The sequence below is a fragment of the Saccopteryx leptura genome, chromosome 8 (assembly GCF_036850995.1).
Source record: "Saccopteryx leptura isolate mSacLep1 chromosome 8, mSacLep1_pri_phased_curated, whole genome shotgun sequence".
NCBI lineage: Eukaryota > Metazoa > Chordata > Mammalia > Chiroptera > Emballonuridae > Saccopteryx > Saccopteryx leptura.
In genome coordinates this window covers 66,155,328-66,443,685 of record NC_089510.1, presented here as the reverse complement: position 1 = coordinate 66,443,685, position 288,358 = coordinate 66,155,328, and the positions used below count along the sequence as shown (strand labels likewise).

General features: G+C 43.8%; 1 protein-coding gene and 2 pseudogenes across 2 annotated transcripts; 1 reads left to right on the top strand and 2 right to left on the bottom strand.

Moving 5' to 3' along the window:
• The first annotated feature begins 57,433 nt into the window (after nt 1-57,433).
• Nucleotides 57,434-238,366, top strand: ST6GAL1 (ST6 beta-galactoside alpha-2,6-sialyltransferase 1). 2 transcript variants are annotated; one of them, XM_066347666.1, is made up of 9 exons: nt 57,434-57,734; nt 92,714-92,844; nt 159,660-159,795; nt 174,082-174,217; nt 179,553-180,179; nt 209,442-209,539; nt 230,844-230,942; nt 232,116-232,290; nt 235,458-238,366. In XM_066347666.1, exons 5-9 carry the CDS (start codon nt 179,603-179,605, stop codon nt 235,697-235,699), a joined length of 1,191 nt encoding a protein of 396 aa, XP_066203763.1. In that variant the 5' UTR covers nt 57,434-57,734; nt 92,714-92,844; nt 159,660-159,795; nt 174,082-174,217; nt 179,553-179,602; the 3' UTR covers nt 235,700-238,366. The 2 variants fall into 2 exon arrangements, with proteins under 2 accessions (XP_066203763.1, XP_066203764.1); XM_066347667.1 differs by lacking the exon at nt 159,660-159,795.
• Nucleotides 104,764-106,912, bottom strand: LOC136379534 (large ribosomal subunit protein uL15-like; annotated as a pseudogene).
• On the bottom strand, nt 165,539-165,989 carry LOC136379851 (large ribosomal subunit protein eL32-like; annotated as a pseudogene).
• Nucleotides 238,367-288,358: the final 49,992 nt, after the last annotated feature.

Below are 288,358 nucleotides of genomic sequence, written 5' to 3'. Positions count from 1 at the left end.
CTAGCCTTATTCACCTCTGTCCCCCATCTCCTTCTCTCTGCACAATTGGCTTCTCCTTTAGCATTTGCCATCTTGGCTGCTTCTCCTCTCCTCCATGTGGCCTTTCTCTGTTCTCCTTTCTCTGCTCTTCTCTCTAATGCTAATCTCAGGAACCGAGTGAGAGCAAGCTCCTGGTCTACCCCACTTTATAGTGTAGGAATCAAAACCTTTAATCCAATATACAAACAAGAAAATCTCTGATACAAAGTCACTTATCTGTGGCATAATGAGATTCCTCATGAGGGTGCACCACCCCACATCATGCAATCAATCAAGGGTGTGGGGAAAAGCTTAGTCTTAAAACTAAGCCTTAGGCTATAACTACCCTGCCTGCTTACAGCCTGTCCCCCACACCCAATGTAAACTATAAGCGAGCAAACATATAAATCAATTTACAAACTTATTTGACCAACATTAGGTCAGATCATTCCTCTGTTCAAAACCCTGAAAACGCTCCTCTTTCAGTCAGAGCAAAGCAAAATTTGGCTACACAGCCACAAAGCCAGTGTGATCTGCCCCTCCTTTAATGTAATGCCTCTGTGCTCCTTGGCGCATATTCACTGGCCCAGACCTGCTGGCTCCACACCCTGGCTCCTGCTGTTTCTGGGGAGGCTGCTCCAAGGTGCTCCTGCCCGAGGGCTTTGCTGTAGCTGTGGGACTGCTGGCCCTCCTATGCCTAGTAGTCTTCACCTGAAAGATTTTACTCCAAGTCATTTCTTCAAGGACAGTGGTCCCCAACCCCCGGGCCACGGACCGGTATCGGTCCATGGGCCATTTGGTACCGGTCCGCAGAGAAAGAATAAATAACTTACATTATTTCAGTTTTATTTATATTTAAGTCTGAATGATGTTTTATTTTTTAAAAATGACCAGATTCCCTCTGTTACATCCGTTTAACACTCACTCTTGATGCTTGTCTCGTAAGTTCAACAATTATATTTTAAAATACCAGTTTTTATGCCGGTCACATAATTTTATTTTGTGCATTTATCCGTCTCACCCTAAAGGCTGGTCTATGAAAATATTTTCTGACATTAAACCGGTCCATGACCCAAAAAAGGTTGGGGACCACTGCTCAAGGACACCCACTCATCTTTGCCATTGTAATTACATTTTAACCTGTCACCTTTCCTCCACCCTACTCATTTCCTCAGCTTTGAGCCCTCTTATGTTCACCTTTTATTTTTCTGCAGTATTCATCATCTCCTAATATATTATATATTTTTATTGTTTTCTCCACTAGAATGTAAGCTCCATGAAGACAAGAATCTTTGTTTGTCTTGTTCACACCATTTCTGGCACAAAGTAGGTGTTCAATAAATGTCTTAAATAATTGAACAAATAAATAATAGGTAACAGTGTAGCTTTCTTTGTGCCTGAAAAAAAGACCTGTGTCCCAGTCTTTATTGCCCCTTCTCTCCCCCTCTACAGTAAAACACAAGCCTTTTTTAATTTTTTTTTTTTTTTTTGTATTTTTCTGAAGTGAGAAGCGGGGAAGAAGACAGACAGACTCCTGCATGCGCCTGACTGGGACCCACCGGCATGCCCACTAGGGGGCGATGCTCTGCCTATCTGGGGCATTGCTGCATTGCAACTGGAGCCATTCTAGTGCCTGAGGCAGAGTTCATGGAGCCATCCTCAGCGCCCAGGTCAACTTTGCTCCAATGGGGCCTTGGCTACGGGAGGGGAAGAGATAGATAGAGAGGAAGGAGAGGGGGAAGGGTGAAGAAACAGATGGGCACTTCTCTTGTGTGCCCTGGCTGGGAATCAAACTTGGGACTTCCACAACTCAGCCAACATTTTCTACCACTGAGCCAACCGGCCAGGGCCCACACGCCTTTATTTATTATGATGAACAACTATTAGAGTAAGTTCACTTCAAGTGTCAGACCTCCTACTAGGCAATTGACCTGTTGTAGTTTCATTAATCCTTATAAACACCTCATGATGTACGTGTTAATAATTTTACCAATAAGGCTTATAAATGATAAGTAGCTAGCACAGGGTTACCAATTAAACAACAGTCCCAGGACTTTACACAGACTTTCTGTCATAAATTGAGACTTTTATGGAAGTGCCTCTGTCCTTTCCTCACCTTCTGTCCCAGTCACTATCTGCCCATCACCTTCCTAAAAATAAAATCTGTGTTACCCTTTAACAGGAATTCAATGAGTGAGGGTGGGGTGGTTAACTGAGAGCTGTGCTCATCTCAGGTAAATTTTATGATAAAAATCAGATTCTCGCAGAAGTTTCATTCAACAAATGTCTATGGAACTCCTGCTGGGCCCCTAGCAACATGCTGGTCTCTGGATTCTTAAGATGACCTTCAAGGAGATTTATAGACAAGCATAAAATTTACTCTTCATGCCCCCTTTCTAGTTAATTAAAGTTCTCCTGGACAAGGGCAAACCTGGTCAGTGTTAGCCCCAAATCTGGGTGAGAAAGGGTATGTCCAAAACTCAAGAAAGCCTCATCTTCTTAATGGTCAGTGCTCTTAGTTCTAGGTCATTTCAGATGGTGTGAAGGTCAGATCCAGATAACAGACACAGATACAAACACAGCAGGAAATCCCCAAAACGTCTCCTACCGGGAATGGTATTGTGCAATTTCTTTAGAGGTAAATTCACCTTTCTACTTATGAATGCCTGTGGCCACAATTACTGATAAAGTGCATTTCAAAAGAATAAAGTTCTTCCTGCTTACTGGGCTGTCAAATTCCACAGAAGTGGTGAATCAGGCTGGACCCAGCAGCCCTGAAGCTGGAGGGGAGTGCAGGATGGCAGCCACTAGTGCATTGAGGTTTGCTGCCTGGCTATGGGACTGGTCAGCAGACAGGCTTGAGTGGTCAGCTTTGGTGGTCAGCCAGGAGCCAGGGCCACCATCACAGCCACCTGGCCCATGCAGGTTCGCATTAGATTCGGACAGTCGGTAAAGAAACAATGGAGCCGCCTGACCAGGCGGTGGCGCAGTGGATAGAACGTCAGACTGGGATGTGGAAGGACCCAGGTTCAAGACTCCGAGGTCGCCAGCTTGAGTGCAGGCTCATCTGGTGTGAGCAAAAAGCTCATCAGCTTGGACCCAAGGTCGCTGACTCGAGCAAGGGGTTACTCGGTCTGCTGAAGGCCCCCGGTCAAGGCACATATGAGAAAGCAATCAATGAACAACTAAGGTGTTGCAACGAAAAACTGATGATTGATGCTTCTCATCTCTTTCCGTTCCTGTCTGTCCGTCCCTATCTATCCCTCTCTCTGACTCTCGCTCTGTCTCTGAAATAAATAAATAAATAAATAAATAAATAACTAAATAAATAAATAAAATAAAAAGAAACAATGGAGCCAAAAACTGATGGGCCATTATCGTTAATCCTAGCTTGCCCCCGGCGGGCAAGTAAAAACACACACTGGGCTCCAAAACCCACTCATATTCAGTGCTCACAAAGCTATTGACTTATCCAAGTTTCCTAGAATCAAAGGTTTCTAGCTCACCAGACTTATCCACCTGTTTCCCATCTCCTTCCTTCTCCCTGCACAAACTCTGCACAACCTGGCTTCTCACTTAACACTCCGCCATCTTGGCTGCTTCTCCTGGCCTCCTCCACGTGGCCTTTCTCTGCTCTCTGCTCTCATCTCTAATGCTAATCTCAGGAACTAAGAGCGCAAGCTCCTGTTCTGCCCTCATTTTATAGTGTAGAAATCAAAACCTTTAATCCAATATACAAAATAGGGAAGTCTCTAATACAAACTCACTTATCAGAAACATGATGGGATTACACCACCCCACATCAAAAAGGATGAGAAAGGCTTAGTCCTAAAACCAAGCCCCAGACTACAAGGATTCTGCCTGCCCACAGCCTGCCCCCAACACACATTAATATCACCTGGGCAACGGCCTCCACGTGGGCAGCGCCATCTTTAACAAAGTGAGCATGTTGGGCAGATAAAATATATTATGCTTACTTTGTTAAAGATGGCGCTGCCCACGAGGAGGCCGTCGCCCAGGTGATATTAATGTGTGTTGAGAATCCTTGTAGCCTGGGGCTTGGTTTTGGGATTAAGCCTTTCCTACCCTTTTTGATGTGGGGTGGGACAATCCAATCATGCCTCAGAGAAGTGACTTTGTATTAGAGACTTCCCTATTTTGTATATTGGATTAGAGGTTGTGAAGCTCCAATATAAAATGGGGGCAGAACGGGAGTTTGCTCTCTTGGTTTCTGGGATGATTAGCATGAGGGAGCAGAGTGGAGAGCAGAAAGAGGCCATGTGGCCAGGAGAAGCAGCCAAGATGGCGGAGTGTTGAGTGAGAAGCCAGTTTGTGCTGAGTTTGTATCTGGGATAAGGAAGGAGATGGGGAACTGGGGAGAATAAGGCTGGTGAGCTAGAAACCTTTGATTCTAGGAAACTCGGATAAGTCAGTGGCTTTGTGAGCACTGAATGTGAGTGGGTTTTGGAGCCCAGTGTGTGTTTTTACTTGCCCGCCGGGTGCAAGCTAGGATTAAAGAAAATAGCCTATCGGTTTTTGGCTCTATTGTTTCTTTACCTACTGTCCGAATCCAATGCGAACCTGCATGGGCCGGGCTGCTTTGATAGTGGTGGCCCTGGCCCCGGCTCCTGGCTTTACAGAGCATAATACATTTTATCTGCCCAACACTGCCTCAGCTGCAAAGTGGCCTCACAGCTTGCCACATCCTTTCTGGGGCAGCCTGTATACTGGCACTGTGTGAAGTAGTGGTGAAACCAGAAAATATATCAGAGTTCATGCTGCCTGTCATAAGGCGACCAATTGTCCTCCTTTAAGAAGGATAGTCCTTCTTTTGTAAGTTCCATCCTCCCTCGAAAAGTGTTGTGAAGCCAGTAGCCAGGGCCACCATCACAGCTGCCTGGCCTGTGCAGGTTCACATTGGATTCTGACAGATGGTAATGAAACAACGGAGCCAAAAACTGGTGGGCCATCATCTTTAATCCTAGCTTGCACCCGGCGGGCAAGTAAAAACACACACTAGGGCCTGACCAGGCGGTTGCGCAGTGGATAGAGCATCGGACTGGGATGCAGAGGACCCGGGTTTGAGACCCCAAGGGTGCCAGCTTGAGTTCGGGCTCATCTGGTTTGAGGAAAAGCCCACCAGCTTGAACCCAAGGTCGCTGGCTCCAGCAAGGGGTTACTCAGTCTGCTGAAGGCCCCCGGTCAAGGCACATATGAGAAAGCAATCAATGAATAACTAAGGTGTCGCAATGAAAAACTGATGATTGATGCTTCTCATCTCTCTCCATTCCTGTCTGTCTGTCCCTTGTCTATCCCTCTCTCTGACTCACTCTCTGTCTCTGTAAAAAAAATAAAAAATATAAAAGTAAATAAATAAACATACACTAGGCTTCAAAACCCACTCATTCAGTGCTCACAAAGCTACTGACTTATCCGAGTTTCCTAGAATCAAAGGTTTCTAGCTCACCAGACTTATTCACCTCTGTTCCCTATCTCCTTCTCTCTGCACAAACTGGCTTCTCACTCAGCACTCCACCATCTTGGCTGCTTCTCCTGGTCTCCTCCACGTGGCCTTTCTCTGCTCTCCTCCTCTAATGTTAATCTCAGAAACCGAGAGAGAACAAGCTCCAGGTCTGCCCCACTTTATAGTGTAGAATATAATATATATATATATATATATATATATATATATATATATATATATATATCATACTTTAATCCAATATACAAACAAGGAAGTCTCTGATACAAACTCACTTATCTGAGACATAATTGGATTCCTCATGAGAGTGCATCACTCACATCATGCAATCAGTCAAGGGTGTGTGTGGGGAATAGCTTAGTTTTAAAACTAAGCCTTAGGCTATAAGGACCCTGCCTGCTTACAGCCTGTCCCCCACACCCAATGCAAACTATAAGTGAGCAAACATATATATCATATGTACAAACTTATTTGACCAACAAGTGTCCTTCTACATGTCTTCCTTTTTGATATTAGAAGTGTGATAAGGTACCAAAGAACTGTAAAACTTAGTATTGGCAATGGCATTTTAAAGAGGAAAAGTCAGGCTTCTTGCCCCCTCCTTTCTTTAGAGAACGGAGAGAGAAGGCTGTGGGAGCTTCCTGACTTACAAGGACGACTGGATCATTTAGTTTAACTATAGTTCTCTGAAAGAAAAAAGGTTATTTGAAGAACTTCCTTTCCCTTTCAATAAGAGACAATGTTTGCATATCCTACACTGATTTTAACTCTTCCTCCCTTCCTGGAATCCTGAGAGTAACATATACCTCTAGACAAAGGAATGGGAGGTAGAAACTAAAAGATTTGTGAATGTCTTTGATATTAAAAGGACATCACCATTGTGTTACCTTGTAAGTTTTAATATGTAGGAATGTTTTTATGGATCCTATAGACCAGTGGTCCCCAACCCCCGGGCCATGGACCGGTACCAGTCCATAGGCCATTTGGTACTGGTCCACAGAGAAAGAATAAATAACTTACATTATTTCTGTTTTATTTATATTTAAGTCTGAACAATGTTTTATTTTTTAAAAATGACCAGATTCCCTCTGTTACATCCGTATAAGACTCACTCTTGATGCTTGTCTCAGTCACATGATACATTTATCCATCCCACCCTAAAGGCCAGTCCGTGAAAATATTTTCTGACATTAAACCGGTCCGTGGTCCAAAAAAGGTTGCAGACCACTGCTATAGATGAATGTTGTAAGCTTATTGTGTCATGCTCCCCCCTCCTTTTCCCCAACCTATATGTGATCAAGTCTATATAACTAGCTTCAGGGCTATTTTGCACACACACAATTTGGGTTAGCTATACCCCATGGAAGTCATATGCAGCCGGCTTATTAATAAATTTCCTCTGAAAAATTCTTCTGTATCCTGCCTTGGTGTCTCTACGTAAACCCATTGAATTAAGGTACACTACTTTATAACAGAAGATGTTGGGCAAATGAGTTGTAAAATCTGTATTTTCTGGTTTTTATCACTCTTATTGTTAAAGATGGCTGCTCATGTGATAATGCTCTCACGTGATACAACTAAATACCTCCTTGCTTGAGAAGGGGCTTTGTTATGCTAATGTGTGCTGGAGAAGGGGGTTGTCCCACCAAAAAGTTTTAAAAGGAGGATCTAGGAGGCCATTTTGAGGAGAGATCACGTTCTTGCAGAGAGGGGAGGAGACCATGTTGTAGCTGGGCAGAGAAGCGATGTGGAAGAGCCAGCCAAGGTGGAGACACGCAGAGGGGACTGAGTGCGGCCTTTGATTCTAGCAAAAACTGGAGAAAGACAGTGGCTTTGAGAGCCCTGAATGGAAAGGGAAGTGTATTCCCGCTGTGTGTATTTTCTTGCCGGCTGGTTGCGGACAGGAATAAATGAAAATGGCCTACCAGTTCTTGGCTCAGTTGTTTCTTTACAATAGATCTGAATTAAATACGAACCTGCACGGGCCAGTGTAAAGCCAGTAGCCGCCATCATGGCCATTCGCATGCAGGTTCCCATTAGATTTGAACAGTCGGTAAAGAAACAATGGAGCCAAGAACTGGTGGGCCATTAGTTTTAATCCTAGCTTGCACCTGGAGGGCAAGTGTAAAGCCAGAAGCCACGGCTGCCACTATCACAGCAGCCTGGCCCATGCAGGTTCGCATTAGATTCGGACAGTCGGTAAAGAAACAACGGAGCCAGAAACTGCTGAGCCGTCATCTTTAATCCTAGCTTGCACCCGGCAGGCAAGTAAAAACACACACTGGGCTCCAAATCCCACTCACATTCAGTGCTCACAAAGCTACTGACTTATCCGAGTTTCCTAGAATCAAAAGGTTCCTAGCTCACCAGACTTATTCATCTCTGTTCCCCATCTCCTTCCTTCTCCCAGTACAAACTCTGCACAAACTGGCTTCTCACTCAACACTCCGCCATCTTGGCTGCTTCTCCTGGCCTCCTCCACATGGCCTTTTTCTGCTCTCTGCTCTGCTCTCTCCTCTAATCTCAGGAACCAAGAGCAAGTCCCGCTCTGCCCCTATTTTATAATGTAGAAATCCAAACATTTAATCCAATATACAAAATAGGAAAGTCTCTAATACAAAGTCACTTCTCTGAGGCATGATTGGATTGTACCACCCCACATCAAAAAGGGTGGGAAAGCCTTAGTCCTAAAACCAAGCCCCAGGCTACAATGATCCTGCCTGCCCACAGAGACACACATTAATATCACCTGGGCAATGGCCTCCATGTGGGCAGTGTCATCTTTAACAAAGTGAGCATAATACTGATAGATACGTGAATTCCAAACTGCCCTCTTGATGTTCTGCTTATCTGTCAGACCTCACCTTTACTGGACTATCGCCCCTGAGACAAAGGAATTCCAAAAAGCTGAGAACCCGCCCCAAGGAGGGGCTCCGGACACACCAGGACTTTTGATTCAACACCCACATGCTCGAAGCCCCCCAAGGAGGAGCATTCCGGACATACCAGGACTTTTGCCTCAGTATCCCCTCAGGCTCTCCCAAACACTATATAACTCACCCCTAGTCTTTAACCGGTGCTCTTCTCCCCCAGGAGAAGTGCCCGGCAGGGTTCCTTTCTTCCTTTCAATAAAGCCTGTGACTCTGGTCTTTCGGACTCCCATGGATTCCAACATTTGGTGCCGAAACCCGGTACAGGGTACTAACTGCCTGGACGATCCCTCTTTGCCATCCAAACTTACAACCAGGGAAGCAATGGGCAGCGGCAGCTCGTCCCAGGCTTACTCCCTGATTCTGTTTGGACGTGTAATTGTAGGTCGATTGGCTGGCAGTCTAACCCTGTCCTGAACTCCTGCTGGACCAGAAGGTAAGGAGTTTCTCCCTTCCCCTTCCCCAGTTGGCCTCTAAATTTCTCTCTAAAAATACCCCTTCCTGGTCGGATGGTTTTCTCTGACACGCCTCACGTTTTGAGGGGTTTGACTTTCAGTCTCAGTGGACTGCATGGAAGACTAGGCGCCTAGCCAAACCTCTCCACTCTCTCGGACTTCTCGTCCTCGGAGCTCCCTGACAGGTGGTGACGACCTCTATCAGGGACGACTCCCCCACACGGAGATTCTCTCCTCTTGGGACAGTGACAAAAGGCGAGGACGCCCCCTCTTGCTCACCTGTCTCCACTATGGGCTCTTCAGAGTCTAAGCCTTCCGACCAGACCCCTCTAGGATATCTCATAAAAATCCTCGCCAAATTCGGTCTCTCAGACCTCAAACCAAAGAAATTAATCTTCTTCTCTAACACGGCATGGCCTCAGTACAGACTAGACAATGACTCCCATTGGCCTGAAAACAGGACATTCGATTATAATATCCTAAGACATCTTGACAATTTCTGCCACCGGACGGGGAGGGCATCAGAAGTTCCTTACGTGCAGGCTTTCTTCTCTCTTCTCTCCTGTCCTTAATTTCTGTACTTTCTGTTCTACATGCAGGCTGGTTTTGGCCAAAGAAACCTCACCTAAAACCTCTGCTCCTAATCTTTCCTTCTCCACGGACTCCCAAACTCTCTCCTTCTCCTGCCTGACCCCCGGGGCACCGCTCTCTTGGGACCCCTCTCTAGTCTATCAGCAAATCCTTTTGCTGGAGTCTCTTCCCTCCAGAAAGCCCTTCCCTTCACTAAATCCTGTTTTCTCATTCACCAGTCTCTCTTTCTCCTCCCCTGCTGGCCGGGGGCCTCTCCCTTCTCCACTGTGTTCTTCGTCCCCTCCCCCCTCCTTAGAAGCTGTGGCTCTGGCTGCGGTGCCTGTCTCATCTCTGACCTCTCTTCCCTCCTTACAAACTGCAGTTCTGTCTCCTCTCCGACCCCTCCTCCTTCCTTACAAACTGTGACTGTTCCTCTTTCCTCCTCACCCTCTCCCCTCTCCTCAGAGCTCTAAATCCTTTTAACTCCTCTGACCATGTGGCGCCACACCAATACTTTAACCTCCTTCTCTCCTCCTGCAGATTCTGACCCTCCTTCTTTCCATCCAGCTGCTCACACTGTCCATCCACCTGCTTTCTCTCTTCCTCCTCTATGCTGGCAACTCCCTGCCATCTCGAAAAACTTAAAAAACAGAATTGTATATTAAGCTATGTGAGTAAGTAATCTGTCTTGTCTCATTGTTTGTCAGAAAATATTTCTAGTGAATTGAAACAACTAAAGCGCTCTCATTTAAATTTCTTAATTCATAATATGTGAAGTCTTTGTTTAATGTGTAACTGTGTCTGTTTCTAAGGCCTTAAACCAGTAATTACCCACCTCATAAACCAGGTTTACTCATCCCCATGGAATCTCCCTGCAATACCCCCATCTTTCCTGTTCGAAAACCTTCAGGAGCTTATCACCTCGTACAAGCCTTATACCTAATCAATGAGGCAGTAATTCCCCTCCATCCAGTAGTCCCTAATCTCTGTAAATTACTGTCACACATTTTCTCAAACACCACTCATTCACAATCCTAGCCCTCAAGAATGCCTTCTTTACCATTCCTCTACCAGGGGTCTCAAACTCGTGGCCTGCGGGCCGCATGCGGCCCGCCCACCAATTTTGTGCGGCCCGCAGACTGGCCCGCAGACTAATCCAAGAAGTTTGATTAGTCTGCGGGCCGCACAAAATTGGTGGGTGGGCCACGAGTTTGAGACCCCTGCTACACCCTGACTCTTACTTTCTGTTTGCCTTTACCCAGACACTAATGCAGCCCAGCAGTTTACCTGGATTGTCTTACCCCAGGGGATCAGAAACAGCCCACACCTGTTTCGGCAGGCACTAGTTTAGGATTTAGCAGCATACAATCTCAAAACTAGTACTCTTACAATATGTAGATAATTTACTCCTCTGCAGCCCCTCCCTGCCTGCCTCAAGGAGACTCACCACCACCCTTCTTAACTTCCTCACTATGAAGTGTTATCCTGTCTTCTCTGCTAAGGCTCAACTTTATTCTTAGTCCCTAGTCTATCTAGGCATTACTTTAACCCCCACCACCTGAAGTCTCACCTTAGATCAAACTCAGACCCTCCACTGTCTCCAACCACCTACCACAACAGATCAAATCTTTTCTTTCCTCAGTCTAATTAGGCTTCTTTAAACATTGAATTCCCAATTTTGCTCTTTTAGTCAAGCCCCTCAGTGAGATCTTCTGAGCATGGCTTTTAAGGTCTATAATGACCAAAGAAGTAACAGAAAAGGCAAATAAGGCCCAAAAGAAGTCAGGAAATACCAACTTTTGGCTCCAGCGCCCTAAGGGGTTTCATAGCATGTCATCAAGGCCCTGCTCCAGAGTGGAAAGAAAGGTCATTGAACTGAAGCTTGCCAGGCTTCCCGGCCCCACCGGTGACACACCTGTGCTGTGGAAAGAGGGACATGAGAAGGTAAGCTGCCCCCTTGCTCCATGGAGGGAGGGTTCAGTCTCTTCTAGCCCTGCTCCAGCTACCTGTGACCTGACCTTGCCCAGCGTGCTGGGAATTGCCACTGAAGGCCCAAGGACATCGTTCATGAGCCTATGGTATTTCTTCCAAGTAGCAGATAAACTGATCTCATTTCTTGTAAACACAAGGGCCATCTACTATGCCTTGCTTGAATATTTAAGTTTTATTTATCCCTCAAAGATCTCTACTGTGGGTATTAGTCTGATTTTATTGCTTTATTTAATGTCTAGTATCTCCTTTGTTCCTCTTATCTCAATGCTCCATGCCTATTATAGGCTGGGACCTGCTGGTAATTCCAGCTAGAAGCAGTAGTCACTAGGACTTAAACTCTAACTGCGAAGTGTAGAAATGTAACACACTTTCCCTAAGTACTTGCAGGTTTTATAGGTCACTCAGCAAACTGTTCAAACACTGTCCAAGAGGCACTTCCAGCATTACATCACCCAAGGACTGACTTTCACATGGACAGGTCCACACACCTTGATCCTGACAACTCCCACTGCTGCCAAAATAGAAAAATGGAATGCCTTACTCCAATCACAAACCTGAAGCTGGTTGGTCTATGTAAGGCAAATATATGAAAAAACTAAGGACTCTTTTAGTCAGGCTTTGGGAAAAGGGAAACTAGGATAAAAAGAAAGTCAACTTGATTGTCACTAGAGGTTAAAATTTTTTAAATCAAGAGTTCTGACAAGAAAGGAATTGTATGGTTTTGATAATAGAAGGTATAAGGTATGAAAATACTTTTGAAAGAAAAAGGAAAAGCAAGTTGTTATGAAGGCCAGTTATTTCTGGATAAGAAAGTGCATGAAAGTTGAAGGTTTATGTAAGTTGTAGAAGGTTTGTGCAGGTTGTAGGAGATTTGTACCGAGAAAAAAGAATTTGTACAGTCAGAAAACTGGTTTTCAAAGAATGTTTAATCAGTCACCCTAGCTAACAATCCTCTACCCTCCCTACTTATTAGGACGACTCTCCTCCACCCTGACCGTCTGGAGCTCAGAAACAGAAACAAAACCGACCCCTTGTCCTTCTATTCTCTGTTCACCTCTCAGCCTGCCTCACCAAATCAGGAACTTTCTACTCTTGTGGGACCAACACCTATCTGCATCTCCATACTAATTAGACAAAAACCTGTACCCTAATCTATCTCACCCTAAATAGCAACCTAATCCCACCCCATGAGCCTCTTCCAGTTCCTAATACACTATCCATCAATGTAAGGACCAAACGAGCTATACAGGTAATCTCTCCTCTTATTGCTTTAGAAATCTCTACAAAAGTAGATCTAGGGACAGGGGACTAGCCACACTACCCTGTCTTATTCCTATTCTCTCTCTCTCTCTCTCTCTCTCTCTCTCTCTCTGAAGCCCAGTGAAGTCGTAAACATGGAATCAGTGGTTTCACACAAACTGGGTGTCTTGACTATTACCTTTCATTGCTCCACTCACTCTCCTATTTATTTTTCTAACTTTTAGACCCTGCCTCTTATGTTTGTTCACTAGTTTCTTACAGAACCGCATGCAGACCTTTGCCAATCAGAAAACTGGAAAAATCTATATAACCCTACACATCAACCCTCCTTATCTCTGCATTGCTAATCTCCAAATACTTGCCTCTTTCTTTATTAAGTTCCTACAGGCCGGGATGAGAGAAATCTCTAGGATTACCTACAATCAAATGCTCCTACACTCCTATTCCCCAGTACCCCAAGGAGAACTTCACGAGGGAAATATCAAATAGGTAGGGATGGCAGCAGGAAGAAGCTGCCCCTCAGCCCGAGAAGTTCCCTCCTGAATGTTCTCCAAACCCTCTTCCTCTTTACCACACATATTCAATCCTTCTAAAAATCTTACATCAACAGGTTTCCTGTATTTTAAAATCTCCACATGTCCTCCCACTTGAAGGGAACCAGTCCAGCACGTCTCATGAGGCTCATACAGGAGACCATGTATCACCATGTCACTCTGTTCACTTGGCACTAGCAGCAAGCAACTAACAATTATTACCTCGCAAAAATTTTTTTTTACTTCCTCACTCAGGTTTTCGGAGACATTCCTGGTTCAGACCTCACAGCATGGAAATTGATGACCTCCTTAACTGGATGAGGGACTTGGCTTTGCAAGATTCCCTTCTTGAGTTCTCTCCAGAAGAAATAATTTTTCAACTTTTTCTCCTCTTTCTCCTCATCAACCTTCACCATATATTATAAAATTAATAACTGCCTTTCTTTTATATGTAACCACAGAGTCGAGAAATGATAGATACGTGAATTCCAAACTGCCCTCTTGATGTTCCACTTATCTGTCAGACCTCACCCTTACTGGACTATTGCCCCTGAGACAAAGGAATTCCAAAAAGCTGAGAACCCACCCCAAGGAGGGGCTCCGGACACACCAGGACTTTTGATTCAACACCCACATGCTCGAAGCCCCCCAAGGAGGAGCATTCCGGACATACCAGGACTTTTGCCTCAGTATCCCCTCAGGCTCTCCCAAACACTATATAACTCACCCCTAGTCTGTAACCGGTGCTCTTCTCCCCCAGAAGGAGTGCCCGGCAGGGTTCCTTTCTTCCTTTCAATAAAGCCTGTGACTCTGGTCTTTCGGACTCCCATGGATTCCAACAAATACATTTTATCTGCCCAACAGCAAGTAAAAACACACACTGTGCTCCAAAACCCACTCATTCAGTGCTCACAAAGCTACTGACTTATCCAAATTTCCTAGAATCAAAGTTTCTAGTTTACCAGCCTTATTCACCTCTGTTCCCCATCTCCCTCTCTCTGCACAAACTCTGCACTAACTGCTTCTCCTTTAGCACTTGGCCAACTTGGCTGCTTCTCCTGGCCTCCTCCACGTGGCCTTTCTCTGTTCTCCTTTCTCTGCTCTCTCCTCTAATGCTAATCTCAGGAACCTAGAGAGCACAAGCTCCCAGTCTGCCCCACTTTGTAGTATAGAAATCAAAACCTTTAATCCAATATACAAACAAGGAAGTCTCTGATACAAAGTCACTTATCTGAGGCATAATGGGATTCCTCATAAGAGAGCACCACTCTACATCAAAAAGGGTGAAAAAGGCTTAGTCCTAAAACCAAGCCCCAGGCTACAAGGATCCTGCCTGCCCACAGCCCGCCCCAACACACATTAATATAATCATGCCCATCCCAAGCAAGAAGGGCAACTAATATAAACACCTGGGAAATGGGCCTCCACATGGGCAGTGCCATCTTTAACAAAGTGAGCATAATATATTTTATCTTCCCAACAGCCAGGCAGCTTTGATGGTGGCCATGGCTACTGGCTTTACAGAAAACTAATCTGTAAATGTCTGTATTCAATCAATGCAGAGTTGATCCGTTGCGTGTGATGTAATGTATCTGTATCTAAATGAGTACTTTTTTTCTTATAATTATTATTAAAAATTAATGGGCATGTAAGCAGAATTACAATATAAAATATTACAAATGTTTTTATTATGCATTTATCATTATAGTGTATTATTGTTGCAATGAATAAAATGTTTCTTTTATTTATGATATTGTTTTCTTCAATTTATTTTTGTCCTCCTTTTCATTGTAAAAAAGTTGGTCACCTTAATATTTAATTAAGGGACTGAAAATGTTCTCTTTAAACTTGTTCAGGCTCCATATGAAATTAATCTTATAGAAATGTGATAATTTAAAACTAACAATGAAGAATGATAGGGTGTTGGGCAAATAAGTTTGTAAAATGTGTTTATGTTTGCACGCTTGTATTTTGCATTGGCATGGGGGGTGCCGTGTGTGTAGTCTATGGATTCCAAATTACAGATTGCCAGTTTGCTTGGGGAGGGGCGATTGTTTGCTATTGTTTGCAGGAGAAGGTTTTGTTTTTTTCCCCAGCTCGTTTTGTTGGAGAATCCAGAGAGAGGGAAAATGCTGAGGGGGGGTGCTGAGGCTGGTGGGGGCCTGTGAGAAGAAAGGGAAGCAGTCTTCCCTGCCTGTTTGCTTGTCTGCCATTAGGAGACTTTCTTTAATAGATGGAATGGCCCAACCGTTTTTCTGGCTCCACAGTTCCCTTACTGTCTGCCCGAGTCCAGTGGGAACCTGCATCTGCATGGCCATGGCCATGGCCACTGGCCTTTCATAGGGGGAACTCAAGAGTTAAAATTTTAGTTTAAGTAGTAATGGTGGCTTTAGTTATGGTCAGTGAGAATGATTATTAAATGCAAGTAAAACTTTTTTTTCAACAGATAGACAAGAAGGGAGAGAGATGAGAGGCATCAACTTGTAGTTGTACTTTAGTTGTTCGTTGGTTGCCTCTCATATGTGACTTGACCAGGGGACTCCAGAAGAGTCAGTGACCCCTTGCTCAAGCTAGTGACCTTGGGCTTCAAGGCAGCGACCTTTGGGCTCAAGCCAGTCACCCCAGGATCATGTTGATGATCCTATGCTTAAGCCAGTGACCCTGCTCAAGCCAGATGAGCCTGCGCTCAAGCTGGCAACCTCAGGGTTTTGAACCTGGGGCAATCGATGGTACCACCACTGATCAGGCACAAGTAGAAGCTTTGTTCCAGAAACTTGGATACCGGAACAGGTCTACATGATTTAACAGGATCTTCCTTTGTGCCCCAGGGGACTGCAAGCAAAGCCTTTATACTCTAAGGATAGAACACTGGCTGACTATATTCAATTAACTTTGATTATGATCTGATTAACCCTTCCTTGAAATTTCAAAACCCTTATTTACTCTTTTCTTCCCTTCATAAAGAGGTTGGGTGGGGGTAGGGGGTTGTGCTGATTTGGGAATATAATCCCCATCTCCCCAGATTGCTAGCCTTCTGAATCTTAAAGTGCCCATAGAGATTCAGTCCCTGTCTCTACTTACTTGACTGAATTAGTAACAGGCAGCATGAACTCTGATATTGCTGGTTTCATTTTGTCTCTAGCATTTTAACTTCCTTTTTTAAAAATTACATGCTGTTAGGCCCTGGCTGGTTGGCTCAGTGGTAGAGTGTCTGGCCTGGCATGTGGAAGTCCCGGGTTCGATTCCCGGCCAGGGCACACAGGAGAGGCGCCCATCTGCTTCTCCACCCCTCCCCCTCTCCTTCCTCTCTGTCTCTCTCTTCCCCTCCCGCAGCCGAGGCTCCATTGGAGCAAAAGATGGCCTGGGCACTGGGGATGGCTCCTTGGCCTCTGCCCCAGGTGCTAGAGTGGCTCTGGTTGCGACAGAGCGATGCCATAGATGGGCAGAGCATCGCCCCCTGGTGGGCGTGCCAGGTGGATCCCGGTCGGGCACATGCGGGAGTCTGTCTGACTGCTTCCCCGTTTCCAGCTTCAGAAAAATACAAAAAAAAAAAAAAAAAAATTACATGCTGTTATTTTAGCCTTTTTATTAAAGCCATATCCTTTTATAAAAATATGTATGCAAAAACAAATTGGAGAATATGTATGCCTGCACAGTGATGAATTCATCATGAGTGTTCTTCTGTTCCTTGATTTGGGCTGTCTTCTTCCAGACTAGATTAATTTTTTTTTTCTCTATAGAGTGCTTTCATAGCTTCTGCCCTGGTTTGATTTTGTTTTGTTTTGTTTTTTGTTTATTTGTTTGTTTATTTTGCAGGAGAGAGATAGAGAGACAAGAAGAGAGATGAGAAGCATCAACTCACAGTTGCATCACTGTAAGGCCAGGAGCCTCCATCATGGCCATTCACATGCAGGTTCCCATTGGATTCGGGCAGACGATAAAGAAATGGCGGAGTCAGAGGACGGGGGGCCATCCTATTTATTGGTGTCTCACCAAGACAGGCAAACCACAAAAGAAGACAAGGGAAAAGCAGAAAACCAGCTCTTCCCATGAAGGGCAAGGGATCAGGGAAGCCCCTGCAATTGTGATAGCAGGAACTGTGTGTCCAAGCTCCTGGTCTGTCCCACTTTATAGTGTAGAAAACCAAAATCCCTTAATCCAATATACAAACAAGGAAGTCTCCGATACAAAGTCACCCATCCAAGGCATAATTGGATTCCTCATGAGAGTGCACCACCCAGATAATACAATCATTCAAGGGTGTGGGGAAAAGCTTAGTCCCAAAACCAAACCCCAGGCTACAACGACCCGGCCTGCCTATAGCCTGTCCCCCACACCCAATATAAGTCACAAGCGAGCAAACATATATATCACATTTACAAACTTATTTGACCAACAATCACTTTCAGTCAAATAAGTTTGTAAATATGATATATATGTTTGCTCACTTATAGTTTGCATTGAGTGTGGGAGACAGGCTATAAGCTGGCAAAGTCATTTTAGCCTAAGGCTTAGTTTTAAGACTAAGCCTTTCCTGCCCTTTTAATACTAAGATCTTCTCAACACTAAGCTTTTCCCCACACCCTTGACTGTTGCATGATGTAGGATGGTGCACTCTTTTTTTTTTTTTTTTTTTTTTTAATTTTTTTTTTTTTTATTATTCATTTTAGAGAGGAGAGGGGGAGAGAGAGAGAGAGAGAGAGAGAGAGAGAGAGAGAGAGAGAGAGGAGAGACAGAGGGAGGAGCTGGAAGCATCAACTCCCATATGTGCCTTGACCAGGCAAGCCCAGAGTTTCGAAACGGCGACCTCAGCATTTCCAGGTCAACGCTTTATCCACTGCGCCACCACAGGTCAGGCCGGATGGTGCACTCTTATGAGGAATCCTATTTATGCCTCAGATAAGTGGCTTTGTATCAGAGACTTCCTTATTTGTATATTGGCTTAAAGGTTTTGATTTCTACACTATAAAATGGGGCAGACGGGGGGGGGGGGGGGGGGAGGGCATGCAGCCCTTGCCGGTAGATAGGGAACCTGCTTTTCTCAGATCCCATTTAAATGTCCAGTTCCAGCGCCCAGCCATTGAGCTGGGTGTGTAGACAACTCCTGTGGGCTTGCCCCAGCCTAGGACAGTGTGCCGGAAACTGTCCACCATGGTCCTGTGGTTGAGTGTAGCTGCTTTTGCTCCCAAGTGTTTGCTCTTGACTTTTTTTCAAGCTCCCTTTTTACCCTCTGAGTCATATTCTTTCCAAATTGGAACAGGGTGTGGGACAAGTCCTGAAAAATATCAGGATTTTTTTTTTAATCTATTTTCCTCCATACTGCTTCTAAGAAAAATGTTTTGAGATTATGATGGGTGTGACACCACATCAGAACTCTTATCTCTTTTCTTGGACAACTTTCAACATTCATGGCATAAGGTTGCACTTCTTTCCTTGTTACTATGACAGCAGATTTCTAAAAATGCCTTTACCTTACCTTTATATTGAAGGATATTTTCAACTAATACACTTTGTTGCCAGCTGTTACCTGTTCCCTCCCGCCATCACTTTAAAGATGTTTCACTATCTTCTGGTCTCCATAGTTTCTAATCAGAATTTAGCAGTGATTTTTCTTTTTTTTTTCTTTTTCTTTTTTTAAATTTTTTTTTAATTTATTCATTTTAGAGAAGAGAGGGAGAGACAGAGGGAGAGAGAGAGAGGAGAGACAGAGAGAGAGAGAAGGGGGGAGGAGCTGGAAGCATCAACTCCCATATGTGCCTTGACCAGGCAAGCCCAGGGTTTCGAACCGGCGACCTCAGCATTTCCAGGTCGACGCTTTATCCACTGTGCCACCACAGGTCAGGCTAGCAGTGATTTGAATGGCTCTTTCACTATATGATGTACCATATCTTCCCTCTGGCTGCTTTCAAAAACTTGTTTCAGTTTCCAACAGTTTGACTATGATATGTCCATGTGTGTTTTTATTTACACTTATGCTGCTTGGGGTTCACTGAACTTCTCAATATCATTTTGTCTTTTAACAAATTGAGAAAATTTAAGAAATTATTTTTCAAACATTTTTATGGCCTTATTCTCTCTTTTTTCCACTTTTAGAATTCAAATTATATGTTTGTGGACATTTTTATATTGTTCTGCAAATCCCTGAGGCTCTGTTTAATTTTTCATGTTCTTCAGATTAGAAAATTTCTATTGCTCTATTTCAAGTTCTTTTTTTGTCAAGTCCTTCTTAAGTATTTTTAATTCCAAATATGGTGTTTTTCAGTCTAGAATTTTTATTCATTCTTTAGAAATATAACTTCTATTTCTAATTTAAAATTTCCTACATTTTATTCATTGAAAGTATATTTCCCTTGACTTTATTGAGCATAATTGTGATAATTGCTTAACAATCTGTTGGGCAGATAAAATGTATTATGCTCACTTTGTTAAAGATAACACGAGGATGCCATTGCCCAGGTGATATTAATGTGTGTTGGGGTGGGCTAAAGGCAGGCAGAATCCTTGTAGCCTGGGGCTTGGTTTTGAGATTAAGCCTTTCCTACCCTTTTTGATGTGGGGTGGTACAATCCAATCATGCCTCAGAGAAGTGACTTTGTATTAGAGACTTCCCTGTTTTGTATATTGGATTAAAGGTTTAGATTGCTACACTATAAAACAGGGGCAGGGCCCTGGCCAGTTGGCTCAGCGGTAGAGCGTTGACCTGGCGTGCGGGGGACCCGGGTTCGATTCCCGGCCAGGGCACATAGGAGAAGCGCCCATTTGCTTCTCCACCCCCCTCCCCTCCTTCCTCTCTGTCTGTCTCTTACCCTCCTGCAGCCAAGGCTCCATTGGAGCAAAGATGGCCCGGGCGCTGGGGATGGCTCCTTGGCCTCTTCCCCAGGCGCTAGAGTGGCTCTGGTTGTGGCAGCATCACCCCCTAATGGGCAGAGCGTCGCCCCTGGTGGGCGTGCCGGGTGGATCCCGGTCGGGCGCATGCGGGAGTCTGTCTGACTGTCTCTCCCTGTTTCCAGCTTCAGAAAAATACACACACAAAAATAATAATAATAAAATAAAATAAAATAGGGGCAGAATAGGAGCTTGCTTCTTGGTTCCTGGGATGATTAGCATGAGAGAGCAGAGGGAGCAGAGGCAGAGAGCAGAAAGAGGCCATGTGGCCAGGAGAAGCAGCCAAGATGGCAGAGTGCTGAGTGAGACACCAGTTTGTGTAGAGTTTGTATCTGGGATAAGGAAGGAGATGGGGAACTGAGGAGAATAAGGCTGGTGAACTAGAAACCTTTGATTCTAGGAAACTTGGATAAGTCAGTAGCTTTGTGAGCACTGAATGTGAGTGGGTTTTGGAGCCCAGTGTGTGTTTTTACTTGCCGCCGGGTGCAAGCTAGAATTAAAGACAATGGCCCATCAGCTTTTGGCTCCGTTGTTTCTTTACCGACTGTCCGAATCCAATGGAACCTGCATGAGCTGGGCTGCTCTGATGGTAGCCTTGGCTCCTGGCTTTACACAATCTTTACCTGCTAATTTCAATATCTGTATCATGCTGGGGTTGGTCTCAGCTGGTTGTCTTTTCTCTTAAGCCTGGATCATATTCTCTGGTTCTTTGAATGTTGTATAATTTTGCATTGCAGCTTAGACATTGTGAATTGGTTGTTATGATTATTGTTCTCTAAGTATGTTGCTGTTTTTGTAAGCAAATGAACTTAGGTTGGACCAAACCACAAAACTTTGCTCTTTGGGGACCAGATCAACGCAGCTCAGTTCCCCTTTCTTTAGCGCAGCTTCTTTGAGTCTGCCTTATGCTTGTGTGGTTTAGGATCTGATAGAAGCTTGGTCACAGTTTATACCTAGAATTTGGGCCTCTCTCTCTCCTTGGGTCATTCATTTCTAATATTTCTCTTCTCCCACCTTACTTTCCAGAATACTCTGTCCTCTTGTTCTTTAGGCCAGAGGACTATGAGTTTTCTATTAGTTTTAGCCTCCTCACATGGTGCTGATCTCAGCCTGTCCCCAGGCTAAAAACTAGTAAATAGGTAACTCACCCCTGGTCATTGCATTCTTTCAAGATTTGACTCCCTCCAACAACTGTCTGCTTCTATTTATTCTCTGTGCCTTCAGGGGTTGTTGTACTTTGTCCAGCGTTAGTAGCTGTTATCTGTGGGACAGCAGAGGGCTGTAGGTGCTTATCTATCCAGACCCAAAGTGGAAATTGCTAGTTGTTTTTTTTTTTTTTTTTTTTTTTTTTCACTTTTCTGAAGCTGGAAACAGGGAGAAACAGTCAGACAGACTCCCGCATGCGCCCGACCAGGATCCACCCGGCACGCCCACCATGGGGCGACGCTCTGCCCACCAGGGGGCGATGCTCTGCCCATCCTGGGCGTCGCCATGTTGCGACCAGAGCCACTCTAGCGCCTGAGGCAGAGGCCAAGGAGCCATCCCCAGCGCCCGGGCCATCTTTGCTCCAACGGAGCCTCGGCTGCGGGAGGGGAAGAGAGAGACAGAGAGGAAAGCGCGGCGGAGGGGTGGAGAAGCAAATGGGCGCTTCTCCTGTGTGCCCTGGCCGGAAATCGAACCCCGGTCCTCCACACGCTAGGCCGACGCTCTACTGCTGAGCCAACAGGCCAGGGCTGTTTTTTTTAATTTTTAAAAATGATTTTGGTTTTACTTCTTTGCTTTGCTGTTCATTGTGTAAAATGTTAGGGGAGAGATCCTCTAATCTAGTGTCATTTTGTCACCTTTACCCAGAAGTTCTCTTGTGCAAATGTCTTATCATTCCTCAGCCTCATATATAATCTGTAAAATGGAGAAATTATTCCCTTTTTTGTATAGTTATCGTAAAGGATAGTGAAAATAAGGCTTTTCAGCACAGTGCTAAATAGAGGTCAACAATGGCTGTGGAATAAATGAAGAGCTACATGAGAGCAGGGAAGGATGAGAATGGCCGTCAGAAATGCTGAAAGTGTAGGAAAACAGCGGAGCTTCACCAAGGTTGCCGTTTCTCTTTGGACCTGGACTCTGGCAAAAATGCAGGCCTCTGGCAGCTCTTCCTTCTAACCAGGCTCCTTATGACACAAGGCATTCTCTCACTGGTGTGGTGATTCACTCTGCAAGCCGCAGCATGAGGCCAAGCCTTCAGAACTGGGGGAAGAGTCCCCATATCCTGCTTCTTACACTTTTCAGGAGGCATAAGGGAATTGTCTTGGCATTCTGAGGCCTGGAGGCAAGGTCCCTGAATCAAGAGCATTGGAGGAAGAGCCAGAAAACTACATTTGTTTGGAGCAGTATCAGACAAAATGCAGAGGCTTGGAGACGGGGGAGGCCCCTTGTTGTCTGGGCATGACAAGCACGTTAATGCCCTGACTTTAGGGAGGAATTATTTCTTACATTGGAAGGCTGAAGTGCCAACCCTCAACAGGCACTTACAAGCTCCAATATCATAACGGTGTTTCCCAGAGCAGAGGGGTCCGGGGCGCAGGCCCCAGCAGTAGCCATGCTTCCAATCAAAGGGTCTGTCAGCCACTCCGACAGGACGGCAGTGTGGGTAAGGTCCTACCTAGGCCTGGGGATCTTCTGCACTTGAGAAAAATACAAGACTTTAAAAATATTATTCGGTAGAGCGTCGGCCTGGCGTGCGGGGGACCCGGGTTCGATTCCCGGCCAGGGCACATAGGAGAAGCGCCCATTTGCTTCTCCACCCCCGCTCCCCCCTCCTTCCTCTCTGTCTCTCTCTTCCCCTCCCGCAGCCAAGGCTCCATTGGAGCAAAGATGGCCCCGGCGCTGGGGATGGCTCCTTGGCCTCTGCCCCAGGCGCTAGAGTGGCTCTGGTTGCGGCAGAGCGACGCCCGGGAGGGGCAGAGCATCGCCCCCTGGTGGGCAGAGCGTCGCCCCCTGGTGGGCGTGCCGGGTGGATCCTGGTCGGGCACATGCGGGAGTCTGTCTGACTGTCTCTCCCCGTTTCCAGCTTCAGAAAAATACAAAATAAATAAATAAATAAATAAATAAATAAATAAATAAATAAAATAAAAGTAGTAAAGTAATACATGTCCATTGTAGATAATTTGGAAAATTAAGAAAGTTTGAAAAACAAAATAATTTATATTCCTTTATTCTAACATTTTTGGAATTTCTTTTCTTTCTTTTTGTTTGTACACAAAAGGATTTTTTTTTTACTTAGTTGAGATTATACTGTCTATAATGTGTGTGTGGGGTTTTAAATTTATGATCATCTGAGTATACTTGTCTTTTTTTTTTTAAGTTTTATTTATTTATTTTTTTAGAGAGGAGAGGGAGAGACAGAGAGAGAGAGAGAGAGAGAGAAGAGACAGAGAGAGAGAAGGGGGGGGAGGAGCTGGAAGCATCAACTCCCATATGTGTCTTGACCAGGCAAGCCCAGGGTTTTGAACCGGTGACCTCAGCATTTCCAGGTCAATGCTTTATCCACTGCACCACCACATGAGTATACTTGTCTTTAATTATTGTTTGAAAATATTTTAATGGATTCAAAGTAATTCATTTTGTGGATTCATCAAATTGTATTTCTTTGTCTCAGCGGCTATTTAGACTGTTTCCAATATTTTGCAGAAAGAAGTAACACTTCAACATACATCTTTAAATTATAAGTCTTGGCCCTGGCTGGTTGGCTCAGTGGTAGAGCGTCGGCCTGGCGTGCGGAAGTCCCAGGTTCGATTCCCGGCCAGGGCACACGGGAGAGGTGCCCATCTGCTTCTTCACCTCTCCCCCTCTCCTTTCTCTGTCTCTCTCTCTTCCCCTCCCGCAGCTGAGGCTCCGTTTGAGCAAAGGACGGCCCAGGCACTGGGGATGGCTCCTTGGCCTCTGCCCCTGGCGCTAGAGTGGCTCTGGTCAAGGCAGAGCTACGCCCCGGATGGGCAGAGCATCGCCCCCTGGTGGGCGTGCCGGGTGGATCCTGGTCGGGTGCATGTGGGAGTCTGACTGCCTCCCCGTTTCCAGCTTCAGAAAAATACACACAAAAAATTATGTCTTTATCTGAAAGTGTAAACATTCTTCATCTCTTCCTGTTCTACTCAAATCTTATACCTCCTCAGATGCTTGGCTCAGGTCAGGCCCCTGCTCAAAACATTCCCTGAGCACGCCAGCCTGCAAAATTCTCCTTCTTCACTGCCTCCACTTACAGTAATTTGTTCATTCATTCACTTATCTAGTATCATTTGATGGCATTTCAAGTATGTACGTGTGCTAGCTCATCAAATGTTAATTTCTTCTCTAATAATGTGATTGCTTATATAATAATTATGGCTAATGTTCACTGAGTACTTACCTTGTGCTGGAACTTTTTCAAGTACTTTACATAGATTATCTCATTTTATCTTTTACGATGTTACTCATGCTTCACCTATGGGAAGGATGAGGCACAGAGAGAGTAAGTAACTTGCGCACGGTTGCTTAGCTATTCCCTGGGTGATCTGGAATTCAATCCTAGTCCCTGTGGCTCCAGAGTCCATTAATTGCATAAACAATTATACGTGTTGCCTCAGCTAAACTGTTCTCAGAACTGGAGATGGATCATTGAACAAAGAAAGTATAACTCCTGGACTATAGAGCTTACTTAGAGCCTGGGTGCCCCACTGAGCTCTGGATCAAACCGATCTTGAGCTGTTCTCTGTGTGGGTCACTCTTGCTTCTTCATCCTGTGAATTCCTGCAGGACTATAGCCCTATCTCCTTCTGGCTTGCACCTCCAAGAAGCACATAGCTAGTGCACAGGGTTACTCAGTAATGCCTTTCAACTGATGGGTGGGAGGTAGCAAAAAGAGATCTGAGCACCTGGACACCAGGTTTTGCTTTGGGCTCTATCACTGTGCAACACAGGGGAGGTTTCTCTATCAGTCTGGTGTTTGTTTCCTCATAAGGGGAATGAGATACTCTTAGACATTCTATGAGTGTAGTAGGACCTCCCAGTAATACTTTAGGTTTTTATCACATGGTAATCAGTAGCCACTAGTATTGTACAATGCTGTCTTGTGGCCTCCAACTCTCTGATTGAGCCCAAGGCCTTTAATTTCAGGGTTAAACATGAGAAAGTTGTCTCCATATTGCTTCTTTTTTAATATGCTCATATGTAGGCAGGAATCTTTTGGAAGTTAAAAACAGTACTAATGTTCTCATGGACACGTGTCTATTACATAAATTAGGTGTCTTAGTTCTGGCTGCTATAACAAAATACCATACACTGGATGGCTTATGAAGAACAGAAGTTATAACAGTCTGGAGGCTGAGAAGTCCACAATAAAAGCACCAGCCAATTCAGTGTCTGAGGGCCTGCTTCCTGGGTCATAGGTGGTCATCTTTTTGCTGTGTCCTCATGCGGTACTTGAAGGAGCAAGGGAGTTTTCTCAGGCAGCTTTTATAAGGGCACTAATACTATTCATGAGGGATCTATCCTCATGACCTAATCATTTCCCAAACACTCCACCTCCTAATACCATCACCTTGTGCATTAGGTTAGCAACATATAAATATTGGGAGGGCATAAATATTTAATCTATAATAGTGGGTAATCACAGTTACAATGTTTATCTTTTTTAATGGGATTAAAAGAAGAAAGGGAGAAAGAGAAGGAAGAGGAGAAGATTTCCTATGCAATGCCATAAACATTTGTGTTTTTTTCTTTTTCTTTTTTTGTTTATGCAGTGAGAGGAGGGGAGGTAGAGACAGGCTCTCAAAGTGCCCCAACTGGGATTCACTTGGAAAGCCCATTAGGGGGCGATGTTCTGCCCATCTGGGGTGTTCCCTGTTGCTCAGCAACTGAGTTCTTCTCAGCATCTGAGGCAGAGGCCATGGAGCCATCCTCAGTGCCTGGGGCCAACTCGCTTCAATAGAGCCATGTCTACAGGAGGGGAAGAGAGAGAGAGAGAAGAGCAAGAGGGAGAGCAGTGGAGAAGTAGATGGGAGCTTCTCCTGCGTGTCCTGACCAGCAATCGAACCTAGGACATCCACATGCTAGGCTGATGCTTTCACACTGAGCCAATTAGCCAGGACCTGTGTTTTCTTCTAAAATGGATCTAGGGTTAGAAATGTCACCAGTCCACAGATGATCTATTATAAAACTGTACAACTGAAAGCTATATAATTAATCAATGTCACCCCAATAAATTCAATAAAAATTTTCTTTCTTTTTTTTTTTAAAGTGAGAGGAGGGGAGACAGACTCCCACATGTGCTCTGACTTGGGTCCACCTGACAATCCATGTTTGGGGCTAATGCTCAAATCAATCAAGCTATTTTTTTTAGCACCTGAGGCTGATACCCTCAGACCAACTGAACTATCCTCAGCACTGGGGGCCAATGCTGGAACCAATTGAGCCACTGGCTGCAGGAGGGGAAGAGGGAGAGAATGGTGAGAGAGGGAGGGAGGAAAGAAGATAGTTGCTTTTCTTATATGTCCTGACCAGGAATCAAACCTGGGACATCCATATGCCATTGAGCCAACTGGCCAGGGCCATAAGAAAGTTCAAACAAAATAGAAAAAGAAAAAAAAAGAATGTTGTCTACCAACTTTTGATTAGGTTCACATCTGATAGTTATAACAGCTACCATTATTTTAAGGCAGGTTAGGAAGAGGCTAGGAAAATTCCCTGAGAAGTGGAATAAAGAAAATGAGACAAATAGTTGTACATATTACCGAGCTATTAGTAGCCAGCTAATTTCTATCTTCCTAACCAAATACACCTAGAAGAAGATGGTTTAAATCCATCTTCCCCAACCAAACATGTCCCTTAGTCAGGGGACTAGATAACAGAGACCCAGTTAGAGCCAGACTAATCCAAAAATGGATGAAGTCAGGAAAAAGGTAACAAAAAAAAAAAAAAAAACAACTTACTAAAGCCAAATAATCCAAGATAGAGGTAAAACTGACCAGACAGTGATCCCTGACACCACTATATGCTCATTTTGATGCATCATTATATTAAAAGACATCTGGAAAGCTGATATTCTGTTGAGACCTCCCCTAAAATTCCTACTTATAGAGAACAGATTTTTTTTTCAAAGATATAAGGAGTTTTCAAAAAATAAAGACAGATAAAAACTCTTAAGACAAAAGATGCCAGTGCTCTCTGCCTTGAGCACATTTATGGCCTCCCTTTCCTTAGGTGTGTACTTTCACATTCTTTCTTCTAAACCTGTGATGGCGAACCTATGACACACGTGTCAACACTGACTCGCATAGCCATTTTCGATGACACGTGGCTGCATGCCACCACATACCAGAGAAGTATGGGGCCACATGCCAAGAAGGATGTTTCATTCTCGTCTCCTGCACAGTCAGGTGCAAGAGCCGAGGATAAAACATTTGCTGTAGTGTAGACACTCTGTGCCGGAGGTCTGTAGGCCAAAACAACAGAACTCCGGCACAGAGCGTCTAGTTAGGCCTAACTTCCGGTTAGGCCGTTAGGGGATTTTGACCTCACCTTCGGCCGGCGGAGCAGAGAGCAGCGGAATGCCCTGAGGGATGCATCTCTGGGGCCCTGTGATCACCATTACCAGCAACCACATAACCACAGCAACCGTCATCCAATCTACTGTTCTGGGGTGTTCCGGATTTCTAATTGACCATCATTACTGAGATAAGTGAGGGGGAGGCTGGGAGAGGCGAGGGCCTGTGCTATTTTCCGCCATTAGAAATAGCGGCAGCCATCTTAATTTACATAAGATGCAACTTGTAGAATTTCAAGACAGCTTCTGGGCTCAGGTGTTTGTCAACTTGAGGTCAAAGCTTGAGACTCTGGAAAGGTGCTGCTTGGAGAATCAAGAGGAGTACCACTACGAACAGGAAATTTGAGTGCCTGGAACCGATTACCAGACACTTTTAGCACCCTGAAAAATATAGCAATGGCTTTACTCGCAATTTTTCCCTCTACATACTTTTGTGAGACCTATTCTCAGCGTTAAATAATATCAAAACCAACAAAAGAAACAGATTGACAGGTGAAGCTAGTAGCACTTGCTGGGCTTGAAGTGTACAAAATACCAACCTTCAATTGAAGATTTAGCCAATGAAATTCAGCAACAAAAAAGTCACTAATAGGCAGGTTAAAGAATTCCCCCTCTCCCTCACTTATCTTAGTTCACGGCACCCCACACAAGTTAAATAATATCAAGACCAACAAAAAAAACTGACTGACAGATGAACAAAGAAGTCACTAAGCACGTAAGTTAAATAATTATTAGGTTTTGGCCTGACCTGTGGTGGCGCAGTGGATAAAGTATCGACCTGGAAATGCTGAGGTTGCCAGTTCGAAACCCTGGGCTTGCCTGGTCAAGGCACATATGGGAGTTGATGCTTCCTGCTCCTCCCCCCTTCTCTCTCTCTCTATCTCTCTCTCCCTCTCTCTCTCCTTTCTAAAATGAATAAAAAAATAATAATTATTAGGTTTTGGTTTATTAAATATAATTATATATTACATTTATACATTTTTGTTATTAAACTATAAATATCGCAAAATTATGGGTCTTTTTCTCGAAGTGACACACCACCTGAGTTAGGCTCGGTTTTTTGGCGAATTTTTACACACCAAGCTCAAAAGATTGTCCATCACTGTCCTAAACCCTACAGATTGCTACAGGACTTGCAACCAGGGGAGCAGTGGGCAGTGGCAGCTTGTCCCAGGCTAATCCCGGGAGTTGTCTCCACGGGCCCTATTTTGCCTCACTTTTCTCAGAGCCAGAGAAGCCCTTCCTTGGCTTAATCCTGTTCCTGTGATTTAGCTCCCCTATCTTAAGCCCTTCCTTCGCCTCAATGTCCCACCCATTAATAAATTTACTCTCACTTTCACCTGGACTAGTATCTTGAAATCTTTCCTGCACAGGGCAAGAACTTGCACCTTCCGAACCATGATGGGGCAGACCAGCCTTGGCTTGGTCCCTTTCTGGTGACAATTTCAGTACCTATCTGATTCTGGGCACTGCACAAAATATCACTATAGCTGATCTATACTGTGATTCTTCAAGCGCTATAATAACCTTACTTCATAGGTTCAAAGGAGTTAAGACTTTGCTCAAAGCCACCTGGCTAGTAAAAAGCAAGGCAGTGATCAAACTCTATTTTAATTTGCTCCAAAGCCTGCTGAACACAGAGTCAGGTACTGTTTCATTAGTTATTTAGGGAATGGAGAGGCACATCATGGAAGCCTGGCCTTTTGCAGTTGTTTTAAAGACCTTGGAGAGGATATGAGGGAAAATTGTCAACTAATAAGAGTAAGTCTATTTCTAGGCCATGAATGAGCCAGGAGGGACCCGCTTTCCTACCCCTGTGATCCTGGGTCTAAATTTGGGAAATGGCTATGTGAGGAAAAAAGATTCTGAACTGATTCAATTCACATCTCTGTATCTGTTAAAGGAAATTTTGTCCTCATTTATATAAAACAAAGGGTGTTTCTGTGACATACCTACTATATTTATTTTAAACAGTATAAAAACCAAAATTCATTTAGTTATACATTTAATGAATGAAAAAAAAAAAAAGTTAAGATCCCAGGAAATTCTGCAAGTATCTTTAAGGCTTTAGAGAAGAAATAGGTCATTTTAGACTCCTAGCTTCCTGGGGAAGCTTAGAGTTGAACTAGACCTTAGAGAAGGAGTATGTTTATATAGGCACAGTGAGAGGAAAGGGGCATTTCAGAAGAATAAAAAGTATAAGCAGGTCCTAGTGGCAGAAATAATGGGGAAATGAATCAGATAATCCTCACTTTACTTTGCCTCCAAGGAAAACCTGATGTTCATAGTGGTTAAAGAGTGGCTTTGAAATCATCCTACACATGTTAATTCAGTCCCCAGCTCTGCCAATTACAAGACACCTGGCTTTTGTCCAGTTATTTAAACTGCTTAAGCCTCAATTATCTTGTTTCCAAATGTGGCTAACAATATACACTGCACAGCGTCTTTGTGAGGATTAACTATCACATAGTTCAGTTCCTGGTTCAGTAGTTCAGTTCCGAGGAAGTCATTATTATCTCTTACATCAGAATACCCAGATCATAATCTTAACACACTCTATTTCACCCCGGTAATCAATAACTGAGAAAAGCGATTTTTCCTAGCTTATGAAATCTAAGAAGCAGTAAGGCTGTACACCTCACCCTCTGTGCCAAAAACGCGGGGGTGAAGGAAATGCATTATCAGAGGTCCCGCCAGCTTCACACAAAGCTCTCTCAGATGAGCGAATTCCTTCTTCACAGCAACAATAGCATTCCACCAGGCTTCTGGTCGTTCTCTACAATCTCCATCTACTGCTTTATATATTTTTCTTAGTCCTTTGAGGAGAAAAGCTGAAAACCCAGCCTAGTAATCCTTGACCATTACGAAGTTAGAAAGTAAGAAGTGAGTCCCGATTCCTCTCAGGGGCCTCATTATGCGAGGCTGACCCAGAGCAGTTTGTTTTTTCTTAAGTCTTCCATTCTCTCTGTATTTTCTGACTGCCTGTGGCCCCTTTATGAACATTTACAACTGAGTCAGAGGATGTGGGCCCTAGTCTGAACTCAGCCATTTGTTACTTAGCAAGATGATTTTTGGCAAGTTATTTGAGTCTGAAGGTCTCAGTTGATTTATCTGTAAAACAAAGATCATTGAAAAATGTTAGAAAAGTACCTTGGAAGTCCTTTAAATGAGTAACATATTAAAGTGGATAGAATAAAATCAAGCAGGTACACTGTACCCTTTTCTTCTTAACCCATTGATCAGGTGAGGCCCAGCTTCTGCAAATACAAATCCTTTCTGATTACCTTGCATCTATTTTGGACAAGGAAATGAGTTTCCTAGTATCCACCTTCCTGTAAATTTGAGAAAGCATCCAGAGGAACCGGCCAAAGAGATGATAGATGGTATCCCTTGGCTCCCTGGAAGTACAGCCCGTTTGATGGGACCCTGAGCTGATTTGATGCCACCCTTTTAACTGAATACAATGGTATATATTTCATATAAGCACCTGTACTCCCCATCCCCAAACTCTCATGAACACAAATCCATCTTCTGCTTCAGTGGGCCGGCCTTGGTGTTACTACATTTTGGATGGGGTCATTCTGAGGCCTTCAGGTCACAGCCTTGTAGTGTTCTAAGCCATTTAGGTTAGAGAGGTGCAGGCCATTATTATAAACCACCTGTTTGCTAATTGAAATGGACAGTTTAGTGCTTTGTGATATCACCAAGAAACTCTATAACAGACAATGCTGCATCATTCAGGGCCTACTCCATGCACTGAACCTTGTCAGTGCTCCCCAAATGCCTGATTGCCCACATACTTGGACCTTAGCAGTGCTGGTCACTGGTTAATTCAAATCACCAATCTCCTTACTAGCTCCTGGTAGGGAAATACTGTGGTTATATACTCGGGTTTCTCATGGGAAGCTACCAAGGTTTTGTATTGTACTTTATAGAAAGTGGGGTTGGAAAACTGAAGTATTATAGCTTCCCAGGAAACATCTGAACTTCAGAAACTATGTTCAGAAAGAGGGCCTTTTCCAAATATTATTGCCCAGCTGTTTGTGGTCAATCTTTCATTTTATTTATTTATTTATTTGTGACAGAGGCAGAGAGAGACAGATAGGGACAGACAGAAAGGGAGAGAGATGAGAAGCATCAATTCTTTGTTGCGGCACCTTAGTTGTTCATTGATTGCTTTCTCATATGTGCCTTGACCAGGGGGCTACAGCAGACCGAGTGACCCCTTGCTCAAGCCAGCAACTTTGGGCTCAAGCTGGTGAGCCTTGCTCAAATCAGATGAAGCCGCGCTCAAGCCAGCGACCTCCGGGTTTCGAACCTGGATCCTCCGCATCCCAGTCCAACATTTTACCCACTGTGCTACTACCTGGTCAGGCTGTGGTCAGTCTTTTATTGGTAATGATAGACAATGAGAAAGAGGTTGAGGCTGCAGCCATGTCTCAGCTGTCTATAATTCATAATTCTTTGGCAAAGGGCTCCTTACAGAGAGCAGTTCCAGGAGAGAAGGCTCCCCTGGTCTTGGAGTACCATATACTCAGGCATGGTTGGTGCCTTTTTACCTTGTGGAGGAACTTCTCTGGGTCAACCTAGAAATAGCCTAGAAGTAACCTAGTGATTTGCCTACAAATCCTGCTGATCATCAACATTGCCTGGTGAGTGTGTTAACAATTACAGACAGATAATCAAGGTCCGACCCTGGAACCACAAGGGGTGGGGATGGGGGAATAGAATTAATACTTTAAATAATTTCTGCAGGTGATTCCAAAGGTCAGCCAGATTTGGTATCAAATTATTTAGTCCAACTGACCTCATTTCATGAAGGAGTAAAGGCACTAAATGAGTGGGTTTTGGAGCCCAGTGTGTGTTTTACTTGCCTGCTAGGTGCAAGCTAGCATTAAAGCTAATGGTCCACCAGTTCTTGTCTCCATTGTTGCCTTACTGTCTGTCTGAATCAAATGCAAACCTGCATGGGCCAGGCAGCTGTGATGGTGGCTGTGGTTACTGGCCTTACAACATGAATATAAATCTTTTTTTTTTTTTTTCTTTTCAGTGACAGAGAGTCAGAGAGAGGGATAGATAGGGACAGGCAGACAGGAACGAAGAGAGATGAGAAGCATCAATCATTAGTTTTTCGTTGTGACACCTTAGTTGTTCATTGATTGCTTTCTCATATATGCCCTGACCGTGGGGCTGCAGCAGATCGAGTAACCCCTTGCTCGAGCCAGAGACCTTGGGTCCAAGCTGGTGAGCTTTGCTCAAACCAGATGAACACGTGCTCAAGCTGGCAACCTCCGGGTCTCGAACCTGGGTTTTCCGCATCCCAGTCCGACACTCTATCCACTGCTCTACCGCCTGGTCAGGCTGAATATAAATCTTTACATTTACAAATGGCTTTCATGTATATTATTTCACTTGCATTGTTTTCAGACTTGAAATAACTTGAGAGGAAGTTTAGGTTCTTCATCATCCCAATTTAGAGATGAGAAACCTCAGGGGTGAAGTATGTGTTGGACTGTGTGTTGAAACTAGGCTTCTTTCCTTTATACCACATCTGGCCCCAGGGCTGCAAAAGGTTAGACAAGCCCATCAAACTATCAGTGACACTTCATGGTCTGCAGCTGCCAAAACTGCTGCCCTGGCCTGGGGGCAGGACTCATAAGCTAAACCCAGGAGACCAGATGCACCAGGAATGGCAGGAAATATAGGGGCAAAGGAACTCTGAGGAATCAAAGATGCAGATTTAACGACGGGTGCCCCAGGAGTGTGCCCTGGGCCCCACAACACCCCAACTTTACACTTTTTTTTCTAATGACACCAAGTTTGGTTTCATATGTGCAATTTTTTTTTTTTTTTTTTTTTTTTTTTTTACAGGGACAGAGAGTCAGAGAGAGGGATAGACAGGGACAGACAGACAGGAACAGAGAGAGATGAGAAGCATCAATCATCAGTTTTTCGTTGCGAGACCTTAGTTGTTCATTGATTGCTTTCTTGTATGTGCCTTGACCGTGGGCTACAGCAGACCAAGTAACCCCTTGCTTGAGCCAGCGACTTTGAGTTCAAGCTGATGAGCTTTTGCTCAAACCAGATGAGCCCGTACTCAAGCTGGTGACCTCAAGGTCTCGAACCTGGGTCCTATGCATCCCAGTCTGACGCTCTATCCACTGCGCCACCGCCTGGTCAGGCTCATATGTGCAATTTTAACATGAATAGTACATAATATTTTTTATTTATTTAAAAATATGGTTAACATATATTTTTATTTTCCCTGTCTCTTTTTTTTTTAAGGGGCCCAATATTTTCTTCTGCGCCCAGGGCCTCAACCAACATTAATCTGCCTCTAAAAGTAATAAATGTTTTTGGAGAAAAAATAGTATTTGATACCAGTTAGTAATTTTTCCTTAAACTAACTTCTATATAATCTCATGTTTCTAAAAATCTACTTTTAATACAGGAGGTCCTTGGGTTACAACAGTCTCAATATACAACATTTTGAGTTTTTAACACTCACTCCCACAAAAACTTTAAAAAATTGAGATGTGAGTTTTTTGGCTTATGCCATTAGTGCTGTACTTATGGACTACATGGGCGAACTAGTTGGGTTGCGCACAGCAGAAAAATACACAGTAACGTGGCATGTGAATAAGGGAGTTGGCCCCTTCAAGTGTGCAAGCCAACCACAGGAATAAAGGTAAGAAATTATTTTTACACTCATTTTTTCTGTCATTTTTTCTGTTACTACAGTACAGTGGGACAGTACAATATATTTATGTTCTTTTTTTTTCCTGTGGCTTGTTGTGTTTTTATGTTCTAGATTATGATTTTATAACTGTGTCAGGATAGGTAAGTAACTTAGGCTAGGGTGTGTTTCAATTTACACCTAAGATCAGTTACATCACTATCTTAGAAACGAAACTGTTTCATAACCCGAGGTCCCCTTGTAATTTCTTCCTTGATTTTATGCATAATGTTTTCTTTAGGAAATTTTTAAAAGTCAGACATGTATAAAGAAGCAAGGTGGAAAAACTGACCACAAGCAGAATTTACCTTTTGGCCTATTTTCTTTGTCATTTTCTATATATTTTTCTAAGATCTTCCATAGTTGAGATCATAATGTATACACGTGATATACTACTTTTCTCCCCAATTTAGAGTATTATTATAAGTATTTTCTATATATATTTATCCATTCACTTCAGCCCTTATTAGATACAAGGGAAATATTCTTAGGCAAGTTACTAGTGATTTATTGCATTGGTTAACCGTTGGTTTATTGCACCATTTGTTTGCTCTCTGGGAAACAGTTTAATTTAGCAGCTGAAAGAACAGACCCTGGAGTCAAGCTGCTGAGTTTGAATCCTGATTCTTCTACCTCCTAGCTGTGTGACCTTCGACAAATTAATTAACCTCCCTGGTCTTTTTTCTTACGTGTAAAATGAGGATAGTAGTATCTACCTCACAAAATGGTTTTAAAGTTTAAACAAGTTAATTACATCAAGGCTGCTTAGAACAATACCATGGCATGGTGTAAATGATAGCTATTAGCAATATATGAATGCATCATAAATTGTTCAACCATTCTCCTATAGCTGGACATTAAGGTTGTTTTCAATTTTGCCATTACTGTAAATAGTCCTTGAATAAACCAGTCACTGCACATATGAGTGGAGGAAAGGTGGATTGAAAATCCATTGTGGGCCCTGGCAGGTTGGCTCAGTGGTAGAGCATCGGCCTGGCGTGTGGAGGTCCCAGGTTCGATTCCCGGCCAGGACACACAGGAGAAGCGCCCATCTGCTTCCCCCTCTCCTTCCTCTCTGTCTCTCTCTTCCCCTCCCGCAGCCGAGGCTCCATTGGAGCAAAGATGGCCCGGGCACTGGGGATGGCTCCTTAGCCTCTGCCCCAGGCGCTAGAGTGGCTCTGGTCGTGACAGAGCGACGCCCCGGATGGGCAGAGCATTGCCCCCTGGTGGGCATGCCGGGTGGATCCCGGTCTGGCGCATGCGGGAGTCTGTCTGACTGCCTCCCCGTTTCCAGCTTCAGGATAAAAAAAAAAAAAAAAAAAATCCCCCCCCCCCCAAAAAAAAAAAAGAAAATCCATTGTGAAAAAATCTAAGTGCTAAGAATTAAGAAATTCAGGATGAGGCCCTGGCCGGTTGGGTCAGCAGTAGAGCATCGGCCTGACATGTAGAAGTCCTGGGTTCACTTGCCAGTCAGGGCACACAGGAGAAGCACCCATCTGCTTCTCCACCCCTCCCCCTCTCCTTCCTCTCTGTCTTTCTCTTCTCCTCCTGCAGCCAAGGCTCCATTGGAGAAAAGTTGGCCCGGGTGCTGAGGATGGCTCCATGGCCTCCACCTCAAATTGCAGCAGGGCAACACCTCAGAGGGCTGAGCATCATGAGGGAGTCTGTCTGACTGCCTCCCTGCTTCTAACTTTGGAAAAATACAAAAAAAAAAAAAAAAAAAGGCTTGACCTGTGGTGATGCAGTGGTTGAAGCATCGACCTGGAATGCTGAGGTGGCTGATTTGAAGCCCTGGGGTTGCCGGGTCAAGGCACATAGAGAAGCAAGTACTACAAGCTGATGCTTTCTGCTATTCCTCACCTTCTCTCCCTCTAATCCTCTCTCTAAAATCAATAAATAAAATATTTAAGAAAGAAAGAAAGAAAAAGAAGGAGGGAAGGAAGGAGAGGAAAGAGAGAGAGAGAGAGAGAGAGAAAGAAAGAAAGAAAGAAAGAAAGAAAGAAAGAAAGAAAGAAGAAAGAAAGAAGAAAGAAAGAAAGAAAGAAAGAAAGAAAGAAAGAAAGAAGAAGAAAGAAAGAAAGAAAGAAAGAAAGAAAGAAAGAAGAAAGAAAGAAAGAAAGAAAGAAAGAAAGAAAGAAAGAAAGAAAGAAAGAAAGAAAGAAAGAAAGAAAGAAAGAAAGAAAGAAAGAAAGAAAGAAAGAAAGAAAGAAAGAAAGAAAGAAAGAAAGAAAGAAAAGAAAGAAAGAAAGAAAGAAAGAAAGAAAGAAAGAAAGAAAGAAAGAAAGAAAGAAAGAAAGAAAGAAAGAAAGACCTGGGCAGAAACTGTTCCTTGGAAGGAGGCATCTGATCAACTTGAAGAGATGATCTTTAATTCTATTTGACAAACATTAACTGAACATTAGAGGGTCAAGAAAGGGTCTCAGCCTGACCTGTGGTGGCGCAGTGGATAAAGCGTCGACCTAGAAATGCTGAGGTTGCCGGTTCAAAACCCTGGGTTTGCCTGGTCAAGGCACATATGGGAGTTGATGCTTCCAGCTCCTCCCCCCTTCTCTCTCTCTGTCTCTCCTCTCTCTCTCTCTCTGTCTCTCCTCTCTAAAATGAATAAAAATAAAAATAATAAAAAAAACACCTCTTACTTAAGAGTGTGCCTTATAAAAAAAAAGAAAGGGTCTCAGCTATGTCAGGGAACACCAAGATGAATAGAAGACACCAAGATGCACAAGAGACAGGCTTCACTCTCAAGGAGCTTTTAGTAAGATTTCCCCCAACTTCACAGATGTTACCTCCAGGAGAATATTTCACCATGACATATTTCTATATATCTCCTATGTGGACAGAGGTTACAAAATGCTTATTTTCAAATGCCAATACATGCTCAGCCTGTCCTCCCTTCTCTCCTCATCAAGAAGGCCTGATCAAAAATGCCTGCTTCACAGAAGTGTTGTGAACATTAGGGAAGTCATCTATTAAGCTGTTCGTATAGTGTCTGGCATATAGTAAATGCTCAACAACTAATAGCTAACAGTTACTGAACACTTGCCCCATGACAGGCCCTACCTACATCAAGGACTTTTCAAATATTCTGTCATTGATCTCTTGCAATGACCCTACTATGTAGATACTCTTAATTTTGTTATTCATATTTTATAGATGAGAAAACTAAAAGCTAAATGACTTAACCAGGGTCACACAAGTCACAAGTAGTAGATGATGGATTCTTAACCAAGGCATTTGTTAGTTACAGTAAATTAATGGCCAGTGTTAGATTCTGATGACTTACACATTTAAGAGATCATGCCACTGTTTCTTGTGCTTCATCCACATGTATTTTACACATTTCTCCCCAAAAAGAGCTGATGTTTTATGAAAGAAACCACACAACACACAGTGCACTAATTTAGGAATCAACAGGCTTGAATTCTACTTCCAACTCTCACAATCCAGCTTGCCGACTTATCCGAGTTTCCTAGTGTTGGGCGGATAAAATGTATTATGCTCACTTTGTTAAAGATAACCACGAGGAGGCAGTCGCCCAGGTGATATTAATGTGTGTTGGAGATCGTTGTAACCTGGGGCTTGGTTTTGGGATTAAGCCTTTCCTACCCTTTTTGATGTAGGGTGGTACAATCCTATCATGCCTCAGAGGGTGACTTTGTATTAGAGACTTCCCTGTTTTGTATATTGGATTAAGGGTTTGGATTTCTACACTATAAAATGGGGACGGAATGAGAGTTTGGTCTCTTGGTTCCTGAGGTTAGCATGAGAGAGCAGAGAGAATAGAGCCAGCAGCGGGAGGAGGCCACGTGGAGAAGGCCAGGAGAAGCAGCCAAGATGGCGGAGTGCTGAGTGAGATGCCAGTTTGTATAGAGTTTGTATCTGGGATAAGGAAGGAGATGGGGAACTGAGGAGAATAGGGCTGGTGAGCTAGAAACCTTTGATTCTAGGAAACTCGGATAAGTCAGTAGCTTTGTGAGCACTGAATGTGACTGGGTTTTGGAGCCCAGTGTGTATTTTTACTTGCCCGCCGGGTGCAAGCTAGATTAAAGACTATGGCCCACCAGTTTTTGGCTCCATGGTTTCTTTACCGACTGTCCGAATCCAATGCGAACCTGCATGGGCTGGGCTGCTCTGATAGTGGCCCTGGCTGTGACTCTTGGCTTTACATTTGGCGTAGTCTGTGGCAGGATTCGATACAGATCGGCAAGGAGCCTTTGAGTGGTGGAGTAGAGGACTGGCTAGTGTTAGGGTTCCCCATGGCTGTCCTTTTGGGGATTGTAGGCTGGCTGACTTTTACAGCCATGTGTGAGGAAACTGAGAGCTCTGTGGAAGAGGCTGCCCGGGACCTGCAAACTGAGCAGCAGAAGGAGATGGAGCAAATGCAGGAGAAACCGATGCTGACCCTGGAGCTGGAGGAAATGCTGGAGGAGGAGGCCAACCAGGTGTTCGAGATTCGCCTGGAAATGGAGCAAACACTGGAGGAGGATTCAGAGGTTCGTGAGTTGCCGATTGCCCTGGAGATTGTGGAGAGCCAGCAGCGGCGGGAGGCCAGGGCTGAGGCTGAGGCTGAGGCTGAGGCTAAGGCTGAAGCTGAGGCCAGGTCCGGAGTTGCAAGGTCTGCGGAGCAGAAGGCGGCAGTGGCCCGGGGTTCGAGCCCGGCAGTGGGAGCTGGTGTTTTCAGTTCCTCTTTGGAGGATGAGGAGAACCGGGCTGGAGTTGCAATCTGCAGTCTCCATAAGATGAGAGCCCAGCTGGAAGGAGCACCTACTGCGGCCCTGGTAGGTCTGCGATTTTGGGACACAGGGCTGGACATGCTATCCGGAGCAGAGATGGAAATGCTGACTGCCATTGCCACATGCCCCTCTTTGGGACAGTGTAAGACCTGCCAGGATGGCAGGAATGAGGGGGGTGGCTGATGACCCACGTGCGTGGACTGATTTCCTGGACTACGACTGGAGTGGGCATTGGCTCCTTTGTTGGATGGACTTACGGATCACGGATTTTGGACAATGTAAAATACCCTGATGGGGGTGGGGGGTGGCTTTGCTGGAAGCACTCCCCTGCCCCGGGAAGCTTTTCCCATGGCTAGAAAGAAGGCCGAGGACATTTTGCGCTTTGGGCAAAGTGCTCAAGAGACTGGTGAAGTGTACCTTTGTAATTGTTGAAACTGTATGATTTTTGCTATTGTAATCTGTGTAATGCTCTAATTTCCTTGCACAGGAATGCTGGTGATGTAAATTGTGGGTAGTAAAGTGAGCATAGGGGTGGATTGTTGGGCGGATAAAATGTATTATGCTCACTTTGTTAAAGATAACACGAGGAGGCAGTCGCCCAGGTGATATTAATGTGTGTTGGAGATCGTTGTAACCTGGGGCTTGGTTTTGGGATTAAGCCTTTCCTACCCTTTTTGATGTAGGGTGGTACAATCCAATCATGCCTCAGAGGGTGACTTTGTATTAGAGACTTCCCTGTTTTGTATATTGGATTAAGGGTTTGGATTTCTACACTATAAAATGGGGACGGAATGAGAGTTTGGTCTCTTGGTTCCTGAGGTTAGCATGAGAGAGCAGAGAGAATAGAGCCAGCAGCGGGAGGAGGCCACGTGGAGAAGGCCAGGAGAAGCAGCCAAGATGGCGGAGTGCTGAGTGAGATGCCAGTTTGTATAGAGTTTGTATCTGGGATAAGGAAGGAGATGGGGAACTGAGGAGAATAGGGCTGGTGAGCTAGAAACCTTTGATTCTAGGAAACTCGGATAAGTCAGTAGCTTTGTGAGCACTGAATGTGACTGGGTTTTGGAGCCCAGTGTGTATTTTTACTTGCCCGCCGGGTGCAAGCTAGATTAAAGACTATGGCCCACCAGTTTTTGGCTCCATGGTTTCTTTACCGACTGTCCGAATCCAATGCGAACCTGCATAGGCCAGAAGGCTGCTTTGATAGTGGCCGTGGCTTCTGGCTTTACACCTAGAATCAAAGTTTCTACCTCACCAGCCTTCTTCACCTCTGTTCGCCATCTCCTTCTCTCTCTGCACAAACTGCACAAACTGGCTTCTCCTTCAGCACTCTGCCATCTTGGCTGCCTCTCCTCTCCTCTCCTCCCTGTGGCCTTTCTCTGCTCTCCTCTCTGCTCTCTCCTCTAATGTTAATCTCAGGGACTGAGTGAGAGCAAGCTCCTGGTCTGCCCCATTTTATAGTGTAGAAATCAAAAACTTTAATCCAGTATACAAATAAGGAAGTCTCTGATACAAAGTCACTTAGGGTGGGAAAGGCTTAGTCTTAAAACTAAGCCTTAGGGTATAACAACCCTGCCTGCTTACAGCCTGTCCTCACACCCAATGCAAACTATAAGCGAGCAACCTATATATTGTAAGGACCAAGAGAAGATCAGAAAATAAGGCCTGACCTGTGGTGGCGCGGTGGATGGGGCATCGACCTGGAAATGCTGAGGTCACCGGTTTGAAGCCCGGGGCTTGCCTGGTCAAGGCACATGTGGGAGTTGATGCTTCCAGCTCCTCCCCCTTCTCTCTCTGTCTCTCTCTCTCCTCTCTAAAATAAATAAATTAATAAAAAAAAAAAAAAGAAAATAAGCAGGGCACTAATGGAACAGGGAACTTAAGGGTTACAGGCAGGTCCTGCTCCTGTTCTGTTAGGAATAACATGCCCAAGGTCGTTCAAGAAGCAGAGACAGACAGGGACCCTGTGAGGCTGAGAAAAAAAAAAAAAAGAAAAGACAAACGTTTGCATTCTATTGGTTAAAAGACCCTTATCAGAAGTTTATGTTTGGAATTCGCCAATGAGCTAGACCCCAGCCCCTGTTGCTATGCTATGTGCAGCCCCCTTAGCAAATAGGTTACCGCCACATCTGCTTCTATATTATGCTTGCTTGCTTAGCTTATAAAAAGATTTAGCTGTGAGCGCTAGGTGTGATTCCCATCTGCAGCTCCTTGTGAGCACAGTGTCTCCGGACACCTCGGGAATTTGCCCCTGCGCAGGTAAAACTGGCCAGTAAAGTTACATCTATACTCCTGAAAGTCTCCGATGTTTGTTCTTGTACCCGGTGAATGTTACATATATCATATTTACAAACTTATTTGACCAACACATATGAATTGTCTTTATTTAATTGTAGCTTCCCACTTTCTTTCTTTTTTTTTTTTTTTTTTTTTTTTGTATTTTTCTGAAGTTGGAAACGGGGAGGCAGTCAGACAGACTCCCGCATGTGCCCGACCAGGATCCACCCGGCATGCCCACCACGGGGCGATGCTCTGCCCCTCTGGGGCATCGCTCTGTTGCAACCAGAGCCAGTCTAGCGCCTGAGGCAGAGGCCACAGAGCCATCCTCAGTGCCTGGGCCAACTTTGCTCCAATGAAGCCTTGGCTGTGGGAGGGGAAGAGAGAGACAGAGAGGAAGGAGAGGGGGAGGGGTGGAGAAGCAGATGGGCGCTTCTCCTGTTTGCCTTGGCTGGGAATCGAACCTGGGACTTCTGCACGCCAGGCTGACGCTCTACCACTGAGACAACCAGCCAGGGCCTGCTTCCCACTTTCTTTATCACACTCTTCGGAGTCACTGAGAAAGGCTAATTAAAATTAAATTAATTAACATTAAAATTAAGGAGCTTGTCTAGAGGAAAGATCCTTAATGGGGAGGGAGCTGAAGGAATACTGTGGGAGACTGAGGAATGGCGAGAAGGGAGGTGTAGGAATGTGAGAGGGTGATTGTCCCATGTAGAAATTTGCAGAAATATACTGTGAGTGGATGCTGCAAGTTTTGCTCCTGATGTTTGGTGTACTGTGGTAAGGTGCCAGAGAACTGTAAAACTTAGTACTGGCAACGCCATATTACTGAGGAAAAGTCAGGCTTTCTGTCCCATCCTTTCTTTGGAAAGTGGAGGGAGAAGGATATGGAAGTCTCCTGACTTGCAAGGACGACTGGGTCACTTAGTTTTAGCTCTCTGAAAGGATTAAGGTCATCTAAAGAACTTCCTTTCCCTTTCAATAAGGGAACAAAATTTACATACCATCCTACACTAATGTTAACTCTCCCTCCCTTCCTGAAATCCTGAGATTAAGCCTTTCCCACCCTTTTTGATGTGGGGTGGTACAATCCCATCATGCCCCAGATAAGTGACTTTGTATTAGAGATTTCCCTATTTTGTATATTGGATTAAGGTTTGGATTTCTACACTATAAAATAGGGGCAGAGCGGGAGCTTGCTCTCTTGGTTCCTGAGATTATCATTAGAGGAGAGAGGAGAGGGGAGAAAGGCCACGTGGAGGAGGCCAGGAAAAGCAGCCAAGATGGCAGAGTGTTGAGTGAGAAGCCAGTTTGTGCAGAGTTTGTTCAGGGAGAAGGAAGGAGATGGGGAACAGAGGTGAATAAGTCTGGTGAGCTAGAAACCTTTGATTCTAGGAAACTCGGATAAGTCAGTAGCTTTGTGAGCACTGAATGTGAGTGGGTTTTGGAGCCCAGTGTGTATTTTTTACTTGCCCACTGGGTGCAAGCTAGAATTAAAGATGGTGGCCCACCAGTTTCTGTCTCCGTTGTTTCTTTACCGACTGTCCAAATCCAATGTGAACCTGCATAGGCCAGGCTGCTGTGATAGTGGCCCTGGCTTCTGGCTTTACAATGTCATATGCAGCTGGCTTAATAAATCTCCTCCTAAACATTCATTTGGACTTGGTGTCTCTATATAATCCCGCGAAAGTAAGGTACTGTACTTTACAACATATGGGGCTTGTCTGCGATCCAGTGTTCTGCGTCACCGGGTAGAGACACCCGAATTGGCTGGTCTCTCTGGAGAATTGCCTGACCCCGCTGAGATCTTGAGGAGCCCCTGAAACTTCCAGGGCTCCCCATTTTTTGTAGTGTTTGGACAACTCTTCGGCAGATGCCCCCGATTTCCAAATTCGACAATTTGGCAGAGAAATTAAGGCAGTAGGTAAAGCAACTCTTTTGCTTTACTAAATTGTAGATTTTTGTCTGCTCTGAATTCTTGCTTTTGTGTTTGAGACTAGTCAATTTGGACTATTGCATATAGGACCGGATGTGGTCTTACTCTCACAATAGGCTCTTTAAGATGGAGACATCAGTGGAAAGGTTTGGGTCCTGCCTCAGGCTTTTCTGAGACACATCTAGTTGTGCTCTAGGAAGACAATGAGTGGGGACTTTGTCTTGCCTCGAACTTCCAGGTATGTCTGTTTGTGCTCTAGGAAGACAATGAGTGGGGACTTTGTCTTGCCTCAAACTTCCAGGTACGTCTGTTTGTGCTCTAGGAAGACAATTAGTGGGCATTGAGTCCTGTTTCAAACTTCTAGGGACATCTAGTTGTGCTTTCATAAAAAGACATTAGTGGGGACATTTGGTGGTGCTCTCAGGAAGAGACTCGAGTAGGAGCTGAGTTAATCAGTCCTGTCCCCGACTTCTGGGGATACCTTTGTGCTTGTTGAAATCTCATTCTTTGTTTTTAATGTTTCTGTCTAAAACCTCTGAGTGATTGGTGTGTGAGTGGGGATCTCTGGTGCCTGAGCCTAAGTTCCAGGAACATGGCATGTGAGCACCTGAGAGGCCCCTGATGGGGGAACTCCTTCCTTTGTCTGTTGAGCTGTGTGCCTAAAAGTCAAGTGTAAGTGTGAATAGTAAATGATCTGTTTTGTAAGGTCTCTTTGTTTGTCAGGATAATCTCTTTTGTAATTTTAATTGGAATAGGTAAAGCATGCTCATTTAAATTTCTTGATTTGTGTGACTGTATGTGAAGTCTTTGTTTAATGTCTAACTATGTCTGTTTTTAAGGCCTGAATTAAGTTCTTCCATAAAAAATTGAAAATTTCTGGCTTAAAACCAGAGGGCAAAAGTGAAAGGAAATTCATAAACCTCATGTGAGTAAGCGGCTGTCTGCCAGAGCCCACAAATTATAAACTAGCAAAATTCATAGAAGTATTAAAAATTCTTAAGTGGTGAATTGTCTGTACTATAGATTTTCTTCATCCGAGAAATCTCTCATGACATTTTGTGGTATGGGCCTTTCCCCCCAGACCCACTAAATCTCTTTTCTTGGATCCAAGACCTCTGGCTTCAGGGTACTCTGTCTGACTTCTCCCCTGAAGAAATTGTTCTCTTCTGTTGGCTCCTGCCTCTTGTCTTGTGTGATGATTGACACCTCTATAGTCAAACATCCTTTATTCTGAGTGCTAGTTAATTATCTGTCTTATCTTTTTGTTTTTGCCTTCTTATTGGTGTACTGATTCCCGCATTCTCCTGGGCAGTTTCAATTTTGTAGATCAGTGCCCCAGACATTAAATATGGGAGGAGAGGCATGAGGAATGCACTCCAGGAAGTGTTTCTCCAGCCTCTGGGGTGAAGGACTGGCAAGTAAGCTGTTTGGGTGAGAGAAGAGTGGAAGGCAGGTCCGGGATGTGCTGTGTGCAAAGCGGTGGGGGAAGGGCACTGGAGTAAGGTGGCAAGGACAACTAAGGGTGGGGTGACTGGAGGAAGTATAGAATAGAAACTAGTTTCAGATATTCAGATATCTACCTACTGACCAAAAGAAGTTTTACCCATTTGGAAGATACAGGGTAGGAATAGTATTAAAAATTAGAACTTTACTTTAGAAAAATCTTAGAAAAAGAACAGGAGACAGGGCCGGATAGAAAGGTTTAGAAATTAACCAACCACGGGTGTGGACCTTGTTAATTATCAGTTTCTTGAAATGAATTGCAGCTCTGGGAAGGAAAATGAGTAATGAGATCATGAGTGAGAGGATTATGGGGATGGGATTGTCAGGGACAGGCCCTCGGCTGCCTCTCCCTTCCCCTCCCTAGGACATGGGGGTCGCGTGGACCCTCCATGGGATGGGATGGTGGCTTGTTGCCCTCCACTGGTGTGTAGGAAGTTGTGAAAGGGAGAATGAGTGCAGAGTGAGTGGGGCTGGCAGTAGGAGAAGGGCTCTGACTCTCCCACGGGGCCGAGGCGGATGTTGGGTCCCCTCCAAATTTCCCCTATCATTCCCCAATTCCTTCATGTGGCATAATTGGGATGCATGAGGTTCACAGGCAAAACCCACTGCTTTAGCCACTATGGTCAAAAATCATAAGAAAGGATTCTCGGGATTATGGGGTTACTATGTCCCCAGAGAAATTGAGGACCTCGTGTCAACTAGAATAGCCCACTATTGAGAAAATGAGTTAGTAAAATTTGTATTTTTTAATTTGCTGCTTTTTAAAAATTTTTATTTTATTTATTCATTTTAGAGAGGAGAGAAAGAGGGAGAGAGAGAGAAAGAGAGGAGAGAGAGAGAGAGACAGGGGGGAGGAGCTGGAAGCATCAACTCCCATATGTGCCTGGACCAGGCAAGCCCAGGGTTTCAAACCAGCGACTTCAGCATTTCCAGGTCGATGTTTTATCCACTGCACCACCACAGGTCAGGCTAATTTGCTGTTTTTCTTGTTAGAAATAACGCTGAGCAGCTACTCAGAGCAAGGCAGTTAATTGCAAACTGCGGATTGGATTACATTCCTGTTTAGGAGGGGCCATTGTTTTGCTAATGTCTCCTAGAGAAGAGTCCCGAGAAAAAGGCCATGTTTGCAAAAAGGAAAAAAGTGGCAACAGGGATAGTGCTGCCTCCATAAATGTTCAGGGCCCCTGCTGTGCTCACTTATGCTCCAAGGAGTGGTGCCACATGGCAACTCCTTACGCAGCTCCCAGCACCTGCTCCCCCTTGGGCACCAGGAATCCCAGGCACCCTGACCCTTACTTTGACTTAATGGTGTTGTAAAGCCAGAAGCCATGGCCACTATCACAGCAGCCTGGCCCGTGCAGGTTCGCATTGGAGTCGGACAGTCGGCAAAGAAACAACGGAGCCAAGAACTGATGGGCCATAATCTTTAATCCTAGCTTGCACCCGGTGGGCAAGTAAAAACACACACTGGGCTCCAAAACCCACTCACATTCAGTGCTCACAAAGCTACTGACTTATCCGAGTTTCCTAGAATCAAAGGTTTCTAGCTCACCAGACTTATTCACCACTGTTCCCCATCACCTTCCTTCTCCAGCGTCAAACTGCACAAACTGGCCTCTCATTCAATACTCCGCCATCTTGGCTGCTTCTCCTGGCCACATGGCCTCTTTCTGCTCTCCTCTCTGCTCTCTCCTCTAGTGATAATCTCAGGAACCAAGAGCGTAAGCTCTCGTTCTGCCCCCATTTTATAGTGTAGCTTCACAACCGTTAATGCAATATACAAAATAGGGAAGTCTCTAATACAAAGTCACTTCTCTGAGGCATGATTGGATTGTACCACCCCACATCAAAACGGGTGGGAAAGGATTAATCCCAAAACCAAGCCCCAGGCTACAAGGATTCTGCCTGCCTTTAGCCCACCCCCAACACACATTAATATCACCTGGGCAACGGCCTCCTCGTGGGCAGCACCATCTTTAACAAAGTGAGCATAATATATTTTATCTGCCCAACAGGTGTAAAGCACTGTAAGTCAAAAAGAGGGTTAGTATCTCTTTGCCAGCTGGGTAGTTACGAAATAGTGAGTACATTTCTACCATTCCTTATTTTTCTCAGTAAATCAATAGTTTATTGGGATATGTAAAGCCAGAAGCCATGGCCAGGGCCACCACAGCTGCCACTATCAAAGCAGCTTCCTGGCCCATGCAGGTTCACATTGGATTCGGACAGTCGGTAAAGAAACAATGGAGCCAAAAACTGGTGGGCCATAGTCTTTAATTCTAGCTTGCACTCGGCGGGCATGTAAAAACCACACACTGGGCTCCAAAACCCACTCACATTCAGTGCTCACAAAGCTACTGACTTATTCGAGTTTCCTAGAATCAAAGGTTTCTAGCTCACCAGACTTATTCACCTCTGTTCCCCATCTCCTTCCTTCTCCCTGCATAAACTGCACAAACTGGCCTCTCACTCAATACTCCGCCATCTTGGCTGCTTCTCCTGGCCTACTACACGTGGCCTCCTTCTGCTCTCTGCTCTGCTCTCTCTTCTAATGATAATCTCAGGAACAAAGAGAGTAAGCTCCTGTTCTGTCCCCATTTTATAGTGTAGATCCATAACCTTTAATCCAATATACAAAATAGGGAAGTCTCTACTATAAAGTCACTTCTCTGAGGCATGATTGGATTGTACCGCCCCACATCAAAAAGGGTGGGAAAGGCTTAATCCCAAAACCAAGCCCCAGGCTACAACAATCCTGCCTGCCCCCAACACACATTAATATCACCTGGGCAATGGCCTCCACGTGGGCAGCGTTAACTTTAACAAAGTGAGCATAATATATTTTATCTGCCCAACAGGATAGTAGTTTACAATCCTCTTATTGTAAACTGTACTAAAATTGTACTAATAATAAGGCATACAGAATTATATAGCCTGCCAAATCCAAAGACTTCTTTTTTGTAGCAAGGATTCCTTGTTGTATATAAAAAATATTCTCTATGTTAGAAATGTATTTGTTATTTCAAAAGCCTTTGTTAATTCTCCTTTTTATTTGCTATTTCATAGCCCTATAATGTTGAAATCTTGGTTTAAAAATTAGGGAACATGTAGTGATTATTAATGATATCTTTTTATGTGGTGTATAAATGTTTAGTTTATTATCATTTTTGAAGCAGTATTGTTCAATTTTAGATCACCAAACCCAGAGTGACAAATATTACTATTGATTGGCTTAACAGTAAAATTCTCAACATAATAAGTAGAAAAAATAGAAAATAGATAACTAATTGTGGTATTAGGAAACATTTAAGTTTTGAGCCCAGATTAAAAGGGCTAAAGAATGTAAACAGAAATCTGTTTATCTTGAGCTTTTTAGACATTATTTGTTAGGATGCATAAAATTACAGCATAATTAAGGTGTGTTTTCTTAGCATGTAAAAGGAATTTGTGATTAAGTAGAATATAAAATTTATTGGTCATTCTGGTTGGTGCTTAGAACTAAATCCTTAAAATTTGAGACATAAATGTAATAAGAAATAGTTTAAATCCTTTTTCCCAAGAGATGTATAGAATTAGAAAGCTCAAAATTCCCTTTATCAGGGAAGCCTCAAGCCCTAGCAGGACTGTTAGAATCTGTAAGACAATTAAGACCACCTCAAGAAAATGTTTCTAGTTGCCTAGCTTAAGTGGGATTCTAAGAACCAAGCAAGTGAAAGTTTAGACACTTTCCACCAGTTTCTGTTAGCCAGGATCAGAAAAGATACTGAGGCAGTCAACTTAGCCTTTACATAGCAATCAGCTCTAGAAATTAAAAAAAGAGAATATATTGTAAGTTTTTTTTAAAGGATAGCATCATCAGCTGCTAAAATTTAAATGAATAAAACTAAACATTTCAGAAGGGACACTGCTCCCCCCTCAATCACATAACTCTGTTTGGCCCCTAAGATGGCTGGTTAGTCAGAGATGGGTAATATTCCTGAAGGCAGGAACAAGCTAAGATAAGCATAGTTGAAGTGGGGCCATCAGGAGAAGGCTTAAGAACTAACAAATGTGAGGCTGAACCTTCACCCCACCAATGCAGAAACCTGCTCCCCTGAAATAGTGGCTTCCATCCACTGTCCAGGGCACCAAAAAGAGGGGGACTCCCTAGAAACTCAAGAAAAACGAAGCAGCTGATGATACTACCAATAAGGTAGCCCTAAAATCAGTGGGGTTTTAGGAAATTTTAGTGACTTGACTAGAACCCTTGTTGCCAAAAGTTTATTCGTTACTGATTAGAAATAGATTTGCCAGCAGGAAAGGGATAATTAGAAAAGCCAGACTTAGAATCTATTACAGAAGGCATAATGTCTGAGTGTTTAGTTTGTGCCCAAGTGAATACTAAGCAAAGAAAGAAAATTGTGAATAGAAACAGGGAGAGAGGAACTTTCCAAGGTAAATATTTAGAAATAGATTTTACTAAAGTAATTAACAATTAGGTAGAAGCTTTTCCTACTAAAAATGAGACCACAATAACAGTTATTAAGAAATTGCTATATGAAATTCTTTCCAAATTTAGCTTTACCATTCTAATGATGGACCTACATTTGTATCCAAGATATCACAGCTAGTGGGAAAAAGGCACTCAATGTTAATTGGAAATTAATTGGAAATTACATTGTGCCTACAGGACTGAAAAGTTCAGGGCAGGTGGAGCGTATGAATCAGACCTTAAAAGAAACTCTAAATTTGTTTTTAAAACCGGTGAAAACTGGCCAACCTTACTCTCATTGGCCCTCCTTAGGGCAAGGTATACCCCTTATAGAGAAGGATTTATGCCTTTTGAAATAATGTTTGGAAGACTGTAAAGCCAGAAGCCAGGGCCAGGGCTACCAACACAACAGCCGCCCGGCCCATGCAGGTTCGCATTGGATTCGGACAGTCGGTAAAGAAACAACGAACGGAGCCAAAAACTGGTGGGCCATAGTCTTTAATCCTAGCTTGCACCCGGCGGGCAAGTAAAAATACACACTGGGCTCCAAAACCCACTCACATTCAGTGCTCACAAAGCCACTGACTTATCCGAGTTTCCTAGAATCAAAGGTTTCTAGCTCACCAGCCTTACTCTCCTCAGTTCCCCATCTCCTTCCTTATCTCAGATACAAACTCTGCACAAACTGGCATCTCACTCAGCACTCCGCCATCTTGGCTGCTTCTCCTGGCCACATGGCCTCTTTCTGCTCTCTGCTCTGCTCCCTCTGCTCTCTCATGCTAATCATCCCAGGAACCAAGAGCACAAACTCTGTTCTGCCCCCATTTTATATTGTAGCTTCACAACCTCTAATCCAATATACAAAATAGGGAAGTCTCCAACACAAAGTCACTTCTCTGAGGCATGATTGGATTGTACCACCCCACATCAAAAAAGGGTAGGAAAGGCTTAATCCCAAAACCAAGCCCCAGGCCACAAGGATTCTGCCTGCCTTTAGAGACAAACATTAATATCACCTGGGCAACGGCCTCCACGTGGGCAGCACCACTCTAACAAAGTGAGCATAATACATTTTATCTGCCCAACAAAGACCCCCTCCCTTATTACCAAAACTCAGAGAAGAGATAAAAGCTGAGTTAAGTAACTACTTCCTTAAGTACTTACAGGGTCTGCAGATTACTCAGCAAGCTGTTCAAAAGACTGTCTGAGAGGCACTTCCAGCACTGTCAGGAGATCCTAGAATGGTAAAGCTAAATTTGGAAAAATTAGCTTTAAAAACTCCCACGTGGATGGGCCCACACACTGTGATCTTGACCACTCCCACTGCTGCTAAGGTAAAAGGCATGCCTGCCTGGGTCCACCATAGGCAGTTGAGACCTGCAGTCCCAGCAGAGACACCCTCGTGAACAGCGGAAGCTGACCCCACCAATCCTTGTAAGTTAACCCTGAGAAGGACGGCATGCCCTGCTCCAACCACAAACCGGAAGCTGGTTGGTCTAAGCATGGCTAATGCATGAAGAAACTCGCTGAGGACCTTCTTTTAATTAGACTTTGAGGAAGAAGGGAAACTGGGTTAAAAGGAAAGCCAGCTTGGTTGTCACTAAAGGTTAAGATTTTTAAAATTAAGAGTTCTGACTAAAAAGGAATTGTATAGTTTTAGTAATAAAAAGGTACAAGGTATGAAAACACTTTTGAAACAGAAAGTAAGAAAATTGATAAAAATTAAGAATTTATATAAATTACAGAAGGTTTGTGCAGGTTGTAAGAGATAAATCAGTAGCCTTTGTTTCTTCAGTAGACTGTATTACTATCAATAAAAACATCAAGTCTATCTGTTAACTATCTGTTGCATGCTATAGGCTGATATTCCTACTCAACAGCCTCATGCATCTTGTTAAAATGAGTCAAGGATTTGATTCAGGATATGAAACCAGTGGGGAATGTGGTAAGGTACCAAAGAATTGCAAAAATTAATATTTTAGGAGAGAATTAGTATTTTAGGAGAGAAAATCAGGTTTCTTGCTCTGTCCTTTCTCTTAGAGAATGGAGGGAAAAGGATCTGGGAGTTTTCCTGACTTACAAGGATGACTGGGTCATTTAGTTTAACTATAATTCTCTGAAAGGATTAGGGTTATCTGAAGAACTTTCTTTCCCTTTCAATAAGGGACAAAATTTACATACTACCTTACACTGATTTTAACTCTCTCCCTTCCTGGAATCCTGAGAGTAACCTATACCTCTAGGCCCGTGATGGCAAACCTTTTTATAAAAACCGCCCACTTTTGCAGTGCTGGTCAACCTGGTCCCTCCAAAAGTGGGCGGTTTTTATAAAAAGGTTCCCCATCCCAGCTCTAGGCAAAAGAGGGAAGATAGACACTAAAAGATTTATGAATGTCTTTGATATGTAAAACGGCATCACTATTGTATTACTTGAAAGTTTTAACGTTTTTTATAGATCCTCTAAACAAATCTTATAAGCTTGTTAATTATTGTGTCATGCTGTCATCCCCCCCCCCCCCAATTTGTATGTTGTTGGGCAGATAAAATATATTATGCTCACTTTGTTAAAGATGGTGCTGCCCATGAGGAGGCCGTTACCCAGGTGATATTAATGTGTGTTGGGGGCTGGCTATGGGCAGGCCAAATTCCTATAGCCTGGGGCTTGGTTTTGGGATTAAGCCTTTCCCACCCTTTTTGATGTGGGGCGGTACAATCCAATCATGGCTCAGAGAAGTGACTTTGTATTAGAGACTTCCCTGTTTTGTATATTGGATTAAAGGTTTGGATTTCTACACTATAAAATGGGGGCAGAACGAGAGCTTGCCCTCTTGGTTCCTGAGATTATCATTAGAGGAGAGAGCAGAGCAGAGAGCAGAGAAAGGCCACGTGGAGGAGGCCAGGAGAAGCAGCCAAGATGGCGGAGTGCTGAGTGAGATGCCAGTTTGTGTAGAGTTTGTATCTGGGATAAGGAAGGAGATGGGGAACTGAGGAGAATAAGGCTGGTGAGCTAGAAACCTTTAATTCTAGGAAACTCGGATAGGTCAGTAGCTTTGTGAGCACTGAATGTGAGTGGGTTTTGGAGCCCAGTGTGTATTTTTACTTGCCCGCCGGGTGCAAGCTAGAATTAAAGACTATGGCCCACCAGTTTGTGGCTCCATTGTTTCTTTACCGACTGTCCGACTCCAATGCGAACCTGCATGAGCTGGGCTGCTCTGATGGTGGCCCTGGCCGTGGCCACTGGCTTTACATATGTAGTCAAGGGTATATAACCAGCCTCAGAGTTATATTTGAGACTGCATGATTTGGGTCAGCTATACCCCATGTTAGTCATTTGCAACTGGCTTAATCAATAAAACTCCTCAAAAATTCATTTGGACTTGGTGTCTCTACGTAAACCCGCGGAAAGAAGTTACGGTACTTTACAATAATACAGGGGTCCTCAAACTACGGCCCGTGGGCCGCATGCGGCCCCCTGAGGCCATTTATCCGGCCCCCACCACACTTCTGGAAGAAGCACCTCTTTCACTGGTGGTCATTGAGAGGAGCACATTGACAATCTCATTAGCCAAAAGCAAACCCATAGTTCCCATTGAAATACTGGTCAGTTTGTTGATTTAAATTTACTTGTTCTTTATTTTAAATATTGTATTTGTTCCCGTTTTGTTTTTTTACTTTAAAATAAGATATGTGCAGTGTGCATAGGGATTTGTTCATAGTTTTTTTTATAGTCCGGCCCTCCAACGGTCTGAGGGACAGTGAACTGCCCCCCTGTGTAAAAAGTTTGGGGACCCCTGCAATAATACAATAGGTCCATTTCTTTGCCTTATCCTGAACACGCCATGCTCATACCTTACTCTGTCTTGGAGCCACCAAGGCACTGCTTGCTATACTAGGGGCTATGTGGTTGCCATTTCTCTTGTCTGTGGCTGTGGTCCACCCATGAGGCCTATATCTAATGTTAAGCCTCTGCCTTCTAGTATCTTGTCCTGTCCTTGCTTACATGCTCCACTGGCCCATCAGGGACAGCAGGAACAGTCCTTGGGCGTTTAAATTAGAGATTCTGCCCTGGTCAGATAGCTCAGTGGTTGGAGCATCATCCCAAAGTGCAGAGGCTGCCGGTTCAATCGCTAGTCAAGGCACATTCAGGAACGTCCTTTCTTCTCTCTAAAATCAATAAAATAAAAATTAAAAAGAATTAGATATGATTGTTGGGCAAATAAGTTTGTATAATAAAATGTGATTTTTAAGTTTGCTCACTTTTATTGTTAAAAATGGCTGCCCAGGTATGTGATCTGTAATTACCTTTCTGCTTGGGAAGGGCCGTTGTTATGCTAATTTGTTCTGGAAGAGGGGTTTTTATGCCAAAAAGTTTTAAGAAGAAGGAAGAGGAGGAAGAAAGAAGCAGCCATTTTTGAAGAGGAGGAGAAGCCAGTTTGTGCAGTGAGGAGTAAGAAGCCATGTTGGCAGATGAGAACCAGAGGGGCGAGGGGCTTTGTAAGCCCCACTGAGACTTGTGGGGGCCTTTGACTGTGGAAAAAATTTGAAAAGATTCTCCTGGTTGTGGAACTGGAGAATGTGTGAGTGGGTTTTGATGCCCTGTGTGTTTTTACTTGCTGGCCAGTTGCGAGGCTAGAATAAAAGAATGGCTCATCAGTTTTTGGCTCTGTTGTTTCTTTACCATCTGTCCGAATCCCATGAGAACCTGCATGTGCATAGCTACAATGGCGGTGACTACTGGCCTTACAATGTTACTCTATTTCTGTTTCTGATTTAGGTCCTAGAGACGTAACTGTCTCTATATATCTTTATGCTTGGAGCTGGCAGCACTGAGGCCCAAAGAAGGGGGCAAATGCAGACCACAGAGCAGTTCCTTTAATCCAGCACATACCCTCCTGTTGAATAGTAACTGCTGAAAGTGTGCAAAGGAGGACTGTCTAACGGGGAGCTATCCAAGGGTCTTGATGAGCATCTATAATGGAGTGAGAAAGAAGGATTTAAGAGGACACTTTCAATGGCCTGCACCTCCTTTTCCTCCACAGATTTTAATAACACCTCCAATTCAAGAGTGCTGAGAAAATACTATTTTTGAGTAGGTTAAATTTACCTTTCTTTACATTTACATTATAAAGTAGAGTGTTATTTATATTAGCCAGTAAAGTGTTTAAAATGATGATGAAGAAACACATTACTTAAAATATTATTCATGGGAAAAGACCGAGGTCATGAGGTGCTGGGGGCTAAGACAGTGTTCAGAGGGAAAGTAGGTATCTGTACTTCATAAGGAAGAAACCCTGTCAAGGCAGGGACCCCAGAAACAATAGGTGTGGAAGCCTCATAAATTGGCTTGGGAGACAGGACTTCCCCCAGCTAATAATTCAGCCTCCTGCCTCTCACTTACAGGTCAAACAGCCCTCCCCCTCAAGAATCCAGAGTGAGACTTTTCCCTTGTTTTCCCAATAATTTGGTTAGAATTCTGGTTAAGACAATGGTAGGGTGGGGACTCAACAACATTCTAAAAAAATGCCTCTCTCCTGTTTCTTTTCTTTTCTCTTTAGTAAGAGAGAGAGACTGAGACAAAGACTGAGAGATGAGAAGCATCAACTCATAGTTGCATCACTTTAGTTGTTCATTGATTGCTTCTCATACTTGCCTTTACCAGGGGGCTCTAGCTGAGTCAGTGACCTTGTGCTCAAGCCAGTGACCTTGTGCTCAAGCCAGCAACCTTGGTTTTCAAGCCAGTGACCATGGGATCATGTTGATGTTTCCACACTCAAGTTGGGGACCCTGCGCTCAAGCCAGCAATCTGAGGTTTTGAACCCAAGACCTCAGTGTCCCAGTTCAATGCTCTATCCACTGTGCCACCACTGGTCAGGCTCTCCTTTGTTTCTTTCTCTTGGTTCCTAAGTAGTGTTGATACAAAAGTGATACTCAAGAAGGAAATGATTAGGGCTCTCAATATATATGGAAGAGGGTTCAAATTCTAGCTCTTCCTTTTCTGAGGTGACTTCAGTTTCCTCAACTATATAATGAGGCTAAGACCACCATTTATCTCATGATAATGAGAATCAATATAATAAACAGAGTACTTTTGCTCCCCAAATGGTAGGTATTATTTGGATGTCACTTTTTTATTCCCTTGTCATTGCTATAAGTTCCTATTATATCTCCACCAATGGTTGCTTTCAAGTTGATCTCTGCACTCCATGCTTGCAGTATACACTCCTACCATTCATTTTCAGTATGCTGCCAGAGAAATTATTGTAAAATATGAAGATGTGTGGCATGCCCCTGCACAAAATCTTTTAATAGGCACTGGCTGGTTGGCTCAGTGGTAGAGCGTCGGCCTGGTGTGCAGGAGTCCGGGGTTCGATTCCCGGCCAGGGCACACAGGAGAAGCGCCCATCTGCTTCTCCATCCCTCCCCCTCTCCTTCCTCTCTGTCTCTCTCTTCCCCTCCCGCAGCCAAGGCTCCATTGGAGCAGAGTTGGCCCGGGCACTGAGGATGGCTCTGTGGCCTCTGCCTCAGGCGCTAGAGTGGTTCTGGTTGCAGTAGAGCGACGCCCCAGATGGGCAGAGCATCGCCCCTTGGTGGGCATGCCGGGTGGATCCCGGTCAGGCGCATGCAGGAGTCTGTCTGACTGCCTCCCCATTTCCAACTTCAGAAAAATACAAAAAAAAAAAAAAAAAATCTTTTAATAGCTTCCAATTTTCCCAGAAGAAAGTCTAAAATCTCCCAGAATAGTTTTATGAGTTTGTCTGCTTCCACTCAATCACACATATATTTTACTGTTATGAGCACCTTCTGTTCACCAGATACTAAGCTAAGTGCATCATAAAGATGATTTCACATAATCCTGGAAATAGCACTGTCATTAATATCTCCGTGTTACAGAAAAGGGAAGGGAGGCTCAGAGAGGCTGAAGAACTCACACCAGCACACAGCCAGTTGGTCACAGAGGTTTGAATTCACTCTGTTTGGAGCCCTCGCCAATTGGAACTTTTTGCAGAGAGTAGTAATGCTTCCCCAGCAGCTGGAATGGGCCTACAGAAACAACTGTAGAAGTCCAGGATCTGGGGAGGGAGGCAGCAGTGTTTGGAAGAAGCGTATTGGGAATGAAATGAGAATGCTACTTCTTCTTTCCCAGATTGGTAGTGGGGAGTGGCCACTTCGATTTGAAGAGAGTTTTGAGTCTGAAGTGTGTACCCCACCTTGTGTGCGGAGAGGGCCTAGACAACTTTCCACTTTCCTGTCCCTCCTCCCCTGCCACACCCACTTCCCTCCAAGCTCAGAGCCAAGGGCCAAGGAATCTGGGAGGTGATTTTTGCCTCAGGTAGTCACATCCTTTCTGCCCAAGTGGAGGCTTAAGACCGCTTTCGGCCCTCCTGTAGGGCAGTTTTCTGTTTTAGGGAGGCGGTCCAGGCCCACCAGGGATGGCCATTATGTGGCCGGTGGCGCTTGCTCAACACGCGGTTTCCTCTCGCTTTCCTAGCAGCTCCATTGAAGAGAAGTAATCTACTCCCTTCCTTCGGGACCACCCTACCTACCTGAGGCTGCTGGCCCACCAGCCTGCAGACGCCCTGGGGATTCTACCACACCCCTTCCTTTCGGTATCTGCTTTGTTTGAGAGCACCTAGTACGTGCGACACCCGATGTTGGGCGATTCTTGCCTAACTCTGTGAAATATTTTGTTGCTTCATACTCTACATAAGAAGACTTGAAGGCGCAGAGAGTTTAAATGACTCAAGCTTGCGCAGTCGGTAGCCCAGCCAGGATTATAGTTCCCGTTTATCAGGACAAAAAAGCGGGAGAGGCTGGATTCAACCTTCAGGACCTGGGGGCAGGGCCAGCATTTCGGGATCCTTGCCCCGCCGCGTTCCCCTCCCCCTTGTTCAGGTCTGCCCTCCTCTCTCGAGGCAGTGTCCCAACATCACGCGGTACCCTAACCAGGCACCCCTAATCCCCAAGCCTGCTTGCTAGCGACCTCCAGGGGGCCAGACAGTTTGGGCTCCCTGTGGCAGGGGACAAACGAAGTCTTCCTGACTATTTGCATAACGGAGACAGCTTGCTTCCCCGCCCCTCCACCACGCTCCTCTTCCCTCCTTCCCCAGTCCCCTCCGCTCCTCATCCCCTCTCCCGCTCCTCCCCAGCAGACCTTCCTTCCTCCGAGGACTCCGACGGGGGGGCTCCCAGCCCTGGGGCTCTCCAGCCCTGGCCTTGGACCGAGTCCTGCGGCACCTGGGGGCGGGGAGTGCAGGGCTGCGCGGGCCGGGGAAGACGCCTGGGGCACTGCCCAGCGCTAACAAAGGGAGCCAGCTGTCGGCCCGCTGGGGTGCTGAGCGGGCGGAGCAGCCGCAGCCTCCGCGCGGCCGGCGCGCAGCCAGTGAGTAGGGGTGCGCTGGGCCGCAGCGCAGCCTGGGGGGTCGCTACTCCTCCCCGGGAGGAGGGATGTGGGACGAGTGATGCGTTGGGGCGCAGGAGGGGACGACGGGAGCGACGGAGCCCAGGCGTGCTTAGGGGCAGGGGATGGGTGCCAGCGCCACCTCAGTCACCTCCTCTGCTGGCCACCTTTTGTCTGGGGGTGTCTTTGTTCCTGGCCTGGTCGAGGGGCCGCCCCGGTTTCTCCCCCAGCTCCGCAGTCCTGCGTACCCACAACAAACCCACGTGCGCTCTGCCACCAGGCACCCTGCTTTTCCGTAGCATCAGCGGTAAGAAGGGTAGGACGCCTTGCAGCTTCCGGGTTCCTTCGGATCCTGCCTGCTGGGTTCACAGACCTGGAAACTGAGCCTCCCCTACCTCACCCGCGGGGTGGGGACACAGGCACCATAACAAATGCACGTGGCCCAGCTCTGGGATCCCCGAGCACGCCAAACCCTTAGGAGCCGCCCTGCGAAACCCGGCCATTGTCTCAGCTCGGGGGTAGGGAGCCGCGCTGGGGGCGCCACTTGCTGGAGGAGGTCAGCAGATACATTTACAAGGTACCACCTGGGCATCGGACCAAAACGAAAGGAGAAATCAGCTACGAAAAGATTATTGCAGGCCGAATTTGTCCCCGGAGGTAGTATATTACTTGAAGAAATGAGGACAACCCCTTACTTCCACCTCATGGAGGTGTCTTAGGGATGGGGGTTGAATTAAGGGTCTATGGGTCCCTCATACACACACAAAAAGACTATGCCTGGTACCCCCATTGTCTCTGGTGGGAAGTCTCAGCGCCTCTGACGCCTGCGGGAAGAACGGTTCAATTTAAACAGCGCCCAGCTCAGTTCTGCATTTTGCTTGCGCTTTTCTTTGTGTACGTCTAGCCTCATTGGCCCTTTTTGTCTTGTTATGCATTTTTACCAGAAAGGCCAGCCGAGTCTTCCTGTTCTAAGTGGGGACAATATTATTCTCAGTTCTATTAGAGTTTGAGAGGAACTCAGATTGGAAAGAGAGGCCTCATGCTGGTTGCCTTGCTTTTTTGTTGCTGTTGCTTACATGTGCTCAGCTCAGCTTTGCAGCTTTTGGTTAATTAGACCTGTTCAGGCAGCAGCAAGATGTTTGGGAGGATGAATTGGCCTTTTAGGTGATGGTGTTGGTGCAGGAGTAAACTGCAAAGATTGTGGGAGTAGGAATGTAGGCACCACTACTTTAGCGTGCTTGCTGAGCAATTGAGTTGTGGCTTCAGCTTGGCTAAGACCGCAGGAGATTAACCTGTCTCTGGGGAGAAGTGGGAGCCTCCAGCCTCACACCTCTGTTACTGAGAGTCTAGGGAGCATCCACTGAACTTCTTATTGTACAGGTGGGAAATGGAAACCTGTTGAGTTCAGCCACATGTCCAAGTTTAAACTGAAACCTGGGACAGAGACAGGACTTGCGACTGAGTCTCCCAACTCCCACACTGCATACTGCCAGGCCGACAGCTGAAGGCAGATTCAGAGTTTGTGCTTGGCTTAGAAGGCAGTGGCTTCAGGCAGAAGAGTTAAACAAAGAAGTATTTCAGATTGAGAGCTGCACCCCTCCATTATCCCTTTCAAGAGTTCTTTATTCATTTGAGAAAAAGATAGATTTAGTCATTCCTTACTCTTCTTCTAGGCTTTCATAAGATTAGTTATTTTTCTCTCCTGGCTGCGCCCTCCCCTCAAAGTGGAATAGGGCCAACTGTGGAGACTTAGATGTTTTGCCTCTCATCCCTGTGCCAGAAGGTCTTTGTTTGGGCATAAGCACGGGCTGTTGACATCAGCCCCACTGGGAAGAAAGTGTCTCTTAGCTGGCTACTCCTAAGTCATTTGCAGGAGAACAAAGCATCGTTTCCATTGATTTTATTTAATTAAACTTTTTTATTTTTAATGAGAGTTCCAATGTCAGTAGCCGCTTATTTTTGTATTTGGCAGAAGAAAAGTTGGAAAACCAAAAAAACATTAAGAGTCTGGGTTTCCCCAACACTAACAGGCTGTTCTGCCCTGTCCCTGTTGTCTCCTGGCTACAGTTTGTTTCTTTTCTTAGGGTTTCCAGGGTGTTTCATTTTATTTTATTTATTTATTTTTTACTTTCTTATTAAGTTTTAGAGAGGAGAGAGAATGAGAGGGGGGGGGGAAGGGGGAGGGAGGAGCAGGAAGCATCAACTCCCATATGTGCCTTGACCAGGCAAGCCCAGGGTTTTGAACCGGCGACCTCAGCATTTCCAGGTCAACGCTTTATCCACTGCGCCACCACAGGTCAGGCCTCAGGGTGTTTCATTTTAGGTAATTCCACTGGGCCTAGGGAACTTCAGGAATCATCTGGTCACACCCTGTTATTTCCCAAAGGGGAAAACTGAAGCCCACAGAGGAGAAATTACTTGCCTAAGGACACTCAGCAACAGTGTCTTCTTTAATGCCTCTTTTTACAGAGAAGGGAAACAGTTGCATCAAAAGAGTTGTTGTAGGTATGCCACAGGAAAGTAAAAGTTATGATGGTTGTTATAACAACATTCTTTTTTTAAAAAAAATTTTATTGATTTTTAGAGAGGGGGGAGAGAGAGAGAGAGAGAAGGGGGAGGAGCAGGAAGCATCAACTCCCATATGTGCCTTGACCAGGCAAGCCCAAGGTTTCGAACCGGCAACCTCAGTGTTCCAGGTTGACGCTTTATCCCACTGCGCCACCACAGGTCAGGCAACAACATTCTTTAAGTCAGAAAATCAATTCCTTAAGGATTCAAATAGGTTTTGGTTATTAAACAAAGCCATAGATCCCAATGGGAAATTTGGTGAGGTTATCATTGGGGATCAGTTTTCTTTACTGTTTACTAAGTGGTTGGCTTTACTGTTGCCCTGGGCTCCCACATACACCTTTTTACTCAGTAGGGAGCTGCTTTGAGTCTTATCATAAAATAAAGGCAGCAAAAAGTCAGAAGAGAGAGACCCTGCTTAGCTTTTTGTGTTACTGAACTTCTTGGACTCCAGTTTCCTTCTTTGTACAGTGGGAGCCCCTTCCGTTCAGTGTCTGCACCGTTCCAGTGGGGTGAAGACGCTCGAGCCTTAGAGTCAGAGGAGCAGGTTTGGGTCACCCCTGCTGTCCCTTGGACTCCTTGAGAACCAGCAGGCTGCATCTGCATTGTATAATGTGAGGGGAAGTACATGCATGCATCTATCTCCTGGGGAGGTGGTGAGTCCATGCTTAGAATTGTTCAGACCTTGTGGCAGGCTTGGGTATTCCTCAGGCTTTTTTTTTTTTTTTTTTGTATTTTTCTGAAGCTGGAAACCGGGACAGACAGTCAGACAGACTCCCGCATGCGCCCGACCGGGATCCACCCGGCACGCCCACCAGGGGCGACGCTCTGCCCACCAGGGGGCGATGCTTTGCCCCTCCAGGGCGTTGCTCTGTTGCGACCAGAGCCACTCTAGCGCCTGGGGCAGAGGCCAAGGAGCCATCCCCAGCGCCCGGGCCATCTTTGCTCCAATGGAGCCGTGGCTGCGGGAGGGGAAGAGAGAGACAGAGAGGAAGAAGAGGGGGAGGGGTGGAGAAGCAAATGGGTGCTTCTCCTGTGTGCCCTGGCCGGGAATCAAACCCGGGTCCCCTGCACGCCAGGCCGACGCTCTACCGCTGAGCCAACCAGCCAGGGCCTATTCCTCAGGCTTTTTAAGTGGTAGGGAATGTTTCAGGGAAAGCAACCCCAGAGAGTAAGTAAGCCCTATGCTCTGGAAGACCCTACCTACTCACAAAAAGATGTGAATGTTTGCCAAACTGTGAAGGAGGCCTTTGGATAGTTGTGAAGTGTGCATGACTCGAAGGTAAATAAACTTGGTAATAAAAATAATAAAACCGCCCTCAGAACTTTCAGGCCCATTGAGTGGACCCAAAGTCATTTCTTTCATTCATTCATTCATTCATTCATTCATTCATTCATTTTGTATTTATTGACAAGCAAGTGGGTTGGGTGAGAGTGTCCTGTTCTCAGCCTGGAGTTGTAAAGAACACGACCCATTTTCTGCATCTCCATCCTTGTTCAGAACACATTTGGATCCTCCCTTAGCAATTGCCCTCAGAAAATAGATCTAATTTATCTCAATATTGACCTGAAGGAGCAATAGCAGATGGTAAAATGAGAGTGTGTAAGAGAGAAGGCTTCAACAAAAATGTGGCTCTCTATAAATGTGAGGATATGGTAGGATTAAAAAATTAAGTGACAGGAAAAATTCATTAATGAAATTTATAGTAATCTTCTGGAACATTAGAGTCCTGAGAATTAGCTCAGACCTGCTGTCAGTGATTTGTTCAATAAGAACTGAATTGGGAAGAAAACATTTTTCATGCTGTCTGTGTGTATGCTACATGTATTCTGACTCCAATAAATGTACTTTTCATGGGCTTATATGTAACAGTAACATAGTTTCACATTGAATACTGGGGTGATTTTCTAAGTCATTACTAGAAGGGTCAGGTTAGCATTCAGAATTAATTTGGTGATTTAGACTTTGTTTATCTATCTGATTATGAGAATAAAACATGTCCATTGAGGACAATATGGGAGAGTAGAGAAAAGTACAGAGAAACAGAAAAAATAATTCCATTATTCAAAGGCAATGACTGTTAACATTTGGCAATTTTTCTTCTTTTTCTTTATTTTAAAAATTTATTAGTTTTTTTCTAAATGGTTGAGAACAAACACACTGAGCAGTTTTCTCTTATCTCTTGCTTTTCTTGCTTAACCTTCTCATACATACATTCAGAGTTTGCATCTGCATTAAAGCTGTGCCTTTTCATTCATCACCCACGTCAGCTGCTCAGCTGCTCAGCAGCTCCAAGCTCAGGTAGTCCCATGGGATCTTTCACTTTTATGAGGGTTTGTAGAGGAAGGAGCCTCTAGCTTCCTCCCCATTTCTCATCCCTGCCTTAAGCATTCAAACACCAGCCCTTTTTAAAAAATTAAATTTATTGGGTGACATTGGTTAATAAAATTATATAGGTTGCAAGTATACATTTCTATGGTACATGCTCTGTATATTGCATTGTGTGCCCACCACCCAAAGTCAAGTCATCTTTTGTTACCATATATATGACCGCTTTACCCTTTACTTCCCCCACTACCTCCTTCCCTCTGGTAACCACCATACTGTTTTCTGTGGCTATGCGGGTTTTTTTTCTTGTTTATTCATTTGTTGCTTTTAGTTTTGTATTCCAAATATGAGTGAAATCGTACAGTTCCTAACATTTTCTGTCTGACTTACTACACTTAGCATGATGTTCTCAAGGTTCATCCATGTTGTCACAAATGGCAGTAGTTCGTCTTTCTTGTGGCTGAGTAATATTCCACTGTGTGTCATTACCATGACTTCTTTATCCTATTGAAGGATGTTTCAGTTGTTTCCATGTCTTGGCCACTGTGAATAATGCTGCAGTGAATATAGGGATGCATATATCTTTGGGAATAGATTCAAAATTTTCAGGTAGATAACCCAGAAGAGGGATTGTTGGATTATTTGGTTAACTCTATTCTTAATTTTTTGAGAAACCTCCATACTGTTTTTCATAGTGAGTGTACCATTTTATATTCTTACCAGCAGTGAATGAGGATTCCTTTTTCTCCACTGCCTCTCCAACACTAGTTATTGTCTTGTTTTTTAATTTTTTAAAATTTTTATTACTTTTTCTATTTAAAAAAAATTTTTTTTTCTTTTTGTATTTTTCTGAAGCTGGAAACGGGGAGGCAGTCAGACAGACTCCCACATGCGCCCGACCGGGATCCACCCGGCTCACTCACCAGGGGGCGATGCTCTGCCCATCCGGGGCATTGCTCTGTCGTGACCAGAGCCAGTCTAGCGCCTGAGGCAGAGGCCAAGGAGCCATCCCCAGCGCCCGGGCCATCTTTGCTCCAATGGAGCCTTGGCTGCGGGAGGGGAAGAGAGAGACAGAGAGGAAGGAGAGGGGGAGGGGTGGAGAAGCAGATGGGCGCTTCTCCTGTGTGCCCTGGCCAGGAATCGAACCCGGGACTCCTGCACGCCAGGCCGACACTCTACCACTGAGGGCTTTTCTATTTTTTTTAAGTGAGAATAGGGGAGATAGTGAGACAGACTCCTGCTTGTGTCCAACCAGGATCCACCCAGCCACCCCTGTCTGGGGCTAATGCTTGAATCAACTGAGCTATCCTTAGTGCCTGAGGCTGATGCACTCAAACCAACTGAGCTATCCTCAGCATACAGAGCCAATGATCAAACCAATCGAGCCACTGGCTGTGGGAGGGGAAGAGGGAGAGAAGAGAGAGGAGGGGGAGAGAAGCAGACCGTCGCTTCTCTTGTGTGCTCTGACTGGGAATTGAAGCTGGGATGTCCATATGTTGGGCCTACACTTTATCCACTGACCCAACCAGCCAGGGCCTTGCCTTGTTGATAATAGCCATTGTAATAGGTATGAGGTTGTAGCTCATTGTATTTTTTTTTTCTGAAGTGAGAAGCAGGGAAGCAGAGTGACAGACTCCCGCATGCACCCTGACTGGGTCCACTGGCAAACCCTGTTTGGGACCAATGCTCTGCCCATATGGGGTGGTGCTCCATTGCTTGCCAACTGAGCTATTTTGGCACCTGAGGTGATGCCATGGAGTCATCTTCAGTGCCAGAGGCCAACTCCCTTGAGCCATTTCTGCAGGAGGGGAAGAGAGTGAGAGAGAGAGAATTGAGAGCCAGGAGAGGTAGAGAAGCAGATGGGTGCTTCTCCTGTGTGCCCTGACCGGGAATTGAACATGGGACATGCACATACCAGGCCAATGTCTACCACTGAGCCAACCAGCTAGGGCTAGCTCATTGTAGTTTTGATTTGATTTCCCTAATAGCTAATGAAGTTGAGCATCTTTTCATATATCTGTTGGCCATTTATATGTCTTCCTGGGAGAAGTATTTGTTCAGGTATTCTTTTTTTTTTCTTATTAGATTGTTTGTTTGGCAAACATCCACCAATTTTATTATAAAAGAAGTCTTTAGTTTAAGGTGGAGGGGGAAGGGTCCTCCTGCACATGACCTTGGGTTCTAGTCCTGCTCTTGTGACCACCAACACCGTATTTAACATCCCAGTGTTCAGTTTCTGTGTGTTAAATAAGGAACTCTAGGGTCACTTATTAATTAATTCTCACACATTCAAATGCCCAGTCTAAACCAAAGGTGTATAAGAAGAGCTCAGCTTTCAAGAAGCTCACAGTAGGATGGGAGAGTCAGGGTAACAGAGATTAGTGTAGGATGCTGTGGACCAAGAGGAAAGTCAGCTCCCCAAGACTGGAGCCGTGGGGAAGGAAGACTTCCTGGAGAAAGGCCACCACTGTATAGTCAAACTACTTATTTCTTCCCTATTGTAATAAACTCTGAGATAAACATGTTTGTGAATAAGATCGTAAAGTAGAATTACTGAGACTCACTTTAAAAGGGTATTTCATTTTTAAAGACTTCATGGGTTTAATCTCTATTACAAATAAAGTTTTTTGTGTTTTTTATTTTATAAGTGGAGAGGAGGCAGAGAAACAGACTCCTACATGCACCCAACCGGGATCCACCTGGCATGCCCACTAGGGGGCGATGCTCCACCCATCTGGAGCATTGCTCCATTGCTTAGCAATCAAGCTCTTTTTAGTGCCTGAGGTGGAGGCCATGAACCCATCCTCAGTGCCCTGGGCCAACTTGCTCCAATGGAGCAATAGCTGCAGGAGGGGAAGAGACAGAGAGAGAGAAAGAGAGAGAGAGAAGAGGGGTGGAGGGGTGGAGGGGTGGAGAAGTAGATGGGTGCTTCTCCTGTGTGTCTTGACCAAGAATCGAACCTGGGACATTGACACGCCAGGCTGATGCTTTACCACTAAGCCAACTGGCCAGGACTTACATATAAAGTCTTAAAGTACTGAAGTATATATCTTGTGGGAACAGTAGAAATTAAGAGCACAAGTAATTTAGGATTTAATAAATTACCACTAGTATAGACTTGGACAAGGTACTTCAGCTCTCTTACCTCACTGGGCAATTGCAAGGATTAAATAAAATCATAGCTAAAGAGTCCAGTATAGTGCCAGATATACAGGAAGCACTCAGTAAGTGACAGCTGTTATTGTTACAATTGGGATTTTCACAAGCTGCAGAAAATTTTGGTCCTGATATTTTTCTTATCATGATAGCAGGCAGAAAGTTAATTAAAATGGAACCTCCTACCAGGTGACAAATTGAGAGAGAAATGAACACTTACATGCATTATTTAAAAAGCCTTATTATGGAAAATTTCAAACCCACAAAATGGTGTAATGAACTCCCATATACAATCATTTATCCTGAACAATGATTAAAACCATGACTGATCTATAACTTTATATTCCACCCAGAATACTTTTATTTATTTATTTATTTATTTTTAGAGAGAGAGAGAGAGGAATATTGAGCTGTTCCTGTATGTGCTCTGATTGGGGATCGAACCGGCAACCTCTGTGCTTCAGGACGATGCTCCAACCAACCAAACTATCTGTCCAGGGCTTAATTTTTTCTATTTTTTATTTGTTGATTGTTTTTTCAAGAGACAGAAAGAAGAAGGGAAAGAGGGGAGGGGAAAGGGAAGTGTTCATTTGTTGCTTCACTTAGTTGTGCATTCATTGGTTGCTTCCAGTGTGTGCCCTGACCAGGGATCCAACCCACAACCTTACTGTTTCAGTATAATTCTCTAACCGACTGAGCTAACTGGCCGAGGACTCCACCCAGAATACTTTTAAAGCATATTTGTGACATCAGCTCAGCAAGATGTGTGTGTGTGTGTGTGTGTGTGTGTGAGAGAGAGAGAGAGAGAGAGAGAGAGAGAGAGAGAGGGGAACAGAGAGTGCTAACCTGAGAGCTTCTGGTTTTACTGCTCAGGTGAGTTTTCTTGCTAGGTCCTGTGTCTCAAAGAGACAGGGTAGAGGGAGCACTGAATTTAGGGTCAGGAGACCTGATTTTGCATAAAGGTTTCACTCTTATCCAGTAGTAAGCTTTTTGTAGGTGACTTCTGAACTTCTTTGAGAACATTTGCTGAGTATCAAATGAAGCAATCCACACGACAGCCCAGCAACCCCATATTAGTTGGTTAGTTGGGCAAGAGTCAGACCTGAACCCAGCCTTCTCTTGAGAAGCAGAGTGTTCACATGGAACTGAGGTCAGAGACTGATGGCCCCTCTGTAGCAGAATGCATTCGGGTAGTGTTGCTACCAGCCTCATTCTGAAATGTGGTCAGGGCTCAGAGGAGCACTTAGAATGCAGAGCACCACACGCTGGCAAATCCCTCTCACCCCCTCCCACTCTGTCCCTTACCTCTGATTTATGGCTGAGGGGAAGAAAGCCCAGAGAAGGTAGTGCCCTGTTACCTGTGCCTGTGCTTTTCATCTCCCACCCTGATTTTGATGAGTCTTGGTCTTTTCTAACTCACCGTTGCACCCAAGTATGTATGTGTGTGTGTGTGTGTGTGTGTGTGTGTGTGTGTGTGTGTGTGTGTGTTTTATTTTTATTTTTTTTTGTGATAGAGATGGTCAGGAAGGGAGAGAGATGAGAAGCATCAACTCATAGTTGTGGCACCTTAGTTGTTTATTGATTGCTTTCTCATATGTGCTTGAACAAGGAGGCTCCAGCCGAGCCAGTGTTGGGCTCTAGCAAGTGACCATGGGGTCATGTCTATGATCATGCTGAAGCCCGCAACCCCGCGCTCTAGCTGGATGAGCCCACGCTCAAGCCTGCAGCCTCAGGGTTTGAACATGGGTTTTCCAACATCGCAGGCCAATGCACTATCTACTGCGGAACTGTGTGGTCAGGCCCAAGTAGAAATTTTTTATTCAGCTAACAGAAATATTGGTTTGATTTAGTAATTAAATTAAAGTCCTCTCTTTAATCCATTGGGACTCTCATTATGTAAGGGCCTGCACTGTGACTTGGCATTCTCCTGCTGTCACTTGTGTGGCCTTGGGCAAGAAGTGTGCCACCCCGGGCATGCTGCATCAGGGACTCAATGCTCAGTTCTCTAGGTCCTTCCAGTTCTCAGATCATCAAATGCACAGGGTGAAAGATAGAGGTCAGGGAGCTTCTTCGCACAAATAATAAATGAAATCTGTTTGCTTTTAGAAACTTCAGAAAAGGTAAAGTTTCACCCCCTCTCTTTTGCCTTCATTTTCCCAACCCTACTTCACTCTGAAGTGACTACTGTTTATAGTTTGTTGGGGGTCCTTTAGCACCTGTTGTATACATTTATGTTGTATTCATGGTTATGTGAAGATACATTTTAGAAATTCAGTAAGTGGATTACATTATGACTGCCATGTTACAAGCCTGCCTCTTTCACTTCACTGTGTGTGTACTAGAGGTATTTCCATATCAGTGTGTACACATTCTTTTTTCACAGCCACAGCACCTTCTATATTATCCATGTGTTTACTTCACCAGGCTCCTGTTGACAAACATTAATCTGTTTACATAAACATATATTTCTAACCTGACCAGTGGTGGCGCAGTGGATAGAGTGTTGACCTGGAATGCTGAGGTCGCTGGTTCAAAACCCTGGGCTTGCCTGGTCAGGGCCCATAAGAGAAGCAACTATGAGTTGATGCTCCCTGCTTTTTCTCCCTGCCCCCATGCCCCGTCTTTCTCTTTCTCTCTCTCCTCTCAAAAATCAATAAAATCTTAAAAATATATATATTTCTAAGTGTATTTAGACCTTGGATGTATAGAACAATGATTGTAAATGTCCGTGGCAAAAGAAAGCCAGTCCATCAAACTCCGGGCAGTGTGGTAAGAGAGTGGGTGCATGCATGCCAAGGCCCACACCCTGGCGAGCTGGAATGAAGGGTCCCCAGGAAGTTACTAAGAGTCTGACTATTTGGATGGAAACCTATTTTTGGAGGCAGCCTGCCTGTTTGGGTGCCCTTGGCTGTCAGGGCAAGAAATCTAGCTGCGTCATCACCTCCTCCTTTTTCCACTGTCTCTGGCACTTCAAGTTTGTTTCTATTCCCAGTGTCACTGGGGACCTAATGGGAGGACTGGAACTGGAATGTGGGAGGAGAGAGAAGCCAAGAAGAGGAGTATTTAATGGCAGGCTCTAGAGGAGGGACTGTGCCAGTTCTGCTCTGCTGTCAGGTGGTTCAGACCCACCTGGAACATTATGTTTCCCTGGGTCCAATACAGACACGATAAGATGAAGCCTTCCAAAATGGGCTATTTTAGAAGCTGAGGTTTCAGATACCATAGAGGAGGTGGAATCAGTGTGGAAACTGGGGCTTTCTAGCCTGCAGGAGATAAAACAAGAGGCACCTTCTTCATGTAGAGGAAGGATTAGAGTCACACTGAGTGGCTACTGTAGAGAGGAGAACCAGCCCAGCGGAGGGGAGGAGACGCAGGATGACAGAGAAGGAAGAACTTACTCAGCCAAACTGCCCAGCCACTGCCCAGCCATTGCTCATAGAACGAGCTATCTCACAAGAGAGTGGACTTCCTGTCATGGGAATAATCAAGTAAAAGTTGCAAGTGAAGGTGTTTGCCATCAGAGGATTCTTGCTTTGTGTAGTGGTTGACCTAAAATGCCCCTTCCAACTTCGAGAACCTATGACTCTAGGGCTATAAGGCAAGAAGCAGAAAGATACAGTCAGACTGACTGAGTGGGACAAGTTAGGCATGATGTAACTGAAGCAGTTTTCACCTGCTCGGTTAAGGTGAAATAAAACGGAAACCTTCAAAGGAGACTTAGACATTGAGTCCCCTGGGTCTTGGCAACACTCCTCTTGTCTGTCCTTGGCTTCAGCTCTGCTTGACTCTATATTCATAAATTATTTCCACAGGAATAAATATATCACATACACTTTAGATGACCAGGAAATCTGGCAACCAGAAAAGACCTACACATCCCAGGAGGATGATTGTAATGTTTTTTCATTACAGTCTTTCTAAATTTGTTTTCCTAGCACAGGGCTGAGCCGTCACTCAGCTTTAATTTTAAGAACACTCTACGCTTTGCCACCTCTAGAAGGGTCTCTGAGCTGGAGTTGACAGCACCCACCGTGTTGAGTGTTTGTCCCTTTCTTTCCTGCGGATGAGGAAGAGCCTCTTGGACTTGAATCTTAGCCAGGTCTTGGTGAGAGAAACATGGCAAGTTGACCATCTTCTGGCTTTTGCTCGTTGTCTTGGGTCTGGGGAGGCATTGTGTGTGTTCACTCATCCTGTTCCCATAGCAACATTTGGTGTCCTGGTATCATTAGCTCCATTTTTCTGAGAGAACTAAGTTCCAGAGAGGGGAAGAGACTCACCTGAAGACTCACTGTTGCTAAGTAGTGAAGCAGGTATTAGGTATAGCTCTTTCCTACATCATGCTAAGGTTTTCTCCCTGTGAAGAGCGCCCAGTCCTTTGGTACTCTTTGTCCTTCACTAGGGGCTTGGCTGAATTTCTTCTTAAAGGGGCTGTGGAAAGTTTCTATCATTCCCCTACAAAAATATGAATGGGAAGAACTCAGTGGACAGTCACATAAATAGCATGACATTTGGATCCAGCACACGTTTGCTCATTTCCCTTTTTTGGTCAGAGTTGTTGTGTCAAGTCTCATTTGCCTTTTTTTTTTTCTTTTTCCCTTTAAACTCTGATATCCACTTGTACTCATTATTTGGTTATGACTGGGAATAAACACTGGTAGTGAGCATGGCCCCCGATTGGTGGGTACCACTGCTCAGCTACCTTAATGCCTTTAGCTTGTGAATGGAACTTAGTATTGACATTGTTAAGGGCTTATCTTGCAGCTGTGTTTCTAAAGGCTCTTAAATAATTTCTTTTTTTGTAAAGGTTATTTGATAGTACTTCGTTCATCAAAATTTATGGAGTGCCTATTATGTGCTAGGTACTGGGAATAGCTACATAAAAGCACACATTGTAGATATGCAAACACATATAAAGTGTGTTTAGCAGGGCCTTGGAAGTTAGTGGCAGACTTCCTTTATTATCTTCTTCCTCTCAGAGTCCTTGCTTTGTTTACTTTGTCAACAGCCATTCAGTGCTTGCTATAGCTCATGCACAATGCTCATTTTTAGAATACAGAATCAAATATTCCCACAGTTCTGTTTCTCCAAAAGCTTAGTTGAAGGTGGACATGCAAGTATTAATTATAATATAGTGGGATAAATATTATGATTTGGGTGTACACAAAGGCTGGAAACAAGGTACAGCAAGTTTAGGAAAGCTTCCTGGATGGAGCTGGGCCTTAGATGGCAGTTGCTGTTAGCCTCTGGGAAAAGGGCATTTGAAGGTGAAGGTGCTGCAGGAGCAGAGATGTGCTGTGAAGAATGGCTTGTTGTATGTGTGGGGGAAATCACTAACAGGTGGATGTTCCTGGAGAGAAATACACAAGGCCAGAGGTGGTGAGGGATGAGGCTGGAACCATTACGTGCATTATTTAATATAATTTCCATAACCTCCCTCTGTGGCATACACTGTTATCATCTCCAGTTAATAAGTGAGGACACAAAGGCTGAGAGAGGTTCAGTGATTTGTTCCAAGTCAGACAGCAAGTGAGTTGCTTGGATGTGAGTGTAGGCGTGCTCAGCCCCCCACAGCACCCTCAGGAGCAGGTTGGGAAGGTCTGGATTGCTGGTTTAGGTAATTGTTTCCTCGCTATTAATCTGTCAAGGGTAATATTTTTGCTGAATCCTCTTTCTTCCACCTGCCTCATAGTGTTTTCCAACTTATGGATAAATTGGAAAAAATGGGTCTGGTGTTGAAGCCTCTTCCTAGCTCCTACACTCTTTTTCATTCAGAAAATCAGTAGTCCAGAAATCGTAAAAGAAAAAAAACCCAATCTTTATGTGCCCAACCTTGTGTAATAAGAAAGTTTCAGCCCCTTTCTCAAAAGTTTCAGGTTCATTTAGCCCAGGCATTACCTGTCAATCTTTAGTTCAAAGAAGCCCTTTAGGGACTGGAGAGGGAGGAATCAGTGTGAATTGGAAGAATCTAAAGCAGGTGGGCCTTGGCCTGACCTGTGGAGGTGCAGTGGATAAAGCGTCGACCTGGAATGCTGAGGTCGCCGGTTCAAAACCCTGGGCTTGCCTGGTCAAGGCACATATGGGAGTTGATGCTTCCTGCTCCTCCCCCTGTTCTCTTGTTATCTATCCCTCTCACTCTCTCTCTAATAAAAATGAATAAATAAAATATAAAAAAGTAAATAAATAAAGCAGGTGGGCCTTAAGCTGTCCCTTTAACAATAAGAGAATAAGGAAGGTGGAAGGCCTGACAAATGAGTAAAATTATTTTGTCTCATGCAATGATAAATCGGTTACCTGTGGCTCATTCTCCCTATCACCCAGGATAAGTTCTGCATTGGAGTTGGCTCTTGTGAAGGAGAAGCAGTAGGGGTATTCATTCATTCATTCATTCATTCAAAATAAGGTTTATTGAAAGCTAATCAACTTGAGAGCACAAGGCAAGATGATAAAAATACAAAATGAGATAAAAAGGGCAATTACTAAGCTAAGTAAAAAAATTGAGAGCCCTGGCTGGTTGGATCAGTGGTAGAGCATCAGCCTGGTGTGTGAATTCCTGGGTTTGATTCCTGGCCAGGGCACACAGGAGAAATGCCCATCTGCTTCTCCACCCTTTCTCTTCTCTCTTCTCTCTCTCTCTCTCTTTTCCCTTCCTGCAACCAAGGCTCCATTGGAACAAAGTTTGCCTGGGCGCTGAGGATGGCTCTGTGGCCTCTGCCTCAGGTGCTAGAATGGCTCTGGTTGCAACAGAGCAACACCCCAGATGGGCAAAGCATCGCCCCCTAGTGGTCATGCCAGTGGATCCCGGTCAGGTGCGTGCATGAGTCTGTCTCTCTGCCTCCCCACTTCTCACTTCAGGGGAAAAAAAATTTGAGGATCCAAACAACCTCATTAGAGAAAAAGTTAAAGAAACAAATAGAATCCACTGAAAACTAAATTACTAACAGAGAGGGAAGGCTTGAAGAAAATGACAGTATATGCTGAGAAAAAAAATTTCATCAGAGAAAATCAGAGATTTAAAAGACAGGAACCAGGGCGTCTGTGGAAACACTTGCCACTTCTGTCTGTGTTCCATTGACCAAAACAGTCACATGGACCTACTTGGCCACAAAGGAGCCTGGGAAATGTCTCTAGCTGGGTGGCCAGGTGCCCTCTTAAAATTCAGGGTTTTTCCATTACCAAAAGGGAAATGAGGAAATGGATATTGGGAGTAATTCATCTCTGCCACAAGGAAAAAGTCATGTTGGCCTCAGATACGATCTACAGCAGAAGAAAAGCTTGAGAACATGGAGAAGAAATATTTAGAGTTCTGAGGGAAAGGCAGCATGGCTGAAGACTTTTACACACCATTAGATCACTGTCCAAGGGTAAGCCAGGTAGCCATTCTCATACATGCAAGAACTCAGGGAATATAGCACATATGAACCCTTCTTAGGAAAACCTGCTTGATAATGAAAAAGACTAAGCAAAAGCAAACTGAGACCTGGCCAGTGGTGGTGCAGAGGATAAAGTGTTGACCTAGAATGTTGAGATCGCTGGTTCAAGACCCTGGGCTTGTCCTGTCAAGGCACAGACAACAAGCAACCAGTGAAACAACTAAAGCGAAACAACTATGAGTTGATACTTCTTGCTCCTCCCCTCCCCCTATCAAATCAATAAATAAATTCTTTAAAAAATAATAATAACAAAAGCAAACTTAGGAAAGCTCTGTTTAAGATAATTTGGTGAATATCTGTTCAAATAGAGCAAAACTAAGCAAGGTGGGTAGTAAGCTTAAAAAATAAGGTGACAAAGTAAAAAGAATGTAACAGAAGTGGGGCTCTTGGGGAGGAAGTGGTAGAAATAGGGTGTTAAAGTCATGACTCCAATCTTTCAATTATTACTATTATTACTATTATTATTATTATTATTATTTTTAACTTGGAAGGATCTATAAGGAAGTAATATCTTTTGGTGGAGAATGTGGTAAAAGTTCAGCTTTTTCTTTTCTGTAGAATTAAAATAAAATAAAGCTTAAAAATAAAAAATAGCTATTTTACAAAGCAATTCTATCCATTCTTCTTTAATGCATTCTCCTGTCCTCTACACTTATATCCTTGTGAAACATGTGAAAAATGGTATTAATCTGCATTTTGTGGATGGAGGGATGTTAGGTGACATTTAGCTCTGTATAATTTTGTGTATTGACTGATTTTTTTTTTTTTTAAGAATAAGCTGGTCTTATTTGAATGAAATCACTAAGGCTGTTCTAAAAGGCATTGTTAAATTCTAATACCAGGGTGTGGGAAGCAGCATGGAACAAGACAGTGCCTTTTCATGGGGAAGTTGGCAGTCAATTACGGTATGTGAACACCAAACTGTAGGCAGAACAAATCACTTTATAATAATTGAATAATTGGGTGTTGGGGCCCAGAGGACAATGGGGAAGGTTTCACAAAGGAGAGAGAGTTGACCTGGATGTTGGAGGATGGATGAGAAGGGTTCTGACAGGTTGAGAATGAAGTTAGTCAACACACAAAGCCTGGAGTAGTGAAAGTATGCAGTATGTCTGGGTGGTGGGGTGTAATTTGTTATGGCTGGAGAACAAAAGAAGTATAAAAGAATAGCTACTGTTCATTAAATGTCCACAGGTACCAGGTATGACACATATACCTCTAGGCTGCCCAGTAGCTTACAGAATGGGTGTCATTAACCCTGTGATCCCTATGGGAAACTGACATTAAGAGAGAGAAATTTAGCCTGACTTGTGCTGGTGCAGGGGATAAAGTGTCGACCTGGCATGCCAAGGTCGCTGGTTGGAAACCCCCGGCTTGCCTGGTCAAGGCAGATATTGAGTTGATGCTTCCTGCTCTTCCCCCTTCTTTCCTCTCTCTCTCTTTCTCTCTGAAAATGAATAAATAATGGCCCTGGCCAGTTGGCTCAGTGGTGGAGCATCGGCCTGGCGTGCAGGAGTCCTGGGTTCGATTCCTGGCCGGGGCACACAGGAGAAGCGCCCATCTGCTTCTCCACTACTCCCCCTCTCCTTCCTCTCTGTCTCTCTCTTCCCCTCCCGCAGCTGAGGCTCCATTGCAGCAAAGATGGCCCGGGCGCTGAGGATGGCTCTGTGGCCTCTGCCTCAGGCATTAGAATGGCTCTGGATGCAACAGAGCAACGCCCCAGAGGGGCAGAGCATCGCCCCCTGGTGGGCAGAGCATCGCCCCCTGGTGGGCGTGCCGGGTGGATCCCAGTCGGGCGCATGCGGGAGTCTGTCTGACTGCCTCCCCGTTTCCAGCTTCAAAAAAAAGAAAGAAAGAAAAAAAAAAGAAAATGAATAAATAAAATCTAAAATAAAAAAGACAGATTTATCTGCGCAGAGTTGCACAATAGTGAGACTAATTGGACCCTAAGCTGCCTGGCCTCCCAGGCCCATGGTTCTTCTGTACTATGACTTGCTGAGCCAACCTTGTGAACATAAAGTACAAGACCCAAATGTAAAAAGATATTTTTTTAGGTTAATACTTTATAGATAAGTATATTTTATGCATGTATTTACATACACATAGATCTATGAACTATAAAATATATTTGACATGTAAATTTTATAGATAAATCTTGGGTAAATATGAAAGTTGACATTGTGGTTCAGCCTCTGCTATTCAGCAGCTGTGTGTCTCCCAGCTCCTTAATTTCCTTATCCATAAACGGGGACAAAAATGGTGGGGCTGTCTACCTACAGATTTGTCTTTATGTTCAAATTCGATCATAGATGCGAAAAGATGAGAAAGTTCAAACAGCAGCACAGCCTGCCTGACCTGTGGTGGCGCAGGGGATAAAGCGTCGACCTGGAGTGCTGAGGTTGCTGGTCAGAAACCCCCGGGCTTGGCTGGTGAAGGCACATATGAGAAGCAACTACTAGGAGCTGATACTTGCCACTCCTCCCTCCATCTTTCTATCTTCTAAGATCAATAAATAAAAACTTAAAAAAAGAAAGAATGACACAGAAGGGTTTGTTATTACTGACCCATCCTTGCTCTTCTGTGAACTTACAGACATCTGTGAAAGTACCCACAGGTGTCTATAAAAACTCCCACAGTCTGGATGCTGTCCCTGCAGGCTTACAGCAAACAACTTGGTCAACAGGTGAGAATCTGTGCTCTTTTGACTGAGATAATCCCCGGAGACTACAGTAAAAGGTAGAATGGAGGAAGGGAGGGCAGCCATCGGCCTGCCTTCCAGTGTCTGGGAAAGTCTGGGCCCGAGAGTTGAGTTGGGGTGGCCATCCACAGCTTGGTGAGTTACACAGAGCAGAGAGGGTGTTCCAGACATGCCAAGCTACAAGAGAGAATGTCAGAGCTGCCAGGCAAGCAGGCCCCTGCGGTGTCTCTCTGGTAGAGGCTCCTGGTCTAGAAAAGGGATAAGAGGGATGAAATTGTCCCATGACTCTGGAGCAGTGTTTCATCTCCAAGAGTACTTACTGATGAGGATATGGTAGGTGCTGGCCTCAAGGAAACTGGGCTCTGACAACATAGCAGGATGGGCCTGCAGCCAGACCTCAGCACTGACCTAGTGTGGCCTGAGGCAACTTACATTTACTCCAGGAAAATCAGGATTGTTCTAGGCCCTAGATAATCTAGGGTGTGAGATAGGCCTGGGGTGCTTCTGGGGGTCCAGAGGCCCTGTTGTGTGTCTTGCCTGTTGGGGTGGTGGTAGGGTGGTTTTTGAGAGAGCCAGCTTCTCATTGCCACAGTGATTAGTTCCTTTTTCATCTCATTGGTCTCTCTACTATGCCCAGACTGGCCTTTTAGCTCATTCTCAGCTCAGGATAAGCCACCCTTCAACTCCATGACATCCAAAGGAAAGAGAAGACCTTTATTTCTTATACTATACTCACGATGTGACATGAAGGTAGCTGTGTTAGACAATGGCCTCCTGAATTGCAGGATGCTGACTGGGCTCAGTGCACAGCCCTTAGGAGGCCTTGGGGGGCGAGCTCAGCTCTCCTGATGCATGCTGTCTACCCACCGAGACCTGGACGCACTCAGCCACCACTGGATATGAGCTGGTGCTCTCTAGGTAAGATGAGGCTGCAGGGGCCCATGGTGAGGAAAACCTGGGACTCTAGTGGATCCTCCTGGCCCACCAGACCAGCCGTTTTTCTACCTGTCACCCCTGGCCTTGAGTGAGAGACAAGCAGCAAGATGAAATAGGCAATGTTCTCTGAGCTGATCCATGAAGCTGAGCCTTGGTGGGGAGTCAGGTTTGGGACCTTGCTCTTGTTTTTTTTATCCTATTGGGAGCCAGGGTCATGGGAGTGTGTCTCAAGTGAGAGGGAGGAAGGTAGTGAGGAGCTCTGACAAAGGCTGTTAGGCTGAACCATCATATAGCTGAGTAGGCTGTGGGGATTGCCTTTTGTCAACTGTACAGTGTTGGGAGGATGCTGGCCCATGGCCTGGACTGGGGGTGGTTCATGACAGCATTAGTATAAAAGCCACAGGAGATGCTTCCTGCTAGAGAACTTGTGCTGGTTCCTTTATTATATTCTACACAATAAACATCTTATTCTGGCCGATAAATTTGGAGAAAAGGGAATAAGGGGTAGGGAACAGATGGAAGAAAGGCATCCCCTGGCCCAGGGCAATGCTTCTGCACTTGGGGAGGTCAACCCTTGTCTTCCAGACAGTTTAGGTGACTCCCAGTGGGAGGGCTGAAGGCAAATCACTGCCTTCTCCATCACCATCTGCTGGGTCACCTTTCTGAGAAAGCCCTTACAATATTGGGGGAAAAAACCACATGCTTTGCAGCCAATAGACTTGGGTTTAATTCTAGATGTGGCCTTATTAGCTATGTGTACATGAGAACTTCTCTGACTCTCAGTTTCTCATCTGTAACCTGTATGGATTATTCCTACCTCATAGCATTGTGTGAGTGCTCTCTAGTGCTTAACCTAATGCCTGCATGTGGTTAGTGATCAATAAATGGTAGCAATTTTTAGTATCATGGCACTTATCAATAATTCTCAGTTAATGGTCACCTAATGGACCAGATGCTCTGCTATACACGATGGATATGAAGATACCTATGTCCAGCCTCTCTCGGGGAGCCTCCACCATAGGAGGAGAGATGGGTATGTGTGATCAGGGCACAGGTGCACGGGAGCTGAACACATTGCTGTAGGAGCAAGAGGCAGAGGCAGGATGGAGTCGGAGAAGAAGTGAGTCCAGCACAGGAGGGGTTTGCAAGCAGTTAGTGATCCACACACTGTGAGGGGGCAGGAGCTGACAGTGTGTGCTCCCCCAGCAGGTGAGCCTACGGGTTTATCCTCTCTGTTGGCTTTGGAGCCCACACAACCTGGCTCAGGATAGAGTCTGCAGTCTTTCTCCAGCAGTTGGGTGGACATGGATAGGGACCCAGCCAAGCTTGACTTGGAGAGAAGGTGTTGAGGCGGCACTTATCACAGAGCTCTCTCTAGGCTCAGGGTCTAGGGTCAAGGGTGGACCTTCCACAGATGATCAGACAGGAACTGCAAACACTGAACCTCTAAACTCAGGCTCAACTGGTATGGACTGGAGGGGGCCTCACAAGATTTTGACGTAAACCTTATCAAATTGGGACACAGGGAGGGGTAGGTAGGAGAGGTGACGTGTGAATTTCAGCAACCGCATCACCCCGACTAGTCCCACTCTAATTCATGACCAGAGCTCTGGCGTGGACTTTGGTATCGTCAGGTCGTCTTGCTTTATGTCCTTGGTCCAGTGGGTCTCAGCTCTGGCTTCTATTAGCATTACCTGGAGGAGATTATAAAAAGTAATGCTGCCTGAATTCCACCCAAAATTAATAAAATTGAGGTTTCTGTTGGGAGGACTTGAGCATCAGTATTTTTTTTAAAGCTCTGCACACATTCCAGTGGGATGTCTTGGTTGAGAACCACTGCCATGCTTCCTAATCTACATGACTGTCTGTTCCTTAAGACCAACCCTCCCCCTGTACTGCATCCTGTTTCCTTATAAGAAGATAACTCCAGTAGTTCTCCCTTCTCTTTCCAACGTTTCCCAGCTGGACTGTTGCTCTTTCTCCCCACTCCCTCCGTTCGTGGCTGTTGTTTCTCCCACCCACACACGTTTGCACCGGCCCATCTTTCCTGACCTTGCCTACCTCTCCAGCTACTGCCTCACTTCTCTGCTCCTTGAGTCATCTGTGCTTGCTCCCTGCATGTCCTCTGCTCTCATCATTTAAACCCAGTCTCGTTACTGTTTTACCTCCACCACCGCCTAAAAACTGCATCTGTCAGATTCACCACTGACCTCCATATTGTCAGACCCGGTGGTCAAGTCTCAGTCCCAATCTTGGCTTATCAGCAGCATTTTATATAGTTGATTGTTTTATCCCCCTTGAAAAAATGTCCTCTCCTGGCTTCTGGAACATCACTCTCTCTGGTTCTTTTCTTCTCACCCTGACTTTTTCTTCTCAGTTTCTTTTGTTGGTTCATCTTCACTTGTTTGCTTAGGAGCCCCTCAGGGAGCAGCCCTTGGACTTGTCCTCTCTGTCTCCTCACTCCCTGGTGATCTCCTGCTGCCATCCGCAAGCTGTGAGCCTTCAGTGCATACAAAGTTCCATCTAGAGGTGGATTGAAGGTCGGTTGAGGCCCAGGGCATAGCACGCAGGGCCTATGCAGCGTAGTATGTGTATACTATGGTTGGGGTTTTGCGGGGCCCTTCACAAGTCAGGGCCCCGGGTGCACACCTGGTGTGCTTGCCCTTAAATCCACCTCTGGTTCCATCCCAAACCTCTCCTCTGAACACCACACTTCCGTACTCTACAAATTTTCTTTTTCTTTTTTTTTTTTTTTTCTTTCAGAGACAGAGAGAGAGTCAGAGAGAGGGACAGACAGACAGGAACAGAGAGAGATGAGAAGCATCAATCATCAGTTTTTCGTTGTGACACTTTAGTTGTTCATTGATTGCTTTCTCATATGTGCCTTGACCGTGGGGCTACAGCAGACCAAGTAACCCCTTGCTGGAGTCAGCGACCTTGGGTCCAAGCTGGTGAGCTTTTGCTCAAACCAGTTGAGCCCGCGCTCAAGCTGGCGACCTCGGGGTCTCGAACCTGGGTCCTTCCGCATCCCAGTCCGACGCTCTATCCACTGCGCCACTGCCTGGTCAGGCTACAAATTTTCTTAGTTGTCTAATAGTGTGATAGACATGTCCGTGATGGTAAGTCTAGGATTGAATTGCAGCTTTTTTCTCAAGCAGCCCCACAGAGTGACACAATCCCTGTGGAAATGCTGCCAGTATGACGGGGAATACAGGGAGCACACAGGAAATGCATACACAGTCCCTTATCTGCAATTTCCAAATGTAAAACTCTGTGAAAACCCAAGTTTTATTTTTAATCCACTTGGTGGCAAAACCTGGCTTGGGTGAATGTGAGCCTATTTATAAATCTTTCTTTAAGCTACTTAGTTTAAATATTTCTTTGTTTTGTGGCAGACATATTAATCCATATAATTATGGAGAGCTGCCTGGCCCTGCTGCCGTGTGATGTAATATATAGTTTAGTCAACATACTACTTCTCTGTAGTATGAAGAATTCTGAATTGCAATACTTATCAGTTTCCAAAGATTCCTGATAAGTGATTGTGAACCTGTGTTAATACAAATGTCTGGTATTTGAAACTATGCCTGTAGAAAAAATTGCTTGCCTGACCTGTGGTGGCGCAGTGGATAAAGTGTCGACCTGGAAATGCTGAGGTCATCGGTTCGAAACCCTGGGCTTGCCTGGTCAAGGCACATATGGGAGTTGATGCTTCCAGCTCCTCCCCCCTTCTCTCTCTGTCTCCCCCCCCTCTCTGTCTCTCCCTCTCCTCTCTAAAATGAATAAATAAAAAAAAATGCTTATTTTCCTGGTAACTGAAATTTCTTTTAAGGATCTTTCTAGAAACAAATTCAATTTTTCAGGTCTAATTAAAACCAGGGACAGTTGGTCAAGCTGAGGCAGGCATGTGTGGGATACCATTCTGAAACAGGGAGAGAATAAAAGTATAGGATCTGAACAGTGACATTACCCTCTTTAACCTTATCTTTTTGTGGGTTCCCATGGTCCTGGCAAGCCAGGATTATATTCTCTTTGCCTTCATTATGAGATGAGAGGAGTCTTTGTGCACAAACTGAATGGCCCAAAAGGAAAGGTCTGTAGATATTGCTATGTAGGTTTCTTTAAATAAAATGGACAGATTACTCCCAATCCTTTTCTTGTAAAATCTACCAGTCCATCAGCAGTCCTGCCCATGTACATGGAGCTTCTGGTGAGGTTTTTTCTTTGTTTTGTTTTTTTTTAATCATTCTATTTAGCTTTGGAGGTAGAAACTTCAGCAGATCTGTCGTTTACTTTTAATTGTAGGTTTTAGAATGAAAGAAGTTTTTTGCTTTTTTAAAAAGATTTTATTTATTGATTTCACAGAGGGGACTGGGAATGAGGAGAAATCATTGCTAGAAGCTTTTCATTGGTTGCTTATTGAATGTGTCTTGACCAAGCAAGCCCAGGGTTTCGAACCAGGGACCTCAGTGTTCCAGGTTGATTCTCTATTCACTGTGCCACCACAGGTCAGGCTGGTGAGCTTTTTAGTGTCTAACTTTTAACTTAAAGAAGACCACTAAAGACCATTAGACCATTAAATATTTGAGAAAGTTTGAAACATGGAAGACAGAAACCAAAAGAGACAAATAACAAAAAAACAACATAAGCAAACAAGCACGCAACGAAAAACTAATGATGGATGCTTCTCATCTCTCTCCGTTCTCATCTGTCTGTCCCTGTCTATCCCTTTCTGACTCTCTGTCACTGTAAAAAAAAAAAAAATCTCACAAGAAATAGAGACAGTGAAGGGAGCAGAAGAAAATTTCACAAAAACTAGAATGAATATTATCATAGAGACAAGAGAAGATATCACATTAATAAAATAAAGACTGAAGAGAAAATGCCTACCTCTGTTTTAGAAGGTCATCTCATGCATGCCTGCCTCAGCTTAGCTGGTTGTACCTGATCTTAATCAGGTCTGAAAGTAGAGTTTGTTCCTGGAAAGAACCTTAAAAGAAATTTTCGTTACCAGGAAAAAAAAAAATTAAAAAAAAATTTTTTTACAAGCTAGAATTAATTTCAAATGCTAGACATTTAGAAAAGTATTAACACAGGTTCACAATCACTTATCAGGAATCTTTGGGACCTAATAAGCATTGTAATTCAGAATTCTTCATGTATTAAGAGGATGCAGAGAATAAGAAAGAACTCTTGGAAATTAAAAGCATAATAGCAGAAAAATCAGAGGATTTGGAATCTAAAGTTTAAAAAATCTTGCAGAAAGTCAAATAAAGGCAATGAAAAGAAAAATAAGAAAGGATCATTCTAAGAGGTTGAACATCTGAGTAGCAGGACTTACTGAAAAATGAATGGGGACAACAGAGGGCAAGAATTATAAGAAACCATTCAAGAAAAATTCTGAGAACTGAACTACATGGGCTTCTCGATTGAAAAACTCACTTGAATGCCCAGGGCTATGAATGAAAAAAGACACACACCAAAACATATCATTGTGAAAAAAGAGAGGAATATTTTGTAGACAGGGAGGGGGTGGAAACCCAAACTATTACATATAAGAATATAAATCTGACTCTATACTATTGTTAGAAGCTAAAAGACAATGGAGCCATATCTTTTAAAATTCTGAGAGAAAATTATTTTCAACTGAAAATTTCTATCCAAATTATTAACCAAATGTGAGGCATTTTTAGATATGAGGAGTCTCAACTATTTTATTTCCCATACATCCTTTCTGAGGAAACTACTATAGATATGTTCCTCCAATGTTGTTTTGTTTTTTGTCATGCGCCGAGAGAGAGAGAGAGAGAGAGAGAGAGAGAGAGGGGAAGGGAGAGAGAAGAGAAGAGAAGCATCAGCTCACATTTTCATCACTAATTGTTCACCGATTGCTTCACATATGTGTCTTGATGGGGTTGGAGGGGGAGTGGCGTGCGCTAGCAGAGCCAGTGACCCCTTGCTCAAGCCAGTGACCTTGGACTTCAAGCCAGCGACCTTTGGGTTCAAGCCAGCAACCGTGGAATCATGTTGATGATCCAGTGCTCAAGCCAGCGACTCCAAGCCTACACTCAGGCTGAATGGGCCCGTGCTCAAGCTAGCAACCTCGGGGTTTTGAACCTGGGATCTCAGCATCCTAGGTCAATGCTTTATCCATCATCAGTCAGGCAATATTCCTCCAAATGTTAGGGAGTAAACTAAGACAGAAGAAATAGGCCTGACTTGTGGTGGCACAGTGGATAAAGTGTCAACTGAGGTCACTGGTTTAAAACCCTGGGCTTGCCTGCTCAAGGCACATATGGGAGTTGATGCTTCCTGTTCCTCCCCTTCCCTCATCTCTTTCTTATCTGTCTCTTTTTCTCTTCCCTCTCTAAAATGAATTAAAAAAATAATTTCAAAAAAAAAAAAAAAAAAGAAGAAGAAATGGATGCTCCCTTTAACAGAGAGCCACTAACTAACTTAGGTTGGAGAAGGACATAAGGTTCCAGAATGAAGAGTTTTATGAAATTAAAAAAAAAAAAACTATTGGAAAGTTGAGGGCTGAATTAGTGATAGGTACTGACAACTAAAGCATGTACAAGAGAGGAATTAATCATAACATACCACATAGCTGAGCTGTGAACAATAATTTACCTGGTCATAATAATGTAACTTCCAGTATTCACTTAATAAAAAAATGGTATAACTATATTAAGAGAATGTGGGAAGTAGAAGAGGTATGTGGAATGGTGGTAAAAGATCTAAATCCTCATTTTCTGGTGTAGGAAGTTAATATATTTAAATTGAAAAAAAAAGAGCTTTATAAGCATGCTGTTTAGATACATGGAGGCGACTCTGGAACTAGATGAGTCGACAGTTGTTGCATTTGGGCAACAGAAACTATGGACTTGAGTGGGTGGGGCAGGCAGGGCCTGAAAACATGTATGTGTATATGCTTTGACTAAAACAGGGGCTTTGTGTCCTTGTATTCAGGCTGGCCCCTCTAGTAGGCACAATGAGAGCAGGTTGATTGCTTGCTGTAGAAAACATAGTTACAATACAAAGGAAGGAGCAGGAATATTTTTGCATAAGGCAGTGGCAGAAGCACTTCCCTTTTCTGGCTCCTTGAAAATAAATTTTTACATCATTTCTGTTTTTGTCAGAATCTGTATTCAGTGGTCAACTCATCTTCATTTCAGTTCCTTTATTAAATGAGTTTGGCCCGGCTCTATCCGAATGCTAGTGGGAAGAAAGGTCTTGGCGGGGAAAGCCTAGTGTGTGGGATTCTGGCTTAGTCACCTACCCGTTGTGTGCCTGGGCACCTTCCTTAAGCCTTCTTCCCTCACTTAAAAATATAGGAAACTCTTCTTGCCTCATAGAATTGTCTGAGGAATAAGTGATTAATTTAGTACACCAAGTACCTGGCACACAGTCATTGCCCAAAAGAAATTAAATTAAAAAATATAAAGGAACACTGTGGTTATCCCTTGGTCTAGACCGGAGCCCCATAATGTTGGATCTGGGCCCCATGAACACAGGTGGGGCAAAAGCTCTGAGAGAATAGACGAGAGGAGGACAGAAATAATCCACAAAGTTTTCTGATTTTAACAGAAGTCCTTACTGTATTTTGGGTGCAGTATCTTCTGATCTGACTACAGAGCTCAGCAGATTTTTAGAGACCCAGGTACTGGAAGGTTTTACGCACAAGAATTGATAACACCTGTTAGTCAATTTAGCTTCCATATCTAAATACAATCAGAACAATTGCTCACCACCCAGATAATGCGGATCCAGGGTTAACATATTTTACTCCAAGGCTCCTGTGTGCTTTGTGGTTGGGTGATCGCTCATTTAAACCAGAGACCTGCCCCTGTGACAGACTAACCCATTCTCTGAATCAAAACAGCCATTTAGTCTGGCCTACTTGTAGGATTCTTACATCCAGGGATGCTGGGTGTATGTTCTTGGCTCATTTTATGAATTTCGTTGGTTCTTGCAAGTCTCTATAAATTCTAGTTCTGGTCAGTGGTCAGTGCCTCACACATTGTACACCTGAAGGAAACAACTGCTGGAGGCTCAAGGGAGTTACATGAAGCCAAGGCAGCCTCTCACTTATCAGCTCTCTCCTCCTTAGTATTATCTTCTGATGCTTCTGGGTCTGACCGAGGCTGTAAGATGCAGGGATAGTGAGTCAGGAGTGAGGGCAGCAGAGGTAAAGCTGAGGACAGGCCCTGAGCATAAGAGAGAGGTACGTAAAACTTGGCTGCTTAGGCCTTGGGAAAATAGGAGTGAAACCAAATCTCAATGTCAAGCCAGCAACCCTGTGGGCCAAGAGGGAGGTCAGGGATCAGAAGACAAACAGGTCAATTTGGGGTTTTGCCTTAAATAGATGTTGTATTAAAACTGCAACAAAGCCCATGAGCCTATAGGTGGCTCAGGGACAAGTGGGATGCACGGGGACCCTGTGATCAGCTGAAAGTATAGTGCTGATACAATGATAGGGGGAATTAGTATCTGCCACTCAATAGAAAAATTTTATGGTAGAAGAATCTACAGTCTCTATAGCTCTGTTATTTTTATTTCTCATGTTTCTGCAATAACACTTACAATCCAGGACTATCTCTTCCAGTTGTCTCATCTATCAAAAGCCCCGGCACAACCTTTGAAAGGTTAAAAGAAAGAAAAAAACGGCTTTGAGCATCCACAATGGACGGGCAAAGCCATACCACAAAGCCCTGCACTGGCTCATGGGCGAGTCCCCCGCTCTCACGCACAGCCTGGTTAGACTTCAGTGAGCTGGAGCCAGCTGGGACCCCAATGCTGGTCCACACCAAGCTCTTCAGAGATTTACTGAACAGATTCAGGGAATGCTGACAACAATAAAAAGTAGGAAGTACAGATGAGCCCATCAGCCACTAGAAAGTCACCGAACATCTGATTTCTCTGGGTCTGCTCGGTTTCCTGTCTGCCTCGCCCCAGAATTTTGTCCTGTTATCTTTGGAAGCCAACTTCCTCCCCTTGTGCAGGTCCCCACAGCCCACCACCTTATCTTGTGCATGGTAATCTCGTAGAGCCCCACTTCCCTCCTTTAAGCTCTAGTGTTCTACCACCAGCTCACGTAGTCTTTTTTCATAGCTGCAATTTTGAAAGTGTCTGTTTGGTCCAGCATTCTTATTTATGGGTGAGTTGCTTTTATTTACTTATTTACTTATTTAGTGACAGAGAGAGAGACAGAGAGGGACAGATAGGGACAGACAGGCAGGAAGGGAGAGAGATGAGAAGCATCAATTCTTCCTTGTGGCTCTTTAGTCTCCTTAGTTGTTCATTGATTGCTGCTCATATGCCTTGACCAGGGGACTACAGCATAGTGAGTGACCCCTTGCTCAAGCCAGCCACCTTGGGCTTAAGGCAGCGAACTTGGACTCAGGCCAGTGAACATGGGGTCATGTCTATTATCTCATACTGAAGGCAGCGACTCTGCGGTCAAGCTGGTGAGCCCATACTCAAGCCAGGGACCTCAGGGTTTCAAACCTGTGTGTTTCACGTCCCAGACCGACATTCTATCCACTGTGCCACCACCTGGTCAGGCTGAGTGAGTTGCTTTTATTTTTTCTTTTTGTATTTTTCTGAAGCTGGAAACGGGGAGAGACAGTCAGACAGACTCCCGCATGCACCCGACCGGGATCCACCCGGCACGCCCACCAGGGGCGATGCTCTGCCCACCAGGGGGCGATGCTCTGCCCCTCCGGGGCGTCGCTCTGCCGTGGCCAGAGCCACCCTAGTGCCTGGGGCAGAGGCCAAGGAGCCATCCCCAGCGCCCGGGCCATCTTTGCTCCAATGGAGCCTTGGCTGCGGGAGGGGAAGAGAGAGACAGAGAGGAAGGAGGGGGAGGGGGTGGAGAAGCAAATGGGCGCCTCTCTCATGTGCCCTGGCCGGGAATCGAACCCGGGTCCCCCGCACGCCAGGCCGATGCTCTACCGCTGAGCCAACCGGCCAGGGCGTGAGTTGCTTTTAAATAAAAATTCCACCCTTTGACCATAGTTGGAGGCCAAAAGTACGAGTGGTTGAGGTAACAGCAGGTTGCGCAGGTAAAAATGATTTGCCTGTTTGAACAACATTGGAAGTGTGCAAGCCATCTTTTAAGGATTGAAAAACCATTAATGGAGCCCCGTGTGCCCTCATTAGTCTGTAAGCTGCTGTGGCTGAAGTGCAGGCTACATGTGATGGAGCGGTAAGGGGCCTGGTCCCCTAGGGAGTGGCATGAAACATGGGTCCCCAGGCTCTGTGCCTGGGTCCCAGGGCCACAGAAAGCCATTACATCTGTTTAGACAGATTACTTGGTGAATTATTCATATCTCACTGAAGGTTTGGCCTGGACTGAAAGGAGGGGAAGTAAGAGGCTGGCTAGAGAGGGCTGGAGAGGAGGAGCTTTCTTCCTGTTACGGAGGCAAGTGGACCAGCAAACTAGTCCTCATGTCCTGAGAGCACCTTGCTACTGTTTTCTGGGGAAGGCTCCTGACTGGCAGGCTCCCAGGTGGCCACCAGCTCAGCTGTGTTTGCAGGTAGAGATCTTTTCATGACCTGACTCACTCTCCCATAGCGACTCTTGGTGTTTTGTTGACATTAATTATAGACAACAGCAAAATGCGCACATGCAGCAAGCAACCTTTTATTTTTCCATCGCACCTGATGCCTTTGTTGTTTGATCTACCCTGAATCTTTGTAAGACCTTGACATTTTCATCCCCTCAAATGACTCACTTCAATTTCTGTTTTTTCTGACGTCACTCAGTTCCTACCAGCACCTGGAGGATGCTTTTTTTTATCTTTGCGTCTCAGGGTCTCTCTCTGGGACACCACCCTATGTATTACCACTGCTTCTCTGTTCCTCAGCAGGTTTCAGACTTCTTTCCTCCTTACTGATTCTTACTCATGCACTGCCCCCCCCCCCACAACTTGATTAGGGGAGCTCATTTTATCATCATGGATTTTATCTTAGACTTTGGCTGATCTGAGTGTGAGCATGAAATAGGAAAACCCAGACTCCTTGAAGGCCACACTCATTTTCACTGAAAATGTTACATATGAGAAATTTAGAAACTCTTTAATCCAGCAATTCGACTTCTAAGACAGTGTCTTAAGGAAAAAACCATGGAATTCCCCTAGAGACTAAGTTTTACAAAGCACTATTCATAATTAGAAAAAAAAATGTTGGGAGATGACTTAAATGTTCAAACTTTAAGGGTGGGGTAAATTTATATACAACTATAAATTGTCTGGCTTTGATATGTCCTTGTAAAAAGTCTGGATAATAAAACCAGGGAGGGTGTGTTATCTGTTTGTTTTGTTTGTTTTTTTGAGTAGGTAGAGAAAGAATGGGTAATTTTTCTCCTTCTTTTGACTTACCATATTTCCCCATGTATAAGATGCACCTTAGTTTTGGGGCCCAAAATTTGAAAAAAAAGTATTACATAAAGTTATTGAACTCAAGTTTTTTTCATCATACAATTTATACAACTTCTTATCACTGTCAAAACTCATTCAATAGCTTGTCCTCACCTGTGTCTGATGACGAATCACTGTCTTCATATATTGCCTCGTCCTCAGTTCCATCTATGGCATTTGAAATGCCACAACCACTGTATAAGATGTACCCAGTTTTTAGACCTCAAGTTCTTTGAAAAAGGGTACATCTTATACATGGGGAAATATGGTAATTATATTTCCTAAAATTTCTATAAAAGTATAAATTTCTTTGGCACTGTTGGGCAAACAAGTGTTTTACAAGTGTGTTAGGATTGCTTGCCTTCTACTTTGCCTGATTGGTGTATGAGCACAGGGCAGTGCCATGTGTGTACAGTCTATGTAAGGCTGCGGTGCTCGCCCTCAGGGTGACAGAATGTAGATTGCAGATCACCTGCCACCATTGGGAGGGGCCATTTGTTGCTACTGTTTGCTAGAGAAGCCCCCCCCCCCTCTCCAGCCTGTTTGCTTGGTAACCCTGAGAGAGGGCGAGAGAGAAACAATTTTCCCTGCCTGCTTTCTCGTCCGCAGTTGCAAGACTCTAATAAACACAATCAACCACCATTTTCGGGCTCCACAGTTTCTTTACTGTCTGCCCAAATCCAGTGTGAACCTGCATGGCCATGGCCACCAGCTTTATATCTGGCATAGTCAACAGGATTTGGATCAGATTGGTATGGAGCCACCAACACCCTTGAAGGGTGGGGTAGAGGAGTGGTTGTTGCTCTCCAGTGTATGATTCCCTATGGCTCTCCTTTTGGGGACCATGGGCCGAGTGTTTTGTACAGCTCTGTGAGAGGCTGCCCAAGGTCAAGAGCTCCAGGATGAGCTGGAGACCAAGTGGAAGCAATAGCATGAGCTGGAATAGTCACTGGAGAAAGAGCTGCAGTTTGTCAGGGTATAGGCTGAAAACCAGCAATAGCTTGAACTGGAGCAAGTGCTGGAGAAGGAGGCCAACTGCTCTTGAAAGCTGCAGTGTGAGATGCAGGCTGAGCACCAATGTCGCCTGGAACTGGAGCAATCTGTGGAGAACGAGTTATAGGTTCATGAGCTCCAGTTTCCCCTGGAAGTGGAATGCTGGCACCAACAGTTAGTGGAGATACAACTACGGGTGCAAGAGTTTGAGTCTCAGCTGCAGGTCAAGAGCCAGCAGCCACTGGAGCCAAAATGGTCACCAAAGGACCAACATCCATGCCGGTGTAGTGGGTCTGAGCCAGTGGGAGCAGGCATTTCCAACTCCTCCTCTTGTGAGGAGGAAGTTCAGGCTGAAGCTGCTGTCTGCAAACTCAGAGCCTGGCCAGTGGTTTCCCAGAAGGTAAAAGCCCAGCAGCAAAGAGTCCCTGAAGGACAGGCACATCCCCCTTCGCAGACAGTGGAGTACTCTGTGGTCTGGTCCTACCACCCAGGCAGAGTTGATGGGGTTGGGGAGACAATTCAGGCAGAAACGCACCGAGCCCCTGGTAGTCTGGCTGCTGCGGTTGTGGGACATATGGGGTAGGTGGCATCATGTTCTCTGGAACAGAGATGAAGAAACTGGCTTTACCACACATTCCTCCTTGAGGCAGTGTCTTCAGAACTTCTGTGACAACCCAGGAAACTATTCCCTATTAGAATGGGGGATGGCTGCCATTCGTATAGTCTGGCAGAATGCTGGTAGCCATAACATAGTGAGCTAGTAAAGGTCCTTTGAGAACTAGGTATGAAGAATGCTGCTTTCAACCTGAGGTCACATGGGCCAGATGAGGAAGTGTTTTTGGCAGAGATGAGAGATGAGAGATCTCATTCTCTGCAATGCCCCATCAGCCCTTTTGGGTCACTAGTGGCTATCTTGGGCCCCCATGTGGGGCAGCCCATCAACACGGTTACACAGATGGTAGAAGATTTGGGGGAGCTGGAGGCAACTTGGGATCATAAAGCAGTGAGGGCTGCTGCCTGTGATGCCCCCCCTTACTAACAAGAGAAATGGCCCTGGAAAGGTGACCTAAACACAGATTTGCATAGATTTGATTGCAGCCATGGCAGATAGAGAGAAATTAGATGGCAGGGCTTTTAGCATCCTGTTAGAGCTTTGGCGGCAGCTTGAGCCAGAGCAGAGGTTCCAACTGCTGAAAAAGAGGGGGACGCAGGCAGGCAGCCCAGCAACTGCCAAAACAACGGCGGATGTTTGGGTTGCATGGTTGCAAGATTACTTGTTGGAGACAGCTATGGGAGAGGAGGGTCCTCCCCAAGGCCCATTCTCCAGTTTGAATAGGGGGAAGGCCAAGAGACCCACCTAACAGGGATATGTGGGGAGACCTGAGGCCCCATGTGAAGTTGACAATCCATTGATCACCTTCTAATATTGGCATTAGAAGATAATAGGTCCTTTTTTTTTTTTTCCAGCAGCAGCAGCAGCAGCAACAGATAAGAGAACAATCAAGGCGGCACAGGCCTTGAATGTGTTTGACCCCACCAGGCCCTGTAAGCTTGCTGAGGGGTTTGAATGGGGCTTGTGGCAATGGACAGAGCCTTTATGGAAAGGCACTGAGGTCTGTTAATAAAGAGCTGAATGGCGTGTTGCCTGTAACGGACCTTTACCTTGGTGATGTGCACAGACATCTGGGCTGTCTATCATGGACTGATCACTGAGTGGTGTAATGGACTCTGGGACTGCAACCAGAGGGGGCATCGTCTCCCTTGTTGAATAGACATGCTGCTTTTGGACAGTATGGGAGACCCTGATGGGGGTGGGTGCAGCTGTGTTGGAGGCTCTCCTGCTCTGGGAAGCTGCTTTCATCCAGTTGCAGAGATGCACCAAGGACACTTTATGATTTCCATGGACACAGCTCTGGACTATACAGACCCTCCCACCTACCGTGGGGTAAAGGGCTAGAGACGGGCCTCCAGTTAGTGCCTTGGGCAGAATGCTTAGGGAGACGTTGTTAAGGGCACCTTTGTAATTATTGTAATTGTGTAACTTGTGCTGTTGCTGTAGTCTGTTTATGTAATGTACCTCACTCCTTGCATAGGGACCGTTGTGGAATATACCTGACATGTAGATTGTGAAGCAAGCAACCCTAAAGGGATGGAAACATGTGTGTTACAAGTGTGTTAGGCTTGCTGGCTTGTACTTTGCCTGATTGGTGCATGGGCACAGGGCAGCACTGTATGTCTAGTCTGTGTAAGGCTGCAGGTGCTTTCTCTAAGAGGGGCAGGATGTAGATTGCAAATGCCTGCTGCTATTGGGAGGTACCACTTTTTGCTATTGTTTACTGGAGAAGGGCTTTTTCCCTTGGCCTGCTTGTTCATCAGCCCTGAGAGAGAGAAGAGCAGTTTTCCCTGCCTGCTTGCTCATCCACCATTACGAGATTCTAATAAATGGAATGGCCCACCATTTTCCGGTTCCACAGTTCCTTTGCTGTCTGTGCAAATGCAGTGTGAACCTGTATGGCCATGGTCACCGGCCTTACAGGCACTAAGAGCAACTACTTTAAAAACAAAAGATATCCACCTGGCCAGGCAGTGGTGTAGTGGATAGAGCGTTGGAATGGGACACAGAGTATTCAGGTTTGAAACCCTGAGGTCGCCGACTTGAGTGTGGGTTCACCAGGCTCACCAACTTAAATGTGGGATCATAGACATGAGCAAAGAGTCACTTGCTCTGCTGTAGCCCCCAGTCAAGGCACATATGAAAAAGCAATGATAAGGTGCGGCAATGAAGAATTGATGCTTCTCATCTTTCTCTCTTCCTGTCTGTCCACAACTGTTCCTCTCTCTGACTGTCTCTCTCTCTTTGTCACAGAAAACAAAACAAAACAAAAAACTCAAAAGAAACAAATACTATCCACCCAGACAGCTATAAAAACATATGGGTTGAAAATTTAGACTCAGTTAAAAATGCTCCCAAAGTAAATTAGAAATTGAATTCACATTTGTAACACCATAAACAGAACACTATAAGTAAAAGGGAGACAAGCAAGTTTGGTGTATTTGTTGATTGAAATCAGTTGTCCACAAGCCTTATCTAAACACAGGACTTAGGGTTTACTCTTATTTTCTTACCAATGATAGCACGTAAGTAGCACCAGGATTTAGTGACTGTAGTAGTTCATTCACTTCGCTTAATTTACAGTTTTCTGTGGACTTGCTCAGCTCCAGGAGGGGTAAGTCTGGGTGAGTAGACGGCCAGTTGGAACCCTGAGAAGGAGGTTGGCTCCTTCAGGTGAGGCTGTCCTGGAAGGGTTTCTGATGTGATAGGAGTGACCGGGGGAGTGGGAGGGGCAAGGGCGCTCACCCTTCTTTGTGGATTAATTTACTGCCTCTGCTGTTCCGTGGGCAACTTTGCTTTGTGGTTTCCTTCTCTGCAGCAAGGTAGAGTTAACCGGCAGAGCTCTGCAGCCAGCAGCCCGGAGAGAAGCAGTGATGGTGCCTGGCTGAAGTGAACCGGCTTCCTTGAACCTGCCCAGCCCTGGTGCCAGTTCTGTGTCCAAGCGCGGAGGTAAGACCCTTTGAGTCCCAGCCTGAGGACAGAGAGGACTGAAGCCTCCTGCTGGGTGGGCTGGGGGTGGGGAACGTGTGAACACCTCCTCCTCTAAGGCTCCAGAGAGAAGGAGTTGTTCCCGGTTCAATCAACCTCGGCTTCCACCTCAGCTCCCACCTCAGCTCCTTGGGAGGCAAGGTCATCTGGCAGCCAAAGAAGCTTTGATTTTTCAGAGCGGGTCTTCTGGAATCTTATCAGGGAGTTGTATTTTCCCCATTGCTGGTGAAATTTGAACTCTAAAGGCAGCGAATTTATTCTCTAGGTAAGACTCCACCTGATTCAAGTGAATGCTTAACTTAGTTGCACCTGTTCTGTTCTGTAAGGGAAGCAGAGCTCACAGGAAACTGTTTTGCTGTCTCTCTCTCTCTCTCTCTCTCTCTCTCTCTCTCTATCTCTATCCCTATCTCTATCTCTACCTCTATCATCTCTATTTCTCCAACCCAAGGGATACTGAGTAACAGAAATTGGGTGGGGAGATTATTGCAAAACATTTCAGTAAGCTCACTAAAAAATGACTTTAATTACCTAGATATGTTCTGATTGTGAAGGTAACATGCTTATAGGACATTTGAAAAATTTCTAATGTGGAAGAAAATAAAGCATGTCTAAAATCCTACTATCGTGAACAATCCTCCAGGACAGGTAGTTTTTGTTAAGCTTACTCTCTAAGCCTCCACAGCATAACTCTTGCATGGAGGTAGAGAGGTGAGACTGAAGGAACACTCAGGAACCAGGAGAACTTGTTTCTAGTCTGGAGGCCCTTGAGAGCAGATTTTTAAATATTCAGGAATTTTGCAAACTAGTTGTTAAGATTGTTGGCTGCTTGAACTTGGCCATGGTAGGAAAATTTATATGGCAGACATCAGCCAGTGCTACAAACCAGGGCTGTTTTGTTGTGGAGATTCAGGTGACTGGCACGTCCCTGTTCCAGTGCTCGCTCTGCCACCAACAGGCTGGGTGACACGGGCCAGTCACAGCACCGGTGCATCTCTCTGCTTTCTCTCCTGTGAACAGTATGTACCTAATAAGCATTCATTAAATGAATGCGAGTTAGAGTTCTGTTCTTAGTATATCTTAAGAGGGTTGTGATCGTCCGGTAAGACAGTGAAAAGGAAACATTTTGCATGCTGTAAGGCCCCCTGCCCATGGAGGGAGGAGGTTTTATTGATTGGTAAATGTTTGGTTTATTGATGGAGAGAAGTCCCTGGCATTTCCGTCTTTGGCTCTCGATACTTGGGGGAATCTGTGAATTACTGACACCCTTTCATAAGGGCAGATGAAAACTCTCCATTTACTGACCAACATCTGGGGCAAATTTCCGTGCTGGAAAAATCAAGAAGTCGGTCAGAGAAGTGTGAACAGGAAGCCCCAGCGCTCCCAGTTGTGAGAGCCAGGACTGAAATCAGCTTTTGACTCATAAGCTCTAATAGAGGTGGGGGGTGGCTCGCGGAGGGAGAAGGAGAAGGGGCACTTCCTGCCAAATGTGAAATTTCAACAAAGCCTCTTTCTTCAAGGCCCTGCTGTCAGCAGATTAGAGCTAATTAAATTAACATAATGTAGCCCCGGCTTCTGCCCTCTCCCTCTACTTTCTGAACCCCTTGGTTCCTTCTCCTCACCTCTCTCTCTCCCAGATCCTGATGGAGGGGCTGAGAGACGGTGAGGCATCAGTTAAGCACCAGTGGACTCTAGAATTGTAGTTCAGAAAATTACAAAGGTGGAAAAGACTGTAGAGGCCATTTGGTCACACACCCTCCTTTTTAGAAGCCAGGGCATACAGCTGGTGACTTTTGGGTCTGAGGTGAAGGTATGCGCTCCTGGGGAGGCAGGAACCTGGCTGGAGGGACAGGACACTGCTCCAGAGGCCACCTGCTCGCCAGCCCTTGTGGACAGCTGCAAGGGGCATCGTGGACGGTCTCTGGGTGCCAGCCCTGCTTCCACCCTTCTCAGCCCCTCTTCTGCATCTGATTCTGCAGCCCCAGTGCACGTCATTCTGAGGTGCCCCTCCGGAGTGCTAGAAGTTAAGCCCCTTCCGTATTAGGAGCCTGGTTTTCAGTGAAATCAGCTGTGAGATCTTATTCTGAGGACCTTTAGGTATATGTTGGGGAAGAGAAGGGAAGGACCTTTGAGCTCATGATGGCTCCAGGCACTGTGCTTTGTGCTTTGCTTGCATGATCTCATTTAATTCTGCAGTGACCTAACAAGGTAGGTATTTCTATCATCATGCGCCGAAGTTTACAGTAGAGGTAAAGAGACTTGCCCAAGATTTCACAGCTCATAAGCAACAGAGGTGTAGACTAAACCTGTCTGTGACCTCTGCAGCTTCTCAAAGTTAGTGCTGTTTACAGCAAGTACTTGCCCAACATGGGTGGGAGTTCCCAAATCAAGTTTCCTCCAGCAACATTCTATCCCTGAGGCTACCTGAACAGCTGCAGCTTGAAGTGCTTGGGGCTTTGCAAAGGGCCACACCATTCCTTTCTATCCCAATGACTTCCCTGTACAGTAAGATAGCATCAGAGCTGGGAGCTCCCAGAGCCCTTCAGTGTCGTTTGCTTATTTGGGAGTTGTCCCAGCAGTGAGATGGCATGCTGGGTCCCTTGGCCAGTTAGGAGCTGGCTCCTTCTCAGCCTCTGGGCTCTCAGTGTGCTCTCCCGGGGACATAATGAGGTGGGTCTGCTTGGTTTTCCTCTGTGTTTGGGTAAGAGATTATTCCTTTATTTTATTTATTTATTTATTTATTTATTTTTTTTATAAATTTTTATTAATGTTAATGGGATGACATTAATAATTCAGGGTACATATATTCAAAGAAAAACATGTCTAGGTTATCTTGTCATTAAATTATGTTGCATACCCCTCGCCCAGAGTCAAATTGTCCTCCGTCACCCTCTATCTAGTTTTCTCTGTGCCCCTCCCCCTCCCCCTAAATCTCTCCCTCCCTCCCTCCTGCGTCCTCCCTCCCCCCACCCCTGGTAACCACCACACTCTTGTCCATGTCTCTTAGTCTCGTTTTTATGTTCCACCAATGTATGGAATCATGTAGTTCTTGTTTTTTTCTGATTTACTTATTTCACTCCGTATAATGTTATCAAGATCCCACCATTTTGCTATAAATGATCTAATGTCATCATTTCTTATGGCTGAGTAGTATTCCATAGTGTATATGTGCCACATCTTCTTTATCCAATCCTCTATTGAAGGGCTTTTTGGTTGTTTTCATGTCTTGACCACTGTGAACAATGCTGCTATGAACATGGGGCTACATGTGTCTTTACGTATCAATGATTCTGAGGTTTTGGGGTATATACCCAGTAGAGGGATTGCTGGGTCATAAGGTAGTTCTATTTGCAGTTTTTTGAGGAACCACCATACTTTCCTCCATAGTGGTTGTACTACTTTACATTCCCACCAACAGTGTATGAGAGTTCCTTTTTCTCCACAGCCTCTCCAACATTTGTTATTACCCGTCTTGTTGATAATAGCTAATTTAACAGGAGTGAGGTGGTATCTCATTGTAGTTTTGATTTGCATTTCTCTAATAACTAATGAAGCTGAGCATCTTTTCATATATCTGTTGGCCATTTGTATCTCTTCCTGGGAGAAGTGTCTGTTCATGTCCTCTTCCCATTTTTTTATTGGATTGTTTGTTTGTTTGTTGTTGAGTTTTATGAGTTCTTTGTAAATTTTGGATATTAGGCCCTTATCTGAGCTGTCGTTTGAAAATATCAGTTCCCATTTAGTTGGCTGTCTGTTTATTTTTATATCAGTTTCTCTTGCTGAGCAAAAACTTTTAATTCTGATGTAGTCCCATTCATTTATCTTTGCCTTCACTTCTCTTGCCATTGGAGTCAAGTTCATAAAATGTTCTTTAAAACTCAGATCCATGAGTTTAGTACCTATGTCTTCTTCTATGTACTTTATTGTTTCAGATCTTATATTTAGGTCTTTGATCCATTTTGAATTAATTTTAGTACACGGGGACAGGCTGTAGTCGAGTTTCATTCTTTTGCATGTGGCTTTCCAGTTTTCCCAACACCATTTGTTGAAGAGGCTTTCTTTTCTCCATTTTGTGTTGTTGGCCCCTTTATCAAAGATTATTTGACCATATATATGTGGTTTTATTTCTGGGCTTTCTATTCTGTTCCATTGGTCTGAGTGTCTATTTTTCTGCCAATACCATGCAGTTTTGATTATTATGGCCCTATAATATAGTTTAAAGTCAGGTATTGTAATGCCCCCAGCTTCATTCTTTTTCCTTAGGATTGCTTTGGCTATTCGGGGTTTTTTATAGTTCCATATAAATCTGATGATTTTTTGTTCCATTTCTTTAAAAAATGTCATAGGAATTTTGATGGGAATTGCATTAAATTTATATATTACTTTGGGTAATATGGCCATTTTAATTATATTTATTCTTCCTATCCAAGAACAAGGAATATTTTTCCATCTCATTGTGTCTTTTTCTATTTCTCTTAGCAATGCCTTGTAGTTTTCTTTATATAGGTCCTTTACATTCTTTGTTATGTTTATTCCTAGGTATTTTATTTTTTTTGTTGCAAACGTGAAGGGGATTATTTTTTTGAGTTCGTTTTCTAATATTTCATTGTTGGCATATAGAAATGCTATGGACTTCTGTATGTTAATTTCGTATCCTGCGACCTTACTGTATTGGTTTATTGTTTCTAGTAATCTTTTTGTGTAGTCCTTTGGGTTTTCGATGTATAGGATCATATCATCAGCAAAAAGTGATACCTTTACTTCTTCTTTTCCGATATGGATGCCTTTTATTTCTTTGTCTTGTCTGATTGCTCTGGCCAGAACTTCTAGCACCATGTTAAATAAGAGTGGAGAGAGTGGACACCCCTGTTGTGTTCCTGATTTAAGGTGGAAAGTCCTCAGTTTTATGCCATTTAATATGATGTTGGCTGATGGTTTATCATATATGGCCTTTATTATGTTGAGATATTTTCCTTCTATACCCATTTTGTTGAGAGTCTTAAACATAAAATTGTGTTGTATTTTATCGAAAGCCTTTTCTGCATCTATTGATAAGATCATGTGGTTTTTGTTCTTTGTTTTGTTGATATGATGTATTACGTTAACTGTTTTACGTATGTTGAACCATCCTTGAGATTCTGGGATGAATCCCACTTGATCATGATGTATTATTTTTTTAATATGTTGTTGTATTCGATTTGCCAGTATTTTGTTTAGTATTTTAGCATCTGTATTCATTAGAGATATTGGTCTGTAGTTTTCTTTTTTTGTGCCATCCTTGCCAGGTTTTGGTATGAGGGTTATGTTGGCCTCATAAAATGTGTTTGGAAGTATTGCTTCTTCTTCAATTTTTTGGAAGACTTTGAGTAGAATAGGAACCAAGTCTTCTTTGAATGTTTGATAGAATTCACTAGTATAACCATCTGGACCTGGACTTTTATTTTTGGGGAGGTTTTTAATAGTTTTTTCTATTTCCTCCCTGCTGATTGGTCTGTTTAGGCTTTCTGCTTCTTCATGACTCAGTTTAGGAAGGTTGTATTGTTCTAGGAATTTATCCATTTCTTCTAGATTGTTGTATTTGGAGGCATATAGTTTTTCATAGTATTCTACAATAATTCTTTGTATATCTATGATGTCTGTGGTGATCTCTCCTCTTTCATTTTGGATTTTATTTATTTGAGTCCTGTGTCTTTTTTCCTTGGTGAGTCTTGCCAAGGGTTTGTCGGTTTTGTTGATCTTTTCAAAGAACCAGCTCCTTGTTTTATTGATTTTTTCTATAGTTTTTCTGTTCTCTATTTCGTTTATTTCTGCTCTGATTTTTATTATCTCCTTTCTTCGGCTGGTTTTGGGTTGTCTTTGTTCTTCTTTTTCTAGTTCCTTAAGGTGTGAAGTTAAGTGGTTTACTTCGGCTCTCTCTTGTTTGTTCATATAGGCCTGAAGTGATATGAACTTTCCTCTTATTACTGCTTTTGCTGCATCCCAGAGATTCTGATATGTCGTATTTTCATTTTCATTTGTTTGTATATATCTTTTGATCTCTGCGCTTATTTCTTCTTTGACCCATTCATTTTTTAAAAGTATGTTGTTTAATTTCCACAATTTTGTGGGTTTTTTCCCCCTCTTTTTTACAGTTGAATTCTAGTTTCAAGGCTTTATGATCAGAGAATATGCTTGGCACAATTTCAATTTTTTTAAATTTGCTGATATTGTCTTTGTGGCCCAACATATGGTCAATTCTTGAGAATGTTCCATGTACACTAGAGAAAAATGTATACTCTGTCGCTTTGGGATGAAGTGTCCTGTAGATGTCTATCATATCCAGTTGTTCTAGTATTTCATTTAAGGCCACTATATCTTTATTGATTCTCTGTTTGGATGACCGATCTAGAGCTGTCAGCGGTGTATTGAGGTCTCCAAGTATGATTGTATTTTTGTCAGTTTTTGTTTTAAGGTCAATAAGTAGCTGTCTTATATATTTTGGTGCTCCTTGGTTTGGTGCATATATATTAAGGATTGTTATGTCTTCTTGATTCAGTGTCCCCTTAATCATTATGAAATGACCGTTTTTGTCTCTGAGTACTTTTTCTGTCTTGTAGTCAGCATTATTAGATATGAGTATTGCTACACCTGCTTTATTTTGGGTGTTGTTTGCTTGGAGTATTGTTTTCCAGCCTTTCACTTTGAATTTGTTTTTATCCTTGTTGCTTAGATGAGTTTCTTGTAGGCAGCATATAGTTGGATTTTCTTTTTTAATCCATTCTGCTACTCTGTGTCTTTTTATTGGTAAGTTTAATCCATTTACATTTAGTGTAATTATTGACACTTGTGGGTTCCCTATTGCCATTTTATAAATTGCTTTCTGTTAGTTTTGTATCTTGTTTGATTCTTCTCTTTTGTTTTTCTATCATTTGTTTTTGTTTGTTTGTATTCCATACTTCTTTCCTCTGTTGCTACCTTTTTTAAGTCAAGTGTTTTTGTGGTGGTTTTTTCAAGGGTGGTTACCATTAAGTAATGAAAAGGGTACCTACCATATTCATTGTAGTACCCTTTCTTATGAGTATTTCTGCGCTTCATCGTCCTTTGCTGCTGTTAATCTTCATCCTTTCTCCCCCTTTTTTTTTTCTTTTGTTGTCACAGTTTAAGTTTGGTTTTATTGTGTTCTTGGTGGAGCTGTTACTTGTGGTGTTGTTTTCTTTTGTTCTTTGAATCTGGTTGGAAAACCCCCTTTAGTATTTCCTGGAGTGGGGGCTTTCTCATGATAAATTCTCTCATCTTTTCTGTATTTGTGAATATTTTTATATCTCCTTCGTACTTGAAGGATAGCTTTGATGGGTATAGTATTCTTGGCTGAAAGTTCCTCTCTTTCAGGGCTTTAAATATTGGGGTCCACTCTCTTCTAGCTTGTAGAGTTTCTGCTGAGAAATCTGATGATAATCTAATAGGCCTTCCTTTATATGTTGTATTCTTCTTTTCCCTGGCTGCCTTGAGAATTTTTTCTTTGTCATTGGTTTGTGTCATCTTCATTGTGATGTGCCTTGGAGTGGGTTTTTTGTGGTTAAGAAAACTCGGTGTTCTGTTTGCTTCTTGAATTTGAGGCTTTAATTCTTTCCACAGGCTTGGGAAGTTCTCATCTATTATTTGTTTGAGTATATTCTCCATTCCATTTTCTTTCTCTTCTCCCTCTGATATACCTATTATTCTTATGTTATTCTTTCTGATGGAGTCAGACAATTCCTGTAGGGCTTTCTCGTTTTTTATTATTTTTGAGTCTCTTTCTTCTTCTCTCTGTTGTGCCTCAAGTTGCTTGTCTTCTATTTCACTGATCCTGTCTTCTATCTGGGCTGTTCTATTAGCTAAGCTTGCTACCTCGTTTTTCATCTCTTGAATTGAGTTTTTCATTTCTGTTTGATTTGTTTTTATAGTTTCAATTTCCTTGGTAATATATTCTTTGTGATCGTTGAGTTGTTTTCTGATTTCCCTAAATTGCCTTTCTGTGTTTTCTTGTATATCTCTGAGTATTTTTAAGATTTCTATTTTAAATTCTCTGTCATTTGGCTCCAAGGCTTCCAATATGTTAAATCTTTTCTCCATAGATTTTTCCACATCAATTTGCATTACCTCTCTGTCTTTTGTATCCATAATGTTCGATTTCCTTTTTCTTATTGGCATCTGAAGGTGGTCTTGATGATAGTGTTAATTAGAATTAATAAAAAATAAAAAGGAAAAAAAAAAAAAAAAAAAAAAAAAAGGAAAACACTCCACAAAAAAAAAGTAATAATTTATTATTTCCCCCTTTTTTCTTTCTTCTCTTCCCCTCCTCTCACCTCCTTAGGGAAATATCGTGATGACCTGTGAATTATATTATGCTAAATGGAACAAAAACTGCCTATAATGGAGAGCCTGATTTGGGGTGAAGAGTTCAAGGGGCAAAAAAGGGATTAGGGACCTACTAAATACAAAAAAAAAAAAAAAAGGGAGAAAATCTTAGACAAGCATAAAATGATTTGCTTGTAAGTGATTGTCGACTAAGAGATATAATGAGAGGGATGAGAGGGAAACAGAAAAAAGGAGAGAAAAACTATAATTAAAGAAGAAAAAAATAAAAATAAAAATAATAAGAAAAAATCTGTTGTATTAAGTGGAGCGAAGACTAAATACAATGGAGACTTTGGGTTGGGAGGAATGCTAGTGAGTTAAAAAGCAATGTAAAAAGTGCCCAAAATGCCACAAAAACAAACAAATAAAGAAAAACCAAGAACAAAAGCAGAAGAAGAAAAAAAAAGAACAACAACAACAAAAAAAACCCCACAAAAACTTGAGTCCCAAATTAAATAATTTGTTCGTGATTGAAGCTTAAATGGGAGGAAAAGTAAAAGGAGAAAAGAAGAAATGAATAGAAAGGAAAAAATAAGAGTAAGAGAGAAACGAAGGAAGAAAAAAAGGAAAGGAAAAAAAACAAAAGGGGAGAGAGTGAGAGTTAAGGGTTTTGGAGTGTAACCCTAAAGGAGAGTTAGGATGAAGAAAAGAAATAAAATGTAACACTCATGGGTAGTGTAGTTCAAGAAAAGGGTAGCATAAGATGGGCAGAGAGTAAAAGGACTGAGGTGGAAGAAATAGAAATAATAATAAAGGCAATAAAATAGAAGAAAGAAACAACAACAACAAAGAATTAGTGGAACAAGTTATAAAGTCTGTGGATTTTTCTTGATTTTGAGAGGTTAACTTCTTCCTTTTTTCTTTTCTCTCCCTCTTTCTGGTCGGTGACTCTATACCCCAGGTTCTGCCCCTATGTCACTCTTAGGTAGGAATTTGCAGTTGATGGGATTCTATGGCAATGTCATATAATTGGCTTTAGTCTCGCTGGTAGTCAAGGCTTGTTGGCGTTTGCAGAGTCCAACAATGAGAGAGTTTGCTTTCCTGGAGTCTCTTTCCTAGTCTCCCCTTCCTGAATTAGCAGCCTGATGATCCAGCTATGAGGCTGCCACTGCTTCTGTCTGGGGAGTAAGAGGCTCAAAGAGCTGGGAAATCCCCACTCTATCCTCACTCAGCGCAAGGCTCTGGGTAAGGCTTTGGCAGTCAGAGCCTCCAGCGTAATCAGGTGGGGCTGGGAGTCAATTGTTGTCAAGGTGACTGTTCAGTGCCTATCATTCAGTTGGACCGCTCAACCCAGGCTTTCCACACTTGGTAGCCTGTTTTGGCTGGGAAGAAGAAGCACTAGTCGCTGTTTGCTTTATGGATCTTAATATCTGCCAAGTCCCTCTTGTTAGGAATATCCCTGAATATGGAGGCTCTGTCAATCAGAAGTTGCCCCCGCCCCTTTAGCGAAAGGCACCAAAAAATATCACGCCTCTTGTCTTGGATCGCTGAACTGGGAGAGATCTTATCAATTAGAGCCCTGTGGGTGCGTAGATTTCGTGGGTTAAGCTAATTTCAGTGATTGGATCCGCAGCTGTGCTCCAGAGAGTATTTCAGGCTGCCTGCGCACCCCTCCCCCAACGCTTGATTGTTAGCTTGAATGGCTGGGTGAGGTGCCCCGCCCCCGGAGAGAATCTCCTGACTAGGAAGGACAGCCTTGGCACCCGCGCGTTACGGGGCGTGCGCGCAGTTTCTCAGCACGCCAGTGGACAGGGACCGCGGCACGGGGCGCGCGCGGTTTCTCAGCACGCCAGTGGACGGGGACCGGGCGCGCGCGCGGTTTCTCAGCACGCCAGTGGACGGGGACCGCGGCACGGGGCGCGCGCGCGGTTTCTCAGCACGCCAGTGGACGGGGACCGGGCGCGTGCGTGGTTTCTCTGCACGCCAGTGGCCGGGGACCGCGGCACGGGGGTGCGCGCGGTTTCTCAGCACGCCAGTGGACGGGGCCTCTCTGGATCACGGCACCGGGCGTGCGGTTTCTCGTCACGCCAGTGGTCGGACCGCGGCACGGGGGACCGCGTGCGCGGCTTCTCAGGGTATGCTGGGATGGCCACCAGTGCCCAGGCTGCCGTCCCCGAGTGTGGGCGGGCAGCTGCACGTGTGGGTTGACTCACCACAGGTGTACTCCCTCCTGGGCAACAGTCCCTCTGCTTTCAGTGTGTGTGTGGAAGTCCGGAATGCTCCGAGGATAAATTTTTCTGTTTCTAGTTGATAAATTTGTTGAGATTTTGGGGAGATCTGTCGGACGCGCTGCTCACGGCGCCATTTCCGTGACGTCACTCTCTATTTATTTATTTATTTTGGCCTTTCAACTATTTTATATTTCTCTACACAAACGTCACCAATAGGTATTGTTGGGCAGATAGAATATATTATGCTCACTTTGTTAAAGATGACGCTGCCCTCATGGAAGCCTGTCACCCAGGTGATAATATGTGTTGGGGGCGGGCTGTGGGCAGGCAGGATCCTTGTAGCCTGGGGCATGGTTTTAGGACTAAGCCTTTCCCACCCTTTTTGATGTGGGGTAGTACAATCCCATCATGCCTCAGATAAGTGACTTTGTATCAGAGACTTCCTTATTTTGTATATTGGATTAAAGGTTTTGATTTCTACACTATAAAATGAGGGCAGAACAGGAGCTTGCTCTCTCAGTTCCTGAGATTAATATTAGAGGAGAGAGCAGAGGAGAGCAGAGAAAGGCCACGTGGAGGAGGCCAGGAAAAGCAGCCAAGATGGCGGAGTGTTGAGTGAGAGGCCAGTTTGTGCAGAGTTTGTATCTGGGAGAAGGAAGGAGATGGGGAACAGAGGTGAATAAGTCTGGTGGGCTAGAAACCTTTGATTCTAGGAAACTCGGATAAGTCAGTGGCTTTGTGAGCACTGAATGTGAGTGGGTTTTGGAGCCCAGTGTGTGTTTTTACTTGCCCGCCGAGTGTAAGCTAGGATTAAAGATGATGGCCCATCAGTTTTTGGCTCCGTTGTTTCTTTACCGACTGTTCGAATCCAATGTGAACCTGCATGGGCCAGGCTGCTGTGATAGTGGCCGTGGATACTGGCTTTACAGGTATCACTCTCATTTTATAAATGAAAAGGCCCATAAGGGTTGGTGCTATCTCTTGCACACTTTCTTTCTTAGGGAAGTTGGCAGAGGAGCTCAGGCATTCATATCCGTAACTCCTCGAACATGTTAGGCAGGTTTTTGACACACAGATAGGGAGGTAGAGGTGCCAAAGAACCTCCCCTTGGCCCTACCCCACTGCAAGGCTCTTCCAAAGACTCGGACCCCTCGTTTGTTGCTTTGTTCCCTAGTGAGCAGTTCAGCACATAAAACTATGTTCAGAAGTCTGGAAATCCTGGGACACACGGAGCAACTGGAGACATCAGATAGGGAGGTAGAGGTGCCAAAGAACCTACACTCAGACCAGAAGAGAAAAATCATTTAGCAGTTAATGGGCTTCCCTCGGTGTGGCTTCAAGCTACTAGGACACAGGTCCCACCAACACCCTTAATCGCCTCAGCTCTTCTGCTGAAGAATTTGGTCTTCACAGTGACGGGCTGCTTTGGGAGCTTTGCCTTCCCGAGGACTTTGTAGTGGCCCTACCGCACCACACCAATGATAGGAGCAGCTCCAGTCTTGTTTTTGGCGGCATTTACCCATGTCTGTTAACTGACCAGGGTTCACGGTTTATCAAGGTTGACAGATGGGCAGAAGCTCTGGTTCCTCTTTAAGTGGTAATGCCTCATGCCAACCTTCCCAAAGTAACCTGGGTGAATATTTGTCAAAATTGATTCTGTGATGATGCAAGCCACCAGCTGTACCTTGGCTTCCCGGGTGCTTCCTGTGTTTGCTGATGCAGCCGTGGCTATGGCTCACGTGGCCCCAAAGTTTCTGGGTCTTCCTCAGTTTGGATGGTGTGTCGGCAGCTGAAATGCAAGAGCAAGAGATTATTTCTTTAGCAAGATGTTGGGCAGATAAAATATATTATGCTCACTTTGTTAAAGACGGCGCTGCCCACGAGCCGTCGCCCAGGTGATATTAATGTGTGTCTCTGTGGGCAGGTAGAATCCTTGTAGCCTGGTGCTTGGTTTTGGGATTAAGCCTTTCCCACCCGTTTTGATGTGGGGTGGCACAATCCCATCATGACTCAGAGAAGTGACTTTGTATTAGAGACTTCCCTATTTTGTATATTGGATTAAAGGTTGTGAAGCTATACTATAAAATAGGGGCAGAATAGGAGCTTGCTCTTGGTTCCTGGGATGATTAGCATGAGAGAACAGAGGGAGCAGAGCAGAGCAGAGAGGCCACGTGGAGTAGGCCAGGAGAAGCAGCCAAGAAGGCAGAATATTGAGTGAGAGGCCAGTTTGTGCAGTTTGGAGCTGGAGAAGGAAGGAGATGGGGAACAGAGGTGAATAAGTCTGGTGGGCTAGAAACCTTTGATTCTAGGAAACTCGGATAAGTCAGTAGCTTTGTGAGCACTGAATGTGAGTGGGTTTTGGAGCCCAGTGTGTGTTTTTACTTGCCCGCCGGGTGCAAGCTAGAATTAAAGATGACGGCCCATCAGTTCTTGGCTCCGTTGTTTCTTTACCGACTGTCCAAATCCAATGCGAACCTGCATAGGCCAGAAGGCTGCTGTGATGGTGGCCCTGGCCGAGGCTCCTGGCTTTACACAAGAGGAATTGAATTCAATTCCATAGGTATTTATTAAAAGCCTACTGTGTGACCACTCAAATGTCCTGTCCTGTTTGTGCAAGAGATTTTGGCTGAGCCTTGGTGTAACAAGAGGTGTAACAAGAGGAGGAGCCCCCTACATCAAGACTGCATATGACACATATTACTCTGTAACTACTCAGTTCCAGTCTTTCCTGCAAGAGTTCTGAAGGGGGAAATGATGTCTCCAGTTGCTCTGTGTGTCCCAGGATTCCCAGAATTCTGAACATAGTTTTATGTGCTGAACTGCTCACTAAGGAACAAAGCAACAAAGCTCTTCCGAGTCTTTGGAAGAGCCTTGCAGTGGGGTAGGGCCAAGGGGTGGAGACAGCGTGGTCGAGAGAGTGACTTGGGTAGGCACTGAGAAGTCAGGTAGCGATCTTTTCCTGTGGAACTGGGGTTGATGGGGAGCTGAGCGTTCTGTTTTGTACAGAATCAAGAATCTGGTTCCCGGTCAACTTCAGGAGGAAGAAAATCTCCATTCAGCAAGGCACTCAGAAAGTGAATCAGGATTGAAAGGTTCTTCTTTTGAAACTTGTGGTTGGCCTCTACATCTTATGTCTGAGGAAATGGAGGCCCAGAAAGGGCCTATGACACAAATGGAACTGGAGTCTGCTCTTCTGCATGTCTGGTCACCAAATCCCCTGGTTGCATAGGGAAGAATGTTTTAGGGAGCTGATACAACCTACTTCCTCTTGAGCTTGTCTGGCCCAGTGGCTGTGATGGGCTGGGTTTGGTTGCTATAGGAATTTGTGGCAAACCAGAAGGGAGAGGGTATCCTCTCAATGGTGCCGGAGATCCTTGGTTTCTCAGTGATGCTGTCCCTTCACCCTCCTTCTTTCAGGTCCTTACTAGAGAACTTGCTTATGCAAGGGGGCTATCACCTATTGCTTCATACTGGGAATTTACCATTGTGGCAAGACAGCTGTATGGTCAGGGGCCACCGCCATGGCCATGCAGATGCAGGTTCCCATTGGATTCTGGCAGATGGTAAGAGAACTGTAGAGCCAGGAAATGGTGGGCCATTCCATTTATTAAAGTCTCGTAATGGCAGATGAGCAAACAGGTAGGGAAGACTGCTTCCCTTATTCTTAGGGCTCCCGAGCCCCTCAGCACTTTGGGCTCACCAGATTCATTCTCCAGACTTCCCCAGACTCACAGGCCCCTACCAGCTTCAGCACCCTCGGCCAAACCAGGCTGGGTGAAACCTCAGGGCTCCCAAGTCCCTCAGCTCTCTTTTTTCCTCTCTCTCTCTCTCTCTCTTTCTCTCAACTCTCCAGCAAAACAGGCTGGGGGGAAATACCCCTTTTCCAGCTAACAGTAGCAAACAGCAGCCCCTCCCAAGCAGGAAGGCAATCTACAACCTGCCACCCTGAGGGCAAGCACCAGCAACCTTCCATAGACTATACACACTTGACGCTGCCCTATGCCAATGCAAAATACAAGCGAGCAAATCTAAACACACTTGTTTACCCAATAAAAGTACAATACAGAGAAGAGTGCCCCAGCCTTGGAAACATTTGACCTGGGTTTGAGCCTGGCTTGACCATAGCTAGCTGCATGATTACTTGGCCTTTCTGACTTAGTTACCTGATTTGTACAATGGGCTAAATAACTACTACCTAGAACAAAGATTAATAATATATAATGTTTTTCCTACAAAAATGATAACTATTAAATAGTACACATTATTTTATTTTCATGTATCTCTACTGAAGTATAATTGACAGACAGAAACCTGTACGTGTGTAAATCGCACAACTTGAAGAGTTTTGACATTTTTATATACTCATGAAACTCTCCCCCAGTCAAACGAATGAACATAACCATTACCCTCCCCCCCCCAAAGTTTTCTCCATCACCTTATTCTTCCCCTCTGCCCCTTTCCAGGTCCTGTCTATCACCAGTCTGCTTTCTATCACTATCAGGTACTTTGCATTTTCTAGAACTCTCTGTAAATAGTATAATACAGCATGTGCTCTTCTTACACTCAGTATAATAAATTTTTTTGTGTGCATGAGAGAGACAGACAGACAGACAGGAAGGGAGAGATATGAGAAGTTACATCACTTTACTTGTTCATTGATTGCTTCTCATATGTGCCTTGATGGGGGAATAGGGAGGGGGATGTAAGCCTAGCCAGTGACCCCTTGCTGAAGCTGTCTGTGACCTCATGATCAAGCTGGTGAGCCTGTGCTCAAGCTGGTCATGTTGGGGTTTGGAACCTGGGTCCTCAGCATCCCAGGTCAATGCTCTATCCATTGCATCACCACCAGTCAGGCTACACTCAATATAATTCTATTGATATTTGTCTATGTTGTGGTATCAATGGTTCATTCTTTTATTGCTGAATAGTATCCCATTCTATGGAAATATTACATTTGTTTATCCATTTACCTGCTGATGGACATTTGGGTTGTTCCCAGTTTTCTGGCTATTAAAATAAAGCCACACTGTAAGTACTTGTGAAAAATTTTTGTGGGGACATATGTGTCCTTTGTTACTGGGTAAATAACAGGAGTAGAATGGCTGGGCCATATGGCAGGGTATGTTGGAATTTTAAGAAGCTGCCAAACGGTTTTCTATTTTATACTCCCGCCAACAGTGCATGGGTGTTCTAGGTGCTCTGCTTCCTTGCAACACTTAGTAGGGTTGCTCTCTTTAATTTTAGCTATTGTAATAGGTGTGTGGTGCTATCGTGTGGTTTTATTTGCATTCCCCTACAGACTAAGATGTTCCTCATCTTTTCATGTGCATATTTTCCATCTGCCAGTTTCCCTTGGTGAAATATCTGTTCAGATATTTTGCCTATTAAAAAACAATTGGGTTATTTGTTTTCTTATGATTGAGTTATGAATTATTTATATATTCTACAAGCTAGTGATTTATGTGGCTTGCATGTGGTAGATTAGGGTTAGAGTTACAGTACAGTTGAGTATGTGCTATGTACAGGAAGTACAAAGGAAGGTCTGTAATCCTAATTGAAGTCAGGGAAGCTGCTTGGAGGAGAGGGTATGGAATTGCGTCTTAGCTAGGTGGGGGAAGGGCAATCTAGGTAGAAGTTTGCATGTGCAAAGGCATAGAGATATAGAATATCAGGTGCATGCAAAATCAGACATAATTTGATTGGAACACTGGGATTTTTGGAATAGAAGAACATGGACTAGAATTCTAGCTACCCCATTTACTGGCTGTGCACATCCTTTAAAAAACTTTTTATTTTGAAACACGTGAATTCCTTTTAGATTCACAGAAAGTTGCAGAGATAGTACCGAGGTATCTAGTGCATCCTTTATTTAGTTTCATCTTCCTTAATTATACTACAGTGTCAAAACCAGGAATTTGCAAATGGTACAACGGGTGTATACAGTGTGTCCGTAAAGTCATGGTGCACTTTTGACCAGTCACAGGAAAGCAACAAAAGACGATAGAAATGTGAAATCTGCACCAAATAAAAGGAAAACTCTCCCAGTTTCATACCTATTCAGTGCAGTTCAGTGTGGGCTCATGCACAGATTTTTTAGGGCTCCTTAGGTAGCTATCCCATATAGCCTCTACAGACTCGTCACAGACTGATGGCCTACCAGAACGGGGTTTCTCCACCAAACTGCTGGTTTTCTTCAACTGCTTATCCCACCAAGTAATGTTATTCCTATGTGGTGACACTTCGTTATAAACGCGCCGATATCCATGTTGCACTTTGGTCACGGATTCAAATTTAGTGAGCCACAGAACACACTGAACTTTCCTCTGTACTGTCCACATCTCGACTGGCATGGCCGTGGGCTGCTCCGCTGTATACACATCATCTCCGGTGTTACATCATCATCTGTGCATGTACACATGCTGCCACATCATCCTACAGAAACTGAGAGGGTTTTCCTTTTATTTGGTGTAGATTTCACATTTCTATCATCTTTTGTTGTTTTCCTGTGACCGGTCAAAAGTGCTCCATGACTTTACGGACACACTGTAGTTCTGTCATTTTCTCGAATGTATAGGTGAGTAGAGCTACCTACAGTTCTGCAGTCAATATACAGAACTGTTCCATCTCCACAAAAAATCTCCCTCAGGTCGCCCCTTCATTGTCATACTGGCCTGGCCCCTTTCCCTATTTCTCATCTGTATAATTTTGTCATTTTGAAAATGTTCTGGGCCTGGTCGGTTGGCTCAGTGGTAAAGCATCAGTCCACCATGTAGAAGTCCCAGATTCCATTCCTGGTCAGGGAACATAAGAGAAGCACCCATTTGCTTCCCCCCCCCCTTGCTTCTCTCTCTCTTCTCTCTTTCTCTCTCTCTCTCCTCCTAAAGCCATGGCTGGGTTGGAGCAAGTTGGCCCTGGGCACTGAGGATGGCTCCATGGCCTCTGCCTTAGCTGCTAAGAAGAGCTCGGTTGCTGAGCAACAGAGTAATACCCTAGATGGGCAGAGCATTGTCCTGTAGGAGCTTGCCAGGTAGATCCCAGTCCAGTGCGCATGCTGGAGTCTGTCTCTCCCTCGTCTTCTGTCACTTAATTTAAAAAAAAAAAAAAAAGAGCCTGACCAGGTGTTGGTGCAGTGGATAGAGCATTGGACTGGTATGCAGAGTACCTAGGTTTGAAATCTCAAGGTAACCAGCTTGAGCGTGGGCTCATCTGGCTTGAGTAGGGGCTCACCAGCTTTAGAGTGAGGTTGCTGACTTGAGCGGGGGATCATAGACATGACCCCATGGTCACTGGCTTGAGCCCAAGGTCTCTGGCTTGAAGCCCAAGGTTGTTGGCTTGAGCAAAGGGTCACTGGCTCTGCTGTAGCCCCCCCGGTCAAAGCACATATGAGAAAACAGTCAATGGACAAGTAAAAAGACTAAAGAACCACAACAACGAATTGATACTTCTCATCTCTTTCCCTTCCTACGTATCTGTCCCTATCTGTCCCTTTCTCTGTCTCTCTCTCTGTCTCTGTTACAAAAAAGAAAGAAAGAAAGAAAGAAAAGAGAATGTTCTATAAATAGAATCATACAGTATGCAACCTTCTGAGTCTAGTTTGTTTTCACTGATTGTAATGCACTTCAAGTCCAGCCAAGTAGTTGGGAATATCAGTAGTTTGCTCTTTTTATTGCTGAGTGGCATTTCATGGTATGGCTGGGCCACTGTTTCATTACTGACCCACAGAAGGACATTTTTGTTGTTTTCAGCTTTACCAATAAAGCTGCTATGAACAATTGTATACCAGTCTTTGTATACAAGTCTCTAAAAAACTTTTTTAAGACTTTACTTATTCATTTTAGAGAGGAGTGGGAGAGAGAGAGAGAGAGAGGAGAGACAGAGAGAGAGAAGGGGGAGGAGCTGGAAGCATCAACTCCCATATGTGCCTTGACCAGGCAAGCCCAGGGTTTCGAACCAGTGACCTCAGCATTTCCAGGTCGACGCTTTATCCACTGTGCCACCACAGGTCAGTTTTCCTTTGATTTTTTATCTTCAATTGTTTACCTTCTCTTTTTGCCTCCCTCCCTTGCCATCATCCCCCCACCACTGTAAGAATTGGAAACAGAGTTGCTACTTAAAGTCTGAGCTGTTTCTGAAGACCAAGGTCTGCTTTTGAGAAGTTCATTTTGTTAATTCTACCTATCAAGCATTATTTTAGTGTCTTTTACATAGATTATTTTAATTACAATATTTCTTATAAGAACCTTTCAAAGTATATGTCATTTCCCATTTTCCTGATGAGGAGGCTGAGGCTCAGAGATAACAAATGGCTTAAGTTTGCACAGTTACTGACCGGTGCTGCTGGACCTGAAGCCTGAATTCTTCTTCCAGACCCCATGATTCTTCAGTCTCTCATATTGACCAAGTGCACTGATGCCACGTACTGTCTTTTTATTTTTGTTTTTTTTTTTTAATTAAGTGAGAAGACTGGAGGCAGAGAGATAGACTCCTGCATACTCCCAGACCAGGATCCATTTGGCAAATCCCATAGGGGTGTTGCTGTGCACATCTGAGGCCACTGCTCCATTGCTGGGCAACCGAGCTATTTTTAACTTCTGAGGTGAGGCCATGGATCCATCCTCAGCACCTGGGGCCAACTTGCTCAAACCATTGGAGCCATGAGAGCCGAGAGAGAGAGAGAGAGAGAGAGAAAGAGAGAGAGAGAGAGAGAGAGAGAGAGAGGGAGAAAGGGAGGGGGGAGGAGAAGTAGATGGCTGCTTCTCTTGTGTGTTCTGATGGGGAATCAAACGGGACTTCCACACACTGGCCAGATGTTCTACCACTGAGCCAGCCGGCCAGGCTACCAGGCACTGTTTTTTTGTGTTGATGTAGTATAAACAAAGAAGACAAAAATCCTGACTTGTCCCCCTTTTTGTGAGGGGAGATGGGCTTGCTCTTCACAAAGTCTCCTGTTGCAGGTGTCTCTGGGCTGCTTATGGTGGCTGCTGTGTTTTTTTGGTAATCGTTGAAGTGAATGCATGGCCCAGTTCACTCCTCAGCTACCAAGTCACCTGGACTCTTTTCTCTCTTCCCTGGCTCTGAACCATTTCACTGAAATCACCCATAGGCAATATAGAAGTACAGTGTGTCATGGTGCACTTTTGACCGGTTCACAGGAAAGCAACAAAAGATGATAGAAATGTGAAATCTACACCAAATAAAAGGAAAACCCTCTCAGTTTCTGTAGGATGATATGGCAGCATGTGCGCATGCGCAGATGATGACGTAACACCGTGTATACAGCAGAGCAGCCCACGGCCATGCCAGTCGAGATGTGGACGGTACAGAAGAAAGTTCAGTGTGTTCTGTGGCTTGCTAAATTCGAATCTGTGACCAAAGTGCAACATGGATATCGGCGCGTTTATAACGAAGTGCCACCACATAGGAATAACATTACTCGGTGGGATAAGCAGTTGAAGGAAACCTGCAGTTTGGTGGAGAAACCCCGTTCTGGTAGGTCATCAGTCAGTGACGAGTCTGTAGAGGCTATATGGGATAGCTACCTAAGGAGCCCTAAAAATCTGTGCGTGAGCCCACATCGAACTGCACTGAATAGGTATGAAATTGGGAGAGTTTTCCTTTTATTTAGTGCAGATTTCACATTTCTATCGTCTTTTGTTGCTTTCCTGTGACTGGTCAAAAGTGCACCATGACTTTACGGACACACTGTATATGATCCAAGGACCGTGGCCCTCCCCCTTGCCCCCAAGCAGGTCTGATTCAGTTTCATGATTTAGCCCTGATAAATTCAAGTTATGTTGGCCTCCTCTGCTGTTTGCCCCAGTGAGAATTTGGACCCAATGTTTTCACTTGTCACTTTAGATTGTTTGCCAGAGTTTGCGGAAAAAGACCTGGATTATTAATGCCCTTGCCAGGAACAGCTGCGCCCTGCCAGGTTGTCATGTGAGCCCTCTGAAAAGCCCCGAGCTGCAAGGCCACACTCTCCCAGGGCCCACTGGCTCAGGTGGGAAATGTGATCCTATCCTGCAGAAACTGCAAGCAGCCCAGGACGGAAGAAGGCAACTTGGAAGGGACTGATCAGGGTCTGAGCTAGGAATTCACAATGGCACAGTGAGCGTCCGGAGGGCCTGAGTCCGGGGGGTGCTGCAATTGTCGAAGGTCTTTTTAGTCTGACAGCCCCCTCCCTCATAAGATGAAAATGAAGATATTAATAATCAGTTTAGTAATATTTAGAGATGTATTACTCCTTATAGTGCTGGCCACTTGAAATAAATTATAGGCATACCTTAGAGATATTGGGGGTTTGATGCCAGATCTCTGTAACAAAGTGAGTATCCCAATAAAACAAAGTGCAATAAAATGAGATATGTCTATAGTTTAATCCTCAGAACAAGTCTTTGATTTGGGGCTTGTTACCTCGACTTACTGTATGAGAAGCCTCTGAGACATCCAGTGAATTACTACTCAAGGTCATGCAGTTAGAAAAGAATGGAGGCAGGTTTGGACTCAGATCTGTCCCATGCTTCTCTCAGGACATGGTAAGCCACCAGGCACAGAATACGATTTTCCTGGCTCATCTCAGGTTATCCCTGAAGCTGTCCCAGCTCCTCTGGCTCTCATCTTTGTCTTTCCCCATCACTCTGTAAACCTGTTCTGGAGGCTGGTATTCCAGTGAGAATGTGGTTAGAGTTCCAAGTCAGCCAGAGGTGGTGAGGAGGATGACTGTGCTCAGGACAGACCAAGGACGAGGAAAGATAGTCCCTGGCACCCTCTCCTCTATCAGTTTAAGTGGCTCTGCTTTAGCTCTCATACCCCATCAAAGGTTCTCTTTAGTGCGTGGAGCTGAACACTGAGTTTAGAGAAAATCATCTAATAATGTCACTGGTTTGCTGGAAAAACCAGTTTCTAGCAGGATAAACCTGGACCAGAAACACTTATGTCGGGAGCAGGTAATTCCGCTGAGACCCGTTTCCCATCACTGCGCTCTCAGGCCCCCACCCTGCACAGCTGCCCACCATTCCCTGAAGAGCGTGAGCCCACCTTCATGACTAAGCCTTTGAACTACTTTTTCTGCCTGGCAAACTCCTGTTCATTCTTTAAAACCCAGGATGAACATTACTTTTTCTGACTTCCTCTAGCGGAATTGGTGCCACCCAGCCCTTAGTTCTTAACGCCTTACATGGTTCCCCACCCAACAATTTGTGGGTCTTTCTCATCTTCTAAGGCTTCAGGAGCAAGGACTGGACACTTTATTTCTACATCACCTGTACTTGGGGCATATTTCTATGAACAAATGATTGGGGACTCATGAATAAAACAATCTACCAAAGTATGGATCATGGGTGGTCCCACTTTAACTGAAATGCAATTGCGAGGGACTTCAGAGGAGGAGAGGTGATAGGCTAGGGCTCTAGTGCTATTGCTTGTTTGACAGGTGAGCCAGGCACTGTACTGAGAGCATTATTGCAAATGAGCCGAGAGAGGGAGGGAGGGAGAGAGATAGAGAGAGAGAGAGAGAGTGAGACTGAGACCCAGAGGAATAAAGTAATAATGCAATGCCTTGAAATTAGGGAAGGAAGCATGTTCTCCAAACCAGCCTCTCAAACTATGTCACTGCCCTGCCTTCCAGGAGGGAAGCTCTTTGGGGCAGAGCTGGGTGCAGACCTTCAGAAAGAGTGGGAATTGTGGATGTTCCCAAAAGGAAGGGGAGAGCAGCAGCATGCAGGGAGGAGTAGAAGCAGAAGCAGGAGGAAGTCCAAGGCAAACTCTTTTTTTGTTGTTGTATTTTTCTGAAGTTGGAAACGGGGAGGCAGTCAGACAGACTCTCGCATGCGCCTGACCGGGATCCACCTGGCATGCCCACCAGGGGGCGATGCTCTGCCCATCTGGGGCGTCGCTCTGCCGCAATCAGAGCCATTCTAGCACCTGAGGCAGAGGCCATAGAGCCATCCTCAGTGCCTGGGCCAACTTGGCTCCAATGGAGCCTTGGCTGCGGGAGGGGAAGAGAGAGACAGAGAGAAAGGAGAGGGGGAGGGGTGGAGAAGCAGATGGGCGCTTTTCCTGTGTGCCCTGGCTGGGAGTCGAACCCGGACTCCTGCACACCAGGCCAACACTCTACCACTGAGCCAACCGGCCAGGGCCCCAAGGCAAACTCTATACTGTGGTGCTGTGAGCATCTTGCTGGCCAGAGCTGCTGCCTGATGGCTGCAATATGAGCTGGGTTCAAGCAAGAATTGGGAGCCAGGAGCTGGATATGTAGGTCATTCTGCCCTACTAGGCCTCCTGCCCACTTAATTCCTTCTTCCCCTGATGCTCGGTTCAGCACTCAGGCTTTGGAGATGGTCAGATCTGAGTTTAAAAACTGGTCTCAGGGTTTAATTGCTAATTGTGTAGCACTGAGCAATAATAATAGGGATGCTATTTTTTTAGGGTCATTAGGATCAATGATGATGACAGTATTGAAGCTATGTGGTTTATGGAATCTTATTTATTCCTTGGAATGCACTCTAGGTAGATATTGTTATGAACTCATGGATCTGTAACTAAGGTTCAGATAAGATAAAGAGTTGCCCCGGTCACACTGTAAATGCCCAACCCAAGGATGCCACAACTGATCCACTATGTCACCAGTCTCCAGTTTGCCTGATCCTAAGAATCGCCTGAAGTGCTTGTTAAAAGGGAAATCTCAAGCTCTGTCTAGATCAGGCGTCCCCAAACTATGGCCCACGGGCCGCATGCGGCCCCCTGAGGCCATTTATCCCACCCCTGCTGCACTTCTGGAAGGGGTACCTCTTTCATTGGTGGTGAGAAGAGCACAGGATGCGATGCATCCACATCCTGTGCTCCTGGAGTACTGTATGTGGTGGCGCCACATAGCGCAGCGTCACTCACGTACAGTACTACTTCCGGTGACGCAGGACACATGCGTCATGGTTCCAGAAGCGGGTCATATTACGCACATCTGGTCTGTGGCTGCGGTGCCCCACATCACTGGAAGCAGTTTGAAATAACAGCAGAAGTAGAAGAAAGGCAGAGCACTATAACCATTATTACTACACAGTACAGCAACCCCATACTCCCCCAAATGTACAACAAAATAATGGCCCCTATAACCTCCCTTTGCCCCAAAGTCTCCCCCCCATTACTACACACCATGTTTCCCCTATTATAAGACCCTGTCTTATATTAATTTTACCCCCAAAAGACAGAGGCTGTCTTATTTTTACTTCCCACTGAAATGCTGGTCAGTTTGTTGATTTAAATTTACTTGTTCTTGATTTTAAATATTGTATTTGTTCCCATTTTGTTTTTTTACTTTAAAATAAAAGATATGTGCAGTGTGCATAGGGATTTGTTCATAGTTTTTTTTATAGTCTGGCCCTCCAACGGTCTGAGGGACAGTGAGCTGGCCCCCTGTGTAAAAAGTTTGGGGACCCCTGGTCTAGATTCTGATTCAGCCTGGTTGGGGTGGGGCCTGGGGAGCAGGGGGTGTAACAGGTGCAGAGAATTGTACTAGAAGCTGGCAAGTTCAGGAACCACTTCAGTGGTTTTTCAGCCGCTGATCTAGGGACTACTGCCTGTCTGCTCTTTAATGAACTGCAGACCGGCAGGAAATTTCTGGGGGACAGGCTGGTGGAAACCACTGCGTGCTTTCCTGCCTGTATGGTGGTTTTATGGTTGGCTCTCAGGAATATTACCTGTGAGCATGATGATAAAATTTGATTGTAATGATATCTTATCATGCAAGATTCTCATCTTTTAAAAGTATGTTAGTTTTAAAACTAGATCTTAAAGGCAGAAGTCAAGGGAAGTAGTTTCTGGATTAGTTAATCTATATTCTACAACTCTGAAGTCAGGACAATCTGCAAATGGAATGAGCTACCTTTAAAGACCCTGTTGCTTATGGTCAAGCAATTAGTGACACTGTGCATTGGGCATGGTGGTCAAGAGGTCAGTTCCTCAAGGACTCGGCGCCCAGTTAGTGTCTGTCCTGTGCATACGTGAATTGAGGGGGATTCGGCGTGTCAAGGTTCCAGCGGAAGTGGAGTTGAGCCACTGGGTAAGGTCAGGAAGGGACTGAGGGTGGGCAGATGTCTTTCTATCTTTTGTTTGTATTTCTAGGTCTTCTTGCCTTTGTTTCTACATTCTCAAGGCCCATCCTATGAGCATATAAATTACAGAGTTAATTAGGAAATGTTGTCCCATCAAAGCTAAGAGAAAGGCTAGACCCCTACTTGCTCTATTGACCTTCTGTTTCCAACCTCAGCCTTGATGACAAAACTCAGCACAAGTTTTCTTACAGACTAACAGAAATCTATAAGACCCTGCTAAAAGCTGAAGGAGGCCTACCGAGTGATTGCTTTGGATTCTTCTCTTCTAAGATCCATGATAATAGTTGCCACTTTGAACACTGATTGTGTGCTGGATGCTTTACATATCTTTTCTCATTTAATTCTCCCAATAACTCTGTGATACAGGTAACACTACCCCTCTTTTACAGATGAATAAACTGAGGCCTAGAGAATTCAATTAAGTTGCCCTGTGTGACAGAGCTAGTAAACAGATTTGGATTTCAAACCAAGGTTGATGTGACTCACAAATTAGAGGTAATTATGCCTGTATCATTTTGCTTCGCTTGATGAGAACAAAACTTAGGGATTGGTTACCCTGACTCCTGATAGAAAGCTTTGTACAGAGTATATCAAAAGGATGCCAGATCCTTCCATTCACATTTGAAGTTATCTTTAACCTTTATAATATGGATAACCATGACCTTCCTCAAGTCATCTCTTCATGATTGCAACAGAGAAAGATTTCTGGTTACTAACGACGCTCTGTAAGGCTTCATTAACACACGCTGGGGAACATGTGTCCACAAATTGCCGGGGTTCTGCAACAAGGGTGTTGAGGGCCAGGGATTTGCCTGCTCTTGAGAAGTGATGACAGCTGGGAAGATGAAGGGAGAAGAAGGAAGTGTGAGCCGTGCATCATTTAATCAACCTTGAGATGGAGACCAATTGGTACCTGTGTATATTAACTTGGATAAGGAGACCATCTGTCTGCAGACAATGGAGATTGCATCTTCTAGTATATAGATCTGATGTGTTAAACTAGCAATTTTTAACCTTTTTCACCTCATGGCACACATAAACTAATTACCACAATTCTGAGTCACACCAGAAACAATTTTTTTTGCTGCTCTGGCAAAAGAAAAAAAAGATATAATTTTGATTCATTCACACAAGATGGTTATTGTCGTGTTGACTATTGTCATTTTTTGTTTGACAATCTAAGGGAAAAGAGGTCAGTGCCCCTGACTAAATACAGGGGATCCTCAGGTTACGACACAGTTCCGTTCCTATCACACTTGATATAACCCAAATTTTGGTGTAAGTTGAAACACCCCCTAGCCTAAGTCACTTACCTATCCTAACACAGTTGTAAAATCATAATCTAGAACATAAAAACACAACTAAGCCACAGAAAAAGGAAAAGAACATAATAAATATACTGCATAGTGTAAAATGACAAAAAATGAGTGTAAAATTTTTTTTTTACCTTTATTCCTGTGGTTGGCGTGTACACTGGAAGGGGCATTGCAAGGTGGGAGAAAGTGACCTATTGGGCGGAGGAAGCTGGAGAGGCAGGAGAACCCGCAGAAGGTGCTGGAGACACTGGGGTCAGGTGAGTCAGGATTTCAGGAACATGCAGGAGATTTTCTTTCTTTTCCTTTTCCTTTTCCTTTTCCTTTTCCTTTTCCCTTTCCCTTTTTCCTTTCCTTTCCTTTCCTTTCTCCTTTCTTTCATTTTTTTTCTTTCTTTCTTTCTTTCTTTCTTTCTTTCTTTCTTTCTTTCTGAATTCTCTCTCTCTCTCTTTCTTTCTTTCTTTCTTTCTCTTTCCCTCCCTCCTTCCCTCCCTCCCTCCCTCCCTTCCTTCCCTTTACAGTTCAATTTACTATATAAAAATCATTTCAGTTTTTTATTTTCAGTTAAATTCTGAACTGAGATTACAGTATTGTCAAAAAAAGATTTTAATTCAGTACTTTTTTAGCATACTAAACTGAAATATATAAGTTTAAACTTCAGATTCATGCAGTCTTCAAATACAATATTAAAATTCCCATATCAGCCCTGGCCGGTTGGCTCAGCGGTAGAGCGTCGGCCTAGCGTGCGGAGGACCCGGGTTCGATTCCCGGCCAGGGCACACAGGAGAAGCGCCCATTTGCTTCTCCACCCCTCCGCCGCGCTTTCCTCTCTGTCTCTCTCTTCCCCTCCCGCAGCCAAGGCTCCATTGGAGCAAAGATGGCCCGGGCGCTGGGGATGGCTCTGTGGCCTCTGCCTCAGGCGCTAGAGTGGCTCTGGTCGCAACATGGCGACGCCCAGGATGGGCAGAGCATCGCCCCCTGGTGGGCAGAGCGTCGCCCCTGGTGGGCGTGCCGGGTGGATCCCGGTCGGGCGCATGCGGGAGTCTGTCTGACTGTCTCTCCCTGTTTCCAGCTTCAGAAAAATGAAAGAAAGAAAAAAAAAAATTCCCATATCATTCACATGTGATTTTGCAGCTCTGAGCTGATTTACATAGAACAACTCTCCTAAATATGGCAAAATTGGCATGCCATGAAACTCAAAAGTTGTATAGTTCAGCCAAGGACTTAACTTCATATCATCCTTTCAAAAGATTCAGCATTTCTGGACCACAAAGCACAACATGTAAATAAGGCTGGAAACACTTCTTACTCCTCCTTATTATAGTTAAAAAAAAGTTGAATGGTAGCTTGGAATTTGGCATAAAACCCTATATAATGCCTTGGGAAAGTCCAAGCTGTGAGGTGATCCCTACCTTTCTCTCTTTTTTTTTTTTTTTTTTTTTTTTTTGAGAGAAGGAGAGGGATAGACAGGAAGGAAGGGAGAGAAATGAGAAACATCAACTCAATTGTGGCACCTTAGTTGTTCATTGATTGCTTCTCATATGTGCCTTGACTGGGGGGGGGGGTGTAAAGCAAAGTGAGTGACTGCTTCCTCAAGCCAGCAACCTTGAGCTCAAACCAGTGAACATTGGGGGGTCATATCTATGATCCCATGCTCAAGCCGGCAACCCTATGCTGAAGCTGATGAGCCTGTGCTCAAGTCAGTGACCTTGGGGTTTTGAACCTGGGTTCTCAGCATACCAGGCCGATGCTCTATCCACTGTGCCACTGCCTGGTCAGGCAAGTTGAGTAGCCCTTTTTAAGATCACACAGCTAAGAAGTAGTACAGTCAGGTTTAAACCCAAGAATTATTGCTCCAGAGTAACTATCTGTGCAGCCAGTGGAGAACAACTGAACCAGCTATTCAAAAACCTCCAAAGGGCTTCAGTGCTGATAATGCTACATTTATGCTAGCAGCCTAGACTTTTCTCCTGACAGCTGTAATTTCCTATCAGGTTGCCTCTTTAATACTCCATGTGACAGTCCTATCTCAAATTCAGGATCCCCCAAACTGAACTCAACTCCTGGTCTGCTATTCCTCTCCAGATCTGCTCTTCCCTCACCCTCCCCTTTTTTTGTTGAAAATGACACCATCCTTCTAGTTGCTTCTACTTCAAACCTTGGAATTATCTTTGATTCTCTCTCTCTTATTTATATCTAATTCACTGAGCTTGATTTTTTTATTTTCAATTAAGTGAGAGTAGCAGATGTAGAAAGACAGACTCCCTCATGTGCCTGACCTAGATCCACCCAGCAAGCCCCCTATGGGGTGATGCTCTGCCCATCTGGGGTGTTGCTATGTTGAACTGAAAACAAGCTATTTTTGGTGCCTGAGGCCACAGACCCATCCTTAGCGCTCGGGGCCAACTCACTCAAATCAGTGGAGCCATGGCTATGTGTGTGTGTGTAGGGGGGGTGGTGGCGGTAGGCAGGGAGAAACAGATGGGTGCTCCTCCTGTGTGGTCTGACTGGGAATCCATACCCCAGGCCAACACTCTACCACTGAGCCAACCAGCCAGGGCCTGGGCTTGATTTTTGAAGTACAACTAAAACATATTCATTTCTCACCACTTCCGCTGCCACTACCTGGTCCAAGCCACCATCATCTCTCATGGAGATCACTCAAGTGATCTCGGGATGGTTGGCCTACTTCTACCCCTGTCTCCTGTTCCTGTCCCCACAGGGTAGCCTGAATAATCCTGGTGACATTGAATCAGATCAGGTTGCCCCTCTGCTGAAACCCTAGCAGTGGATCTCAGTTTTACTTGGTGTAAAAGCCACAGTCTTTATCATGACTTTGGCTTTTACTCTGAGTTGGCACTTCTCGATCTCCAACGCTGTCCCCCACAGTCTCTGTTCCTCTCAGATGGACCCCCTTTTTTTGCACCCTCTTGCCTGATCCTTTTAGCCAGGCCACCCCAGTGCATTCCTGCCTCAGGGCTTTGCATAGACCCTTCCGTCTGCCACAAATGCTCTTACCAATATACTGTAGCCCTCACTCCTTCACCACTTTTCATTCTTTGCTTAAGTGCCAGCTTCTCAAAGCCTATTAAAAAATGGCCATCTGCCTCAAGCCAGTCCTTCTGATCCTCCCCTTCCCATACTCTGCTGCTCTGCTTTGTGTCCCACACCACTTAGGATCTTCTAAGACACTAAATCATCTACCAGTCGCATGTGTGTTTTTGGTGTCTTCCTCTGCTAGAATGTAAAGCTCTAAAGGCAGTGATCTTGGTCTGGTTTATTCACTGTTGTGTCCTAAGCACTAAGATTTATGCTAGTGGTTAATGATTTTTAATGAAAGGAGTATATGTAGAGTGTAAAATTTCTGTACAGGTGGCCAGTTTAACATTTTTTAAAAAAAAGATGTGGTCTGGAGTCTGGGGGAGGGGGGAGATGGCAGAGGGGCTGGCCACATGCTGTGGGTAATGGCCAACAGTGAGTGGAACCCCTGCTGAGGCCGAAGCCCCCTTGGTGTGGGCATTTCAGGGCTGGCAGGAAGCTGGTCACCAGAGGAGGCTGATGGGGGGCAGGGGAGGGGATCTGGGAGGATGCTTGTCACACTTCAGAGGGAGGGAGTTTGAAGAGAACTGAGAGCCGCCATTGAGGTAGGTACTGGAGATTTTTCAGTTAGAAATGTAATTTCAGTGAAATGACGTGGGCTGACTTTAGTTGTTTGAGGAGCAAACGAAAAATGGAGAATTCAAGAGACCCTGTCACGAGGAAGGAGACATTCAGCTGTTGTTTGAGGAAGTAATTAGCTTGAGGTTTTTTTTTTTCTTTTTTTGCTGTTAAAAGAAACGGTATTTTAGATGTGGGTGGGTGAGTGGGAGTGGGGAAGAAGTGACGTGTAAGCTGGTAACATCCACACTGGTAAGTGAAACATTTGTTTTCCTCTAGAGAGTAGGTTTAGAACCAGGTGGTGGAAGCTGAGGGGTACAAGGAGGACTTCAGTCTGATGTAAGTACAAAGTTTTCCATAATAAATATTGGTCTGCCTGGGAATAAGGAAGAATCATTATTGTGGGTGTGAAAGGAGATGCTGGCTGGCCATTTTTTTGTTGTTATTGAGTGGGGAGTTCATTCAATTGGTGGCAGGTTGACCACCTGACTGTTCACTAGGTCTTTTTTTTTTTTTTTTTTTTACAAAGGTCTTTTCTAAGTGACAGTGTTCTAGTAGGCGTCAGAAAATTGTTAGACCTGACACATTGTGTACAAGGGAACCCAGATAACAATGCTGGTCATCTGATGGGACGGGGTAGTTGTTGGTCAAATAAGTTTGTAAAATATGATTTTTATGTTTGCTTGCTTATAGTTTGCGTTGGGGGCTGGGCAGTGCCAGGTATATGTGGTCTGTGAAATTGCAAATTACCCTCCTGCTTGGGAAGGGCCATTGTTTTGCTAATGTTTGCTGGAGGAGAGGTTTTTGTGCCAGAAAGTTTTGAAAAAAGGAGAGAAGAAAGAGAAGAGGCAGAGGGAAAGAAGCCATGTTTGCGGAGAGGAGCAAAAGGAGGGGAGAGAATGCAGAGTGCTGAAGGAGGAGCCGTGTTGGCAGAGAAGGGAGAAGGGGTGCAGATGGGGAACCAGAGGGGAGGGGAGCTCTACTGAGACTGGTGGGGCCTTGGATTCTAGGAGAAACTGGAGAAGATTCTCCTGGTTGTGGAACCAGAGAATGTGTCAGTGGCTTTGGGAGCCCTGAGTGAAAGGGAAGTGTTGTCCCTGTGTGTTGCTCATCGGCCCACGTGAGACTGGAATAAAGAAATGGCCCACCATTCCTTGGCTCCACTGTTTCTTTACTGTCTGCCTGAATCCAATGGTAACCTGCATATGAATGGCCATGACCACCGCGACTACTGGCCCGACAGGAGTGTAGAATGTTTGGGCTTTGAATGCAGGGCTAATGATTGATATCCTCCTGTCCTTACTCAGTGTCCATTGACAGGTTCTGCGACATGAAACGCAATGATGTATAGCAAACCAATGCTTACCGTTGGCTAATTGATATAAACAAGAGTTAAGTTCCTGTGGCATCTCATCAATGTTATAATGAAAAGATGTTGTTTGAGGACCTGCTCTATTTTACTTTTTCTGCAATCAATAAAAAGTTAGAAACTCAAAGTGCTCATAAGGTAGCATTTGCTAAAATAGCATAGTTACAGGGCACTTGAATTTGAGTATTTTCTCCCACACAATCTAAGTCAGGACCTCCAGATGTCTTTTCAGCTCTGTTTCAGCCATCCAAATTCTACATATCAATCCAGGTCCAACTCTATTTCTTCACAGGAAGCCTTCGCCAACCTACTCTTAATTTGTGGGAGTGGTCTTGCCTGTGTGTGTGGTAGGCACTGGCTCTGGAGTTAGAGAAGCTGAATTTCAATCCTAGCTCTGTAATAGCTCTATGACCTTGGGCAAAGGGCTTAACTCTTCCTGTAAAGATACTCATCTTTACCTACAAAATGCAGGTGACTTTCATCTACCTTGCAGTGTTATGATAATTGGATAGACAAACTGCCTAGCGCAGTACCTAACACATAGTTCATGTTCAGACAGTGGTGTTGATATATGATGATTATTGATAAGCGTCTGACTTGACAGCTGTATTCAACCAGACAGAAGGACGGTTACCTGGTATGAAGAAGTCCCTGGCTAGGAACCTCTGCAAATGGAGTGACGTTCACCAGCATCACCTTCTCCAGTCCTTCTCTCTTAACCCCTGTAGTCCTTTCCTGAAGTTTGGTCTTTTCTGATTTCCCCTAAACATTTTAGTAAACAATATACACCAGATCCTAGCTTTACCCAGATCTAGCCGACTCAGATATTAGTTCCACTGAGTCCCCATTGCTGCCTATTGTTTCTGTGTGCTTCCCTCCTCCTCCACTTCTGCTGCCAGATCACCTGCAAGTAGCTGGTGGGTTTCCCAGTATGGACATGAATCACCCTGCCAGGCTCCTGCCCTGTGTGCCTGATGTTAGCTAACTGGTCCTATTTAGTTATTATGCAATCAAAATCTTTCCATTGAAGATTTTAGTTTATAATATGGGAGAGTCAGGTAGGACCTAGCCAGTTGCCCTCTCCTAGACTCGTTACTGTTTGGCTTTCAGTCAGGCCAGGCATTTGTTTTCTCTTGGGTGGAGTATGAGTCTCCTATAGGGACTTCATGCAGGATTCATTCATTCAGGGCGTGCCAAAGTCATTGCTTCGTGCCTAGCAGTGTGATTCATTCTGGAGAGGACCAGAATGGGTCCTGTGCTCTTGAAGGTAATACCTCATAGAGGAGAGAGACACAAAGACTGTGAGAGGTATGCTAGGATGGGTCTGCACAGGTTTCTGGGGGAGCACAGAGGACTACTGCCCTTCAGACTGGGGGTCAGGGAGACTGGCTCCTATGCTCACATTACCTCATATTCCACACATCCTTCCTGTCAGGCCCGCTGCTCTTCCCACACATTCAGTGAAAGGACGGCTGCAGCTCCTGCCTGGGTGGCCTGATACAGACCTTCCACAGTTTCCCTACTTGACGATTGTCTCGTCCAGCTTCCCCAGTGCTCGCTGGTGAAGTGTATACTCTTGAGACCCGGGTTTCTTAAAGCATGGATTAGTTACCTGATGGCCTCATGCCCTCCTGGGCAGAGATATGAGCTGTCCTGGTGCTTTCTGTGATGATCTGTACTTATTTTGCTTCCTTTGCTCCTGTAACTCTACTGCTGGGGCAGGGAGTAGGGGGCACATTGAACTTGTGGGAAGAAGATAGTTCTGCTGAGTCACAGAGGTTGGCCTTCCCACAATAGACCAGAGTGGGTTTCCATTCTTCAGCCACCACCCCTCCCTCTGATGACATGGGTGACCTGCTAGTAATCTTTTGAAATATCAGTAAGTTCCATCCTTTATGAGGCCTTTTGGGTACTACTCTCCCATGTCCTTCATCTCCAGCTGACCTCTCATTAGGTCAAATAGCTTGAAAGGACAGGAACACAGTTCCTCATACAGCTCTTTCAGTTCTGCTGTGGCCCCTGAGAATAGTTTCAGTGTTGAATAATATTTTTCAAAATTGTAAACATAGTACATAACTGTGATCAAAAGCATTCACAATGGCCCTGGCTGGTTGGCTCAGTGGTAGAGCGTTGGCCTGGCATGCAGAAGTCCTGGGTTCGATTCCCAGCCAGGGCACACAGGAGAAGCGCCCATCTGCCTCTCCACCCCTCCCCCTCTCCTTCCTCTCTGTCTCTCTCTTCCCCTCCCGCAGCAAGGCTCCATCGGAGCAAAGATGGCCCGGGCGCTGGGGATGGCTCCTTGGCCTCTGCCCCAGGCACTGGAGTGGCTCTGGTCGCAACAGAGCATCGCCCCCTGGTGGGCAGAGCATCGCCCCCTGGTGGGTGTGTCGGGTGGATCCTGGTCGGGCGCATGTGGGAGTCTGTCTGACTGTCTCTCCCCGTTTCCAGCTTCAGAAAAATACAAAAAAAAAAGCATTCACAACAAATACAATGTTGGGCAGATAAAATATATTATGCTCACTTTGTTAAAGATAGTGCTGCCCACGTGGAAGCTCGTCGCCCAAGTGATATTCGTTGCCCTTCTTGCTTGGGATAGGCATGATTATGTTAATATGTGTTGGGGGAGGGCTTTTGCGCCAAAAGGTTTTAAAAGGAAGAGAGATCACGTTGTTTCGGGGAAGTGTGATTATGTTCTAGGAAGAGCCCATGGAAAGAGAGCAGAGAAAGGCCACGTGGAGGAGAGAAGCAGCCAAGATGGTGGAATGCTGAAAGAGAAACCAGTTTGTGCAGAGAGAAGGAGATGGGGTTCAGGTGAATAAGGCAGGTGAAGTAGAAACATTTGATTCTAGGAAACTCGGATAAGTCAGTGGCTTTGGGAGCCCTGAATGGAAAGGGAAGTGTTTTCCCACTGTGTGTATTTCTTGCCCGCTGGGTGCAAGCTAGGATAAAGATGATGGCCCATCAGTTCTTGGCTTCATTGTTTCATTACCATCTGTCCGAATCAAATGCGAACCTGCATGGGCCAGGTGGCTGTGATGGTGGCTGTGGCTACTGGCCTTACACATTATAATACCTTGGTTTTCATCAATAATCGGTCCGAAAACAGTCAGTGAAATCTGAAACTGATGAAAACTGAAGCAATTATATTCATATGAATTAATGTAAATTCAATTACTGTACAGCAGGGGTCGGGAACCTATGGCTCGTGAGCCAGATGTGGCTGCATCTGGCTCACAGAGAAATCTTTAATAAAAAAATAATAACGTTAAAAATATAAAACAGTCTCGCCCTGGCCAGTTGGCTCAGTGGTAGAGTGTCAGCCTGGCGTGCAGGAGTCCTGGGTTCGGTTCCCAGCCAGGGCACACAAGAGAAGCACCCATCTGCTTCTCCACCCCTCCCCCTCTCTTTCCTCTCTGTCTCTCTCTTCCCCTTCTGCAGCTGAGGCTCCATTGGAGCAAAGTTGGCCCGGGCGCTGAGGATGGCTCTGTGGCCTCTGACTCAGGTGCTAGAATGGCTCTGGTCACAACAGAGCGACAACCCAGATGGGCAGAGCATCGCCCCCTGGTGGGCATACCAGGTGGATCCTGGTCAGGTGCATGCGGGAGTCTGTCTGACTGCCTCCTCGTTTCCAACTTCAGAAAAATACAAAAAAAAATAAATAAAACATTCTCATGTATTACAATCCATTCATTTCCTACCGCTTGTGTTCATGGTTGTGGGTGGCTGGAGCCAATCACAGCTGTCTTCTGGGACAATACCAAATTTTTATTGGATAATGTGTAATGTACAAGGGTCATTGTATGGCTCTCATGGAATTCCATTTTAAAATATGTGGTGTTCATGGCTCTCTGAGCCAAAAAGGTTCCCAACCCCTGCTGTACATAGTAATCACTTACATATAATTGTAGTATTAGCACTTGCAATCAATAAAACAGCACAAAAACACTGGAAAGCAATGGAATTCTTTGGCTAGACACAACGAGAAACAGCACTACACTGAGGAGGAGAACGTGTGAGTCACCCTTTGTTTTCACAAAATTAGCAGCATGTGGGTCAAATAAATTTGCAAATATGTATATGTTTGCTCGCTTATAGTTTGCTTTGGGTATGGGGCACAGGCTGTAAGCAGGCAGGGTCCTTATAGCCTAAGGCTTAGTTTTAAGACTAAGCCTTTCCCACCCTTTTAATACTAAGATCTTCTCAACACTAAACTTTTCCCCACACCCTTGACTGTTGTATGATATGGGGTGGTGCACTCTCATAAGGAATCCCATTTATGCCTCAGATAAGTGGCTTTGAATCAGAGACTTTCTTATTTGTACACTGGCTTAAAGGCTTTAATTTCTACCCTATAAAATAAGGGAGACTAGGGGCTTTCTCTCTCTCTCTGTTCCTGAAATTAGCATTGCAGAGGAGAAGCAGCCAAGATGGTGGAGTGCTGAAGGAGAAACCAGTTTGTGCAGAGAGAAGGAGATGGGGAACAGAGGTGAATAAGACTGGTGAGGTAGAAACCTTTTATTCTAGGAATACAGTGGTACCTTGATATATGAATTTAATTCGTTCTATAACTGAGCTTGTAAGTCAGTCAATTTGTATATCAAACTGCCGATACTGGACCCATGCACCATGGGCCAACTAGCTGCAGCTTCCCGAATCATGACTCGTATCTCAGAATTTCACTCAGATCTTGAACAAAAATATGGACCAAATCTCAGCTCGTATCTTAAAAAAAATGTTGGTCTGTTCGTATCTCAAGGTACCACTGTACTCGGATAAGTCAGTGGCTTTGGAAAGAGAAGTGTTTTCCTACTGTGTATATTTCTTGCTCGCCAGGTGCAAGCTAGAATTAAAGCTAATGGCCCACCAGTTCTTGGCTCCGTTGTTTCATTACCATCTGTCTGAATCAAATGCGAACCTGCATGGGCCAGGCGGCTATGATGGTGGCCATGGCTACTGGCTTTACACAGTGAGGTCACGTGGGCATGCCAATGAAATTCAAGACAAATTTTTCATGGAAAAAATTGACAAAAACTGAAACCAACGATAACTGAAGTCAATGAAAATGAAGGCATTATTATATTTTTGGGAATACAAAGGCCAATTATATGTGGCTTTTGCCCTTATGGTACTCACCATCCACTATCTATTCAGGTCAGATGGTTCCCTCTGCTGGTCAGCACTTGGGAGGTAAACCCTTTTCTAACCCCCTCCAACACTCCCTCATCCCTTCTAATTCTTCTGTGCATGGTACAGGATAGGCTCCTGTGACAGAAGATGGCTGTTCTCCCTGCCCCCTGCACCACGTACCTGCTCCCCAAGATGCCTGCTGGTCGGTTGTGGGGTTCCTTTTGCAGGGAGTTGGTAAACACCTGCAGGAGAAATCGAAATAGATAGTTCATCAAGGAATCTACCCTAAGGTCAAATTCCCCGTGTGGTCCCTGTGGTCACTGCTTGGCTGGCGTTTGAGGAGAGCACATCCTTTGTCACCTGTCCTGGAGACAGTGACTACTTGGAGACCACATGGAGTGCACCAGGGGACCCAGGGGAGACCGCCTCACAATCCCCTATGCAGGTTTCATGAGAACAGCCCCAGCCCCCAGTGCCTGTGGGTATTTGTTGATACACACAAACAGAAGCAGAGACAAGAATGAGGAAGTCAGGCAGAGGAACTGCTTTAGAGCAGACAGAAGGGTAAGGGAAGTAGCTCAATTTTGAGATGTTTACCCCGCCTATTGATTAATCAGAATTGCTAATTCTGTCCCTATTGTGTGCTGTGTTCAGCACAGTACTGTGTGCAGTATTTTTGTCAGTGGAGCCACTGTGGCTTTTTTCTCAGGCACTGAACTGTGTTTCTCTTCTATTCAGGGCCTCTACAGTCACTTGTTGTTTTGGGGGTGAGGGGTGGGGAGTGTTGGTATGAAGTCATCTAAACTTCTATCATTCCAAATAGAAAAATTATTTTGTATTCTGTTCTCTCTAGCATGTCAGATGGATCAAAGGGAAGACAGAATGATGGCCAGAGAATGTGGAACTCAACAGGGTGCAAACTTGCAGAAGTCACTCATGGGATCAGAGTGGGGTTTCAGTTAGGCAACTCAATAGAGTTTTCTTTTCTTAAAAAAAAAATGTTTTAGAAAATAAAGGGGTCTTCTTAAATAACTGTGCCTCAAATCCCTAATTTGCATGCAGGGGTAACAGCATGCTAGAAAGTCCTAGGCTTGGAGAGTGGGGTTCGGGTGTTGGTTCTGTCCCTTTCTAGCCAGATGGCCTTTGTCATATCACTGAATACTGTGAGCTTCAGTTTTCTCACCTGTAAAATAATCAACCCATGGAGTTACTCAGAAGATTTAAGATAAAATAGATAGCACCTGGCACAGAATAAGGGCTCTCTATAAGTGATACTTGTAATAATGGTGATACTGATAATAATAATTGAATACTAGCCTCTCTGCTCTCCATGTTACTGCATAGTGGTCATAGCTATGTTCCCTCATCAAGATCGTCTTTATGCCTGACCTGTGGTGGTGCAGTGGATAAAGCATCGACCTGGAAATGCTGAGGTCACCAGTTCGAAACCCTGGGCTTGCCTGGTCAAGGCACATATGGGAGTTGATGCTTCCCGCTCCTCCCCACCTTCTCTCTCTGTCTCTCTCTCCTCTCTCTCTCCCTCTCTGTCTCTTTCTCTCCCTTTCTCTCTCCTCTCTAAAATGAATAAATAAAATTAAAAAAAAAAAAAAGATCATCTTTGTGACCTGAACTGTGCTGCATGCTCCATATCGTCCACATATTTCTATAGGTTAAGATGTGGTTATCATCTTCCTCTAAATACTCTAGTATTAGGCCCTGGCCGGTTGGCTCAGCGGTAGAGCGTCGGCCTGGCGTGCGGGGGACCCAGGTTCGATTCCCAGCCAGGGCACATAGGAGACGCGCCCATTTGCTTCTCCACCCCCCACCCCCTCCTTCCTCTCTGTCTCTCTCTTCCCCTCCCGCAGCCGAGGCTCCATTGGAGCAAAGATGGCCCGGGTGCTGGGGATGGCTCCTTGGCCTCTGCCCCAGGCGCTAGAGTGGCTCTGGTCGCAACAGAGTGACGCCCCAGAAGGGCAGAGCATCGTCCCCTGGTGGGCAGAGCGTCGCCCCTGGTGGGCGTGCCGGGTGGATCCCGGTTGGGCGCATGCGGGAGTCTGTCTGACTGTCTCTCCCCGTTTCCAGCTTCAGAAAAATACAAAAAAAAAAAAAAAAAAAGTAAATACTCTAGTATTAGAAACCTTGTATAGATAACTTCACCTTAGAGAAGCAGCTTATGAGCACACAGAGCAGAATGTCAATTCAATTCTACCTACTCAGCACATTTTTAAAAAAGGAAAGATTGAGAAAAAGAAAAAGTAATTGAAAAGGTGCCTGCAGCCTTATCGATGGTGGTGCAGTGGATAGTTTGTCAACCTGGGATGGTGAGGTCCCAGGTTTGAACAGGCTTGAGTGCAGGCTCATCTGGTCTGATTGAGCACAGGATCGCTGGCTTGAGCATGGTCACTGGCTTGAATGAACCTAAGGTTGCTGACCTGACCAAGGTGTCTCTGGCTCGGCTGGAGCCCCTGATCAAGACACGTATGAGAAGCAATCAATGAACAACTAAGGTGCTGTAACTATGAGTTGATGCTTCTCATCTCTCGCTCGTCCTATCTATGTCTTTCTCTATCACTCTCTTTCTTGCTAAAAACAGACAAATAAATAAATAAAATAAGGTGTCACAGTTCTGACAGCTACTCGTTATAATTTAAGGTTTTCACAGTGCAGGTGGGAAGACATGAATTAGGGGTTCCCTCAGTCTCCACAGGATGAGCATCTGGGGCTGGATGTGATCCTGTGTTGAAATATTTGTCTTTTCTTGTGCTACATGATACTAAGTTCAAAATAATTAATTCTGACACCCAGAAGAACTCATAATCTCCTCTAGCACTGCAGTATATTGTAGCTGTGTTGAATTCATTGAGTGAACTTTTGTATGAGTGTTCAGGGTTGTATAAACAGATTTTTTTTAATTTATTTTTTTATTTTTTATTTTTAACTTTATTGCTTTTTTTAGAGAGACACACAGAGAGAGAGAGAGAGAGAGAGAAAGAGAGAGAGAGAAGGGAGAGGAGCAGAAAGCATCAACTCTCATATGTGCCTTGGCCAGGCAAGCCCAGGGTTTTGAACCGGCGACCTCAGTGTTCCCAGGTTGACACTTTATCCACTGCGCCACCACAGGTCAGGCTAAACAGATTTTATATTCTGTATTTTATGAGTGATTCAAGGTAGGAGGACCTATTGTTTAACTTTCTTCTATGCACTGCACATGAATATCTATACAAAATAACATCTTAACTGACTTTTAATTCAGCTGTTTTTTATTTCATCTGCAAATATTTCAGAGTGTATGTTTAAAAGGCACTCTTTTTTTGTATGTGTGACAGGGACAGAGAGAAACAGAGAGAGACAGATAGGGACAGACAGACAGGAAGGGAGATGAGAAGTATCAATTCTTCATTGCAGCTCCTTAGTTGTTCATTGATTGCTTTCTCATATGTGCCTTGATGGGGGGGGGGGGCTACAGCAGAGCAAGTGACCCCATGCTCAAGCAAACAACTTTTGGGCTCAAGCCAGTGACCATGGGGTCATGTCTATGATCCCACGCTCAAGCCAACGACCCCACACTCAAGCTGGGGAGCCCACGCTCAGGCCGCTGACCTCGGGCCTTGGAACCTGAGTCTTCTGCATCCCAGTCTGATGCTCTATCCACTGCACCACCACCTGGTCTGGCTAAAAGGCATTCTTTAAAAATAAAAACACTACAATATACTATTTAAAAATGTATTTATTTATTGTTTGATTTTAGAAAGAGAAGAAGGGAAAAAGAGTGAGAGACATCAAGTCGTTGTTACACTTATTTATGCATTCATTAATTGATTCTTGTATGTGCCTTGACTGGGAATCGAACCTGCAACCTTGGTGTATTGGGATAATGCTCTAACCAACTAAGCTACCTAGTCAGGGCCTACTATTGATATATTACTATCACATTTAAATAATGAACAATTTCTTCATACCATCAGATATGGAGTTCATATTAAAATTTGCCCAATTGTTATATATATGTGTATGTATGTGTGTGTGTGTGTGTGTGTATATATATATATATATATATGTATATATATATATGTATATATATATAATTTTAATAACAGTTTTTTCATTTAAATCCGGATTTAAATAAAGTTCCTACATTGCAATAGGTTGGTACAGCTTTTAAAATTCTTAAAATGCTCTTAATCAATAGTTTCCCAAAGGAGGGAGATTTTTGACCCTGGCACTGATTTTTCTAAGTAACCACTGAGTAAGATGTGGCCCCACTGTCCATACATGCAGAGGTGGCCATAGGCACACAGATGCCATCTCACAGCATAGGTGCTTGTCTACTGCCATTGCTCACTGCCCCTCTAAGAAACACTATTTTTCTGCACTTTTGTCTTTTTCTTCTTAATGAAGATAGGACCTTTTGAAATTAGTCTTTAAATACCAATCTGAAGGACAAGTTTATCTGTAGAAATTCAGCTTCAGATCTTCACCCAAAACGCTTGGTGGATTCACTTTTCCTGGGCCATGTAGGTGGACATTGTGTTTTTGGTTGTAAGGCCAGTGGCCATACAGGTTCCTATTGGATTTGGCCAGACGATAAAGGAACTGTGGAGCTCGAGGATGGTGGGCCATTCCATTTATTAGAATCTCACAACAGCCTACAAGCAAGCAGGCAGGGAAAACCACTCCTATCTCTCTCTGGACTCTCCAGCAAAATAGGCTGGGGGCAAAAACCCCTTCTCCATCAAACAATAGCAAACAATGGCCCCTCCCAATGGTGGCGGGCAATCTGCCGCCCTGAGGGCAAGCACCCGCAGTCATACACACATGGCACCGCCCTGTTCTCATGCGCCAATCAGGCAAAATACAAGCGAGCAAGCCTAACACACGTGTTACACACTTGTTTGCCCAATATTGGTAAAGTAAGTTTGCAGTTTAGCTTAACTAGAAATAATGTGGACCTTATTTTGGAAGTAGGAAGAAACACCCTGAGGTAGAGAAGCCCACCCTGTCAACCAGAGAATGGTGTAGCTTTTTATGCTTTTGGTCTTGGGAGGAGGAGAACTGAGTGTCCTGTCGATGGTAAGGAGATATTTCCTGGCTAAAAGTAGAAACAGGATGTTTTGAGACAGGGCTGCTGCTCTCACAAGCCTCTCTTTGCAAATAGCTGAAGTTGATGCATTTGGCAGAGGGGTACTTAAGCTCCTGAGAGCTTACTGCACACATCCCTGATTGGACTATGGGATGAGCTGGGGGAAACTAAAGCAGCAAAGGCAGGAAGGCAGTGGTGCTCCATCTGCAGGAAGGACCTCTCAACCTGGGGTCTCTCGTGATAAGATTCATATTGTTAGGTGGCACATTGGGTTTATATGCTGATGTTTATTTTGGATAAAATGCTTTAACATTGCATGCATGTTCATACCTTTTCATGTGATAAGGTGCCAAGGAATTGCAAAAATTGTTAACATTAGTATTTTAAAGGAAGAGTCAGGCCCCTTTACTCCTCCTCTCTGTAAAGAAAAAAAAAAACCCAGAGAAAAAGATGAAAGGGGTGAAAGTTAGTTAGTAACTAATCATAGTTCTCTGGAAGGACTGAGGCTGCTACTTGCTAGACAACAAAGAGAATAAAACTTATCTAAAAACTTCCTCTTCCTCATCCTTAAGATTCTTTAGGAGACAATGTTTACATATCTTAATTAAAAATTTCTACACTAATTCTAACTCTTCCTCCCCTCCTGGAGTCCTGAGAGTTAGGTATACCTCTAGACAAAGGGAACACGAGCCCACTCCTCTTGCTTGAAAAACTTGCATTCTGTAACTTTTTTTTTTTTTGTATTTTTCTGAAGTTGGAAACTGGGAGGCAGTCAGACAGATTCCCACATGTGCCCGACCGGGATCCACCCGGCATGCCCACCAGGGGGTGATGCTCTGCCCATCTGAGGCATCGCTCTGCTGCAACCAGAGCCATTCTAGCACCCGAGGCAGAGGCCATGGAGCCATCCTCAGCACCCGGGCCAGCTTTGCTCCAATGTAGCCTTGGCTGCGGGAGGGGAAGAGAGAGACAGAGAGGAAGGAGAGGGGGAGGGGTGGAGAAGCAGATGGGCACTTCTCCTGTGTGCCCTGGCCGGGAATCAAACCTGGGCCTCCTGCACGCCAGGCCGATGCTCTATCACTGAGCCGACCGGCCAGGGCCTGTAACATTTTTTTTAATTGCTTTTTTTTTTTTTACAGAGACAGAGAGAGTGTCAGAGAGAGGGATAGATAGGGACAGACAGATGGAAACGGAGAAAGATAAGAAGCATCAATCATCAGTTTTTCGTTGTGACACCTTAGTTCAGTGATTCTCAACCTGTAGGTCGCCTAAAGCCATCGGAAATACATACTTTATTTAAAAATGTACTATATAATAAATATGTATTTTCCGATGGCTTTAGGCAACCCCTGTGTTTTGGTCGTTCAACCCCCGCTGGGGTCGCGACCCACAGGTTGAGAACCGCTGCCTTAGTTGTTCATTGATTGCTTTCTCATATGTGCCTTGACTGCGGGCCTTCAGCAGACTGAGTAACCCCTTGCTCAAGTCAGCGACCTTGGGTCCAAGCTGGTGAGCTTTTGCTCAAACCAGATGAGCCTGCGCTCAAGCTGGCGACCTCGGAGTCTCGAACCTGGATCCTCAGCATCCCAGTCCAATGCTCTATCCACTGCGCCACCGCCTGGTCAGGCTGTAACATTTTATGTGCTTTCTAATAATCATCCCTTTTGAAATCCTTTATATGTATAAAAAACTTGTAAACTCAACAAGAGGGTACTAGCTTATTAGCTAGCCCCAACACTTTTAGCAAAGGCAATTTCATTTAGCTTCTCTCCTTATCCTAAGTTAACCATTTGGTTGTGGCAACAAGGATGGATGGTAGACACTAGAAGATTTGGGAATGTCTTTGTGGGTATGTAAAACAATTATCACTACTGTGTTATCTTGTGGTCTTGATGTGTAAGAATGTTTTTTCCTTTTACTAGATCCTATAGATAGATGTTGTAAGCTTGTTAGTAATTGACTATTGTACCATGCTCCCTCCTTACCCATCCCAACTGGTATGTGATTTCTTCTATAAAATCAGCCACAGAATAGTAGGGACTTTCTACATGATTTGGGACCGTGCCCCATGTAGCTAGCTAGCCAGCAAATTAATAAACTCCTCAAATTTCTTCTGTAACCTGCCTGGTGTCTCTATGTAACCTACGGATTGCAGTACTTTAAAACATTCACCCTTCTGCTTTGCAGATGACTTCCAGAGCCCTTCCAGTAGGCCATTTCATACATCTCCCTCACCACTACCTCTTTTTTTGCTTTTTCCAAGTAAGGTGCATGCCCCCTCCCATCTTGCTCTCTGGTACATTTACACTTAATTCCTCCATTTTATAAGTATATTTCATGTTGCGTCGTCATTTTTTTTTTTTGCTTCCTTATTTTTTATTTTTATTTATTTTTATTTTTTTGCATCTTTCCGAAGCTGGAAACGGGGAGGCAGTCAGACAGACTCCCGCGTGCGCCCGACCGGGATCCACCCGGCACGCCCACCAGGGGGCGTTGCTCTGTTGCGACCAGAGCCACTCTAGCGCCTGGGGCAGAGGCCGAGGAGCCATCCCCCGCACCCGGGCCATCCTTGCTCCAGTGGAGCCTCGGCTGTGGGAGGGGAAGAGAGAGACAGAGAGGAAGGAGAGGGGGAAGGGTGGAGAAGCAAATGGGCGCTTCTCCTGTGTGCCCTGGCCGGGAATCGAACCTGGGACTTCTGCACGCCAGGCTGACGCTCTACCACTGAGCCAACCAGCCAGGGCCGGCGTCGTCAATTTTTTTTCAAGGCCATCTCTAGCATGGCACCTGCAGCCAGCCCTAAGCTTAATGCCTTGTACACAGGGCACACTCAGGTTGAGTGGTGGTTTAAGGGGTCTGCCTGCAGCATTCTGCTTTGGCTGTGTTGGGGGACCTGTGAGAAAGAAGAAGTGTGTGGGCCTGACCTGTGGTGGCTCAGTGGGATAAAGCGTCGACCTGGAACACTGAGGTTGCTGGTTCGAAACCTTGGGCTTGCCTGGTCAAGGCACATATGGGAGTTGATGCTTCCTGCTCCTCCCCCTTCTCTCTCTCTCTCTCTCTCCCCTCTCTCTAAAAATCAATAAATAAAATATTTTTAAAAAATTTAAAAAAAAAGAAGAAGTGTGTGCTTGGGGAAGATTGTTTTTACAGATATGAGGTGTGGAAAATTAGTTCATAACAGTACAAAATGGAAGGCAGAGAATATCAGAGAAGGCAGACAGGACTGCCTAACACCTCACTGCAAACCATGCTATTTAATCCTGGCCTAGACAGTGCTTTGCAGTTTATTACGATTTTCATATGCATTCTCTCATGCCACGAACAGGATATTATTGCCCGTTTTGTAAGTGATAACACTCTGGCTCAGAAGAGTGAAATGACACGCTGAGGGCTACCTAATCAGTAATGGTAGAACCAGGACTGGAGCTAGTCTTCTGACTCTAAATCTGGTTGCCTTTCTACTCTTTGTTCCACGTCTCAGGCTCGTAACTAGGGACCTGGAAAGCGGAAGAGACTCACCTGGTACTGCAGGTGTAATCAGAGACTTGAAACACTGCTGACAGTACTGAGCACTCTGGATGGCCCCTGAATGGCAAGGGGAAATTAAGAGACAACTAACACTGAGCAGTTACTGTGTTCAGTGGAAGTAGAAAGCAAACTGCAAATGTGGGCCGCCTCGGTAATTTTAAAATTTTATAATACATTCAAAAGTGAAAATAAACAGATGAAATTAATTTTAAGTGTTTCATTTAACTCAATGTATCCCCCCCCCAAAAAAAAAAATCATTTACTTTATCATGTAATCAGTGTAAAAATTACTACTCTACCATCTTACACTCTTCTTTCCCCATATGAAATCTTCAAACTCAGGCGTGTATTTTACTTGTATGTCTCAGCATGGATTAGTCACATTTCTCAGGCTACGAAGAGTGGCTACTTTGTTACAGAGCACAGTTCTAAGTGCTTTACATTTCATTTATTTCAGCAATCATGTGAAGAATTGTTTAGAGCACTACCTGATACTTGAGGAAATAAAGTCCAATGGGGTTAGGTAAGTTGCCTGGGGTCACAAAGCTGGAAAGTGACAGAGCTGAATTCTGACTCAGGTCTGTCCTCCTCGACCCACTCTGGTGGACTGCCAGTCCTTGAGGAAAGGCGAGGTGCTTGATCTGGACCTGGAAGAAAGGTTGAATTGAATAGGTGGAAATGAGCAGAGGCCTTAATGTTGTGATATTACCCCTGGCTGCTGGTGTTGATCACAGTTATCAGTTACATGTGGTGGAAAAGGGGTCCCAGGGGCAAAGGAGGGGTAGCCCATTTCCAAACCATTGTTAAGGTTTCTGATGTGAGGAAGCTGAGCGATTGCAGTGATGTAAGAGGAATCATTGTCTTCAAATGCGCATGCTAACGTTCAGGGAGTTCTTTCAAAAGGTTGGAACCTCTTACAGGATTTGAGGCTATTAAAACTTTCCTTTTAGAAATTATGTGAAGATTTAGGTTATTACTCATAAGGAGGGCTCAGCTAGCCAGGGCCAGATTGTGAGGTGCTGAGTAAATAAATATGTTTATCCTCTCCTAAACTAAGGCAGGGGAACTCTTTGAGGAGGCCAATTTTATCTCTGTCCAGGAAGACAAAGGCAGTACTCCAATAGAGGAGAGACTGGACCCAGAGGTCCCTGTGCCTACCCTGAAGACAACAAAATTGGTTCTGTGATGATTTTTCTTGTTATACTCACATACATTGTAATAACAGTAAAGAGACACTGTTAAAATCCTGACATTCTACATAATGCTGTTCATTTTACAATGCTCCCTTGCAGTCATTGTCTATTTGTGAAAAAAAAAAATTTTAATGTTATTATAATTTTAGTGTGCATGAAGTTAATTTTGTTTCTCCCCTTGTCATGAACAAATTCTCATTATTATAGAGCATGCAATATGTTAATGGCTTCAGAGGATATCACTGAATTCTGTATCATAATTTATTTGCTCCTGTGGCTAGATATTAAGGTTTTTAAATTTTTCTTGACGTTATATTTGCTGCTACAGCCTGCAATCACATGCTTATGTTTCTTTTCTATTGTAAGTCCAGTAGTTGCAGCTGTCACAGCCACCACCTGGCTCGTGCAGGTTCACATTTGATTTGGATAGATCGTAATGAAACAATAAAGCCAAGAACTGGTGGGTCATTACCTTGAATCGTAGCTCACACCCGGCGGGCGAGAAAATACATACAGCAGGGAAAACACTTCCCTTTCCTTTTAGGGCTCCCAAAGCCACTGACTTTCTCCGTTTTTTCCTAGAATCAAAGGCCCCACCTCTGTTCCCCTTCCCTGCCTCCTCTACAATGACATGGCCTCTCTCCCCTGCAACAACATGGTCCCTCTCAAAATGGCTTCCTAGCTCCTCCTTTTAAAACTTTTTAGTGTGACAGCCCCTCTTCCAGCACACATTAGCATAACCAAACCCCTTCCCAAGCATGAAGGCAGTCAGCACTATCATGTGGCAGCATTTCACATGAGCAACGCCATTTTTAACAAAGTGAGCATAAAAATCACATTTTACAAACTTATTTGCCCAACATCTCTTTTATAATTGGATTCTAAAAATTAGAAATTTTTAAAAAATATTTTATTTATTGATTTTTAGAGAGAGAGAGGGGTGAGAGAGAGAGGGGGGGGAGGGAGAGAGAGAGAAGGTGGGGAGTGTTGGAATCCATGGGAGTCCGAAAGACCAGAGTAACAGGCTTTATTGAAAGGAAGAAAGGAACCGTGCCGGGCACTTCTCCTGGGGGAGAAGAGCACCGGTTACAGACTAGGGGCCAGTTATATAGTGTTTGGGAGAGCCTGAGGGGATACTGAGGCAAAAGTCCTGGTGTGTCCGGAATGCTCCTCCTTGGGGGACTTCGAGCATGTGGGTGTTGAACCAAAAGTCCTGGTATGTCCCGAGCCCCTCCTGGGCGGGTTGTCAACTTTTTGGAATTCCTTTGTCTCAGGGGCGATAGTCCAGTAAGGGTGAGGTCTGACAGATAAGCGGAACAGCAAGAGGGCAGTTTGGAATTCACGTATCTATCAGGGAGGAGCAGGAAGCATCAACTCCCATATGTGCCTTGACCAGGCAAGCCCAAGGTTTCGAACTGGCAACCTCAGTGTTCCAGGTCGGCGCTTTATCCCACTGTGCCACCACAGGTCAGGCTAAAAATTAGAAATTTATAATTAAAATTATATATTACTTATAAAACTACAAATATTTTAAAATGTGTTGATTGTTCTGGGGTATTCTGTTTTCTTGAGATATTGCTTCCTTTATTTTTTCAACATAGGAAATGTCCAAACCTGTAAAAAATTTTATGAGTTTACTTGAGCCAAACTGACAATTGCCAGGAAGCAAAATCTCAAAGGATTGAGAAAATGATCCAGAGAATGGCAGTTTTACCACGCATTTTAAACATCAGAATTAACCAGGGAAACTTAAGGGGGTTATGTGAAATCCACAGGTGATAGGTTAGGGAAGGGGGGGGAGAAAGCAAAGTGAGGAAATCTCGGATTGGATAAAAAGTAAAAGGAATAGACACCTACTTACCCAGGAGGGCAAAGAAGAGTTAACAGTCAACAATTAACATGATAATAACAATGAAGGGATTTGTGGCTGTGCCCTGCGGGGTCTCAAAAAGAAGACTACTATTATATTTTCAAGTATGTTATCAGGTATGTTATTATAGATGTAAAAAGGCAACTGACAGGCCCAATTAAGGTAATCATGGACCTTTGTTGGAGAAAAATACCACCCTAGGACATGACTACCGACCAGGAACTGCTTTTAGTCAGATTGTCCTGTGTGGTTACTTCAGGTCCCTGAGTCTGTAAGGCCACCGTGCAGGCTTTCCTTGAGCTTGTCAGGTTCAGCATGTGGCCCCTTTTTCATCTACCCTTTCCTCCAGTTTTATTTAGGTACTGTTGTAAAGTCACTAGTGAGTTCCATGAAAACACCCAAGTGACAGGAAAATTTCAAAGGAGGAGTTTATTAGCCGGCTAGTTACAGGGGGCATAATCCCAAACCTTGTAGTCCCCAATACAGTTCTGAGTCTGCTTTTATAGACAGAATCACATACTGGTTGGGGTGGGTGTTGGGCAGATAAAATGTATTATGCTCACTTTGTTAAAAATGGCGCTGCCCACGTGAGGCCGTCGCCCAGGTGATATTAATGTGTGTTGAGAATCCTTGTAGCCTGGGGCTTGGTTTTGGGATTAAGCCTTTCCCACCCTTTTTGATGTGGGGTGGTACAATCCAATCATGCCTTAGAGAAGTGACTTTGTATTAGAGACTTCCCTATTTTGTATATTGGATTAAGAGTTTGGATTTCTACACTATAAAATGGGGACGGAGCGGGAGCTTGCTCTCTTGGTTCCTGGGATGATTAGCATGAGAGAGCAGAGGGAGCAGAACAGAGAGCAGAAAGAGGCCATGTGGCCAGGAGAAGCAGCCAAGATGGCGGAGTGCTGAGTGAGATGCCATTTTGTGCAGAGTTTGTATCTGGGATAAGGAAGGAGATGGGGAACTGAGGAGAATAAGGCTGGTGAGCTAGAAACCTTTGATTCTAGGAAACTCGGATAAGTCAGTGGCTTTTTGAGCACTGAATGAGTGGGTTTTGGAGCCCAGTGTGTATTTTTTACTTGCCCGCCGGGTGTAAGCTGGAATTAAAGAAAATGGCCTATCAGTTTTTGGCTCCGTTGTTTCTTTACTGACTGTCCGAATCCAATGCGAACCTGCATGGGCCGGGCAGCTGTGATGGTGGCCCTGGCTGTGGCTCCTGGCTTTACAAGTGGGTAAGGAGGGGCTTGTGACCTCTTTGTGTAGAGGAATAGGTCACTCTCATGACTTTAGTATGGGAGCGTGAGTCAGAGTTTAGGAATTCTTAGTTAAGGTACATAAACATTCTTTCCTGATGGCTTTTATGAAAAGAGAAGTGAAGGAATTCTCAGATAAGTTCCATCTTCCTTGCTCTGTACTTAAATTATGACTTAGCTGACCCAGTTGCCCTTGAAAGCCCTTCCTCCTGCATTCTTCTCTTTCCTTTCTCCACAGAAAGGAGGGGGTAAGAGGCCTGACTTTTTCTCTTTAAAATGGCATTGCTAATGCTAAGTTTTATAGTTTCTTGGCACCTTATCACACTACAATTGACATACATCCCTGTATAAGTATATAGCATAAGCTTCCCAGCAATGAGTAAGATGTGAGCTCATCAGTTTTGCCACAAAATCACCAGCATTGGGTAGGAAAGTTTAAAGTTTTGTTAAATTTAATGTTGGTCAAATAAGTTTGTAAATATGATATATGTTTGTTTGCTTATAGTTTGCATTGGGTGTGGGGGACAGGCTGTAAGCAGGCAGGGTCCTTATAGCCTAAGGCTTAGTTTTAAGATGAAGCTTTTCCCCACACCCTTGACTGTTACATGATGTGGGGTGGTGCACTCTCATGAGGAATCTCATTATGCCTCAGATAAGTGACTTTGTATGAGAGACTTCCTTGTTTGTATATTGGATTAAAGGTTTTGATTTCTACACTATAAAGGGGGGCAGACCGGGAGCTTGCTCTCGGTTCCTGAGATTAGCATTAGAGTGAAGAGCAGAGAAAGGCCACGTGGAGGAGAGGAGAAGCAGCCAAGATGGTGGAGTGCTGAAGGAGAAGCCAGTTTGTGCAGAGAGAAGGAGATGGGGAACAGAGGTGAATAAGGCTGGTGAGGTACAAACCTTTGATTCTAGGAAACTCAGATAAATCAGTGGCTTTGGGAGCCCTGAATGGCAAAGGAAGTGTTTTCCCACTGTGTGTATTTTTTGCCCATCAGGTGCAAGCTAGGATTAAAGCTAATGACCCACCAGTCCTTGGCTCCGTTGTTTCATTACTGTCTGTCTGAATCATATGCAAACCTGCATGGGCCAGGCAGCTGTGATCGTGGCCGTGGCTCCTGGCCATACATTTAACAAAGGTTAAAATGTGCCAAGTGGTTGTGTGTACTTCCCCACATGCCTCAGAATGACACTGATGTAACTCACCAGTTACAGGTGAGACTGGTGAGGCCATTATCAGGAGCAAGGGTACCTTCCATCAAGGAAGGTAGGTTAAATAGTTCTCCTTTGCAGACTGTAAAGCCAGAAGCTAGGGCCAGGGCCACCATCAGAGCAGCCCAGCCCATGCAGGTTCGCATTGGATTCGGACAGTCGGTAAAGAAACAATGGAGCCAAAAACTGATAGGCCATTGTCTTTAATCCTAGCTTGCACCCAGCAGGCAAGTAAAAACACACACTGGGCTCCAAAACCCAGTCACACTCAGTGCTCACAAAACCACTGACTTATCCGAGTTTCCTAGAATCAAAGGTTTCTAGCTCACCAGCCTTATTCTCCTCAGTTCCCCATCTCCTTCCTTATCCCAGATACAAACTCTGCACAAAATGGCATCTCACTCAGCACTCCGCCATCTTGGCTGCTTCTCCTGGCCACATGGCCTCTTTCCGCTGCTCTCTGTTCTGCTCCCTCTGCTCTCTCATGCTAATCATCCCAGGAACCAAGAGCGCAAGCTCTCCTTCTGCCCCCATTTTATAGTGTAGATTCCAAACCTTTAATCCAATATACAAAATAGGGAAGTCTCTAATACAAAGACACTTCTCTGAGGCATTATTGGATTGTACCACCCCACATCAAAACGGGTGGAAAGGCTTAATCCCAAAACCAAGCCTCAGGCTACAAGGATTCTACCTGCCCACAGAGACACACATTAATATCACCTGGGTAACGGCCTCCTCATGGGCGGCGCCGTCTTTAACAAAGTGAGCATAATATATTTTATCTGCCCAACACAGACTGAAGGTGAGAGCCATGCCCAAATCCTCACCACCTTCAAGTCTGGACATGGCACTTCCCCCAGCCCCAGGCTCACCTTGCACAGCACACAAGGCAGGACAGAGCTCCATTCCACTGTATATGACTTCCCTGTTTCCTTCCCCACCCCCGACTGCATGTGGCTCTGGCTTTGGGGCTTCTTTCTCATTGCTTATTTGCGAAGTCTCATTTAGACAGTTCTACTCATCCATTATTATTATTTTTTATTAGCATCTTTTGTGTCCAAAGACATCTTTGTCTATGTAAGGCCAGGGGCTGCCGCTGACATCATGGCCATTCATGTGCAGGTTCTCATTGAATTCGGGCAGATGGTAAAGAAACAGTGGAGTCGGAGGATGGTGGGCCAACCCATTCTGTTTATTGGTGTCTCACCAAGATAGGCAAGCCACAAGAGAGGCCAAGGGAAAAGCAGGATGGCGAGGGATCAGGGAGAAGAGAAAAAAGAAATCCTCCCACATCTCTCAGTGGTGGGGGCAGAATCTCCCTTCCAGTAAACATTAGCAAGACAATGCCCCCCCCCCCCCAAGTAGGAAGGCAGCGTGCAACCTCACAGACCACTGTATCTGGCATTGCCCAGCCCCCAATGCATACTATAGGCCAGCAAACATAAAAATCATATTTACAAACTTATTTGACTAACAGTCTACTATAAGTTTATGAAGATATTCTTCTATATTTCTTATAGAAGCTTTGGAGTTTGAACTTTCACATACAGGTCTAGGTTCCTCATCAAATTAATTGTATAAAATGAAGTAGAGGTCAAGGTGCTTTTTGTTTTTGTTTTGCATAGATATTCAGACACTAAAACAAGTTATAATAAAGATTTTCCTTGCTCCACTGAGTTTCTATTGTGGTACTACTATAAAAAAATAAGGTAATATGTATGTGTGGGCCTATTTAGGGATTCTGTTCTTTTTAATTGATCTGTTTGTCCTTAAGCCAATTATAACACATTCTCTGATTACTGTGGTTTTATAATAAACTTGGTAGTGTAAGTCCTTTAACTTTGTTCTTCTAACATTGTCTCTGCTAGTCTAGGTTCTTTGTATTTCCTTATAAGCTTTAGATTTAGCTTATTAGTTTTTACAAAACAGCCATTGGGATTTTGATTGAAAGTGTATTGAAGCTATAGATCAATGTACTAGTCAGGGTTCTCCAGAAAAACATAACTTACACATACACACACCAGTGTGATAACAGAGTGCATGTGTATGTGTATGTATGTGGAGAGAGGTAGGGAAGGACAAAGAAAGAAAGAGGTTGAAAGAGATTTATTTAAGAAGGCTAACAAGTCTCAATATTTGTAGCTAGCTAGTTGGAAACCCATGTGTAAAGCCACTATCCACAAACGACCATCACAGCCGCCTGGCCCATGCAGGTTCACATTAGATTCGGACAGACGGTAATGAAACAACGGAGCCAGGAACTGGTGGGCCATTAGCTTTAATTCTAGCTTGCATCTGGCAGGCAAGAAAAACACACACTGGGCTCCAAAATTCACTCATTCAGTGCTCACAAAGCCACTGACTTTTCCGAGTTTCTTAGAATCAAAGGTTTCTAGTTCACCAGACTTATTCACCTCTGTTCCCCATCTCCTTCTCTCTGCACAAACTCTGCACAAACTGCCTTCTCCCTCAGCACTCCACCATCTTGGCTGCTTCTCCTGGTCTCCTCCACGTGGCCTTTCTCTGCTCTGCTCTCCTCCACGTGGCCTTTCTCTGCTCTCTCCTCTCATACTAATCTCAGGAACCGAGAGAGAGCAAGCTCCCAATCTGCCCCACTTTATAATATTGAAATCAAAACCTTTAATCCAGTATACAAACAAGGAGGTCTCTGATACAAAGTCACTTATCTGAGGCATAATGGGATTCCTCATGAGAGTGCACCACCCTAAATCAAAAAGGGTGGGAAAGGCTTAGTCTTAAAACTAAGCCTTAGGCTATAAGAATTCTGCCTGCTTACAGCCTGTTCCCCCACATCCAATGCAAACTATAAGCAAGCAAACATATATATCATTATTTACAAACTTATTTGACCAACTGTAAAGCCAGTAGCCAGGGCCACCATCACAGCCGCCTGGCCCATGCAGGTTCGCATTGGATTCGAACAGTTGGTAATGAAACAACGGAGCCAAGAACTGGTGGGCCATTAGCTTTAATCCTAGCTTGCACCTGGCGGGCAAGTAAAAACACACACTGGGCTCCAAAACCCACTCATTCAGTGCTCACAAAGCCACTGACTTATCCAAGTTTCCTAGAATCAAAGGTTTCTAGCTCACCAGACTTATTCACCTCTGTTGCCCATTCTCCTTCCTTCTCCCTGCACAAACTCTGCACAAACTGGCTTCTCCCTCAGCACTCCACCATCTTGGCTGCTTCTTCTGGCCTCCTCCATGTGGTCTTTCTCTGCTCTCCTCTCTAATGTTAATTTCAGGAACCAAGAGAGCAAGCTCCCGGTCTGCCCCAATTTATAATGCAGAAATCAAAACCTTTAATCCACTATACAAAATAGGGAAGTCTCTAATACAAAGTCACTTATCTGAGGCATGATGGGATTGTACCACCCCACATCGAAAAGGGTTGGAAAGGCTTAGTCCTAAAACCAAGCCCCAGGCTACAATGATCCTGCCTGCCCACAGCCCACCATCAACACACATTAATATCACCTGGGTGATGGCTTCCACGTGGGCAGTGCCATCTTTAACAAAGTGAGCATAATATATGATATATTATCTGCCCAACACCAACACCATGAAAGCCAGTGGTGTGGGTGCAGTTTGAGACGAAAGCCTGAGAACCAGGGGAGCCAGTGGTATAGTTTTTGTCCCAATGCTGGCAGTCTTTAAACTAGGAAGAGCTGATATTTCAGTTCAAATCCAAAGGCAGAAAAATAACTGATGTCCCAGCTCAAGGCAGTCAAGTAGAAAGAGTTACCCCTTACTTGAAAGAGGTTATTTGTTTGCCTGACCTGTGGTGGCAAACCCACTGGTAGAGCATTGCCCTGGAATGTTGAAGTTGCCAAATTGAAACCCTGGGTTTGCCAGGTCAAGGCACATATGAGAAGCAATCAGTGAACAACTAAAGTGAAGCAGTTACAATCTCAATCCTTCTCTCTCTCTAAAATCAATAAATAAAATCTTAGGAAAAAAAAGAGTATTTGTTCTATTCAGGACTTCTGCTGATTAAATTAGGCGCACACACATTTGGGAGGGCAATCTGCTTTACTCAGTCTACCAATTGTTAACCTCATGCAAAACACCCTTAAATGTACATCCAGAATAATTTTTTTAGTGCAAGAGAGAGACAGAAATACAGAGAAAATGGAGGGAGAGAGATGAGAAGCATCAGTTTATAGTTACATCATTTTAGTTGTTCCTTGATTGCTTCTCATATGTGCTTTAATGGGAGCGAGCTCAAGCTAGTGATCCCTTGCTTAAGTTAGGACCTTGGGTTTCAAGCCAGTGACCTTTGGACTCAAGCCAGCGACCATGGGATCATAGCAATGATCCCATGCTCAAGCCAGCGACCCCAACGTGCTTAAATTGGTGACTTTGGAGTTTTGAATGTGGAACCTTAGCATCTCAGGTCGATGCTGTATCCACTGCACCACCGTTTTTCAGGGTAGAATAATGTTTGAACAAATATCTGGATACCCTGACAAGTTGACACATCCAATTTACCATCACAATCAGTTTGGGGAAGAATGGACATTTTTATAAAATTGAACCTTCTGATTCATGACTATAGTGTATGTTCCCATTTACTTAGGTCTTCTTTAATTTCTCTAAGATTTTATAGTTTTCAGTTAAAATGTCTTACCTATCTTTACCTAAATTTGCTTCTTGGCATTTCATGTTTTGTTATTATAAATTGTTTTTAAGATACATTTTCCAATTATTTGTGAACTTGTACTTTTAATGAATATAGAATTTTTTCGGTGAAGGATAATTCCCAATCCATCATACAGCAGTGACATTTAGGAACTCCCATTCTAGACATAACCATAAACCATTACTAAAATATCCTCTATGTCTGTATGCTACTTTATCATTGCCAAAGTATTTCCTTCCTTTGTTCCTTCCAAGGGCTCTGAGAAAGAGACAGGGGAGCAATTATTTTTTTTTTAATTTTTATTTATTTATTCATTTTAGAGAGAAGAGGGAGAGACAGAGAGAGAGAGAGAGAGAGAGAGAGAGAGAGAAGGGGGGAGGAGCTGGAAGCATCAACTCCCATATGTGCCTGGACCAGGCAAGCCCAGGGTTTTGAACTGGCAACCTCAGCATTTCCAGGTCAACGCTTTATCCACTGCGCCACCACAGGTCAGACCAGGGGAGCAGTTATTATCTCTACTTTTATATAAGAAAGCTTGGCCCCAGGGATTCTATCTAAAAGTCCTATGACTGAGTGGCAGAATCAGCCCCAGGATTTTTCCTAAGAGAGAGGTCCTCCTCCTGATACCAAAGCCATTCTGTGAAAGGTGACCTTTTATAACAATTACTGAGAACACCCCTCCAAGGGATCTGACTTTCTGGAGAATCTCCTGCCTGTGGCCTCTGAAGTCAGATTTAAAGGAAGAGAAAAAGAAAGCAGAGGGGGAAAAGTAGACCAAGATGCCGATATATAGACACTGGAGTGGGGAGGGAGCACAGGATCACTGTCCACGCATTGACCACTTTTGTGTCTGTTAGGGATAGAGGCCCTGCTATGGAAAGATTCCATGTCCACATGCAGTGAACAACTTACACAATCCTGTGTGACACCCCAGAAGGAAAACAATAGGTACAGGAACCTTCATTATTCAGGCATTAAGAACGAAGAACCTAAATCAGTATTTTATTTTTATTCCTTTTGAGAAGTTCACCAAAAGTACTTTGAAGAGGATTCAAAGCTACAGGGAAGAGACTGTCTTCTTTTTCTTCCCCTTTGGAAACTTTCCACCTTCTATCCTTTTCTCCTTCCTCTCTTCTTTCTTCCACTACTCAATTCTTCTTTTTTTTTTTTGTATTTTTCTGAAGTTGGAAACAGGGAGGCAGTCAGATAGACTCCCGCATATGCCCGACCGGGATCCACCCGGCATGCCCACCAGGGGGCGATGTTCCGCCCATCTGGGCCATTGCTCTGTTGCAACCAGAGACACTCTAGCGCCTGAGGCAGAGGCCACAGAGCCATCCTCAGTGCCTGGGCCAACCTTGCTCCAGTGGAGCCCCAACTGCAGGAGGGGAGGAGAGAGACAGAGAGGAGGGAGAGGGGGAGGGGTGGAGAAGCAGATGGGTGCCTCTCCTGTGTGCCCCGGCCAGGAATCGAACCCGGGACTCCCGCATGCCAGGCCGACACTCCACCACTGAGCCAACCAGCCAGGGCCCACTACTCAATTCTTACCGAGTGCCAGCTCCTGAGAATGCAGAGAAAAATGAAGTGGTGTCTGTCTCTCAGAGCTTTTAAATCTTACAGACTTTGTTGACTGCCACCAACAATATTTTTTATGGTATTGTAGTTACTTAAAAATAAAACTTGCCTGACCTGTGGTGGCGCAGTGGATAGAACATTGACCTGGGAAGTTAAGGTCCCAGTTGGAAACACCTGAGATAGCTGCTTGAGCGTGGGCTCATCTGGTTTGCTCAAGGCTCACCAGCTTGAACGTAACCTAAGGTCTCTGGTTTGAGCTAGGGGTGACTCGGTCTGTTATAGCTGTTCCCCCCCACCATCAAGGCACATATGAGGAAGCAATCAATGAATAAGCAATCAACGAACAACTAAAATGCCACAACAAATAATTGATGCTTCTCATCTCTCTCCTTTCCTGTCTGTCTGTCCTTATCTGTCCCTCTGTCTCTGTCACAAAAACAAAACAAAACAACTAATTTAGTGTATTTTTTAAAGGCTGGTAGTGATACTCTAATTGATTTTGAGGCCCACTAATGTAAAGAAATACATATTTATTTTTTTTTTGTATTTTTCTGAAGTTGGAAATGGGGAGAGACAGTCAGACAGACTCCCGCACGCGCCCGACTGGGATCCACTCGGCACGCCCACCAGGGGGCGATGCTCTGCCCCTCCGGGGCGTCGCTCTGCCGCGACCAGAGCCACTCTAGTGCCTGGGGCAGAGGCCAAGGAGCCATCCCCAGCGCCCGGGCCATCTTTGCTCCAATGGAGCCTTGGCTGCGGGAGGGGAAGAGAGAGACAGAGAGGAAGGAGGGGGCGTGGGGGGTGGAGAAGCAAATGGGCACTTCTCCTATGTGCCTTGGCCGGGAATCAAACCCGGGTCCCCCGCACGCCAGGCTGACGCTCTACCGCTGAGCCAACCGGCCAGGGCCAAGAAATACATATTTTGAAAGACACCAATGTAGTGAGAGAGGGACGTCTAAAGTGTGATTGCTTTCCACCAGAATGGGCTACTACAGTGCCTTAGATAGCCGTGGAATACAGGGAGGGAATACTGACTAACGGGGTCCTGGAGAGTCTCGGAAAGCCTCACAGAAGTCCTCGAGCAGTTGACATGGTAGTTGAGGCATTTATGTATTTGACAAGATGATAAGGAGAGAAACTTCAGCTCAAGGTTGAGGCAGAGGTGCAGGTGGGAAATGGTGAGGCGGGAGGGTTGAACCTTAGTTCAGTACAGCAGGAAGGTGAGCGTGGTGGGGAAGCAGTGGGAGATGAGGTCACAGACAGCAGAAGCAGCAGTGAGAAGCACAACAGGTCTTAAGGGATATTAAAGAGTTTGGATTTTATCCTGTGTGTATCAGGAAGATATAAGAGGGTGAACTTAAAGATGACACAATTGTATTTGGCTTTTTCAAAGGTTAACAATGTACAGGGGGACCAGTCTAACCTGTGTAGTTGTGCTTTAGAACAGAAAACTCAGACTCAAAGGAGATCCAGTCCTGGAAGCCAGCTCTCCTCACCCACCATAGGCAGTCATCCTCCCACTTTGCCATACTTCTTAGAAGATCCACACAGACACACAAATTGGGCTCTTTTAAGTATATATTTACTGAAACAGAAATTATAGTCACTTTCAGGGCCTAGTAAGAGACTGGCATAGAACCAACTCTATTCTTTCTTCTTCCTTCTGTAGGGTTCCCTTATCTGCAGAGTAAAGTAATGATAGTAATTTTCATTGATAATAATTGCTTGCATTTACAACATGGCATTTTTCTAGGTGCTTTACAACTATGCACTCTTTTTTTTTTTGCCAAATGAGAGGAGGGGAGATAGACAGACTCCCGCATGTACCCTGACTGGGATCGCCCAGCAACCCTGTCTGGGGCAGATGCTCAAATCAACTCAGCTATTTTTAGCACCCAAGGCTGACATGCTTAGACTAACCAAGCTATCCTCAGCAACTGGGGCCACACTTGAACCAGTTGAGCCACCAACTGCAGGAGGGAAAGAAAGAGAGAAAAGGGAGGGGGGGAGAAGCAGACAGTCACTTTTCCTGTGTGCCCTTATCAGGAATCAAACCTGGCATGTCCACACATCAGGTCTATGCTCCATCCACTGAGCCACCGGCCACGTCCAACTATTCACTCATTTAATCTTCACAACAATTATATATATATATATTTTTTTTTTTTTGGTTTTTTTTTTTTTTTGTATTTTTTTTGTATTTTTCTGAAGCTGGAAACGGGGAGAGACAGTCAGACAGACTCCCGCATGCGCCCGACCGGGATCCACCCGGCACGCCCACCAGGGGCGACGCTCTGCCCACCAGGGGGCGATGCTCTGCCCCTCCGGGGCGTCACTCTGCCACGACCAGAGCCACTCTAGCGCCTAAGGCAGAGGCCAAGGAGCCATCCCCAGTGCCCGGGCCATCTTTGCTCCAATGGAGCCTTGGCTGCGGGAGGGGAAGAGAGAGACAGAGAGGAAGGAGGGGTGGGGGTGGAGAAGCAAATGGGCGCTTCTCCTATGTGCCCTGGCCGGGAATCGAACCCGGGTCCCCAGCACACCAGGCCGATGCTCTACTGCTGAGCCAACCGGCTAGGGCCAACAATTATATATTTTAAGTATTATTATTTCCACTTAATAGATGAGGGGACTGAGGTACATAGAAGTAAGTGACTTTACTAAAGTCACACACACATCTAGCAATTACCAAAGCTTGGATTTAGGTGAAGTCTACTCTTTTAACCACCATGATCCTTCTTGGTTGGGTGTGACTTCATTCCAGCCATGCTCTGAAGAGAAGTTTGAACAAAAATAGTCATGAAAAGATTTGGCTTTAAGTCAGATTCTCAATATTGCCAATACTGAATCTTCCTTAATTTAGAGGAAGAAGAAAGTTTTTCTGTTTGGGAGAAGAAGGATAGCTTCTTGGGAGGAAGTGGTATTTTATTGAAGCTTTGAGAGATGGGTGAAATTTCAAGAAGTAAAAATTGCTGGACCAGGCAGTGGTGCAGTAGAGCGTCAAACTGGGACGTGGAAGACCAAGGTTTGAAACCCCAAGGTCACCTGTTTGAGTGCAGGCTCATCTGGTTTGAGCAAGGCTCACCAGCTTGAGCAAGGGGTCACTTGATCTGCTGTAGCCCCCTGGTCAAGGCACATATGAGAAAGCAATCAATGAACAACTAAGGTGCTGCAACAAAGAATTGATGCTTCTCATCTCTCTACCTGTCTGTCTGTCCCTCTCTCTGTCTCTCACTATCTCTGTCACACACACACACACACACACACACACACACACACACACAAATGAAGTAAAAAATGCTGAGAAGGAAGGGCAGCAGTATTAGTCAGGAGAAATAGCCAACCACAACTTCTCTCTACCACTGTTTACAATTAAAAACTTGGAAGAATGCAAAAAGCAACTACAGGAGAACCTGAAAAGTAATAGCCCAATAGAATACTGTAGCCAAAATTTAAATGATGACCCATAATGGCCTTTGTCACATGGAATTGCATAATTGTGTGGGAGGCTAAAACTGTGAGATGATCCCACCTTTTCAGCCAGGGAACCAGGAGAAAGAGCCATTGGAAGCCAGACAATGAGGAAATCCCTGAGAGGAGAGAGTTGGAAAAGTGGACCCACTAAGTCTGATATAAGTCATGGGCACACTACATGGTATGCATGCATGGAACAGATCCAAAGAAACACACAAAGGTTTTGAGAATTGAACTCTGATATAAATCGTACCCAAGCCCCAGATAAACCTATGAGTTGCCCATGTGAAAGGCAGACCCAAATGGCCTAGCAAAGGCTTTGAAAACCAAACTGAAATCAGAGTTATCAGTTATGAAAGGTAAGGCAGAGAACATTCCATCTGAACCTAAGTAGGTTAATAATCTGCTAAGCAAATAAACAAAATATCAACATTTTTTTTTTTAGAGTATATTAGCAGGATCCAGAGTCTTACAACATAATATTCAAAAGTCCAGTATACAACCCAAGTTTATTTAACATAAAAGGAATCAGGAAAACCTAAACAATACTTAAGGGAAAAGAGAATATGTTCTAACCATGAGATAACTCAGATGATGCAATTATGAGACAGACTTACAGTAACCGTTATAACCATTCTCCACTCTGGAAATGCATGTAATTATAGACCTTCTCAGCAGAAAAATAGAAATTATGCAAAATAACAAGCTGAGCATTTTAGAACTGAAAAGATTTCTGAAGTAACAAATTTACTGTCTGGGCTTAGTGACCAGAGATGACAGGCAATAAAAGTCAGTGAACTTCAAGATAGATCAATAGAAATTATATAATATTTTTGTATAATATTTATAAATGTACTTTTTGAATTTTTTTTTATTATTTATTTATTTTGGAGAGGAGAGGGAGAGACAGAGAGAGAGATGAGAGACAGAGAGAGAGAGAAGGGGGGAGGAGCTAGAAGCATCAACTCCCATATGTGCCTTGACCAGGCAAGCCCAGGGTTTCGAACCGGCGACCTCAGCATTTCCAGGTCGACGCTTTATCCATTGCGCCACAACAGGTCAGGCTGAATTCTTAATTAAAGTCTTTATTACTGTTGACAGTCAATATTCTATTAGTTTCAATTGTATGTGTACTTTTTTATTGGGAAGAAAATAAAGAGTGTCTCAGGATACTATGGGACAGCATTAAAAAGTTGAAATATTCATGTTATTGGAGTGACATTCCAGAAGGTAAAAAGGAAGATATTGGTGCAGAAAAATATTGGAAAAACAGAATGGCTGAAAATAGCCCAAATTTGGTGAAAGATAAAGATTTACAAATTAAAGAATCTCAGTGAATCGCAAACAGGATCAATTCAACAACAACTATTGAGCCACATCATAGTTGAACTGCTGAAGACAGAAGATAACAAAAATATTGAGCAGTCAAGGAAATATGTCATGTAGGCATTAGGGAATCCTATTCAAATACAGTGCAGGGATTAGTTTCCAGAACCCCTCCGTGATAGGTAAAAATCCACAAAGTAGCGACCTTATATTCATTTTATTATTTATATATATTTTAAGGCTTTATAAACCCTCCCTACACTCTTATAAACCTTTCCCACACTCTTATAAACACTTCTTATGTTCTTAAAACACTTTCTACACTCTTAAACCTATGTAAAATCCCACGATATAGCAAAAAATCTGTGATACAAAATTAGATATGTACAATTTAAAAATCCGTGATAAAGTGAGATCATGAAAAGTGAATCATGATATGGCGATGGACGACTGTAATTGCAAACTTCTCATCTAAAAGCATGTAGGCCAAAACAGTGGGACAATATCTTTAAAGTGCTAAAAGAAAAGAACTATTAACCTAGAATCTTCTGTTGGTCCAAGCGTTGGCCCTGGGTGATGAGGATAGCTCTGTTGACCTGAGCACATCAGCCTCAGGGCTAAAAATAGCTCGGTTGATTTGAGCATTAGCCCCAGATAGGGTTGCTGGGTGGATCATGTAGGGGTGCATGCGGGAGTCTGTCTCACTATCTTCCCTCGTCTCACCTAAAAAGAAAAAAAAAAGAAAAATAAAAAAGAAAGAAAAAGAGTGAAGGCAAAATAAAGATATTCTCAGGTAAAGGAGAACCAGAACATATGTTTCTAGTAGACCTGTTCTTAGATAAGTGCTAAAGGAAGTTTTCAGGCTAAAGGGAAATGATACCAGAGGGGAACTTTGAACTTGAAGAAGAACAAGTATCTAACATAGTAGATTCCCATTATTAAAAATATACACAAAAATACAAAAGTAACCCAAATCATCTCTAATTTTATAACACAGAGGTAACAACAGACTACTAGCAATACTTTGCATATATTTCTTTTAAGTCATTTTTCTCTGTAAATACAGGCAGTCCCCAAGTTATGAATGAGATGGGTTCTTTAGGTTTCAAAATGTTTCAGTAGCCCTGGACAGTTAGCTCAGTCAGCTAGCATCATCCTGAAACGACAAGGTTGCGGGCTCTATCTCTAGCCAGGGCACAGGGGAAGCAACCAATGAATACACAACTAAAGGGAGCAGTGATTGAATGCTCCCCCTCCTCCCCACCTTCCTCTCTCTGTCTCTCTAAAAAACTAATCAACCAATAATAAAAGCTCTGGCCTAGTTTGGTTGGTTGGAGTTTCGTACCAAAGTGCAGAGATTGCCAGTTTGATTGCTGGTCAGGGCACATATGTTCCTGTCTCTCTGTCTCTCCCTGCCTCGCTCTAAACAAAACAAAACAAAACAAAAAACGGCCTGACCTGTGGTGGTGCAGTGGATAAAGTGTCAACTTGGAATACTGAGGTCGCCAGTTCAAAACCCTGTGCTCGCCCAGTCAAGGCACATATGGGAGTTGATGCTTCCTGCTCCTCCCCCCCTTTTCTCTCTGTCTCTCCCTTCTCTAAAATGAATGAATAAAGTCTTAAAAAAAATAAAAATGATCTCTTTAAAAAAAAAGGTTTAAGTGTTTATATGCACAGAAAGGTAAAAATAAATAATATGTTAAGACAAACATCTATCTAAGTTACATTTAATAGGTAAATGTACCTGTTCCAATTTATATACAAATTCAGCTTAAGAACAAACCTACAGAATCTATCTCGTTTGTAACCTGGGGACTGCCTGTATTTCTTTTTTTAAATTCTTTTTTCTCCCTCATTCCCTCCCTCCCTCCAACCCTCCCTCTTTCTCTCTTTTTCTTTCCACCCATAAGATTATATAGTTTTTTAATCTTCATGAATTTACTTTATATTACAAATAATTTTCTTTCTTTAAGAAAAGTTAATTATTTTAAAAATTTTAGGTTTGGTAATGGTATTTGGGTTATATTTTTTTAAAAAGTACCTTTTAGAGATATATAGTGACAATTTTATGGATGCAATGATATGATTTCTGGAATTTGCTTAAAATACCCAAGTTTATGTGTGTGTGTGTGTGTGTGTGTGTGTGTGTTTGCAGTTTATCATTGAAATTATCTGCATAGCTTAAAAGTTACTTCTCATCTATTATTTTTCTTGTGCTTTATCACAACCCTGTGAAGTAAGGCTCATTAAGCCCCTTACCTCGTGACAAAACAGGCTCAGAGCGGAAAAGTAACTTTTAGGCACACACAGTGACTAGGCTGGAGAGCTAGGGACCCCACAGCTGTGTCCTGGTTTCTGGTTTCAAGCTTTTCTTCTTTTTCAAAATTTTATTTTATTTTATTTTTTTACAGAGACAGAGAGAGAGTCAGAGAGAGGGATAGATAGGGACAGACAGACAGGAATGGAAGAGATGAGAAGCATCAATCATCAGCTTTTCGTTGTGGCACTTTATTGTTCATTGATTGCTTTCTCATATGTGCCTTGATTGTGGGGCTACAGCAGACAGAGGAACCCCTTGCTTGAGCTTTGCTCAAACCAGATGAGCCCGTGCTCAAGCTGGTGACCTTGGGGTCTTGAACCTGGGTCCTCTGCATCCCAATCCAACGCTCTATCCCCTGCGCCACCACCTGGTCAGGCAGTTTCAAGCTTTTCCATGAGTTCATTTTTCTCTGAGCCCCGGAAGTCCCAAATCTGGTTCTCTCTGCTGTGGAGCACTGTTTGAAATCCTTAACACTGAAAGCGGCAGGTACTGATTCTGTTGAGATGAACAACAAAGTATTCTGTGTTCAGCCAGAGACAAATATTGACTTGTGACACTCCAGAAAGTTCATCTCTTGCTTTCAGAAATGAAGACTTCCTCTATCTGCAGTGGCTAAGCCAGGCCCCAGCCTCCTGTCCCTCCTCCCCTAGGCCACCAGGTCTGGGTTTGCAGGTCACTATTTATTAAGCACCTGATGCATGCCAGACACTGCTTGATCCTCCTAATTCTAACCGCCATCCTATGAAGTGGGTGGTTTTGCACATATTTTGTAGACGAGGAAACTGAGGCCTGAGAGCTTATGCCATTTGCCTAAGATTGCCCAGCGATGAATAATGAAACTGCGATCTAGATCTCAATGTGTCTGACTCCAAAGCTGGGTTTCCGTTAGAGGTAGCACCAGCCTTCCTCATTTCAGTCTCAGTCCTCATCAGCACAGGGGTCGCACCAGCTTGTCTTGGCCCGTGGGCATTGAGTCAAATCTGAATTAACATCCTGGCTCCGCCTCTTCACAGTGGGGTGATGATGGGCAAATCCTGTAACCTCTCTGAGCCTCAGTTTCCTCATTTGTAAAGTAGGTTCGACAATTAACTGTCCTTAGGGGGTTATTTTGAAGATTAAACAGGTGCTTGGCACAGTGCCTGGCACATAGTAGGTGCCTAAGAAGCAACGGCTATTGTTTGTTTGTTGGGCACTTGCTCTCAGGGAGTGGTGAAGGGGGTGCTGTGAGCCGAAGAATGCTTCCTCTCCCCCACCCCCCACAGGCTCCTGTTCCCTGCCCTGCTCTGCAACTTTTAATCTGCTCCTCACTAGGTATACATCTTGCTTGAATCGATTGATCTGAATGGATGTAGTGAAAAGGTAAGCCCACAGCTCTGCCATTCCCAGCCCAGCGCTCTGAGTGGCTGGAGGGACGGTGGGCAGCCCAGGGAAAGCTCTCTGCCTTCTCTCACCCCCCTTCTTCTCCTCCGACCTCCCAAGTCCGCATGTGGTTGGGTCAGCCTGCAGGATCCGGCACTTTTTGGATGACTGACTGTTGGATTGTAAGGAGGGAAGCATAGGACCTCCTCTAGCTTCAGTTTCCTCTTCTATAGAATGACATGACATTCGTGGGAGAGTTCTCTTGGGATATTTGAGAATTCTCAACATCCTCTTTATCAACATGACCAAGATTTCATTTATTAACAACAGCCCTAAGATGAGGCATTAGTTCCCTAACAGGTGAGGAACTCATGCACATGCCAACAGAGTACAATATTATATCCTTATATGCAGTCATGCATAATTGAACAATTTAAGTGATTTCTGTCCATTAGTGATTCTATGAATACAAAGCTATCAGCATTTATAAATTTATTAAATTCATCATTGAGTATAAACATGCCATGGCTAGTAGTCTGCTTTCTTTGGGAGCTGTAGTTCACCAGCAGATATTTCTATCACTTCCTGAGACATGGAGGTCGTAGAATCCCCGTGCACTGGGTCGTAGCCTGAGGGTGAGCTCTCTTACGCCCTAGAGGACTGGCCCATGCCAGCTTTCTGGTGCACATACATCACATTCACTCTTGAGTAAAATCTGGCTGTTTTATGTCTAAGACCTTGGGGCTGTCTGTTCTCAAATAGTCAAAATCCCAAATGTTGATTCTGTAAATGCCAAAGGTCAGTTGTAATAACAGCAGCCATGCAAAGCTGCTCAAAGTTCAGTGAGATGATATGTCAAGTGTCTAGCATTCTAAGTGTGTCCTGGGTTTGGAATTTAAGGGCTATTGGTTTCCCTATGGACCAAAACCACTTGCTTCTGGGGTTAGATGGGCATGGTTGGGGCCGAGAGAGTCACAGGTCAAACAAGATGACCAACCATTTGAGTATAGGCAGCGAGAGCACAGTCTTTGGGTTCAGATAGTTCTGGATTCAAGTCTTGATGCTGCCACTTATTAGCAAAACCCTTTAACCTCTTTAAGATTTAGCTTCCTTATCTAAAATGGAAATGATGACTCCACCAATCTCCGAGGCTGGTGGTTAGGATGGAATAAACTATTATGCATGCAGGGTTAGCACAGTGCCTGACGCATAGGAAGCCCCTAGAAAGCAGTCGTAGATGACATCCTCTCTTCTCTCCCCGTACATGGCTGTATGCCCAGTAGGTGCTTCATGTTCATTGACGATTTCAGTCCAAGTCTAAAAATCATTTTTTAATTTACAAATTAACCACTTCCCATTCTCTACACATATACCACAAACCCTGGCAGTGGTGCCAGTTTGATGCTGAGTGCCAGCTGTAACCTTGTGCTTGGCAGCGCTGAGAAGGAAACAGAGAAGGGGTGTGGATGCACTCTATCCCCACAGAGACCTGAGTGGAAGAATAGTATTCCCACACAGCACCTGGAAATGATGTTCAAGACCACATTAGCCAGCATCATTGTGCTCATGAAAGACAGTGAAACTGGGGTCTGAAGGAGAGATGTGGGTCATCAGACTCTTCTTACCAGGAATTAAGAGAAAATTCTTAATCTTTGGTCTTCCCATAGGAATCTTTGCCTCCTGGGTAGTTTCCATTTGTTCCTGCTTTGTTTTCATCTGTTGCTCTTTGCTCTTCAGCTCTAGAGAACGCTGGGCAGCCCAGTTTCCCTCCCCAGCTATAACAGCTCTGTGGTTCTGTCCCAGGAGGTGTCTCTGGTGTGACTAACGGCTGCTGTGCATTCAACTGTTTGCTGCATGCTGGCATGACGGGAGAATAACATTCTGATATTACATTGCTGTTCTCCTGATTTTTAAGCACTTTGGAGCCAGATTCTTCCAGGTAAGCTTAAAATGCCTTAATTCTGTCCAATTGGAGGGTAGTTGGGAATAGTTTATTGAGGCGCCCCTTGATGTCTAGCTTACCAGTAAACCTGCTTTTTAGGAGAGTAGCTATGATCAGAGAGTTAGGATTATTATATTGGAGTAAATTGCAGGCCATACAAACCAGAATTTCTTTCTTGTTCCAGGTCTCCAGACACTTTTAGTTTGTATTATTATTATTATTATTATTATTATTATTATTATTTAGTGAGAGAGAGAGAGAGAGAGAGAGAGATACGGCCAGACAGGTAGGCAGGGAGAGAGATGAGAAGCATCAACTCATAGTTGCGGTACCTTAGTTGTTCATTGATTTCATTGATTGCTTTCTTATATGTGCCTTGACCTGGGAAGGGGGGTGCTGCAGCTGAGCCAGTGGTCCCTTGATCAAGCCAGTGACCATGGGGTCATGGCTGTGATCCCATGCTCGAGCCAGCAACCCTGCACTCAATCTGGATGAGCCCATGCTCAAGCCAGCAACCTCAGGGTTTTGAACCTGGATCCTCTGCATCCCAGGTTGACACTCTATCCACTGTGCCACTGCCTGGTCAGGTGACACTTTTAGTTTTTTCTTTCTTTACTTTTAGTTTTTTGAAAGGCCAGAATGGAGAAGCACTTTTATCCCAACAAAGCACATTTAGCCCAGTAGGCTGAGAAAATCATCAAGGTTTTTTGTATCATACTGAATTTTATGAAATCACTGTGATAACAATGACAGTTTCATGCTGATCAGAAGCTCTGATTGGCAACAATATCTTTGTTCATTTGATAACAAATAAGAACTCAGATTCTTAATTAAATTTGGCTAACAGCATCTTTCAAAACCTGGGGATCATGAAGGGGGAAAACAAACACAAGAGGTACTTATTGTGGATGAATTTAGGAATCATAGGCTTTTGACTAAATTAAGGGAAGCACTTGCTTTCCCACTGTGCTAGTAAAATGTTGGGGTAAGGAGAGAACACTGTGGATGATGAAAAACCTCACTGAGAATTCTGCTGATGTTCTTAGGCCCATAAAAACAAATATTTAGGAAGTCTCTGCTAAGTAGCTTTATCAGAGTAACGTTAGCTGCCATAACACATAGTCTCACTTCTTAATCACCTTAGCTCAGAAGTGACATGTTACTTTTACTCACAGTTTATTGCTGATAACTAGTCATTTGGTCCCAACCAGATGCAGTGTGTGTGTGTGTGTGTGTGTGTGTGTGTGTGTGTGTGTGTCTGCACTTACTGTAAAATATAATCCCTGGGGGGCCACCACTTTCAGCCACATCTGTTTGTGACATCTGTCATACAGAGAACATTTTTGGTGAGGCAGCCTAAAATAAGGAAACAGGAAGAGGAGTCATTACAGGATTACGTGGCAGTTTAAGTGGCACAAATTAAGAGTGATGATTTTTGAGAAAGGGAGCCCATCACGTTGGAGGTTTCTGAAACCCAGGATGCATGGATCGTTTCTTGGAAGCATTATGGTTAGCTGAGGTAGCCTCTGTGGGCTATAGGGTGTCAAGGTCTTTATGGACAGAAAGTTCGGGTCCTAACACACAGATGAGAATAAGATTTGCACACTGAGAGTTTAAGAAGATGGGGATCAGAGCAGAGTAAAGAGGGGCCACCAGAAGGTTCAAGATGGTACCAGGTGACTAGGGTGACCTGGTAGAGAGGCATATGTTGCACAAGTAGCTTGCAAATTAGAATAATCTGGCTTACTCCCTAGTTTGACCATCCACCACTGACATGTTGAGCAAATGGCTTAAATTCTTGGAGCTTCAGTTTTATTGTTTATAAAGGTAGATTGTTAATACCCGACCCCATAGGGTGGTAAGAATTCAATTTGGTAACCCAATAAGAGCTCAGTAAATGGACTCATGGGCCTTTTTCACCTAGATTGTTGCAATAGCTTCTTGAAATGTCTTTTTTTTTCTTTCTCTAACCTCCCCCTACCTGCTGCACACTACAGTTGTTTCTTAATGCAGTAACCAGAACGATCCCTTTCCAACGAAGGTCAGCCAAGTCTTGCTGAGTGAAAGCTGGAATTTTTAAACCAGTCTCAGGTCCTACACGATCTTGCTCCTACCACTTTCCTGACCTAACCTCAGCCTACCCTTCGCCTCGCCCTGCTCTGCTCCAGGCATCTTTGCTGCCCTTGCAGCAGGCCAGGCATCGCCTGGGAAGTCCACTGTTCCCTCCCCCTCAAGCTCCACTCCTTCAGGAAGCTCACTTTTACTTTATTTCCAGTCTTTGCTCAAATGCCCTCGTCTCAGTGAGACTTTCTCTGACTATCCAATTTAAAAGTGATCTCTGTCCTCTCCCCACACATACCCTGCTGTTCTCATCAACCCTGCTTTAATTTTCTGCAAGGCAGGTATACTATTAATACATACATACTTATTTTGTTTTACTCTTTATTTACCTCCTCACTGGGAGACGAGTTCTGCCTGGTTCTGTACTGCTGTTTCTCCAGTTTGGATCACAGAAGATAGTAAGCATTTGCTGAATGAATGAACCTATTTTGGTATTGGAGTTTGTTGTTTTTATAGGGACCAATACAGGGTGGAGAAGCACTGGCCTCTCTGTGCATTTTTTCCTGCCAAACTCCCTTAGACAACCAGGACTTAGATCCTCTTAGATATAAAAATATTGGGAGAACCACTGAACCTGAAATGGCTCAATTTTAACAAGCCCTGAAATCTAAAACTCGGTTTAGAGTAAGCAGAACAAAGAGGAGTAAGTTAACACCATGTGGATTTCATCAGCCAGATTCAGTAAAAACAATTTAGTCTGTTCAACAGATATATGCCATGAAGAAGAAAAATAAGGGAGTGGGGGACTATTGTAAATTAGAAGAGAGTTAAGAGTGCCATATCACCCATAGAATGTATCCACCTTGTTTGGGCCATCATTCAAGGAATTTAGTGTAAAGACATTTTTGATAGAATTGATAAAATGTGAAAGTGAATTGATGGCGGAGGGTAAAGGAGGATAAATGGTGATGGACAGGGACTTGACTTGGGGTGGTGAACCCCAAAACAGTGTACAGATGATGTGTTGTGAAATTGTGCACCTGAATCCTGTATAATTTTGTTAACCAGTGTCACCCTAATAAATTAATAAAAAGGAAAAAAAAGAAAATGAATTGGATATTAGGTGCTAACAGGATTGTGTGTGTGTGTGTGTGTGTGTGTGTGTGTGTGTGAGTGTGTGTCTATATATTCATTCATCCATTCTCTGGAGAACCTAGTGTGTGTATGTATGTATTATACCCCAGAAAAGTGAGCTCTGCAGAGAATTATCTGAGAGTGTATGTTCTAAGGATGGTACAGAGCTAATAATACCACACTAGGTGCTAAAGAGGTGAGGCTGACGTTTGCTTTAAATGACTCCAGAGGGGGAACGGGGTGGGGGGGTCAGATAAAATAAGATTGGCAAAATATTGGTAATCTTCAGAGATGGGTTATGAAAACAGGGAAGTTTATGATGTCATTATTTATATCCTTTTTAAAATTTTTATTTTTAAATAAAATTTATTGGGGTGATACTGATTAACAAAATTATACAGGTTCCAGGTGCCCAGTTCTACAACACATCTCTACACCGTATTGTGTTCACCACCCCAAGTCAAGTCTGTGTCCATCACTACTTATCCCCTCTTCCCTCCCCACTGCCCCCCTTCCCCTCTGGTAATCACCGTGCTGTTGTCTGTGTCTCTGAGTTTTTTTCCCCATTTAATCCTTTCAATTTTTTCACCCAGCCCCACCACCCCTCTCCCCTCTGACAGCTGTCAGTCTGTTCTCTATCTATGAGTCTGTTTCTATTTTGTTAGTTTATTTTGTTCATTAGATTCCACGTATGTGTGAAATCATATACTTGTCTTTCTCTAACTGGCTTATTTCACTTAGCATAATGCTCTCCAGGTCCACTCATTTTGTCGCAAAGGGTAAGATTTCCTTCTTCTTATTGACAACCTGGTAGTATTCCATTGTGTAATGATAGCATTTTCACTTATCTATATACTTTTTTTTTTAATGAGAGAAGGGGAGATAGACAGACCGGGGTCCACTTGGCAGCCCCCATCTGGGGCTGATGCTCTGCAGATCTGGGGCTACTGCTCCGTTGCTCAGCAACCAAGGTATTTTAGTGCCTGAGGTGAGGCCATGGGGCCATCCTCAGTGCCAGGGGCCAATGTGCTTGTGCTATTGGAGCCATGGCTATGGGAGAAGGGAGGGAGGGAGGGAGGGAGGGAGGGAGAGAGAGAGAGAGAGAGAGAGAGAGAGAGAAGCAGGCGGTGAGAAGCAGATGATTGCTTTTGCTGTATGCCCTGACCAGGAATTGAACCCAGGATTCCACATGCCCAGCCGAGGCTCAACTGCTGAGCCAACTGGCCAGGGCCCCTATACATTCTTGTATGTGTTAAAAACTTCTGTAGAACCAACAACATTCTTTTTTAAAAAATATTTTGTTACATTTAAAAAATGATTTTGTTTATTGATTTTAGAGAGAAAAAGGCAGTGGGAGAGGAGTGGGTGTGCGCTCCTCTGGGCAGCCCAGGGCTTTGGATCAGGAACTTCAGTGTTCCAGGTCAATGCTCTGTCTACTGTGGCACCACAGGTCATGCCCAACTGAATTCTTTTTTTTTTTTTTAATTTTTAAAAATTTATTCATTTTAGAGAGGAGAGAGAGAGAGAAGGGGGAGGAGCAGGAAGCATCAACTCCCATATGTGCCTTGACCAGGCAAGCCAGGGTTTTGAACCGGCAACCTCAGTGTTTCCAGGGAGACGCTTTATCCACTGCGCCACCACAGGTCAGGCTAAATTCTTTTTTAAAGATGAGGAAATGAAACAGTTCCTCTTTCTGAGATGAGGGAGGACCATTTTCTACTCTCTGTTGGGTGTGGTCTGGTGTGAAGGAAAGATGAATGGCTCTGTTGCTTGGGAGAGGAGCAGTATTTATTCAACCCTTCTGTTTGCTCCTCCTCCTCAGCTTACCCTTGACTGATGAAGTGGAGTGCAGAGTGGTCTCTAGTGTGGTAAGATTCGGTGAGATGCCTGCTGGGGCTGGGGGTGGGCAGCATACAGAAAGGGAGCTGATGGGATATAAAGTGCCTGCTTTTCCCCAGGCTCCTGCCAAATAGGAAGGCAAATATTTCTACAAATATACACCCGTTGAAGGCACAAGGTTGAAGATAGTAAGTAGCACAAGGTTGATTTCCCTTTGCAGTGGCTCTCATCCTGAGTTCAGAGCTCTGCCGTTCGGAGTGGCTGATTCTGGTCAGGAAACATGGAGCAGCTTGTCCTATCCGTGGTGGGGACTCGACACCCCCTCCCCCCAACACAGTTCTGTTCTACATGTTTTAGAAAAGCTCAGGGAAATGTGCTCAGGTGTGTCTGAGGACTTCATAATCTTCTGCATCAGTGCCTGCCTGGCTGGGGAAAGATCTAATCTCTGCTAAGATACCCTTTTTACTGCCTGGGTCTGGAACAGTTGGGACAAGCAGAAATGAAAGCCCCTTTATCTTCAGGGCTTTGATCTGGGCAGGATTTCCCCCTCCCCACCATTACCCAGGCAGCTTGGCTTGTCCTAAGGTAAATACGTGCAAACACAGCTATTCAGATACTTTGGGGGGGGGGGGGAGGTGGGGCGGAAATGCCAGGTGGCAGAACTTCATGGTTTTCTTAACACAAATACAACGTGTGCACAATCTACCTACTCATTTTCTTCGCTGCACAGCTTGGCATTGGGGGTTGGTGACTGTCCGCCAGCTGGGCTGCTCTATGTGCAATGGCTTTGTGGTTCTTTGAGGAGATGTGTGAGCAATTTCAGCACAGTAATATTAGTTGCACATCAGCAGTACTTCCAGCTCCTTGATGTTGTAGACCAGGGACTTCTCGAAGCCACTGAGCAGCATGTGGTTTATTTTCCTGTTACTCCCATGACCAATGTCGAGCATCAGGATCAGGCCCTTGAATCTTCTGTGCACTCTGTTGCCTCTGGGTTTCTGCCAGTTATGCTTAATTTTGACATATTGGTCTGACTGCTTCCAGATGAACTTCTTGGTCCTCTTTTTGACAATCTTGGGTTTTGTGAGAGATCTGAAGGCGGCCATGGTGCCAGGTAGGGGACAGGCGCCACCTCCAGAGGCAGCACAGAGGAAGAGAGCTATTCAAGTACTTCACAAGTCTTTCATGGCTTTCTTTCACTTGCTTCTCAGATTTTCCAACTACAAGTGTGTAAAATGCTTAGCACATGCTAAAAGCTCAGTAATTATTAATATTAACCCAAACAAAGTGATAAAGTCTGTTATTAAATTGTCACCACAACCCTGTGGAAGCAGATTTTAAAGTATTATTATCCATACTTTACAGATGAAGACATTAGGTTTATAGAAGTTGACAAACTGGCTTAACATAACTAACAGGTAGAAAAGTCAGGATTTGAACCTGGGCTTTGAGATGACAGACCCTGAACTCTTTGTCTGAAGCTAAGGCTTCTCCAGCTGCCAGTGAGAAGATCCCCTTGCCCCCAACTTCTCATACATCAATACTTTCTAAAACACAATAAGCAAGCCTGACCGGTGGTGGCGCAGTGGATAAAGCATCGACCTGGAATGCTGAGGTTGCCAGTTTGAAACTCTGGGCTTGCCTGGTCAAGGCACATATGGGAGTTGATGCTTCCTGCTCCTCCCCCCTTCTCTCTCCCTTTCTCTCTTTTTCTAAAAATGAACAAATAAAAATCTAAAAAAAAAACAAACACAATAAACAAGGAATTATTAAAATAATGAAATGAAAAAACAAGAATAAGTCCTATTTTAAAAGTTATTATTAGATTTAATAGGCATAAAGTTACTCTTCTAAATTATGGTAGAAGTTGATTACACTGAATTTCTGTACTTTTCTCATCCTGGATCTTGCTTAATAAAGCTGTCTCGGATTATCACTTTGAGCACTATCATTCTAAGCTACCTGATTCTCAGAGCATGATGTATACATGATATCATGTTTCAGAATCACCTCGTGTGCTTGCTAAATGTAGATTTCTGAGTCCAATCCCAGAAGACTTGCATCAGAAGGACTGTGGTTGAATTCAGGAATCTGCATTTTAACAAGTCACTTCAATAATTTGGATGTGCTCTAAGCCTGCTCACCATTATTCTCTGCTCTGCTACCTTTCCTTTCAGATAATGGATGATAGTGTGAATTGTGAAGTAAGTACAATGTTTTATTCCATGCCCCCGACTCTACCTCTTTTTTTCTAATTATTTTAAACTATTAAGGACTTCCTTTCTGTAGAAACTCAGGGAGAGAACCTGATTTCTGAACTTACTTTACTGCACATCTCCAAACAAGGATTGAGTGCAAACTACAGGCTGGGTAGAGGGGAGCTGACCACAAGGTGCTCACGATCAGTGGAGGGCAGTGTGGATGGGACAAAGTACAGAGCCCAGGGGCACGTCATCATGTAGAGGTGGGGAGGTGAGGAGGAACCAGCAGCAGGGACCACTGAGAATAAATGACCAGTAAGATGGAGAAAAACCAAGAGAGTATAGGCTTTGAAAACTAGGAGAAGGAAGTGAGCAGCTGCATAAAGTGCTGCTGATGGGCTAGACCAGCTGAAGACAGAGCGCTGACCATTTGGCTAGCGGCAGGGAGGGGTGGAGGTCTTTGGTGACGTAGACAACAGTAGTTTCCTGGATATGAGGAGGCCTGAAGGAGTGGATTTAAAAGAGAATGGGAAGAGAGAACTTGGAAATAGTGACTATTAACAGCTCTTCCAATGAGATTTACTGTAAAGGAAAGAGAAAGGGCAGAGCTAGAAGGTTAATAAGGAGGTCAAGAGGTTTTGCAGGAGGGACAGGGAAATAGAGTGTATTTAGAACTCAAGCAGTAGCTAATTATGTGACCTTTGTAGAGTCATATATCTTTTCCAGTTAATTATTTCAGTAAAACAAACAATTATCTACCATAGCATTTTTTTTTCTTCAAGCTCTTTCGAATTCTGCCAAGCAATACTGTCCAAGAGGAGTCTCTAAATTACTCTTGTTCTTTGCTTACATAGTCTAATTTCAATACATTTAAAAAAAAATCACATTACATTTTTCATATGTGCTTTATTTATTTTTTGACTCAAGTTACTGAAAGTAGATTTCATCTCTAACTACTTCACATTTATAGGTTTTTTAAAAACATAACTACTGGCCCTGGCTGACGTGGCTCCGCTGGTTGGAGCCTCATCCCAATCTGCCAAGGTTGCAGATTCAATCCCTGGTCAGGATACTTAAAAAGAAAATAAAAACAGCCCTGGCTGGTTGGCTCAGTGGTAGAGCATCAGCCTAGCGTGCGGAGGACCCAGGTTCGATTCCTGGCCAGGGCACACAGGAGAAGCGCCCATTTGCTTCTCCACCCCTCCGCCGCACCTTCCTCTCTGTCTCTCTCTTCCCCTCCCGCAGCCAAGGCTCCATTGGAGCAAAGATGGCCCAGGCGCTGGGGATGGCTCCTTGGCCTCTGCCCCAGGCGCTAGAGTGGCTCTGGTCGCGGCAGAGCTACGCCCCGGATGGGCAGAGCATCGCCCCCTGGTGGGCAGAGCGACGCCCCATGGTGGGCATGCCGGGTGGATTCCGGTCGGGCGCATGCGGGAGTCTGTCTGACTGTCTCTCCCTGTTTCCAGCTTCAGAAAAATGAAAAAAAAAAAAAAAAAAAGAAAATAAAAACATAACTCTCTATATAATAATAATATAGCCTGACCAGGTGGTGGCGCAGTGGATAAGAGCGTCGGACTGGGATGCAGAGGACCCAGGTTCGAGACTCCCAAGGTCGCCAGCTTGAGCGCGGGCTCATCTGGTTTGAGCAAAAGCTCACCAGCTTAAACCCAAGGTCGCTGGCTCCAGCAAAGGGTTACTCGGTCTGGTGAAGGCCCACGGTCAAGGCACATATGAGAAAGCAATCGATGAACAACTAAGGTGTTGCAACGCACAATGAAAAAAACTAATGATTGATGCTTCTCATCTCTCTCCATTCCTGTCTGTCTGTCCCTGTCTATCCCTCTCTCTGACTCACTCTCAGTCTCTGTAAAAAAAAAATATATATATATAATAATACCATTATTATACCTAACTAAATTAACAATTATTTTTTAAATATCATACAATATCAAATCTATATTCAAATATCCCCATTTGTACCCAATATTGTTTTGTTCAAATCAAAATTCAAAAAAAGATCTACATATTGCATATAATTGTTATATCTTTTTTAAAAGATTTTATTTATTGATTTTACAGAGAGGAGGGGGGGTGGTGATTAGAGAGGGTATGTCTGAAATGAAGACTATGGAGGGGGCATATTTTTTGTAAATGACACGATTGGAGATATGACCTTGGGAGTGAGTGGCTGAGGAGGTTAAAGAACTGAGAGACCAGGCATTGAGAAAGGCTTCAGGGGACACTTGAGCTGGGGTGGGAGGCTGAGTGGGGGTGCTCCTGTGTGAACAGGGTAGGAAAGAACGTCTCATGCCGAAGGAACACTACATGCAGGACTACAGAGGCATGGCAGAACATGGGACACGTGGGGTGCCGTAATTGTGTTACCCTGGGCAAATTACTCATCTTCCCTGTCTCAGTTTACTCATTTGTAAAATGGGGATAGTAATGGTATCCAGAGAGTAGTGATGGTGAGAAGTGACATAATATTTGTCACAGGCCCTATTGCAATCTCTTTGGGCGTATTCTAACTTGACTATTTAAAAAAATCCTATGAGGTAGGCCCTGTTTTTATTAGTTCCAGTTCTATTTTATAGATAAAGAAGCTGAATCTTAGGGTGTTCAGTAACTTGCTGAGGGTCATGTAACTGGTGAGAAGCAAGAGTTTGGACTCTTGGTCAGATCAGTCTAATTCTAGGGTTCTTACTCAACCCCTAAGCTACAGTCAGTGCTTAGCACTTAGCTAATACTAAATAAATGGTAGCTATTATTGTCATGTTTGCTAAAGTTACCCCACAGAGTTGCAGATTCTGTTATCACTTCTGCAGCTGGTCAAAGATCACTCCTACTATCTCATGAGCAGCAGTGACTACTTTTGGAAGGCCCCCATTACCTTCAATAGAACTAGATTGACAGTTGTGCTAATTTTGTTTCAACTGGTTGATTTTTGGATATCAGGAGTGGGAAGTGATCTTTTTCTTCTTAGAGGGCAAGTTGTTCTGAGCAGATGCTATTGATGTAAGGAAGGAAGATATGGGTTCTTTGTACTCCTCTGATGTCCGTGCATTGAACTCAGACAAAAGTCTCACGGCCTAGCAGCTCACACCTTGGGTGGATGACAGTAAACCAGCATTCACAGGCGAGAGGTGTCTCATCCAAAGGGCAGGTGACTGCCCACAGTGTTTCTGGAAGGCTGCCAAAAAGAAGAACCCTTTCCACTAATGATGCCTGAGGAAATAGAACTCTAATGAGCTGGCAACCCTTTCTTCCTTCCTTCATTAACTCACTCAACAAATTGTCATTAAATGCCTATCCAAACACTCACTGGGCACTAAACATAGTAGTGAAGAAAGCTGACAAGGTTTCTACTTATGGAATTTACATTGTTTATAGGAGACAAAGATAACCAAGTAAAAATATGAATAACTGCATCACTACAAACTCTCATGCCACAAAGGAAGTTAACCTGACATGAAAAGAGGGATAGCTGTCAGATATTTTCTGACTCTACCAGGAGGCTGCCAGAGAGCTGGTTCTCTGAATTCATGAGGAAAGTCCTGGAATTTTTGACAAAGAACAGAATAGCACTTAAACTTTTGCCCCGTCGGTCATGCGCAGGGCCTGCCTGCTTGTTTCCCGGTCATGAGAAGTTGAAATTCCCTCAGCTTGCGCCCCAGGTCTTCTAGGAAGGATTTCTTCCTACTTTATGGAAGGAAGCCGGTTTTTAGCCACCATAGCTTCGTCTTACTTCTGTTAATTTTGCATCTCTCAGGACAGGCCTCGAGGACAGTTCAATGTTGTGTATCAAGTTGATATACAAGGATGAAGTATATTTTCAATATTGTCCCCAGCAGTTTTACTTTAAACATACAGATTTCTGTAAAAAAAAGATTTTATTTATTGATTTTAGAGAGAGGATAGAGAGAAGTGGGGAATAGCAGGAAGCATCTGCTTGTAGTTGCTTCTATGTGCCTTGATTGGGTAAGCCTGGGGTTTTGAACGAGGAACCTCAGCATTTCAGGTTGACACTTTATTCACTGCGCCACCACAGATCAGGCAACAGTTTTACTTTAATTCCTCAACTAATCTAATAAGAATGTAATAGCCCTGGCTGGTTGGCTCAGTGGTAGAGCATCGGCCTGGCGTGCAGAAGTCCCGGGTTCGATTTCCGGCCAGGGCACACAGGAGAGGCGCCCATCTGCTTCTCCACCCCTCCCCCTCTCCTTCCTCTCTGTCTCTCTCTTCCCCTCCCGCAGCCGAGGCTCCATTGGAGCAAAGATGGCCCCGGTGCTGGGGATGGCTCCTTGGACTCTGCCCCAGGCGCTAGAGTGGCTCTGGTCACAACATAGTGACGCCCAGGATGGGCAGAGCATCGCCCCCTGGTGGGCAGAGCCTCGCCCCTGGTGGGTGTGCCGGGTGGATTCCGGTCGGGTGCATGTGGGAGTCTGTCTGACTGTCTCTCCCCGTTTCCAGCTTCAGAAAATTACAAAAAAAAAAAAAATGTAATAAGTCAAATTTAAAGATAAGAATTCACCTCCTAATAGTTATCAGGTATCAACGATGTACCTTTTTTCTGGGTATTTGGACATGCATAACTTTTATTCACGATGGTAACATTTTCTTTCTGTTCACTTTTTTGTTATAACATTTTAAGCATTTTCTTCTGTATTGCTACGTAAATTTACACATAATATTGTACACACACACACAAACACATATATTCTGTAATGGTGGATGTACCATCATTTAATTATTTTCCTATTGCAGGAAGCTTAGTTGTTAACCTTAGATTTTTCACCATTATAAATAATTTTGAAGTTAAAAACTAGTTTTTTTTTTGCATGTACATATTGCTTTATAAAACTCATTCTTTATTCCATTAATCTTCTTTCAGTCCTCCCCACACTATGTAAGGAAAGGAATCATTTTACATGTGAAGAAAACTAAATGTGTGATCTTTTTCTTTTTTGAATTATTTATTCAGCCTTTTTCCCTGGACATATGATAATAGTCATTAACTCTTAATTCTGTGACCTGATTGCTTTCTAAAAAGGTTAAATTTATTTCTTTTGCTTCCTTGAAATATACCAGTTTCATTATAACCTGTCCAGAAATGAGTTTTATTATTATTATTTTGATAACTGCTAGCTAATCTAAATTCTGTATGACATATATCTTAATATTTCCAGTTGCCTCTTTTGGATTTCTTTAAAGATTAATTATAATTTCATGTGTTCTTAATTGTATTTTCTATTTTGTGATTTGTCTGCCTGATCATGTTGATTTCCTGTTTATTTTGAGAGGCTTTTACTGTATTAACCCTTTGCATACCTTGACTCTTGCTTTCCTTTTTATTATAGTATTTTTCATTGCTTAGAAATTGGGGTTTTCATACAACTGACTCTATTAAACTTTTCCTTGTTATTTTTCTACATTCCATCAGAAAGAAGAAAGAGCTACCAAATCTAGAATTGTATTTTTAGCTTTTAAAAATTACATTTTTATGCCCTGGCCGGTTGGCTCAGTGGTAGAGCGTCGGCCTGGAGTACAGGAGTCCCGGGTTCGATTCGGGCACACAGGAGAAGCGCCCATCTGCTTCTCCACCCCTCCCCCTCTCCTTCCTCTCTGTCTCTCTCTTCCCCTCCCGCAGCCGAGGCTCCATTGGAGCAAAGATGGTCCGGGCGCTGAGGATGGCTCTGTGGCCTCTGCCTCAGGCACTAGGATGGCTCTGGATGCAACAGAGCGACGCCCCAGAGGGGCAGAGCATCGCCCCCTGGTGGGCGTGCCGGGTGGATCCCGGTCAGGCGCATGCGGGAGTCTGTCTGACTGCCTCCCTGTTTCCAGCTTCAGAAAAAGAAAAAAAAATTACATTTTTATAATATTTTTTCAACTTTAAGAGTAATGCATCTACATTTTAGAAATTTTGAGTATACAAAAAACTATAAAAAAGGAAACCACATTATTCTACCATCCAGGGAGTGTTTTTTAATTCCTTTTTTTTTCCTCATGTGCATTTTTCTTTTCTTTTTTTTAAGGGAGAGAAGGGAAGATAGAGAGACAGACTCCCACATGCATCCTGACTGGGATACATCTGGCAACCTTTAGCTAGGGCTGATGCTTGAATCAACTGAGCTATTTTTAGTGCCTGAGGTGGAGGCTCCACAGAGCCATCCTCAGTGTCTGGGGCCAAAGTACTCGCATCAATCAAGCCATTGAGGTGGGAGGGAAAGAGAGAGAAGGGGGATGGGAAGGGAAGAGAAACAGATGGTCACTTCTCCTGGGTGCCCTGACTTGGAATTGAACCCGGGATATCCATCAACTGCTGGGTTGATGCTCTATCACTGAGCCAACTGGCCAGGACCATTTTTTAAAATGTATTTTTTCGTATTTAGATAGTATATACTATTTATAACCTAATTAAAAATTTTTTTATTGATTGATTTTAGTTAGAGAGGAAGGTGGGGGGAGAGATAGGAATGTCAATCTGTTCCTGTATGTGCCTTGACCAGGGATCAAACCAGCAACCTCTGTGCTTCAGGATAATGCTCTAACCAACCAACCTATCCGGGCAAGGCTATAACCTATATTTTATATTAACATTATATAGTTAAACTTCCACATTTTATTAAATATTCTTTGATAATATATAATTTTTTAAAAGTCTGTCTAGAGTTTATTTTGAGATGAGCTGCCTCCTCTCTTCCCCAAATTGCTATTTATGTACAGTATTCTCAAACCAGTGACTAAACAACCCTTTCCTCCCAGATTTACCTGTGGTGTCTGCTTGATCTTTCTAGCATGGTTTTATCTCTATAGTACCAGTCTATTTCTAGGCTCTGCATGCTATTCCTGGACTCAGGGCACTGTACCTGCAAAGGGCTCGTGCCTCTCTTTTTCTGAGCTCTCTGGGATTCCTGGACTGAGCCATAGTCTAGACCAGGGCCCACACTGGGAACAGGCACTAATCTATTTTGTTAATTTTTAACCCTGCCCCTTTGGAAAACAACTCTTACCTTCTTTCTCTCTCTCTCTTTTGCTATTTTTCCCTTTGCAGATGCTTTTTCTTCATCCTGAAAAAAATGAGCCTTGACTCCCAGACCCAAGACAGCAGATATCCCTCCCATGAAGAATAGTGCCAGATCCTGAGGACCTGGAGGGCCTGCAGCCCCAAAGGGATTAACCAGAAGCAGGTAAAAAAAACACCTGGAGGTGTGGGCTCTGGAGGAAACAAAGGGAAATGAAAAATGGTGTGGTAGAGTGTGCTGGCCAGGTCACAGGTCTCCATGGTTGGCTTCAACTTGGCTGTTTCTTTCATGCATTTTATCTTTCTACGTTGATTCAGTGGGGGATGAGGATAGGTGCTATGCCTATTGCTATACATTATAAGATTTGAAGTTATTCTGTAAATCAACCTTTTTTGAGCCCCACTATGTGCCATATCCTGCTTTTGGTGCTGTGCATGTAGTGAAAGGTAGACTGAGGCAGGAGGCAGAAGGCTCAGTTTGGCTGGGAGTCTTTCTTGGTTTAGTGTTGACTTGTTCTCTGTAGGTTATAATGTGAGCTCTTATTGTATTCTTCTAGCAGTGTGATAGGGGTTGTAAGGATTCATTGACACAGTCCCATCTGTTCAATAACCCTTTATTGAGTACCCCCTGTTTTCTAGGCACTGTACTAGGCACTGGGGTTTCAGAGATGAGCCAGGAAGAGTTTCCTTCTGCAGGGATCAGTGTGAAAAGCAAGCACTAGATCCAAGCAGATGGAATAGTGCTAAAAGGGAGGTGGGCCCCACGGGAGGGAAGAGGCAGAAAAGTCAAGCTGTCTGACTGCCAGGCAAGTGGACTAGGGGACAGATTGCAACAGGGTAAAGGCCTGGAAGATTAAGTAGTCACTCTAGTGCAGGGGTCGGGAACCTATAGCTCGCGAGCCAGATGTGGCTCTTTTGATGGCTGCATCTGGCTCGCAGACAAATCTTTAATAAAAATAATAATAACGTTAAAAATAAAAAGCATTCTCATGTATTACAATCCATTCATTTCCTACCGCTCATGTTCATGGTTGCGGGTGGCCAGAGACAATCACAGCTGTCCTCCGGGACAACACCAAATTTTTTTTTTTTTTTAGATTTTTTATTTATTCACTTTTATTAGAGAGAGAGGGGAGAGAGAGAGAGAAGGAGAGATAGAGAGAGAACAGGGGGAGGAGCAGGAAGCATCAACTCCCATATGTGCCTTGACCAGGCAAGCCCAGGGTTTTGAACCGGCGACCTCAACATTCCAGGTCGATGCTTTATCCACTGTGCCACCACAGGTCAGGCAACACCAAATTTTTATCGGATAATGTGTAATGTACATGGGTTGTTGTATGGCTCTTACGGAATTACATTTTAAAATATGTGGCGTTCATGGCTCTCTCAGCCAGAAAGTTTCCCAACCCCTGCCCTAGTGTGTTGGAAAATTCAGAACTGGGTGTAATTTCTCAAAGAATTTGGGGAGAAAAAAATTTTCTACCTCTTTTCTTCAGTTTGGGCTGCTTAGATTAAACTTCTTCAGTCCCTTGTCTCAAGTAGCTTGAGAGATGAGAAACGTTCTTGAAGCTTGAAATGCCTATGATGAGAAGAAGCTCCAGCCAGCTGGGGCCTCAACAGAGGGAGGGATTCAAGAGACTTGGGAGGTTTCAGATGAGTGCCTTGGGGCCCTGCGAGGGCACAGGCCCTAGGCTGAGGCTGTCTTCAAGTTGCAGGACTATGTTGTGCCTAGGCTACTTGGCTGAACTCTTCTTCCCGGGGAAACTCAACCTTGGAGAGTAGGTGCTGGCAGGAGGCTCAACACCGGTCCCTTCTGAGCCTTAGCTCTCCAGACAGTGAGTGAATCCGCTGCCTGTCTCCTACCTTCTGTTTCATTTCATCATCCACATAAAAGTTAAGTCCCAACTCCACTATTTCCAAATCACTCATGCAACTTTGAAAATTATTTATATAAAGAAAATTCTCAGTTTCTTTAGTTGCTAATAAAATTTGTCCTCCTTGCCCTGGCCAGTTGGCTCAGTGGTAGAGCGTCGGCCTGGCGTGCGGGGGACCCGGGTTCGATTCCTGGCCAGGGCACACAGGAGAGGCGCCCATTTGCTTCTCCACCCCCCCCTCCTTCCTCTCTGTCTCTCTCTTCCTCTCCCGCAGCCAAGGCTCCATTGGAGCAAAGATGGCCCGGGCGCTGGGATGGCTCCTTGGCCTCTGCCCCAGGCACTAGAGTGGCTCTGGTCGCAGCAGAGCGATGCCCCGGAGGGGCAGAGCATCGCCCCCTGGTGGGCAGAGCGTCATCCCCTGGTGGGCGTGCTGGGTGGATCCCGGTCGGGCGCCTGCGGGAGTCTGTCTGACTGTCTCTCCCGTTTCCAGCTTCAGAAAAATACAAAAAAAAAAAAAATTTGTCCTCCTTACCTTGCAGGTTTATACTGGGGCTCAGTATAATCACTGTGGAAGGGCCACCTGAGTGGTGAACTGTGCCCGCGGCTGCTGGCTGCTGGGGTGCAACTGTAAGGGGGTTTTTCTGTGATTGTCTGACAGACCGAGGTGTCTCTCCAGTGACCCTGACTTCTGAGTTCTCTTTGGTCAACACTGACTTTTCACTGTCCTTTATGGCAAATGCCTGGCCTTTTAGTGCAAAAGACCGTAACATTTAGAGTCAGAGAGACCTGGGTTGGAACCCTGGTTGTAGCACTGCTGAGCTATTGACTTTAGAGAAGCCCTGTGGCCTTGCTAGCTTCAGTTTCTTCATTTCCTCAAATGGGATAGTTCATATCTACCTCATACTGTTAGAGTAAAAATTAAACGAGAGATTGCTTCTTACCTTCTTCTCTAGTTCTTCAGCTGTCATAGTCCTGTGATTAGCTATGTTGGTTGTCTGGAGAAATTGAGTTTCTCAGTTTTCTGATGATGCAACAAGCTCACTTCTTCATTTCTTGGTTTCAAGTTTGAATAATTCTCCCTCTGTGTACATTTCATCATTTTCAAAACTTCTGCAGCCCAAGACAGGAACCCATCCTCCCCAGAGCTACTGGTTTCTGAGGTCAGGGATGGTGGGAGGCACTATTTGGTTGATACTACCAGTGGATTCCAAGAATGGTTCGGATGCCACTGAAATTAAAAAGTCTCAGATGAAGGACCTGAAGCTCAAGTTAACGAGTCATGGCCTTGACTGCACTCTGGCATTGTCCACGGCCCCGTGTTGCCTCCACACGACCCTCATGCTGAGGGGCTGTTCTCTTCTGTTCCTCGTTCTGTCCTCCCGGCACTCTGTAAGTGAGGTAGGGAAGAGATGACTCCTGCACAGTAGATGATTACTGCACTAAGAAACTCAATTTCCTCAGGTCGGAAAGAGAAACTGGTGCAAAGAGGTTAAGTGACTTATCTGGGCTCTCAAGAATGGGGATGGCCTGGCCCGTGGAGGTGCAGTGGATAAAGCGTCGACCTGGAACACTGAGGTTGCTGGTTCGAAACCCTGGGCTTGCCTGGTCAAGGCACATATGGGAGTTGATGCTTCCTGCTCCTCCCCTCTTCTTTCTCTCTCTCTCTCCTCTCTAAAATGAATAAATAAAGTCTTAAAAAAAGAATGGGGATGAGAATGCAGGTTTTCTAAATGCCCTGTGTAGTGCTCCTACCACCTTACCTCTGGTATTTAGGAGCAGGCTCTGTGGGAAGGGACTGTAGATCCCTGGTGGATTAGCTAAAGGCCGGTGGTGATTCCTTATACTTATTATGGAAAATAAACCCATTTATTTAGGAAAGAGTTTAATGTTATTCAAAAGATACAGACATTGCTTGAGGTCAAAGTGCTTTCATCTTCCATTCAGTCACACAATAAATTCTGGGAAAATAAAGTAGGTCTCTACCCAGAGATAAAGGGGACTATTCAGGCTCTATTTTCTTGGTGAAATCCATTTTCCAGAACTTTCAGCACTTCTGTACAGGATGTAGTAAGAAGGGCATGGACTATGGAATCAGGTGCACTTGGATTTGAACCTTGGTGCTACCATTTACTCAGCTCTGTGACGGCGCTTCTCTTGACCTCTCAGAAGCTCGTATGGCTACTCTATAAAATGGAGAATACTCTGCACAGCTCAGGAGATGCCCTTCCTATTAGACTGTCATGTACCGTTTTCCCCATATATAAGACGCACCCTTTTCCGAAAAATTTGGGGTCTAAAAACTGGGTGCATCTTATACAGTGGTTGTAGATTTTTTACTTGCATTTTGACAGTGATGAGGAGTTGTATGAATTTTATGATGAATAAAACTTGAGTTCAGTAACTTTATGTAATCCTTTTTTTATTTCAAAATTTGGGTCCCCAAATTAAAGTGCATCTTATATGTGGGAGCATCTTATACACAGGGTAATACGGTATGCAGTGCTCACTGGAATTGTAGATCAGGGTGGCCTTGGTTCATGGTAACAGTAAATGAAATAAATAACATCTTGCGTGCTTAATTCACCTTTGTTTTTATTTCCGGGTAAACCAGTCTCCTGTTACTTGATAGCATTCTTACAAGGCACTTCATAAAACTGAATGTTTTGTTGTGAAGCTAATGCTTACTCTTCTCACTTAGGAGTCCAACACCATTTAGCAGGCATCCCAAACTACCGCCCGCAGGCCGCATGCGCCCCCCTGAGGCCATTTATCTGCCCCCGCCGCACTTCCGGAAAGGGCACCTCTTTCACTGGTGGTCAGTGAGAGGAGCACTGTATGTGGCAGCCCTCCAACGGTCTGAGGGACAGTGAACTGGCCCCCTGTGTAAAAAGTTTGGGGACCCCTGAAGAGAGATGCATCACAAAGCTAAGGCACTGTTTATAGCGAGAGATCGCTTTCTGGCCATTTTAAAAGGATGCTGGGCCTGACCTGTGGTGGCGCAGTGGATAAAGTGTCGACCTGGAAATGCTGAGGTTGCTGGTTCGAAACCCTGGGCTTGCCTGGTCAAGGCACATATGGGAGTTGATGCTTCCAGCTCCTCCCCCCTTTTTTCTCTCTGTCTCTCCCTCTCCTCTCTAAAATGAATAAAAAAAAAAATTAAAAAAAAAAAAAGGGATGCTGGGCCCCTTCAGATTTTAGGGAGTTTGGGTTCTTATACTATAGACCAGTTAGTCTGCTCTTCTTTTTCTTCTAGTTCTCCAAGCATGCATGCCCTCATTTAACAGAGTGTAAGGCCTAGGAACCCGGGATGCATGCAATGTGATTGCTGACCCCAGGAAGCTCAGAGTGCAGCTGGGGGAGCTAGACCAAGACAAAAGGAAGCCAAGATTAGGGGTGTGTAAAGGAATTGTGGAAAGCACAGTAGGCAGGAAGTGTCTGAGAATGGCTTTTTACATTCAGAACCCAAACTGAGAGTGATTTTTATTTTTCTGAGAGCTACAGACATGGTGGAATTTAAGTTTGTCATTATAAATCTATTTATAATGCTTAGCCCCATTGTCCTGCCTCCTGCTGGTCACACTTGGAGATTTCATTTACATCATGTTTGCTTTATCTTACCTTTCTTAGGCTTGTTTCCAGCTCTGAACAGAGTGGCTCCCTCGAATGCATCTTTCATTATGCCTCACACCAACTTGAAGAAAAAATTCAGCTGCTGTGTTCTGGCCTTTCTCCTGTTTGCACTCATCTGTATGTGGAAGGAGAAGAAGAAAGGGAGTTACTACGATTCCCTTAAATGGCAAACCGAGGAATACCAGATGATAAGGCGTCTGGCGAAATTTGCCGTGGGGTCTGGCACCCAGGACCTCCACCATGGCAACCAGGCCCTCAGCAGTTCCAGGGGCCCAGCCAAGCTAAGGCCCGTCTTCCAGGTGTGGGACAAAGACAGCTCTTCCAAAAACCTTATCCCCAGACTGCGGAAGATCTGGAGGAATTATCTGAACATGAACAAGTACAATGTGTCCTACAAGGGGCCAGGGCCTGGTGTCAAGTTCAGTGCAGAGGCCCTGTGTTGCCACCTTCGGGATCAAGTGAATGTATCCATGGTAGAGGCCACAGATTTTCCCTTCAATACCTCTGAATGGGAGGGTTACCTGCCCAAGGAGAACATTACGACCAAGGCTGGGCCATGGGGCAGATGTGCTGTTGTCTCATCAGCGGGATCTCTGAAGTCCTCTCAACTAGGCAAAGAAATAGGTGGGTTCTGTGGTGTTAAGATTGTTATCTGGAGCCCTGGCTAGGTCCCTCAGTTGGTCAGAGCACCATCCCAGTACTCCAAGGTTGCGGGTTCGATACCTGGTCAGGGCACATCCAAGAACCAACCAATGAATGCATAAATAAGTGGAACAACAAATTGATGTTTCCTTCTCTCTCTACAAAGATTGTTCTCTGAACATGAAATTGTTACCTAATTTGGAGTAGCTGTGGAAAGTCTCTGTGGACTATCAGAGCAGCCCCAAGTCAGTGTTTTTCAATTGCCCAAGAGACAGAGATGCCTCAGTGCAGCTAAAAGGATGGAATTCCAGTCTCCCAGGATCTTTATAAATTAGAATAGCTTTATTTTTTATCTGTTTTAAATATTGGTGTTTTACTGATATAAGTAAGATGCTATAATTGACATCTAAAAACAATTGAAGAACAGATTTCTACTTTATTTTAGTCCGTGAAATTTACAGGTTGCCTCTTTTGGCTTCAACTACCCAGGTATTTTTAAGCTTTTCTATTTGAAAAGAATGAATTTGGCCCTGGGCTGGTTGGCTCAGCAGAAGAGTGCTGGCATGAGTGTGGAAGTTCTGGGTTTGTTTCCTGGGCAGGGCACACAGAAGTGACCATTTGCTTCGCTACCCCTCCCCTCCCCTTCTCTCTCTCTCTCTCTATCTCTCTCTCTCTCTCTCCTCCTTCTGCAACCATGGCTCATTCGAACAAGTTAGCCCTGGGCACTGAGGATGGCACCAAGACATTGCCTCCGGTGCTGGAATAGCTCAGTTGCTGAGCAATGGAGCAATGGCCCCAGATGGGTGGAGCATCGCCCCATAAGGGGCTTGCTGGGTGGATCCCGGTCGGGGCACATGCAGGAGTCTGTCTTTCTGCCTCCCCTCCTCTCATTAATTAAAAAAAAAATTAGAGCAGGATTTATTATTTTTCCTTAGTACCCACCTGGCACCATTTACAGTTATTACAATATTTTGGACTATATTTCCTATGCTATACTTTACATCCCCAGGACTGTTTTGTAACTACCAATTGATACTTAATCCCTTCATCATTTTCACCTAATGCCCCAACCCCTACCTTACCTAGAGAAATCCTGTTTGTTCTCTGGATCTATGAGTCTGTTTCTGTTTTGTTTGTGTATTTTACTTTTGTTTTTTAAAGATTTTACTTATTGATTTTACAGAGGAGAGAGATTGAGGGGGATGAATGGGAAGCATCCACTCATAGTAGTTGCTTCTCGTATGTGCCTTGACTGGGAAACCAGTGACCTCAGCATTACAGGTTGATGCTCCATCCATTGTGCCACTGCAGGTCAGGCTGTTTATTTTGTTCTTTAGATTCTATAAATAACTGAAACCATTTGGTCCATCCATGTTGTCACAAATGATAAGTTTTTTTGTTTGTTTGTTTGTTTTTGTGTAGCGAGAGAGAGACAGACAGACAGAAAAGGAGAAAGATGAGAAGCATCAACTTGTGGTTGTGGAATCTTAGTTGTTCATTGATTGCTTTCTTATATGTACCTTGACTAGGGGGCTTCAGCTGAGTCAGTGACCTCTTGCCCAAGCCAGTGACCTTTGTGCTGAAGCCAGCAACCATGAGGTCATGTTTATGATCCCGTGCTCAAGCTGGTGTGCCCGTGCTCAAGCCAATGAGTCCACGCTCAAGCTGGCGACCTCTAGGTTTCAAACCTGGGTCCTCAGCATCTCAGGCCAGTGCTCTATCCACTACATCACTACCTAGTAAGGCACAAATGGTAAGATTTTATTGTATTTTTTATAGTCAAGTAATATTCCATTATATATATGCACCACTTCTTCTTTATCCAGTCATCTGTTGATGGGCACTTAGGTTGCTTCCATATTTTGACTACTATAAATAATGCTGCAGTGAACATAAAATTTATTTATATTTTAAAATTAGCATTGGGTTTCTTAAAAAAAATACCTGGAAGTAGAATTGCTGGGTCATAAGATAGTTCTAATTTTATTCTTTTAAGGACCTTCTATTCTGCTTTCTGTATTTGCTGTAGCAACTTGTAGTTTTACCGACAGTGTGTGCAAGTTCCCTTTCCTCCACATCTTTGCCAACCCTTGTTTGTTGACTTATTGATGATAGATAGCCATTCTGACAGGTATGAGGTAATATCTCATTGTGGTTTTAATTTGCATTTCTCTATTATCCATGTTGCATCTTTTCATATGTTTTTGGTTATCTCTATGTCCTCTTGGGAGAAATGTTTATTTAGGTCCTCTGCCCATTTTTTAGTTGGATTGACTTTTTGTTCGTTTGTTTTTGGTGTTAAAGTTGTATGAGTTCCTTATATACTTTGGATATTAACCCCTTATTGGGTTTATCATTTACAAATATCTTCTCCCAATAACTAAGTTGTCTTTGTGTTTTTTTGATGGTTTCTTCTTTTTTTGTGTGAGAAAGACAGACAAAGAGAGCGACAAGGAGAGGGACAGATAGGGACAGACACACAGGAAGGGAGAAAAATGAGAAGCATCAGTTCTTCTTTGTGGCACCTTAGTTGTTCATTGATTGCTTTCTCATATGTGCCTTGACTAGGGGGCTTCAGCAGAGTGAATGACCCCTTGCTTAAGCCAGCAACCATGTGCTCAAACTGATGAGCCTGTGCTCAAGCTGGATGAACCCGCACTCAAGCCAGCGACCTCGAGGTTTCGAACCTGGGTCCTCTGCATCCAGGCCGATGCTCTATTCACCGCGCCACCACCCGATCAGGCTGATGTTTTATTTTGCTGTGCAAAACATTTTAGTTTGATGTAGACCTATTTGTTTATTTTTTCTTTTGTTTCCCTTTTCTGAGGAGATACAGTGAAAAAAAATACTATTAAGAGCAATGTCAGAGAGTCTACTATCTTTGTTTACTTCTAAGAGTTTTATTGTTTCGGGTCTTACATTTAGGTCAATTCATTTTGAGTTTATCCTTGTATATGGTGTAAGAAGTTTACTCTTGTATAAGGTGGCTTAGTTTTATTTATTTTTTTGCATGTATTTGTCCAATTTTCCCAACATCATTTATTGAATAGACTGTTTTTACCCCATTGTTTATTCTTGCCTACTTTGTCATAGATTAACTGACTATACAGGCATGGGTGCATTTCTGGGGTCTCTATTTTGTTCCATTGATCTATGTGTCTGTTTTTATCCCAGTACCATGCTATTTAGATTACTATAGCCTTGAACTACAGTTTGATATCAAATAATGTGATACCTCCAACTTTGTTCCTTTTTCACAAGGTGGCTGCTGCTATTCAAACTCGTTTGTAGTTCCATATAAAGTTCAGAATTATTTTTTCTAGTTCTATAAAAAGTGCCACTGGCATTTTGATTGGAATTCTATCGAACCTATAGATTGCTTTAGGTGGTATGGGCATTTTAATGATGTTAATTCTTCCTATTTATGACCATGGTATATGCTTACATTATTTGTGTCTTCTTAAATTTCTTCTTCAGTGCCTTATAATTTTCTGAATACAAATCTTCTACCTCCTTGATTAAATTTATTCCCAGGTATTTTTTTTTTTGAGCAATTGTTAATGGGATTTTCTTTTTTTTTTTTTTTTTTGTATTTTTCTGAAGCTAGAAACGGGGAGAGACAGACAGACTCCCGCATGCGCCCAACCAGGAATCCACCTGGCACGCCCACCAGGGGGCGATGCTCTGCCCCTCTCGGACATCGCTCTGTTGGGACCAGAGCCACTCTAGTGCCTGGGGCAGAGGCCAAGGAGCCATCCCCAGCGCCCGAGCCATCTTTGCTCCAATGGAGCCCTAGCTGCAGGAGGGGAAGAGAGAGACAGAGAGGAAGGAGAGGGGGAGGGGTGGAGAACAGATGGGCGCTTCTCCTGTGTGCCCTGGCCAGGAATCGAACCCGGGACTTCTGCACGCCAGGCCGATGCTCTACCACTGAGCCAACCGGCCAGGGCCGGATTGTTTTCTTAATATTTCTTTCTGATAGTTCATTATTGGTGTATAAAATTTCAACTGATTTCTGAGTATTCATGTTGTATCCTGCTACATTATTGAATTAATTTGTTAGTTTTAGTAGTTTTTTTTAGTGGAATCTTTAGAATTCTCTCTTTATAGTTCTATGTCATCTGCAAATAATGACAGAAAATTTTAATTTGAATAGTGTGGACTACCTTCAGGAGGTTCATGAATCCCTAAAGTTGTGTGTGAAAATATCTGTGGATTAGGTCTGCATAGTGTGTGTGTGTGTGTGTGTGTGTGTGTGTGTGTGTGTGTATGTTGATCTATGCATTTTTCTAGCTTTCAGTTGATTCTCAGAGGGGTATGTGACCCAAAAGAAGGTTAAAAGTCATTGGTGAGAATATTATCAATTTGCGCCTTACTGGCAGTGACACAGTGAATAGATCACCAACCTGGGACACTGAGGTTCCAGGTTTGAAATCCTGAGGTTGCTGGCTTGAGCGCAGGATTGCCAGCTTGAGTGTGGGATCATTGACATGATCCCAAGGTCACTGGCTTGAGTCCAAGGTCACTGGCTTGAGTAAGGCATTACTGCTTTGGCTGGAGGCCCTTCTCTTCCTGGTCAAGGCACATATGAGAAAGCTATCAATGAACAATTAAGGTGTCACAACGAAGAATTTATGCTTCTCATCTCTCTCCCTTCCTGTCTGTCTGTCTCTTTTGCTAAATATAAATATTTTTTTCTTGAAATCCTTCATAGTTAATAAAGCTAGAATATCCATCATTACAGATGTGTACAAGACACAGTACAGGCTTGTGTAAGACTCTGAAGTTTCCTTAGTTTGAGAAAATGTGTTTTCCATTATTGTGAAATGAATCAGGCTAAAGAAAATAAGGCACAGGAAGTGTTGCTCTCTGTCCAGCTACTGAAGGTACTGGACCAGGTGAGGTCATATGTCTCCTTTTTTATTTCTTGCATATGACTGCCAGGAAATATGGTTTGAAACCAAGCATAGTCTCTCAAAAGAAGAAAAGTAGACTCAAACTGGATTCTCTAGAGCAGAAAGAAGTGATGAGATCACATTTTGTACCTCTCTAAATAGGCAGCATTTACTAATAAAAGCCGACAGTGTAACCAGTCCCACCTTTACCTTTGCTATTTCGGTTTCTTTTGGACTGAGTTTTCTAAAAACTACATGTGACCTGACCTGTGGTGGCTCAGTAGATAAAGCGTCGACCTGGAATGCTGAGGTCGCCAGTTCAAATCCCTCAGCTTGCCTGGTCAAAGCACATATGGGAGTTGATGCTTCCTGCTCTTCCCCCCTTCTCTCTGTCTTTCTCTCTCTCTCTAAAAGGTATAAAGTCTAAAAAAAAATATTTAAAAACTACATTGATTTTTGTTCATTCATAATGGAACTTAGTTACTTTCAAGTACTTCTTCCCCATTTTTGCTCTATCATAGTAATGTTTAGAACATTCTAGGTGTTAGCTGATCATCTTCATGTCAAGTTATCAAAATCTGCCTGGCTGGGATTGTGTTGCAGTTTTTTTTTTTTTTTAATTTATTGTGTTTACCTAGATTCTAGTGTCTCCCCCAATGCATACCCCCTCCCCCATATTCCCCTCAACATCTCCCTTGCCCCCTGTGTTGCAGTTTAAGGCACAACCTGATACTTTCATGAATTGGAGCTATGCTATTTATTTTAATGCACTCTGTAAAGGTTTGAAGTGATTAAATTAAACAGTAATTAAAATAACTTCTTTCTCTTGACTGAAGTTATAATTTTAAATATGTATCTTTATTGAAGGACTTTGATCCTGACATATATTGTAAAAAAATTGCATCTTAGTCTTCAAATGTTCTGCCTTTCATAAAATCTATCCTGTGGACATTTTATTTAACACATATTTTAAGGGCCTGTCCTGTGGTGGTGCAGTGGATAAAGCGTCGACCTGGAAATGCTGAGGTCGCCGGTTCGAAACCCTGGGCTTGCCTGGTCAAGGCACATATGGGAGTTGATGCTTCCAGCTCCTCCCCCCCTTCTCTCTCTCTGTCTCTCCTCTTTCTCTCTCTCTCTCTCTGTCTCTCTCCTCTCTAAAATGAATAAATAAAATAAAATAAAATGCTCTGGAAATTTTAACACATATTTTAAGGAATTCATCCATTTTTAATTTTACTCATTCATGGATTTAGTTATCAACAATACTAGACAGAAACATAGAGTACAAAGAAAGAAGGGAAAGGCCTTTTCTTGTTGAAGACTTGTAAGTTCCAGGCAGTATAACCTTCACACTAGACCTGGAATTTGTCTATCCTATTCCCAACTATTGAATAAATCAGATGGTTTCAAATGATTTGCTTTTACAAATAATACTGCTGACATGGTTTTAGGGTAGATAACATAAGTGACTACTCCCGCCCTCCCAAGGGGAAATATCCTCAGCACTGAGACTAGAAAACCAAATATAATTTTTTTTTCTTTTTTGTATTTTTCTGAAGCTGGAAACAGGGAGAGACAGTCAGACAGACTCCCACATGCGCCCGACCGGGATCCACCCGGCACGCCCACCAGGGGCAACGCTCTGCCCACCAGGGGGCGATGCTCTGCTCCTCTGGGGCGTCGCTCTGCGGCGACCAGAGCCACTCTAGCGCCTGGGGCAGAGGCCAAGGAGCCATCCCCAGCGCCCGAGCCATCTTTGCTCCAATGGAGCCTTGGCTGCGGGAGGGGAAGAGAGAGACAGAGAGGAAGGAGGGGGGGTGGAGAAGCAAATGGGCGCTTCTCCTATGTGCCCTGGCTGGGAATCGAACCCGGGTCCCCCGCATGCCAGGTCGATGCTCTACCGCTGAGCCAACCAGTCAGGGCCACCAAATATAATTTTTATGGCTTTTTTTTTGTCCATTGCAAAATTGTTTATTAGAGGAATTGTAATAATGTACTGTGTCTCCAGCACTCCCATAAACCAGCCAATGAGGGGCTCAATTATTTTCAATGATTTTTGATAGGTATACAGGTAAAGTATCTCAGATATTATTTGAATTTTTATTTTAAACAATAGCATATTAAAAATGTTATAACCAATAATAGTAATGCTTATTGTATCCTGCTATATACCTAAAATGCCTTGCTTGCTCTTTTCAGTATCTCAGCAGTCCTGGGAGGTAGGTACCATTATTGTTACCATTTTACTTAAGCATCAAGTCTAAAGTGGTTACAGCAAGCCTAAAGTCTGGTTAACAGCCCACTGGGACATGAAACTGAGTCATTGACTCAAAGGCCCTCATACTTAGTCCTTCCACTCTTGTGCCTCATAGTGACGGTAGCTTTGTAGTAAACTTTGGTATGATGTATCCCTTGTCAGTTAAGAAAAATTCCTTGATATTCTTGCTCACGTGCACTTCTAGAAGAAAGAAGAAGAGCATTCAAGTTGAGGCAAAAGCAAGAGAAGCAAAAGCTGCACGGGAAAAAGTACAGAGAACATTTGGGCGTCACAGATAGTTCTGTCTGGCTGGAATGTGGCTTCTTGTGGGCTAGAGAGGGCTGAGAAATGAGGCCAGGAAGGTGGCCAGAACGTCACAATGAGTGAGACAGGATAGTAAGAAGTTAGGAAAATTCCTCGGCAAATAAAATGAAGAAACAGACTGATAGCTAGCTGAACAAACTAGCTGAGCAATTTACAACTGGATGCAGGTCACCTCCCTAAAGATAACATCTAGGCCTCAGTTGTATTTCAGTTCCAGGCCTAGAAAAATAGTAAAACCAGGTGGGTGACATCAGGATCAGCTGTAGTGACTAATACCATGCCTTGGTACTGTCCATTCAGTGTATACCATGACCCTGCAAGGACATACCTGGAAAAGCTGATGAACATTCTATTGAGACCTCCCTTAAGACCTTCTCACCTGACCAGGTGGTGACACAGTGAATACAGTGTCAACCTGGGATACTGAGGACCCAGGTTCAAAACCCCAAGGTCTCCGGCCTTAGTGTGGGATTGCCGGCTTGAGTGTGGGCTCGCCAGCTTGATTGCAGGGTTGTTGGCTTAAGCGTGGGGTTATAGATGTGATCCCATGGTCACTGGCTTTGAAGCCCAAGCTCGCTGGCTTAAGCAAGAGGTCACTGGCTCAGCTGGAGCCCCCTCCCCTCAAGGCACACATGAGAAAATAATCAGTGAACAACTAAGGTGCCATAACCACGAGTTGATGCTTCTAATCTCCTTCCCTTACTGTCTTGTCTGTCTCTTACAATAAAAATAAAAAAACGCTGTCTAAACTTTCAGCCTTTAAAAACCCTCAAAACAAAGGACTCAGCCTGCGCTCTTCTTCCTAGGACTATACACCTGCAGCTTTCACTTCCTCATCTCCTTCTCCCACAGGCCTGCATCTCCTGAACCCTAAGGGGTCCCGCAAGACTTGCAACCAGGGAGGCAATGGTTAGCATTAGCTCCTCCCAGGCTCACCCCCTGAGCCTGTCTCCAAGGCCCCCTTTCCTCTGACTTCTCAGTGAGCCAGAGCAGCCCCGACTAGGCTGTCTCCTGCTGCTGCTTCTCTCCCAAGCCCTCCCTTGTTTCTTTGCCCCCAGCTTTAGTAAATGTACTCCCAGTCACCTGGACTTGTGTTGTGAGTTCCTTCCTGCACACAGTCAGAGACCCACACACTACCGTTTAGCTGTAGGCAAACCTGTTAAGGGCCAGCTACCCTTTCTGATAACATTTTCTGGTGATCCAGATGGGATCTTGTTTCCTGAGCCTGCGCAGCCCAGCTGGCTCACTTCTACCTCTGTAGCTTTCAAATTTGCTGGTAACAACAGGTATCGTTTTGCTGTCAACACCACAGGTAACATGGTGCTGTGACACAGATTCTTATTGTGGCAGGATTCCAAGGAGGCCCACCCATGACCACCTTGCAGGCCTGGACCTGTGCTTGGTACCAGCAGGGTCCATTGCATCCCACCAGCTCCTTGCTTTGCATCAGGTGGACTTGGGGAGTTTCCCTTGGAATTCCAGATCTCCCTGTTTTAAGGTAAGAGGCTGACTTTCTTTGAGCTTTTATTTATTTTTTTAATCCTTGAAGTAAAGCTAATGGTTAAGTGTTGAGGTAATTCAGGACAGGAGGAGGAAAATGGATAGCTGTTTTTTAACTTTGGCTTTTCAATTGAAATTGCTTTCTGAGAATCTGAAAACCTTTTGTCGATAAATGAGAGTCTGAACTTGTTTGGCTCTGAAGATAAAGGGCACTTTCTCCCTCCAGCTCAAGTCTTGGGCATTCGTAGGCAACTAAGAATCTTTGTGGAGGTGTCAGAGGGCACTCTCACAACATGCAGGAGCCTCGTAGGGAATTCCAACTCAATGGTAATTAAATAATTGATTTGTCCGGGACGTGCACATAAAGGTAGGTAGGTTGCTTAGTGCTCCGAGTCCTCGTGACTGTATTAGACAGCGGGGAAAGAAACTAAGACACATAATGGGGTTTGAGATGACTTGGATCTCACTCAATTCACAAACAGTATACTTCAGTATCTATGGATACTTAGATACATCACTATCTAAGGATTCTTCAATATCCTTAGCATTTGTTCAAACTGCAGATCTCAAAATAAACTAATATCAACATGGGAAATCATGCCTTCAAGGCTGGAAACTCCCAGCCCCCACTAATACTCCTGCAGATTTGTTGGCAATAGCAAAAACAGCAGCAGGTGTTAGACCTGTGCAGTCAGATCAGACCGTGGTTCAGCAACCTTGGTACTTGGGTTCTGGCTAAGAAAAAACTCGAAGCCAAGACTCATATAAATATAAGAGAAAGGTTATTTAAAAAGTCATGGAGGTAGAAGAAATAGATTCAGAAAACAAGTTACAGAAGCAAAAGAAGGAATGTTAGAACTCAGGAGAAAGGCAGTGAACTGCCTAAAAGTGCAAGGGAGTGGGGAAAGGCGCAGGCTTGCTCCTTAGGGAGAGCTATACTGGGTCCTCCTGCTGGAGCGTATTTATCTGGAGGTCTCAGGAGAGGTTCCCAAAAGAATATTCATCAGCTTTCCAGGCGTGTCCTTTCAGGGTTGTGGTCTCTATTGATGAGTTGTTGCCAGGCCGGGGGTCATTAGTCAATGGAGCTGGTTCTGATGTCAGCAGTGGTATCATTTGTCTGGTTTCGCTGCTTTTCTGTGCCTGGCGTTTATAACGCAACTAAAGCCTAGACATGTTGGATGTGGGTTAGAACCTCATTGTCCTGAGGGCTTAATGCTTCGGGCTATTTTCTGGCCCCTTTGTTTGTCCTTCCTCTAAGGGGGTCTAACCCACATGACTAGCAGTATGACAGGAGGATTCGAATTGTATGACTAGTGATTTGAAAGATCATATAACAAGAATTAGCCCCAAACAGGGGACAAGACACCCAGACAAGGGGGAAGAAAGATTTATTTGTAGCCAGTGGAGCACGTGGGGCTGGTAGCACCAAAGGCATGAGCTCCCTGAAGTTAGATTTCTTACATCTTATATACCTTTACAGCTTTAGCTTACGTGACAAGTGCCTGATTTCTATGACTTTCTTGTTTGCAGACCTACATGACTTTTTTGTCTATGGGAGGGGAGGGGGTAAGAGAGGAGACTGGAGGGTCTGCCCTGGACAGTCATATTATTCTTACTTATTCTTCTTGCTGGAGCTGTGAGTTCATTTCAAGGAACTGATAACAAGCAAGGACCACAGCTGTGGTTTGTTATTTTTCAGACTTATTTCAGTCAGCCTTTCCTCCCTCAGTCTGAAACACTGAGGTCACTGGCTTGAGCGTAAGATTCCAGACATTGCAGGCCCTCCTGTTCTGCATTCTTCTGGTTTCTCCTCTCTCAGGCAGGAGGTCTAAGCTGCATGACCAGAGATATGCTAGGGAAGGAAAGGTCGCCCTGGCAGCAAGTCCCTGTTTTCTCAGTTTTTTCCATTGCGAGGCACCTGGGGCTTTCCACCCTGGTGACCTCTTTACCTGGCCCATTGTCCTTGCTCAGCTCCTGTCTGTCTAACTGCCTACCACAGATATACAATTAATAGGAATCCTTTACGGAGTACTTATAGAAATGAGAAGATTTAACTAGAAGTGATACCAACTTAAGATGTCTGAAGTAAAACTATTTTGATGTCTAAATTAATTTTTTTTTGCATGCAAAATTAGAAAAACTGGCTCTAAAACTAAACTGAATGAATGGGGTACTTATCCTGATAGGAAATTAGAAGCTCATAGACGTAGCACAGGTAACATACACTCAGAATAGAAAACCAGAAAGGCTGGTCTTAGACAGAGGGGAACAGCAATCACATACATTCCTTAGACTGGAAACAGAATTAAGGAATCTACCTAAAGATTTTCCTGATGGGTTTGCAAGAGAATTAATTTAACTGTTAAAGAATATGATCTTGAATGAAAAAAATATAATAGCTATTTTGACCTATTTCAATTAATATACTACTGGGAGCAAAAGAACAGAACTACTAAATAGAATCTGCTGGGAAACTCCTGTAGAGGAGTCTGTCTTATTATTATTCATTTTTAATTTAGCAAAAGAAGCCTGGTCCAAAATAATACATTTTATATTATTTCACTTATTTGAAGGTCTACAACAGCCAAACTTATCTATGAGGAAGAAAATCAGAACTTCATCTGTCTTGGAGTAGGAATGATTGACCGGAGGAGCCTGTCTTTATTGTAGAATGCCAGGTCACTTTAAGGAGGATTATAGGAAACAAAGGAATTTAGAAAGAGTAGAGAAATAGAAGCAAGAATAGGGTTACTCTGAGGTCATTTCCCCTTCTCTTCACTGATAATTAAGGAAATGTTGAAATTTTTTTTTTTGTTTGGTTTTTTGTTTTGTTTTGTTTTTTTATTTATTCATTTTAGAGAGAGGAGGGAAAGAGAGAGAGAGAAGGGAGGGAGGAGCAGGAAGCATCAACTCCCATATGCGCCTTGACAGGGGGAGCCCAGGGTTTCCAACCGGGGACCTCAGCGTTCCAGGTGACGCTTTATCCACTGCGCCACCACAGATCAGGCCTAAGGAAATGTTGAAATTACCATAAAAGGGGAAGCCACTATGGCCCTAGAGACTGGGGCTACTTTATCTGTTCTTAACCTCACCCAGCTGGTGGCTTCCTTTCTCAGAGTAAAAGCTTCTGCACAGACGGCAGGGATGTCTAATCAATGTTTGTTTTAAATCTTTTCCCTTCCAACGAGGGAATGTAATGGGACGAGATATATATATATATACATATATATATATATATATATTTGTATTTTTCTGAAGCTGGAAACGGGGAGAGACAGTCAGACAGATTCCCACATGCGCCTGACCGGGATCCACCCGGCACGCCCACCAGGGGCGAAGCTCTGCCCACCAGGGGAGGATGCTCTGCCCCTCCGGGGCGTCGCTCTGCCGCGACCAGAGCCACTCTAGCGCCTGGGGCAGAGGCCAAGGAGCCATCCCCAGCGCCCGGGCCATCTTTGCTCCAATGGAGCCTTGGCTGTGGGAGGGGAAGAGAGAGACAGAGAGGAAGGAGGGGGGGTGGTGGAGAAGCAAATGGGCGCTTCTCCTATGTGCCCTGGCCGGGAATTGAACCTGGGTCCCCCGCACGCCAGGCTGACGCTCCACCGCCGAGCCAACCAGCCAGGGCCGGGACAATATATATTTTTGATTCACCTAACAGAGCATGACCTTGAAATCAATCAATGATGCCCACATTTCCTTTTTCCCACCAGAGTGAAATGTATTTAGAAATATAAAAATTTTTTTTTTTCAAAAATGGGTGAGTGGATTTGTCAGTCTTTTGCCAATATTTTGTTATTGTAACAAGCTGGGATTCATGTTGCCTGTTGCCAATTTATGAGAGACAGGGACTGAGTAGGTATAAGAGCATCTTTAATTCAAGGTGCTAGCAACTGGAAAAGGCAGAGGACTCAGGTCTGATAGAGTGCTTTCACAGTCTCAGCTGACTGGCCAGTTTATATATTTGGGGGTAGGTTAGTATTAATTATTGAGCATGCAGTTAGTCACATAGTATAATGCAGGTGGTTGGGACCTTTTATGCAAGAGTGTCCCCCAGGATACTTGTTCCATATGAATGGTGGTTTTACAGGTGTTCTTTAACTTTGTCTCCAGGGCACTGGAATCTTGAGTCCTTGGGAACCCTGCAAAACAACTCCCTATCTATGTTCCTTAGAAGGACATAAAACAAGAATTATATTGTTCATGAGAAAGGCTATTTATTCTTGCTAAGAATTATTATTACTGAATCCTTTAACTCCTTATACTTGCAAGGACATGAAGCAAAGATTAAATTCCCTACTTATAACTTATTTTCTAAGCTATGAGTATATAGTAGTTAACCCCTAATATACTATTAATCCCTTACTATTTGAGGGGCAACCCAACTATTCAGGTATTAAAAATAACTATCCTTATTTTACAGAGGAAGTTTTTACAGGACCAGAGATGGAGCTCTAGAACAACGGAGCCCACTAAATACTCTACCTTTCCAAAACCTCTCCTATTCACTTGACAGACTTTTTTTTTTTTTTTTTTACAGAAACAGAGAGAGAGTCAGAGAGAGAAATAGATAGGGACAGACAGGAATGGAGAGAGATGAGAAGCATCAATCATCAGTTTTTCATTGTGACACCTCAGTTGTTCATTGATTGCTTTCTCATATGTGCCTTGACCATGGGGCTACAGCAGACTGAGGAACCCCTTGCTCAAGCCAACAGCCTTGGGTCCAAGCTGGTGAACTTTACTCAAACCAGATGAGCCCGCCTTCAAGCTGGTGACCTCAGGGTCTTGAACCTGGGTTCGCCATATCCCAGTTCATCTCTCTATACCCCCTGTGCCACCACCTGGTCAGGCACTTTAAAGACTTAATAGATAATTGGCTCTATGAAACCAAAGTCCTTCTAGAGGAGCTTGTTTTTCTTTTCCTATACCTTAGAAACTCAAATGCCTGGTCATCTTCAAGAACTCTTATTTGGGCCATCTTAAAATGCAGGTAAATCTATTAAAAGGGTTGAAAAACCTTAGCCATATCTGAGACAGTTAATTTCACTTATTTCAGCTGTTCCTTTCTAAGTTAGTGATTTTTTTTTAAAACAGGGACAGAGAGAGAGTCAGAGAGAGGGATAGATAGGGACAGACAGACAGGAATGGAGAGAGATGAGAAGCATCAATCATCAGTTTTTCGTTGTGACACCTTCGTGGTTCATTAATTGCTCTATGTGCCTTGACCGGGGGCCTACAGCAGACCGAGTAACCCCTTGCTGGAGCCAGCGACCTTGGGTCCAAGCTGGTGAGCTTTTTGCTCAAGCCAGGTGAGCCCGCGCTCAAGCTGGCAACCTCAGGGTCTCGAACCTGGGTCCTTCCTCATCCCAGTCCAACACTTTATCCACTGCGCCACCGCCTGGTCAGGCTCTAAGTTAGTGAATTTTGATAAAAGTTATTGAATATCTTGATATTTGAAATATACTGAAGTGCTGATTGCTAGACAAGTCTTAAATTTACCAACTTTTGGCTTTTTATTACAAAAAAGCTAGAAAATAGATTTAGAGCTGTTAAGGAATATCTTAAACGTTATTACAAGTATGTTTCTTGAAAGTGACAGTTTGCCAATAGAGGAGCTTATCTAAATGTTGTGAAAAATGTTCATAAAAGTTCAGTATAAGGAATGCTGGTTCTTACTTTTTGGTTATCATTGGATATTAAGTTTTCGAAGAGTGAAACGGTCTACTTAAGCTGACAGGAAATTGTATGGTTTTGGTAATAGAAGGCACAGGTATGGAGGTACTTTTCAAGGGAAAAGGAGGAGAGTGAGTCGTTCCAAGGCTGGTTATTTCTGAATGGGTAAGAAGGAGTCAACTAGAAGGGACTAGGAAAGCTGTAAAAAGGAACTCCAGTCAGGCTCCATTCCCCCTTCCCCCACCTGATTCCTCTCCGGTGATGACTCTGGTGGAACCTGGGGTTGTTTTCATTCCACTCTCTCTTATCATCGGGTGTGGGGTAATCCTACCTGTCAGTCCTTCATCATAGCACGTCTAGTCTATGCTGAGATGGAAGGTAAACCTGCCCTCTGGACACGGACTCACCCGCCCACATGACCATCCCTGACTCCCCCCCCCCCCCCGCACCCCCCCTCCTCCCGGCCATTTGCCAGTGTAAAGTTGAATTCCTTGTGTGTGCAGGGTGAATCCATTCCCAGGACATCTACTGTCATACATCTACAGGACATTCATTTTTCTCTCTCTATTAGGGACCCTGGAAGATGCTACTATTGTGATTTTACTGTAACTCCCAGTCCTCTTATCTAGCATTTATTATCTACTGTCACTTTCTCTCTCCTTCTCTCTCTCTCTCTCTCTTTTTCCTATGACTTTTCATTGAGCCACTAGCAGCCCTGCCTTAGCTCATTTCTTTTCCTATGACTTATTTCTTAGTGAGCCAAAGCAGCCCCACCTAGGCTCTTTCCTTTTGCTTACTTAATTCCTTGGATTGGAGCCGAGACTTTGTTTCCACTGCTTATTCACAGCCCTTGAAGCTTTCATTGAGGGCCTCAACAGACCTTCCTGTTGGGTAGTGAGGAAAGAAAACAAGGCTGAGGTAACTAAAGAAAAAAAAAAAGGTTCCACTTTAAAATCTTAAATTGCTGAAATTGCCCCTGTATGATCTTTCCTTTCCTTTTCAGCATTTTTAAGTGTTATCAAGAACAAATGAAAAAAGAAAATCCTGTGCCTTCCCTACAAATATTAATAATTCGGGTTATGTGTATGGTCTTTATGTGGTATGTGTTCATCTGTGTTATATGTGGTGCGTTTTCAGCTTCTGATTGGCGTAACTAGTGTCTACTATTTTATTGACCTACAGAGATTAAATGCTTATATAGATTGAACAGGATCCTGTGGTCTGGACAAAATATTTGATATTAAAACTGGTTTAAGTTTTATTGATGTCTTGTAGAGTTATTACATAAAATATGTTTGTTTACCTAGGTTTACAAAAAGTTTATGTTACGAGCTTTTGGTTAAGTATGTCTGACAACTTTCTCAAGGTTTGAATTTTAAAAGCCTTTTTCTTAAACCTAGAAATGACTGAGTTATTCCAGTGGGTCCTGGAATACCTCAAGGACTTGCTCTTTCTCCTTACAAAAGAGAAATCTTAAACTAATAAGGCCTATTTGATATGGTTATAGTACATGGGAAGCTTTATCAAATAAAATATAAATAAATAAGGCCCTGACCAGTTTGTTCAGTGGTAGAGCATTGGCCCAGCATGTGGATGTCTAGGGTTCGATTCCCAGTCAGGGCACACTGAAGAAGTGCCCATCTGCTTCTCCACCCCTCCCCCTCTCGCTTTTCTCTCTCTCTGTCTCTCTTCTCCTCCCCTCCTGCAGCCATGGCTCAATTAGAGCGAGTTGACCCTGGGTGCTGAGGATAGCTCCATGGCCTCTGCCTAAGGCACTAAAAAAATGGCTCCAAAAAAAAAAAATGGCTTCAGTTGCTCATCTCTCTCTCTCTTCCTGTCTGTCTGTCCCTATCTCTCCCTCTCTCTGTCTCTGTCACACAAAAAAAGAAAAAAGAAAAAAAGAAAAAATGGCTCCAGTTGCAACAGAGCAAGGGCCCCAGATGGGCAGAGCATCGCCCCCTAGTGGGCATGCCAGGGGATCCTAGTAGGGGTGCATGCTGGAGTCTGTTGCTGCCTCCCCTCCTCCTCTCACTAAATATATATATATATATATATAATAACTATGTTATTTATTTATTTATTAAAAGGAATATTATAGACATATGTAAACATCTCCGGGAGTCTGCAAAGTTCTGATATACTTTTTATTTGTTGTTCTAATTATCTTGGAATGTTGTATCTTACAGAAAAGCAAAGTTCTTCTAGCAATTGCATTATTTATTTATTTTTTTAATTAATTTATTTTTTTACAGAGACAGACAGAGAGAGTCAGAGGGATAGACAGGGACAGACAGACAGGAATGGAGACAGATGAGAAGCATCAATCATTAGTTTTTCGTTGCACATTGTGACTTCTTAGCTGTTCATTGATTGCTTTCTCATATGTGCCTTGACCGCGGGCCTTCAGCAGACTGAGTAACCCCTTGCTGGAGCCAGCAACACTGGGTCCAAGCTGGTGAGCTTTTGCTCAAGCCAGATGAGCCCGCACTCAAGCTGGCGACCTCGGGGTCTCGAACCTGGGTCCTTCCACATCCCAGTCCGACGCTCTATCCACTGCGCCACCGCCTGGTCAGACTAGCAATTGCATTATAATCAAATCGATAACCATGTTATTTTAAGTTTAGTCATTTGTAGTCATTATTTTACTCTGGTGTGTTTGCAAATATGTTACATCTTTAGAAAAATCCATGAAAATTACTCTGACTTACTCTAATTTACAGATTTTTTAAAAAAGATTTTATTTATCATTTTGAGAGAGGGGGGGGGGGAGGAGGAGCCAGAAGCATCAATTTATATGTGCCTTGACTGGGCAAACCCAAGGTTTCTAACTGGCAACCTTAGCATTCCAGGTTGACTCTCTATCCACTGCACCATCACAGGTCAGACCTTTTTTTTTTTTAAGATAAATTATAGCTTAGTTGATTAGAGTATCATCCTGTTATGAAAAGGTTGCTGGTTTGGTCCCCAGTCAAAGCACACACCGGAACAGATCTATGTTTCTGTCTCTCTCTTTCTCCCGTCCTCTCACTTTAAGATCAATAAATAAAAATTTAAGAAATAGATAAATTACAGATTTCTAAGCAGGTCAGGTCTTTTTTTTTTAATTCAACTCCTTTTTTAAAAATTTTATTCTTTTAATGGGGTGACATAGATCAGTCAGGGTACGTAGGTTCAGAGAAAACATCTCCAGGTTATTTTGACATTTGATTAGCAGGTCAGGTCTTTGAATCAAATTCAGATTTATAGAACTCAAAGGAATTACTGGATTTATGGAAATACTGGCAAATTATAGGGTTAAACAAAAATTGATTATATGGACTGAATGAACTGAGGATAATTATTCTTATAACTTTGTTCAAAATATTGCTGATTTTAAATATTTTTATTTTCTAGGTATAAGAAAACATGTTTTTTTCCCTAGAGCAATTTGGTAAATTATACCCTAGTAAATAATACTGAAGCATCCACATTTTTCTTCTTACCTAATCCTTCCAGAATTTGGCAACTCTTAGTGAGTATTATAATTTTTATAGCAATATGTTTGTTTGCATGAATCCAATAAGAATCTGTTCTCTCTTTTTTTTTTTTTTTTAATTTTTTATTTTAGAGAGGAGAGAGAGAGAGACAGGGGGGAGGAGCTGGAAGCATCAACTCTCATATGTGCCCTGACCAGGCAAGCCCAGGGTTTCGAACCGGCGACCTCAGCATTTCCAGGTCGACGCTTTATCCACTGCGCCACCACAGGTCGAATCTGTTCTCTTTATAATAGGACACATAAAACCAGTTTCCAGTTGTGGTTTTATTAACCAAGACTTTGACCGGAATGTCATGTTTGAGAAAGACATGGCTAGTCTCTGGATGTCACCAGAAAGCTTTAAGGAATTAAGATTGACTTTTGAAGCTGGTAAAAGCCTGGTATGCAGTGAAGAAATAGCCTGGCACCTTGCTTATTCATGTGGTTTAAGGCAGTCTTTCCAGGCGAGGAATGAAGGTCACTTTCCTGGGAGATGGCACAGGAAGAACCTTAACACACTTTTGGGAACCTCGAGAATTTGAGGAATTCACCCAAATAGATGGGTATTGTAGGCAAATCTGATGGCTACGGTGTGGCTTGGCTTCTTCATCCTGAGGGGCTAATTGAAGCTCAGTCAAAAGATTCCTTATGAAATTCCAGCAAAGAAGATTTTAAAGAGCCTGTATGATCAATTCTTGTCATGTCTATGCAAATAATCAGGCCAAATTGAAACTGGACTTAATGCAGTAAATAGTCTTGATTTGGCTATCTTTGATAAAAATGAGGGTGATTTTAGAGATAAAAAATTGTGTTTCAGTAGAATCTATAATACCTAATTTTGTGTATCAGACTCTAGTTAGTTTTATTTTTCACCTACAGACTGAATTGGATCCTGAATTTTTGTAGTTTTCTTTCAAACTACTGTTTCATTTCTCTCCTGTCCTTTTGAGTTGGAATAATTGAGAACTACTGATGCAGTGTAAGCCATACAGAATTCACCCATCATCTGAGGACATCACCAGAGATACTCAAACTGCAGATAAAGAGGATCTATCAGGTTGTCGCCGCTCGTTTTCATTCCATCAAAAGGAACTTTGAGCCTTACATCTAACAATCTTCTCAACTGACAGCCTTACAAGAAACTAGTATATAATTTGCTGTGATTATTCACCTTTGATTTTCCTTCTGTTTTTATAGACATACCCCTTATTAAATACTTGATGGCTTATTTACACAATATAGATCTCACTTTGGCATCATCGCCCCCTGAAGTGAGCATCAACAATTTAACTAAACTGACTTATTTTTAGGGCTACATAATTGAATCAATGAAATACAGACAATCTACCAATTTTGCTTCTGTAATGTAAATCTTTATTATTTAAAAGGGTAGTATTAAAGGGACTGCTTTCCTTTTCCTGCCCAAAAGGTTCAGACCGGAAAAAAATACCTACTTCCGGAAGGAAACTTTAGGATGTTCCCCCTAGCCTAATTCGAATTAAGTATATAGTAAACAAAAGGGCTTCAGGCAGGTGACACACCTTCATCCAGGGAAGCACCTCCACCATCCTAATCTGGGTCACTGTAAAGTCAGTCCCTCTCTCTATCACCTGGTTTTTACCTCTTCTTAGACCTTTAGTTACTATAATGCTTCTCTCTCTCTCTCTCTCTCTCTCTCTCTCTCTCTCTCTCTCTCTCTTTTGTTTTTTGTGACAGAGACAGAGAGGGACAGATAGAGACAGACAGACAGGAAGGGAGAGAGATGAGAAGCATCAATTTTTTGTTGTGGCACCTTAGTTGTTCCTTGATTGCTTTCTCATATGTGCCTTGATTGGGGGGGGGGGGCTACAGTAGACTGAGTGCCCCTTGCTCAGGCCAGCAACCTTGGGCTCAAGCTGGTGAGCTGTGCTTAAACCAGATAAGCCTGCGCTCAAGCTGGTGACCTTGGAGTTTTGAACCTGGGTCCTCTGCATCCCAGTTTGATGTTCCATCCACTGCGCCACCACCTGGTCAGGCTAATTCTTTTCATTTTCACGCCATGCCTTTGCAACCTTGTGAAATTTGTCTCCTTTAGGATACAATTTCATATCAAAAATGATGGTGGTTCAGGGATCCTGGCCCATCCCTACTTTGGAAGAATCAGCTAACAGCCCCTCAGTTCCAGTCTCAGATCTCATTCCCTTGTTTCTCTTAGATCAGGCAGGGAGAGATTTCCGTACCCTGTACAAACAGGGGCCATAACCAGTGGTGAGATTCAGCCAGTTTGTACCTGTTTGGCAGAACTAATACCTAATTTTTTGTTGAGTTCAGTGAACCGGTGGTTAAAATGGCACTTGTAATTAGGGTTCTCTCTAAGGTGGGCACCCGGGCAGCCACCCAATGTGGAAATCACAAATTTACATTCTTTATTCTTTTTTAAAAAAAATTAAGTGAGAGGCCCTGGCCAGTTGGCTCAGTGGTAGAGCGTTGGCCTGGCGAGCAGAATTCCCAGCCAGGGCACACAGGAGAAGTGCCCATCTGCTTCTCCACCCCTCCCCCTCTCCTTCCTCTCTGTCTCTCTCTTCCCCTCCCGCAGCGAGGCTCCATTGGAGCAAGGATGGCCTGGGCGCTGGGGATGGCTCCTTGGCCTCTGCCCCAGGCGCTGGAGTGGCTCTGGTTGCAACAGAGCGACGCCCGGGAGGGGCAGAGCATGGCCCCCTGGTGAGCAGAGCTTCGCCCCTGGTGGGTGTGCTGGGTGGATCCTGGTCGGGCGCATGCGGGAGTCTGTCTGACTGTCTCTCCCCGTTTCCGGCTTCAGAAAAATACAAAAAACCAAAAAAACAAACAAACGAAAAAACCCCACAAAATTAAGTGAGAGGCAGGGAGGCAGACAGACAGACTCCCGCATGCACTCCAACGAGGATCCATGTGGCAAGCCCCCTACTGAGCGATGTTCTGTCCATCTGGGGCCACTGCTCCATTGCTCAGCAACTGGGCTATATTAGTGCCTGAGGTGAAGCCACAGAGCCATCCTCAGTGCTGAGGGCCAACTTGCTCAAACCATTTGAGCCGTGGCTATGGGAGGAGAAGAGAGAGAAAGAGAGAGAGAAAGAAGGGGAAAGGGTAGAGAATCAGATGATCACTTCTCCTGTGTGCCCTGACTGGGAATCAAACCTGGGACTTCCACACTCCAGGCCAATGCTCTACCACTGAGCCAACCAGCCAGGGCTTCCTTACTCTTTTTAACGTTTATCTGTGTAGCCGTGTATTCTAAGTGCCCTTAGTAGTGTTCATTCTGTACATAGGTGAAAAAATTGCTAGTGAGGATGCCAATTGAGAAGCAATATGGAAATATCTTAAATGTTTTATTTTGTCAGGTATTATTTAATACTGATATTTTATATTTTAAAACTTCCTTATAATCTAGTTTTGTGTACCTGTTTTATTTTTATTTAAGTATTAAATGAATGAAATAATAAACTACCTTTTGGTATATCTTTTTTTTTTTTTAAGATTTTATTCATTATAGAGAGGGGGGAGAGAAAGAGAGAGAGAGAGAGAGAGAGAGAGAGAGAGAGAAGGGGGGAGGAGCAGGAAGCATCAACTCCCGTATGTGCCTTGACCAGGCAAGCCCAGGGTTTTGAACCGGCAACCTCAGCGTTTCCAGGTTGACGCTTTATCCACTACGCCACCACAGGTCAGGCTGCTATATCTTTTTTTATACTTAAAATAGTCATTATGGCAGAGAACCAGTTGTTAAATTATATCCCACCACTGGCCATAACCCTTCTCAGCAGGAAGTAGTTATTGAAGACACCCTCCTCCCTCATCACCCCGTAAAACATTTCAGGGACGGAAGTCTCTGATAGTGGGGAATGAGGCAGGATAGTAAGAATCTAGGAAAATTCCTGAGCAGAAGCATGGGGAACTGAGACAATAGCCAAACTAGCTGAGCAATTTACAGCCAGGTGCAGCGTCAGTCACCTCCCTAAAGAGAACACCTAGGCTTCAGGTGTATTTCACTCCAGGCCCAGAATAACAGCAAAACCAGGTGGGTGATGCCAGGACTAATAACCCTGCTCTGGCACTGAGCAATCAGTGGAGACCGTGACCCTGAAAGGGCACACCTGAAAAAGCTGATGAATATTCTACTGGGGTTTCCCCTAAGACCTCCTCTAAATTCCTAGTCTTTAAAAAGTCTCAAAACAAAGGACCCAGTGCCTTTCCCTTCCCCTCCTCTTCTCCCACAGGCCTGCATCTCCTAAACTCTAAGGCAGTGGTCCCCAACCTTTTTTGGGCCACAGACCGGTTTAATGTCAGAAAATATTTTCATGGACCGGCCTTTAGGGTGGGACGGATAAATGTATCACGTGACCAAGACAAGCATCAAGAGTGAGTCTTAGACGGATGTAACAGAGGGAATCTGGTCATTTTAAAAAAAATAAAACATCGTTCAGACTTAAATCTAAATAAAACGGAAATAATGTAAGTTATTTATTCTTTCACTACGGACCAGTACCAAATGGCCCACGGACTGGTACCAGTCCACGGCCCGGGATTTGGGGACCACTGCTCTAAGGGACCCCACCAGACTTGCAACCAGGGGAGCAATGGTCAGCGGCAGCTCCTCCCAGGCTCAGCCCCTGAGCCTGTCTCCAAGGCCCCTTCTCTCTGACTTCCCAGTGAACCGGAGCAGCCCCACCTAGGCTCTCTCCTGTTGCTTTGTCTATCCTCTGATTCTCAACAAACCAAAAAGCACCCCTGCTGGGCTCATTTTTTTCCTATAATATTTCCAGAAAACCCAAGTGGCCCTGACAGCCCTTGCTGGGTAGTTCAGTTGGTTTGAGCGTTGTCCTGATATACCAAGGTTAGGGATTTGATTCCCCGTCGGGGCATAGACAAGAATCAACCAATGAATATATAAATAAGTGGAATAACAGATAGATGTTTATTTTCTTTCTCAAATCAATAATTAAAAATTAAACCAACAGCAAAGCAGTCTTGCCTAGTCTATCTCCTGTTGCTTGTTCTATCCTAAGCCCTTCTTTGTTTCACTGTTCCCAGCTTTACTCTGAAAATCACCTGGACTCATGCGAAATCTTTCTTGCTTGAAGACAAGAACCTACACACCACTGGCTGGCCACAGGCAATCATGCTAAGGGCCAGGTCTTCTTTCTGGTAGCATAAGGACACTGGGTTTCATTTTTTCAGTCACAGTGAGCCCTAGAAGACTTTTGAGCAAGTGAATAATGGAATCATGTATGTTCTCACTCTGAGTCTCCTTCTCTAGGGGGACTGCTGTATCATCTCCCTGATAAGTCTTTCTCAAGGACTGTTGCCACAGTCTGGTGATATGGGGTAGGCCTGTCTGAGCAGTGATAGTGGCAGTTGAAAGAGCAGGTCTGATTTGAGAGGCATCGTGGGGTAGAAGACATAGAACTTGGTGTCTAATTAGAAATGACCTTGATCGAGAGGCAGAAGCCAGAGTTTCTAGCCTGGGCGCTGGCTGTAACATAGGGGAGCATGCATCTAGAGAGGACAGGTTATCTTGGCTGTGCTGAGTGTGAAGTATCTGTGGATCTCCCTGGGTAGACATCTATATAGTTGGATTTTGTTTTTTGGAGAAAGGTCAGGGTCCGAGGTCAGATTTAGGAGTCATTTATATCGAGGTGATAGTTGTAGTCCAAGAAGGAGGGTTGACCAGAAAACCTACAAAGTAGTTTACATTTAAAGGACAGGGAAAGAGCAAGGTCAAACAGACCAAAAAAAAAAAAAAAAAAAAAAAAGGCCAGAGAGAAGGGCTGGAGGCAGACCAGGAGGGGACCGTGTGATGGAGGGCAAAGGGGTATGGAGCTTGGGCAGGTGGAGTTCTTTGGCAGAGCAAGGACTAGGGAGAGATACCCCGTGACTGAGGAACTCAGAGAGCGTGATTGTTTTATGTCAGGGCTCAGCAAACTTTTTCTGTAATGGGCCAGAGAGTAAATGTATTTGGTTTTGAAACCATGCAGTATTTTTCACAACTACTCAACACTGCTGTTGTAATACAAAAGCAGCAATAGGCAGTATTAAATGAGTGGGCCTGGCTGTGTTCCAGTAAAACTTTGCAGAAACAAAGAATGGATCAGCTCATAGTTTGCCAACTCTGACCTATATGTCTAGTTTCCTTAACCAGAGGAAGAGTAGTCTCCCACGAATGGTCATATGATTCATTACGCTAATTTGAAAATGTTAAAAAAAAAAAAAGGTTTAGTCCAAATTGTTATAAAATTTCTTTCATCGTAATTTCCAGCTATTTAGAGTTACTATATCTGTAGGCAGTGAATTTTTATTTATTTATGAATTTTCTAGTGAGATAGTTCTGTTGAATCTTCTAGACATGTAGTTATATTCTTGTGTATATGTAAGGTGCATTGTTTCTTTTCTAATTTGCATCTTTTTCTGCTCTCTAATGCTAAGTTGAAGAGAAGTGGCAGTGCCTGTTTTCTACAGCTTGCTTTCTTGCAAGGCTTGTTTGCTGGCATCTCTGTGGGTTTCTCTAGGGGATTTTCTGGAGTTTTGTTTGAGTTTTAAAGCTGCTAGACTTTTTTTTTTTTTTTTTTTTTCTTTTGAGACAGACAGGAAGGGAGAGAAAGAAGGAGAGAGATAAGCATCACCCCATAGTTGCTTCACTTTAGTTGTTCATTAATCGCTTCCCATACGGGCCTGGATGGAGGTGGGGGTAGGGGAGGCTCAAGTTGAGCCATTGACCCCTTACTCAAGCCACTACCTTGAGCTTAAGCCAGTGACCCTGGGATCCTGGGATAATTTCAGTTATCTTGTACTCAAGCTGGTGACCTTAGGGTTTCAAAGCAGGGTCCTCTGTCCCAAGTCTACACTCTATCCTATCCACTATGCCATCCCTGGTCAGGCTATAGCTCTTAAGCTTTCAATAGCAAAGGGCAGTTCGGCAAACAAGGATCTTGTCCCATTTTCTTTTTTCTTTTTTCTTTTTTTTTGGCTTTTCTTTTTTTTTTTTTTTAACAGAGACAGAGAGAGAGTCAGAGAGAGGGATAGACAGACAGGAACAGAGAGATGAGAAACATCAATCATTAGTTTTTCGTTGCTCATTGCGACACCTTAGTTGTTCATTGATTGCTTTCTCATATGTGCCTTGACCGTGGGCCTTCAGCAAACCGAGTAACCACTCGCTCAAGCAAGCGACCTTGGGTCCAAGCTGGTGAGCTTCTGCTCAAACCAGATGAGCCCGTGCTCAAGCTGGCGACCTCGGGGTCTCGAACCTGGGTCCTCGGCATCCCAGTCCGATGCTCTATCCACTGCGCCACCGCCTGGTCAGGCCCATTTTCTTATAAAGCCAATTTAGTGTCCTATTTTATTTTTATTTTTTTTATTTTTTTTTTGTATTTTTCTGAAGCTGGAAACAGAGAGAGACAGTCAGACAGACTCCCGCATGCGCCCGACCGGGATCCATCCGGCACGCCCACCAGGGGGCGACACTCTGCCCACCAGGGGGCGATGCTCTGCCCCTACGGGGTGTCGCTCTGCCACGACCAGAGCCACTCTAGCGCCTGGGGCAGGCAGAGGCCAAGGAGCCATCCCCAGCGCCCGGGCCATCCTTGCTCCAATGGAGCCTCGCTGTGGGAGGGGAAGAGAGAGACAGAGAGGAAGGAGAGAGGGAGGGGTGGAGAAGCAGATGGGCGCCTCTCCTGTGTGCCCTGGCTGGGAATTGAACCCGGGACTTCTACACACCAGGCCGACGCTCTACCACTGAGCCAACCGGCCAGGGCCAGTGTCCTATTTTAAAGTTGTCTATGATTGATTTTTTTTCAATCAAATTCAAACTTTATACCTAATCTCTAGCCTGTGAGATCTTGTTCCTGCCAACCTCTTTAACTGCATCTTTTATTCTTCTTTCTCTCTCTCACCGGTCCCCCTCCAAGCCCTTACTCTCTTTGGGTCTTCTTTAAATTTTATTTATTGATTTGTAGAGAAAAAGAAAGGGGAGGAGGAGAGAGAGAAAGAGAGACAGAGAGACTTCAATTTGTTGTTCTGCTTATTTATGCATTCATTAGTTGATTCTTGTATGTGCCCTGACCAGGGATTGAACCTGCTACCTTGGCATATGGGGACTATGCTCTAATCAGCTGAGCTACCTGGCCGGGGCCTCTTTTTGGGTATTGACACCATTGTGTCCTTCCCAGGCCCAGCCCTCCGTAGAGTCTCATCTCAGAAGCATTCCCTGAATCATCACCCTATCTGAAGGAGACTCCGCGGAGTCTGTTACACACCTCAGTTTATTTGTCTCATAGTGTTAATTACAGCTGGTAACTATCTCAGTATAGGTTATGTGCTTTTTGACTGTTTTTCTCCTTGCAGTAAATTATGAGCTCTCCATGGGTGAGGACCTCGTCTTTCTTGCTTACAACCATTGTCTTCAGACCTAGAACTATGCCTGGCAGAGAGTGATGGCTTAATTAGTATTTGTTGAATGAACAAAAAATTCTTTTCTGTTATGGTGAACATCCAGGACCTATTTTAGCCTCCTGTGCTGGTGTTCTCCTTCTGCCCTTCTAAATCCCCTCTACTCTTGTCTGATTTTGTGCCCTGGGAAATTGAAATTTGGTACTGTGTCAACTGGGCTTCCTTGCCCTCTGGCTTTTATTTGGGACTGGACAGTAGTGACACTGGTATAGAACTGAGAACAAGGCCGGTGAGGTCGGGCTCTCTGTCCGTCCCCACCCCCAACTCCCACCCCCGTCCCAGGTCTCCTGGCACAGCAACCACAGGCTGCTTCTGAGTCCCACTCTTCCAACTTTCCGCTTTAGGGCCTAGGAGTCAGCAGGAAGAAGGAAAGAGAGGTTGGGGCATTGATTCCTTTCTAGCTGGCAGGACATTAGCAGTAGTCGTATTCTAAAGGCCACAGTTCCCAACAGGTGGCCTTCTGCTCCTCTTGCCACATTAGATAGGCATAGTCATGGCTCTCTGCTGTCGCCAATCCTGGGGTATTGTTCCATTCCTTGTGCATTTCTTTAAACTCTACCTACAACTTTGTAAATAGTCCTTTTATTCAACACTTGATTAGTACTCCGTTAGAGCTTGTCATTATTCCCTATTGAGAATCTCAAATTAATCATTTATTCACCTGTGAAACAGGAAAGTTTCTGATCGGTTTACAGTTCTACTGTGATTACTACTGGTGACCTGTGAAACCAGGGACTGATTCTGAGAAAGCTTATTGCAACCTGAGTTGTGTAAAGATGTACCTCTTGCTCTGTTTGTAGTTCAGTGTCCCTGCCCTGTAAATTGATAAAGGTTGGACTATGCACATGTCATGTAACTTTCCGTTGTTGTTTTTTTTTTTTGTATTTTTCTGAAGCTGGAAACAGAGAGAGACAGTCAGACAGACTCCCGCATGCGCCCGACTGGGATCCACCCGGCACGCCCACCATGGGGCGACGCTCTGCCCACCAGGGGCGATGCTCTGCCCCTCCGGGGCGTCGCTCTGCCGCGACCAGAGCCACTCTAGCGCCTGGGGCAGAGGCCAAGGAGCCATCCCCAGCACCCGGGCCATCTTTGCTCCAATGGAGCCTTGGCTGTGGGAGGAGAAGAGAGAGACAGAGAGGAAGGAGGGGGCGGGGGTGGAGAAGCAAATGGGCGCTTCTCCTATGTGCCCTGGCCAGGAATCGAACCCAGGTCCCCCGCACACCAGGCCGACACTCTACCGCTGAGCCAACCGGCCAGGGCCCGTTGTTTTTGATAATATTTTGTCCAAGGATTGAGGATAGGGTTGTTCTTGTGAAGGAGATATCTGGATTCTTGAGGTTTCATATATATGTTAGAATTGAAATAAAGAAGGAGGTTTTCGTTGCATAATTCTGTGGCTATTCTTTCAGATCATCTTGTTTTGAGCCAAATGCCCACCCCTACCCCCTTCCTCCTGATGCCACTTTCGTGAATGAAAAACCACCCCAAATAAACCCACATGCCAAGAAATAGAACCACAGAGATTGAACTGACTTCTAAATCTTTGCAGATTTCAGTGGTGAACCTAAACTTGCTTGATCAAGTAAGGATCACAGAGGCTTAGGATTAGGGTGGATCTTAAAAGTCATCAGCTCTCTCCCTCATCAAATTGGTCTATGCCAGTCAACTTCTCCAAGTCTTCCAAACTCTCCTTAAACATCTGCATGGACTAGAGCAAGGGAGTGAGTAGGTTTTTAAAGGTGATTTGTTTGATCTTGAGGAGTTAGGACATTGTTTCTGACAAAGAACTGTTTTATTTTATTTTATTTTTTTTTTAAATACTTTATTGATTTTACAGAGACAGGAGAGAAAGGGGAGCATGGAATGGGAAGTAACAACTCATAGTTTCAGGCTAGTTGTTCATTGCTTGCTTGCGGTATGTGCCTTGACCAGGGAAGCCCAGAGTTTCGAACCAGCAACCTTGGCATTCCAGGTTTATCCACTGCGCCACCACAGGCCAGGCAAGAACTGTTTTAAAATAGAAAATATGGGGTTAGTTTAGCTCTATGACCGCTGTCCTATCTCTGCCACCGCCAGGTTTGTGACTCTTGTTGGGCTTCGGGTTCCTAATGATATACTTAGGGGGTGGTCTTGGATGCCATAGTGAATCCTTCTCATTTGCTGAGCACTGCAAAACTTGAGTGCTATAGGGTGCTTTGTACTTGCAGGTTAAACTGAGCTATTGTAGAGTCTTCATTTTTCTGACAGTGATAGAACTGTGACCTTTTAATACCGGAAGAGTGTATGAGTTTGCTCCTTTGGTAGTTGGAATAGTGATTCCACTGGCCCCGTTCTCTTTTCCACTGTGCCTAGGCATACTGATTTTATTGAATGGGTTTCAGAAATGCCATGATATGGACCTAAATAGCCCTTGCAGTGGCCAGGCAGATACTACCTCTGCCTATAAACTTTATCCAATTGCACCATATAAATAGGGTAATTTCTCCCTGTGTACCATGATGCAATAAAGATTGGGGAGTATTATTCTCTTGCTCCTCCCATTCCTCCTGCCCTCTCTGCCTTCACAACTTTTCTCTTTCTGCCTATTGTTGGTACTCATCACCTCATTTCCTTGTGATTTATAGATGATCATGACGCAGTCCTGAGGTTTAATGGAGCACCTACAGCCAACTTTCAACAGGATGTGGGCACAAAAACCACCATTCGCCTGATAAACTCTCAGGTAAAATTTCTTCTGTGACAGAGTTGTTTTGAGGAACAAGGGAGAAAATTCATGCAAAGCATTAAGTACGTGGCACCTCTGCCAGTAAATGTTAGCGACTCTGTGTGCAGACACTGAGATGAGTGTAGAGGATACAGTGCAGAGCAAAACAGGCTTGGCCCTGTTCTCAGTGGTGTGATTCAGCCGGTTCACACCAGTTTGGCAGAACTGACATCTAATTCTTTGTTGAGTTCCGCGAATCGGTTGTTAAAATGGCACTTGTAACCAGGGTCCTCTCTAAGGTGAATGCCTGGGCAGCCACCCAATGTGGAAATCACAAATTAACATTCTTTTCTCTTTTTTAACATTCATCTGTGCAACAGCGTATTCTAAGCACCTATAGTAATGTTTATTCCGTCCATAGGTGAAAAAAAATCACAAGTGAAGAAGATGCCAATCAAGAAGCAATATGGAAATCTCTTAAATAACAGTTTTATTGTTTTTTGTCAGGTATTATTTAATATTTTATTTTTTTAAATTTATTTTATTTATTTTTTTACAGAGGCAGAGAGAGAGTCAGAGAGAGGGATAGACAGGGACAGACAGACAGGAACAGAGAGATGAGAAGCATCAATCATTAGTTTTTCGTTGTGCATTGCGACACCTTAGTTGTTCATTGATTGCTTTCTCATATGTGCCTTGACCGCAGGCCTTCAGCAGACCAAGTAACCCTTTGCTTGAGCCAGTGACCTTGGGTCCAAGCTGGTGAGCTTCTGCTCAAACCAGATGAGCCCGCGCTCAAGCTGACAACCTCAGGGTCTTGAATCTGGGGTCTTGAACCTGGGTCCTCGGCATCCCAGTCTGGTGCTCTATCCACTGCACCACCGCCTGGTCAGACTTTATTAATATTTTAAAACTCTTTCTTATAGTCTAGTTTTATGTTTCTCTTTTATTGTTCTTATTTAAGTATTAAATGCATGAAATAATAAACTACCCTTCAGTATATCTTTTTTTTTATACTTAAAATGGTCATTAGGGCAGAGAACCAGTTGTTAAATTATTTGAATCCCACCACTGCCTGTTCTCATGTTTCTAACAGATATAATCAAATAGTCATACAATGAAATTTAAAGGCCCTGGCTGGTTGGCTCAGTGGAAGAGCGTCGGCCTGGCGTGCAGGAGTCCTGGGTTCGATTCCCGGCCAGGGCACACAGGAGAAGCGTCCATCTGCTTCTCCACCCCTCCCCCCTCCTTCCTCTCTGTCTCTCTCTTCCTCTCCCGCAGCCAAGGCTCCATTGGAGCAAGGTTGGTCCGGGCGCTGAGGATGGCTCTATGGCCTCTGCCTCAGGCACTAGAATGGCCCTGGTTGCAATAGAGCAGTGCCCCAAATGGGCAGAGCATCACCCCCTGGTGGGCATGCCAGGTGGATCCCGGTTGGGAGCATGCGGGAGTCTGTCTGCCTCCACGTTTCCAACTTCAGAAAAATTAAAAACAAACAAACAAACAAAATTTAAAGCTGCAATGGAGAGCTATAAAAGAGAGGGTCAAGGTGCTACCCGAACCCATAAGAGGGAAACTTTCCCTAGTCCAGGGAGTCAGGAAAAGTGAGGAGGTAATACTTAGCTCTGTAGGAGGAGAAGGAGAAAACAAGCAGGGTGGGATAAGAGCTCTTCAAGAAGAGGCAACAGCGTTGGCAAAGCCATGTGGGAGGGAGCCGGGGCCCAAGGACCTGGAAGAGAGGAGTGTATGTGCGGTGGGGTACGGTGCTATGTAGTGAGAGATGAGGTTGAAGGGAGGCGGGTGCCAAGCCATGGGCTGGAGTTTAAGTATTTTTAATTTTATTAAATTTATTGGGGTGACATTGGCTCGTAAAATTATATAGGCTTCACTGTACAATTCTATATAATACATGATCTGTATATTGCTTTGTGCATTCACCACCCAGAGCCGAATCTTCCATCACTATGTATTTGACCCCTTTATTCTTTTGTACTCCCTTTACTTCCGGGAACCACCCATATTGTTGTGTCTATGAGTTTTCCTTTTTCTGTCATTTCTTGGTTGCTTTCAGTTTTATATTTCACATATGAGTGAAATCAAATCATATGGTTCTTAACTTTTTGGATCTTACGTAATTCGCTAAGCATGATATTCTCAATGTCCATCCATGCCGTCAGACTTGTATTTTGTAAACATCCCTGGCTTCCGTCTGATGAGAAGTCTTACAGTGAATGGAGAGACACAGTTTGGAGCAGGGGTCTCAAACTTGCGGCCCGCCCACCAATTTTGTGCGGCCCACAGACTAATCAAACTTCGTGGATTAGTCTGCGGGCCAGTCTGTGGGCCGCACAAAATTGGTGGGCGGGCCGCATGCGGCCCGCAGGCCCGAGTTTGAGACCCCTGGTTTGGGGGCTCTTGGAGGACTTTGGACTAGAGATGCTGGTATTTGCACTATAGTAGCAATGAAGATAAATGTGAGAAAAGGCTGGAGTTGAGAGCTATTTGGTATGTGCAGTCAGCAGGCTTTAGGTTGGATTGGATGTGAGAAGTGAAGGAAGAGGGGCCACCAGTGTAATGAGTTTGTGACTGGTGTAGCTGGCTGGCTAGAAGTCCCTGAAATTGGAATTACTTGAAGATGTTTTGTGTAAGGACTAAGGTCGGAGAGGAGGGTAGAGATAAAAAATATGGTTCTCGATAGGGCTGATCTCAACTGCCTTTTAGATATCTGTGAAGAGGTGTCAGGTAGGCAGTTGTACAAATGGGGCTGGCATGCAGTGCAGAGGTCTGGGCTGGAGAAGAGAGTTTGTGAATTATCTCCATCTATGTGGTGATGAAATGGCAGGGCTGAATCTGAGCACTAGAGGGAGTGTAGAGAGGGGAAAGGAGAAGTCCTATGAAGGGGCTTTGCGGAAGCAAAACAGCACTGTCAGATGCTGCTGAGAGGCCAGTCGAGATGAAGATCGAAAAGCACTGTGTTCTCTTTAACAAAATGGGGCCACTTGTGACCGTAAGCAGCAGCTCTTCGGGAGAGTGCTGAAGCCAGCCAGAAGGCAGACTGGAGTGCATGGAGGACTGGGTGGCAAGAGTGAATAGGGAAGAGAAAAGTGGATAGTTTTTTCAAGAAGTCTGGCCCTGCTGGGCAGGAGAGGAAAAGGGCAATTGCTGTAGAGAGCTGGGGGACTCAGGGCCAGATTTTGTTACTTTCATTTTTTAGATTGCAGAGAATTGAGTATGTTTAAGAGTCAATCGGAAGACAAATACTGTATGAATCCAATTATATGAGGTACCTAGAGTGGTCAAATCATAGAGAGAGTAGGATGGTGGTTTGCAGGGCTTGGTGAGGAGAGAGGTGGAGGGAGGGGTTAGTGTTTAATGGCACAGAGTTTAAGTTTGGGAAGATGATCAAGTTCTGGAGGTGGATGGTGTTGATGGATATGTCATTGTGACTGTACTTATATGCCACTGAGCCATATACTTAAAAGTGGTAAGAAAAATGGTACATTTTTCTTTAACAAAATGGATGCCACTTGTGACCTTAAGCAGCAGCTTATACATTTTATGTATATTTTAGAACGATTAAAAAAATTAACTTGCCCTGGCCAGTTTGCTCAGTGGACAGAGGGTTGGCCCAGCATGTGGATGTCCCAGGTTCAACCCCTGGTCAAGGCACAGATGAGCAGCAACCATCTACTTCTCTTCCCTCTCCCCCTTCTCTTCCAGTGGCTTGATTAGTCCAAGCATCGCTCCAGGCATTGAGGATAACTTCGCTCAGTTGGTTTGAGCATTGGCCCCAGATGGTGGTTACAAGGTGGATCCCAGTCGGGGTACATGTGGGTGTCTGTCTCTCTATCTCTCCTACTCTCACTTAAAAAAAAATGAATGCAATGAAGAGAAACCACTATGCTGATAGAAGGAGAAACTAAATATAGGAAGAAGAGGAGATAAGTAAGTGAAAGAGTAGAGGGGGTTGATCCGAAGCCCAGCCCAGGATGAACTCCAGCAGGAGGGAGTCGGAGGAAGAACGATGGGAAGGATGTATGTAGCTGGGGGCAGTTTGCAGTGGAAGATGAAAGGGCTTCTGTTTCTCTGCTCCGTAGGATGCAAGGCCATGCTGGGGGGAGGCTGAGGGGAAGACGGGTTTTAGTACAGTGGGGTTAAGCCAAGAAGGCTTGAAATTGTGTTTGGAGGGAGTGGAGTAAGGAGTAAACCAGTAGAATGGAGCAGGATTTCCAGGCCCTGCTGGCCACATTGAGGGTGGAGAGCATGAATTCAGAGAAATCAAGCTCTGTTTGATTAGGGGTGGTATGATCAACAGGCAGCAGCAGCAGCAGCGTTAAAGAGAAGGAGCATGCAGGAGCTCTGAAAATTCTCTCAGTATGGGGAGGTTGCCCACTTCTTGGGCATCACTCCACAGTGTTTAGTGAGGAATGAAATCTCTATCTGTAAGGCCAGGAACCGCCATCATGGCCATTCACGTGCAGGTTCGCATTGGATTCGGACAGTCGGTAAAGAAACAGCGGAGCCAAAAACTGATGGGCCATAGTCTTTAATTCTAGCTTGCACCCGGCGGGCAAGTAAAAATACACACTGGGCTCCAAAACCCACTCACATTCAGTGCTCACAAAGCTACTGACTTATCCGAGTTTCCTAGAATTAAAGGTTTCTAGCTCACCAGCCTTATTCTCCTCAGTTCCCCATCTCCTTCCTTCTCTCTACACAAACTCTACACAAACTGGCATCTCACTCAGCACTCCGCCATCTTGTCTGCTTCTCCTGGCCTACTCCACATGGCCTCCTTCTGCTCTCTGCTCTGCTCCCTCTGCTTTCTCATGCTAATCATCCCAGGAACCAAGAGGGCAAGCTCTCGTTCTGCCCCCATTTTATAGTGTAGAAATCCAAACCTTTAATCCAATATACAAAACAGGGAAGTCTCCAATACAGTCACTTCTCTGAGGCATGATGGGATTGTACCACCCCACATCAAAAAGGGTAGAAAAGGCTTAATCCCAAAACCAAGCCCCAGGCTACAACGATCCTGCCTGCCCACAGAGACACACATTAATATCACCTGGGCAACGGCCTCCACGTGGGCAGTGGTGCCATCTTTAACAAAGTGAGCATAATACATTTTATCTGCCCAACACTATCCTACAAAAATTCTGGAACTCTATTTAAAGCCAAGGTAAGGTTGCCTGGGAATTTAGAGACAGACTTTAATCAAATTCCTCCCTCCACACTTCCTACGTGAGGGACTAGAACAAGGTGCTTGAACTTTCTGAGCTTCAGTTTCCTCATTTGTAAAGGGGGATAAGAAAAGTTACCATGCAGGGTCTCCATAGAATCAAATGAGATTACTAAGTGTAAAGCATTTGAGTCAGAGGCTGGTATGCAGCAGCTAGTACTCTGTAAATGGTGATGAAGCCTGCCTGTGTCTGTTTAGTAAACTGCGTTGGGGCCACTTGGGAGGTGCCCAACAGAAGGGAGGTAAGATTTCTGGCAAAGGATGGTTTTTTAAGAGAAAAGATCATGACCTTTGTATAGATATAACAGTGAACATGGGTTAAGCAGTCTATTTTATTCATATGCGAGAACCAAGCAGATATTCTAACCAGTTCAGAGGAAAAGTCAGAACAGCGCCAATTCTGAATAAAAGAATAAAACTAGGTTTTGGTTTGTTTGTTTGTTTTTCCTGTGGGTGGGAAGGAGGAGAGGGGGAGGTCAATTGAAACTGTTGTGCAGGACTGAGTAAGCATGTCTATAGTCAGCTTACAATGGATGAACCCAGCTTTCCGAGAACGAGAGTGTGCTAAGGAGAAGGTATGCTGCAGACAGTGATGGCTTCTCAGAGCACAGCATTTCTTCCCTACTCCTCCAGATCTACCGGGCCTGGGATGGGGTGACCGCACTATCCACTTCCCAGAAAGCCTCTCCCAGTCCTCCGCAGGCACACAGACCCCCCTTCCCCTCCTTCCAGTACGGGGCACCACGCCTCTGGGCTGTCCCTTTAACACTTCTGTCAGAGGCAACTCCACAACAGTGCTTCCTGGGACACTGATCTGTGACTAACACCTTCCCGTCACTGCCCTTTCTCATTGTCTTTCTTCTCCATCTTTTGTCCTGCTTGGTCACCCCAGCTACTTTGCGTCTGTTTCTGTGAATAAGCGAGGCGAGTCCCACCCTTGCACACAGAGAGCAGCTGGCGCCCGGAAGTCACTGAGGGGATAGCCGTTGCTTTGGTGAATTCTGCCCGAGAGCAGCTCCTTCTCTCCCCCCATGCAGAGCTCCTCCTGACAGCAGCTGCCTCCTGATGGAGGCTGGGCCCGAGTCTGTTTAGCTGCCTACCTCTCTCTCAGGGTACATGACAAACAGCCTTCTGTGCATCTGGGCTGAGACAAGGCAATGGGAAACAGAAAGGCACTTTTCTTATTGCAAAGATAGCTTTTTATAGAGAATGGTTTCATACTGTGATGTTTCAGATCTATTCAGGCATGTATGTGCCAGGTGTTGTTAGGAGAGTCAACAGGAAAACCATATATAGCTAACTGCATCTTTATTTTATTATTATTTTAAAACATTTTAAAGATATTATTTATTGATTTTACAGAGAGAGGAGCAGGGGAGTGAGAATTATCAACTCATAGTTGCTTTACTTTAGTTGTGCATTGGATGTTTCTCCTATGTGCCTTGACTGAGCAAGCCCAGGGTTTTGAACCAGCAACCTCAGCATTCCAGATCGACACTTTATCCACTGTGCCACCACAGGCCAGGCTTAATGTACATCTTTAAATAAATTCAATTCTGGCCTAAAGGTATGGAGGTTTCTTGAGGATCAGCTGAGCCCCTGCTGAGCTCAGTGGCCTGAGGGAGAAGACAATGGGACAAGAAGGCCCAATGGCATCCTTGAGAGAGAGAGAGAGAGAGAGGGAGAGAGAGGAAGGGAGAGAGATGAGAAGCATCAACTCATAGTTGCATTACCTTATTTATTCATTGATTGCTTTTCATATGTGCTTTGACCCGGGGGCTCTAGCCAAGCCAGCGACCCCTTGCTCAAGCCAGCAACCTTGAGTTCAAATCAGCAACCTTGGGCTTCAAGCCAGCAACCTTTGGGCTCAAGACAGTGGCGATGGGATTATCTTGTTGATCCCATGCTCAAGCCAGTGACTCTGCACTCAAGCTGGATAAACCCACGCTCAAGCTGTGACCATGGGATTTCAAACCTGGGACCTCTGCATCCCAGGTTGATGCTCTATCCACTGCACCACCACTAGTCAGGCCCTTAGAATACTTACACAGGTCGGGGAGAGAAAACCTAGGTCCTGTGCATAGCATAGGGTGGGCTGACTTGTCTACTTCCATCTCTCTGTACTGTTTGATTTGACCCCCCTTTATCCTCCTTGCACAGATGTTGTATTATAAAATTGTATACTTGAAATTTATATAATGTTATTAACCAATGTTACCCCAGTAAATTTAATTTAAAAAAGTTGCTCTGGGTAGTGCAGTGTGTACGTGATAATCATAGATTTGGGTCTAGGTTTGTTTGCCAGCAGCACTTTAAATCCCCTGAACTTTTTTGTTAAGCTTCAAATTTTCCTTCTCAAGATGCTGACAGACAGTGTGGCTAGGTGGTAGGAGGTGGTTTCTACCAATAGCAGATCTAAAGACTGCTAGGGGGAGCAAGGTAATTTTGATGATACCCCCTCAATATAGTACTTTAGCATCACAGTTTGGGAGCTGAAATTTAGACATGATGGTATCATATCATGAGTTCCAGGGCTTCTTGATTTTGGCCAGCAGACACTGTCCAGTTGGCTGGTATTTTTCAGACTCAGAGAAGGAGCTGTGACTTCATATTTGGACTTGGCTTATTTCAAAATTCTGAGTCATAGTGGTTTTGAACATGTCAGAGCTGCTCTCGGTCTTTTCCTTGTGTGGCCCATCCATCAGGTATGCAGCCAGCTGCCCAGATTCCGTCCTGTCAAGCCAACAAGCTCCACAAGGAGGGGGAAGAGCGAAAGAAGGCAAAAGGCTTCTGTGTAGTTGAGGAGAAAACACTTCCCCCTGCCCCCAGCTACACAAACAAAGGCAGTAAAGATGCAGTGCAAAAGCAGTATATATTCTTTTACTGTAAGTTTGCCTGTTTTAGATACCTCACATAAGTGGTATCATGCAGTATGTGTCCTGTGTCTCATTTTATTTAGCATAATATTCTCCCAGTTCATCTGTGTTGCTGTATATGGTAGAATCTCCTTCTTTTTTGAGGCTGAGTAATTCTCTATAGAAACAGATTGTTGAATGGTGGTTGCTAGGGGCTGAGGTGAGGGGAGATGGGAGTTGTTGTTCAATGGGTATAAAGTTTCAGTTATGCCAGAGGAATAAGTTCTAGAGATCGGTTGTGCAACATTGTGCCCCTAGTTACTATAACAGGAATATGTTGTGCAATTAAAAATTTGTTAAGAGGATGGGTTTCATGTTATATGTTCTTACCATGATAAAATTAAATAAAACAAAACAAAACAAAAACAAAAACAAACCAACAGTGTGGCCCTGGCTGGTTAGCTCTGTTGGTTAGGAGTATCGTCCTGAAACAACAAGGCTCGGGTTCAATTCCTGGTCGGGGCACACGGGGAAGCAACCAATGAGTGCACGACTGAATGGGATAACAAATGCTTCTCTTCCCCCTCCCCGCCCTCTCCCTTCCTCTCTCTGTCTCTTAAAATAATAATAATAATGATGATGATAATAATTAAGTCTTGGTTGGATAGCTCAGTTGGTTAGAGCGCCACCCAGAGTGCAGAGGTTGCTGATTTAATTTCCCCCAGGAGCAGCTCAGTGTTCCTGCCTCTTTCCCTACCTCTCTCAAAAAACAAACAAACAAAAACAAAGAAAACTGCAAAACGAACAGTGTGTACTTCAGTGTACACTGACATCCAACCTCCAGAAATGTGAGAAATAAATGTTTGTTGTTTAAGCACCCAGTCTGTGCTATTTCCTTATAATAGCTCAGACTGAGTAAGATAATACTTGAGTCTCTATTTCCTAAGAATCTTGTCTTATGCAACCGAAGTACATTTATTAACTTTATACATTTACCTTGATATCATACTCTATTTAATGTCTGCATCCAGTTTTGTTAACTGACCTAATAATGTCTTTTATGGCATGTTTTTTTCTTTTCTTTTCTTTTTTTTTATTTATAGAGACAGAGGGAGAGTCAGAGAGAGGGATAGATACGACAGACAGACAGGAACGGAGAGAGATGAGAAGCATCAATCATTAGTTTTTTGGTGCGCATTGCGACACCTTAGTTGTTCATTGATTGCTTTCTCATATGTGCCTTGACCATGGGCCTTCAGCAGACCGAGTAACCCCTTGCTTGAGCCAGCAACCTTAGGTCCAAGCTGGTGAGCTCTGCTCAAACCAAATGAGCCCTTCCTCAGGCTGGCGACCTCGGGGTCTCGAACCTGGGTCCTCCGCATCCCAGTCTGATGCTCTATCCACTGTGCCACCACCTGGTCAGGCGGCATGTTTTTTTCTTTATAGAACAAGATCACAAGATCCAGTGCAGGGTTGGGTATTGCATTTAGTCTCCTTTAATTTGAAAATTTCCCATTGCCTTATTTTTTTTTTTGCCTTCTAAGACTTTGACATTTTTGAAGAATAAAGTCTTTAAAAATGGTTTTTAATTTAAAAATATTTGGGTTTGTCTGATGTTAGGTTCAGTGTATTTCGATATTAAATTCAGTGTATGCATCCCTGGCTGGAAAGTTACACAAACGTCGCGGCATCTCCATGAGCATCAGGAGGCACCTGCCCCTCGGCTGATGATCATTTTAATCATCACCGGGATAGGCAATGTCTGATTTCTCCACTGTAGGATCACTGCCTCTCCTTTGCAGTCTATGTGTGAGTGCTTTAATCTTATGCCATTATTCTGCTCCTTATCAAAATTTCTTTCTGTGTTCAACATGCATTGATCACTTTTGCCTGAACTGATCTTTTTATTTATTTTTATTTTTCTGAAGCTGGAAACGGGGAGAGACAGTCAGACAGACTCTCGCATGCGCCCGACCGGGATCCACCCGGCACGCCCACCAGGGGCGACGCTCTGCCCACCAGGGGGCGATGCTCTGCCCCTCCGGGGCGTCGCTCTGCCGTGACCAGAGCCACTCTAGCTCCTGAGGCAGAGGCCAAGGAGCCATCCCCAGCGCCCGGGCCATCCTTGCTCCAATGGAGCCTTGGCTGCGGGAGGGGAAGAGAGAGACAGAGAGGAAGGAGAGGGGGAGGGGTGGAGAAGCAAATGGGCGCTTCTCCTATGTGCCCTGGCCGGGAATCGAACCCGGGTCCCCCGCACGCCAGGCCGACGCTCTACCGCTGAGCCAACTGGCCAGGGCGCCTGAACTGATCTTGATTGTGATGGTTGTGAAATGGCGGTGTTTTGACTCCAGTTTTCCCTCCTCAACATTGTCTGCTTGGCACTCAGAATTCTAGTGTAAGCAGGAGCCCTCCCATCTCCTCCTCCATTTATTCTCCTCCTCCCTCCTTTCCTTCTTTCTTTCCTTTCTGTCTTTATTTGCTATTGGTAAGCACTCATGTATTTTCTTCAACAAAGGGAAAAGAACTCGTGGCTTTCTATGTTTCCAGTGGTTTATAATTCATCACTGCTTTAAATTACTTTGGTGTCCAGTCACCCTGGATTTGACAGTGGGGGTTCCTTCAAGCTGGTGGCTCTTGTTTCCCTGTGGCGTGCATACCCTCATTATTTTCTTCTTTTTTTAACACTCCTATATTTTCTGTTATAATGAGATGTTCCAGTTCATTTTTTGCCTATCTGTTGAGTTTTTAATATTTCATCTTTGTTAATTTTATCCTGAATGTATGTACAAAGTATCCTGGGTCAGAGACAGATTTCTTAAATACCTTACAGTAAATAATAAATGCATTACGCCTCTTTGCCCAAGTTCCTACTCATAAGGCACTACAACAAGAGCCAGGTCAATTATTCTACATGAGTAGCCAGACACCGTATATGCAAGGGACAACAAATAAGTGATTCTCCTTCCCCCCCCATTTATAAAGGCAGGAGGTAATTACCCTCTTCTCCTCCTGAAAGGGCCCCCTTCTTACTCCAGCCCTTTGGTACATAAACTCACCGAGAGATATTTCTGAGCTCCTGGGCTCTCTCCTCCTGCTCCAGTTTTCCTTACCATTTGCAATATTTCTTTATTAACCTATAGATACAGTCTGGGCTATAACCATTTGGCTTCTTGGGGAGATAGGAAAAGTTTTATTATGTTTAGAATCAGAGGAGAGCAATTCACTAGACAACAGCTACACATTTTATTCTCATGGTAGATGAAGAGTATCAGGAGTCTAGGACTTTTTTCAGGAGCCCCCAGAGACCCAGGGAAGTATTATTTCTCTATCCTATTCTACCTTAGTTCTGGGATGATCATTTTTTTTCATGGAGCCCTGTTTCCTTTAAGTAAAATATTATATTAGAAATAAATATTGGCCTTGGCTGGTTGGCTCAGTAGTGTGGATGTCCTGGGTTTGATTCCCGGTCAGGGCAGACTGAGAAGTGACCATCTGCTTCTCCACCACTCCCCCTTCTCTCTCTCTTCCCCTTCTGCAGCCATGACTCAATTGGCTCCAGCGAGCTGGCTTCAGGCACTGGTTCCATGGCCTCTGCCTTAGGTGCTGAAAATGGCTCTGGTTGCAATGCAGCAGAGTAACGGCCCCAGATGGGCAGAGCATTGCCCCCTAGTGGCCTTGCTGGGTGGATCCTGGTCTGGGTGCATGGGGGAGTCTGTCTCTCTGCCTCCCCTCCTCTCACTAAAAAAAATAAAAAAAAAATAATAATAGAAAAGAAATTATTTGGGCCTGACCAGTGGTGGTGCAGTGAATAGAGTGTCAGCCAGGACACTGAGGTCCCAGGTTCGAAACCCTGAGGTTGCTGGCTTGAGCGCTGGCTCATCTGGCCTGAGTGCAGGCTCGCCAGCTTGAGTGCGGGTTCTCTGGCTTAAGCATGGGATCATAGACATAATCCCATCGTTTCTGGCTTGAGCCCAGAGATCACTGGCTTGAAGCCCAAGGTTGCTGGCTTGAGCAAGAGGTCACTGGCTCATCTAGACCCCCTTCACCTCCCCCCTACCCTTCATCAAGGCATGTATGAGAAGCAATCAATGAACAACTAAAGTGGTACAATACGAATTGATGCTTCTCATCTCTTTCCCTCCCTGTTTGTCTCTATCTCTCTCTCTTCTTCTCTAAAATAATAATAATAGTAATAGTAATAATAATCATTATAATAATAATAATATATATAATATCATAATATATAATAATAATAATAATAATCAATATCTGGGAAGTAGGTGTATTCATGCCTACTGAGATGTCTGTTTCTTTGGCCCTTTTAGCAGGTAGAGCTAGGAATTATATGCACGTATACACACACACGTACACATATACATACACAATTCATATCCATATGTACACATTCCTTTACATACATATGTATATATACCTGTGTATATATATGCACATTGATATAGACACATGTATATACATGCAAATATGCCTATTTAAGAAATGATAGACTCAGATTGATTCCTTCAAATCTAATCTATCGTATTCCCCCTTCTTTCACAGTGAGAATCCTGCTTCAAACAACCTCAGCACATTCATCTATTTGCTCATATCTATAATACATCTAAAATAGTTTGCAAATTTCTTTGCATATCTCTGCCTAAAACAAACCTGCTAAAGAGACTTTAGGATTTATTTAGAGTTCTCCACTCCCCGTCCAAGACTGAGGTTACAGAGTCAAATTATATGCACCTAAGTTACCTGGATTAGTCCTCCTCTTTCTCTTGACTGAAATTATTAAATTTATTTGAAATTCAATATATTCATTTTGTTTTAGTTTTAGATCTTCTTTTGTTCTTCTTTTTAAAACATGTAGAATATTGACATGCTTCCAAAATTCAAAATTATCCAATAAGAGTTACTCCTCTTAAGTTCTTCCCACCCCGTATACCACCACTTTGTAGACAGCCAAATTTTCTGATTTATCCTTTTGTATTTCTATTTGTAAAGAAAAATCAATGTATACACATTTTTTAAAAATCCCTCTTGTTTCTTACACAAAATATAGTGGACTATATTCTTTACACTCTGCTTTTTCCACAGTATTTTCTGGAAATTATATCAGTTCATAGAAATCTTTCTCATTCTTTATGATAGCTGAAAAGTACTCCTTTGTGGATAAGTTTCATAGCTTATCCTATCAATTTCTTTTGCTTGGACATTACGTACTTTCCAATATTTACTTCCTCTAATACTTTATAATTCTTTTGATGACTTCCTGTGATGCTAGGTAGAATCACAGGACCCTTTGATTTGGCGTTTGAGGGCTTTCAATTTGTGATGCCCTTTTCTCTGTCAGAACACCTCCTGTCTAGGTCCACTTTACAATAATCAGGCCTTCCCATAAGGCACAGAGCCTCCATATAATTTTTAATATCTACTCAAGACCTTGACTACCCACCCTTTTGTCAGACTTCCTACAAAACTGATTTGCACCTGACCTGCGGTGGAGCAGTGGATAAAGCATCAACCTGGAATGCTGAGGTCGCTGGTTTGAAACCCTGGGCTTGCCGGGTCAAGGCACATGCAGGAAGCAACTACTACAAGTTGATGCTTCCTACTTCTCCCCCACTTTTTCTCTCTCTAAAAAAATCAATAAATAAAATCTAAAAATACCTGACTTGTTTTGCTACTCTGGCAGATTTGCAAACCTGGCAGCCAGAACACACTTTAACATCATGTAACTAACTTTTTTGAATACAGGTTGGCTAAGATAGTGAGAAAAGATCAAACAGACCTTGATTTGCATCCCAGCTCCATCCATACCTAGGTGTGTGATCTTAGGCAGTTACGTAACCTCCGAGATCTTCCTTTTCATGCCTGTTTGGGGCTCGGACATATTGTGAGGAATAAATGAGAAGCTATTGACCTGAATTGGTGTGTGAGTTTAACAAAACCATTAAGTCTAGACTCTACAGTTAAGATGTATCAATGTCTATACATGTGTGCACGCTTGTGTGGAGGGGGTATTAGTTTCCTAAGTCTGCTGTAACAAAATACCACAGATGGAGTGTTTTAAACAACAGAAATTTATTTTCTCACAGTTCTGGGGGCCAGAAGTAGAAGACCAAGGTGCCGTCAGAGTTGTGATGTCTCTGATGACTGCCTCTTCTCTGTGTCTTCACATGACCTTCCCTCTTGATGCTCAGGGAAAGAGAGCTCTCTGGTATCTCTTCCTTTTCTTCTTCTTCTTTTTTATTATTATTAAGTGAGAAGCAGGGAAGCAGAGACACTCCTGCATGTGCCCCAACCAGGATCTATCCGGCAAGCCTCTTATGGGGCAATGCTCTGCCCATCTGGGGATGCTGCTTCGTTTCTTGGCAACTGAGCCATTTTTGCACCTGAGGTGAGGCTATGGAGTCATCCTCAGTGCCTGGGGTCAACTTGCTCAAACTGAGGAGCTATGGCTACCAGAGGGGAAGAGAGATAGAGATGGAGATAGAGAGAGGGGGGGGGAAAGAGAAGGGGGAAGAGTGAAGAAGCAGATGGTTACTTCTGAAGTTGGAAACGGGGAGGCAGTCAGAACGACTCCTGCATGCGCCCAACTGGGATCCACCCGGCATGCCCACCAGGGGCGATGCTCTGCCCATCTGGGGCATTGCTCTGTTGCAACCAGAGCCATTCCAGTGCCTGAGGCAGAGGCCATAGAACCATCCTCAGCGCCTGGGCCAACTTTGCTCCCATAGAGCCTTGGCTGCAGAAGGGGAAGAGAGAAACAGAGAGGAAGGAGAGGGGGAGGGATGGAGAAGCAAATGGGTGCTTCTCCTGTGCACCCTGACCAGGAATCAAACACAGGACTTCCACAGGCCAAATGATGCCCTATCACTGAGCCAAACGGCCAAGGCTCTTCCTTTTCTTATAAAGAAAGCAGTCTTATTGGTTTGTGTCCCCAAACTATGGCCCACGGGCCGTATGCGGCCCCCTAAGGCCATTTATCCAGCCCCCCGCTGCACTTCCAGAAGAGGTACCTCTTTCATTGGTGGTCAGTGAGAGGAGCACTGTATGTGGTGGCCCTCCAACGTTCTGAGGGACAGTGAACTAGCCCCCTGTGTAAAAAGTTTGAGGACCCCTGCAACTTTAGGGCCTCATCTCATCCTTATGACCTAATTTAACCTTAGTTATCTCCTTGAAGACCCTTTCTCTAATATAGTCACATTGGGGAACAGGTATTCAACTTAAGAATTTGGGGGGCAGGGGACACAATTTAGTCCATAACGGGAAAAACCCCCAACATATTGACATTGGTAATATCTGAAGAATGAGATTATGGGTGGTTATCAGTGTGTGTGTGTGTGTGTGTGTGTGTGTGTGTGTGTGTGTGTGTGTGTGTGTTCTTGTATTTTCCAACTTTTTTCGGTGAGCATTTCTTACTTTATGACAGGAAAGGTTACTTTAAACAGTGTGCTAAAACAGCGACTTCATCTCCGTGATGTAGCCTTTTCCTGGCAGGTGTTCCTTGGGGATCAGTTGTTCAGGCAATGACTTACTCTCCTCATCCTGAGGTCCCCAAGGATTTCTGAACTCGGACCAGACTCTGCATGTGAGAAAGTGCATATGAGATGAGCTTTATTCTCTCCCAAGTCCCTTCTGCTGCATTTGAAAAAAGGATGACAGACTGAGATGTTATCTGGGCACAGCTAGTCACCTGGGCAGGACCCTACAGGATGTTTGTGTCCTTTAAATAAGGCACCTGAGGCCTGGAGAGGGGAAGTGACCCACCTAAGATCACAGACTTTGTTGTTGTTTTTTAGTAACTCTTTGAATCTCACACAAAGGGCTGCCAGAATCAAAGTGTTAAGTTCAGGACTGTGAGGGACTATTTAAGACTGGGCAGTTCTTGCTGGCTCCCCCCTTTCCACTCACCAGCCAGCTCCAGCCCCAGCCACTTTCTGTTTCTCCTGCTGGAGAAGACCAATGTTTATCTTCACCTCTTCTCAGTTCCATGGATTCCATTTTCATTTGCTTCAAGTAGCTCTAGTGAATAGTCATTTCTCCTTTGAGTGTGGTGAGAACTGAGGGTGGCCCAGATCCTGATAGTGTACTAGCTTGTTTTATTATCTTGTGGTTTATGAATGTAGCCCTGCAGGAACAGACAGAATACTTGGGTAGGAGCTGACCTCTGGTCTTGGCTCTGCCTCAAATTCACCTTGAAGCCTCAGTCTCTCTTCTCTCTGGACCTCAGTTTACCCATTTGAATATGATGGATTTGGATCTAGTTCCTTAAGAATCTTCCAGCTGTGACATATCACAACTCAGACAAAAAGCAAAATTCTCATGACATTTCTACCCCCTTTATCACATGCTTTCTTTGCTGTTTTCTTGCAAGAGCCATGGTGTACATCCTACCCTCTGTACGAGGCAGTGCACGGTGTAGATTAGAAGTGTGGGCTCTGGCAAAAGCCTCTAATTCACACTCCTTGGCACACTTGCTAACTTGGCTTGGGCAAGTTACTTAGTATCTCTATCTCCTTATTTATAAAAATAGGTATATTAATAATTGCTTCCTAGGGCTTATCATCAGAATGAACTGAGATAATATATGAAAGTATCTGGCTTGAAATAAGCATCATTAAAACAGCATCTGTTGTTATCATTGCTGTTATCCTTTATTGTGAAAGAGAAAACTTTGTGCCTCTCTCTTGAGATATCTGAGGACAGTGGAGCCACAGATCCTGGGAAAGTCTCAAGGTGCCGGAAGTAGTTGCCACCGCTTCCTGCTTTGTATGCTGAGAAAGTTGTTGGAGAGGGACTGTGGCACAAGGAGACGTTTTCTAAAATCCCAGTTATCTGTAATCCTCGTGACTACAGTATTATAAATCACCTGGCATCAGTACTCTGCATAGAGAGAAGCAGAGCTCTTGAGAAAACTTCTGCTTTCAATATGCTGGCTGTTTTGGGAGGGGGCTGGGGGTAGTGAAGTTGTGGAGGTTTGTCTTGGAACACATGTCTAGACTGGAGGGAGGCCTGCTGTCCCCTGGGCCTCACGATCACCAGCTCAATGTTGCAAAGCCCCATCTGCCAGGATGCCCGCTCTGCCTTTGGACGACAGCATTGCATGGCTGTGTTGTGAATGAGTGTCCCCATGGGAAGAGGAAGCATTTCGAGTTGGAAGCGTGGGTTATATTTCTCTTTCCTGTGGTCTCTCAGCTGTGGGACTCTAGGCCAGTTGTCTTGTCTGTGAACTTCAAGACCCCTACAGGCACATAGAAGTTGTTTTTCTTTCTATATTCTCATTTTAGGAAATGGCTTGAGGTCCAGGAGTGACATTTGACCCCCTTTTTCTTCACTTTTAACATCCAGTTAGTCTGCAAGCCTATGACAGTTGTAACTCTTCTTCATTCTCCTACTTAGACTACAACAGAAGCTTCTGTCTGGGCTCCTTTTTTCTAAAAGCTCTAGTCTAAAACACTAGTCCAGGCCCTGGCTGGTTGGCTCAGTGGTAGAGTGTTGGCCTGGCATGCGGAAGTCCCAGGTTCAATTCCCGGCCAGGGCACACAGGAGAAGCACCTATCTGCTTCTCCACCCCTCCTCCTCTCCTTCCTCTCTGTCTCTCTCTTCCCCTCCCGCAGCCAAGGCTCCATTGGAGCAAAGATGGCCCAGGCGCTGGGGATGGCTCCTTGGCCTCTGCCCCAGGCGCTAGAGTTGCTCTGGTCATGGCAGAGCGACGCCCCGGATGGGCAGAGCATCGCCCCCTGGTGGGCGTGTCGAGTGGATCCCGGTCGGGCGCATGTGGGAGACTGTCTGACTGCCTCCCCGTTTCCAGCTTCAGAAAAAAATACAAACAAACAAACAACAACAACAAAAAAACACTAGTCCATTTAGATTCTTCCCACTTAAAAGCCTTTACTGTTTTCCTAATCAACCGAAGAAACCTGAAGTTCCCTGTATGTCCTCTACCTAAACTCCTCTGACCCCTTCTAGCTCTCTTGTTGTGTCCTAGCCACAATTGGCCAGCCTGAAATTCCCAAGCAAGCTACTCACTGTAAGAATTTGGTTTGGCTGCAAGTAACAAGGATACTCAACTTACCCCTTTTTTGTTTGTTTGTTTGTTTTTAATGTCTCAGCCTACCTCTTAACATTAGCTTAATAAGATAAAAATGTATTTCTCATGTAAAAGAAGTCCAGAAGTAGATATTCCAGAGCTGGTACAGTGTCCTAGAGTGTCAGGAGCCCAGGCTCCTACTGCCTTGTGCATTTGTCATTCTACCATGTGACTTCTACTTCATGGTTCAACATAGCTGCTCAAGCTCCAGCCATCACACCCACTTTCAGCAAGAAGGAATGAACAAGGAAGGGCATGACCCTGCCTCTAAGGACACTTCCTGGAAGTCATACTTGCTTACACACCACTGGCCAGAATTTTAGCTGGTAAGAGAGGCTGGAGAAATTTTATTTCAGGTGGTCTTTATTTTTTATTTATTTACTTTCAATAAAAAGTTTTTTCAATTATAGTTTATATTCAGTATTATTTTTTAGTCTTTATTTTAGTTATTCATCAGAATAACTAAACCAGCCTGACCAGGCGGTGGCACAGTGGATAGAGCATCGGACTGGGATGTGGAAGGACCCAGGTTCGAGACCCCAAGATTGCCAGCTTGAGCGCGGGCTCATCTGGTTTGAGCAAGGCTCACCAGCTTGGACCCAAGGTCGCTGACTCAAGCAAGGGGTTACTCAGTCTGCTGAAGGCCCGCGGTCAAGGCACATATGAGAAAGCAATCAATGAACAACTAAGGTGTGGCAACGTGCAACAAAAAACTAATGATTGATGCTTCTCATCTCTCTTTGTTCCTGTCTGTCTGTCCCTATCTATCCCTCTCTCTGACTCTCTCTCTGTGTCTCTGTAAAATAAAATAAAAAATATTCTTAAAGAATAACTAAACCATAGTTTTAAGGTAAACATCAGAAGTGTTTTTACCAAGGAAGAGAGAATGGATATTGGTGACACCTAGCGGTGTCTGCCACATACTCTTACCCCTGGAGATTTGCATACATTGTTTCTTTTGTCTGGGAAAGCCTCCCTCTTGCTGCCACAGTCTCCTGGCTTGTCCTATTCCTAGTTGTCCTTTAATGCTCACACACCTCATGGCCACCCTCACCCTGGCACCCTATGTGGTTGCACACTCCCTTGTCAAGGAGGGCCTACTGTAGAGGCCCTGAATAGGAACATAGAACAGGGACAGAGTTCAGTGCTCTGAGGCAAAGGCCACAGTGGCTTTACTAACAAAAGTTCTGAAAGCAGTACTGTGCTGAATACAGCACAATAGGGATAGATTGAGCAATTCTGATTAATCAATACGTGGGGGCATTTGAGCTACATCGCTTGCTCTTTAATCTTCTTTAAAGAAGTTCCCCTTCCTGACTTCCTCATTCTTGTCCCTGCTTCTATTTTGTGTGTATCAATAAGTCCCCTTTAGGACTGGGGGCTCAGGGCTGTCTCATGACACTTGTATAGGGGATTGTGAGGTGGTCTCCACTAGGTCCCTCGGTGCATGCCATGAAGTCTCCAAGTAGTCAGTGTTTCCATGACTGCCCACCACCCATATTTCTTGTCTAAAAGTATGCTGAGGAAACAGGACTGTATTCTTCAGGCTTCCAGGGCCATCCTACATCTGGGGAAAGACATGGAGACCAAGGCTAGCCAGATTACCCATGAGGCTTGGGGCAGATTGCTGTTCTCTGGGTTGTGCAGACCATCCGCCCTCTCGTAGCTGCTCTGCAGCCACCACAGTGACACTGACTAGTTCTCTGCCTTGTCATGGGGAGAGATTATTGTTGTCATTCTTGCTTTCATTTTCAGTTGGTTTTTGGTTTGATTTCTGTCATTTGATCCTCTCCATTTCTACCTGGGCAACTTCATGTCCCAACTTTATTATTTATTTATTTTTTGAGAGAGAGAGCGAGAGAGAGAGAGAGAGAGAGAGAAACATTAATTTGTTGTTCCCCTTATGCAATCATTGGCTGACTCTTATATGTGCCTTTATTGGGGATCAAACCCACAACCCTGGAGTATGGGGACAATGCTTTAACCAACTAGGCTACCCAATCAGGGCCCACCTGCTCTTTAGGGTGAATGTCTGACAGCTGATCTTACCTACCAGTTTTGAACTTCTTAAGAGGGACCTGGCTTCTTTCACTGTAAACCTTTGGGGCCCCGTTTCTGTCTTTCTCATTCACTCCTGTGCCCCATCTGCGGAGTACGGAGGCCTGGGCAGACTATTTGACTGACTGATGGTCACCAGTTAAGTTAGTAGCAAAGTCAAGAATCAAGGTCAGGTCTTTCTGTGTGTTTCACCTTCTGCCACCACATTTTCCTATGTTGGTAAATAATTTAATTAACATTTCTGTGCATACTTTTCTCCCCGAATTTAGATTCTGTTAGGATAAATGCCAAAAAATACTGAGTCAAAGAGTATATATGCTATTTTTTTAGGGATGTTAATACATTTTGGAAAATTGCTCCAGCACGGTTGTCCTAGGAGTCATATAATAGTCACGTTTAGCCCAGCCGGGTGTAACCACCACATGCAGGCCAGTCTGGGAGCCCTGGAATGTGGGGAAGGAGCGGAGCTGTGCCTGGTGTCCAGCCCATTACGTGTGGGCACCTCACCAGCCTGGTGAGATTCCCATGTTTGGAGATGCATGATTTTGCACATACCATGGCGTATACAAACTGATGACTTCATTTGGCATTCAACAACAGACACAGCCATCCATTCCAGTGCTGCACAAATCATTGGCTGTGTGGGCTCGTGAGAGGTGCTATGTCTGTCTCCATAATGATGTGTAGATACTGTGTGCTGAACTTTATAGGCATTTAAAAGGATTTCCAGAGATTATTTTGATTATATGAGTTTCTGACTTTAAACCTTATGCCCTCCGCCCCTTATGAGTATAACTGCTGGGAGTATATGCAAGCCATTATCGCTGTACCCTCACCCTACTAATCTTAAAGTCTGAATGGAGCCCTTTCTGCTCTATGGCTGATCGGTTATGACAAAGTGCCCTTTCAAGGCTACACAGTTCTGGCATCTTAGCCTTCTCATTGAAGTTAAGTGCTGCAGGAAAACTTAGAAGCCTCATGGGCTCTGAGGCCTCGGGTGGCCCTTGTGTTGTGGTCCAAATCAAGCATTTTCATGTAAATGTCCAAATGAGACTCATCTGTTTCTTCCTACAGTTGGTTACCACAGAAGAGCGCTTCCTCAAAGACAGTTTATACAATGAAGGAATCCTAATTGTTTGGGACCCATCTGTTTACCATTCAGATATCCCCAAGGTAAGTGGCTGTCCTTGGGAAATAGGGATTTAGTCTCTGGTTTGCCTATAGCTTTTCCTGTGTTCCTGGGCTTTTAAAGTTATACCCACCCTGGGCCATTGCTGAGCACTGGCTGTTTTGGTTTGAGAGCACCCTTCTTTATCTGGACCGGCACCTGAGACATGGTCCTCTCCACGCTCTGTTCTGCATTGCCATCTATTGGTCTTTAATTACAGTTCAGATCAGGAAGAACAGTGGCTGTTGTCACCATCTTCCTGACGAGCACCAGCAGGAAGAGACAATGGTTAACTATTCCTAAAAATCACATCACCACACTTGTTCCACACTTTGTTTTCAGAATTCTCCTCATTTCACTCTCATAACAACATGAGGAAATAGATAGGAGCATGGTTGTTTCTATTTTACAGATGAGGAAACTGAACTGTGGCAAAGGAAGGTCACCTGTTCCAGGACTTGATTTCCTAAGCAAAGGGCTAGCTCTGTAACCTCAACTCGTTTAGGGGAGAAGACAGGAGGTTCAGGCCTGCTGGGCTTTCAGACTCAGGAATGACCCTCTCATTGTTTGTCCTACCTATCAGTTGGCCTCTCTCTGATGTGGGCTGCAGTGGCCACAGGAGAATGGCTTTAGGGAGGACAGACAACACTGCTCTTGGGACACTGAATTTTTAGTTGAACATAGCAGTAGCTGACAGGTTCTGGTCTTTGCACCTCACTATCTCAGTTTCCAGTTTCATACTGATCTAGCTTAAAACTGAAATTTACGCAGGTCAGGACAAAGATCTGAACCCACAGATGTGACAAACTGTTTCCCAGTTTTTGCTCCTTAAAAATAAAAATAACAGTGGGACTAGCTGGTGCCAAGGGCCCTTTTAAGCACCAATATCATTCCTTGATTCTATTATCTTAAAGTCTGAAGCTGTCTCAAAGTCACCAAGCTCAAAATTCCCTGTGAGCACAGGCTACATGCTGGGTATCCTCTGCTATCAGTGAGAGCTGTGATGTGGAGGAGAACAGAAGTCTGGTCTCTGCCCCCAGGAAGAGACTGTGCCTCACTCAGACTCTGCCGAGGTCCTTCTCTGCCTCCCCCCGGCATCCTCAGATGAGGACGACTTCCCGGAGGCAACGGCAGCACTGGCACATTTCTCTCCTTGAAATCGTTTCCTTCTTTTTCAGTGGTACCAGAATCCCGACTACAAATTCTTTGATCGCTACAAGAGCTACCGTAAGCTACACCCTGACCAGCCCTTTTACATCCTAAAGCCCCAGATGCCTTGGGAGCTATGGGACATCATTCAAGAGATCTCCCCTGAGGAGATTCAGCCAAACCCTCCATCCTCTGGGATGCTCGGTGAGTCCATGTCTGGGGAAAGACTCGCATATTTGTTTCCAGAAAGATTAGCTTTCTTCTGAGGGCTTATTCATTCATTCATTCATTCCCCAAACAATTGCTAGGTTTTTGCTGGTTTGTACATTGTGCCAACTTCTAGCTAAAATACAGGGATTAATAAGATAGAATCTTTTTTCTTTCTTTTTTTTTTAAGATTTTATTTATTGATTTTACAGAGGTGGGGGGAGTAAGAAGCATCAACTCATAAGTTGCTTCATTTTAGCTGTTCATTGATTGATTGTTGTATGTGCCTTGACTGGGCAAGCCCATGGTTTTGAACCAGTGACCTCAGCATTCTAGGTCAATGCTTTATCCATTGTGCCACCACAGGCCGGGCTGAAATCCTTTTTCTTTAAGGCGTTCAGTGGCCGAGTTCAGCTAGGCATCTGAGGCAACATTCAGTGTGTGCCAGGAAAGAGCAATCACCCTGGTGCCACAAGAGAGAGGACCCCCACTAGGTGGACAGGGCAAAAGCTTCATGGAGGAGTAGCTTCGGGTCAGGCCTGTGAGAGGAGCGGGTGTGGCAGGTGGTGATGGAGTAGAAGAAAACACAGAAAGGAGGGGAGGCAGGACTCAGATGAAGAGAGGGAGACAGCGGTGTCAGGCATACAATTGAAATGGGTGTCAAAAACCTTAGTAACTAGATAGACTCTTAATACCATCTCTTTTAAAAATCACAATGCAAAATTTTATGAATATTAAAATTTAAAATAAAAACAGAATCAATAATAATATGCTGAGCCCTATTGAAATCTGAGGATAAAGGAAGAATCAATAGTACTTTATTCAAAATTTCAAAGAGTCGTTCAACCAAGTGAACACCCCAGTTCTGGCCCTCGAGAATGAGCTGGGAATCTGGCCTGGGTGTGGCAGCCAGGAATGGAGCTGTGGGAGCTGTTGTGGGGGGCTGTTGTGGGGGGCTGTTGTGGGGGGCTGTTGTGGGGGGCTGTTGTGGGGAGCTGTTGTGGGGGGCTGTTGTGGGGGGCTGTTGTGGGGGGCTGAGGTCAGAGCACAGCGGGCCCTACATGCTGCCTGCAGACTTTCTTCTGGGACAGCCTCCAGACCTCTTGGCCCTCATGGAGTGCCTGCCCGTGAGGTTCCATGCTTCCAGTCACAGGAAAGGACGCTCCCTTCTCTGGGCCCTGGAGCGGGCTGTTTTCCTGCTGATGGCCCCAGCCTCTTACCATTGTGTGATTTGCCTGTCCACTTCCCCTGTTAGACTACAAACTCCCTCTGGGTGGGGACTGTGCCCTCCCCTGTTAGATGTAAAGGCCCTCAGGGTGGGGACTGCCCTTTGACTCATCCTATGTGGGTCTGGCACAAGATAGCCCTGTGGTAGATGTTCCCTGAGTAAATGAACAAATCAATGTTTAGTATCAGAGGTACTTCTTGTAGAAAGAGACGGGGATCTTCCTGTTTCACACTTTCAGGTTTTTCTCTTCAACTTTAACTTTTGGATGGGTGCATTTAGGGCTCATCCTGGAGCCCATTTGAGCAGGAACAGTTGGGCAAGCATCTTGGGGAACATATTTTCTCATTTTTCTACTGCCAAGCCTTTCTCACGCAGTTCCCTCCACCACCAGTCCTCCCCTCTTGCCCATCCCTCATGGGCATAGCCCCTGCCAGGCCCCACACCAGTGCCCGGGAGGGTTACGTGAACCTTCTGTCACCGGAAGCGCTCCCTCCCCAGTTTTTAGAAGCGCTCCTGCTGTGCCTATATCCCTGAGTTGCAGAGGTCTTTTCTTGCCCGTTGGACCAGGGGCCACCAGAGGACAGAGGGAGGTCTTTCCCCAAATTTGATTCTTCTGGAACAAAGTTGCTGCTAGCAGTTTTTATAGTTTTGCTGTTAGTGGGAATTGCTCTGTCAAAGAGTTCCTATATTTACAGTATTTACAGTTGACAGAAGGGGTCTTAGAGCCATGATCTTGTGTGTGTGTGTGTGTGTATGTGTGTGTGTGTGTGTGTGTGTGTGTGTGTGTATGTGTGACAGACAGAGAGAGGGATAGATAGGAAGGGAGGGAGATGAGAAGCATTAGTTCTTGGTTGAGGCACCTTAGTTGTTCATTGATTGCTTTCTCATATGTGCCTTCACTGGGGGGGGGGGGGCTACAGCAGAGCAAGTGACCCCTTGCTCAAGCCAGCAACATTGGGCTTCAGCCAGCAACCTTGGGCTCAAGCCAGTGACCCTGGGGTCGTGTCTGTGATCCCATGCTTAAGCCAGTCCACACTCAAGCTGGTGAGCCTGTGCTCAAGCCAGATGAGCCCGTGCTCAAGCTGGCGACCTTGGGGTTTTGAACCTGGGTCCTCTGTGTTCCAGTCCGACGCTCTATCCATTGTGCCACTGCCTGATTGGGCAAAGCCATGATCTTATTGCATCCTAACAATAGCCTGTGTGGTAGGAGAAGTAGGTAGATCATCCTCTTAGGGCAGATGAAGAACCTGAGGCCCAGGGAACATGTCCTGCATGAGATGACTGAGCCATGTGAGGATAATCATCGGTGGTACCAGCAGTCTCCTGACTCTTGTTGGGTTTGCATCTCAGTATCAGCACTGCCTCACCTAAAGCACCAACCTGGCCCCACCCCCTTGGCTCATCTGCTGCCTGAATGAGCAGGGCCCATCAGCACAAAGCATGGTGCATTCTTGTTCCAAATGTCCCTCCTCCCAGCTGAGGGATGAAGAGTCTTTCCTCTCCACACTGTTTTCTGCGAGTACCATAAGAAACACCTTCTCCCAAATAGCACCACCTAAGAGGTTCCTCCCGGATATAAAAGTGCTAAAAAGTATCACATACATACATGTGATGGTGCTGTCTTCTCAGTCACCTGTCCTCTCTCTTCATATAGCTTATTCACATGGGTAAATTCACTGATGGATGGAGTCCACCTACCGTGCAGCAGTCCTGGCCAATGTGCTAGGCACACAAAGGTGCATCGGACCCCCACGGAACAGCTTGCCAGATTGGCTTACCAGAAGGACTCGGGTTGGGAGTCCTAGTACTAACTCCAATAAAAACTCCAGATAGACATCTCCCTAGAGTTGGGGTCCTGAGCTGTGGACTCATTGGGCAGAGCTCCAAGGTGTGGGGTGGGTTGTGGAACAGGACTTACCTCTACTCCCCTCTTTAGGTATTATCATCATGATGACGCTGTGTGACCAGGTGGATATTTACGAGTTCCTCCCATCCAAGCGCAAGACGGATGTGTGCTACTACTACCAGAGGTTCTTCGACAGCGCCTGCACGATGGGCGCCTACCACCCGCTCCTCTTTGAGAAGAATATGGTGAAGCACCTCAACCGGGGCACAGATGAGGACATTTTCTTGCTTGGAAAAGCCACACTGCCTGGTTTCCGGAGCATTCACTGCTGAGCGTGGGCTCCCCAGTCAGGTGCCCTCACCTGTCTCCCTGAGCATTTTACAGCCCGTCTCTTGGCTACCCTGGGCCTGGGAAGACTATGCTTTCAAACAATCCCTGCTCGCTCCTTGCACTGTAGCCTTCTGTCAGCAAGAGCCCTGAGGCTTCAGGAGCCCAAGGGCAGGGCACCAGGTCCAGCCTGCCCTATAGCCACAGAGTGTGTGAGCCCAAGCCTCCTGCCACGTACACACCCACCCAGCACTCTTTGCAGACAGAGCCCTCCCCTCCTTCCACACGGGTCAGTGCAAGATCCACTTTTCCCACCAGGGCTGCCAAAGCTGGGCTGTTCTCTCCACCTGAATGATATCGTTCTCACAAGCCAGCCCTCTGTATTGCTTGATAGCTGCACCTAGACATTGAGTGCATGTTTTAAAGAAATTCTCCCAAATTATGATTATGCCTGGTAAAGGGTGGCTCTGGGTAAGGGAGGCAGGTAACTGGCACAGGGAGTGGGAAGTGTGCTCAGTACCTCCAGAACAAAGCTGCTCCTACCATTCAGGCTGGTTCGGCTGGTCCTCAGCCTGGGTGCCTATGTGCAAAGAGGCTTGATGAACCCACATTTCTTTCCACATGGAGATGGAGGTACAGAAAGGTACAGTCTCCATCCTCCACTTGCTCACAGTGCACTGGGAGTGGCAGAAAGGTAGGACGCGGTGAGCTCAGGGCACCGGGGGCCTGTAGAGAGGTGGGATTGTGCTGCTTGAGCACCCAGAGAGGAGCAGCACACACAGCCTGTGTCTGTGGGTCACAATGGGCTTCATGGGGCTTGAGCCAGGGAGTGGCTTTTAGAGGAACAGGAGAAACATGCCAAGTAGATTTTGTCTACGTCATTTGAGTTGTGTTTTTCTCTCTGCCTTTATCACCCATATTCTCTATGGTCTGCCTGAACTTACAGGCTCAAATGATTTTTTTGAGGAAAACCCCAGCCTGTGTCTGAGGCAGTGAGTGCAGCCCTGCAGCAGATACCAGACAACAACATTGCCAAAACCCTGACTTCTCCAGGCTCAGCTTGGCCTGCCCTGACCCTATCCTGTCGGCTGGTTTGTACACTGTATCCACCTCTTCCTTCTTAATGCCCACCCCCACACCTCCCCTTAACTGCCGTCTTGTGTGTTCCCTTTAAAGTGGTCTTCCCCCTCCCAGATTACTTCTAACATTTTTCCCTTTAAAAGTATCCTGACCCGATTTCTTTGACCCACCAGGGTCTTCTGGGAAGGTCTCTCGGGGAGTGGAGATACGGCTCCTGAGAGCTTAGTCACTTTCAGAGGCCAGAACCTCAGAGACCATAACTGGTTCTCACAAGGTGGTTAGATGGCCTTTCCCTCGACCTCTCTCGCAGAGTCGGGGCAGAGCCTCCCAGCAGAAGCCCCCTACTGTGGTCACAGCGGTTTGCATCCCTGCCCCCTGGGGGAGAGCCGTCCTGGACTGATCCAGCCCCTGGTGTGGAGAACGTAGAGAACTTACTCCCGGGTACTGGGTAACGCTCAAGAGCCAGGCCTCCTCGTACCAGGCTTCTGGTCTTCTGAAGCTGGCCCTTCATGCTGAAGGGCCTCTGATGTTCGAGCACAGACCAGCCCCCTGGGAGCTGGAATACTCATCTACTGTCAATCACTCAGCTTTCATAGGCAGTTTTTAAAGATCCTGGAGCAAAAAAGCTCTGGGTTTTCAGATTGAAGTTCCCCTGTTTACTAGCTATGCCACCAATGGGCAGAGTCTCCTGTCTGAGCCTGTTTCCACATCGTAAAACAGAAGTGATGAATCTGTTTCACAGGGCTGTTGTGAGGGTCCCATAAAATAGCTGTCCTGACTCTTTCCCGGCACCTAACAGGTGCTTGTACATGACAGTTTCCTTCCTTCCCTCACTAAGGACCTGCTCTGTGCTTGTACCTGGGCAGCACCCTGCTTTGAAGAAGGCCAGAAATGAGGCCCTGTCCCTAGAGAATTAACAGTACTATTGGGACAGTTAACAACTACCCTGTTTGGTATACCCAGGAAACCATCGAGGCAGTGGAGGGGGCAGACCATGCCTCTCCTCCTCCCGGCCTGCAGCCCTGACCGGATTCTGCTTGGGAATGGGTGGAGGAGAACTTGAGCTGCTAACTACTGTATGGAGCTAGCCTTGTCTGCCTTCCAGGGACTGTGAATTTGTGACTTGCTTTTTGTTTTCATTTGACACACTTATTGCAATCTTTGAGTCATGAACACTGAATGCAGAGGAAGGTTCATCCCATCAGTAGGAGACAGATGTTGATGTGGACACTGAGACCACACTGGGTAGCTTTTATTATGGATATAAGGGATCAAATTAATTTAAGTGTGATTCTGTTCTCTAACTAGAGATAATGGTAAAGTGAAAATACTATTGTTCTGGAGAGATGTTTAATTCTGTTACAGATAATTTAAAAGTTAGGAAAGCCCCTTTCTCTAAGGGGTTCTGTCCTCCTCGAATCATCTCCTCATCTTTTTTCACAAGGTCTTCTAATTCTTTCACCAATCAAATAGCTATTGACATGATTAGGAGTCAAGACATCAATCTCAGAAACTTCTGAAAAATAACCTGAACTAATCCTGATTTACCCAAAGATTATGTAAAATTTTAAAATAAACATGTTTTTTATAAAGCTTGTCCCTCTCTTCTTACTTGACAAGGGAATGACTGTTGTTCGCCAACTCTCAACTCCAGAGGACACAGCTGGACTCCTGAACCCCCAAACCCTCCCCCACTAGCTCCTCTTCGACACTCCAGGAAGGGGAGTGCGCACCTCGCTCCTGTGGCAGGACAGCATCTGTGAGAAATCAGCTGATCTATGTTGCTTGGATTCAAATGGCTAAGCCGGTGTTTGTGCAACACCTTGGGAAGAAAGCAAAATAAAAGGAAACTAATTTGTCTTGGTTTCCAAAAGCCTAAAGTCCTTAAAGGAATGAAGTTCTAAAAGAATAGCCAGAATGTTTGGATAAAAATCCTGAGAAGCAGAAATAACAGGAAAAGGGATAATTCTGGTACCCCATAAACTTCCCACCTCCTACTATGGGTTGAATATATCCCCCCTAATCTCCTGCACCTCAGAATGTGAATTTATTTGGAAATAAGACTATTTCAGAGGTAACGATTTAAAATGAAGTCGTACTGGAGTAGGGTGTGACTGGTGTCCTCATAGAAATTTGGAGATAGACATGACAAAAAGAAAGCCATGTGGAGATAAAGGCAGAGATCAGATTCTGCAGACCAAATATTTCCAGCAAATCACCAGAAGCTAGGGAAGAGAGATATGGAAGGTTTTCCTTCACAGCCTTCAGAAGGAACCAACCTGCTGACACCTGGATTCAGACTTCCAGCCTCCGGAACTGAAAAAACACATTTCAGTTGTTGAAGCCACCCAGTTTGTGGTCTTTTGTTACAGCAGCTCTAGCAAGTCCTCCTGCTTCTATGTCACTATCTGTTACAGAGTCCCTTGGGGCCAGAAAGAACAGTGAAAGGAGTGTGACTGTGGGAAGGCCCAGAGAAAGGTTCCTGTTCTTGGCTCCCCAGAAAAAGCTTTGGGAAGGACCTGCAAGTCCTTAGAGGCTGAGGTTTCCCAGGGTTGCAAGTCCAGGCAGGCAGGACCTTAGGCAGTCCCGAAGATATCCCATGCCTGGAGAGGTGCAGAAACAACTGAGCAAATGCCCCTTCCTGATGAGATTATAAATGAGGGACGCCTGAGTAGTGCTGAGTGGCCAGATAGTACCAAAGACTGTACTCTAGACCCCTGCACCCAAAGCCTTAGCGTTGTAGGATCCCTGGAACTCAGAAGTAGTGCCATATTGACTGAAACTGACTTTCTGCCTGGATCCCAGTAGAATGGGAGTTCAAATAGAAGTGAAAGAAAAACAGGTTTCAGTTTGGGAACTGAGATTCGTGCTTGCCAAATTACAGTGGCTTTGAATCTCTAAGGTCCTTTCCTGGTGAGTTGGATGGTTAGGACTCCTCTGTCCAGCTCTGGAGGAAAGCTGCAACTTCCTTAGACTGTCTTTTTTCCCCTGACTCCTACTCTGTTATATGCTGATTTTTTTACAGGTGTATATGGTGGGGTGAGGGAGGAAAGGTGGGACCCTGGCTCCTTTTTATGTTACCTGCTACTAGGGAGAGAGGAGCCCTCTCCTCTTTTGGTTGCCTTTTTCGTGAAATTTCTTTTTCCATCTCTTCATTCTTGGTTGTGTGTGTCTTTAAAGCTAAAGTGAGAGTGTTGTAGGCAGCATATTGCATATCATTGGATCTTGTTTTTCTTTTATCTATTTATCCATCCTATGTCTTTTAATTGAAGAATTTAATCTCTTTACACTTAAGTAATTATTGATAGGTAGAAACTTATTATTGCCATTTTATTTATTATTTTTAAGATTTTATTTATTCATTATAGAGAGGAGAGAGACACAGAGAGAGAGAAGGGGGGAGGAGCAGGAAGCATCAACTCCCATATGTGCCTTGATCAGGCAAGCCCAGGGTTTTGAACCGGCGACCTCAGCATTCCAAGTTGATGCTTTATTCACTGCGCCACCACAGGTCAGGCCCATTTTATTGTTTTTGTTACTTGCCTCCTCTCTTGCTGTCTTCCTCTGTGGTTTGATTACTTTTTTTTTTGTGGTATGCTTTGATTCCTTTATCAAATATTTTGTGTATCTACTACAGGTTTTTTTCTTTGTGGTTACTGTGATATATTTAAAACATCCTGTTCTAATATGATAATTTAACTTCAATAGCATATGGAAAATTTATACTTTTATTTCTCCTTCCATCACATTTTAGGTTATTGATGTTAATTACAGATTACATCTTTTTTATATTGTATATCCAATAACAAATTATTGTAGTTATGGTTACTTTTAATACATTTACTTTTTAACTTCTAGACTAGAATTGTAAGTGAATTATGCATCATTACAATATTAGATAATCTGATTTTGAATATATACTTGCATTACCAGTAGTTTTTATACATACATTCATACATGCTTGTTAATTAGCATTCTTTGATTTCAATTTGAAGAACATCCTTTAGCATTCATGTAAGGTAGATTTAATTTTGATGAACTCCAACTTTTCTTTGGGAAAGTTTTTGTCTCTCCTTCATTTTTGAAGGACAGCTTTGCTGGGTATCATATCAATACTGTCCACCAGGACAGTATTTTTCTTCCAAATTTCAATATATTATCCTGCTCTCTTCTGATCTGCAAAGTTTCTGTTGAAAACTTTATTTATAGTCCTATGGGGCATGGGGGCTCCCTTTTATGTGATGAGTTGCTTTTCTCTGGCTGCTTCCAAAATCCTCTCTTTGTCTTTGACTTTTGATAATTTAATTATAATGTGTCTCATGGTAGCTTGTTTTGGTTCAAACTTTTGGAATCCTTAGGTCCTCATGAATGTGAGTTTCCATTTCTCTTCCAAAATTTGGGATTTTTTTTTAGCCATTAATACTGTGAATACACTCTGTTTTTGTTTCTTTCCTCTTTCTGGTTTCCATACTGCATATACAGAGTGGGGAAAAAGTAGGTTTGCAGTTGATCATATAGAAAATAATGTGATAATAAATAATAATAGAATAATAAACTCTGTTTCATGTAATCACAACTGAAAACCTACTTTTGCCCTACCCTGCATTGTTTCTATTAAAGATGTCTCCTATGTCTTGTAAACTTTCTTCACTCTTTTTCATTATTTTTCTCTTTTTTCTTTTGGCTGGATAATTTCAACTGACCTATCTTCTAGTTTGCTGATTCTTCTGCATGTCAAGTCAAATTTGAAGGTCTCTGTTGAATTTTCAGCACTAAGATGTCTTTATTTCATTTTAATTTTTTATGGTTTCTATTTCTTTGTTGAATTTCTCATTTTGTTCATTGATTTTTTTCTTCATTTCTTTAGGATCAGTTATTGTAGCTTTATTACTTTTCTTGGGTGGTGTCATACTTACCTGATTTTCCTGACCTTTGATTCCTTGCATTGGTATCTGCACATCTGAGTGAGTGATTTCTTCTTCCAAACTTCACAGGAACTTCAGTGGAGAAAGAACTATACCAGTTGGTTCAGCTTGGGGTACTGGACAGGTCAGCTGGTATCATCCATAAATTATAAATAGGTGGGACTTGCTACCAAGGTTTCTAATTGGGCAAGACACTCCATGCTCTGAGGTCTGTGGTGGTGCTACTGACTGAGCTATGTAGTCGTGAGCAGCCTGCTGGACTCCATGTTTAAGTGAGATAACTGAATGGGATCTCTGATTAGGCAGGGCTTCTGTTTGTGCTCAGTGGTCAGAGCCAGTAGCTGGGCTCTGCAATCACATATAGTTGGGCAAAATCTCTGGTTGTGTTCCCTGGCAAGGTGGTGTCACTGGTTGGACTCTATAATTGGGCAGGGCTATGGGCTGGACTCCACTGTCTTTCTTAGTTGGTTGGGGTATCAGGCAATGCTCCCCAACTGGGTGGTTCTTCTGTCTGGACTCCATGTTCAAGTGGTATTGTGGGCAGGGATTTGTGGTTGGACAGGGCTTCAGGTTGTGCTCTTGATCAGGAAATTGGGTGGGGCCACATGCTGGGTTTTGAGATCTGGCAGACCACTGGCTATGCTCCATGGTTGTGCAAGGTCAGCAGCCAGGCTTTGTTAGAATGTACCTTTAGCTGAATCCAAAGTTGGTGGGGCTAGAGACTGTGCTCGGTGTTCAGGTGGAGTTGCTGAGTTCCTTTGTCAGATCAAGTTACAGGCTATGCTCTGTAATTTGGCCCAGTCCCTCTCTGGGCACTGTGCCTGGGCAAGGCTGCAGGGTATGCTCAGGCTATCATGCAGGACTATAGGCTTGGGGCCATGTCTTGATGGTATCATAAGCAGAGCTCTGAGACTGCTGGGGTCACTGTGCAGGCTCTTTGGTTATATGAGGCCAGAGGCTATGCTTACCAGGTGGGCAGGGTTGCTGTCTTGGCTCCCTGTTTGAGCAGGGTTGTAGGATGAGCTCCATGGTTGTCTAGGTTCCTCTAGCAAGGCTTCCTGAATGAGTGGTACTGGAGGTGGTGCTCGGCAATTGAGCGGGGCTGTGTATCTGCTTCCCTGTCCTGGCAGAGCAATAGAGCAGGATCCATGGCCAGTACAGTAAGTAACACACATGAAGAATCCAGCTTCATTGTTTTGGATGTGGATATTTAGTTGTCCCAGTACTATTTGTTAAAAAGACCTGATGGGGTCATGATAATCATTTTCGCTATGGGTTTTTTGGTCTCATTTGATTTTGAGTGTGTGTTTTTTTAAACAAACAAAAAACAACATACTAAATTTTGTTTTCTTACTCAGAATGTTAACTTTTTTTTTCTTTTTTAGGTGAGAGGAGGAGGGATGGTAAGGCAGACTCTGCATGTGTCCCAACTGGGATTCACCCAGCACCCCCATCTGGGGCCAATGTTCAAGTACCAACCTGTTTTTAGCACCTGAGGCTGATATGCTCCAACAGAGCTATCCTCAGTGCCTGGGGCCACAATCAAGTCAATAGAGCTGTGGAGGTGAAGAGGGAGAGAAGGAGGAGAGGGAGGGGAAGAGAAGAAGATGGTTTCTTCTCCTGTGTGCTCTGACTAGGAATTGAACCCAGGACATCCATAGGCTGGACCAACTATCCACTGAGCCACCAGCCAGAGCCAAATGTTAGCCTAAATTTAATAGGGATATTTAACTCATTTAAATGTATCTTAACTATTACTATCTTTCATGCTAATTTTATATTTCTTTACTATTTCTTTGTTTTCTCCTTTTGTCATAAAATGTCTCCTTTTCACATTTTCAGAGCTTTGTATAATATATATACATTCTATATAGTGTAGTATATACCCTATCTTTCATTTTACCTTATAGTTTTACAGAAGTACTTTACCCCATATTTTACTCCTTGTCACAATCAGAAATGAAATGATGTCTTGTATTTCTAAATATACAAGACAAAAAATTTGATACAACTTTATTCTCTATCACCAATCCTTAACCTTTGTGAATATTAGAATTTTAGATTCAGAATATTGTTTGGAGAGTAATATTTGATAATATCATTCAGTTTTATAACCAGAGTCACAATGTATTTTTTAGGTACAATCTTTTTATATCGTGACAGTCTCATTCTTGGATGTTCTTTGTTCGTTTTATCATTGTTATAGTACATCTGCAAAAAAATTGTTTCAAGGATATACGAATCCTTACATATCTGAGGATGCTTTCATGTTTTCACATGTGAAAGACAATCTGCTTGATGTAAAACTCTGGGGATAAAAGTAATTTTCTTCCAAAACTTATGCAGTGGCATCATATTCCTATGTAGTTGTAACATTCAAAAGTTAGAATGTAGAAAGCACCCATAGTTAAAATTTCTCTTGACAAATTCTTTAAAATGCCCATAATCCCAGATCTTTATTGTTGTTGTATTCAGGGTCTCATGAAGAAGAGCCGCAAAGGAATGAGGCAGCAACAATACTGCAATCCGAGGACCCCAATGTCTCCAGGATTGAGGTGCCTTGGAGAGATCAGCTATCCAATTTATTAAGCAGAAACATGACATCATGCATGAGAAACTAACAAGCAGAATACAGTGTCCAATTTTATTATTTAGTTTTGCAAAACTGATTAGATTGCTCTTGCCCTTTCTGAGACCTAACACCACACCATCTACTGTCTGATTCCTGACCTGCAGAAAGCTCCAGCAGGGCCAAGCATGATGTCCTTGAGGCCTTCCCTGGACGCACGACTGCCTCCAGTCATGTATGCTTGGCCGCGACCTTCACTTCCCCAGGATGGGGACAGAAAGTCACTTGGTGCTTTGGCTTTCCTCCAACACTTTACCCCTGAAAAATCAAAAGCCTAAGATTATTTTATATATGTGTGTGTTATTTTTGTATGTTTGTTTTTTGTCTTTTGGCTGAAACCCCCCTTCCCCTAAGGCAGTGAAAGCCCTACACGTGCTGGCCAAACATAATTGTGAAAGTGGACTTTCTTTAGGCACAACACGAATTATTTCATGTAGTTATATAGATTGCTCCCGAAGGCCCAGATAATCTTTATGCTATTCATGCTTTTAGCAGATTGCCAAGCAAGGCTAATTAAGATGGGTCAGTGTCTTCTGTGGGAAGCCTCTGCGTGCAAACCTCTCCAGTCAAGGCCTGGTTAGGTGCCCCACCTCCACGCTTCTCTTTTCCATTCTGTAGTTATCTCCACGTATACTGCACTACAGTAGAGTTCAAGGTTGTGTCTCTTGGGGTGCTCTCTCTCTAGGGAACACACCTGTGCCTTTCTCTTCCACCTTTCCCCTTCCCCCAGTATGTACCTTTATTTCTCTCCTAAGCTCCAAGATCCCTTTTTCTTCCTCTGTAACTTGTTTTCTGAGCCTACACAGCCCAGCTAGCTCACTTCTACTGCCTCTGTAACTTTCTAAATAAACTTTCTCTTATAATTTGAAAAGAAAAATGTTGTATCTCTCTCCCCACCAGGATTATAGTCTCCCTTGGGAAAGGGCTTGGGTCTCATTTGTCTTTATCCTTACTGTCTACCACAGAGGCTGGTTCATACAATAAAATTTTGTTAAACTGAACAGGAAGATGCAGTATTCTGGCAACACAGTATTAACCAATGTATGCATTAGGTTCAGTTCCAGAGCCCCTTACCAAAAAACCTCTCCTGGCCAGGTTAAACTTTCAGGTATCTGGTGCCAGGGCAGTCCCCATAACTTTCCAGACTTGATGATATCTGACCTCTCACCCAACTTCCCACTTGAGCATATCACCTCTCCCCACCCCCAAATTCCCCGCCAAAACTAACCTCCTAGCTAGCCTTGCTCACTAACCCTACAAAAGCTTAAATTCCCAAACACTTGAGGCTGATGCCATTTTGGACACAGCCCATCTTTTTGCAGATGCATAAATTTCTTTTTTCTTTTTGACAGCATCAGAGAGAGGGACAGACAGACAGGAAGGGAGAGAGATGAGAAGGATCAATTCTTCTTTGTGGCACCTTAGTTGTTCATTGATTTCCCATATGTGCTAAAGCATAGTGAGTGACCCCTTGCTCAAGCCAGCAACCTTTGGGCTCAAGCCAGCGACCATGGGGTCGCGTCTATGATCCAACACTCAAGCCAGCGACCTGGTGCTCAAGCTGGTGAGCCCATGCTCAAGCCAGCAACCTCAGGGTTTTGAACCTGGGTCCTCTGCATCTCTGTTTAATGCTTTATCCAGTGCACCACCACCTGGTCAGGCTTACCTATTTTCTTCAGTGAAGACTATTTTTGAATGATTTGCCCTTTTTGGACAAATTGTTATATAACTGAATTTTAAGAATTCTTTATATATTTTAGATACTAGTCTTTTTTTCTTTTTTTTTTTGGCACTTGTGATCTATACATATTTTCTCCCAATCAGTGGAATTTTTTTTCATTCTCTTAACCGTGACTTCTAAAGAGCAGACACTTTAAATTTTGATGAAGTTTGATTTATTTTTTCCTGGGTTATGTATGCTTTTGATATTAGAACTAGGACATTTTTGCATAATCCAAGGTTATAGTTTTTTTAAAGTTATCTTCTAAATGTTTTATAACATTTAGGTCAATGATCCATTTTGAGTTAATTTTTGTATTGGTACAATGTATGGATAAAAATTCACTTTTCTTGCATATGGATATTCAATTGCTCTAGCACAATTTGTTGCAAAGAACATACTTTGTCCACTAAATAATCTTTCCACCTTTACCAAAAAAATCAATTAACCATATGTGTGGACCTATTTCTGGACGACTATATCCCACTGGTCTGTTTGTTGATGTAGATACTAATTCCACCACTGCCATGATTGCTGTAGCTTTCAATTTGTATTTAAATACAATTATTTTGGGGTATCGTAAGTCCTTTTTCATTGCTATATCAAATTTAAAAATTAGCTTGTCTATATCTACAAAAAAGCCTCTTTTATAATTAGATTGGAATCATACTGAATCCATACATCATTTTGCGGAGAACTGGCATCTTAACGATATTAAATCTTCCAGTACAGGAATACAATATATCTCTCTACTTACTTAGTCTTCCTTAATTTCTCTCATTAATGCATAGTTTCAAGGGTAATAGTTTTGCAAATATTTGGTCAGATTTATCACTAAAAATTTTATATTTTTATGCTTTCATAAATATTTTTTAAAATTTAGTTTCTGAACCTTTTTTTCCAATATGTAGAGATGCAATTGTATATTTGTATACTGTATTTTGTGATCTTGCTTAATTTACTTCTAAGAACTTTATTATAGATTTCTTTTAACACAGGAATCATGTAGTCTGTAAAAAAAAAAAAGAAAGCCCTGGCCGGTTGGCTCAGCGGTAGAGCGTCGGCCTAGCGTGCGGAGGACCCGGGTTCGATTCCCGGCCAGGGCACACAGGAGAAGCGCCCATTTGCTTCTCCACCCCTCCGCCGTGCTTTCCTCTCTGTCTCTCTCTTCCCCTCCCGCAGCCAAGGCTCCATTGGAGCAAAGATGGCCCGGGCGCTGGGCATGGCTCTGTGGCCTCTGCCTCAGGCGCTAGAGTGGCTCTGGTCGCAACATGGCGACGCCCAGGATGGGCAGAGCATCGCCCCCTGGTGGGCAGAGCGTTGCCCCTGGTGGGCGTGCCGGGTGGATCCTGGTCGGGCGCATGCGGGAGTCTGTCTGACTGTCTCTCCCTGTTTCCAGCTTCAGAAAAATGAAAAAAAAAAAAAAAAAAAAAAAAAAAAAAAAGAAAGAAAGTTTCTTTCTGTACTGTTTCTGGTGAAAAAATCTATTGTCATTCTTTTATTTGTTTCTCTGTATGTAATTTTTTTATTTGTTTACTATTTTAAAGATTTTTCTTTTTATCAATAGTTTTGAGTAATTTGATTATGACATGCCTTGGTGGAGTTTTCTCTATTTTATTTTTTATGATTGGTACTATTTGAGCTTCTTAGATATGTGTATTTATAGTTTTAATCAGATTTCAAATAATTTTGGCCATTAATTTTTCAAACATTTCTTTTCTCCTCTCTTTTCTTTGTTGGAGATTTTAATAACATAAATGGTAGGTTGCCTAAAAGGCTACCACATGGCTCAAGGATGTTCTTTCCATTTTTAAAAACTGTTTTCTTTCCCCCATTTTATTTTGGACAGTTTCTAGTGTTACATCTTTATGACTCACTAATCTTTTCTTCTGCAATGTCAAATCTGTCATTAATCCTATGCCGAGTGTTTTTTTACCTGATATATTGCAGTTTTCATCTTTCCTCTACCTTCTTGAGTATATAAAATACAGTTTTAGTAACTGTTTTAATGTTTTTGTCTACTAATAATATCAACAGGGTTATTTCTGGGTTAGTTTTGATTGATTTTCTTCCTCATTGTGGGGAGCATTTTCCTGCTTCCCTGTAATGGCTGGTCAATTCTGATTGGAAGCCAGGCATTATAAATCTTTTTTTTTCTTGGTGCTAGGTATTTTTGCATTCTGAGAAATATTCTTGACCTTTGTTCTGGGATGTATTAAACTTTCTGACAACAGGAATTTGTTCTATTTAGGCAATGCTTCCAAGCTTGCTTGTTTCCCATTTCTCAGGGTTCACTGTTCTTTGTTACCTGATTTATGATGTCTTTCAAACTATTATTTTACTTTTTTTTTATAGTTCTTTGTTTAATGCAGGAGGGTAAATAAAGTCTCTTTTACTCATCTTGGCCAGAAATGGAACTCTCTCATTATTAAAAATTGAAGTAAATAAATATGTTTGCTAAAGGAGTTTTCTTAAGTTGAATCTGGGTTCATTCAACTCTTTGGCTCCCAGAGACTGAAGGAGAGACCCTATCAGCCTCTATTTGCTTCCTTGGTAAAGAGCCTCCTGGAAAAAGGCCTCTCCAAAGGGAAAAGGACGAAGCTGAGGTAAACCTGCCCGGCTCAAGTTCAAGGGGCCAAAATAAGAGCCGAAGGGATACTGATTGTTATACAACTCTGTTAAGGAATAGAAAGAGAAGACTAGTGGAAGTATGAGAAGGCTCTATAAGTTGTTTCCCTAAAATAACTATGGAATATTGAAAACTCAGTGTGCAATGAGCAGCCTACAGCTTCAGCAACAGTGAATATGATACTAAGAATGCAGCAAGAATGGCTAGTGGCTGGCATTGGTGCTCACAAAAGGAAAAAAAGAAGAGAGGAAAGTGATGTGTGTCATGATCATGGGCCCCCCCTCAGAACAATGCCTCTCAATCCCACTTGGGTAGAGATTTGAGGGGGCTGGAGGGTCAATTAAAGGGCTAAAGTTAAAGCATGAAGCAAGATTTTGGGAAGCAAAAACGACCTCTGACAGAGAAGTCCCACAGGGAGTATGCGCACATGGACCAGCCAGGAGGGGAATAGTGGACAACATGCGAGCCTCCAAGTAACAGTTTTTAAAGTCTTTAGCTCCTAGTAACTGTTTTTAAAGTCTTTAGCTACAGAAGTGACCCACACTTTCCAGACATGAGATCTGGTCTGTCTTTCTGAGGCAAAGTCTGTGTTTGTCCCTAATGACAACATCTTCGCTCCGGGGCAGCCTACAGGTGGGCCGGCCAGCTGAATAAACAGGGCCAGCACTGCAGGCTCAGGTCCTGGTGCCGCCCAAAGCTCTCACTGTGCTTCTTCAGATGTTTGTTTTTACTTCTTGCCAAAGAAAAATGGAAGGATTCTTAGAGTAGGTAAGAAAAAGTTACACGCAGTTCTTTATCAGGACACTGAAATCCACTTGCCAGAGGTCTATCTGAAGCCGTGGTTAGATGAACAGAAAAGGAACAGGCATAGACCAGGCATAGACACAGGCACGAGAGTGGCTGAGAGTCTGTTAAACTCTGCAGCTCCAGGCTGAGACAAAGGCTGTGAGCCTGCACAAATCTCTGTGAAAGGAGATCAAAAGGAAACACCTGCTCTGTAATTACATGAATACCTCTTTTCAAACGAGAAACATCCTATTCTTGGAACACACTGCACAAGGAAAGTGTGTCGCCCTGGGCAGCACTGAGTAATAAAGCAGTATTCATCTGGGAGTTCCAGATGGAAGTAAAAACGGAGAGAAACCCTGAGCAATCACTTTTACAATAAAATAATCCAACTGTAGGCAATGATAATGCTCCAGGCAGCGGTTACTGAGAGCAGGGGGTCAGTGGTTTGGCCTGCGGTGACTGTGCTGATCTATTTGCTGTACTTGGCCAGCAGTTGGTAATCTCAGCTTTTTTCCCCTTCGGTTTCACTCATGTGAGTTATATCTCATCAGACCATGGTAAATTCCACCCAAAACCACATAGTGGTAGTTCATGTTTACCAGCTGGAAAGATACCACCAACACTGCCAACCCACTATTCAAGAGTGGTAATACTTTTAAAAATTACCCTTACATTGAAGTTCCTACTCTTTTCAAAAATAATGTTTCCATTGATTTGAGAGAGAGAAAGAGGAAGGAAGGAGGAGGGAGGGAGAGAGAGAAAAAAAAGAGGGGGGGAGAGAGAGAGAGAGAGAGGGAGAGAGAAGAATCAACTCATTTCACTTAGTTGTATACTCATTGGTTATTTCTCATCTGTGCCCTAAGTGAAGATCAATCCTGCAACCATGGCACCTGGGCTGATGTGCCATCCTCTGAGCAGCCGGACCAGGGCCTTAAGTTTCTACTCTTGCTTAACTAAGCAACCTTTACTTGGGACAGACTTTTTAGCCCATACCTAAAGTTCATTTTATAGTCCTTTGACTATATAATGACTATATATTAGTGGGCACTAGTGCCCACTAATCCCGCCAGCTATATCTTTGCATCCTTTTCTTTTAGAACTTTAAAAATATATTAAATTTATTCTCTATCCATCTATCTACCCACCTGACTACTTGTTCATCCAACTGATAAATACTGGTGTATATACATTGTGTCCAGTCCTGGTTTCATTTGATATGGACATGAAGCTTGAAAAACTCCTCATACTAGGCAGAACCGTAATATCACCAGCCTAAACACCTCTCCTGGAAGGAGTTGGGGAGCCTTGAGAAGGCTCTTTTACTGGACACCTCTAACCCAATGTCCTCTGTGTCCTTTACCAACAATGTATTCTTCACCAAGCCTGAAACCCATTCTTCTGTGGGATTACTTTAGGAAGTAATAATCATTTAAAAAAAAAGGTATAATCTTATAAAACAGAGCTTCCTTTTCTTCCCATTGTTAACAATACCTTAAATGCTGAGTTGCCTAAAAAAAATACAGCCTCATTCAATTCTTTTGAGTAGGAAGTGCCAGATTATCAGAATGCAGCTGACATTGTTATATTACATTGACTGTGTTACTTGTCTTGAGGATTTGTAAAGCAAATATGTCATCCTTTCATTAAAGTCACAAGCTGTACTACATGATCAATGCTCTAAACATTTTGGACTGTGATCAAAATTAGCTATGAGAAATCATCCTACAAAACATCTGCCTTATTATATCTTTCACACAACCTGAGTAATCTCTCCTTACTCCCAGATCACAACAGTATGCTTTTGCCTTTGTGAGAATGTCAGGTTCACATGTAATTGGTGCCACTTAACAGCTGCATAGAGTTATCTAGGTCACCCAGTAGGAATAGAGAGAACTGCTTTCACGTTAGGTTAAAAGATTTCATCCTATCCATAGTTATAAACAATACTTTGTTATAATTATCCCTTAACTTGAAAACCAATCCAAGCCTTCAAAGCATTCTACTTTTTCAAGAAAGTCAGAGTCCCCGTCAACAGACTCCACACAAACAGGTATACCTGTCGACTGTCCTGCTCTCCTGTGTGCTCTCTGGATTGCGAGAACTGGTTGGAGGGTTACGGGATTTCCCACTCATTTGTGAATCTCACTGTACTTCATTTGAGTTAATAATGTCCACGTTGTCACCTTTAAGCCAAAGTTCTTTGTACATATCATTCCTTGTTTTTTTATTCTCAATTACTTTATCATAAATGGAACTGACAAAATTCCTCAGCCTCTAAGGAATACTAAGTATACTAAGGATACTCAAAGGGGTAACTTCTTCTGTATGGCAGGTAGTTACTAAGTAATCTTCAGTTTTGAAAGTGAAAGTATTGAAGTATGCTATATACAGAAGTAAAGCCTTTTTTACAAGTTGTTTTTCAGCATTTCCAATATTATTGAGTTATCTGCTTCACATGAAGTTTCTATAAATATTTGGCCACACTGGTCTGTGTAATTCATACTCTCTGGTGACTGGTAGTGAGTATAAGGCATCATGGTATCATTCTGAATCCTTTTCCTTAGCATGCCCTCTCTTAGCTTTCTGTATGTCTTTGGCGACTTAAAATCGAAGCGTTATTTAAAAGGTTTTTTTCACATATGAACAACTCCCACTCCTATACACCCTCCTGCAGTTTGAAATATTGACCTCTTCTGTGTCTTTGATCATTGTCATAGTGGTTAAAAGGACTCGAAACAGACTTCATGGGCTCAAGTCTCAGTGCTACCATTAGCTATCTGTTTGACCTTGAACATGTAAGTAAACCTCTTGGTTCCTCCTTTTTCCTAATCTGTAATATGTAAATAATAATACCTAATATCATAGGGTTATCATAAAGTTTGCATGTGTGAAAATTCAATGTGCTGAATGTAAAACTCATAGGACATTCTTTATTTTTATTTATTTATTTATTTATTTATTTATTTATTTATTTATTTATAGACAGAGAGAGAGACAAAAATACAGGAAGCAGCCCTGGCCAGTTGGCTCAGCGGTAGAGCATCGGCCTGGCGTGCAGGAGTCCTGGGTTCGATTCCCGGCCAGGGCACACAGGAGAAGCGCCCATCTGCTTCTCCACCGCTCTCCCTCTCCTTCCTCTCTGTTTCTCTCTTCCCCTCCTGCAGCCGAGGCTCCATTGGAGCAAAGATGGCCCCGGGCGCTGGGGATGGCTCCTTGGCCTCTGCCCCAGGCGCTGGAGTGGCTCTGGTCGTGACAGAGCAAGGCCCCGGAGGAGCAGAGCATCGCCCCCTGGTGGGCAGAGCGTCGCCCCTGGTGGGCGTGCCAGGTGGATCCTGGTTGGGCGCATGTGGGAGTCTGTGTGACTGCCTCCCTGTTTCCAGCTTCAGAAAAAAAAATGAAAAAAAAAAATACAGGAAGGAAGAGAGAGATGAGAAGCACCAACTTGTAGTAATAGCACCTTAGTTGTTCATTGATTGCTTTCTCATAAGTGCCTTGACCAGATGCCTCCAGCCGAGCCAGTGATCCCTCGCTCAAGCCAGTGACCTTGGGCTTAATGCCAGTGACCATGTTGATGATCCCACATTCAAGCCAATGACACCATGCTCAAGCTGGTGAGCCTGCACTTAAAGCCGGCAACCTCAGGGTTTTGAACCTAGGACTCAGTGTCCCACGTTGACACTCTATCCACTGTGCCACCACCAGTCTGGCAGGAGAATTCTTGACACTTGATGAATACTATATGTCTTAACTACATTATGTCTACAGCCACATAAACCCCACAGCTGTTGAGATTATACATGTTCCTAGTCTTATGATTTCTGTGCTGTTTTTAGTTTATGAATCAAACTATTGTGACCATTTAATAGGAAGATGTCACATACATAACCTACAAGTTCAACAGGAGGCCATAAGATTTCTCTTGGATACTAAGGATACTCAAAGGGGTAACTGAGCAAATGATAGAGCCTTTATCATCACACAAAACGCAGAACATTGCCTTGAGGCTGCCTACCTCGCAGCCATCATTGCTGGCTGCAAGGGGCACAAACACTGCTGGCTCCCATGATATATTAAACAAGGCACAAAACCAGATATAACATCCATGGCAATTTAAAACTCTCAGATAGTTGATAGTAAGGTAATACATTCATGTGCACATACACATTTAGCCAGAGGTGGTTATTATTCTTGTTGAAAGCCTGTGTCTGTGTTCAGTCTTCTTCATCCTCCAAAAAATAACATAATTTATTTTGTTTCCTTCAGAAATCCATAGGAGATGCTCACCTGTTGGGAGTTAAGTCCAAATCTGTTGCTAGCTGAAATTGAGTAGAGTTATGAAAAAAACAGGTGCGAATCTATCTCTTCAACCAGAGCTTATTTAAGTAACCAAATAAATCTGCTGCTGACAGATAAAACAATGGCAGAGACTAAACTCATTCTGCTTTTTCTCTATTTTAGGGAAGATTTCACCAGTACACCTCTGCCTTAGTGAGAAACAGATATTTCCCTACATTTTTATTATCTCAAGAACAGACAGAGAGAGACAGACAGAGAGAGAGAGAGAAGGGGGGAGGAGCAAGAAGCATCAACTTTTTGTGTTGGATGCAAGATGCATAAATATTTCAGTAACTTGGCTTCCACCTAGGATGTAGAAAGAACAGTGCTCTAAATTTAACAACTAGCAAAGGAGAAGAATAACTTGTCTTGAATGTATCAGAAAGCTGAGTTTAGGCTAACCAATGAGTTATCTAATTTTAGTACTTACTGAGAGTCCTATGGGCTATAAAAACTGCTCAGTCCCAGATAATTTGGGAAGATTTGTCACCGTATCAAGTGTTGCAGATCAATTAAGTAGACTGAAACCCGAGGAAAGACCAGCCCCACCAAGGAGAGATAGGATGTGAACACTGAAAGGACACATCGAGTACTAAACAAGGTGGTAAGAATTTAGCTAAAATTGTTAATGAATTGCTAAAGGCCAAGTGTGGACTGACAGAAAAATACAGAATCATTGAGAGCCTCAGACAAAAATGTTTACTCCCATTTTCAGTCTCTTCTTCATGTTCTCTATGGGGTATTGATGAGATTTAGGACAAGGCAGGAGACCAAAGACAGCCTCCCTTGATGGTGAAGGCCTGTCATAGGGAAATAAGGACAAAATTCTGCCCAGACTCATTTATATGCATGAATAATAGCTTCAACCCACTGGAGAAGGAGCCCAGGGCCCAGGCAACGGACCTTTGATAATTGGGTAAGCATAGGAGTAAAGAAGGACAAAAAGAAAAAACAAAAACAACAACAACAAAAAACAACTTCTGGCCTGACCTGTGGTGGCGCAGTGGATAAAGCATCGATCTGGAATGCTGAGGTCACCAGTTCAAAACTCTGGGCTTGTCTGGTCAAGGCACATATGGGAGTTGATGCTTCCTGCTCCTCCCCCCTTCTCTCTCTCTCTCTCTCTGTCTCTCTTCTCTAAAATGAATAAATAAATAAAAATAATTAAAATGTGTTCTTTAAACAAACAAACAGCTTCTACTCCTGCAGTAGAAGGGACAGGAAATAGTCCTGGGCCAAGGATATAATTAATGCCAATACAATTACAGGATGCAGGAGACTGTCATATTTTGAAGACCCATCAAAGACACAAGGCAGAATTGTGTGTGCTGCAGGGAGGCTGAGGGGCTGGAAAAGCCCACTTTCAAAGCCTAAATACATAAGGCTTGTCTAAGAGAAACTAGACCAGGACGACTGAGAATCCTCTGGCCTCCTCCTCACTGAGCTAGCAAGCACCAGGTGACAACAAGCGGGGGAAAGGCAAAAGCAGGGAGAGAGATTCCTCCGTGGTACAGGTTCACAGGGAAGGTGAGAAGCTGACAGTGGAACGAAACCATTTAAAAAAATCCCTCCAGCTCACTCCTTAAGCATAAAGTAACACTAGAGGAAATGGAAACCAGTGGTGTACCGCAGGTGGAGCAAGAAAACCCAGACCCAGTTTAATTACTGATAAGACTGATTCACTTCCCCATATTACTAACCTAGAAGAAATGTGCTTATTTTGAAGCATATATTTTCTTTATCTTAATCTCTACTGTTGTACACAAGATACCTGGCATTTAATAAAAAATTGAGAACCATAAAAAAGGAAGAAAAACCAACCCATTGTCAAAATAAAAAGCAATCAAGCTCAGAGATAACCTAAGTATTGGAAATAGGAGAGAGGAAATTTAAAATAACTTTGATTAATATAATAATCATATATACTTATGATTCTAGCAGAAACAGTGAATAACATAAATGAACAGATAGAAAATTTAGCAGAGATAAAACTATATATGTAAATGGAAATACTAGAAATAGAAAACATGGTAACAGAGATAAAGAATACATTAAAAAAATTTTATTGATTGATTTTAGAGAGAGGATAGAGAGAAAGGAAGGGGGAGGACTGGGAAGCATCAACTCATAGTGGTTGCTTCTTATATGTGCCTTGACCAGGCAAAGCTGGGTTTTTGAACCAGCAACTTCAACATTCCAGGTTAATGCTTTTTCCACTGTGCTACCACAGGTCAGACATGAAAAATACCTTTAAACAGCTAACCAGCACACTTGATACTGCTAAGAAAAGAGTCAGTAAACTGGAAGATATGTTAACAGAAGTTACTCAAAATAAAATACAAATAGAAAGAAGTGTGAAGAAAACACAAAAGAGTATTCAAGAGTTGTGGAATAATATAATATAATATAATATAATATAATATAATATAATATAATATAATATAATATAATATAATATAATATATAAAAGTGCATTTGGAATTCCAGAAGAAGAAAGAGCTAGTAGAAGAAATAGTTAAAGAAAAAATGGCTAAATAGTCCAAAAATAAAGAAATATGCTACTAAACCATGACCCAAAATGCTCATAGACAATATGGGTGAAACTAGAGTGCATTGTCGTAAGTGAAATAAGTCAGAGAAAGATAAATACCATATGATTTTACTTATATATGGACTCTAAAAAACAAAACAAACAAACAAAAGAGAAATAGATCGATAGATACAGAGAACAAACTGATGGTTGCCAGATGGGAAGGTAGTTGGGGGAATTAGATGAAAAAGTTGAAGGGATTAGGAAGTGCCAATCAGCAGTTACAAAATAGTCACGAGGACGTAAAGTACAGCGTAGGGAACACAGTCAATATATTATAATAATGATGTATGATGTCAGGTAAGTACTAGACTTATTGGGGGGGAACATTCTGTAAGTTATATAAATGTCTAACCATTAGGCTGTACAGTTTAAACTTATAAAATATTGAATGTCAACTGTAATTAAAAAAAAAGCTACCCCCCCAAAAAAAAACAAAAGCTCATAGATTTTCAAGCAGAATAAACACCAAAAATACATACTTTGACTCTTTATTTTTTATAGAGACAGAGAGTCAGATAGATAGGGACAGACAGACAGGATCAAAGAGAGATGAGAAGCATCAATCATTAGTTTCTTACTGCGACACCTTAGTTGCTCATTGATTGCTTTCTCATGTGTGCCTTAACTGTAGGCCTTCAGTAGACCGAGTAACCCCTTACTCGAGCCAGCAACCTCGGGTCCAAGCTGGTGAGCTTTGCTCAAACCAGATGAGCCAGTGCTCAAGCTGGCGACCTCAGGGTCTCGAACCTGGGTCCTCCGCATCCCAGTCTGACACTCTATCCACTGCACCACCGCCTGGTCAGGCACTCTGACTCATATTTTAACTGCTGAAAAACCAAAGGGAGAATCTTGAAGGTAGCCGCAGAAAAAGGACATTACAGAGAAAAAAGTTAAGATTTGCAACAGAATTAGGAACTACACAACCCAGGATATAGTGGAGTGACATCTTTATAACATTGAAGAAAAATACTGTTAACCCAGAATATCATGCCCAGGGAAAATATATTTCAGATATGAAAGAAAAATAGACTCTAAAAGACAACTCGCCCTGGCCGGTTGGCTCAGTGGTAGAGCGTCGGCCTGGCATGCAGAAGTCCCGGGTTCGATTCCCGGCCAGGGCACACAGGAGAAGTGCCCATCTGCTTCTCCACCCCTCCCCCTCTCCTTCCTCTCTGTCTCTCTCTTCCCCTCCCGCAGCCTAGGCTCCATTGGAGCAAAGATGGCCTGGGCGCTGGGGATGGCTCCATGGCCTCTGCCCCAAGTGCTAGAGTGGCTCTGGTCGCGACAGAGCGACGCCCCGGAGGGGCAGAGCATCGCCCCCTGGTGGGCAGAGCGTCGCCCCCTGGTGGGCGTGCCGGGTGGATCCCGGTCGGGCGCATGCGGGAGTCTGTCTGTCTCTCCCCGTTTCCAGCTTCAGAAAAATACAAAAAAAAAAAAAAAAGACAACTCCCCAAAAAACTCCAAAAAACAGGAAATTTTATTATCAGCCGAAATGCATTAAAGTTAAGGTTAAAAAAACTTCCTCCAACAGAAAGAATATGATACCAACAAAACTTGCCTCCACACAAATAAACAAACATCTTTAGAAATGGTTAAAATGGGAGTAAAATAGAAAAGATCTATTTTTCTTATTTTTATTTGCTTTAAAAGATAACTGGTGGTTTAAAGCAGGTTTCTAACAAGATACAAACTACCAAAGCTCACTTACATATATAACCTGAAAGGCCCCATGTCTATTAAAGATACTGAAATTATAGTTTTAAAAGCAAACTTTTAACAGAAAACTGCAGGCCGAGATACCTTCACTGCCAAAGGCAAAGAGCAGAAGCCCAGCCAGCTCTACTTAGTGGAATCACTGCCGGAAGGAATGCTTCAGCTTCAACCTGGAAAATGTAGAAAGTTCAGAACCCCAAGTTATTTGCTCCCAAGGCACCAGTCCTCCCCACCCTCTAGCTTTTCTAGGGATCCCCAAATATTCACTTTCTTTGATGGAGACACCCCAATCCTGTCTTGGAGTTCTGACATGATCATGGTTGAAAGGTGCTATCTGGCCTTGGCAGGATGGGTGAAATCACGTAAGCGTCAGGAAGGCAATATTTTGAGTTGAAATTCTAACTCAATTTTCCAAGCTTTTTCTGCTCAAAGCTTTCTTAATCTCTTGCCTAGACATATCCATGTGATGGTAGGTTCTCCTACAGTGATGTGACAGAACCTCACTCATTTCAGTCACCCACAGGTGTCTAAGGGAATAGAGTTCCAGGTTCTGGGCTTTGGTCAAATAATGTGTCTCATGAGGAAAAGCACTGAGGTGCACAGCTGAGACTGAGCTTCATGCCTGAAGGGTAAGCAATGGGAAGGCAAAGCGAACTCCTGGGTGAGGTAGCTCACAAACAAATCCAAATCCCAAATCTTTCCGGGGAAGGCATGTATCCAAAATTGAACCACTCCAGAAAATGTGAGCAATATTAAAACAAACTGAACCATGCCAGGGAAGGCACCCCAAAAAGGATGGGAGAATGGCAGCCTATGCTCTGGCTGCAGCCACAGCTGCTTGGCCGAGCATTTCAGAATAGTTCTTCAAGGTAGTCCATTAGTAATAGGTCCTATATTGAGAAGCTCATACCAGCCCTGGCCAGTTGGCTCAGTGGTTGAGCATCCAGCCCGGCGTATGGATGTCCCACTTTCAATTTCCAGTCAGAGCACACAGCAGAAGCACCCATCTGCTTCTTCACCCCTCCCCCTCTCACTTCTCTCTCTTTTCCCCTCATGCAGCCATGGCTCTATTGGAGTGAGTTGGCCCTTGGTGCTGAGAATGGCTCCAAGGCCTCTGCCTCAGGCATTTAGAAGAGTTTGGTTGTTGAGCAACAGAGTAACACCCCAAATGGCCAGAACATTGCACTGCAGTAGGCTTGCTGGGTAGATCCCAGTTGGGTCATATGCAGGAGTCTGTCTGCCTCCCCTCTTCTAACTGAATAAAAAAAGAGAGAGAGAGAGAGAGAGAGAGAGAAGCTCATACCCAAACAAGGTCTGGGTTTCAGCTCTCTTAAGTAAACACTAAGGGCCACTAACCAAGAAACTAGAGGCTGTAAGAGGATTGGTTAGGACCAGCATCTATACACATTGATTTAGAGCTAACCTTAACTCTCAGCTGCGCTTCAAAGAGCTATTCAAAACACTGAAGATGAAGATTAAGACACTGGAGTCCACTCACTATACATTCTACAACTATAGAAAGCTGCTCAAATGAGATCTTAATTTTTTTTGAGAGACAGACAGACAGACAGGAAGGGAGAGAGATGAGAAGCATCAATTTATAGTTGCAGCACCTTAGTTGTTCATTGATTGAGCCCTTGCTCAAGCAAGCAACCTTAGACTCAAGCCAGCAACCTTGGGCTTCAAGCCAGTGACCATGGGATCATGTCTATGATCGCACGCTCAAGCTGGCGACCCTGTGCTTAAGTCAGTGAGCCTACACTCAAGGTGGATAAGCCCGTGCTCAAGTCGGTGGCGTCAAGCTTTTTAAAAGGACCTGGGTTTTGAACCTGGGTCCTCAGTGTCCCAGGCTGATGTTTCATCCTCTGGGCCACCAACTGGAAAGGCATTAAATTTACAGATTATTTTCTGCTCCTGCCTATACTTCAGACTAGAAAACCAGGTCATTAATTCATTAAAGTTAATTTTAAGATGGAGTGACTGACAAAAAGAAGTAAGGCCATGATCTCTATAACTCCATTAATAGTAATAACAACTTGGAGTAAGGGTTGGTGAGGTGACCACCCTCCTTTGCTTATTTCTTCCTTCTCTTCTTTGCAGTTTCTTGTGGACAAGTCCTGCTGGGGGTGAGGACGACGGAGAAGCAAAGACCCAACTCCGGGGACCAGGTTCAGTGACGCAGATCCACTTTATTCAGGAAGTAAGCTAGCTTATATACATGGGTTCAGCCTATAGGGTGTTACAATGTATCCTTCATAGCCAATGGCTGAAAAGATCAGGGAGCTGCGTGGTTGGCACTAAGTCACTTCCTTATAGCGGGCGAGCTTCCTTCCTGGGTGTGCCCAGGAGGCTTCTGGGAGCTGTAGTATTCTCACAGCATTGCATCAGCTGCAGCTACTAGGAATGCGCTCTGTGCTCCACCCACAGTTTCTCTGCAGTTCATTTCTGCAAAACTGGACAACCAGTCAAACAGGAGAAACAGTTCTGCCAGCACCTGAATTGGTTCTAGTGGCAACAGCTGACAGATGTTTGAGACTCTTTCCTGTAAAAGTGGCTGTAATTCTGCCATTCTAGACTACTTGTGGTTAGGCTGCAGTTCTTTAATTGCTAAGGCTTTTAGTTTGAGGTTAGAAAGGCTGTGGGTGATATAGATGATAGAGTAGGGGTAGGTTGGGATACCTCTAGCAGATGGCAGGCAATTTAGTTTTTGGGGAGAAGCAGTTTTTCTGAAAAAAGTCATTTCCAATAGAAACATAATGTGAACCACATATATAATATAAAATTTTCTAGGAGTCATATTAAAAAGTAAAAATCAACAGGGGCAATCAATTTTAATATATTTTATTTAACCCAACAAATATATCTAAAACATCACTTCAATATGTAATCAATATAAAAATAAAATATTTTATGTTAAAAATGAGACTTTAAAATCTGGTGTTTTTTTAATAAATAAATTTTTATTAATTTTAATGGGGTGACATCAATAAATCAGGGTTCATATATTCAAAGAAAACATGTCCAGGTTATCTTGTCATTTAATTATGTTGCATACCCATCACCCAAAGTCAGATTGTCCTCCGTCACCTTCTATATAGTTTTCTTTGTGCCCTCCCTCTCCCTCCTTCCCTCCCCCTGCACCCCATAACCACCACACTCTTGTCCATGTCTTAGTCTTGTTTTTATGTCCCACCAATGTATGGAATCCTGCAGTTCTTGTTTTTTTCTGATTTACTTATTTCACTCCGTATAATGTTATCAAGATCCCACCATTTTGTTGTAAATGATCCGATGTCATCATTTCTTATGGCTACATAGATACCATGGTGTATATTTGTCACATCTTCTTTATCCAGTCTTCTATTTTTTTTTACAGTGATTAAAGCCTTTAAGCAAACTCTTGGCCAATACAGCAAGAATCCATAAAAGAGTAGTGTCCTTAACATGTTCACCAAGTCCAAGTTGGCCCCAACACCATGTCAAATCCCTGAAAAATGCAACCCAACCCCAGTTCAGTCCGTTAGGTGCTGTCACAAGGAGCAGGAGTCCAGGAAAAGTCCACATCCAGGAAAAGTCCGCATGGCACTGGAATTGTTGTCATAATTCTATACTTTGCAGCTCATGTCCAAGTCCCAATGACCGCTGCTTCTAGCTGGTAATGATTCAGGTAGAAAAATCTGGTTTTTTCAAAATTCATTTAGAGAGGAAAGAGAGAAAGAGACAGAAGGGAGAGAGAACAGGGGAGAAGCAGGAAGCATCAACTCTTATATGTGCCTTGACCAGGCAAACCTGGGTTTCAAACTGGTGACCTCAGCATTCCAGGTCTACACTTTATCCACTGCGCCACTACAGGCCAGGCTGGTATGCATTTTATACTTATAGCACATCTTAGCTCCAACTAGCTGAATTTCAAGTGTGCAATAGCCACTTGTAGTTTGTGGCTGCAGTATTGGATTTCTCATCTTTAGAACGCCTCACATTCCTTCTCTTAGTCTCTTCCTCTACATCAAGTCAAACAGTGCAGTCTCCCTCTCTGCACCCCCTACACCAACCTGCTCTAGCCTTTCCAGGACACCTAGGAAGCAGTCCTAGAGCACCCATTAACACATGATCAGCTGAGTCCTTACCAACAAATCTCTTTTGGGGCAAGGAGGAGCCAAATATTGCTGCCCTCAGCAGTGTGGCACTTCCACAGCCCGCACATTCTACAAAGGCCCTGAAATATAATCAGGTGGGGGTAGTGGTCATGATTTCAGCAACTCAGTTTAGTTAATAGAATCATTTTTATTCTGTCTCTTGACGTCTTAGTAGCTACTGAGAGGTCTAGAGAAGAATCCCCTTTAACTACATTAAAGAAATAATAGTAATTGAATGTCATCAAAGAAGGCCTTTGGGACAAGATGAGAGTTGGGGCAGGTACCAGGTGCATAATTTGCTGGGTCCAGTGAAAAATTAAAATGGGGGCCCTTTGTTAAAAAATTAAGAAGTTCCAAATTGTGCCCACACAGCATTAAAACAAGCAGAGGACCCTCTGAGCACAGTGTCCTGAGCATGGAGCCATGGGCAGGTGTATAGGATGGGCTTTCATGAAGCTGGTCTTGCTTGGGGCTTATGTCTCTGGAGGAAGCAAGGAAGTGGTGAGATTCCCAGGACTATCCTAGAGGAACTGGACCTTAAAGGGGACTCCAAAATCCTATCTACTGGAATTCGCTGAAGAAGAGGTTTTGAGCCGGTAAAACTCCTTGGAAAGAGGTAGTGAGGGGATGAAGTAGGTAGGTAAGAGGCTTGCCCTTGCTGATTAAACTACTGATTAATCAGTGTCACTCACATCCTGGGTATTTATCAGGTCAAGCTTCTATGGACTTTAGTTGAATGACACCAGACTGACACTTGCAAAGGTGACTTGCAGGCCTGAGCAGGAATCTTTTCAAAGCTACTTTATAGTCAACTTTCCCCTCCTTCAAGTCAGAAACAGGTGATGATTGACCTCCAGAAGGTCTGTGCGAATTTGAGCTGTGGCATGGTTTTCAGTCACTGACCCTGCTTGGCCAGAATGGGTCAAGATCGAGAGCGAGAAGGGAACTGTCCTTACCCACGTCCGCAGTGGCTGCCCGCACTTCTGCCTCTCTCCCACTAGGGGGACGCAGACCTCGATCTACAGGAGATTAGGACGGGGGCGGGGGACCAGGATGGGTGGTCGGCCACCCGGATTCTAGGCACCACCAGGTCCGAACGCAACCCACCCGACCCATATCCATTGTTCCTGAAACCAACGGTGGCGTCAGAGACGCGGCCACGCTGTCGCAGGAATCTCGGTATCCGTGAGCCACTAAGACACCATTCCTTCACTCGCATCCGGAGGCCACACCACGGGGAGTGTCCACTTGCAGCCCCTCAACCGAAACTGAGGCGGGGAAGCGCGCGGCGGCTGGGCGGGCAGTTTCCCGGGCGACAGACCCCGCTTCTGGCAGCGTGCCCAACCACGCCCCTCTGAGGAACAGCCGGCAAGCGGCTGATTGCAGGGTGTGATGCGTTTTGAGTCCCCTTTGGGTTTCTCGTCTCCCCCTTAGTTCTGTGCCTCACCGCAGCGCCTACCTGCAGCTTGGCACGGACGCTTGGCACACAGAGTGGCTTAATACTCCTGTGCTGGAAACGAGTAGAAGACTCACACGGTACGGCGAATCAGGGCAAGAGGCTGAGAGCCTGCTCTCGAATGAGTCAACTAGCGAGGAACCGCCAGTGCCTCCAGGGGGCGCCCACTCATCTATGGAGCAAACGCCAAACTCTCATAAACCAGGACTAACAAGAGAATCTTCCTGGCTTAGAATTTTATGTTTGGGGTCAAGATGCCATTCTCACATCAAATTTCTTACGCAAAATCAGAAAAAAACAGGAACTGCAGGATTCCATACATTGGTGGGACATAAAAGCGAGACTTAAGAGGCATGGATAGGAGTGTGGTGGCTATGGGGGGTGGGGGGAGGGAAGGAGGGAGAGGGGGAGGGGGAGGGGGAGGGGTACAGAGAGAACTGGATGGAGGGTGGCGGAGGACGATCTCTCTTCGGGTGATGGGTATGCAACAGAACTAAATGACAAGTTAACCTGGAAATGTTTTCTTTGAATGTATGTACCCTGATTTATTGATGTCACACCATTAAAATAAAAATTTATTTAAAAAAAAAATTTCTTACGCAACAAAAATTTAAACGAATTAGCGTAGCGCTGTATTTAAAGATTGACAAAATAAGATTCCTGTGAATACTAACATCTATATTAATTTAGTTCTAAATTTAAAGGAATTGCAAATCTCCTGTTATATGTGTATTAGCAGCTTACCTCTCGTTCACTTTTGCAGAAACTGCAATGGTACATTGAAACCTGTTTCAAGCACATATGTGGTTGTACATGCCATTGCAATAAGTGTATCTTCTTTCCACATAAGTGTATATGGAAGTTCAAGTTAGATCTGAAACCTTTCTAATTACACTGGCTAAATCATGAAATGACAGAACAGACATCTACCTATGTTATCCAGCAAATAGTGACTGTGATTAGTTAATCGCAAATGGATCACTCCCGTAGATCTTAAATCAACATGATGATTTAATACGTATACATTGTGAAAGGTTTCCCCCATCAATAGAGGCAGATTAAGGTTGGTTGAGGCTCTGGGAGCAGAAGGAAATATTGAGCCCCTTAAAAAAAAGAGACAGGGAAAATAAAAATATATGTTAACCCTATGTTTAAATAAATAAAAAATGTTATGTACTATTAATGTTAAAATTGCACATTGAAACAAAACTTGGTGTCTTTAGAAAAAAGTGTAAAGTTAGAGTTTTGCAGGGCCCTTCAGAAGTAGGGGCCCAGGGCGCACACCTGTTGCGCCCGCCATTAAATCCGCCTCTGCCCATCAAGTTTGTTAACAAATCTATCATATATTTACCTTATCATTTTTTAGTAAATTTTAATAATACAATACAGCAGTGATTTTTAACTGGGATGCCACAAGAATTTTTAAAACATGCAATACCTGACTATTTAGTCAGAGGCACTGATCTCTTTCCCCTTAGATTGTCAAATAAAAAAATTGACAACAGCCAACACAATAGTAGCTATCTGGTGTGAATGAATCAAAATTATATATATTTTTTATCAGATTGGCAAGAAATATATTTTTTGATGTACCTCAGAATTTTAGTAATTAGTTTATATCTGCCATGAGATGAAAAAGATGAAAAATTGATGCAATATGGAGTAATCAACTATATCCACTGCATAACATATGAGATCCTCAGACTTTACTCATCTTAGTAACTGGGAGTTTGTATCTTTTACTAACCTCTCCCTATTTTACTGTTAAGTTTTGAGAGTTCTTTATATATACTAGTTCTTTGTCAGATATTAGTTTTGAAAATATTTTCTCCCATCATATAGCTTGTCTTTTTATTTTCTTAACAGCGTCTTTCACAAAGCAAATATTTTTCACTTTGATGACATCCTGTTGATCAATTTTTCCTCTTATAAGTGGTGTCTGTGGTGTTAAGTCTAAAAACTTTTTGCCTAGCCTTAGAGCTTGAAGATTTTTTCCTATTTGATCCCCCAAAGTTGTATAGTTTCATGTTTCACATTTAAGTTTTGAGCCATTTTGAGCTAATTAAGTATATGGTGTGAAGTTTAGGTCAGGAGTTATTTATTTATTTATTACCTATGGGTGTCCAATTGCTTCAGCAATAATTCAACTTCTAACATATTTTTCCCCCAAACTTTGTTTAAAAGAAAAAATTGCAAATTCAGTGTTACAAAAAAATAAATAAATAAATTGGAGGATCATAAATTAAATCCTATTATTAAGAAAACAGTATGTTAACATTAGAAAAATTAATATACTTTTGCATTAAGTATTATGGAAGGAGAAAGGGACTTTTTTGAGCTAGTAGGGCTTGTAATGTAACCTTAATAAATAATTCAAAAGGAGGAGAATGCTCTTTGTAGCATTATTTATACTAGTGAATATTCTTATATATTCTTATCCTAAAAACATAACATTTTAGGTAATTTCCCTGAATGCTATTTTATGCAATCATTAAAGGGAATATATATAAAATTATTATAGCAACATGAGTCATGTAAAAATGGTTTTTAAATTGAGATATAATTGACATATAACATTGTATTAGTTTTAAGTAATCTATTATCTTCAGATCTCTTAAATTCTTTTTTTTAAAAAGTTTTATTTTATTATTATTATTATTTTAAAGTGAGAGGAGGGAAGATAGAGAGACAGAATCCCATGTGCACCCCGACCAGGAGCCACCCAGCAAGCCCCGTACTGGGCATGTTTTTCCCATCTGGGGCCTTACTTGGCAACTGAGCATTTTAGTGCCTGAAGGGGAGGCTCCACAGAACCGTCCTCAGTGCCCAGGGCCAACTAGCTCAAATCAATCGAGCCATACTGTGGGAGAGGAAGAGAGAGAAAGAGAGAGAAAGGGTGGAGGGGTGGAGAAGCAGATGGTTGCTTCTCCTGTGTGACCTGACTAAAAATCAAACCTGGGACATCCACACTATGGGCTAACACTCTACCACTGAGCCAACCAGCCAGGGCAATTCCTTATATTCTTAAATAGGGGAATGACAAAACTTCATTATTATGCATTATCTTTCAGAATGCTTTCATGCATAGTACTGAAAATTAGTTTGACTGCAGTATATGTTTGGATCTCTCTCATTCTGTTGATGGTCTTCTCTAAAAATGTAATTGCTCAAGACAATACAGGAAAATATTTAACTTGTATTACTTCTACTGTTATCCTGATACTCTGTTGTACAGCTTCTAAAATGAAATTTTATCTAGTATCGTGAAATTTAAATTTGTATTTTATTCTTGATGTTAGTGACAATGTTTCTAATCTCTCATCATTTAGCATAAATGCTGCTTTGATTGAGAGAAATATATTTTATCATATTAATGATGTACCTACAATTTACAGTTTAAAAGTTTTTATCCAGAACAGGTATTTAATTTTATCCAATCTGATTTAGTGGCTAAAGAAATGAAAATATATTTATATGTTAATATCTGACATGGAGATTTATATGAACAAATTTTCTGATATTGAACTAATATTTTATTCCTAAAATAAACCGTGTGCTATCAGGTTGTATTAATCTTTTAACACAGGGGTCGGGAACCTTTTTGGCTGAGAGAACCATGAACGCCACATATTTTAAAATGTAATTTCGTGAGAGCCATACAATATGTTTAACACTAAATACAAGTAAATGTGTGCATTTTATGTAAGACCAACACTTTTAAAGTACAAGAAGTCTCTGAATTCTTTGTAATAACGTCGTTATGTTGTTGCTAACCAATGATGAATAAAGTACTTCTTATCATAGATGCGACTTCTGGTGCTGCATGGTTTTGCTGATGGCTTTGTAGTCTGGTTGATACGTGGTGAGGTTAAGCTTCATGCAGGCATTGAGACTTTCATTCGTTAAATGTGATCGTAGGTTGGTCTTAACATTCTTTAGATGTGAGAAAGACTGCTCACATGCATACGTAGAGCCAAACATTGTCAGTACAGCAATACTCACACGCTGCAGTGTGGTATGTGACGGGAAGCGCATTCCAAGTTTTGACAATCAGCTGGTCCGTGGGTTGAAGTTTTTTTATTTCTCCCCACTTGTGTTTGCTCGCCAACTCTGCTTGCTGTCATGCAAGTCTTTCCAAATCTTCATTCAGTGACTTAAACTCATTCACCCACATGTCTGAGGCCTTCAGGTCAACAGCTTCTAGCTCAAAATCTCTGAGGGAGCCACCGGGTATGTAACTCAGGTCAGCGCTGTCCACTGCGCACTCGTGTGGATGGGTGATGAACTTAAAAAGACGAGTGTACTCACGAAATTCTCCAAAGTGTGCTTTGAATGACTGCAGGATATTAGACGTGAAGCCCGCTAGCTGCTGGAGATCAAGATGTTGAGCAGGGTCACTTGCTGTGCATGCATCTTTAAACTCTGCTAGTTTTTCAAAGTGTAGTAAACGACCTGTTTCAATGTCAGTGATGAAGAGTTCCAGCTTGTTTTCAAATGCAAACACTGCTTGTTGAAGGGATAAGACTGTATTTCCAACGCCTTGCACTTTTACATTGAGCTGGTTCAGATGTTCAGTCATGTCCATGAGATAGTAGAACTTCAGGAGCCACTCAGTGTTAGCTAACTCAGGATACTCGATGTTTTTCATTTCAAGAAAAGTCCAGATTTTGCTCAGACAAGGCATGAAACGGCTGAGCACCTTCCCTCTTGACAACCAATGCACATCACTGTGCAGAAGCAGACCAGGATAATTATTCCCAACTTCATCCAGCAGTGTTTTAAACTAGCTATCATTTAAAGCTTGGGCAACAATAAAGTTGACCACCCAAATGACCGGCGACATCACCTCACCCTCACCAAGTTGCTCACCACACATCTGAGCACAAAGCGCCTCCTGATGTGGGATGCAGTGAAAACTTAGGATAGGTCTCTTTTCATGTTCACAAAGAAGCACTAGGAATCTTCTGTTTTTCCCCACCATGCACGGAGCACCATCAGTACACACCGACGTAAGTTTATCCATCGGTAGATTTTTTTCTTTAGCAAATTCAGTGAAAGACTTGAATAAATCCTCCCCTCTTGTTGTCTCTTTCATAGGCAAAACAGTAAGACTTTCCTCATGTAGTATGTCACCAACAGCATACCTTGCAATCACGCTGAACTAGGATAAATGGCTTATGTCTGTTGACTCATCCAAAGCAAGAGAAAAGAATGGTGCTGCATTTATGTCCTTCACTTGTGTTGCTCAACTTGATCTGCCATCATGATGGTACGATCGTGAACAGTTCTTGTCGACAGAGGTATGTCTCTTATTCGTTTGATTATCTTGTCTTTATCTGAAAAGTCGTCATAAAAGTTCACTGGCAACATCAAGCATGAATGTTTTGGCATTCTCCCCATCTGTGAATGGCTTTCCGTTTCTCACAATTGCTTAAGCACCAGCAAAGCTAGCCGAATTTCAGTCACCTTGTTGGTTCCAAACATGGAGTTGCTGCTGACTAGCTTGCGCTCTGCACAGTAGCTCTGGACATGCTTTCTTCCTGCTGTCCCCCGCTGGATATTTCGATGCAAATGTAGTATGGCATGTGTTGAAGTACCGCTTTATATTTGACCGTTTCATTGATACAATTTTATCATTGCATATTAGACACACTGCAGAACCTGCTCTCTCCACAAAGGTGAATTCTTCTGTCCATTCCTGCTGAAAAGTACGATACTCCTCATCTTTTTTTCTTTTAGCAATCTTCTTCGTCAAAAGGGTTTCTGCAATTAGCTAGCTGACTACTTGATTAAAAGGAGGGAAGTTTACTTCCTGACCTCACAATGACCCGTGTACATTACACTTTATCCAATAAAAATTTGGTGTTGTCCCGGAGGAGAGCTGTGATTGGCTCCAGCCACCCGCAACCATGAACATTAGTGGTAGGAAATATAATACATGAGAATGTTTTATATTTTCAACGTTATTATTTTTTTTATTAAAGATTTGTCTGTGAACCAGATGCAGCCATCAAAAGAGCCACATCTGGCTCGCGAGCCATAGGTTTCTGACCCCTGTTTTCACATCTTGCTTTGTTTGCAAATATTTTATTTAGCATTTATGTTTATATTCATAAGTGGAATTATTCTATAGTTTATTTCCCCCCTCCATAGCATTTTTTCTTGGGGAAAATAGTTCCAAAGTATAAACTCTTTCTTTTTGTATGCTCTCTAGAACAGTACAGATAGCATCAGGATTACCTTTTCTGGTCCAGAAATAGCCCCATGTGAAACTGTCATCGCATAGCATAGCATTTTTGGGAAGACTGGTCTTTGACAAATTTTGAATATATTCTATAGTAACTGATCTATTTAATTTTGGTGAGTTATAGTTTAATAAAATTAATTTTATTAGAATATTATATATTTCATTCAGGTTTTAAAATTTAGTTGCATAGAGTTTAGCAAAGTTGTCTCATGTATCAAGTTTATTTGTCTGTAATGATTTCCTTTATTATATCTCATTTTATATAATTGTATTTTTCCATTTTAAAAATGAGATTTAAAGAAAATCTATTTCATTGCTTACTACCCTGCTCTACAAAGCTTTTGGATCTTTAAAAAATATTCTGACATTTTTTCTCCCTGATTTTGAATTTATAATATACTATCTTTTCTTTTATTATTTCCTTCTTTACTTTCTTTATATTTATATTTATTTTATTTTTCTAACTTCAAAAGTTGGATGCTCACTTCAATTATTTAAGTTCTGTTTTGTTCATTAATGCAATAATTTAATCTATACATTTTCCTCTCAACATTGCCACAGTTAATGGATTGAGATATGAAATGAAATTATTATATTAGTTTTAATATATTCTGCAATTTTAATTTTGAATTCTCATTGGACTCAAGAATTGCTTGCAAATTGTAAGATCAAAATATCCAGATGGCAAAAAAATTTTGTTTTCAAATTTTATTATAAATATTTGGTTTTTATTCTTTATCAATTTTAACATTACTATTACTATTATTATTATTATTATTATTATTATTACTATTAGTAAGTGAGAGGCAGGGAGGCAAACAGACAGATTATAGCATGTGCCCTGACTGGAACCCACCTAGCAAGCTCCAGACAGGCTGATGCTCTGCCCATTTGAGGCCACTGCTCCATTGCTTGAGCAACCAAGCTGTTTTAGCACCTGAAGTGAGGCCATGGACCCATCCTCAGGGCCTGGGGCCAACTTGCTCCAACCATTTGAGCCATGGCTGCATGAGAAGGGGGGGGAGAGAGACAGAGAGAGAGAGAGAGAGAGAGAGAAGGGAGAGAGGAAGGGTGGAGAAGCAGATGGCCGCTTCTCTTGTGTGCCTTGACCAGGAATTGAACCAGGACTTCCACACACCAGGCTGATGCTCTACTGCTGAGCCAACCAGCCAGGGCCTTATTCTTTATCAATTTTAGTCAGAGGATGTTGTTTGTAGTATTTACCTATTTAAATTTTTTTTATAAGAAAAAAGAAACACTTAGAAAGAAAAAATTTTTTTTCTTGTGGCCCAGTATGTAATCAATTTCCATGACTCTTCTCTTTTATGGTTTCTTGGAAAAAAAAGTAAATTGTTTTGTTTTTATTTCCCAGGGGGTTTAATTTGATGTAAAATATATCAATAAATTATTATACTACTTAGCCTTCTCTATCCTTATTTATTTTTGTTCACTTGAAATTTCTTGGCCCTGGCCGGTTGGCTCAGTGGTAGAGCATTGGCCTGGTATGTGAATGTTCTAGGTTTGATTTCAGGTCAGGGCACACAGGATAAGTGCCCATCTGCTTCTCCACCCCTCCTCTTTTTGCTTCTCTTTCTCTTTCTCACTCTCTCTCTCTTCCCCTCCTGCCTGGATGGCTCCATTGGAACAAGTTGGCCCCGGGTGCTGAGAGTGGCTCCATGGCCTCTGCTTCAGGGGCTAAGAAGAGCTCAGATGCAAAGCATCGCCTCCTAGTGGGCTTGCTCAATGGATCCTGGTGAGGGCCCGTGTGGGAGTCTATCTCTCTGCTTCCGCTCCTCTCACTGAGTAAAAGGAAAAAAATTCTTAAAGAAAAAACAAAACTTCTTGGACCAAGAGTATAGAATCTCTATTTACTAATGCACTTTTAATCTGTTTCTACTCATAACTCTTGCAATTTTTGTTTATGATATTTTTAATTATTATTTGTATGTTTTGTCATTAAAAAACTCTCTTTGAGACATCTCATTTGACAATATTTTCTTTAAATTCATGTTAACGAATGTAAGATAGTGACCCCTCTCCCTGTTTTTTTTTCTTGCCTTTACCTGGTATACATTTTCCCACCATTTTACTTTCAAAGTTTTCAATAACTTTATTATTAAGAAGGTTTCTTGTATGTAGTACTAAGTTGGTTTTGCTTTGTAATCAATATGAAAGTTTTCTCCTTAGCTCATTTAAATATATTGCTCTCAACAATGTTGTGCTGGAGCCAAGTCACAGTGGCTCATAGGTTCTCAACTTCACATTCAGTAATGTTAGCTTTGTAGTTTGAAATTGGCTATCACAGGTGTATGTATACCATGGAAATCAGCTAAAGTTTTTTGTTTTCCTGAGTTCTGTTGCTAAATATTTTTTAACACACCACTTGCTATCACTAATATGTCTATCTTAGTTCTGTCATCCTATTTTATCTTATGTTTCTGTGTTTTAATATCTACTATGCAATGTGTTCTGTAATTTTAAAAAATGTGTATGTTTATCCTAATTAGAAAGTACTTATTTTTTCTCTAAAGTTTACTATTATAACCATAAATTAGGATAAAATCTTTAATTTGACATCTGTTTAAACAATCTATTAACTGTGAACAGTTGCAAATTAATATATTTTCTTTTTTCTTTCCTTTCACTCTTCTATTCAGTTATAGTTACTGTTTTTCTTAGCATTTATCATTGTATTTTTTAAAAATTTTATTCAGTGAGAAGAGGAGAAACAGAGAGACAGACTCCTGCATGCGCCCCAACCAGGATCCACCCAGCAAGCCCACTAGGGGGTGATGTTCTGCTCATCTGAGATGTTGCTTTGTTGCTCAGCAACTGAGCTCTTCTTAGTGCCTGAGGCGAGGCCATGGAGCCATCCTCAGCACCTGGGGCTAACTCACTCCAATGGTGCCATGGCCGTAAGAGGTGAGAGAGAGAGAGAGAGAAGTGAGAGGGGGAGGGGTGGAGAAGCAGATAGGTGCTTCTCCTGTGATCCTTGACAAGGAATCAAAGCCAGAACATCCACACCCTAGGTCGATGCTCTACCACTGAGCAAACCGGCCAGGGCCATATATATATATATATATATATATATGTATTTTTTTATTTTTTTTTTAAGTGAGAGTAAAGGAGAAACAGAGACAGACTCTTGCCTGCACCATGCCTGGGATCCACCCAACAACCCCGGCTGTAGCAGATGCTCTGCCTATCTGGGGCCATACTCGCAACCAAGCTATTTTTAGCTCCTGAAGCAGAAGCTTGACAGAGCCATCCTCAGTGCCCAGGACCGATGTGCGCAAATCAATCAAGCCATGGTTGTGGGAAGGGAGAGAGAGAAGGGGGAGAAGCAGATGGTTGTCTCTCCTGTGTGCCCTGACCGAGACTCAAACCCAGGACTTCCACACATGGTTGAAGCTCAGCTGCTGAGTCAACAGGCCAAGGTCAGCATTTACCATTGTATTGATGAATAAAGCTTCATTATTTTACTTGATTTATCACCTTCCAATAAAATCTTTTGATCTCTTGCTATAAAGAATGAGTGAATTCAGTGTGTATTCTTACCTACTTGTTTTCCCAATTCTTTTCTCAAATATTAGATATGTCATTTCCATTATCAGGATTACTACATTACGTTTTGCATTGTTTCCATAATCTTTGCATTTGCTTTAATCTTTCTTCTACAATAAAGCAGATTTAATCTCAACGCCAGTTTGGTTTTGTTGTTGTTGTGCAATTGACTACAGTTCATCTTCTAGTATTTCCTAGAATAGCTCATCAGGTGTTCGCAATGTTTACTTTTTGCCTTTATATTTGAATACATTTTAATTGACTAAAATATTCCTGGATTACAATTTCTCTTCTTGAGGATTTTATAAGTGTTGCTGTTCTATTTTCTGGTATGGAAATTTGCTCTGGGGATATCTGAGGTCAGTCTTATTTTTTCCTTTTATAAATGACTTAATATTTTTGCATAGCTCCCAAGGGATTCTTTGTCTTTGAAGTTCAATAGCTTTGTTACAATATGTCTCTGTGTTACTTTTTCTGGGACATTGTGTGTCTTTTTAAATTTTGTAATCAAATCCTTTTTTAATTAAAAAAAATTTATGGTGAAATATTCATATTTTTCAAGTCAGCCAAAGCAATTTCCCCCCTGATAAATGCACTTTATAATCTGTTTTTTTCTTCATTTTTTATAGCTCTTTGCATAGACTGTTGCTATTGATGACCTCCTTTTTTGACTAAGGTGAGTTTTCCTATACTTGATATTTATGAGGGTTGGTATGGAGGTGTGGCCAGACAAATATTTTAAGGGACAAGAAATATTTTTTGACTCTGAGTTTTAAGTAAGAAGTTTTTAAAATTAAATTCACTGAGGTGACATCGGTTAGTAAAATCATATAGGTTTCAAGTATAGATTTCTATGCTACATGATATGTATATTGCATTGTGTGCCTACCACCCAAAGTCAGATCATCTTCTGTCACCATGTATTTGGACCCCTTTACTCCCCAGCACCCTTCACCCCTTTCCCTCTGGTAACCACCATACTGTTGTCTGTGTCTATGTTCTAGTTTTATATCCCACATATGAGTGAAATAATATGGTTTTTAGCTTTTTGTGATTTACTTATTTCACTTAGCATATTATTCTCAAAGTTAATCTATGTTGTCGCAAATGGCAGTATTTCATCTTTTCTTATGGCTGAGTAGTATTCTATAGTATGAGTTTTCTTGCCTTTAGTTCTCCCTAATAATGGGAAAAGGCAGCTATAAGGCTTTTTTGCTCTGCAAGGCTCTCCTTCCCCCTGCCACATGAGTAGACTGAAATGATGTCTTGTCTGTATAACTCAAACTTGCCTTCTCCACTTTTCACATCGAAACCAGGTACAGGGAACCTGCCATTGTCTGTATACTCTATCCCTCAGTTACGAACAAAAGATTTTAGGTTTTACATCTCAGAGTGTGCTCCTGCCTTAGAAAGAATACTGTATGACCTCTTTCTGAGCTCTAAAGCTATGAACATCCTCTTTCCTTTCCTCCCATATCCCTCATGGACTTCCAATGTTCTCCATAACCTTTCTTGTTTTCTCTAGTTTTGTGACTAGAGGTTTTATCAATCTACTAGTTTCTCTGAAGGAAGGGTTTGCGTTTCTGTTTCTGATTTTCCTGGTTTCTATAAGATGATTTTTAGGAAAAGGAAGAAATGGAAACCTTACATCCATTTTCAAACCAGACATCCTCAAACTAAATTCTTCTCTTGCTGAAGTTCTTAGTCAATTGCAGATTCCTACTTCCAGCCATGAGAACTTGTTGGGGATTTTAGAATTTATTATATTGATTGATGAACATTGAAAAGAGTACATGGGGACATGTGGCCAGTGAGGAATTTCCACTGGTGAGGAATTTCTTACTGCATATTTTCTTTTGAATATCTGGTGTGGTGACTCTTCCCTGACTTTTTACCTAAAATAAGCTTTTAGCCATAGCCCACTTCTTGGTTTAAATAGAGAAAAGGTAATTCTTCCAGGTTCCCTGTTCCCTGCACGATACATGTCATCTCAGTCTTTGTTATCTCATTTGTGAGTCATCTGAAATTTCCCTGTCCTCAGAAATGAACTTGATTTACCCCAGTTCTTCTTCCAATAACGAACTTCAATGTTTCCTACCTCCTGGAAACACCTGAAATGAAACCATGCAAATGCACTTTTAGATGGTGACATTGGAAGAGAAGTCTTATAATCTGCCTGTCACGGAGAGATTTCTGTTCCATGGAATTCTTCTCTGGCTGCCTTGAGGGCGTGGTCCTCCCCGCAGCACTGCACTCAGAATTCCTTCCTCTTTCTCATGGGTCCGGTCCTTTGTTTTTTGCATGCTCAGACCTTCCTCTCTCTTGCTTTTTTCTCTTATTTTGGTATAACACCACCTCTAGTAGTTTGATAAGAATGAGTGCATGAAAGGACAAAAAGTATTTTGAGACTTATATCTTAAAATAACTTAATTTTCTCAATTTAATAAATAATTGGCTGGGTATAGATTCGAGGTTGGAAATAATTTTATCTCATAATGTTGAAGGCCTTACTTCATCTGCTAGCATGTAGGGTTGTTGCAGAGAAATTTAGTATCTGATTCTTTTTTTTTTTTTTTTTTAGAGACAGAGAGTCAGAGAGAGGGATAGACAGGGACAGACAGACAGGGATGGAGAGGTGAGAAGCATCAATCATTAGTTTTTCGTTGCGCATTGTGACACCTTAGTTGTTCATTGATTGCTTTCTCATATGTGCCTTGACCGCGGGCCTTCAGCAGACCGAATAACCCCTTGCTCGAGGCAGCGACCTTAGGTCCAAGCTGGTGAGCTTTTGCTCAAACCAGATGAGCCCGCGCTCAAGCTGGTGACCTCGGGGTCTCGAACCTGGGTCTTCGGCATCCCAGTCTGACGCTCTATTCACTGTGCCACCGCCTGGTCAGGCTAGTATCTGATTCTTGAACTTGTGTATGTAAGCTTCTTTTCCCAATCTAGGGAAAATTTTAGGATCATTTTTTCCTGCTGTTCCGACATTCGTTCTGTCTTGTTGTGGTTCCTTTTGTAGCTGTTGTGTCATAACTCTGCTGGGTCTCTTAAATCAAGAAATCCATGTATGTCTTTTGGGGAAATTATTTCTTTTTATAATTTTCTAATACTGAAATTTTTACTATCCAAATATTGAATCTCTTGGCTTAAAAAAATTGTATTTTAATATGTGGTAGTTATAATCTTGATTTACATTCTGGGAGCCAAGTGGGAGAAGAAGGCAGTTTAATAAGCAGGTTCTTTACACTCCTTCTGCTTTGAGGGGTCTGACTCGTTCTTACTCTCAGCCACTTCTGGTTCATCGGCTTCAAGTCCATCTGCTTCATCATCTTCCAGAAGTCAACCTCTTATTCATATAGTCACCTGGCTGCTTGAACGAAAATAAGTAATCTGGAATTCTAACCTCTCTCCCAGCCGACTTTTAGCTAGTTCTTTTGGAGTTTTGCCTCACTCTGAAACCCCATCCTCAGAGATACTAGATGTTTACAATTCCAGAGACCGGTTTCTGACATCCTACTACTGGAATCCTTTCCTAATTTAGGAACATACACATCCCTGAGCTTTCCGTTTGACTGAGATGCCAGGGAAAGGCCAGGGGAGGGGATGAAGCTTATTCAAGGGGGACACTTTTCAAGGGAAATTTTCTAGCTCTACTTGCATCCTGGCCCTGAGACCCAGAATGGCCAGTACTAAATGGAGAATTACTTGTGGTCAGGATCCGTTAGCACTTTCATGTTCTCCTTTATCCATTGAGTATAAACCTTTAAAAAGACAAGACAGAACAAAACCACAAAGCAGAACTGCCGCTCCTGAAAGAGTCTCTAGGGGGTCAGCTTCACAAGTTGTTTCAACTGGAAGACTGTGAGCTCTAATTACACCATGCCTTCTCTTTCACGTGGAAAGACTGAGAACAATATCGCATGCTAAGTTGAGGAAGGGTAGTTTCTAAAACACAGGTTTCCTGACACTTAACTCTCTGCCTGTCTCATGAACTCTTTAGTTTTTGTTGGAATTCTGTGAGAGGAAACATTGTACAGTTATTAAAAGCATGGGTTGCAGACTCCCACCAGCCTGAGTAAAATTTTTGATGCTGTGTCATTTTGGCCAAGTTCTGTTTGAGGCTGATTTCTTCATCCTTTAAGTAGATATTATGATGGAGTCTACTATATAGGCAGTATCAGGGGTAAATGAAATCATGCATATAAAGCACTTAATGCAATCTTGTACCCAGTGACTCAATCAAGTTCACTTAGTATTATTAAATTATACAGGTTAATTTTTTTTTGCATTGACTTCTTTATCTCTCAAGAAGTATTCTGTCACCTTACATAGTTTCATATCTATGTTTATAGTGATTACTATTTTTCTTCCCACAACTCCTTTTCTATCCTGTCTTTCCTTTGCCCGATCCCTGTGACCTTGGGCCTCCTCTACCCTCAGCCTTCCTACCTTAGTGGTTTCTCAGACTCTGGCAGAACTCTTCCTTTTCTCTCAGGGCCTTTTTTTTACATAGGACTGGTTGGTCAAGATATTTCTCAATTGTATTTCATCTGTATCATTCCCTGAAAAAAAAAAATCATAGATCAGCCGCCATCCCGAGGGCAGCGCAAATCCGTGTGTGTGTGTGTGTGTGTGTGTGTGTGTGTGTGTGGTGGTGGTGGTGGTGGGGGGGGGGACGGGACAGGATGGGCTGGTCTGAAGCCCCGGCCTGGGACCTTTGAACCAGCCCAGGCCGTTTTTTTTTACTACAGATGCTGATAATAGACAGTTGAGCTGGGATGTAAACAATTTGGAGGAGCTGTGGTGCCACTCCACTTCACAGATGAGGAAATATTACCTTGTATCTATAGAGGCAGTGATGTCAACCGCTTTTTCTAAGACCCCTGACTTACCTATAAAAACCCTGCTCCCTCCCTCCCTTGGGGCTGACACTGCTTAGTCTGTCTTAGCCAGCCTGCACCCAGGTGTTTTAAATAAAATTTCCTTTTGAGGACTCTCCATACTGTTTTCCACAGTGGCTACACCAGTCTGCATTCCCACCAGCAGTGCAGGAGGGTTCTCTTTTCTCCACATCCTCACCAGCACTTATTCTGTGTTGTTTTGTTGATGAGCACCATTCTGACTTGTGTGAGGTGATATCTCATTGTGGTTTTAATTTGCATTTCTCTAATGATTAGTGATGCTGATCATTTTTTCATATGCCTATTGGCCATCTGTATGTTCTCTTTGGAGAAGTATTTATTCATTTCTTTTGCCCATTTTTTGATTGGATTGTTTGTCTTCCTGGTGTTGAGTTTTACAAGTTCTTTATAAATTTTGGTTATTAATTTTCTATGAGATGTATTGTCAAATATGTTCTCCCATTGTATAGTTTGTCTTTTTATTCTGTTCTTATTGTCTTTAGCTGTGCAAAAGCTTTTTAGTTTGATATAGTCCCATTTGTTTATCTTGTCTTTTATTTCACTTGCCCGTGGAGATAAATCAGCAAATATATTGCTGCGAGAGATGTCAGAGAGCTTACTGCCTATGTTTTCTTCTAAGATGCTTATGGTTTCATGGCTTACATTTAAGTGTTTATTAAGTCTTTTATTTTGAGTTTATTTTTGTGAATGGTGTAAGTTGGGGGTCTAGGTTCATTTTTTTGCAGGTAGCTGTACAATTTTCCCAACACCATTTATTAAAGAGGCTGTTTTTACTCCATTGTATTTCCTTACCTCCTTTGTCAAATATCAGTTGTCCATAGAGCTGTGGATTTATTTCTGGGTTCTCTGTTCTGTTCCATTGATCTATATGCCTGTTCTTATGCCAGCACCAAGCTGTTTTGAGTACAATGGCCTTGTAGTATAACTTGATATCGGGAAGTGTGATACCTCCCGCTTTATACTTTCTTTTCAAGATTGCTGAGGCTATTTGTGTTCTTTTTTGCTTCCATATAAATTTTTGGAATATGTGTTCTATATTTTTGAAGTATGTCATTGGTATTTTAATTGGTATTGCATTGAATTTATACATTGCTTTTGGTAATATAGACAGTTTAATAATGTTTATTCTTCCTAATCATAAGCATGGTATATGCTCCCACTTGTTTGTATCTTCCTTGATTTCTTTTATCAATGTTTTATAATTTTCCAAGTACAAGTCTTTAATCTCCTTGGCTAAATTTACTCCTAGGTACTTTATTTTTTTGGTTGCAATATTGAAGGGGATTGTTTCCTTAATTTCTCTTTCTGACAGTTCATTGTTGGTGTATAAAAATTAAAAATCAAACTGCCTTTTGACTCAGCTATTCCACTTTTAGGAATGTACCCTAAGAACACCATAGTACTGTCCCAAAAGGAGAAATGCACCCCCATGTTTATGGCAGCATTGTTCACAATAGCAAAGATCTGGAAACAGCCCAAGTGTCTGTTAGTAGACGAGTGGATTAAAGAACTTTGGTACATATATACTATGGAATACTACTCAGCCATAAGAAATGATGACATCGGATCATTTACAATAACATGGATAGACCTTGATAACATTATACTGAGTGAAATAAGTAAATCAGAAAAAAACTAAGAACTATATGATTCCATACATAGATGGGACATAAAAATGAGACTCAGAGACATGGACAAGAATGTGATGGTAATGGGGGGGGGTGAGGAAGGAGAAGGAAGGGGTGAGGGGAGGGCAAGGGCACAAAGAAAACCAGTTAGAAAGTGATGGAAGACAATTTGACTTTGGGTGAGGGGTATGCAACATAATCAAATGTCAAAATAATCTGGAGATGTTTTCTCTGAACATATGTACCCTGATTTATCAATATCACCCCATTAAAATTAAAAAAAATTTTCCTTTTGGAACACACCAGCTTTGTGTTTTCCATTTGGCCCCAGTGCCCACCCATAAACCCGGGAAGGGGTTAGCCTGTCAGCTATCTCATATAAGATAAAGTAGTCCAAGCCCTGGCCGGTTGGCTCAGCGGTAGAGCGTCGGCCTAGTGTGCGGAGGACCCGGGTTCGATTCCCGGCCAGGGCACATAGGAGAAGCGCACATTTGCTTCTCCACCCCTCCGCCGCGCCTTCCTCTCTGTCTCTCTCTTCCCCTCCCGCAGCCAAGGCTCCATTGGAGCAAGGATGGCCCGGGCGCTGGGGATGGCTCTGTGGCCTCTGCCCCAGGCGCTAGAGTGGCTCTGGTCGCAACATGGAGACGCCCAGGATGGGCAGAGCATCGCCCCCTGGTGGGCAGAGTGTTGCCCCTGGTGGGCGTGCCGGGTGAATCCCGGTCGGGCGCATGCGGGAGTCTGTCTGACTGTCTCTCCCTGTTTCCAGCTTCAGAAAAAGGAAAAAAAAAAATGTATTTCAAAAAAAAAAAAAAAAGATAAAGTAGTCCAGCTGGAGTTCCCTCCAGGGAACTAGTCGGGGCTTTATACCTAGTTGGGGCTTTATACCAACCTGCTAGTTGCCTAGAGAGGCTGAAAGGAGGCTTCCCCCCTTCCCCATAGCCACCTTCCATTCAGGTACAAGGGGCTTAGCCTGTCAGTTCTCCCGTACTGGACAAAGCAGTCCAGCTGGAGTCCCTCCAGGTCTGACCTACTCAGGGGTTTATATCAACTTGCTAGTTGCCAAGGAAGACTGAAAATAGGCTCCCCCCCTTCAGTGGACTAGCCCCCCAGTTTCAACCTTTCAAAAATGTCTTTGAGTTTCTGGTCCATTAATGATGTTATTGTTGTCCAGCACTGTTGCAGATAATCGCCGGGTATTTATATACTTTTACATGTTTTCATGAAGTTTGGGAAGAAGAAGTGATAGAGTATGGATTCCAAAGTACATTTTGGCAAAGACACCTTGGCAGAACTCCAACTCCTCAGGCACAAGGGGGTGGCAGTTGGGTTTGACTCCAACAGGAGCTCCACTACCTGCTCAGGGAGGCATGTCTTCCTTTAGTTGCCTCCCCCCGCCTCCCCCACAGCTCCCAATGGCCCTAGAGAGGACATGGGTTGTCTCTCTGGTAACATCTATGCCCTCATCCTTGGCCAATGTGACCTTTTATGACTCAGGCCAAGGTTTGAATTTTAGCTAGAATTATTATTCGATTCCTTTAAGAGAAAGGCCTCATAAAACAAATCAGATTTGGGATTCAGGTCCCCAGAGTGATGTCTGTAGATAACTTACCTTTATGGGAAAGACACCACTTGGCCAAGAGAAAGAGACAGAGTTTACCTAACTCTGATAAGAAGTAAAAACGCCAACTTTTAGACCCCAACTCTGAATAACTCTTGGAATTTTCCCAAGCCAAAGAAGCAGTTGTTACAGAGAAAAGCAAGTAGTGATAAAATGCTGAGAAGGGTAACTAAAGTTAACTGATTAACTTTCCGGCTCATGGTGTCCTTTTTTGGGGGGAGGGGAGAGACAGAGAGACAGAGAGAGGGACATATAGGGACAGACAGACAACAGGGGAGAGATGAGAAGCATCCATTATATGTTGCAGCACCTTCGTTGTTCATTGATCGTTTTCTCATAACTTGATAGAGGGGGGGGGAGGTGGTGGCTACAGCAGAGTGAGTGACTCCTTGCTCAAACCAGTGGTCTTGGGCTCAAACCAGTGACCTTGGGGTCATGTCTATGATCCCATGCTCAAGCCAGCAACACTGTGCTCAAGCTGGTAAGTCCGTGCACAAGCCGGTGACCGTGGTTTTGAATCTGGGTCCTCAGCATCCCAGTCTGATGCTCTATCTACTGCACCACCGCCTGGTCAGGCTCATGGTGTACTTTTGGGTGAACATCTTTCTCTGAGCAATGGAGTGAAATGTGCCCTAGCCTGTGCCACCTCTTCCCCCAACATGGAGACTGCAAATGACTCCAAGGCATCAGCAATGTATTCAGCATGTTCTTGAGGTCCACTATTCCTGTCAAGTGACCAGGAGTGTGATGATTGGGGTGGGTAGAAGGAGGAAAAGTTGTAAATAAGCAAGCAGTCAGGCAAAGAGAGAGCACGTGCTGTTAGAGTTTACATAAAAATGTCCATCGAGACGGGACTTCCATTCATGCTTTTGATGGATGTTGGGGGGCATCATTCCTGCTTTGGCCCCACTCCTGACTTCCCCAACCCTGTCTGTCTGGTACAGATCTCCAATGAAGAATTCTTTGTTGACACTGCTGGTCTTGGCACATTTCTTTGCCATGTCATATCCTAGTTGCAGCCCACTGCATGACAGAGGCTCCTGGAGGGCTCAGGGTTGACCCCTTCCACCCTTCGTTCTTCTTGATTTTCTGATTGATGTTCCCTCCCAGTAACTCTGTCTTTATCCTTTAGACTTTTCTTGTCTCTACCATCCTTCACCTCTTTTTCTCTTCACCATCTGTTTCTCTTGTTAACTTCTCTTTCTTTATTTTCCTCTTTTCTTACTAGCCTTTGTTACTTATATATTCTCCCTCATATGAAAAGTTTCTCACTGGACTTCTTTTGGTTCTTTATCTTTCTTCTCATCTCTTCCCCGTATTCTCCCTTTTATTCCCTCTCTTTTCTTCTTATCTAACTCCAAGTTTCTCTTTGCTACTTTACTTCTTAATCTCTATTTCTCTCTACTAGTCTTTGTGTGTTTCCTCTTGCTCACTTCCTTAACCTCTTTCTTTTTTCTTTTTCTTAAAAGGCATTGTAATGTGAAATATAAACATGCACAAATAAGGGCACCATTAATGAAATGTCAGAAAATTATTATAAATTGAGTACCTATGTGACTTTAGCAACAAGTGAAAAATAGACTATTGCTAAGACCTATATAGCCTTTGGTATGTGCCATCTCGATTATGAGTTCCTCAGTCCTCACAAACCTCACTTTTGTGACTATTATGTCCTTGATTTTCCTTATAGTTTGACCACCTTTCTAAATAGCTTTCTAAGTAGTATAGCTTAGTATTCCCTATTTTTGGCCATTATGTACATATAATCATACCATATGTATTCTTTTGTGTCTTATTTCTTGCATTAAACATGTTTGTAAGATTCACCCATGTTGCTAGTTGTAGATATAGTTATTCATTTTTATTGCTGCCTAATTCTTATTGTGTGGACATACTGAAACTTACCCAATCTGTTGAACATCAAATTTTAGTTATCAGAGTACCTGTTTCACTTTTAAAAGCAAGAGTTGGATTTTCTGCCCCCTTGTGTTTTACAACTATAACAACATTATTGTATGTATCACTTCTCACTCCCTACAGGCTAACAAAAGGCTGGAAAAAACAGCTCCAGTTTTGCCAAAACAGTTTGCTCAAATTACATGTAGGGGCTGAAGAGACCACACCTGTCAGCAGCAAGGGGCTCTGCTGAGGGAGAGGCTTTCATTACTAACACCAAGCTCAGCTCTGACTCTAATGAAGTTTGTTTCACCAGAACAGAAAGGAATTTGGCATAACTAGACTTGTCAAGATACAGTTAGGAGGTGCTCAGGCAACTAAGAGAATTTTTTAAAAAAATATACCCTTTATGCCTGACCAGGCGGTGGCACAGTGGATAGAGCGCCGGACTGGGATGCGGAGGACCCAGGTTCGAGACCCCAAGGTCGCCAGCTTGAGCTCATCTGGTTTGAGCAAAATCCCACTAGCTTGAGCCCAAGGTCACTGGCTCCAGCAAGGAGTTACTCAGTCTGCTGAAGGCCCACAGTCAAGGCACATATGAGAAAGCAATCAATGAACAACTAAGGTGTTGCAACGCGCAATGAAAAACTAATGATTGATGCTTCTCATCTCTCTCTGTTCCCGTCTGTCTGTTCCTGTCTATCCCTCTCTCTGACTCACTCTCTGTCTCTGTAAAAAATAAATAAATAAATAAAATTAAAAAAATATATACCTTTTATAATATTATTAATTGATACTAAATCCTACTCTGAAACTCAGCTGAGGAAATTTATTTCAGTGGGTGTTCCATTCTTTAATTCCACTGATGTTTGAGTCAGACATTGTTCTGAGCACTAGAATATAAAACTAAACAAAGACAATAAACAAATAGGAAAATAACTGTTGTAGTATGTTGCTAGTTAGTGATAAGCACTAACAAGCAGACAAATTAATAGTAAAGAAATAGAGGGTAATGAGCTGGTCTATGGAAAGCCACTCAAGAAGATGATATGCAGAAATGTGAGTGAAGTAACCGAGCAAGCCATGTGAAAGTCAAGAGGAAGAGTGTAGATAAAGAGAACTGCAAAGGCAAAGGTGCGGAGGTGGGAAAGAACATGGTATACTTGAAGACAGTAAGAAGTTCAGTATGGGCCCTGGCCCATTAGCTCAATTGGTTAAGAGTATTGCCCTGAAAGGACAAAGTTGTAGATTCAATCCCTGGTCAGGGTATACATGGGAAACACCTAATGAATGCATGACTGGGTGGAACAACAAATGAATGCTTCCTTCCCCCTCCTCTCTCTCTCTCCCTTCCTCTTTTTGTCTCAATCAACAAATAAACAAAATCAAGCCCTGGATGAAGGGGTCGGTTGGAGCGTCATGCCAGAGTGTGGATCAATTCCCGGGGTCAGGCACATACAAGAGCAGCTCGATGTTCCTGTCTCTCTCTCCTGCCTCTCTTTCTAAAGAAAAAGAAAAAGAAGAAGAAGAAGTTTAGTAGGATTAGAGTACAAGAGGGAGGCTGAGAGTAGCAGGAAATGAGAGGAAAAGAAGGTAGAAGATTATAAATATAGTAAGAAAATTAGATTTGACTCTGAGAGTGATGGAAATGCATTGAAGAGTTTGAGCAGGGTAGTGATGCGATCTAATTTACATTGTGATGTTACCACTCTGGCTGCTGGGTAGGAAACTAACTCTAAGAGGATGAAAGTGGAAGCAGGGTGGTACAATGAAAAACTACATAAACCCCTAGAAAGAAATGGGATGACACTGGACTGCACAAAATAGTAAAGATTGTGAGAAGTGGTAATATTCAGGGTGTATTTTGAAGATAAAACCCATAGGACAGGCTGAAGTACTGCGTGTGTGGAATGAGGGAAATAGAAGTCCAGGATGACTCCTGATTTGGGCTTAGTTGGCAGTGAAGGGGTGGAGGTAGAGTAGTCAGGGGGAGGAGCACATCTCAAGTTCTATTGGAGTGCATTAACTTTGAGATACATATTACTCATCCAGTTGGATGTGTCCAGTGGACAGCTGCTTTATAAGTATTGGAGAGAGATTAGAACTAGAAGCATACATGTGGGAGTCATCATTGAATAAATGGAACTGAATGAGATTACATAAGAGAGGCAGGAAAGAAGTCTGGGGACTGAACTCTGGGGCAGTCAAGATTTAGAGAGCTGGTAGAGTGGGTGGGGCCAGCAAAGAAGCCCGAGCAGGAATGGCCAGTGAGGTAGAAGAGAAACTAAAAGAGCTTAGTGTTCCAGAATCCAACTTTTAGAAGTAGTTGAAAAAGGAAGTAAATTGTCCCTTCAATGCTATTGAGAGGTCAAGTAAGATGAGAGTTAAAAATTGACCACTGGATTTTGCTAGACGGAAATCACTGATGACTTTTGCAGGAAGGATCTTAGTAGGGGTTGATGAAATAGAAGCTTGGTTGGAGAGGATTGAGTTAAGACCAGGAAGAAGAGATGTAGAGATTCTGAATAAAGTTTTCAACTAGCTTTCAAGAAAAAGACTACTTTGTTAGCTAATGGGATGACATCTGGACACCACCCACAGGGCAGATGCCTTGGGTAAGAAAGGAGTAGATTTTGAAACAAGGGCTGGAACAGTGGGTGAAAGAGATAATTACCCTCACCTTTTTTTTTTTTTAAGATTTTATTTATTCATTTTAGAGAGGAGGTAGTGAGAGAGAGAGAAAGGAGGGAGGAGCCGGAAGCATCAACTCCTATATGTGCCTTGACCAGGTTAGCACAGCGTTCGAACCGGCGACCTTAGTGGTCCAGGTCAACGCTTTACCCACTGTACCACCATAGGTCAGTCTTGCCTTCACTTTTTTTTTTTTAATTCTTTTTAAAGGTAAGCAATTAATCTTGTTCTAAAGTGTCACTAAACAGGACTGAAGTAATTAAGGGATGGGAGTGAAGTATAGCTTAGAACAGGGGTCAGGAACCTTTTTGGCTGAGAGAGCCATGAATGCCACATATTTTAAAATGTAATTCCATGAAAGCCATACAATATGTTTAACACTGAATACAAGTAAATATGTGCATTTTATGTAAGACCAACACTTTTAAAGTACAATACATCTCTGAATTCTTTTTAATAACGTTGTTATGCTGTTGCTAACCAATAATGAATAAAGTACTTCTTATCATTAATGTGACTTCTGGTGCTACATGGTTTTGCTGATGGCTTTGTAGTCTGGTTGATACATGGTGAGGTTAAGCTTCATGCAGGCATTGAGACTTCCATCCATTAAAACATGATTGTAGATTGGTCTTAATGTTCTTTAGATGTGAGAAAGGCTGCCCACATGCGTAGGTAGAGCCAAATTTGTCAGAACAGCAATACTCACATGCTGCAGTGTGTAATATGTGACAGAAAGTGCATTCTAAGTTTTGACAATCAGCTGGTTGGCGGGTTGAAGTTTTTTCATTTCTCCCCACTTGTATTTGCTCACCAACTCTGCTTGCTGTCATGCAAGTCTTTCCAAATCTTCATTAAATGACTTGAACTTATTCACCCACATGTTTTGAGGCCTTCAGGTCAGCAACTTGTAACTCAAAATCTCTGACGAAGACACCGGGGATGTAACTCAGGTCGGCGCTGTCCACTGCACACTCGTGTGGATGGGTGATGAACTTAAAAAGACGAGTGCACTCAAGAAATTCTCCAAAGCACACTTTGAATGACTGCAGGAGATTAGATGTGAAGCCCGCTAGCTGCTGGAGATCAAGATGTTGAGCAGGGTCACTTGTTTTGCATGCATCTTTAAACTCTCCCAGTTTTTCAAAGTGTAGTAAACGACCTGTTTCAATGTCAGTGATGAAAAATTCCAGCTTGTTTTCAAATGCAAACACTGCTTGTTGAAGGGATAAGACTGTATTTCCAACGCCTTGCATTTTCACATTGAGCTGGTTCAGATGTTCAGTCATGTCCACGAGATAGTAGAACTTCATGAGGCACTCAGTGTTAGGTAACTCAGGATGCTCGACATTTTTCATTTCAAGAAAACTCCGGATTTTGCTCAGACTAACTGCGAAATGGCTGAGCACCTTCCCTCTTGACAACCAACACACATTGCTGTGCAGAAACAGATGAGGATAATTATTCCCAACTTCATCCAGCAGTGTTTTAAACTGGTGATCATTTAAAGCTCGGGCAACAATAAAGGTGATCATTTGAATGACCAGCAATGACCTCATCAAGCTGCTTGCCACACATCTGAGCACAAAGCTCCTTCTGATGTAGGATGCAGTGAAAACTTAGGATGTGTCTTTTTTCATGTTCATGAAGAAGCGCTATGAATCCTCTGTTTTTCCCCACCATGCACGGAGCACCATCAGTACACATCAAAATACGTTTATCCATCGGTAGATTTTTTTCTTTAGTGAACTCAGTGAAAGACTGGAATAAATCCTCCCTTCTTGTTGTCTCTTTCATAGGCAAAACAGCAAGACTTTCCTCATGTAGTGTGTCACCAACAGCATACCTTGCAATCACACTGAACTGGGATAAATGGCTTATGTCTGTTGACTCATCCAAAGTAAGAGAAAAGAATGGTGCTGCATTTATGTCCTTCACTTGTGTTGCCTCAATTTGATTTGCCATCATGATGGTATGATTGTGAACAGTTCTTGCCGACAGAGGCATGTCTTTTATTCATTTGATTATCTTGTCTTTATCTGAAAAGTCGTCAAAAAGTTCACTGGCAACATCAAGCATGAATGTTTTGGCAT

Coding starts and splice junctions, on each gene's coding strand:
- ST6GAL1 (XM_066347667.1), top strand. CDS start 179,603: ATGCCTCACACCAACTTGAAGAAAAAATTCAGCTGCTGTGTTCTGGCC. Junction 230,943..232,115: donor ACCATTCAGATATCCCCAAG/GTAAGTGGCTGT, acceptor CTTCTTTTTCAG/TGGTACCAGAATCCCGACTA. Junction 232,291..235,457: donor TCCATCCTCTGGGATGCTCG/GTGAGTCCATGT, acceptor TCCCCTCTTTAG/GTATTATCATCATGATGACG.